The following is a 288,358-nucleotide window of genomic DNA, read 5'->3' as shown; positions in this document are numbered from 1 at the left end:
GGAAAGATAGAAGTTAATCAGTGGAGCGAACTCTAGACCCTTATTAGCCCAGATGAATCTACATAAAAATCTTTGCTAAAACTAGCCTTTATGTACCGTTAGTTTCCCCATACATTTTCTTCCTGAAGTTTGTTGAACCTAAAAGTTCAAAGTCCTTTTCCTTTGGTCACTTCTCTAACAAAGTGTTGTTCTTCATTAAAATGCTATATAAGCCCAAATTGTGACCCCCACTTTTGAGTTACTCATAGCAGACTGCTCCTGCATGTACACACAATGCATGTGTTCTCAAACCTCTGCTCATTTTTCTCTTGTCAATCTGTTTTTTCTTTTCCCAGTCTGATTTCCAGGCCCCAACTCATGAAGCTAAGATGGTACAGAGAGAATACTTGTATTCCTCCTATAAAGAAATTTTTCACGTGCAGCAAAAATCCTGTACAAACACTTAAAATAGTAATGCGTTTAATTATTATTATATTTTGCTAGTTCAGAAGTGGTTAATAGAAATTTATTAAGTTTTGGTAGTAAGCTAAAAAAATATATTTATGGAAAGAACATATATTTGCGGAAAGAAAGGTTTTCTTAAATTTTTAAACAATATTAAATTAAATGTTTTAAATAATTTTCTTTTGTAAGAGTCTGAATCAAGTTTTCCCAGCACTTGGTTACTAATCCATACATAAGCTTAATATACATACTGCCTTCACATATATAAGCATCAAGTGTGGTGATATCCTTGTGAAATGTGGCTCAGTCATTCAGAATCTACAACTTTACTACAAATTACTGACTTCTCACATAGGGACCATGGTTACCTAATTACTCAATTTATGTGATAAATATAAACAGACAAACTGAATAAAATTCACTTCAGGGACAGTATCATCTAGTCTGGCTGTCTGCATTGATCAGATTTACTGTATTATCATAAAATAGCCATTTCAATTTGTTTCAGTCCAAATACCATATGGTATATTTCCTTGTTCTTAAAGAATTCTAGAATTTTTGAGCTAGAGTACCGTGGAGACTAACTCTTTATTTAAAAGAGGACTCAAAATTTACCCAATTCAATCAGAGTAGCTAAATCGGTAGCAAAACAATTTTTGGAATCTGAATCATCTCAATTTGATTTTTTAAAAATGTTTATTATTCATCTTTGAGAGAGAGAGAGAGAGATCAAGGAAGGGGCAAAGAGAGAAACAGAGAACCCCAAGCAGGCTCCACACTTAGTGTAGAGCCCAATGTGGGGCTCAAACCCACAAACCCGGAGATCATGACCTGAGCTGAAATCAAGAGTTGACTGCTTAACTGACTGAGCCACCCAGGGGCCCTCAATTTTATTTGTAAAACCAGTAAGTAAATTAGCATGCCAGGTCACCTGGGTTCTAATCTTGAAACTATTACTACTAAGCTGTTGTGATTTGGGGCTAGATTTTCCCAAATAGGATAGGATAAATGGGTAAAGAAATTGGTCCTTTCGCCCCTAGCATGCCTGACAGGACCTGAAGCATCCTAAACTCTTGAGCCGGTCACCCATTAAACATGATTATTTATCCAAGTGTGCCAAACAAATGCTATCATCTTCTATTAGTCCAGTTATGTGAGGGGATTGGAAAGAACTTGATCTTTAGCACTTGAGGCAGTTAAAGCTAACCTGGCCATACCTCAGACACTTCCTGTGTAAAGTTATGAGCTTGGACTATATTACTTGCACAAATAGTTGCCAACCAGTTCTTTCATTTACCACATTCTGCTAGAATCTTGGGAGGATACAGTTGTAAGTAAGGTACAGTGCAATTACTTTAGTCAGAATAGTCAAGGCTATGCTGTGGTAACAAATAAATACCAAGATCTCAGAGGCCTAACCCAACTCAAACCAATGCAAGTCTAGGTGCCCTCCTCCATCGTATTGTTAGGTCATCTGGAACATGTGGCATCTGGGATTATGGCAGCAGAGAAAAGGAAAATTCAGGAGACATATCAACTCTTAACTGCCTGACCCAGAAATGATACACATTAATTCTGCTCTCATTTCATTGGCCAGAATTAATTACAGATTTCTATCCTAATTGCCAAGTTGCCAGAAAATATAGAGGATCATATAGATACTCAGTGACCACTAGTAGCCTCTGCTTTATTCATGAAGAAAAAGATATATAAAAAAATTTTATTTTATACTAACTTTATTCTAAGATGCCATGCTTCCATTTTTTCTTGTATAGCTGTTAATAGGTGTATTTGTTCACTAAATGAACCCCGGCTAAGTGTTCTCAAATACATAGCAATTGGGGGATTCCTAACATTAAAATCACAGTCCTTTTTTATATTAAAGTTTTTTGGGTTTTTTTAATGTTTATTTATTTTTAAGAGAGAGAGAAAGAAACAGAGTGCGAGTCGGGGAGGGCAGAGGGAGAGGGAGACACAGAATCCGAAGCGGCCCCAGGCTCTGAGCTGTCAGCACCGAGCCCAACGTGCGGCTCGAACCCACAGACCGTGAGATCATGACCTGAACCAAAGTCCGATGCTTAACCAACTGAGCCACCCGGGTGCCCCAAAATCACAGTCCTTTTACCCCGATGAAATATGACACTAATACTAATAATAATGGCTCACATCACAATAGCTCTTTGATTTTTTAAAAATTCTTTCATACATATGAAAATAACAACACCCATCTTGTATGATTGTGCAAAAATTAAATTTCCAAACACACTCAAAACACTTAGCATGAATATTACCAGTGACATTGTGACATCGTTATTGTTTTGTTGTTAGGTCTCATTTGATTCCCTGCACACCATATTCGGCCTCATAGATGGAAGTCAGATTCAAAAGGCTAGTCTGTTGCCCAAGAATACACAGCTGTAAGTACAAGGGCCAGGCTGTTGGTCTAACCACTCTGACACCAAGTCCCGTCACCTCTGCAACTTTTTAACGGGAAGAAATAGAGCCATTGTTCCTTTGCAGTACCTGTTTATCTTTAATTTCTGAACAATTTTCTGGTTGCACAAAATAGTTAACTAAGAGATAGTTTGAGCCCCTTTCCTATTCTAAAATCTTATTATTTTATAACTGTATGACTAACAGCACAAAAATTTAAATAACTTTACATGAAGAAAGATAGCCATGACTTGGAAGTGTCACAATTCTTATGCTACCCCTGCCTAAACCAATGACTGTAAAAGTCCCTCTCAGTCCTGAAATTTGATGATCTCGGCATTGATCAAGCGCACCAGAAAATCTTCTCTTTACTTGTTGGACTGTGTGTGTGAGTCGCACACTCACTGGTAATAAAAGTATTTGTTTAAGCTCAGGTAATGAAACATAGTGGTTATTTTTTAATGGGACATACTATCCAGGATTCAAACACTGACAGGTCTTTACAACTTCCCAGACCTATTAAATTCATCCTTCGTACTCTAGACAAGTTAAATTATAAACTTATCTAAGTATTTTTCCTCTGCAGTGTTGATAAGTGCTTCTAGTCTAGCTCTTTCTAGAGTTAGAGTCTAATATCATTTTACATATTGAAGACAAATTTAGCTCAATAAAATGTTAATGTTCCTCCTTTTCTTTTTTTTTCATCTTTATTTGAGAATGGTTTTGTATGTCTTTGGGATCAAGATGCCAGAAGACCAGAGACTAAAAGTGTTCCTCACAATCCCCCATCCTTAAGAACCAGCATTGGCCAAGACAATTAAATGCAAGAACCAAATAAATTTGTAATAAGTTTCCATATGAACAGCCAATCGTAACAGCTGGTTCTTGGTAATTTTGTAGTTCAGTCAGTCCAAACCATTGAATTTTCTCTTTATTTCTTCACAGATGCTTTTAATATGTAAGGGGGCTTTAGAGAACACGGAGGAGCCAATTTGCATATTTGTTCCTTCCTGTGTGTCCTATGGTACAAAGAAAAATGCATACAGGGACCTACCTTATTCAATCTTTGTATCAGTGACTAAGATGAATATGTAGAAGGCATATCCTATCTACAGGTGATATCAAGAAGGGAAAGTTAGTTTTTAAAAAAGAAATTTTAGGGGCTTCTGGGTGGCACAGTCGGTTAAGCGTCCGACTTCAGCCAGGTCACGATCTCACGGTCAGTGAGTTCGAGCCCCGCGTCAGGCTCTGGGCTGATGGCTCAGAGCCTGGAGCCTGTTTCCGATTCTGTGTCTCCCTCTCTCTCTGCCCCTCCCCCGTTCATGCTCTGTCTCTCTCTGTCCCAAAAATAAATAAAAACGTTAAAAAAAATTAAAAAAAAAAAGAAACTTTAATCTTTATTTATTTTTGAGAGAAAGAGTGTGTGATCAGGGAAAGGGCAGAGAGAAGGAGACACAGAATCTGAAGCAGGCTCCAGGCTCTGAGCTGTCAGCACAGAGCCCAACACGGGGCTTGAACCCACAAACTGTGAGATCATGACCTGAGCCAAAGTTGGACGCTTAACTGCCTGAGACACCAGGTGCCCTGGGAAAGTTAGTTTTTATGATGCAAGGCAGAATCAACATGATTTCAATAGGTTGGAACAGCATACAAACACCCACAAGAAGAAAGGTAGAAGATATCCACTTATTTGTTTATTCATTTACCAGTTATTTATAGAGCATATTATGTTCTGTGGATCAGGAGTAGGGAAATACAAGGAAGACATGCTTCCAATCTCAAGAAGATATAGTCATGGAGTATTTGTATCACATCTCTCATTTTATAGATAAAGAATATGAGAACTAGAAAGCTTACGTGATTTGCCTAACCTAAGATGGCAAGTGAGAGAAAGTGCCTAAACCAGATCTCATATAACTAAGTAAGAAGAGACAGATATGAAAGAAGTACTCTAAAAGGAGTAATAAGAAGCCGTCTTCTCCATCTCACCTGCTCTTCTCTCCCATACCTGTGGAATGAGATATGATTAAGGTGACTGGCACACAAGGGAAAACGGCCAAAGGAACACCGGCATAAGATTGCTGGGCAGTGTTCACTGGGAAAAAGTCACACAGGCAGGAATCGCCCATTTTTTCCTGTGGTAGCAGACACAGCCCTTGACTATGGAATATTAAGTGCATGATTACGGATGTGTCAGTCTCTTTGGTGTGATCAAGAGCCACCATACAATAGCACTGTACGACTGAGGATTCCTGGTCAAAGGAAGAGACCAGGGAGCAATGCTGCTAGTCACAGTTCGCCTGTCCTCACCCCCCACGTTGAAGTACAGATAGCTGTCCTGTTACCCTTTCCAGCTAGATACCTCCAGGGCTATTAAAATTAATGTCCCTTTCCACTGTAGCCAATGTGCTGCCATGTCACATAGCTTTGGTATCTCAGCCTCTGAACACACTAGAGGAGCCGTCATTTTGCTAATCATGCAGCTTAGAAGTCCACAATTCAAAGGACTGGGGTCCCTCTCATGGAGTCTGATGAAGAACTCTGTTTTTGTGCACTGCCCTAAGAACCATGATTGTGGGAGGGGCACAGCCCACTCATCTGCTACTCGTCCTGTATCAGTGAATTTTCCAGATTGCTACTCTGGTAGGCCTTGTGTGAGCGCTGTTTTACGATCCATCTTTATTTGCACAACAGAGACATTATAGTTTATCATTGAAACAAGACCATTGTAAGAGTGGAAGAGAGCATTGTTATTATTTACACCTGCACAAAAGTATTGTACCTGAAAGTCCAGGGCATGTGGTCAAACTAAATATATTACCTTTCAGAGGAGAAAAATCAGTCTGTGAAAGGTCTGCAATCCTGTAAATTATACGAGCACACTGAAGATAGTCAGCATGAGGTTGAGCGTCCAACTTGGGCTCAGGTCATGATCTCACGGTTCGTGAATTCAAGCCCCATATAGGGCTCACTGCTGTCAGCCTGTCTGTACAGAGCCCACTTGGGATCCTCTGTTCCCCTCTCTCTGTCCCTCCCTCACTTGCGTCCTCCCCCAAAATAAACAAATATTACAAATAAGAGCCAGCATGAAAAAAAAAACCCTGATAGTTTGAGGCTATATGTGTGTATGTATGTATTGGAGGCCAATGGAGGGCAACATAAACTTACTCAAAGAGCCTTCATATGGCCGAGTGAAAAGCTTATTCTCTCCTGCTCCAAAAAGCAGAATTATAATCAAGAAGCAGATTCAGGTACAATGTAGGAAAGAGCTTCTCATCAGAGCTGCTCAACAACAGAAGATTGCCTTGCCAGAGTATTCTCCTCATACTCGGGAAGCATTCAAGCTGATGAAGAACGGATATCTTTCAAGAGTACAGTGAGATGTTTTCCACAATGAGTGAGAAATTACATACATAGCTCCTAAGAGTCTTGGAAGATTATAATTTACAAATAACTATTATCATGAAGAAATACATGATTTCTTGCTGGGTTTGTAACACCAAGAATCTCATTCATGAGTAAATAGTCTACACTCAAACAAAGGCAGAAAGATAACCTAACGCAGGAAAGGAAAATTAGAAATTTTCCAGTGTGTGACTGGTCATCCAAGACAGGCCACAGAAGATAAATAATTCCATGCCTGATTTGCATGCATAAAGGAAAATCATAGCAATGTATTGTTACCAAGGATGTAATTAACTGGCATTACCTCAAAAATGTGTAAGTTCAGAATTCCATTCAAAATCTCTATTTACTTACATGAAATTGAAAGATTTAAGCACTAATTGAACAATGATGAAATTTTATTAGCTCTCGAATCCTTTAGCTAAATGGCATAAGTTAATGCTTTTGAAATAGGGTTGAACTTTGGCTAAATTACGAAGATGGTCAAATTTGTCTTTTAAAAAACTGCACCTCCTATTCTCTACTGTCTGTCCTTAGGGCACTCCTTTTTCGTGGCAAAACTTGCTACTGTTTACTACCTCTCCTCTTTTCTCCTTTACTCTCAGCAAAGAGTCAAATCAAATTAGGTTTCCTACGACTAAAATGACTAAGAAAGGGTACATCTATTATCTACCAGTTATTTTATATTTCAAATGCATTTGAGGTATCTTAATTCAGTGTGATAGAATTCTAGTCATGGAATCCCGGGAATTGGTCTTATCAACCAAGAGTTGTTTGCAGGAGCCTTCTTGGCTCCTGAATTTTTGTATATAGGAAGCTACCAATTGTTGACACTAGTCAGTCTTGTCCTGCAACTGTCTACTCTGGCAGCACCAAAGTGAGACTCTTATTGTCTTTATTCATAATAATAGCTAAGCACGGCACTAATCACTTAACATACATTATCTCATCTTGTAATCTTCACAACAACCATATAAATTATATATTATTGTCACATCACTAAAGATTTAAAAAATGTAGGTGCAGGGGCACCTGGGTGGCTAAGTCGGTTGAGTGTCTGACTTCAGCTCACGTCATGACCTCACGGTTCGTGAGTTCGAGCCCCGCGTCAGGCTCTGCGCTGACGGCTCAGAGCCTGGAGCCTGCTTCGGATTCTGTGTCTTCCTCGCTCTCTGCCCCTCCCCCACTCATATTTTGTCTCTCTCTCTCTCAAAAATAAATAAACATTAAAAAAGTTTTTTAAAAATGTAGGTGCAAAATGAATTTGTTTAAAATTATGTGAGAAAGTGATGCAGTCAGAACTAGGTGTACCACCTTCCCAAGTCTGGGCTCTCAACCTACGGGTTCACTCCACATTAGCATGCTGACATTAACTTCACAAGTAATTCGCATGTGCATACTGAGAAAATGCATAGAAATGAGAAAGTACTCTTTCTTTGTAACTCGCCCGATGTCTCATATCTTGTTTTCTTCCATTGATACTTATGCCTGTGGCAAATTTAATCAGAATTTATCCAAATATTTCAGCACCAATTACAGACTATTAAGCTCCTCTCAAGCTTCAGTGCCTTCTCCTTCCTACCTCCTTTTTTTCCCCAGAAATACATGAGTTTAACATCTCATTCTTCTTTTTGATTGCATTATTTTAAGTAAAAGTGATTTCTTCCTTCTGGAAACCGAAACTTATGCTTTCCATCCTTCCACTGGTCACTTTAAACAGAAGTTTGGGTGATTTAACAGAACAGAATCAATTGTCTCCATATTAACTCAGAGGGGAAGGGAGTTGGAATGGAAAATTTCTAACTGATCACTACGGAGCATTTAACCAAATTGTACAGTCAACTAGGCACTAAATAGTTCTCCATTGTATGTCCTGTTAACAAAGAAAAATTGGAGCGATGGTTGCAGATAGAAGACAAGAAAGTAGGCTCAAAGACAGCTGCCCGTGGTGGAGAAGGGAGACCTCCTGGTCAGTCTCACTGTCAGCCTCAGCTCTATCCCCATTGTAACAACTAGTAGTAAGACATCCTGGGTAAGCATAATATTGTGTCCCCTGTCAGACAAGTTTCAGAGAAGCACACCTATACGGAGCATGAAGGAGGGAAATTTGGAACCAGTATAGAGAGAAAGCAGACCAATGGTTGAAACCTTGGCTGGTTCAATTGGGAGATGAGATGGGGAAACACAATGCTTAAGAAAGGATGGCAACAGCCGGGCTGGGTAAGACCCAACCCCTCCTGCAGTCTAGCATGGCAATCTTAGATCTGGATAAATGCTTGCTATCTTCTCTGCTACATTGGAAAACTCTCCGAGGCCTATGTTGAAATCACATGAGTATTTAAGAGCTGTTACCTTGGTGATGTGGCAGTGGGGCTTTCCAGAATAATGTGTATTCCATTATGAAAATTGCCTCATAAGAGTAAAGACCAAGTCACAGAAAGGGCATAAATCCTGAGACCCCAAATAGAAATCAGTGTGGCTCTGGCTGTTAAGGGGTCTCCAAAGCTGACTTAGAAGGTGTTGGTTATAATGACCTTGCTACTTGAGATTGGGTTTTGATTGGATCAAAAACACGGGAGGTACATTTGGTTGAGCTATGTGCACCTGTTGCACCACTCAAAATGGAAAGCAAATATGACCTGTTTACTGGAACTGACATAGTCTCTCCCTACAAGACCCCTGATCTTCTCTCCTCTAATACAAGTTCAGCTGGTTTTTTTTTTTTCTTTTTTAATGTTTATTTATTTTCGAGAGAGAGAAAGAACATGAGCAGGAGAGGAGCAGAGAGAGAGGGAGGCACAGAATCCGAAGCAGACTCCAGGCTCTGAACTGTCAGCACAGAGCCTGATGCAGGGCTCAATCCCATGAACTGCGAGATCATGACCTGAGCCAAAAGTTGGACACTTAACCGACTGACCCACCCTGGCGCCCCTAAGCTTAGCTGTTTTAATTTTTTTTTTTATTTTTTAATGTTTGCTTATTTTACAGAGTGTGAGGGAAGGGGCGGACAGAGAGGGAGACACAGAATCCCAAAGCAGGCTCCAGGCTCTGAGCTGTCAGAACAGAGCCCGACGCGGGGCTCGAACTCGTGAATCCCGAGATCATGACCTGAGCCGAGGTCGGCGCTTAACCGACTGAGCCACCCAGGTGCTAAGCTTAGCTGTTTTAAAGAAAAAGTCAATTGGGGATGGATCCAAAGTCTTGCTGTCCCCAAGGGGCACCAAATGCGATATGCATGTGCCCAAGTATGCTGAGAAACTGTGCAGAGAGGACACAGACTTTTCAGGCTCTGTTGAATACAAGAGGACAAGTCACCACTCTACTTCATCCCGAGAGGGAGGTAATGCCTGGATTCAGTTCATGGGGCTTGGGCAAGATCCACAGGGAGGAAGGGAAGCTAACCTGACCTTGTAGGTGGGGCTCTTTGGGATAATTAGTGTACTGTCACTGTGGTTTACACTGATGAATGTATAATTGGTATTGATATTTGACATGCCTGTATCGTGAACGCGTTTAAGTGCTGGAAGGGGTTCTCCCATTCAGGAGCTACTGCTTGTAGAGAAATGCTAGAGGGACATGTAAGTCACTCTCTAATCCACATTCCCTCCCAGGTGGTCCAACAGAAACAGAATACATTCCCAGGAGAAAGAAATTACAGTCCTGTAAGGACTTAAAGACAGCAGGGGTTGTAAAAAATGCTATAGCCCTGGGTGCCTACTGGAAAGGGACAAGAGGGGTTTGGAGGTTTAGAGTGGCTTCACCATCAGTGAATTCAGTAGTTGCTCCCATAGCCCTGGCTATTGCAGATTGTGACTGGACCTGAATCCGTTGCATACACTGATGGTACCTGGTATGCTGCCTTGGATGTTGCCAGTGTCTTATTTCCTAGACGCTGGTGCCTGATTACTGATTCTCATTCATGTGGCAAGGTTTCCAATATAAATTTGCCAGAGCTACCTAAACTCCACTGTTATTTGCCACCAGGGAGTAGGTCAGGATTTAGTCCAAGTACCTCTATCCCATGGTGGCCAAAGCTTTCTCTCTATAGTTGATGTCCTGTGGGTTAGCAAAACAAAAGCCTATCTGAATGTCCCTGACTGCCCTGTTATCGTACCTCCACCAGTAAGAGTAGCTGATAAACCACAATGAAATTCAAGGGCTTAGTCACTGAGTAAACCTTCTTAGGACTGTGTGGATAGTTCTCAACATTCAATCTCTCTGGTAGTCAAGGAAAACTGCTGTCTCGTTGCCTCTCCTCTCCCCACACCAAAAAAAGCTCTACACTTTATTATACTCTGAACACTGGAGACAGTATATACCTCACTCACTCTGTTTTATCTGCCCATCTGCAAACAAGTATCCTTTGAATGCGGAGCAACCGATATGCTGAGTTGGAAGTGCACATCAAACTGGAGCCCATTTTCTGTTTGGGGGGCCCCCAAATCATAATGACCTCTTTGAGCTACAATTCTCTGTGACTGATGCTTTTGCTGAGCTTCTGGAAAAGGGTATCTATGAAATCGTGGCAGGCTATCTTGTCAGCTTGCAAGGGGAGTAAAATTTTAGGCCCTTCACAGACTATGACCTCTGATTGATCTTGAATCCTCTTATTAGAAGTTTGTAAAAAAAAGAAAAAAAAAACCACCGTACTGATTTCTAGTTTTTCAAAAGCATTACTTTTTTGGGCAGAACGTCTAGTACTCTTTTTTTCAAGGCAACATTAATATAGTCACTCAATTTAAATAAAGCTCCCAATTCAAGCCTCTTCTAGTCGAAATAAAAGTTTATGTGTCAAAATACATTGAGAAAGATGCAGAAATGGGCATTGAGCATAGACCAGCATTTCGTCTTACTCTATTTTTTAAAAAGCATTACTGAAGATAAATGATTAAATATTTTATATAAATTGCCATTAATTTAAATGCAGACAAGACAACTTTGTATATGAAGAGGGAACTCTGGGGGTTTAAAATCCTTGAAAACATCAAAATTTAAAGCTATTGGTTTTCATATTGTTGTGTGAGCCATCTATTAAGTTCCTAGCTGAATATTAAAATATATTACTTAAAAACAAAACTATTGAACCCCTTCATTTAGTGAATAACTACAGACTGTAGAGCTGAGAACATACTGTGCTGTTTCTCTAATCTACATGAAACAGTGATAATGACCCAGATGAATTTTTATTTTGTCTTATTTTATTTTGTTTTGTTTTGTTTTATTTTCAAACAGTAATACTTTGATGTGCAGTTCTGTGATATTTTAACATGTATAAATTCTTTAATTATGACTACAGAGATGATGCAAAGCAATGCCATCACCCCAAAAAAGTTCCCTCGGACTGTCTCTTGTGTTCTGATCCTCCTTACTCCAGAGCCCCAGCAAACATTGATCTGTTCTCTAGTCCTTTTTTTTTTTAGTGCATATCAGCTCATTCCATTATTTTTATTATTGGTAAACCTATTTATAAACCTATCTAAGTATTGCATACTTAGATTACCATAGTTTACTTATGCATTCAACCACTGAAGAATATTTGTAATGCTTTTGGTTCTAGGTGATCAGTAATAATGCTGCTATAAGCATTTATGCACAGGTTTTCATGTGAACATAAACTTTTCTTTTTTGAATAACTATATCTAAAGGTGGGATTGCTGGGTCAGATAGTAAGTGTATGCATAATTCTGAAAAACTGCCCAATTGTTTCCCAGTGTCGGACCATTTTTGCATTCCTATCAGCAATGTATGAGAATTCCTTTTGCTCCAGCATCCTCATCAGTATGGGGTTTCATCAGTATTTTTTATTTCCATCAAGCTAATAGGTGTAAATGCTATCTCATGGTTTTAATTTTCATTTCCCTAATGACTAATGATGCAAAATATATCTTCATGTGTTTGTTTTCCATCTGTTTATCTTTCTTGGTAAAGTGCCTGTTGAAATCTTTTGCCCATTTTCAAAACTGGGTTGTATATTTTTTAATGTTTTAACTTGGAGAGTTCTTGTATATGCTAATATAATCCTTTGTCCGATATGTAATTTGCAAATATTTTTTCCCAGTCTGTGGATTGTCTTTCTGTTTTCTCTCTCTCTCTCTCTCTCTCTCTCTCTCTCTCTACCTGTACTCCTATTTTTTTGATAATGTCCTATATAGAACAAAAATTTTTACTGTTGGTAAAGTCCAATTTATCAGTTAGTCCTCATGGATTGCACATTTGGTATTGTATTTAAGAACTCCTTTGTAGGGGCGCCTGGGTGGCGCAGTCGGTTAAGCGTCCGACTTCAGCCAGGTCACGATCTCGCGGTCCGTGGGTTCGAGCCCCGCGTCGGGCTCTGGGCTGATGGCTCAGAGCCTGGAGCCTGTTTCTGATTCTGTGTCTCCCTCTCTCTCTGCCCCTCCCCCGTTCATGCTCTGTCTCTCTCTGTCCCAAAAAAATAAATAAACGTTAAAAAAAAAAAAAAAAAAAAAAAAAAGAACTCCTTTGTAACTGAAGGTCAAGAAGATTGTCCCTATAACATACGGAAGTGTTGAATCACTGTATTGTATTCCTGAAACTAATATAACACTGTATGTTAATGACACTGGAATTAAAATTTTTTTTTAAATTAAAAAAAATATATATTTTCCACTATGGTTTCTTCTAAGTGTTTTGTATTTTCACATTTTCATTTACATCTCTGATGCATTTGAGTTCTGTTTATGGAGTAAAGTGTTGAAGAAGGCTCATTGTTCCACGTGTGAATTTCCTGGTGTTCTAGACTACTGAAAAGACTGTCCTTTATCCATTGCACCTTTGTCAAAACTCAACCCCTTATGTATGGGTCTATTTCTAGGTTTCCCCTTCTGTTCCAATGTTCTATGTATCTATATTTCTACCACACTACTCTGACTACTATAGTTTTATAACATGGCTTAAAATTCAATAGTGTGTTTCTTCAACTCTGTTCTTTTAAAAAATAGTTTGGCTCTTCTAGTTCTCATGAGTTCCTGCATTCGCTTTTATGATCATCTTGTTGATATCTACAAAAGAAATCCTGTTGAGATATTGACTTGGATTACATTAAATTTATAAATAATAATGGAGACAAACTGATATTTTAACTACAAGTCTTCCAATCCATGAACATTTCTCCATTTAATATCATCAGTATTTATTACAAAGTATTTCATTTTGGAACAACCATAAATGCTGATTTTTTTTTTAATTTACATCCAAATTAGTTAGCATATAGCGCAACAATTTCAGGAGTAGATTCCTTAATGCCCATTATCCATTTTAGCCCATCCCCCTCCCACAACCCCTCCAGTAACCCTCTGTTTGTTCTCCATATTTAAGAGTCTCATGTTTTGTCCCCCTCCTTGTTTTTATATTATTTTTGCTTCCCTTCCCTTGTGTTCATCTGTTCTGTGTCTTAAAGTCCTCCTATGAATGAAGTCATATGATATTTGTCTTTCTCTGACTAACTACTTTCGCTTAGCATAATACCCTCTAGCTCCATCCATGTAGTTACAAATGGCAAGATTCCATTCTTTTTGATTGCTGAGTAATATTCCATTGTATATATATTACATCTTATTTATCCATTCAACCATCAATGAACATTTGGGCTCTTTCCATACTTTGGCTATTGTTGATAGTGTTGCTATAAACATGGGGGTGAATGTGCCGCTTTGAAACAGCATACCTGTATCCCTTAAATAAAAATAGTGCAATTGCTGGGTAGTAGGGTAGTTCTATTTTTAATCATTTGAGGAACCTCCATACTGTTTTTCCAGAGTGGCTGCACCAGTTTGCATTCCTACCAGCATTGCAAAAGAGATCCTCTTTCTCCGCATCCCGGCCAACATCTGTTGTTGCCTGAGTTGTTAATGTTAGCCATTCTGACAGGCGTGAGGTAGTATCTCATTGTGGTTTTGATTTGTATTTCCCTGCTGATGACTGATGTTGAGCATTTTTTCACGTGTCTTTTAGCCATCTGGATGTCTTCTTTGGAGAAGTGTCTATTCATGTCTTTTGCCCATTTCTTCAGTGGATTATTTGTTTTTTGGGTGTTGAGTTTGATAAGTTCTTCATAGATTTTGGATGCTAACCCTTTATCTGATATGTCATTTGCAAATATCTTCTCCCATTCCGCTGGTTTGCTGATTGTTTCCTTTGGTGTGCAGAAGTTTTTATTTTGATGAGGTCCCAATAGTTCATTTTTGCTTTTGTTTCCCTTGCCTCTGGAGACACACTGAGTAAGAAGCTGCTGCAGCCAGTATCAAAGAGGTTTTTGCCTGCTTTCTCCTCAAGGATTTTGATGGCTTCCTGTCTTACATTGAGGTCTTTCATCCATTTGAGTTTATTTTTGTGTATGGTGTAAGAAAGTGGTCCAGGTCCATTTTTCTGCATGTTGCTGTCCAGTTTTCCCAACACCACTTGCTGAAGGGAATGTCTTTATTCCATTGGATATTCTTTTCTGCTTTGTCAAAGATTAGTTGGCCATACGTTTGCGGGTCCATTTCTGGGTTCTCTATTCTGTTCCATTGATCTGAGTGTCTGTTTTTGTGCCAGTTGCTGATTTTTTTAATCTCAATTTCCAACTGTTCATTATTAATACATAAAAACATAACTGAATTTTGTTTATTGCTTTTTTACCCTATAAACTGGCCAAACTCAATTATTAGTTCTAGAAAAATTTTTAATAGATTCCTTGAGATCATCTACATAGACAAAAACTGTTTTATTTTTTCCTGTCCAATAATTTGGGATGAAAAAAAAGAAAATGCCTTTTGTTTCATTTTTTATACATATTGAATTTGCTAGAATTCTAGTGAGACTAAACGTCTTTGTCTAGTTTTTGATGTGAGGGAGAAAACAATTAGCATTCTATGATTAAGTACAATGTTAACTGTAGGTTTCTCATAAATGCCCTTTATCAGATTGCTAATGTTCTCTTTCATTCCAAGTGTGCTGAGAGCTTTTATCAAAAATTAGGTGTAGACAATGGAATACTATGTGGCAATGAGAAAAAATGAAATATGGCCTTTTGTAGCAACGTGGATGGAACTGGAGAGTGTGATGCTAAGTGAAATAAGCCATACAGAGAAAGACAGATACCATATGGTTTCACTCTTATGTGGATCCTGAGAAACTTAACAGGAACCCATGGGGGAGGGGAAGGAAAAAAAAAAAAAAAGAGGTTAGAGTGGGAGAGAGCCAAAGCATAAGAGACTGTTGAGAACTGAGAACAAACTAAGGGTTGATGGGGGGTGGGAGGGAGGAGAGGGTGGGTGATGGGTACTGAGGAGGGCACCTTTTGGGATGAGCACTGGGTGTTGTATGGAAACCAATTTGACAATAAATTTCATATATAAATAAAAAAAAAATTAGGTGTAGAATTTTGTCAAATGTTTTTTCTGAGTCTACTGATATAATCATTTGTTCTTTTTTGTCATTAAGTCTGTTAATGTGGTTATATATAACAACTGATTTTAGTTGTTACATATAGTCCTGTGAAGCCAGAACTGGTGGAATGATCTGTCATTTCTAATTATTTGAGAGTTTTCCCAAGATAAACCTCACATGGCTGTGATTTATTATTCTTTTTATACATTGCTGGATTTGACTTGCTAATATTTTTTTAAGGATTTTTCTATGTTCAAGAGAGATATTGGTCTGTAGTTTTCATTTCTCATGTTGTCTTTGTCTGGATTTGGGGTTACAGTAATGCTAACCCTATAAACCTAACCATATATATGGTTATATATATGGTTATATTTATAGTTATATATAGGTTATACATAGGTTATACATAGGTTATATAGGTTATATAGGTTAGGGCTATAGAGTTAGCATTACTATAACCCCTATACATATATATATATATATATATATATATATATATATATATATATATATACTATGACCCCAACTCAATGAGAAATTTGAAGAGTTGATTTTTTTCCTCCTTAGATATTTAGGAAAGTTCACCAGTGAAACCATCTGGGCTTGAAAATATTTTTTGAAAGTGTTTAACTATGAATTAGATTTTTTTCAATAGGCAAAGGAAGGCTCATGTTATCTCTGTTTTTCACTTAGTTTTCATATTCGTGTCTTAAAAAGAATTTATTTCATCTAAGTTGTAAATTATGTGAATAAAGTTGTTCATAATATTTCCTTTTTTATAAGTTTTAGTTTACTTATTTATTTATTAATTTAGAGGGGGGAGGGGCAGAGAGAGAGAGAGAGAGAGAGAGAGAGAGAATCCCATGCAGGCCCCTCACTGTCAGTGAAGAGACTGATGTGGGGCTCGAACTCACAAACTGTGACATCATAACCTGAACTGAAACCAAGAGTTGGATGCTCAACAGACTGAGCCACCCGGGTGCCCCATAATATCTCCTTATTATCCTTTGAATGTCTGTTGGTTTGTTAGTGATATTTCTTCTTGATCCCACAATTGTGATTCCACAAATTATTCCTTATCATTTGTGATCATTACTTTGACCATTTGTGCCTTATTTTCTTGGTCAATTGCACTAGAGGTTTATCAATTTTATTGTTTGTTTTTCTTTTTTTTTTAAATATAAAATTGATTGTCAAATTGGTTTCCATACAACACCCAGTGCTCATCCCAACAGGTGCCCTCCTCAATGCCCATCACCCACTTTCCCCTCCCTCCCACCCCCCCCCATCAACCTTCAGTTTATTCTTTTTTTTTAAATTTTTTTTAATGTTTATTTATTTTTGACAGAGAGAGAGACAGAGCATGAGCAGAGGAGGGGCAGAGAGAGAGGGAGGCACAGAATCTAAAGCAGGGTCCAGGCTCTGAGCTGCCAGAACAGAGCCCGATGCGGGGCTTGAACTCACAGACCGCGAGATCATGACCGGAGCCAAAGTCGGAAGCTCAACTGACTGAGCCACCCACGTGCCCCTATTCTCAGTTTTTAAGAGTCTCTTATGGTTTGGCTCCCTCCCTCTCTAAATTTTCTTTTTTTTTCTTCCCCTGCCCCATGGTCTTTTGTTAAGTTTCTCAGGATATTGTTTGTTTTTCTAAAGAACCAGATTTTAGTTACACTAATTTTTATGTTTTCAGTTTCATCGACCTCTGCTTTTCTGTTTATATTGAGTATATTTTGCTCTTTTTTAATTAGTCAACTTCATACAAATGAGTATTGACCATAGGCATTCCTAAATATTAAATTATTGATTTGAGAACTTTCTTTTCTCATATAAATTTTTAATGCTATCACTTTTCTCTACAGCACTCCTTTAGCTGTATCACATAAATTTGCGGTGGTTATATTTCCATTTTTATCCAGTTCAAAATCATTTCTATTTGTCTTGAGATTTCCTCTTTAATCTATTGTTTAGTAATGTTTTGTTTAATTTTCTAATATCTAAGAGTTGTACAGATTTGATTGTTATTGCTTTCTAGTTTAATTTTGTTATGGTCAGAGAACATACTTTCAATAATTCCAGCTCCTTGAAATTTAATGAGGTTTGCTTTATGACTCACAATATGGACTTGGTGAATGTTCCATCCGTGCTTGAAAAGAATGTGTAGTCAACAATAAATTTCATATGATAAAAAAAAGAAAAAAGAAAAGAATGTGTATTCTACTGTTGTAACCTGGAGTGTTATGTAAATGTCAATTAAATAAAGTTGGCTAATGGTGTTGTTCAAGTCTATGCTTTTAGGTTTTGTATGCTTGTTTTTTTCACACACTTTCTTTTCTCCTCCCATAACATGAATATTCTCCCAAAGCTCCTCTGTGTGTGTCTCTCTGTCTCTATCTTTCTCTCTCTCATTGTTTAGAATGGATAATTTTTATTCCTCTAATTTCATGTTCACTAACTCTACTGACTTCTTCCTTTCTCATCTACATTCTATTAAGCCCCTCTGGTGATTTTTTTTAATTTCCATTATTGTATATTTCTGCTTTAAAATTTTTCTCTGATTTTTTTATTAGTTTCTATGTCTTTGCTTCTATATATCTATTCCTTTCAAGAGTGTTTTGCCTTACTTCGTGGAGCATGATTATAATGGCTGCTTCAGAGATTATTCTGATAATTTCAACACTTTGGTCATCTTGTGGTTGGTGTCTGTTGTTTTCCTTTACCCTTAATAGTTGTTCAGATTTTCCTACTTCTTTGTATGCTGAGTAGTTTGGGGTTGTATCCTGGGCATTTTGAATACTATATTATGAAACTCTGGATTCTATTTAAATCTTCTGCACACCATGCCAATTCACTTAACCCACATGAAACTCCTTTGAGGTATTATTATCCACATTTTACAAATAAGAAAAAAGCTATGAGCAAAGAGAATAAATGACTTCTCAGTGGTCAGAAAGCCCATAAGTGACAGATCAGTGATTCAAACTATGAGAGCTTGACTCTAAAGTCAGTAACTATTTTGAACACAACAGACCATATCTCAAGGCAGACCTTATGTAGCCCTCACCAACACTTTATTCATGTGTGGCTTAGTCCTAGGCTTACCGTCAACCTCTCTTTCCCTTGTTTCCTCCAGCATATGCATACCTCGAAACCTGGCCTGTCCACATCAGTTGAGGTGGACATCCTTCGCCATACTTCCACCACTCAGGGCTTCACAACCATACCCAGCACTTTCTTCCACATACCATTAGCCTTCACCTCTAAGGATTAGCCTACCCCCCTCCCACCATTACCAGCCCTGCTATTAAAGATCCTTTGTATATTTAGGTCTTACCAATTAAGAATAGGATATAGTGAACTGGGAGCAAATAGCCAGTTGGAAGGGAATAATAACATGTAGCAATAAAGAAGTTACAGCACCTTAAATATAATGCCTTTCATTCTTCAATACTATTTCTCTTGACTTAAATATCTGTATATGTATAACCTTTTTATGTCATTAACAAAAAGCTATGATTCTTTTCCCCTACCCCCAAAGTCCAAAAAAGATGTAACAGCTTAAAATGAAACGATTAATAGAATTCCCAATCCTAATAATTTGGTTGTTTCAAAAACTAATACCTGTATAATATAAGTCAGTTTGAAATATTTCTTAGAATAATTATGAAAAAAATAAAATGTGAAACAAATCCAGAAGCAAAATCGTTTTTAAACTGTTTCATATGGATCATAGACTCTAGATGAACTCTGACATTTTTAAAGGTATAAATGCTCTACTATTCAAGTGCCATGGTCTCCTATCTTATTGTACGTATGCTATATGCTACAATAGTTCTCAGATTTTTGTGTACATAAGAATCACATCTGGGGAGTGGGGCAGAGAATGATGTTAAAAATACTGGTTCCTGAGGCCTAGCCTCAAGAATTTTTGAGGATGGATCCCAGGCAAAAATATTTTGAAGGGGCTTCTCCAATGATTCTGATGGCCACAAAGTTTAAGAAACACTGATATATATCTGGCTTTCAGGACTGAAAGATACAGGAATAGGTAGACACTAAAAATTTTTCAGGTAACTAGTCTTGATAACATCTCTACTCCAAAATTAGCTCATATTGACCTTCGTGCTGATGTCTTTCTTAATATTATACTACTTAAATATATCTTTGGAGAAAAGTCTAATATTGGCTCCCCAATATAAAAATGTGCTTTGGGGTTTTTTTTTGTGGTTTTTTTGCACATAGCAAATAAAGGTGTAATTATGACTTAAAGAGTCTGGCCCTCTCTGATATAGATAAATGTACTACTCCATTCTATTTATTCATTTATTTATTTGCTGTGTAATTTACAACTTTTCTTGTCAATTTATTTCCTGATGTGTGGGTGTTTATATATATATATATATTTGAATATACAAGGCATTTTAAAAGCTTGGCAGCTAGACAATTAAAAAGTTTTTCTTTACATGTAGCCTTTTGGCGTTTTACGTATCATCTGCTAAACCTCAACAAGCAAGTAACAACAAATAAAATGATGTTGAAATCACTGGAAAAATGCTAAAATATTTCATGAGCATTTGCTTCAAAAACATCTTTAATAGCTCCGTTAATACTTGTCAATCACCATGTGTTCTTGATCTTGCTTATTTAAATATAATTTCTAGTTCCTTGTTGAAGTCTTTTTCTAGTACCATTAGTATCTTCTACATAACTGCACATTTTCCATATTAAAATCAAAATTGCTTTCCATTTGATTTGTCTTCATATCCCTTCAGTTGCTAAAGTTACTACTACAATTCACAAAATATTCAAATTCCAAACTTTCCTGTCATTTGTTGAATCAAAACACTCACCTGAATGCTTTCTGGGTAATTTTATTGTATGTTTATTTCTGCAAGACAAACCATTTCAGAATGCCTAACAATAAATTACCACCTGTCTAAAGAAGTCATGCTGTTTGAAGGGTTCTTCTAAGCTTAACGCCTTAAAGTAAAATGTAACAGGTTCATTTAACATTTCTTCAGAAAGAAGGGCTTATACAATGCAAAACTAAGCTGTTTTTATGGTGCACGTCATATTAGGATCTCAAGACATGTTACAATGAATTTTCTGAAACCAATGGTAGTCATCCAAAACCAGAAATGAAACCTAGCATATAAAGAGAATTAAGGGGCGCCTGGGTGGCGCAGTCGGTTAAGCGTCCGACTTCAGCCAGGTCACGATCTCGCGGTCCGTGAGTTCGAGCCCCGCGTCAGGCTCTGGACTGATGGCTCGGAGCCTGGAGCCTGTTTCCGATTCTGTGTCTCCCTCTCTCTCTGCCCCTCCCCTGGTCATGCTCTGTCTCTCTCTGTCCCAAAAATAAATAAAAACGTTGAAAAAAAAAAATAAAGAGAATTAAACTGGAAGAAGGAAGACAGAGTATCAAGCTTCAGAATAATGCCTTTCAGAACAATGCTTCCTAACACAGTATTAGGTGCCTTCAGTCAGTTCCGGGTCATAGGTTAAAGAACTTGTGGAGCCCATAGAAAATGTCCAGTTCTCAACCCCATGGATTGTCCTCACTCCAAGGAGATGAAATAAAAGCTACAAGTTTGTTTTCAAATTCTGCCTAGTGTCAAGGAAAGTAAACCCAGCTGTAGAAATGGTCACATGATTTCTATGCCCTGGCAGCATTAGAAGGTATTGAAACTGAGGTGCTGTGATCAAGGCAATGCTTTTAATCCTGCACGTGAAGTTGTCTAATCTCAATAAGTTATCAGATACTAACCAGTGAATGGCAAGAAGGCTTAAATGACATTGACATTCATATGATCCTACTCCTAGGGCTCTGCCTCAATTCTCCTAGGTAAAGGAACCCGCGGCCCCATTCATGGAAGGGCCCAGGTAAGGAGAGAAAAATATTGCTTTCATTCTGTGTTCTCAGTTCTTTAGGTCTAGTATTTTCCATTCTAATCGAACTACCAAAGATTCCCTATCCTGACAATCAGGCATAAGGTACACATAGTTGAAATAAATGCATCATCATTTAGCTACTCCTGATTCTTTAACAGAAGGCTAAATTATTAAACAAAAGAAAATTACTGAAGCATAGGGGATCAGTTAAAATAATATAATTGTGGAAAATGAATGATGGAGGACCACCATTATCCTCTCCTTTGCCAGTGCAGATTCAGTTGGCCCGATTAACATTCCATAAGGAAAAGAACTGCCATGTTCAATCCTAACTGGGCTTTTCCAGTCTCCTTTGGATGGACGGAAGCAAGCTGATAGTAACAAATATATTTTGAAGAAGAAAATTTATTGTTTATGATCTCTCTTTCCCACTCCAAATCCTAAACAGACAAAGGCTATGGCTTTGGGGGGAGTGATCACTGGTGTGATACTGCTTCCTCATACAAATCAGTTGCAGTTCATTTGTGAATAAAACAGATGCGGGCAGAGACTATGAAGTTACCTGGGCCAGCTGGTATATATTTTAGCAAAATGATTTTCCTGGGTTTTCATGCAAAGTCCTAAAGTAGATAATTTTTAAAACCATTTAAATGTGTCTCTTCTGGCAGACAGGTCAAAGCTGCTGACATTTGATTTGCTGAATACTGTTCTCAGCTGAACTTGAGTCTGCCTTGAAGGAAACTGCAGTCATTATTTATATTTCACCTGTGAGAGCTAAATAAATATTTACTAACAAAGAATGTTGATACATACTTCAGATATAGATTTCCCTACGATTTTCCTGTCTACTTTCAATTTGGTGGGTAAGATGTTTCTGAGCCTCTAGTCATAATGGAAAATTTTACTCAGGCAGAGAAAAATTAGATTTAGCTATGCACATTCTATACTATATCAAAGGAGCCATTGCCGAAGGTCCATGGTTATTCAGAATATCCCCTTCTACTGGCATCGACAGGACAAAGTGAAGATTCCTTTTATTTTTTTTTTTAATTGTTGACAGTCAGCTCTTCATGCTAAATTACTTCAATCAGCTAATGCCCCCATTCACTTCTTTGTCCTATTTATATTGTTTGTAACTTTCTTCAAAGACAAGTATCGTGACACCTCTTACATGCAATTAGAACCATCTTTTCCAAATTTCCACAAAAATATCTCCTCCCTTTGAATATGCTTCTTCCAGAAAATATTTCTGCATACCAGAATAGGCTTGTCACTTTGGGGAACTTCAGAGGTACTTGAATTAGCATTGCTCTAAATACAGATTGGATTTTCCAAGAGGGTCACAAGCTCTCCCACTGCACACAATACACTGTGATATTGACACTCCTTGCCCTGGGGCAGGAAAGGGTCCACATTTCTTCCCCTTGGGTTTGGGTGGCCTGTGACTACAGCAGAATTGACACTATGTGCTTTCTGAGACAAGATCATAAAACCTAGCTTCTACCAGGTTTTCTAGGAAGCTCACTCTTGGAACACAGCCACCATGCTGTGAATGGTTTATAGTCGATGAAAAGGCCCCATGTGGAAAGGACCTGCGTCCCCTTGCACACAGCATGACTGAGCAACCAGATGACAGTCAGTACTAACTTGTCAATTATGTGAATGTGCCATCTTGAATGAAACCTTCAGTCAAAAATAGAGCTGTCCCAGCTATGCTGCATGGAATACAGATGAGCCTTCCCTGCCAAACCCCAACCAAACTGCAGATCCATGAGCTAAATGAATGGTTGTCATTGTTTTAGGCTACTAAGTTTTCAGGGAGACTGTTAGGCAGCACTTACCCAAAATGAATAAAGCACTATAGTAACTGCGATATATTTGTGTATTTGTGCCTGTATGTGTGTGTGTGTGTGTGTGCACACATGCACGTTTCAAAGCAGAGTACTGAGGCTGCTCAATGAGGGAATACATTGCTTCTCAATCACTGAATATAGAGTTCTGAATCTACCTTTTTAAAATCAGCCTAATGCTGATCCCATGCCTCATCCTACTTAACTGATGAAAACTTCGTATTCAGTCCTCCTCCTATGTGCCATGATCTGAAAGATGTCTGCAGTGTCAAAGCACTGCCAAAGCCAGAAGAGAATGAAACAAAATGTTTCCGTGAATGGTACATTTCATTTTACTTGTACAGAAATTCTGTTCTTCACTGAATTGTTGACTCATTTACTTGACATTTACTGAGAAGTTATTATGTGCTTATTGTACTTGGCCCTGTGCTAGAACTGGACATAAAAGATGAATTGGACTCCTTCACAATCAGCTGCTAAGAAACTTGCCCTGTAGTCACGTAATAAGTTGGTTCTGTCAATGGATATAATCGCTGTCCTACCACAAAGAATCTCATTGGGTATGGTAATCCCACTATCTCTCAGCCTTGCTCAGGATATTTAGAGAGGCTGGAAGCCCCTACACATAGGGTCAGACTCCTCAGGTGCCTCATACAGTCTTCCCGTTTGAGACCTTACGACCTCTTCCCACACAAATCAGTATTTCAGAAAAGTGTCCAGCCTACCTGATGATGACAGATGCACATCTGTTGTACTTGCACTCCATGTGTCAAGTTCTAGCCTAGGTTCCCTAAATGTGTCATCACCTTCCTTGATTCTCACCGAAGCCCTATGTGGTAGCTGTAACTCCTCCTACTTCTCAGATGAGCAAACCGGGACACAAAGAAAGTAATTTGTTTGAGGCACGAAGTTATGAAGTAGTAAAGCCAAGAACTGAACCCAGACACTGTCTGCAGAAATATTCTTAAATGCCAGGATGTACGGCTCTGTTGCCCTAAGAACAGCTAAGCATTTAGAAGTTCCTAGCAAATTTATTATGTTCAACTTTTGTGTTTAATTTTTGACTAAGGTAGAATGTGAGACCATAAGTCAGATCAGGACTTTCTACATTCTTTATAGTACAAAATAGTGTGTGTTTTCACATAAGGGTTTCTTTGCAGTTGTTCCTTTAATTCTATCCACAATTCTTACAAAAATATATTATTTGTAAGCAAGTGGTAAAAAAAAAAAAAAAAAAAAAAAAAGGCAATCATCTACCCCAGATACATAGTGGAAGGCAGTGAACCAAACAGCATATTCTTAAAGATCATTACTGAATCTGAGCCGATGCCCATGCACATCTCTGTTCCTATACTTTTTCCTTTTGGAGTTCGCTAACTTGGGCAATGTTATCTGCTTAGAGAGGATCAAGAATTTGCAATGGCTCCCTTTCAACTATGAATCAAAGCCAAGTACAAAATACAAATATCGAGTTCAACTGACCCCAGCTTATTTCTCACTACTCCCCACATCATATAACCTAATATTGCCACATCTGTACCTTTCTTCATAATATTCTTCATCGGAATCATCTGATTTTAGTCCTTCAATGCTGTCCACCATTTTCCCTTGGAGGGGATCTCCCCCCAGAACACTAGATGGCCAACACCCTACAGGCCTTTCTGCTGTTCAGATAAAGTCCTACCCCCACTCTTTATTCTTTCCCTTATGATTGTCTCTGCACCATCTCTGCCTGTATTCGGCACCTAACTTTCTATCTCTGTCTTCTGTTCCTGACCCTTCTCTTGAACTGGTACCCTTGGGCACAAGGACTCATCCATAAGGGCTGCAGCATTTCTGTCAACTTTCTATTGGATCTGGTTACTCTTGTGCTCTGGCTCTGTCCAGTCTCCAGGACTCCATCCAGTAAAACAACTTTAACCTGTTTGACCACGGGATTGGACAAACCAAGTTTCAGCTCAAAATTTACCTATTCAGGGAAGGCATCTCCTACATTCCATTTTGCAAAAATCTTTCCTTTACAAGACATTCTATTTGTGCCCACTTACACTGTTACTCTTTGGAGCTCCTTCGAATACTTTTGATATTGTCCAGTAGTCACTATGTGAGTGCCATATTTTCTCGGAACAGTCTGTAAATTATTTGATAGCACAGAGAGGTTCTTCTACGTTTTATGTGTGCTTTCTTTGTTTCACTTTCTTTTAGGCACAGATATTCCACACATGCTTAGTGAATACAACAAAATAAAATTCCAGATCACAGAAAACTAGAATTCTTTGACCCTTTACATAGTAAATCTTGGTGTAATATTTACATGTAGGTAGGGCAAATGGAAAGGGGAGGACATTAAGATGTGGGGAGGGAGGGTTACCCAATGACAATCTCTCCAAAATTCTTTGTTTGTTTATTTTTGAGAGAGAGAGAGTGCAAGCAAGGGAGGGGCAGAGAGAGAGGAGGACAGAGAATCCAAAGCAGACTCTGCGCGACAGCAGTGAGCCCAATGCCGGGTTTGACCTCATGAACCATGAGATCATGTGAAGTCGGACACTTAACTAACTGAACCACCCATAGTGACGCATTAGGATATCTCCTATCATTCAGAAGGATTTAAGCAGAAAAAGTTAAAAGCCACTACTACTCTATTACAGTCATTGAATAAAACGCCTTTATAATGAGGTTTTCTTAGAAAATTCTAATAACTTAAAAAAAGATGTTGCATTAAACCACGACAGTTTAGGACCAAATGAGTGTCTGTTCAGCCTTACAAATCAAGAATAAATGGCCAACTAATATTGATTGCACAGGTTGTAACAATAAAGGGGCTTTGGCTTGTCAAGTTCCAGGGTAAACATTTTCTCTAGAGGCATTCAAATTGGGAATCAACAAATATTAAATCTTTTTGCCCCAACATGATGCTCCCAGAAATAAATTCAATTCTCTTCAAAATAAAAATTGACATGAGTGCTTACCCTGGCATAGCACTTAGTCAAGTTAATGTTTTCTTTTGTTTTCTAAGAATTCAATAGGCATTACAATGTCAAAAGCTTTCTACTACAAAATAGCCACTAAGTCTTTTCTGAGGCATAACCTCATGAAATTCTCAAAACCACCTTAGCATCCTCTTTTTTTAGATGAGGAGATCAAAGATTAATCAATAAATGGTCAAAGTTGCACAACAGCACATGACAAAACTTGGATTCAGTATTCAAGTGTTTTAACTTTTAAGTCCAAGCCCAGATACTTCCCAAGTACTTATTATATAATTACATAACACATTGAATTAGACACAGAACTTTGCTTCATAATTTTCACCTTAAAATAAAACCAAATTTTAAATTAGGATGAATGGTAGCTCTTGAAAAGGGATCATGGGATGATTAGTTTCTATATCATCTATTATCTTCAATATACATGAATTTTAGTCAGAGATTTTTATTGAGCATCACAGACCAAGTAGGAGTCTGGGTACTACATGCTGATTGAAATGTATTCTTTTGTTTTAGTTTTCCACTCTTTGTAATTCCGTTTTTTTCCATGTAAAGAGACAGATATTTAGGTGATATCTCTCATGGTAGTTATAAAAAATCCCAGTTACCGCTTCATCCTTTTCTGTGAATGGATCTACTATCCTGCTCACCAGAAGGGCTACCATTGTAATGATCCAGCACTGTGTACTTTCACAGGCATCCTAGAATCAAATGGTAATTATAACTGGGAAAGAAGTCAAGTTCACATTAGAAATCATTTGTAATAAAATTTCAGAATTTTGAATTCCTCTAAAATTATGGAACTTGTGTAAAAGTTATTTTAATCTGTTTTGAGGTTTCCCGTTCCTGTAGCCTGTTTAAACTTCTTATTAAAATCGCCTTTCTGGCCTTTCACCACTTTTGCAGGACTGACTCAAATCCCCAAGGTGGGGAAGAAGGGAGGGAAACAAGGATGATACTCAAAGACTTCCTCTAGCATTAGGAATCAGGGTCATAACCGTGTGTCTGAGATAGTTCCTTACGAAGGTTCCATGATGGGAGCAGTGCTGCAATTCTTTCCAGCCCAGGAAATCCGCACCCCTCCAGTTTCCCACATACAACGGCTGTCCTCGCATCTTGAGTTTGAAAAAAAATGAAGAACATTCCTTGACCACGCAGTCCAGTGGCTCAAATCTACTAGTTTTGCTGTTCTTTTATTTTGTCTTGAAGAGGCCTTGTCAAATAAGAATGAAAAGAATGTTCTGAAACGTGAGAAAATTCAAATTTCTTATTTAAAGCCTGGAGTTCATTAGCAGAAATATAGTCACTTATTTCAAGGGTCACTGGGTTACACAGAAGAGCTTCTCTGCTACCCGAGTCCCAAACCATTCACCTGAAAACAGTTTAGAAACACTCATGTCCATTAGCTTTCTACGGGGCCTAATTCATCTTTGCTGTACTTTGTCTTGTGACCCTGTCGAGGGCCCTGCTTTATGTGCTATTCCTTTTTCTCTTAATCACTTTTCAGTTAAGTAATTGTCTTGGTTTAATTGGTTGTAATGACTAAAACTGTGTTTATATTACACTGCAATTTTATTTTATCAATGACACATAGGTTAACTATTTTATTATTTACTGTCCAGTACAAAAATTTTACCTGGAAGAAACAATCTTTTTAACTGGACTTTTTTTTTTTTTTAATTGAACTATATTTATTGTAAACGCATTAAAGCTGAAATATAAATTTTGGCAAATGTGAGAAATTGCATGTTTTTGACATTACAGAGTTAGACTGGAAACAAAGAGATTTTATAAGATTGTAATTAATTCTGAGAGGTAGAATGTAATGACTGTGGGTTTCAGAGACTAACAAATCTGGGTTTGAATTCTGCATCTGGACTTACCAAGACATTTCTGAACTTAAATGGTTTCATTTGGGTTTTTTGGTTTAGGGGATTTTTTGTTTTTGGGGGGGGGGGTTTGTTTGTTTTGTTGTTGTTGTTTTGTTTTTTGTTTTTGGTTTTGTTTTTTTTTTTTTTGAGAGAGAGCGAGCATATAAGGGAAAGGGGCAGGGGGAGAGAGAGAGAGAGGGAGAGAGAGAGAGAGAGAGAGAGAGAATCCCAAGAAGGTTCCATGCTTTGTGCAGAGCCCGATGAGGGGCTTGATCTCACAACCCTAGGATCATGATCTGAGCTGAATCAAGAGTTGGACGCTCAACAGAGCCACCAGGCACCCCTAAATGGTCTAATTTGTAAAATTAAAATATTAATATCAACCCCATGCAGATTGCTTGAAGATCACAGAAGATAGATACAATGTACAATATTGAATCTAATGTTAGCTATTGTTTGTTTTAGCTTTGCCACTAACCAGCTATGCTACCTTGAGAGAACGACTTAATTTCTTTGTTTCAGGTTCCTCTGATAATAAAGACTAGATAATTTCAACGTTTTCCGTTAAAGCTCAGTTAATAAGTAAACCCTCTCTAAGGGTTCTCTGTAATTTTACATTAACCAGATTTTTTTTTCATGTTAACATTTTCCAGGTGAGTAAAGATGACACTAGCTGGAATTTGGACAGTAGTGTGAGGACAAGGTGACAAAAACAAAATGGTCAGCAAGAAGTGTTTCAGGATGGAACGCTGGGATAAGAACCAGAGCAAAAACAATCACATTTAGAAGATAAAACCACAGGTGAGTGATTAAATAATCTGTTTAAAGAATTTGTATTATGATTCCCTATCAGCTTTAATGAGTGTTCTTAGAAAAATCACTGGAAAAGTTTAATCAGCTTGCCTAATCTCAGCTTACTCAACTTGCAGCACTGAGGGTACCTACCACCTACCTAGTTCTGGGAGTTCCCATGAGAAAGACAGGGAGCTAAATACATTAAATGTGGTCATCTTTATACTTGTTCAAGTACTGACGTTTACAACACATTTACTGTATGTTTATCTGCCGGGGGGGGGAGGGGGAAGCAACTTTTTTTAAATGAGACCCATGCTTTATCTCTCATCAATAGTAGTAGGTTTTATTTTTAATTTGTTTTTACTTTGACACAGCCGTACTACTTTTCTAAATATATTTTGAAAAAACAACTTTATTAAGACAGAAACCATGTTTAATAATTCAGACTCTGAAGATAGCAACACAAAGTCTGAAACCTGAGAACATATCCTTTTTTCTTTACAAATGCAGCTGAGGAGTATTGGACACCCTTTCCCCTGTTTGTGAGCAGGCGGTCAAGACACATGCGCAAAAGAGTTTCAAAACTAAGTGCTTATACAGATCTTCCCTTATCTGTAATATGTATCTTAAATTTGGAATAAGTAAACTTTGTGTGAAAATCACCATTGTAAATGGGAGTGGGCATATGGCTAACCAGGTTGAAACTAATAGTTTTTCTATGATAGAACAGCTCATCCTAAAATATCTTATAATAAGAAACAATAACAATAACAAAGCCTTAATGACAACACTAATATCTACCTTCTTTTGAGCTTTTAATAATAGGCTCCAAGGGGCGCCTGGGTGGCGCAGTCGGTTAAGCGTCCGACTTCAGCCAGGTCACGATCTCGCGGTCCGGGAGTTCGAGCCCCGCGTCAGGCTCTGGGCTGATGGCTCAGAGCCTGGAGCCTGTTTCCGATTCTGTGTCTCCCTCTCTCTCTGCCCCTCCCCCGTTCATGCTCTGTCTCTCTCTGTCCCAAAAATAAATAAATGTTGAAAAAAAAAATTAAAAAAAAAAAAAAATAATAGGCTCCATGACTCAGGACTTTACGTACACTATGCCTTGCCTGGGAACACATTTCTTATATAACACTGAGAAAATATGTGCATAAATACAGTTGGATAATTTGAAATTTCATGTAATAGCTTGAGCCCATTTATAATGCTCAACTAGCTCTATTAAAATGCCATACTCTCTAAACAATCAACCACTCTTTAGACAACTAAAGGTATCAAAGCATGACTGACTTTAGAAAGCTGTCCCATTTTACTCCAAACATGGAGTATGACATTTCATAAAATTTCTCATTCTAACTTGAGATCCTCATCACATCGCAAGACTCCCTCCAGGCTGGTTTTTACCAATTACTCGCAAGGCAGCCTTTGGGATCTTTCGCCACTGTTCCTGCACCTCATTCTATTCCCTTCCCAACTTCATTCTTCCAACAGCACCAGGCCCAATTCCAGGCAAGAAAGAACAAAACAAACACATCGGTTATCTTCTCCAATTCTAGTGCAGTAACCATTGGGGTCAGTCCTAAAGGAGGAAGAAATTGTACAATTTCCTTCCAATGCAGATACTTTACACATGTATTTCTATTTGTACTTTTATTGATTATTCTTATATGAATCGGAAAAACCGGGACATGTAGGAAATAACAACAGGTCATTAAAGCTACAGGAAAACTCTCAAATTCACCTTAAACCTACTCTCTCAAAGGAGGGTGTAAAATTAATTTAAACTCTTAGTTTATGTCCTGGGAAGAGGAGTAGCCCAGTGTGCGGGGACAACAACAGGAAATGAAATAATCTTGAACTTTTTTCTAAGTACTTATTTTCTTTAGGGTTCTCAGAAGTCGGGATTCTGTGAATCTGGCTAAAGAATAACAAGGAAAGGAGCCCATCACCTTATGTGACGAGGTTCTTAATACAGAACACTTGAGAAGTAAGGGCCAGATATCTTACTAACAAGTGACAAAAAGAAAACCAGAGGATGGTTAGAGATGCAGGAGGTGGTAGCGCTACCTACGCGAGCAAAAGAGCAACGACCACTCCCTGAGACATTTCTAAATCAGGTAGGGAGTGTCAGAATTTCAACAAAGTACTGAGGATGAGGAATGCAACATGAATCTCTTAGCCAAAGGTAAAAGACAATGAGAGGAGCTGGACATGAGGAGTCTCCACTTGGTGGTTGATTTCTGGAGACATTACTCAAAATGATGAGATGGTATGGCTTCCAGCCTCAGAGAAGGCAGTGAGAATTAAGCTAACTGAAGACATGAGCGACACCCGCATGAATTTTGGGAACCGCTGCTCTGTAGTGAATTCCACTTCAGCCTAATGGGAGGAAGCAGGAAGCAGTCCCACTACTGGGTAAAGTGTTAAAATCTTCAAAGTTACTTTGCTTTTACCACTTCCTCAGGCTTAAGGATCTCAGCAAAAAAGCAGAGCAAAAACGTTTGTCTTTGATAAACAAGAATCGACCAACAGGAACAACAACACGGGGAAAATTACAAAATGAAACGCAGGGAGAAGCCATATCGGCATCAACTTCTACAGGCTTTCATGAGGTTGCACTCTGTTTCTGCCCAGACCCCTCAGCAGGGCAGGTCTTAGAGCCTTAGCATCACCTCCTGCCCCAGCCTGCTTGGTGTCCTCTCTTCTGGGGGCCTTCTGCTTCCTAGACCTCGAGAAGGTCTGGCAGACGCAGCTTAGGAAGCGACCAAAGCAGCGTGGTGGTGATGCCAAGGATGTCACTGCCGGAGAAGACGGCCCCGGCTCCTTGGACACTGAGAGCTCACAGGGCTGTATCTGACACTCCTGATGCATCGCACATGCGCCCTTATACTGCTGACTCTGTAACCTGTCCTGCAAGTAGAAGAGAGAAGTTAAAGCCTTCAACGCCAACACACATACGCAGAAAGGACATCACCCTCTGAGCCAGTTCTTTCATGCTTTATCTGGGCCCAGGGATCCCAGTTTGTTCCCCTAGCTCTTCATCTCCCACCTCCTTCCATTCCAGATGAAGGGCTGTCATTATTTTTCCTAGGAAAACGCGGCAAGCCCAGACTTTCGCCACCCCACGCCTCATCCCTACCTCACTGGGAAGGTCAGGATCATCTTCCTGAGCACTGAATACAGCCGGCTTTGTGTCTACCACCTCATCTTCTTCACTTCGTGGAGGCACAAAAAGTGTTGGAAGGATGGGGGCATGGTGGGTCTCCACCTTCTCCTTCCTCCTGCTCTTCCTCATTCTCTTTGTCCTTACAGCCTTCTTAAGACGTCTATGCGTTTTCGGAAGTGGATCTAACTTTCTACCCTGGACTGGAAGCATGACAGGGTCTTGTAAAATTTCACCCACATGACTCTCAGATGTCCCCTCCAATGGCTCTGATGATGATTCCAAGTTTCTCTTCAGAGGATCATTCTCCCATAGGTGGAAGCTGCCGTCTGTATCTTGAGTATCTGGTGATATGTTCAAGTCATCAGCGACATGTTTTGGGATGGAGATTGGAGATTCCCAGCTTCTTTCATTGAGGGTTTTTTTTTTTTTTTTACTTACTACGTTGACCCAAGCCAGCTTTGCAGGAACAAAAAGCTCACAAAAAAAGGACCAAGAGTCAAATGCAAAAGGAAGTAGTTAGTACCTGTCTCTTTCCAATAATTTATCTTCAACTATCCCAGACACAACAGCCATATTGATCTCAGACTTTCCCTCTGGATTTAACTAAGGAATTCAATGGCTTTCAGAGATAGTCCTCAGTTTGTTCTTCTTGGCCTGGGAGATCACAGATTTCCTAAAAGGAGAGAGAAAATCATTGAAATAATTGCTCCATGGACAGTGGAGCCCCTCCTAGTCACACAAAATCTATGGTTTAATAAGATTCTGCCAAGCCTAGCATGAATTCCTCTACAGAAACAGTACTTAGCAACTTAACCAAATTTCCAAAGCAGTATTTTTAAAAGTAAGAAAATTCTCCGTGTATATCAGAATCACCAGGGGTGCTCTTTGAAAAAGCAGATTTCTGGGATGTATCCCAGACCTAACATCAGAACTTCTAATGCTTCCTTACAGGAATTTGCATTTTTTTCCCAGGAACCTGCACTCTAAAATCTGAAAACTACTACTTTAGAAGGACACTTGATCCAAAATTTTATGGGACCATGGAGGTAACTATTCTTAAAAACAGCCCACTTTCCCCTATGGGTTTTCCCTAGTCATCTCACCCCCATAATCATCTCTCTCCTTTGAATTTATTTAATTATCATCACCTATTCTGGTATGTTATCCTTTACTACCTTCTGTCATAATTTAACTTCTAATCCTTGTAATAACTATATCTTCTAACCAAATTATAAGCTTCTCAAAGGCAGAGACTCAGACTTGTTAGTTTTCTACAGTGGCTTGCCAGGATTAGTGCTTCATAAATTGAATAAGTGAAGTAAATATGAATAGGTTTATATCCCAGCATACAAAGATTGATACGAGGCTGCTCTGTAGGAAGAATGATAGAGCGACAGAACACTAAAAATGACATAGGCCTTGGGGACAACCTAATCCAATTCCCCAAACTTACAGATGGGGAACCTCAAGTAAAATAATGACCCTGCCTAAAGTTGAGGGTGACAGACTTTTTCCATAAAGGGCCACACAGTAAACATTTTATTTAGGCTCTGTGGTCTAATGGTCCTATCATGAATATTCATCGCTGCATGGTAGCACAAAAGAATAAGTGGACAAATAATCATGGCTGTGCTCCAATAAAACTTTATTTACAAAAATAGGTGGTAGGTCAGATTTAGCAGCAGGCTATATATAGTATGCCAAGCCCTGGCTAAAGTCATATAATGAGTTAGCAGTATAGCTAGGATTAGAAATCAAGTCACTTAATTCCTAGCAAGTGCTCTTTCCACAGAGGAGTAGAAAACTATAGAATGAGAAAGAGCTTTTTCAATTAAAAGAGGGGCTTGAAACGAGGAAGAGATCAAAATATGTCTGGGTATGTTGTACTTCTAAGATGGTTTCTGATGACCCTTAGTCATTTACACAAACAACTGGGAGCTGAATTTTGAAACTGACCAATTTCAAGCAGACCCATCAATTGGTAAGGGTATGGAGTAGACTGAATATTTTCTACACACCTGCCTAGGAAAGCATACAATTTGGTCCCTTTTTGACTGAGGAGAAAATCCTATAGATAGGTAATGGAAAATACTTCCATGATTCATTTCTTGAAATTATTGTGGCCTTGTGAATACAGTTCCACAGTGCACAGTCCAATGACTAAAAGTTTCAAGTAATTACCAGAGGAAAATGGGGGCAGAGATAGGATAGGTTATCTAAGAAGTTAAAACCCCACTTCCTAATCCAAGATGCTCTTTAATAATGAAAGTGACCCTAGTATTAAAGATTAAGTAACCAAAGCCCTGAGGTTATTTCATATTCTGGGCTTTCTGAGAACTGTGAGGTCCATCCAGAACTGTCTGTTCTATTTTTTACTTCCACCCCTAAGGTGTTCCTCATGTCATTACTTCGCCTTCACAAAGTAGATGATTAACAAATATTTGTTGACTGACGGATTAATAGATGAATGAGTAAATAAATGAATGAAAGAACCAAATGCTATTAGAAAGTTCCTTGGTTTGTGGTTGTAAAAATAAACCAGAATTGGCACATTCTGCAAGAGGAAGTCTAATACTTTTTTAAGTTACCCCTCAGTGCAACTAATAGTGCCTTCACATAGTAAATGTCAATAAAAGTTTCACAAATGAATTAAAGCATTCGATGTAAGCCATTTAAATTGCATGTCAAAGTACAAAATCATATTGCTTGTCACAAAAAAAAAAAATGGTATCCAAGTACAGAATTTATTTACCAATACACTAGCATGGAATTTTTTGTAATTAGCTTCAGTTCCATACTGTTAGGAGAGATTGGTAAAATCTTTGAGAGAAGAAAGCTAATGTTAATAAATGAGAGAACTCAGGCACAGGTTTAATTTGCACCTTCTCTCAGAAACAACTATGCAGGCAGCATCTACAGAAGCAGCAGCCCTAGATGCCCCCGAAGAGGTGGGGCTAGGACTATAGAAGAGAAGTCACCGAGACAAATTCAAGCTTCTAAAAGTCAACCTGGCTTCTTCACTGCCTTGGCAACGGCCATGGGTCGGGTGTTCATCATGCCTCAACTGTATTTTGACAAGGCTCTACTCCCTCTGGGCCACCCTCCACAAAGGAGCTAGAATGATCTTTCTAAAACAAACCTAACCTGTCAGGCTCCTACTTAAAGCTGTGCTCCCTAGTCCCCCAGCAAGATGCTGGCCCTTGGTATCTGACTCCCTGTCTTCTGTCTCGCTCCACGTCTACCACTCACAGACCACTTGCCATTTCTTGGAGGCATCAGACTTTCTCAAACACTCCTCCTTTTGCCTACAATGCCCCTTCCCCTCTTCACTACCTGGCCTAGCTATAAGTATTACCTTTTCTTAGAAGACTTAGCTGACTTCCTCAAGCAGAAAGAAAACACATTTAATTCCATTTAGGTAACATTCTATACTTACAAAAATTATCCCATCAAACTGTAGGCTGTCTAGATATCTATGTCCTTCACTAGACTCGGTGCTCCCTGAACGCAGAAACTCTCGCTTCTCACATGATTTCTAGTGTCTCTGTGGTGCCTGGCGCCTGGAAGGTGGTCAGTGGTTGTGGACTTCACAATGCAGTTGTTTGGTCTGCCCCCCAGAGCAGGGGTTCTAGAGGCCAATTCACCCCCTTCCGTCTCTGAATGAACAAGCAATTGGAGTTTGGGAGACAAAAATTAAGAAGCTATAGCCAGGGCTCAGAATTAATAAATCCAGTTACCAATTCAAAGCCTGTGACCAGAGTAGCAAGTTTCACTCAGGAAAGAAAGAGCTCCTCAGGCCATGATTAGCACCACCCAGCATAATTCTAGAAGCATTCGCCACCCACATCCCCATGAGAATTACAAGGAAAGCTAGAGGAGGAGGTCCTACTCAGATCCCTGGCTTCCTGCAAACACACTTTCCTCCAGACTATACCATACTTCTCTGTCTTGCTGGTAGACTCTCAGCACTCCTTGCCCATCACTACCTGTCCCCCACCCCTGCTCCATGAGGAGCCTCCCCAAACTCTAAGTGATGCCTGCATCCTAAGTTTTTACCCACAGTCAGCATTCTCTTTCCCATAGAACATACACCCAGCTCGAGGCCTTGACTCTTTCTTTTAGTGTCCCTACCTGGGAACCTGCCCCGAGGGCTAGATGTGCTCATAGGCAGGGATGTTGTTCAACCCACAGAAGTCAATTGCCTGACAAGAGGTAAGAGATTTATATACCACATCAATCTCACTGCATCTGGGGCCCATGATCCCCTGGATTTCCCACATCAGAAGCTATTGGGTATATAATACAAGTGAATTCACATGTTTCACTCTGAGTCCCTCTGTCTTCATAAACCTGTTGCATTTCAGCTTTCTTTGTGATTGATTTTTCCCCCATTTTCACATATTACTTGAAGCAAAGCTGAGAGTATTAAAGCACTTGGATGAATTTGCTGCCTAAGCAGAGATGAAGCCAACTTAGAAGTCCTAAAACAACAAACTCTTGGCCACTGAACTTCTGGATAGTCCTGCAGAAGAGACTAGAGAAAAATCTCACTAATCATCATTGACAGTGAACTGACTGGCCCTCTTTAAAAATGGGAAAGAAATGATTGGCACGAACTAACTTTGCTTCTCAGTGACTCTCTGGAGAATTAAAAACGGAAGCCTCAGACAACAATTTTCTTTGAAGATGACCTTTCATATTAAATGAATAGCTGAAGAGCTAGTCTCAAAGGGAAAGAAAATGAATAATCTGTGAGGGCAAGTGTTCATTCCTGAGTATACAATAACAAAGAGACTAAAATATGATGGTAAACATTGCAGAATGTTGCATGACCAATTAAGTGTATTTTCATTTTCATGGTAACATTTATTGAGAGCCTACTATGAATCCAACAATGGGAAACCTGCTCTTTGATTAAAAACAAAACAAAACAAAAAAAACCCGATCAACAGAATTTAAATCAGGTGTTTTCTCACATTAGCAGACATGAGAATTACATGAAGCATGAAGGGCCTTTAAAACACAGATTGCTGGGATCCACTCCCGATGTTTTTGCTTTAGTATGTCTGGATGAGCACATTAGAGTATACATTTCTTTTTTTCTTAATTTTAATTCAAGTTAGTTAACATACAGTGTAGTATTGGTTTCAGGAGTAGAACCCAGTGATTCATTACTTATATATAATACCCAGTGCTCATCCCAACAAGTGCCCTCCTTAATGCCCATCGCCCATTTAGCCCATCCGCCCACCCACCTCCCCTCCATCAACCCTCCGTTTGTTCTCTGTATTTAAGAGTCTCTTATGGTTTTCCTCCTTCTCTGTTTTTACCTTATTTTTCCTTCCCTTCCCCTATGTTCATCTGTTGTGTTTCTTAAATTCCACATAGGAGTGGGGCGCTTGGGTGGCGCAGTCGGTTGAGCGTCCGACTTCAGCCAGGTCACGATCTCACGGTCCGTGAGTTCGAGCCCCGCGTCAGGCTCTGGGCTGACGGTTCGGAGCCTGGAGCCTGTTTCCGATTCTGTGTCTCCCTCTCTCTCTGCCCCTCCCCCGTTCATGCTCTGTCTCTCTCTGTCCCAAAAATAAATAAAAACGTTGAAAAAAAATTAAAAAAAAAAAATTCCACATAGGAGTGAAATCATATGGTATTTGTCTTTCTCTAACTGACTTATTTTGCTTAAGATAATACACTCTAGTTCCATCCACGTTGTTGCAAATGAGAAGATTTCATTCTTTTTCATCACCAAGTACTATTCCATTGAGTGTGTGTGTGTGTGTGTGTGTGTACCACATACCACATATATATACATTTCTGACAAGGTCCTGGGTAGTGCTGCTGGTTTGGAGAACTGCACTTTGAGATCCACTGAAAGATGAGACACACACACAGTCTTGGAACAGATTAAAAAGTGGGGGAGGTGCATTCCTAACCACATGCAAGCCGATAAAGATGTATAGGCTCTGAAATGATTACCTGCTGAGTTGATTCCTCCAGCCATGCTGCCATCCCACCTACACTTTGAGCTTTGGGGATGATATGGCCAGAAAGCAGTGTGCTTGCAATGTGGATACTGTTGACACTGGGTTTGCCAATGGGTTTCTTCTCCAGGGGCACCTCTGTCCCCTGACAATTTCCTTCAGTCTCAACCTCAGACCAGTTACAAACTTCAGAACATGAATGTCATACACACTAACTATTAAAAAGCTAGGAACGTTATTATATAAAGTAGCCATGAAGCAGTTTCATTTTTCTCAAGAAAATATGTGACTATTATCCCCACATTAAGTTCTTACTCTTTTCTAAAATTTCATCATCTCGTTTTAAGACTTTACCCCTCTGGGCTGAAAGTCAGTGCAGAAAAGAGCTGTGGTAACCTTTGATTTAGTCTAATAAAACAATAACAACACACTCAGTGGGTGGTTAAATCTGACAATATTTTGAGCTGAATTTTCTGTAGTAATTCAATTAAAAATCCCATGGCAAGCCAACAGAAAGCATACAGATCACCAAAGTTTTATAGTATTACATGCTTGGTCTTAAAATAGCCTATATTAATTTGGTGTCTTTATTTATTAAGCTAAATAGTTCAAGTAGAGTTTCTCCTAAATATAATTTAGGATAACCATTTATATCTGTACTGTTTAAAAACTTCAGCTGGCTCACATCATTATGGTGCTTAGAATCCCAATTAAAGTGGGAGAAACACTAATCAGAGAGTATATTACAGAAGCTGTATTAATATGACCGCAACAGTATCACTGTTTATTAAAGTTTCTGGGGAATCAACTCATGCTGGCTCCTCTATGTCCTTCTTCAATCAGCAAGGCCCCTGGAAAAGTAATATTGCCACTCAAAGCAAGCTGAAGCCATTCAGAATCACTAAATCGTTTGGTCACATCTATTCCTGCCAGGGTTCCTAGCCAAAGAGTCAATGGTCCTGGGCTCTCTTCATGCCTTCTCTAATGAAAGCCTTGGAACATTCCAGAAAACTTTAGCACTTCCTTTTTTAACCATGAATTGCACATAACTCTTCCAAATTCTTAGTCTATAATTTCTCATAAAACTCTTTGAGACCTTCTGGTGAAGATATATGGCAAGAGTTATTGGAGTTTAAATTGTTATCCTTCAATGTTATATGCACTGGATCATAACTCTATGGCTGTGGTTCCCTCATAAAACTAAACCACGAAGCCATTCTTTTCATTTCAAGCTTAACAGCACACAGGCCCATGGGTGAAGCAATATCAACACTCGAGTAATTTCTCAAAACCAAATCTCTTCTGCAAAAACAGGGTTGCAAATCAGTGGTGTATTATCTCCCCTCTGAACCTGTGAAGTCTGTAGTTGTCAGCCCACCCAGGTGGAATGATGAGGATAATGTTCATGCGTAGAAATCGGATGGGACTAAGAACTGTCTATAACTATAGAACTTCGATTTAGTCCCAGTTCCACCACTCCGTTGTCCTAGACAAGTCACCAAGTCAGGTAATTGTTCTAGGGGGAAAGGTGAGACCTCAGGTTTACCGAAAAATTTTTTAGCCCAGGTTCACAGAATTTGTTTAATAAAAATTACTGGCTCATGACACTCATCGTTGTCCATAACTGTCATCATTGCTCCATTCGTGGCCTTCTTTTTTATTCGTTGTCTTCAATGTTCATTTTTAACATATATACTCTTAGGTGTATACCTGAGAAAAGGTCATGCAAAATGTGCATTAGAAATATGTGTATGTAGGGGCGCCTGGGTGGCGCAGTCGGTTAAGCGTCCGACTTCAGCCAGGTCACGATCTCGCGGTCCGTGAGTTCGAGCCCCGCGTCAGGCTCTGGGCTGATGGCTCAGAGCCTGGAGCCTGTTTCCGATTCTGTGTCTCCCTCTCTCTCTGCCCCTCCCCCGTTCATGCTCTGTCTCTCTCTATCCCAAAAATAAATAAACGTTGAAAAAAAAAATTTAAAAAAAAATAAAAAAAAGAAATATGTGTATGTAGGGGCACCTGGGGGGCTCAGTCGGTTGGGCGTCTGACTTCGGCTCAGGTCATGATCTCACCATTCATGAGTTCAAGCCCTGCATCAGGCTCTGTGCTGACAGCTCAGAGCCTGGAGCCTGCTTTGGATTCTGTGTCTCCCTCTCTTTCTGCCCCTTCCCCTCTCACACTCTGTCTCTGTCTCTCAAAAATAAACAAACATTTAAAAAAGAGAGAGAGAGAGAAATATGTGTATATTTACAGAGACGCTATATACAATACAAAAAGCCTGGAAAAAATCCAACGTCCACGGTCAGGATAATGTGGTAGACTCCCATAATGCAAAAGTAAACTACAGCTACATTTGATAATATAGAGTCATTGTTTCTGAGTCTCTCTTTTGCCCTCTTAAATGGAGACAAGAATTATCTGTTTCTGAAGATTTAATGTAAAAACCCTTTGAAAATTATAACTAATAAATGTTAATTATTTTCCTCCTATATTCTCTATTCTCTAGTCCTATAAGAATAATCTGGAAGCACCATAGTGAAAAAGAGGAAAACAATAGAATCAGGATGATACAAATTTGGAGTTCCACTGCTGGAGTTCAACTCTCTAATCTAGCAATTATTTCCTGTGTGGACTCAGGTAAGTTAATTTACCTCTCTAAACCTCAATCTTCTCTCATGCTAAGTGGACACAAAATTAGTACCTACTTAAGAGGGTTTCAGTGAGCTAATCCAAGTACTTACTAGCACACTAGAACACATTAGAACACCATAACAAGTGTTCACATCATCAATAACTATTACATTAACAGGAAGCCCATAACACTTGTCAAACAGACATATCTGCTTTCCCCTGTCCTCACCTCACTCCCATTCACTCTCCCAATACAACACATGCACACGTGCACATTCACGCACACATATATTTTCTTTGCTTTTGCCCATTCTTCAGCTCCTCATACATAGCTTACACCGAGGATGATAAACACAATAATTAGGCCCAGAGTTCCTGTCTTGGACATCAGGGCAGAAATGGGAACAATTTTATCAGATTATAGTCCCGTTAAATATAAAATTTCTTGCAGAGTGCCTGTGTGGCTCAGTTGATTGAGTGTCCGACTTCGGCTCGGATCATGATCTCGTGGTTCATGGGTTTGGCCCCATGTCGGGCTCTGGGCTGAGAGCTCTGGCCTGGAGCCTGCGTCAGATCCTGTGTCTCCTCTCTCTCTCTCTGCCTCTCCCCCGCTCATACTCTGTCTCTCAAAAATGAAAATGTATAAAAAAATTTTTTAATTCTTCACAAAAGAATTTTGCTCAGAATTTCCGTTAAAAGCAAAGTTGATTTGCATTTTACTTAAAAGACCCGCAAATGGGGAAAGGCAACCATTTTCACAATTCACATAGAGTACTAAAAAAGTGTGGGAATAATTCTTTAAATGTAGCACAACCTAACTGGAGTAAAAATGATTAAACAATGCATTTGAAACATAAACATTTGGAAGGACATACTTCATAGTTGTTGATTTGTTAAACTGGGTCTGGGCAGGTCATGATGGAAGATGCTGGGACCTGACACTAGACCAGCCACCAGGGAGTATGGCCCAGCTGCAGGTGCTGGGAGAATGTCCAGTCTGGCAGGCAGAACAAAGTAGCTAAAAAATATGGCAGTACATAAGAGCCGATAATGCAGCTAGGAAATTGGCATCAGGAGGCAAACATGAAATAGCGGAAGTTCACTCAATATGAAAGCACAGCATGGTGCCAAGGAATTCAGAAGCAAAACATGTCCCAAGACTCAGGCAGGCAGCATCAGACAGCCTAATCTGTGACGGTGGAGCTTCAGTCAGCCAATGGTGCCAGGGTTGCGCCCTGGTGGCCGAGAGGGAGGAGGGATGGCAAGTTTTGGGAGGAACTGGGAAAGCTTGGCAAATTCCTGAGACAGGAACCAGTACAAGAAGTGCACTGAACCCAAAAGAAAAAGAGACATAGATGATTCTGGAAATATGGCGGAAGGCAAAGGCAGACTAGACGCCTAACTAACTTGATGCTGAGGAACAAATGTGTTCAGTTAGAGTTCCTTAAATGCCCCCCATCCCAGGTCTCAAATTCCGGCCACAGAGAGCCTAGAAGGCTCGGGGAACAATCTGTGCTCATGATGGTGGGTGCGGGTGCAGCTGAACCTGGAGAGCAGGAAGGACCAGACAATCATAAGACTGGCAAAACCAGGCCAGCAGTCCCAAAACTGCAATCACTATAATTACCCTGAAACTTCACAAACAAATAGCAGCGCTCTTATTTAAACCAAATCCCGGCACAACCACCACAAACATAATTAGGAAAGTCCATGTGAGTTTGTTTTAATGAACTTGACCTATAGTAAAAAGATAAGCCACTCATCATCAGGGAAATGCAAATCAGAACCACAGTGAGCTATCTCCTCACACCTGTCAGAATGGCTAGTATCAAGAAGACAAGGAATAACAAATGTTGGCATGTGGAGAAAAGGGAACCTTCGTGTACTGTTGTAATGTAAATTAGTGCAGCCGCTTTGGAAAAAGTATGAAGGTTCCTCAAAACCTTAAACATAGAAACGCCATATGACCCAGCAATTTCACTACTGGATATGTACCTGGAGAAAATGAAAACGATGAATTTAAAAAGATATGTGCACCCCTTTGTCTGTCTACTCAGCATTATTTATGATAGCCAAGAAATGGATACAACCTCAGTATCCATCAATGGAAGAATTGAAGAAGAAGATGCACTATATATGATATGTGGTATGTGGAATATCACTCAGCCATAAAAAAGAATGAAATCTTACCACTTGTGACAACATGGAAGGACCTTAAAAGTATTATGCTAAGTAAAATAAGTCAGAAAAAGGCAAAAAGAGCATGACTTCACTTAACGTGGAATCTAAAAAGCAAAACAAACAAACAAAAAGCAAAACCCAGACTTATCGATACAGAGAACAGATAGGTGCTTGCTAGAGGGATGGGGTTAGGGTGGTGGAACAAAATAGATAAAGGGGATCAAGAAGCACAAACTTCCAGTTATAAAATCAGTAAGTCATGGGGATGCAATGTACAGCATGGGGAATGTAGTCAGCCATATTAATTTGGTATGGTGACATACACACAGATGTCTGCCATAGCCATAGCCCAATTCATTTAGAAGAGTCACCACAAAACCATTTGTGGAAGTCAAGAGTCTCCTTTTTGGGGTGTGAACATTCCTGAGATGGAGAAAGAGTACTTTCCTAAGCCAAACATGCCCCATTTCTGCTGTGGCAGCCTATCCCTTACAAGTGCAATGACCCCTGGCAGCCTGGACCTCTAGACTATGCAGATGCAACCCATCAACAACTTCATGGTCAATGTCATCAGGTCCTAATAAGTGAGGGATCTTTAGCTGAATAGGTATTCGTGAGCAACTGCTCCTGGAATGCTCCAAAGCCTGATAATTAACAGCTGTGCACTGCAATTAATTTGTATTTATGCCTTAAATATTCAGGCAAGATATTATTTCTTGTGTATGGCAGATTCATATTTCATGCTGACTCTCAAAGCAGCAATAAGAAAAACAACATCAATTTTGTTTTTGTTTTTATTTTCTTAATTCAACTGTGCTGCCATTTGTATCTCAAAACACTGTTGCCTTGTATTCAGTGAGCAAATTCCAAAGCCCATTCAGGGGGATCATGGGGGGAAACTGGCAAAGGCATCCAAGACTTTCCCCAGGCTTTCACAAACCCTTAGAGAGTACCAGAAAGGACAATCTAAATTAAGGCGATGACACTGAAGTCTCGGCAGTCTTAATTCACAAACTCCATGTTCCCCGTGGGCATGTTACTTCATTCAGCAATTATTAATTGAATGTCCACCATGCACATGGTACCATTGAAAGGTTTGCAAAATGAAGAGATTAGATAGTATTTTTCCAGATTCTTCCAGCTTTATGATTTTACAAGTTAGCAAATCTAGAAAACACAGACCACGACTTCAAAGAGTTTACATTTCTGAAGGTGAGATCAGATTACACAAAGAAAAAATCCTAATACAAGGCAGGATCAATAAATGCAAAATATAAGAGACAGGTGTTATAAGACCATAGAGGAGACAGTGCTTTGAATGCCAGGTTGAGGAACTCTGTGGCAGTGGTTCTCAAACTCCAGCATGCATCAGAGATCAGTGGGCCCTACCACCAGAGTTTCTAATTCAGTAGGTCTGGAGTTGGGCCCCAAATTTGCATTTCACACAACTTTTCAAGTAATGCTAATGTTGCTGGTACAAGAACCACACCTCGAGACCCAGTGCTCCATGGGAAGCCATCAAAGTTGACTGCACAGGAGAAAACCATGATGGAAGCAGTGTTTGGAGATGGTTAATCTAGAGATAACAGGTAGGACCACTAAAAGGAGGTCAATAGATTTACAACAGGCCACAGGGAGGGCAACGGTCAAGGCCAGAGGACTTGGATTTCAAAGAAGAATCAGCTTGACCAGCACAAAATTGACTTCACTAGCATATTGGCTATTTGGTGACTTTAATTCATAAGGATTCCTGATGCACAGAATGGAACACTGAATGGGGACAATTTAGCAATGCTGTGTCCTCATCACTGCAGGCATGGTAAAGAATCCCTTGGAAACCACATCTAGCCTTACTCTGGAGCTGTCCAGATTGCCCAGGCATGAGAATTTCAGAAGCCTCTATTCCTATTTCTCTCAAGTTTCTCACAGTACTTCAAATCCCACCATTCGAGTCACTACTTTAGATTAAGGTGCTGACACCCTAAAGCCTCTTAAAATTATTGTGTATCATCCCGCACCTTAATTAGAAACTCTTGTGCCTCTGTCACTCCTAGGGGACCAAAGTGGTTTTTCTCTTGAAACCCCAACTTTGGGAACTCAGCTCTCTTTCACAGTGAGTCATTTGGATCCTCACACATTCCAGCCAGTAATTTAAGACATAAGAAGCTACATGGAGCGGAATTTTGGAACAGGAGTTATATGCCTGTCAGCAAATTGCAGGTATGCGGTGGTTACCAAGCTGCCTTTCTCGCTTCCCTTCAAAGTGTGTTTGCTTTACTGTCTCAGATTAGCCGGCCAAGGCCGCTTAGCGCCCACCCCACACTAACCACCTCTTTTTTTCAGCCTCCCCAGGCCAAATGGCCCAACAGCGGTAGCTACTTGACTCCCATCTGCCCTTTCCCACACCTCAAAGCCACAGGCCATTCCTAACCTCTGTCAGATGGTTACAGAGTTTAAGCTCAATAAAAGGGGAGTCTATGTGAACTCACACTGAGCTTCTTTTCCCCAAGACCTGGCCCTCCTTGCTCTGCTCAACCAGTCTGCTAAATCACTACTTAGGCCAAAGTCTCTATCTCTATTTCTTGTGGACATGGGGCCCACCGACTTGTCCTTGTCACTTTGTCAGTCCAGTTCCTATCCCAACCCTTTCTTAAACATTCCTGAGTGAATTTACAACTATCCATAATTCACCCACCTCTTTCCAAAAACAATGAACAAGCTCAAATCCCTGAAACAGCGGTCTTTGCTATTTATTGTCCAAAGTCCAAATCTTCCACAGTTCCAGAGCTCCACAGTTCCATGTGGAAGTGATTCCAGGCAGATTCCCTAGCCCTCCTCTACCTGCTCCTCCCCAGTTTGCTCAGGTAACAGCAAAATCTTACTCCTCTCTACCCAGGTTACGGTTTCTCTGACCTTTACCCAAGAACTAATGCCCCAAGAAGGAAGGAAGAGAGTTCTAGTCTGTATCTGGGTCAGCAGGTTTAAGGGCTTGCTTCTTTGTTTGGCTGGCATTTACTAAGTGTCAGGCCATGGGCTAGATGCTGAGGACATGGAGATGATTTAAAAATAAACAAACAGAGGTGCCTGGGTGGCTCAGTCAGTTAAGCAGCTCTTGATCTCAGCTCAGGTCATGCATGATCTCACGGTTAGTGAGATCGAGCCCCAAGTAAGGCTCTGTGCTCCTGCACAGAGCCTTCTTGGAATTCTGCCTCTCCATCTCTCTGCTCCTCCCCCACTTATTCTCTCTCTCTCTTTCTCTCTCAAAATAAATAAATAAATTTTAAAAATAAACAATAAGCATAGTTCCTACTTTTATGGAGCTTTAATTCTAATGGTCAGGTGCCACTGACCTGACTTCCTAAATTTGGATAAAAGACCAGAAAATTAATGTGAAGTGAGATTCCTATTTGGAAATAGGTCAGAGGGTTTTTTTTATTAATATAATCAACGTGTATCTCAGCGTGTGAGAAGTCTGCTTGAAAATTACTTTAAAAAAGAAAAAGGACTTACACCTGTTGCAGTCTGTTTGATGACCCAGACAGAAAAGCGTTTCTAAAGATTTTGTCACAGTGTAACGCAATCTCCCTTGATTGTTGCCCCAGGTGCCTTTCCCTCATTGAAATCTATCATTAAAAGAGGATCCTACATGTCAGATTAAATGGGGAGAAGAATAAAAGAAGGTCCTTTTCCCACCTTCCGGAGTTGGCATCAGTAAAAAAAAAAATGTATTCGTGAAATTTTGTTTCTAATACAAACATCAACTTTTCACCTAGCAGCAAAGTTCTTTTTTGCACTTTCTTGCTAACTTGTTTCTGATTATAAAAGCAATACATGCTTATTATAGGAAATTTGGAAAATATAAACAAGTATAAAGACAAGACAACACCTGCAATCTCACTGACAAGCAATAATCACTTTTGATATTTTGCTTTATTTCCTCCCAGTGTTCTTTATTTTTCTATTCACGTAAGTGTTCACACACATTTTGCATACTTCTGATCATGCCATATGTATGTAATTTTGTATTCTACTTTTTATTCTCACCATTAGACAAAAAAAAAAATGTCCTTGTGTAATTATTATTTGAAAACATCAGCAAGGCTAAATCTTCATTCTTATAATGAGTTTATTTCTTTCATTAATCGAAGTCCCAATCTATTGTGTGAGAGACCTACTTCTCATTTACTCTAAACTTGACCTTGAGATCACACCAAAGAAAAAAGAAAAAAAGGAGTAGAAAAGTATTGATAATAAAATCTCTTAAATGAATTGAGGAAACTCTGCAAACCACACCTTCCTCTCTAAAGAGAATTCCAGCAAACTTGAGAGATGTGAAGGTGGTGTCCAATTCTGCCTTCAGACCTAACAGGTAGGTTTTTAAGATTTCACGTTAGAGTCCAGTCTCCTGGCTATTGACCCTCATCCTAGAAACATGAAAGGCATTTTTTTTTTTTAAGTAAAGTTCAGAATTCCAGTTTTCAAGCTTGAGATAACCTGGCTTGGCTATTCTCAAAAAAAAAAAAAAAAATCAAGGATTTTTATTAAATTGACATGAACTTGATATGAACCAATGTGTGATATACTTTCTATAAAAGAGAAAAAAATGTTAAAAATCTAATACATTTTATTTTATATGGAGCTTGCAAGTGACATATCATTTTCTCTTGCTTAATTTTAAAATATATCTTAATTTTTAAGTAACTATTATTTTGAACATAGCTTTGTTGATTTGATCATAAAAGTAGCCCATAATCATTCCAACTTCTTTCTTTTGTATTTTATCCTCTGAATGACCCTATGAGGTGAGCGAGTAGGCAGAGGAATATTGCTATGCTGGCTTCACAGATCAGGTCATTCAGAATCTGGAAATGTTAAATGACTCGTCCAAGGTCACACAGGAAGTCAACACCCTTCTTTTCAGATAATCTATTTTGAGCATCTTTTATAGAAATACGGTTTATCTCTATTCTGTTCAGAAATGTATAGCACTCTACCCAATGCTATCACACAACACATTTTATGAGGAAAACTGACAGTCTCAAGTTGGCTCCAGAGGAAGGTGACCAAGATTGTGAAAACTATAGAAGCCATGTTCCATGACCAATAATGGATGAAGGAACTTGGTATATTTAGCTTGGAAAAAGAAAACCAGGAGATAAGACGGCTCTTTCAGTGTTACAAAGGCTGTCCTAATGGGCAGGTGAGCAGACTTGTTCCATGTTGCTCCAAATATTGGACAAGAACAATGGACAGAATTTCAAAAGAAACAGATTTCTGCACAATGAGAGATTTGTCTTTTGGACCAATGGAACTGTTCAACTGTGGAGAAAACTGCTCTCCCTCTAAGACGGTGAACTCCTCTGCACCAGCAGGCACTGAAGAAAAAGCTGTCAGGGATATTCTGATGACTTTTTTGGTTCCTGCACCTTCAGTCTACTTTTCCTTTGTTTTTCTTGGCTCACTAATGAAATACACAGTGCACAGCACGTGAGCGAAGAGAAGCTACGATGAACCAGGTGCTTCCCAGCTATGTTTCTCAGCTGATTAGAATCTCCGGGGGTGGCTGGCGGCTCCCCATGAATCAGAAGCCACGGAGACCTCAGAGAAGGAGCCTGGGAACTGCCGGTTTTACACGTGCCCCGGGGTGACTGCTGTCCTTGTGGAAGTTTGAGAAAAGTTTTCAAAACATCATTTTATCCATTCAATTCTCACAACAATCTTGGAGGGCAGATGAGAAACTAACGCTCAGAGTTATTGAGCAATGCGCCCAAAGTTACACAGCTGTGCAGGGATTCACACTCAGGGAGGTTAGTCTGGAGCCTGGTGGTATCTTACCTACCCTCCATGAGATTCTGAAAGAGAGATACAAGACAAGGAAATGAAGATGGGTTTTATTAGATGTGCATTTGGGGTTTTTAAAAAATAGGTCACGGGGCGCCTGGGTGGTTCAGTCTGTTGAGCAACCGACTTCGGCTCAGGTCATGATCTCACATTTTGGGTTCCAGCCCTGTGTCGGGCTCTGTGCTGACAGCTCAGAGCCTGGAGCCTGCTTTGGATTCTGTGCTTCTCTCTCTGCCCCTCCTCTGCTCGCGCTCTTTCTCTATTTCTCAAAAAATGAAATAAAACATTAAAAAAATTTTTAAGGGGCGCCTGGGTGGCGCAGTCGGTTAAGCGTCCGACTTCAGCCAGGTCATGATCTCGCGGTCCGTGAGTTCGAGCCCCGCGTCAGGCTCTGGGCGGATGGCTCAGAGCCTGGAGCCTGTTTCCGATTCTGAGTCTCCCTCTCTCTCTGCCCCTCCCCCCGTTCATGCTCTGTCTCTCTCTGTCCCAAAAAAAATAAATAAACGTTGAAAAAAAAAATTTTTTTTTTAATTTTTTTTAAAATATAGGTCATGAGTCGTTGGTATGCACGATAAAATGTGGAGGCATGTAATTGGTGGTGTTCCGATTTAGGCAGGGACTATGTTGAAGTTCGCTTTCTCGTCTTTCATGAACAATTGTGAAAAGAGCGTACTAACCAAATAAGTAATTTCAACATGATTACAAAGAGAACAACATTTTAATACACTTAGCAGAAGCAATTTACATGCATACAATTAATGTGCTAATTTCAGTGATCTTTAGCTATTCATTAAAACAGGCCTGGCAGGTCCTGTACTTGGCAACACTTTGTTAGTCATTTCCTGCTATTACTTTATATACTCGAAAGCAATCAGCCATCTATAATTTAAGACTTTTCACTAATTAAATAGCCCTTTCTCTAATTATGACCAAATTAGAGAGGTTAGTGTGTGGATAAATATGTTTGTATTTGGCACAAGTATTCAAAGAAGGTGATTTCTCAGTATGGGGCAACAGAGACCAACATGTGATCGACAGTCTTCAACACAGAGTACAGGGAGAATGTTAGAGCGTGCAAGAAAGGCCTTTTGACTTAAAATCTGAGCAACGGAGGAAAAGTATTCTCTTTGAGATGGGCTTTATGTTCAGGCTTGTAAACCAAGCAAAGTCTGGATTTGTTGACCTTCAGGGAATAATACAAGGATCATCTGTTTTTTCAGGCCTTTGCCCAAGAGATGAAATGGAATGAGGGTTCGGAGAAAAAAGAGTTAAAGGTTGTGTTTGCAGGAATGTGTTTGCTGACATTGATCAATGGGTAATTTTGCGATTGTAGGTTTATTCACATAGAGGGTTCAAAAAACAGATCAATAATGAAGCAATGGTGAAGATGCCAAAGAAAAGGTGATTAATGAAAAATATGGTGGAGGTACAATCTGCCACGTAGTATGAATGTGCCTTCATTCAGCACCCTATAAATAAATATGCATCTGATGGAAACAGAACATTCCCTTGGAATGTCGTTACAGCCGGGCAGAATCTCATCAGAGCCCATGCTTCAAAGAGCAGTTCCTCATGTCCACAGAAGCAAGTTTAAATTCTCTTGTGTAAAGTCTCTGTAAGCAGTTCCACTCTTGCATTATGCATGATTCTGACATCTTGTAACATGAGCGGTGTTCTAATAGTGATTTCCAATTTTATTTCCTGGGTTACATTTTAACGATCCTATTTAGGTTAGCATTTTACTTTGGCCACGTATCTTGTTACATTTCCTCATATAGCATTTAATTACGGTAGCAGAGCTGTAACCTAGCATTGTATAGATGCACAAGGATTTAGTGTAGTCTTTAAAGAATTTATGGCTTTTAAGCCAGTGCTTTGTTCCATCATTTTCACTGTGCCAATTTCATATGTAATGATGACTGTTAGGCAGGATCCTTGCTCCTTGCACCAGGGAACTGATAGTAAGTAATAATGAGCTGTGCTAAAAGTAAATACCAAAATCTAAGATAGCCAAAGATGACAGTGGGTTGTAGGTCTTTCCTAAGGTGATGACACTCAAGTTCTTAGAAAAACAGGAAGGGTCAACCTTAAGTGAACTTGCGAAGAAGCCAAACACTTCACTCTTCCCCTTCTTGTGTCTCCTTCTGCAGCCTCTTTGCAGGAGCCCAGGCTTTCCTCCTTGTTGACGTTGCCTTTAAAAAAGGATTTGAGGGACACCTAGGTGGCTCAGTCTGTTGAGCATCCGACTTCAGCTCAGGTCACGATCTCGAGGTCCATGAGTCGGAGCCCGCATCAGGCTCTATGCTGACAGCTCAGAGCCTGGAGCCTGCTTTGGATTCTGAGTCTCCCTCTCTCTCTCTGCCCCTCCCCTGCACACACTCTGTCTCTCTCTCTCAATAATAAATAAACATTAAAAAATATTTTTAATAAAAGGATTTGAAACCAATCCTCAGCACCTGGGTGGTATCATATCAGAAATATCTTCTCTATGTTTCATGTATATCTAAGTGCTATGTATTATTTTGGAATGTCAGTACCCTATTTCAATTATTCCATCACTCAGTAGATAAGTGATGGCATCTGAGCAGCGAATGTGAAACCAGGTTTCTTTCCAGATCTCGTTTTTCAATGGTCCAGAGAAGATATATCTACATTGCACTAAGGGTAAAATGAAATGCTTTCAATTAACCTCTTAATTTGGTCCATGCATCACAGCGTTGAGAAATATGATGATTCATGATTCGTTTTAAACTTTTACTGAGCAGTTTAAGCATCTTTACTGATAACCAAATGATGACCACACACGCTCCTCTCCGTGAACTGTGATAGACACATCTAAGAAAAGTATGTTTATGTGTAATATGTGTCATGTATGTAACATACCACATGAAAAGCAACATACATTGTCTCAATCAACACGTCTGCATACAATTGCACAAAGGTGTCCAGAGGAGGAGGCAGAAGGCAGGGCTGAAATCCAGCCCAATCTCTCCTGGCCAAATCTAGGACAACACAGTGTTATCCTTAACCGATGATGCTTTCTACTAATTGGTCCCCCCAAGAGGAACACCTGTTTCTAATTCCCAGAAAGGCAATGTGCTAGTGTTAGCCAGGGCTCCTTTCATACTCGGCACAACTCCAGAAAGAGTGTATGCGTATAGGTGAAGACCACAAAAGTGAGAGGAATTAAATTACTTGCTTCAAGCCCCACAACTACTAAGACACTTTGGAAAAATGAGACCTTTAAATACCACGCTTCCTCCCCAAAAAAGAAAGATTGAGGGGAAACTCACATATTTCCTTTATGTGTGTCTGCTCAGCTCAATTGTTGGGAGCACTGTGTTTATGAAACCACAGAGCCAGCAGGTTTAGTTAAAGGCACTGAACTATACTTTGTGCTAAGTCATGACTGTGCTCTCCGCAGAGCGTGTTGGGGATGCAAAGCAAGGAGAGGAAGGAGTTAATAGTGTGGTTCAGTGGTTCTCAAACTTTAGTGGGCTTCAGAAATACCATGGGGGGCTTGTTAAACAGAGATTACTGGACTCCCACTGCAGAATTTCTGATTTGGCAGGTCTGGGATTGACCTGAGAATCTGCATTTCTCCCAAGTGTCAGGGTGATGTTGATGCTGCTTACATAAACTAGGGATCCATCCATTACAAAAACAAAAACGAAACAAAAAGCCACTAGTCTGTAGGTGAGTCAGGAGTGTTATCTAAGAGCTTAAAAACAGCGCAGGTCTTGGGTCTCATGTTTCCCTCTGTTCAAAGGAAACTGCTTGCAGGATTATAGTGGTATCTTTAGCTTTTGATTTACCCCCGACTAGTATTAAAAATTAAAATAACAACAAAAGATTACAGGGTACCAAACTGACCAGGTTTGGTGTTAGATGTCCAGCCTAACACTACTATCTTTGAGAGAAAGGGCACTGCTGGAAATGGCAGAAAATAAATAAAGGATTGGACGCCTGCCCTACTAATTGCATATTTATTCTTGTCCCTTTACTCATTTTTCATATGTGGACAATCACAGTTAATCACAAAGCATTTCTCTCAGGATCCTTCATAAAGTGTGAAATAAATTCTCCAATAAAATGTTTACTAGAGTGTATCCAGTTTCCAATTAAAGAAACATGCTTGTACGGTGTCATGAATTCCTTCCACAAAACATTTCCTTTGTGCAGAAACACTTTACGGTAAATCTTCAAATAACCCTGTGTTATCAGGATGACTTAAAGCAGAGTGTCCAGTGAACCCCCACACCACCTCTCACTACCCTGCCACACCCCCCCCCCCCAAGGAACAGTCTGTATAAAATAATTTGCTCTTGTCTGTATACACAGTGAGCCAATGTGGTGTGAAAGGCACTGGTAGTCATCTTAATAATCTATACATATCACTCTGTAATCAATATGGCGAGCGTACCACCTGAGTGATCCCATCAACAAATTCTGTCAACACATACTGAATGATTATCTAGGGCCACCATTTATCCGCGGGGCATCCAGAATAGGCTTATCAATTTTTCTTTTATTTTTTAAAATGTTTTTTGGGTCCCCTCCATGTTTTTCATCTTCTTTTAAAGAACCTCAATTCTCCCACTCTATGAGTAACACGAAAAAAACACAACGAGGCAATCCATTTTCCGAATGGTGGGACAGCAGATTCACAGCATTTAATTAGAGCTAATTTAAGAGGGTTTTCTTAGTCTTCAGGACCAAATCCCTCAAGGGAAACAGTGATGCAATTGTTTGATGTCTTTTACTTGGGGCTCATCTTCAGAGTTCTTAGTTATGTCTGGGAAAAATTCAGACAGGTGGGCTTGTCTTGGTCCCCATGGAAGCAGCATTGCCCTGACAGTTTGATCACAGTTCTGGAAATCTAGTTTTTCTGGCTCTAAGTTACTGACAAGTCTGTCTCCGGGTTTAAGGACAGCCTTGCTTGGAGAGCTGTTTTCTTTGATGGGGATGTCAAACTAACACTGATCACACTGTAACAATGAGACTTTTTCTCCCTTTTTATTAAAGCCACAGGTAGAAGAGGTGGTTATCTGGTTTTCATGTGAACTATGAGCAATAAGAATTTCCTGAGGCTTTTTTAAAGGCACAAATTGCTGAGAAATTTTTAATTGAAAAAAATGACAATCGTGGTCATCTGAAATGGACCTAAAATTCAATATATCATATGGGAAAACCTCATTAGAAAGCTAGGGTACTTTCTTGTATGTTCAGACCAAAGCTAGAATGGTAATTGACTTGAGTACAGGATTTTTAAAAGAATCAGACTTGCCTCTTTCTCTCAGGTTGTCTTCTCAAGGGACTTTTTTAGCTCCTCAATTCTGAAATGATAATAATAAGAAGAAAAATAATAGTGGAGAGGGATGACTGGTGAGGCAGAACTTCAAGTCTTCTAATGAGAGAATATGCATTTCAAAACCTGCCAATCCCTTCAGCTTCTACAAGTGGAGACATCAATTAGCTGTGGAAAGAACCATTTTTAATTAAGTGGTGTAAGACAAACAGGCAGCCATTGTTATGGGGCAAAGGTATTACAGGTTTCCTTTTTATTTTTCCCCCACAACTGAAGACGCTCTCCCCAAATCCCTTACCATAGGGAGCTCTAGGGATGCTGAAATGGGAATGGGCACATTTCTGAAGTGTTTCTGGAAAGAAAGGGATGGAAAACTGCACCCCTGTTCCCTTTAAGGTTGCAGATTCTTCAAACACCTTGAACTGACATGGCTGAGGTTAGCTGGTGGTTTAGGAGCTTAGGAGCTGCTCAGAGAAATCTCACCATGAGAAACAGATTCTAGAATAGAGAGCCAGACTCCAGACTAGGTCTGGGTTGTCTCAGACATGGATTACTTCTGCGGAAAACTTGCCTGAACCAGCCACCCTGGTACAGTGGGTTTACCACAGGAGAGGAAAAAAAAAAAAAAAAAAGCTGTGTGAAACACACGTATGTTTGAATGTGTGTATATAGACCTAAGAGCTGAGTGGTATTTGAGGTCCAGCTGTCTGTTGGCCCTGGGTGACCATGGCTGGGGTGATCCTGGCTAGGAAAGTTCCTCTCTCAATGTGGACCTGCACCCTGATGATGCAGCGGGAAGACAATACATTTTTAACAGCCAGCACCTGCCCAGTGAGGCCAGAGGCTGCAGACGATCAACCAGACAACTGACTTTCTCTTGATGGGATTTGATTATAATCCCAATTAACCCTGGGATCTAAGATAGCCTCTGGGTTCCCGGGCTCTGCAAGGACAGAGATGTTCTTACAATGCCAAGCTGCCTGTTCCAGGCCATATTGAACAGAATATTTAAAGAATTATTTTGCTTTAGAGTTCATAATTGCTGGTGAGTGTCCACACAGACACACACACACACACACACACACACACGGATGCACGCATGCACCCATCATCTAGCATTTATGCAAAGCGTGCTATATGCTAGCTACTGCAGCAAGCACTTCACACATGTTACCTTAATCTTCACCATGTCTTATTCTACAAAAGAACCTGCTTTGACAAAAGATCGCACATTTATTAAGTGGAGAGCAAGGATTCAAACTCAGTCTCATCTGACTCAGTAACAGTTTAGCAACACAGAAGAATTCTGCTAGCATTACCAAGCTCAAATTTCAAAAGCTAGTGTGAACATATCTCAGTAAAGAAAATAATAATTAGCTGAAGCCCTGTTCATTTAAAGGGTTAGCGACTTAATCTTTTAAACTAAATCCCCTAGAGATAGTGTTGACTTATGAAAAAATAAATGAATGCAGGTCCACATAAAAGTTGCATTTTCAAAGAATAATTTCTAATAAATTCCAGGGATAGTCAAAGATGTTGTCAATGCACTTAGTGCATTACCTATCTACCTGTTTTATGCTGCACAATCCTCCCTCTCATACCTACCTTTACTTGTCCTCAACAGATGGCCTGTACAGGCCTTGAGGTACAAATGGAGCTAAAGTTTAATTTGCCAACTTGAAGAGGCTTATTTCTAAAATAGACATTTAACGGGGTGTCCGGGTGGCTCAGTCGGTTAGGTGTCAGACTTCGGCTCAGGTCATGACCTCATGGTTTGTGAATTTGAGTCCTGTGTCAGGCTCGCTGCTGACAGCACAGCACTTCAGATCCTCTGCCCCCTCTCTCTGCGCCCCCCTCTGACTTTCATGTGCTCTCTTTATCTCTCTCTCAAAAATAAATAAACATTAAAAAAAATAGTACAGATATTCAGGAAGCCTTAACAACAATCAAGCAAAAACTACTTCCCCCCTTTCCCCACTTCTGATTCTGGTCCCACAGTTTTCCCAGTCAGCTGAGATAAAAACCTTCAGGTCACTTTTCATTCTCCGTTTTCCTTCACCTGTAAAGTCAGTAAGTCACCAAGGTCTGTCACTTTTCATTTATTTATTTTTTTATTCCCATATCCTTGAGGAGGTTTTTTCTTTCCAGATCAACCACTGGTCATCACAAATTCCACCCAAATCACCCCCATACAATATTCTAAGCCTCTACATTGACGTGCCTGTTTTTATTTAGTCTCACCTCCCTGACCTATCCCATACAATTCCAAGGCTGAGTCCCCAGAACACTACTTTGTACAGTTTCAATGGTGCTCTTTTTGGCGAGTCAAGAATATGTTAAAACCTGGGGAGACTAGGTGGCTCAGTCGGTTGAGTGTCTGACTTCAGCTCAGCTCATGATCTCGCATTCCATGGGTTTGAGCCTTGCATCAGGCTCTGTGCTGACAGCTCAGAGCCTGGAGCCTGCTTCGGATTCTGTGTCTCCTTCTCTGTCTGCCCCTCCCCTGCTCGTGCTCCATCTCTCTCTCTCTCTCTCTCTCAAAAATAAAAATAAACATAGAAAGTATTAAAACAAATAATAATAATATGTTAAAACCTTAACCTACCACTCAAGAGAATGCACAACAGAGCCCAACCTGCATTTCCAGCTTTCCTTCCACTGATGTTCCCCCAAGATCATCCCTTTGCTCCAGCTTTAAGTGTCTACTCACAGTCCTCCCAAAACAACTTGGATTATCCCCTTTTTTTTTTTACTTTATTTTTCTAACAAAAGAGTTCCTTCCTTCTTAATAATCAACCTATATTCACTTTTCCCACCTTTCAAAGTCCAGGTAGATCCCATTTCCTACCAGAACCGCCCCCCCCCCCCCGCCCCCCACCCACCATCCCAAATAAAAGGAATAGTCCACTCTAAGTGTCAAGTGTCTGTTCTACTTATTTGGCACAAAATTATTTCATGGAATTACCAGTGCCTTTTCCATGTGTACGTCTTTACTTGAACTAGACTGTAGAAATTTGCAAGTAGGAACTACATCATGTATGTTATTAATCCTTTACAGAAGTTCTTGTTAAATATTTATACTCATAATACTATATATTTTATATTGCACATAAATATTCATATGTCTGCCTCACAAAATTCCAATTAACTTATTTTAGGTAATCCACCCCTTCGTGAGGATTTGTCTCCATGACCCTTAAGGAATAAATAGTGATGGCAGCAAATTATAATTAGGTAAATTTTAGCTTCTATTTTGGTTGTTACCTAACACTACACATTTTTTTTTCAGAGCCCTAAGGTGAGTTACCTGTCTAGTGGCTAAATCAGTTCTGTTCTTCCTCATGTACAGAGTCTGTAATTGGCATAAATGTTCAGTTTCTGAAGATGTACCAGGCGTCATCTATCTGACTTTGTGACTCAGATGGATTTTACAGCTCGCACAAAGAACAAGGACTCTTTGATGACCAGTGACATCTCTTAAGCTGACAAATCACTTCCTTGTTATCGCTGGCATCTCTCACACCTAGCCCATTAGAAAGTGGCAGCTTTAAGAGATGTTGAAAGTTGAGGCAAAAAAAAAAAATGAGGACCAATACTAGGCATTAAATACTGACAGGCCTTGGGCAGACTCGATTTTTAAGTTAGCCATTCTAAGACAGATATAGGATTTTGCTGTTAAGATCAAAAAGTTAAGTCCCATAGCTTTCGTGTGTGGCAGGTCTTAATGCCTGGGGGAAGTCTGAACTGTGACTTGAATGGTGACTGGTCACATACATTGTGCCTTACTTTCCTCCTCTTAAATGAGTTAACATCTTCCTTAACTTCACTCAGATGAGCATTATCGATATGAATTCTGCCATTTTGGGTTAAATGAACATTGGCAGGGGCCCCACAACTGAAATTCAAACCCACTTGGGGAGATCTTGTGAACTAGGGACCTGGCTGCTAAAGTATATTAATCCAGGGAACTGTGGAACATCTTGGAAGATAATTCTTCCAAAGAGGGAATCAGACCCCAAGACTCAGCTGATGAGCCAGTTTGGTTTCTGCCATTCTGGCCTTATATTCGGGCACTCATATTTGGGTCCTAAGGAGACAGAAGCCATAAGCAGAAACCAAAAGACAATGGAGTGCAAGTTACTACTACTTTGGAAGGACCTCTAATAAAGGACAATACCAAAAATGGAAGAGGAGCATTCCCTCCACCCCAATTCACTACAGGATTGCCCCCCATTTCAGTGGTCACAGCAGCCCCCAGAAAAAGAGGCAACGGTGCCGTGCAAATGCACCGTGTGGGAAACAATCAGTGTTGCACATGAGTCCCTGAGAAACACCTCTGTTGGCTACTCAGAAATACTTGAGTGAGGACAGTAATGCTATTTAGAGGGCTAGAGTCCAGCAGTGGCCAGGGACAGCCAATGAAATATGGCAGATCTCTCAGAGTGACCCCACTTTCACTCAGGGAACCTTGAAGAGAAAAAAACAGAGACGGTCCCCAACTTAGAATAAATAGTTCCACTTTCAATTTTTTTACTTTACAATGGAGTGAAAACGGTACCCATTCAGTAAAACTGTAACATGAATTTTCAATTTTGATATTTTTCCAGGCTAGCCTTGTGTGGTGGGATATTCTCTCGTGACTCTGGGCAGTGGCTGAGAGCCGCAGCTCCCAGTCAGCCTGGCAATCACGAGGGTGAACAACAGATACATTTAACCACCATTCTGTACCGCTACAAACATTCTGTTTTTCACTTTCAGTCCAGCACTCAGTAAATTACAAGAGATATTCCACACACTATATCATCAAATAGGCTTTGCATGAGATGATTTGCCCAACTGTAGCCTAATGTAAGTGTTCTGAGCACTTTTAAGGTAGCACTTTTTAGGGTAGGCTAAACTATGATGTTGGGTAGGTTAGGTATATTACACGCATTTTCAATTTACGGTATTTTCTCTCTCTTTTTTTTAATGTTTATTTATTTTTGAGAGACACAGAGTGTAAGCAGGGGAGAGGCAGAGAGAGAGGGAGACACAGAATCCAAAGCAGGCTCCAGACTCTGAGCTGTCAGCCCAGAGCCTGATGTGGGGCTCAAACCCACAAACCTCAAGATCATAACCTGAGCCGAAGTCAGACACGCAACCAACTGAGCCACCCAGGCGCCCCTCAACTTGTGGTATTTTCAATTTATGATGCATTTATCAGGCCATAATTCCATGTAAATCAAGGAAGATCTGTAAAGCTAATGTTTACTGAGTGTTTTGAACATGCAATGTTTTTCACTCACTAGTATGTGATCCTGAAGTCAACTCTAGGGAGTAGGTACTAATATATATATATATTTTTTTCATTGTATAGATAAGAGACCTGACTCTTAAAGAGATTAAGTAATTGGTCCCAAGGCCAGGAACGAATCAGTGATAGCCTGGGCATTCAGCCTATCCAAATGCTGTGAGGTTCCTGAGCCTGATGGGTAACTACCAGGGTATAGAGGCTACTTTCCTGTCTTACAGAAGCAGCTAAGTGGGCTTGTTCTTGTGACAGTTAAATATAAATTCTTTGTTCCAACAAAGACCAGAATTGGTGCAGCCGTTTAACATTAGTTGAGGATCCACTACAGCTGGTTGGGGTTCAGGACCCCACTCTCCAAAATGAGCCACAGAATCTCCAAAAGCTAGTAAAGAGACATTCCAGAGCAGGCAGCCTGACCAGCTCAGGCAGGTGTGGGATTCTTGTGCTTGCTGTCACAATGTCTTTGAGACTTCATGGTAAGCGTTCACAGAGGTTAGCACATTTGTGGAGTGCTTATTCCCGTGATGTGGACAGAGGGGGACTAAGACAGTGTCCTACTCTACATGCTGGGAAGACTTATTATTGGTACTTTTTTGGGCTAGGCTTTGGGGGACTGTAATATTTCCCAGAAAAGCACTTCCTCACTCTGAGTATTAGTCACCTGTGTTATAAAATGAGGGCGTTGGAACAGATCACCTCTGAATTTCTCTGTTGGACTAAGACTCAAAATTAGAAAATTAAGAAAGCTGCTTTTACATTTTTACTATAAACTGTAGGATGCCAGAAAGAAAATAAGGAGGAAAGAAAGAAAGAAAGAAAGAAAGAAAGAAAGAAAGAAAAAGAAATTTCAAAAATAAGCCAATGGAGATCACACTTAGAAACTGTGGTCACCATAAGAAAGATAGAACAGGTAACAGAAAATAAGAGAGAGAGAAAGAAGGTATCCCAGGGTTAGTAGCTCCTAGAGAGAGGTGAAAGGTTTTCTCCCGGCTTTAACAGAAATAGATTAAACCTTTCTTCAATGTGTTGAGACATCCTGCAGGGTATTTTATGGGCCAAAATAAGTCAGAGCCTTCTCCATTCAAGACCCAAAGTACAAAAGGAATGAGGTGGAGAATACTAGGAAGTTCTGAAAGTGACTCTGTCGCCAGACAATCAGGGACACATTTCCTGACCTTGTAAACAATGGGATTTTTGGATTCATCTCCTTTAGAGGAGAGTGAAACCTTTGTCCCTTAGAATGTTTTAAACTGAGATAGACAAAGAGCACACTGTTTGAGAAATGTTCTGTATTGTATTAAAGAGCCTACTGCAGAGAATGGTCTGATGGGGATCCCCAGTGTAAAGAACTGGGTGACCTATAACTTCTCTATTTTTGTGGATTTCTGCTATCTTAAACCTTTTGCGGCAAGCAGTCAGGTCCCTGAGGAATGGGGAATTGAAATACAACAGGTGGCTTGGCTGGCTCTTTCCAACAGATGTAGAAGAAGCATGCCAAATGTTCTGTCACCAACATCACCCAGCGTGCTCGCACATCCCCCACCTACCTCACACACACACACTCACCAACACACATTTTCTCCTGCCCTGTACTTCTGTGAAGAAGAAGGCTTTAGTACGGTACAGTCTTATAGGTCTCTCTCCATAAGGCAGAGCCCAGAGAAGACACCGACCATGTTTTTTAGCTCATCATTGCCCAGACAATGTACCCAATTTTTATTTATCTGTAGGAAGTCACGGACAGAAACCTACCTAAGAAACCAAGGCATCCTGAAATGTGATAACAAGATAAGAATGTGTTCACTCAGGGATGATTCAATTCTCTGACAGTAAATACAAACAAAAACAAAATACACTACCAAGTAGATAAAACTGAGCTGAGATTATTTTACTATCTATTACAACTTTAATGCCATATATGTTTTGTAACTTCAAATCTGAGAAAATGCCAAAAAATAAAAGGAGAAGAAGGGGGGGGGAGGAGGAGGAGGAGAAAAGGGAGGAAGGATGGAAGGGAGAAAGAAAGAAAGAAAGAAAGAAAGAAAGAAAGAAAGAAAGAAAGAAAGAAAGAAAGAAAGAAAGAAAAAAGAAAGAAAGAGGAAGGAAGGAAGGAAGGAAGGAAGGAAGGAAGGAAGGAAGGAAGGAGAAAGAATAAAAGAAAATGTCAAAAGATGATTCAGGGAAAGTCAAGGCGGGGGTGGCGGGAGGAGGAAGCATGTAATTCCTATTCTATTGAATGCCATCACATTTTTACTGAATGTTTTAGTATGCACTAAACAAGATATTGTCCCTTCCCTCATAGAGCTTTCAGCTTACAAGAGAAAATGTTCATTTAAATATCCAATCATAATAAGAGAGAACTTTTAATAACAAGAGTACAAATAATAAGAAAATACTTTAATTACTGAGGCAAAAGAAGCATAGTAACACACAGACAGAAAGACAACTATGAGAGACTATTTAGGGTCAGCAGAGAAAGCTTCATAAAAGGAGGAGGTTGAGGAAGAGGAAAATATATTTTTCCTTACCTAATAATCTTATATTATCCCCAGTTTGCAGACGAGGAAATTAAAGCTCAAAGGCATTGAATAACTCTCCCAAGATAGCTACGCTGTACGAGACAGAAATTGTGCCCAGGCCTCTTTACCTCTGCCACACCCTTCCATCAGACCTAGGCTGTGACCACTGAATGGAGCCATCAAGAGTGAAGGGTTTTAGTAGCTGGAGACAGAAAGAGCGACATGAGTAAATACACAGGGCATGAAAGCGCATTGTAAACTTGGTGAACTTCAAGAAATCATAGAAGTATATATAGAAGATGAGGTTGGAAACATTTTAAAGTGACAAATGTATACAAAAAGTTCAAATCTTAGAAAAACAGAAATCACAGGTCACTCTTCCAGTTGCTTATCTATGTCTCCCCTCCCTCAGATCAATCTTGCTTTTAGAAAATGCCACTGCACTGGGGACATACATACTTGTTAAGTATTCAATTCTCACTGGATGACAATTGTGACTGTATTCTTTTAACAATCAGATGAGGGATGAATGGAATATTTAAAGTCCGGCTTATTATATGACTTGAAGATAGAGTAAGAAAGGGGGGACGGGGAAAGATGGGAATGGTACCATATAGCCTTGAGAAATCAATTCCACAGATGATCCTAAATCCACCATGTACTTACAGGGTCCTTAACGCACTTGAAATTCTATCACTGGCACATGTTAACCTATTGCCAAAGCTTCAGAAAATGGGGCAGGAGGAAGAAAGGCATTTTGTGTACGTAATTTGTACAAAAAAAATATCAGAAAATGAATCTCTCTTTGGCTGCTGCCAGAAATTGACTTTTGTATGGAACCGTCAAAGTTCAGCCTAATCCCTAGGCTTCTCAAAATACTTTATCTCATGACTCAATTTATTCTCAGGCTATGACTACACCAAATATGTGGTCTACAAGATGTACATTTAGTATAATGTAATCATTGTAGTCAACCATAGCCACACTACGTGATAAAACCCTTCTATGCATGATAATCAAATTAACTCGGCAAATGTCCAATTTTTCCTTTTCGAAGACCATGTTTCTTATTCAGAGAATTAAATCTGAATATATTTTTCCTTAGTACTACTTCATTACTTCCAGAATATAGATGTTCTTGTTTATATGCTTCATTATCTTTATAAAACATCAAACAAAAGCACTTTGCATATTTCCCTGCTAAGTGGAGAGAAATCCAGAAATTTACTGGGTTTCTATTGACCCAGTAAATGCAAGACTGAAATCTAAAGGCTCTTAACATTATTTATGCTGAAAATGTATCAAATTCTATTCTGAAAGTACACTGACCTATAAAAAGTATTTGTCTTGCTCTGGTAAACAGGAGCCCTGTGTAAATGGATATCTCAGTTCCAACTGAAGTTTACTTTGTTCTAATCAGAACTGATGTATCAGATCACTTGATGATGTCCTTGTTACACTGGAGAGTCACCCATTCTGCAGCTTGTGGTACTCCACTGAACTCAAAATGAATAAGGAAAGTAGAATTTTTTTAATCCTACAAAACTCAATAAATCTCTCTGAAGACAGATCATAACAAAAAGATAATTTCTTGAAGTTGCCATTCTCAAAAATACATTCCTCAGAAATAAAAATAACACACAACTTTCACAATGGATTTTGCACCATCTTGCAGCCCAGGTGATCAAGAATCTGAAGGCATTGTGGGCCTTCATACTCTAAGATTAGTAACTCTATCAAGACTGTGTGACCTTGTACAAAACCCAAAAAGGTATTGGAAACCTGATTTTTCACTTAGCATTCTTCCAGAGTAACTTTCTTTCACTTCCTCTTGCCCTTTGCTCTGCCGATGCCCCTTTAAAACTCAGGTCAAATGTCACATCTCTGGCAAGTCCTCCTTTAACTACCCAGTTCCACTTAACCATCTCTCCTCTGTGCTCCCAGAGCCCCTCATGCACAACCCGACAGCCACAGTTCCTCACTCTACCCGGCAGTCTTTGATCGACACGTCTGCTTGTCCTTCGGAACAAGACGATGACTTATTCAACTTTGTTTTCCCATTGCCTCAATCGATATCTGGGACAGAGTAGTTGCCCAGTACGCTTCTTCGAATAAATAAATGACAAATGAAAAATATATCTATTCATATAATAAGAAGATCATTTTGCACATGTGTCCAAAATTGCATCTTCAGACTTTTCTATTTATTCTCTGTCCTATATTTTAATATACAAAGACATTCTAATTTTGGCCTCTGTGAATAATCTGGCACATTTTGACTTTCAGCACTGTGATTTCCATCAAGCAACATATCGCACCAAAAGTGTAAAAAATATATATATGTACACACATATTTTACCTAAATATTACTTGAAACAATGGCATGGGCTTATGAGCACAGTGATGAATTTATAATCTGAAATTCAGTGATTGTGTTCCACTGTGACTTGGGTATATAATTCTTTCTTCAGGCAAGGGGCTGTCAATAGGCAGCTTCGAAAAATAATGAATGTTTGCAGTAATAATTTCATGGGTTGACTGAAACTTAATAGCTTTTATTTCCAATTTAGACTTGTGATATGTTCCAGTAGAAACAGTCTCAAATGAAATATAGTCTATTACAGTACTATTTAACCCTCTCTTATTTTGTTAATCCTTTGTCGCTGTTTTATTTGGTTTTGTGTTTACAGTCACAGCAGACTGAGTTAGCCACCTCACTTTTTATTTTGCTGCCTCTGTCTCAGCCTTTCTCAGTCTGCTCTCCATCACCCAGAAGATGGATGTGTGATAACTAATTATCTGATTGATGAGGACCCTTGCTTCAGTTCACTATTGCCAACCTTCCTCTTGGCCCCTTTACTATTTATTCAGTATTGGGTAAATGGCTAATTCTAGATTAGGTTAGTCCACCCTGCTTATTGTCAATAGGTCAAATTGGGGACAAGGTTAAGACTCTCAAGTTAATGAAAGTCTTTGGTGTTCAAAGCTGTGGAAAAGTCTGACTGCTAGGAATATAGAATCCGATGGACTTGAGTTTGCAGGTCTATGTGTATAGAGACAACTGAGCACCTTACCATGGACAAAGTACAATGTTAGCATTTTGAGGAAGGCAGAAATGAGACAAAAATTAGGGTAGTACTGAAACCCTTGGATTGCTGAGTGTATGATACACAACAGAACATTCTTTAAAATAATGACACTTACTCATGATACCCAACAGGTTGGCTTGAGATGATTTTGCAAAATTACACACAGTAGGTATCTACCCTAGAATAAATGAATCAAAAACCTCAGAGGTAACCTTGACACAAGCATTTTAAAAACAATCAAACTCTCAGGTCTGATGCGCATTTCTAGGTCTGATGCGCATTTCTAGGTCTGGTGCACATTTCTGATAATAATAAACCATTTCTTAACTACTTCTGACAAAATGCCAAAACCAAATAATTTGATGGGAAAAAAATAAATAAAATGGCTTAGGGTAGTTAAAGACAAAACTTGTTTAGATTCTCCGTCATGGCACTCACGGCAACATTACTATGCTTTTGATGATACCGATGCACAGAGAAGCAAAAGTCAACAAGTATGGCAATCACCCTGAATCAGGCTTTATCTAAACTAGACCCCCCAAAATCACATCATTAGACAAAATTACACCAAGAGCTTATTTTTAAGCCCAATGAATAAACTATAGTGGATAATGAGAGTTCGTTCGGTGTTCCCCTTTGTCTACTCTAGAATTAAAGACGTGCTGATACAAAATCTAGTGACTAGATAATCACTAATCATTGTGAAGCAGCAATGCTATTGAACCATATCATTTTAAAATACTGTAGATACTACTAGAAAAGTTGTGATGAACCAGGGGATGTTTCTTTCCTTCTAGAGGCAATGCAGAAGTAATGGAGAGTGAAGGGATGTGAGCAGCAGCACCACAAGAAATTTTCTTTTTTTTTTTTTTTTTTTTTTTTTTTTTTTAAATTTTTTTTTTTCAACGTTTATTTATTTTTGGGACAGAGAGAGACAGAGCATGAACGGGGGAGGGGCAGAGAGAGAGGGAGACACAGAATCGGAAACAGGCTCCAGGCTCCGAGCCATCAGCCCAGAGCCCGACGCGGGGCTCGAACTCACGGAGCGCGAGATCGTGACCTGGCTGAAGTCGGACGCTTAACCGACTGCGCCACCCAGGCGCCCCAAGAAATTTTCAATAGAAACCTAACATCTGGGATGGGATTGATAGGAGAAAGCGGTTGGTGTCTTTGGTTCTAGTAATCCTCTGCAAAGTTACGCTTTAAGGGACAAGAACACCAAAGAGTTGACCTCTTTACCAGAATAAATGATTCTCTGGACAAAAATGAGGAATGCTTCCATGTTCTCAACAGTAGTCATCATCTTGCTGGCCTTGCATCAAGGTTAATAATTATAACATGTCTATCCCTGCTGTGACCTCTGAGAGGACACGTCCTCGGATCCTTTCTCCTGAGAAGAACATCCCCACTCCCTCTGCTCCAGGGCCAACCCACTTCCTTCGGGAGGGATGGCCCTCATCCAGATCCAGACCATTCCTGCTGGCAGCTCTTGTCTGCATCCAATTGGCCTCAGCTGGAGGTCCAGATGGCTCATTCCTTATTCCGCAGCAGGGTTTCAGCAGCATCCACCCCTTCCTGGTTGCTCTGCCATTAGTGCCATCAGGCCTTGAAAGGTTTCCCTAAAACCTAACAGCAGCTTAGTAGATTTTACTCCCATAGACTCAGCAATAGAAGGAAGACAGCTTCAGAAAGGATACACCATCTCTGTAAATGAGCAAGGTCCAATTGTGAAGTCTTCCAAGAGTTAGTTTGTATTCATGGCATTTCCTGCATAGGTACATGGGCTTTGTATACCTGTATCGATCAATATCTATGGATTCACCCATCAATTGACAGGTAGATATATCAGACTGACAGATGGACAGATACTGAAAAATACACATATAGAGATATAGACATAAAGAGATACATATCGGATATATAAATATCCATATCTATAGCTACCTCTGTATAGATTCAGACATAATTTTTTAACTAACAACTGGATAGATAACCCGCTTGAAATGTTATATGTTAGATAAATCTGTATCTGTATTCATCTACCTATATCAAAATTTTAAAGGAGTTTTTGACACTTTGTCAGCTTACCTGTGGTTGCCATACTACATAAGATTTTCACCAACTTTGAAGAATATGTTTGGGATGATCTGACTTAAAACATAGACTCTATGTCAAATGCAAAATTCAGTCTGGGAGCCTTTCTAAGGTAGCCAAAACTGAGGCTATATTTTACCTCATTTGAAGTACAAATGAAGTACATTTGGGCTGGTCTGATTTAATACTTGGGTTATAGAGACTTCACTTTTTGAGCCCAATCCTCTTCCGGAACAGGTAAAGTGAGGCAATGTGCTAGTTTCCTAGGGCTCCTGTGACAAATTACCACCAACTGAGTGGCTTAAAATGACAGAAGTGTATTCTTTCACAACTTGGAGACTAGAAGTCTGAAATCAGGCTGTTGGCAGGGCCATGTTCCCTCTGAAGGCCCTAGAGAGGAGTCCTCCCTTGCCTCTTCTAGCTTCTGGTGCTTTGCTGGCAATGCTTCCCATTCCTTAGTCTGTGGCAGCATAAATGCAGTCTCTGCCACAATCTTCACTTTCCTTGTTCTTTGTGTGCTCTCTGTGTCTTCCAATCTTCAGAGAGATTACGGAGACACCAGTCACTGGATGTAGGACCCACCCTAATCCAGTATGACCTCATTTAACTTGACTACATCTGCAAATACCAAATTCCCCAAAAGGTCGTATGTCCAAATAAGGTGACAGAGGCTCGAACTTTAACATATCTTTTGATATGAACAAACAATAGAGACAATTTAGCCAACATGGGTGGAGAGCCCACATTATGCCAGGCAGTAAATACCAGTCTGGATAGTAGGCCGCAGCTATAAGATGCTATGAACACAGAAGACAAATAGGGCTGCAAGTTGGACCCTAAAAAGGATGAAGACAAAATTATGGTCAAACTAAGATACTTTTGACAATGAAAGTTTTGCAATAAGGAATTATGCCAGGACAACAGGCATAAACCAGCACAAATCCTGAAGAAAGTCAAGTGTATGTTTACCCTAGCCCTAAAGGGAAAAGTCACAATATTAGGCTCTTGAATTGAAAGTATTATTTCACATTTGAGTTGCTTCTCAAATGGGCAACTCCATGTAAGGTGCTCTAGGGTGAGGCACTGCAGGGATTTATATATTTAATGATGGATAATAACTTCTTTAGAGTGACACTAATTTATTGAAAGAAATTATTTGTAAGCATTAGGGTGTTTTTATCTTAATAATCTGCGACTGTTTTTGCTGTGAATGTTTTTCGTGCACTTGTAAACAGAAAGATTTAGCTACCTTCAATTCTGAATTTCATCTTCAACTTATGTTGGCTAGCAGCTCCCAAAGAACGGTCCCTATGTTCTCTTTCCTCAGTATATTTGATCACATCTGGCAGGAATGTTACTGGTTATCTTCCCTGAATCGTGTTTTCTGGTGCCACCAAAATTAAACCCATCATCTAAATCCTTAAGAATAGAATAAGGGACTGTATAATAAGTGTTTAGCTATCCAAAGTCACTGATATTCAAATGCCACACCAGAGTGAGAAATTTTAATTTTGTTTTGATTTTTGCAAGAAAAAGAACGTAGGGGGAAAAAAAGCCTCAACCAGCTGATAGTTTATCTTAAAAAGTAGGTCAGTTCACAGAATGAAAGGATGACTGTTTAATTAACTAGAAGCTTGAAACCCCCCAAAAAAACCCCACTGTGTTTGTCTTTTTAGAGACTAGCCTTACCAACATCTTACATATCTGCCTGAGTGGTAGCTAATAATAATCAATTACATAGTTTGGAACCTCTTGATTAGCTACCTGCAATGTTAGGTACTAAGGCAGCTATATAAAAATAAAACATGTCTACAGACATTTTTGTTGGGTATTCAGGGTCTACGTACCCATATAACTAGAAAGGTAATAACAAACTGGTGACCCCAACAAAAATTAAGAGTAACTTAAAGCCAGATGCCAATCAGTGTGGATTTGAATGATGAAATCACTCTCACAGTGAGTGTTCTAAGTACTGCTCCTGGAAGGTGACAAGATAGAAGAGAATCTGCCAAGGGAGAAAGAGAGTGTGCAAGGCCACAGGAGAGAGAGGAAGGAGCTAACATTTATTGAGTAACTACTATGTGTGTGCTAGTTAGAGTACCGGACACCTTACATCACCCAATGTGACCTTCATGGCAAACCTGGGCAGCAAGTATAAGTGACAGATAAACCATCAAAGTCACAGAGCTGGAAGGCAGCAGAGAGAATACCTGAGCAGAGATTCTCTGAAACCACAGCCTACTTCTGTGCCACAGTAAGGAGACTTGTCCAGCAGCGGTCCAGGCCTTGGGGCTGGAAAGGAGCAAGATCTCCTGAGCAAGAGGAACCTCAGCTCTCCGGAGTACCTCTTCAGAAAATGGTCACCACACTGAGGTGGTTTCCTCATTTGGAAATTGACTGACACAAAAGCTTCATTTTCTCCTCTACAGACATTTAAAAGAATTACTCTAAGACTTTGGTTACAAGAAAATGTGGGGTGGGGGGGAAGTGACTTTATACAGCTGTCTGTGGGAGTAATTTTTAGCAGCTTGAATTTATATTAAAATAAGCTATAATGTAAGTGTAAATGTGATGAGTCAGTATACTGCCATTTTCCAGGGCCATTTTTCTCTACTTGCTTGACATGACTCACCAGATTTTTTTTTTTTTTTTCCTTTCACACAGAAAGAATCATACAAGAAAGGATGGGGAAAATAATCATTTAACTCCTTCTTGAAGTTGCTCAGCTTGGCTACACTCAGGGGTCAACGTTTCAAAAGTTGAAATGGATAGCCTGTATAAGAACGACTAACTGCCAAAGGGCAGGAAAGTCTCCTGGATTAAGCAACGTCTTGGACTGATACAACTTTTAATGTATACCTTCTCATTAGTGGATAAGAATCTAGGAGATTCTAGGGGCGCCTGGGTGGCGCAGTCGGTTAAGCGTCCGACTTCAGCCAGGTCACGATCTCGTGGTCCGTGAGTTCGAGCCCCGCATCGGGCTCTGGGCTGATGGCTCAGAGCCTGGAGCCTGTTTCCGATTCTGTGTCTCCCTCTCTCTCTGCTCCTCCCCCGTTCATGCTCTGTCTCTCTCTGTCCCAAAAATAAATAAACGTTGAAAAAAAAAAAAAAGAATCTAGGAGATTCTTAGTTCACAATGATAAAAGGGGTTATTGATGCCACCTCTTTACCTCTACACACGGGACTTGTTTCCACTGGTTAATTAGTGTTGGTAAAGCCATGTGAAATCCTAAGATAAAAAGGCTATATACTATTCATATGAGATGTTGGTGAACGTGTCATCAGAAGCAAACTGAAATATGGATTCTGCTTAAGGTGCTTCATACTCTTTAAGATGAGGATTTTAGCAAGGTAAGTTTTATATTCATTAAACTCAAGGTTTTAGCCAGGTGAACTCAAGTAGCTACAAATGCATAAGTAGCTCCTCACTTGGTTCAAGTGCATCCACTCGCAAACAGGTTAAGAGCAAAACAAGTTTCTTTCCTCTGTAATTGAAGAAAACAGTCTATTAAAAGAAAAAGAGAGGTTTAAAAAAAGTCAGATGTTTTTACAAGGTTGTTGCACAGAGTAAAATAAAAGCCCCCTCAACCTATAACACTGGCGCATATGAAGAGTTATATCGCATACCAGACTCTACTCCAGGCATTCCGGGAGCACCCTGAACACCACAGCCGTGGCTTGCAGTCTAGTCAGGGAGATGTACAGGTACGTCAGCATCAGCGGTTAAGGACAGAACCTGCTGCTGAGAGAGGAGGAGACTGCTCTCAGACTTGGAATATCAAAGATTTCCTGGAGACAGTAATGTCTACGCTGAGACATACCATGTGGGGTGAGTTATCTGGATGAAGACCTGGGATGGGCTGGGATGGGAGCTGGGAGTGGGGAAAGGGTTTACTGGGGATGTTTCAGGCAACGGTAACAGTTGTGTTCAAGGGACTATGGTATATTGAGATTATATTCAAGAAACCAAAAGAACTTCACTATGCCTGTGGCACAGAGCTCCATAGATAGCATTTGCTTCATACAAATAGATTGAATGACATAGTCATGAGCTTTACCCTCTAAGAAGTTAAATCCATTTGGGCAGACAAAACTAAACTGAATAAAGCAAGGGCTAATTACCTGGGGCAAAAAGTGTGCAAAGAAGATCAAATCACTGGGGCAAATGACACATCACCTCTCTGCCTTCTCTCTTCAGCACCCCTTTTGTACCATGAAAATTTTATGAAAATGAAGAGCAGGATACCCATAATTACTCAAGTTCTTTGGAAGAGGTTTAGCATTTGTCTGAGTATGAGGATGCTCTCTGGATCTCTCACAAAAGGAAGTGGTAAATCAAAAGTGCACAAAGAAATACGAGTGAGTGTCAGTATTTAACTGAGGGCAGGAGCCTGCGGTCAAGAAGCCACATGGCAAAAGCATCAGGTAACCTAGGAGAGGGCGGCAGCTGGTCAAGAATCTGGTGAGTCAAGCATGTGGCCCTTTGATCTGAGTGGGGAGTTCAGTAAGTGGACCAGAAAATTGCAACAGGAGGTATATATAGTGAAGAGAATAATTTTACTATTCTCTAGGGAAATTCTAAGACCTAATTACAAAACTATAAGGGTAAAAGTGGGTCCCAAGATCCTTTTAAATGCCAAATCTCTCCTAACACCATACAAGTTGTAGCCAGAAACTGCAGCTGCTTCCATGGACAGGAAAGAGGCAAAATAAGACTGAGGCAGCCACGTTCATTTCAATGCACTGTTCGTTCACAAGGCTTATATATCACCCACAATAGGGGTCATTTTCCATAAGAGGATTGATTATTAGACATTTGAGTTAGTGTAGAGGTCAGAGACTTCACGCTCTTCTATGTACCCCTCCTTTGTTGGTGTGGACTTAACTGTTCTTTCTGTGGTAGTGAGGATCACATCACGGCAAGCCATCTCTGGGAAAGTCCACCAGCAAGACGATGGCTGCAGTTTGCTGCGTGAGGTTATTGCCAGTGCATGAGTTAGATGGCTGCCCCGCATGCACGTGCGCATACGCAACTCAAAAGTAAGGAAAGAGAACATAAATGAGGAAAGAAAAAAGTGAAGGGAATAAAATGAGCCAGATCTGAGTGTAAAGGAGAGAAAAAATAGGCAAGGAAAAATAATGAAAGGAAAGACAAGGCAACAAAAGTATAAAGATGGAGAATGAGGAAGTAATTGGTTAGGTGGTGTAATGAAACGATCATTTATGTTAAGTTTTTTTTTTTTTTAATTTTTTTTTCAACGTTTATTTATTTTTGGGACAGGGAGAGACAGAGCATGAACGGGGGAGGGGCAGAGAGAGAGGGAGACAGAGAATCAGAAACAGGCTCCAGGCTCTGAGCCATCAGCCCAGAGCCCGACGCGGGGCTCGAACTCACGGACCGCGAGATCGCGACCTGGCTGAAGTCGGACGCCCAACCGACTGCGCCACCCAGGCGCCCCCATTTATGTTAAGTTTTTATGCATACCAACAAAACTATATGCTGATTCATGGATAAATTTATAAGTAGTTAACAACTGACTGGAAAGGGCACCTCAAGTTCATTAAATGGTTCCGTGAGAGAAGCAGGGAGAAGAACGGGACCAGGTGAAGAAAAGGGAACCAGTGTTATCGATGCTTTAAGTCCAGAGCATTGTGTGAAAATGGCTCCGTTTTTAAATTCCAGGAGGGTTCATTGGTGCTATATTATTCTCCACAGTTTTCTGGTGTCTGTTTAACTCTTCAAAGTAGAAAAATGAGAGACAGGGAGATGAAAAGAGTTTTGATGACAAAGTACAAAGCATCAAGGGGCATGGTCGACCAGCTAATTACCAGCCAAAGGAGGCAGGCAAGTATTTAATGTCTCAGCATTCTGGGAGTGACCGGAGGGCAGTTTCCCACCCAGGATCAGGAGAATTATCTTCGGTGTTCCTTCTAGTCTCACTGTGCTTTTCCTAACACCACCTCCAAGAACCCCTCTGGCTGCTCAGCAATCGCTCTCAGTGGCTCAGCTTTGTTTACTTTCTGAGGTGGTTGATTACCTGATGTGTTTCTGTCAGCTGAAATTTACAGACACATTACCATGTTTGCCAGGCACCGTGAGCTACAAGACAAGAATTTCCTGAGGAGGAAAGTGCAGCACGCACTAGGGAGGCCTGTATTCCCTTCTGACAAGGCGGTGTGTCCTAGCTCTATTAATGCCATTAGTGTGAAATGTTAAAAATCCCTCATTAAAATGTTTGTTGATCAGGTGCCTGCATTTCTAAAAGGTAAATTGTCTTCTAAGCCAAGATATATAGTAGAATAGATACTTGGTCGGGGAGGGGGGTTGTTTTTTGGTTTCTGGGTTGGTTGGTTGGTTTTTGTTTTTGTTTTTGCTTTTTAGTATAATAGATACTTGTAACACAGAATCTTACTAATAGGTTTTGTTTACCAAGCAAGGGAAGTTTTTCATATCTCAGGAAAGGGAGTGGAGTTCAAGCTCCCAGCTAACAGGTTACACCGGCTCTGAATAATTGTAGAGCTGGGAAAAGAGAAATTGAGGAGCTTTGAACGACAAATGAATACGAGAAAGTACAGTTTAAAAGATTGATTTGCTTATTTTATTGTGTAGGGGCTACAGTAGCCTGAAGAAGTGGACAGGTTAATCAATTTCCTGAGGTCACATATGATGAGGTTAGTAACATATAGAATCAACGGATAACCCTGCATCTGAAGGGGAAAAACAATGACACACCAAGCAGCTTTTAGATATTCTTCAGGCACAAAGGGAGGCTTAAATACAAAATCTCACAGCCTAAGAAAGTTTCACTGCAGGTTAGAGGTAAAATGGGATTCTGTGATTTAAGAAGTACATAATATTTTTTTGTCTATTTATCTAATATAAGTCATGTCAATACCTACCATAAGCCCACTAGCCCCATCTTACCAGAAATGAAACTAGGCAAAAAAGTGGCTGAGGGTCACAAAGCAATGCAGATTATAAATTATCACTTCTAGGCTTGTTGCTTAGCTACCAAACCAGCCTGTCTTCTTACCCTTACACTGCCTGCAAGCATCATCTGCTGTTACTTAAATACACTTGAGCAAATGCCGAAGTTAGAGACCAAGAAATTATTATATGGATATGATTAACTGAAAGAAAAACTCTTGAGTGCTTAAGATAAAACCTACTGCCTGGGCTAAAGTGTGAAAGAACTGAAAGGGTAAATTGTGGCTTTAGAGTATTTCTGGTCCGTGGTAGAAATTTTGCAAGTAAAACTGGAAGCAAAGGAACAATTGATCATTCACCTGAAAGCAACCGCCAGACAGCACTGTCTCTTTGGTGGTTTTGTGCTAAAGAAGAGACTGGTTTGTTTCCTGTCTGATAGAAATTGACAGTTAAGCTGCCAATCTTCTAACCTTGCTATAAATACGTATTATATACATGACCATGTGCATTCATCCATGTGGAATACACACACATAGAGAACTATCATTCTCAAATATATTTACGTAGGCATAAATTTAAGGCAATACTGGCACCTTGTTTGACATGGTAAAAGCCAAGTATTACCTAATCATGTCATAGTTCCCCTCATTACCAAATGAGTGAAAGAAAGAAAGAAAGAAGAGAAAAGAAAATGGAAAGAAAAAAAGAAGCGCAATGAAATTGAAACAAGAACTGGCGCTCTGGCAGATGCTTCTCGTGTGTGTGAGTGTGTGTGTGTGTGTGTGTGTGTGTGTGTGTGTGTGTTTCCTAAAGAGTATGAAATGCAGATGCAAATGAAAAGTGAATGTTTAAATGTGTTTTGTATAAATGTGAGGAATAAACATGTCGAGTGGCTGAATTAGTTGCATGTGTTGAGAGAGAAGTGTGATACCATCTGAAGAGCTAAAATTGGAGGTGAGCAATGACAATGACCGAGAAACAAACTGTCTAGGTGTTAGTTTCAATAAAAAAGATAAGAAACAGAGAAGAGAGGCTAGAGAGAAGGTAGGGGAACATTCTGATCAAATTATGTTTGATCAAGGTTTGAGAAGTGTGTTGGGAGAGGAAAGTGGGCTCAGTGCATGACTAGGGAAAGGGAATATACCAACATACTTTAATAAGCAACCAAATAAAGATAATTTTAAGTTAACTTTCAACGGTGACATTAATACAAGGTTAAAAGTACAGATGTAAGCAGCAGATTAGATAAGGAAGAAGAATGCTATTTGGTAACTAAGAGAAAACTATATGTTAGTATCATGACACTTTAGCTACCCAATTGGTGTCCCAGGAAGGTCTTCCAAGTAAAGGAATATCTAGGATATTGAAAGATTAACCCTTTAAATCCCATTACAAAAAATGCAATTGTTTTGTTGAAAGTCTGTCTGAGATGTCTGAGATGTACTCCTCCCTGCTCCGATAAACAGGGATAGCATTTACCCTTTTCTTGGTAACACAGAGTCCTTATCATGAGCATCATGCTGGTGTTCTGAATGTCCCAAGGCCATTGAGGACTTTGGACTTCAGACCGATTCACTGAATTCCTCCCACCTACTGGTCTATTGTAATTGCCAGTTTTTAGTATCTCGTCCCCATGTGGTTAAGTCCAGTGGTTCGGAGGGGAGCTTCTACACTACGTGACCTCACACTGTACTGCTCCAATTACTTAATCAGTTTCTTCCTTCATTCCTGGGCTGTTTTCCTAGACATCCTTTGCTCACTTTTTGTCTGTAACCTAACATGAAGTAAAATTAATGGGGGAAAATTAATTTTAGTCATTCAATGGCATCTTGACACACAAAAGGAAAATGTGGTTCTACTCTGCTAACCAGCAAAATGTAGAAGATTCACGCACAGGCTGTATTCTTGTTCAAAGATCCTTTCTGATAAATATTAAATAGTGACAATTATATTCTACCTGATAGATAAGGCAGTGGGGTACCTTGGTATTATCACCTTACCTTCTCTCATTTCTGACTTTCCCTTCATAACTTGCCCTTGTTTAGACTGCCCACACTCAGCCTTGACCATTTTTCAACTTTTCACACCTACTTCTATGCTGGAGCAAAAGCTCCACAGAAGCCCTGCTTGTTTTGCAGTCCAAGATAGGATGTACACAAAAATAGCACTTTTATAAAATATGTTACCACTTTAAATACAAATCTTCCGCAACTACTTCTTGACCATCTTTCCTTCTTTCAGGAGGGAGGCCAGAGAGGTTAGATGAAATGAGGTAAAGCATTTCCTCCCTTGAGAAGCGACTTGCTCAATAACTTAAGCTCTTGCTACATGCCTAATAAATACTCCCTATGGTTTAAATGTCTTAGGTATAAGATACAGCCACACTGAGTGTGGATGTGTACCCAAGCTTAACACAGATGACCCGGATGTTTCAAGGGGAGTTTTTCACGCTTCCCTCTGAAATTAGTAGGTGTAAATGACTCCTCTAATTTCAGAAGGAAAGAGAGTTCTGGGCTTATTATCTGACTTTGTTCTGTTTCTGTATCCTTATTTAAAAGGGATCTATCCTGCAGTCAGAAAAGTTTCTTCCTTGCTTAGAGTGTCTGGACATAATGACAAAGAACCAGAGACAAAGAGTTAGATGAAAAGTCTTAATGCATTAATAACTAGCCATGAGAAAGGAGTAAAAGGACATTATGGATCTCAAGAAGGAGGCATGAATGAGTAAAGAGAAGGCTAGATAACCAAAAAGCAAGAATGAGATACTGACTGACCTAGACTCAAGCTAGAGAGATATTACTCATTCCTGAAGTAGGAGAAGCAGCAGCTGGTCAAAGGACAAAACGTCCTTCTATGATGTATTCGTTTCCCACACGACTGATCAGAAGATGCCTCAAACTTAATCCTCCAACTTTCTGGGGTTACTCTTCCTGTAGTTTATATTTTAAGTAGCTCAAGCCTCCATCCTTCATAATCCTATGAGGATTTTATGACATCACGAGAATTGTGTGAATTACTAGAGTCAAATTCTCTCATAGTCACCTCTTACCCTGCTTCATAAAAAAAGCCAACGACCTAAAATTGAATATTACACATTTGTGTTTTTAAAGTACTTTAGCCAACCTCTACTCTCTCCTCCCCCGCCACCATGAAAATTTCTCACTGGGAAACCTTTCCTCTCAAAGCCTAGCTTCCTAGCACATTGGAGTATTACCTACCATAGGCATCCTCAAACTTTGCCTTTTTTCAGTGTCCCTAATCTCTATCTTCCAGGCTACCTAGGTAACCTCCAGATTCTCTTTTATATAAAGTTATTCAGTGAAAGTTATTCAGCTTTGCCTTATATTTCGTAATTGCGACTGCACCCTGGAATCGCCTGAGAATCATACAGCATACCAATATCCAGTCCCCACCCTACACCAAATGGGCTATATATAATCTCTCTGAGTGAGGCCAGAATATCATTATATTTTAACAGCTCCCCAGGTAATTCTAATGCACAGCTAGAGTTGAAAACTTTTCTAGCCCGGTGCTTCTTGTGGTTTAATGTGCATAGAAACCACTGGGGGATCTCGTCAAGATACAGATTCTGATTCAGTTGACTTGAGGTGGGGCCCAAGATTCTGCATTTCTAATAAGCACCCAGTACCACACTTTGAGTAGCAAGATTCTAGACTAGGTTTCCAAATTTCCTCAACACCAGAATCACCTGGGGAGTTTTAAAAACTGATGCCTGGGTCCTAGTTCCAGACATCAGAATTTTTAAAGTTTCTCAAGTGTTTCCATATCTCTGGTTTAGACCATGAATACATGAAGAGTGAGTCTGTCGTATCTGTCATCTCTCCCATTTCCAAACCAAAAGCCATCTCTCTAATAGGAATCTGGCTGCTCCCCTTATATGCAAAAGCTTCTGCAGTTGGCTCCTATTTTAAACAGCCTTTTCTATCCCAGTTAAAGGATATTGTATGTATGTCTAAGGCAACTATTTAGTAAATCAGTACTAATGATTGTCAACTAATACTTTTATTCCCAAGATTCAATACTGTAATACCTTTAAATATTAGCTTTAGCAGATATTGCTAAACCCAGGCGGAATTTTTCACCCATCAGGTCTCAATAATAAGACCAATAGGAGATCACTCTTTAATTGGTACCCTGATATGGGCTCTTTATAAAATTGGTACTTAAAAAAGGATGCCAAGGTCTTACCTTGGGGGTAGTCAATGAGTTATTCACTGCATGGGGGTTCCATCTGGATGTCAAGATAACTACTGGTGATTTTACTCCATTACCACACATACACACAGATGCTGGATGGATAGATAGATAGACAGATGACAGATAATAAATGAAGAATTGAGGAGAAATATATAGACTAAATTGTTGTTTTTCCCTAATCCTGAGCTCAAAACAATTAGCATCCTTCCTTTGCATATTATGCCCCAGCCAGTTTATAATTTTAGTGGGCTAGTAAGATTTTTCAAAATGTCAGTACTTTCAGAGCTTGATTTTATATCTAATTTGAAGGAACTACAAAGAAGAGCAGTATACGAGATATTGTACAGAGATGTGAGGGGAGTAGATATGTTTTCTGTATTTGAAAAGCAGAACACTCATTGTCAGACAGGATGAATAGAAATATGTAAGTATATAAAAACACACACTGAAACACACAGCTAGTTTCAGCTATGCAAAGAATCAGACTTGAGGGCCGTACTGTTGCTGAGAGACCAGGCCCTGGAGCCATATGTCTGTGAAAGCTGTATAAAAATGATGGGTTTGTATAGAATTTTTAAGGCACAGAGGGAGGGCCTTGGCATGACAGAAAAGGGTAAGAGGGCAGGTAGAACAAAGAAGACTACTATTTAAGCAGTGTCATTGGCAGTGTTCTGTGGCAATACAATCCCATCAAGAAAACTTTACAGATCAGGATTTAGGGACCTACATTTTAAAATGACTGAATATAAAATGAATTAGATTTTTAAAACTCAAATTTCAAAGGTACTATGGGATTCTCTTTTCTCTTCTCTGACAATTCTGCAGTGTTAGATACAAAAGAGACGTAGTTCAAGAGATTTAAAGAGTATCCTATTACCTTGAAGATTAGGCTGATTTGCAATTGCCTTGCTGTTTTGTGTTTTTTTGCAGAAACTGGAGACCTCTGAATACTTTTCACTTCAGGGTACTTTTAAGTCTTTTCCTAAAGTAAAATGTGTTTGTCGTGTGTATTTGGCAGGAAGGACAGGAAAGTAGATAAAGCTTTTATTGTACCCGATACTCTGACGATTTGAATTTCATTCACCTATAATGAGATGGCTAAATTTACAATAATACCTGTACCATCATCTGATCAACAGGGCTCCGTGCTTGTGTAACCAGATGGCATAAATGTACATGCCAAAAAGTTAGCAGTCTTACTACATGTTAACAACGTTGAATTGATCAAATATCTGTTAAGATTATAGGTAAATGGATGCTCTAGTAAGAGATAGCTAGGCTGCCCAGAAGGTTTTCCAGCACTGCTCCACAATATTCTGAGCTCAGCTGTCTTTTTATCATTTTTCTTCTATTTTTTATTTTTCCTTTTTTAAAATCACCCATCAAGGGCACTTGAAAACAAGAATTATTACCAATCCAACTCTTTTTACTACATTGTTGCTATTCTATAAAGATCCAGAATCATTCTTCCAGCTTCTTCCATGTAAAACCTTAAACAGATGTGTCTCCTCTGCGGGAAAAGGCACAAGACTTTTCAGTTTGGAAGCACCTTAAAAGCCAAGTGCTATGAAAAGAACAACTGGACAGATTGGCTAGCCAGCTTGGGTCCTTATGACTTGAATATCTTCTTCAATTCTATACTCAAGGTGTGGTGGCTCAATGTTTAAACTCCATGTAATCTCACACTGAGTACACAAAAATAAAATGCTAGAAAAATCTCTAATACTTGAACCCATCATTTAGTTGAGGTTGCAGAGCAACAAACTAACCTCAAATCTAAGGAAACTATAGAAAGCAAGAACTTACTGACCTGGGGTAGATGCTGCTGGACACATGTAATAAAAATTAGGATAAAATATTTAAAGGATTACTACATGCTGAGTACGGGCTAGCCAAGGAATATAGAATGCCTGGGGGCTGCAAACATAAGGGGAACTTGCACCCACTTGCCAGCCCTGTCTCTACAGGCCTTGCCAAATGCTTACAGAAACACTGGTTAGAGTACTATACTAAGAAAGCCTCCCTTGAGATGCGGGAAGGGAACAGTCTGCTGGAAAAGCACAAAACTCCACTTGGATCCTTCTCTCCTATCTCTCCTAGAATCAAAGGGCTTAAAACTACTGAAGAAGGGAGATGTGGGAATCCTTGTTCCCCTTCCTTTAGAGCACTCCTGAAAACCCATTCTAGCTAAGAGATTGGAATAGGAAAAAACTCCCTACCCTTATGGTAGGGGCAGGAATAAGTGCTCGTCCCAGACCAATAAAGGTCTTCTCTGGCTGGATGAGACAGACACATCATGAGATGACTTATGAGACTCCAATGACCAGGACACAATGCCTGTTAAACTAAATCTTAATAAGAACAACAGAAACATCACCACCACCACCACACACATACACAAAACTAAATCTTAATAAGAACAACAGAAACATCACCACCACCACCACACACATACACACACTTACCATGATGCAACTAAAGATGAGTAGCAACGAATAGCAGTCCGTTTGGGGGAAAGGAGCAAGATCATGGAGGGAGACCCTCTCAAAGTAAGATTTAAAACAGAGTGGGGGAGCAGACATCAGAAAAACCTTCTGGCAAACCAGTCTCCACCCTGAGCATAAGGTAATGGTAAAGGATTCTAAGTTGGTATTACCACAAGGTAACCATAGCAAAACAAAATGCAGATGGAGCTCAACTCCTGACTTTAATTGACCCAACCTCCCTCTATACTAAAGTCCTATCAGAAAAGAAAAAAAAAAGCTGTTGCATCATCTTCAAGCACAAAAATTAGTTATCTCAGTCTTTGATATCCCACACGAGATGTCCATGTACCAAGAAAAAGTTAAGAAGCATCCAAAAAAAGCAAAGAAGAAACAATGCATTGTCAGAAACAAAGCAATAAATATATCTCAATCTCAGATATGATACAAACGTTGGAAATAACACACTAGGAATTAAAAATAACTATGATTAATATATAAAAAGCTCTAGTGGAAAAGGCAGACAAACATGCAAATTCAGATAGTAATTTCAGTGGAGAAACTGAACCCATAACAAAAAAAAAAATCAAATGAAAATGCTAGAAGTTAAAATAACACAGATGAAGAATGGCTGCAGTGGGTTCAACATTAGATAAGACTTAGCAGAACACAAAATACATGAAATTTAAGATAAGTCAAAAGAAATTAACAAAATAAAACACAAAAAGAAAAATGAGTTAAAGAAAATGAACAGTGCATCCAAGAGCCATGGAACAATAGCAAATAATCCAACATATATGTAATTAAAATTCCAGAAGAAGGAGAGAGAAGAGGGAAGGAAAAAAAATGTAAAGAAACAATGGTTGAGAATCTTCCCAAATTAATAACAGATATCAAACTATAGATCCAAGAAGTTCAGAGATTATCAAGGAGGATAAATACAAAAACACAAAAGAAAATATCTACAGATATATCAAAACTGTTGAAAACCAAAGACAGAAAGAGAAAGTTAAACACAGCCACAGGCAGTAACAAAAAATATATACAGAAGAACAAAGATAAGAACTATAGCAAACTTCTCATCAGAAACAATACAAAGAAAGAAAAAACAGAAGACACTGAAAGAAAAATTGTTAAGCCACAATTTTATACCCAGTGAAATTCCTGTCAAATAAATAAGAAATAAAACTTTCTACAGATGAACAATCTCAGAGAAAATTCATGGCCAGCAAACCTGAACATACCAAATGTTAAGAAAGTTCTTCAGACAGGAGGCATATACTACCAGTCAGAAACTTGGATCTACAGAAACAAATGAAGAGCAGTAGAAATTGAACAAAATGACAAAGACAGAGGAATCAAATAAAATGACAAAGACAAAATGACAAGATAGAGGAATTCTCTCCTAAAGAAAGATCAAGAACAAATCATAGCCAGGGATTTGTTCAAAAGATATAAGCAATATAACTTAAACAAGAATTTAGAACAACAGTCATAAGAATACTAGCTGGGCTTGAAAAAAGCATAGATGATACCAGAGAAACCCTTGCTGCAGAGATAAAAGACCTAAAAAGTAGTCAGGCCAAAATAAAAAATGCTGTAACAGAGATGTGAAACTGAGTGGGGTTAATGACAATGAGGATGAGAGAAGGGGAACCTATCTGATAACAAGATAAAATTATGGAAAATATTGAAGCTTAAAAGAAGAGGGGAAAAAAAGCTATTAGATCACAAATACAGACTTAGGAAACTCAGTGATTCCATAAAGTGCAATAATAACCATATCACAGGAGTCCCAGAAGAAGAGTGAGAAAAGAGGACAGAAGGTTTATTTGAACAAATTATAGCTGAGAACTTCCCTAATCTGGGGAAGTAAACGGGCATTCAAGACCAAGAGGCACAGAAAACTCCCCTAAAAATCAACAAAAACAGGCCAACAACAGAGTGAAAATTGCAAAATACAAAGATAAAGAGAGAATTTTGAAAGCAGTTAGGGACAAGAAGTTCTTAACCTACAAGGGTAGACACATAAGGTTAGAGGCAGACCCGTCCACAGAAACTTGGCAGGCCAGAAAGGAGTGTTATGATATATTCATCGTGCTAATGGTGGGGGAGGGGGAAGGAATAACTCAACCAAGAATACTTTATCCAGCAAGGCTTTAATTCAGAATAGAGTGAGATATAGAGTCTACAAGACAAGGAAAAACTAAAGGAGTTTATGAATACCAAACCAGTTCTCCAAGAATTATTAAAGGGTACACTTTGAGTGGGAAAGAGACAGACCAAAAGCAACAAAGACTAGAAAGGAATAGAGGCAATCTACAGGAACAGTGACTTTACAGATAGTACAATGGCACTAAATTCATATCTATCAATAATAACTATAAATGTAAATGGACTAAATGCTCCAATCAAAAGACACTGGGTATCAGAATGGATTAAAAAAAAAAAAAAAAAGAGCCATCAATATGCTGCTTACATGAGACTTATTTTAGACCCAAAGACACCTCCAGATTGAAAGTGAGGGGGTGGGAAGTGATTTATCATGCCAATGGACATCAAAAGAAAGCTGGAATAGCCATATATATATCATACAAACTAGATTTTAAGCCAAAAACTATAATAAGAGATGAAGAAGGGCACTATATGATAATAAAGGGGTCTATCCAACAAGAACATCTAACAATTGTAAATATTTATGCCCCTAACATGAAAGAAGCCAAATATATAAACTAATGGGTAACAAACTTAAAGAAACTCATTAATAATAATACAATAATAGTAGGAGACTTTAACACTTCACTTACAACAATGAACAGATCATTTTAGTAGAAGATCAACAAGGAAACAATGGTTTTAAATGACAAAATGAACAATATGGACTTAATAGGTATATTCAGAGCATTTCATCCTAAAGCATCAGAATACATATTCTTTGGAGTGCACATGGAACATTCTCCAGAATGGATCACATACTGGGTCACAAATCAGGGCTCAACCAGTAAAAAACAACTGACATCATACTATGCATATTTTCAGACCACAACACTATGAAACTTGAAATCAACCACAAGAAAAATTTTAGGAAAACCACTAATACATGGAGATTAAAGAACACCCTACTGAAGAAGGAATGGGTTGATCAGGAAACTACAGAAGAAATAAAAAATACACGGAAGCAACTGAAAATGAAAACACTACAGTCCAAAACTGTTGGGATGTAGCAAAGGCAGTCATAAGAGGGAAATATATTGCAATACAGAACCTCCTCAAGAGGCAAGAAAAATCTCAAATACACAATCTAACCTTACACCTAAAGGAGCTGGAAAAAGAACAGCAAACAAAGCCTAAAACCAGGAGAAGAAAGGAAATAATAATGATTACAGAAGAAATAAATGATATAGAAATAAGAAGAAAAAAAATAGTAGAACAGAATCAATGAAACGAGGAGCTGGTTCTTTGAAAGAATTAACAAAATTGATAAACCCCTAGCCAGATTGATCAAAAAGAAACAAGAAAGGACGTGAATAAATAAAATCCTGAATCAAAGAGGAGAGATCACAACCAACACTGCAGAAATACAATTATGAGAAAATATTATGAGAAATTATATGCCAACAAATTAGGCAAACTGGAAGAAATGGACAAATTCCTAGAAATATATAAATTACCAAAAGTGAAATAGGAAAAAATAGAAAATTTAAGCAGACCCATAACCAGCAAAGAAATTGAATCAGTAATCAAAAATCTCCCAACAAGAGTCCAGGGCTAAATGGCTTCCCAGGGGAATTCTACCAAACATTTAAAGAAGAGATAAGAACTGTTCTTCTGAAACTATTCCAAAGAATAAAAAATGAGTATGAAAACTTCAAAACTCATTCTACAAGGCCAGCATTACTTTGATTCCAAAACCAGACAAAGATTCCACTAAAAATGAGAATTACAGACCAGTATCTCTGATGAACATGGGTGCAAAAATTCTCAACAAGATACTAGCAAATAAAATCCAACAATACATTAAAAGAATTATTCACCATAGGGGCGCCTGGGTGGCTCAGTCGGTTGAGTGTCCGACTTTGGCTCAGGTCATGATCTCTCAGTCTGTGAGTTCGAGCCCCACATCGGGCTCTGTGCTGACAGCTCGGAGCCTGGAGCCTGCTTCGGATTCTGTGTCTCCCTCTCTCTCTGCTCCTCCCCCACTCATGCTCTGTCTCTCTCTCTGTCAAAAATAAATAAGCATTAAAAAATTTTTAAAGAATTATTCACCACAATCAAGTGGGATTTATTCCTAGGCTGTAGGGTTTGTTCAATATTCACAAATCAATCAACAAAATACACCACACCACATTAATAAAAGAAAGGATAAGAACCATTTCATCCTCTCAATAGATGCAGAAAAAGCATTTGACAAAATACAGCATCCTTTCTTGATAAAAACCGTATCAAGCAGGGATAGAAGGAACATACCTCAACACCATAAAGGTCATACATGAAAGACCCACAACTAATATCATCTTCAATGGGGAAAAACTGAGAGCTTTTCCCCTAAGGTCAGGAACATGACAGTGATGTCCACTCTTAACCACTGCTGTTCAACATAGTGCTGGAAATATTAGCCTTAGCAATCAGACAATGAAAAGAAATAAAAGACCTACAAACTGGCAAGGAAGAAGTCAAACTTTCACTCTTTGCAGATGACATGATACTCTATGTAGAAAACCCAGAGGGCTCCACCAAAAAATTACTAGAACTGATACATAAATTCAGCAAAGTCACAGGATATAAACCAATGTACAGAAATTGATTGCATTGTTACACACCAATAATGAAGCAGCAGAAAGAGAAGTCAAGAAATTAATCCCATTTATAATTGCACCAACCAAAGATGGAAAATACCTATATGCTGAAAATTACAAAAAGCTTATGAAAGAAACTGAATAAGACACAAAGAAATGGAAAAACATTCCTTCCTCATGGATTGGAAGAACAAATATTGTTAAAATGTTGATATTACTCAAGGCAATCTATACATTCAGTGTTAATACCTATCAAAACAACACCAGCATTTTTCACAGAGCTAGAATGAACAATTCTAAAATCTGTATGGAACCAGAGAAGATCCTGAATATCCAAAGTAATGTTAAAAAAGAAAAGTAAAGTGGGAGGTATCATAATTCCAGTCCTTAAGCTGTATTACAAAGCTGTAATCAAGAAAGTATAGTACTGGCACAAAACAGACACATATATCAATGGAACAGAATAGAGAACTCAGATTATGGACCAACAACTGTATGTTCAACTAACTAATCTTCAACAAAATGAGAAATAATATCTAATGGAAAAAAGACATTCTATTCAACTAATGGTATTGGGAAAACTGGACAGTGACATGCAGAATGAAACTGGATGACTTTCTTACACCATACACAAAAATAAATTCAAAATGGATAAAGACTTAAATGTGACACAAAAAAACATCAAAATCCTTGAGGAGAACACAGGCAGCATATCCCAACAAGAGAACTTACCTTATAATGTGAAAACTAGATTACAATGTCACAATAAAAGAAAACTACAGACCAATATTATTGATGAATACAGATGCAAAAATCTTCAACAAAATACTAGCAAATGTAAAAACTAGCAATATGTAAAAAAAAAAAAAACAAAAAAAAAACAAAAAAAAAGCTACACAATATGGCCAAGTAAGATTTATTGCAGGAATGCAAAGTTGGTTTAACATCCAAAAATCAGTGTAATACGTGAGACTAATTAATAAAATGAAGAACAAAACCATGTGATCACCACAATAGAGAGAGGAAAAACAATTGATAAAACCCAACTACTCTCCTGAGAAAAAATACTTAACAAACTAGGAATAAATGAAATTTTGTGAACCTTTTGAGGGACATCTATGGAAAACCCATAGCTAACATCATACTTAATAGTGAAAAACTGAATGCTTTCCCCCCTAAAATAAGAAACAATACAAAGGATATCTGCTCTTACAACTTCTATCTAACATTGGAAGTTTTATCCAGGATGAACAGACAAGTAAAACAAACAAACAAAAAAACCAACTTTCAGATGTGAACAGAAGCAGCAAAGCCATCTCTGTTCTGCAAATCATATGACCTTGTATTATAATCATGAAGAATCCACACACACACAAAAATAGGATTAATAAACAAGTTGAGCAAAATTAGAGAATACAAGATCAATATTAAAAAGTCATTTGGGGGGTGCCTGGGTGGCAGAGACAGTTAAAAGTCCGACTTCAGCTCAGGTCATGATCTCACGGTTTGTGAGTTCAAGCCCCACATTGGGCTCTGTGCTGACAGCTCAGAGCCTGAAGCCTGCTTTGAATTCCATGTCTACCTTTTTCTCTGTCCCTCCTCCACTCACAGTCTGTATCTGTCTCTCTCTCACTCACTCTCTCAAAAATAAATATTAAAAAAAATTTTTTAATCATTTGGAATTCTATACACTAGCAATGAACAATTCAAAAACAAAATTGAGTAAACAATTCCATTGACAATAGCATCACACACACAAAATAAGAATAGATTTAACAAAAGAAATTAAATACATGTACTCTGAGAACTATAACACACTATTGAAAGAAGTGGAAGACATCTCATTTTTGTGGATTAGGAGACAATTAGTAAGATAGGAATATGTCCCTAATCGATCTACAGATTCAATATAATCCTTAGTCAAATCCCAAGTGGCTTTTTTGTAAAAAAAAAAAAAAAAAAAAGTTTTTAAATTCATTTATTTTTGAATGGGGGCATGAGTGGGGGATGGGCAGGAGGGAGACACAGAATCCAAAGCAGGCTCCAGGCTCTGAACCAGATTGGGCTTGAACTCACAAACCATGAAATCATGACCTGAGTCAAAGTTGATGCTTAACCCACTGAGCCACCTATATGCCCCACAACTGGCTTTTTTGTAAAAATTGATGAGTTGATCTTAAACTTTATATAGAAAGTCAAGGGACCTGGAATAGCCAAAACAATCTTGGAGAAAAACCAACTTGAAAGTCCCAGACTTCAGAACGTACTACCAAGCGATAGGGATCAAGACTGTCATACTAGCTTCAAGACAGACATATAAGCCAAACAAAACAAAACCATATGTTTATGTGATCAATTGATTTTGGAAAACGGTGGTAAGACAATGTAATAGGAAAAGAACAATCTTTTCAACAAATGGTGCTAGGACAGCTGGATATCCACATAAAGGAAATTAATTTGGATCTCTATCTCGCACCATATACAAAAACTAACTTGAAATTGAGCATAGACCTAAATATATGAGCTAAAACTGTAAGACTCTTAGAAGAAAATGGAAATAAAACTTTGTGATCTTGGCTAAGGAAGCATTTCTTAAATACTGACAACAAAAACATGAACAACAAAGAAAAACTAAATAAATTAGACTTCATCAAAATTAAAAACTCTTATATTTCAAATGACAGCATCAAAAAAATGATAATACAACCCAAAGAATTAGAGAAAATATTTGTAGATCATATATCTAATAAGGGATTTGTATTAAAATACAAAAAGAAATCTTACAACTCAGTAATGAAAATACAAATAACTCAATTGAAAAATAGGCAAAGGATCTGAATAGACATGTCTTTAAATATACACATATATGTATATGTAAATAACCAATAAATACATGAGAAAATACCCAGTATCATTAGCCACCAGGGAAAGTCAAATCAAAACTGCAACAATACCACCTCATACCCACTAAGATGCCTAAAATAATAAAATTAAAATAACAGATCATAACAAGTGTTACCAAGAATGTGGAGAAATTGTAACCCTCATACATTGCTGGTAGAATTATAAAAGGGTACAGTCATTTTGGAGAACTGTTCCTCAAAAGGTTAAAGATATGGTTGCCCTAGAACCCAGCAATTCCACTCCAAGTTACATAACAAAGAAAAATGATAACATATGTCCATGAAATAACTTATACACAAATGTTCACAAACAGCATTATTCAAAATCATCACAAAGTTGAAACAATCCAAATGTTTATCAGTTAATAAATAGACAAACAAAATGTGGTATATCCATACAATGGAATACTATTCAGCCATTAAAGTGACTGATAAGTACTGCAACAGGAATAAATCTTAAAAAGACTACGCCATGTGAAGGAAGCCACACAGAAAATACCACATACTGTATTATTTCATTTATACGAAGTGTCCAGAATAGCTAATCCATAGAGACAAAAGTAGACTAGTTAACTGCCAGGAATTAGAGGGGGAAGGAGTGGGTAGTAACTAAAGATACAGGGTTTCTTTTAGTGCAATACAAGTATTCTGCAAGCAAATATTGTATGGTGACACAATTCTGTGAATATACTAAAATTCCTTGAGCTGCACACTTTAAAAGGATGAATTTTATGATCTGAAAATTATATATCAATTAAAGTGTTAAAAAAAATCCGAGTATCTCAGATATCAGAACCAAAATGATAACATTTGAAGGAAGAGGCTTACAGCTTAGGAGATGGGGGCATGACCCGTCTGGTTGAATGTCTATCTTTCCAAAGCCTAACTATTTAAACCACGGAAATGGTACAGAATGATAAGACAGAAAACTATAAATGCAGGTTGAGGGCACTCAACAGGCTTGACATTATTATCTATGTGGTATAGAGCCCATGAAAAAGTTCTAGTGAGCATGTGACCTGACTTCATGAACATCATGAGGATAAATCATTAATAAAATAGACTGTCAAGCATACTACAACATGTTGGAAAGCAATATAAAGAAATGAAAATACATGTCCCTGGCTTTAAAACTTCTTCAATAACAACAATGAGAAAAAGTGCAACCATAGTGAAAATTAAAAAAGAAAAAGGTTTCTTTTCAATAATAACTGACCTCATAGAGAGGAGAGGTCAGTAGAAATTGGAATGAACAACCTTTTAAAAACCACACAGAACACATGGAATTCAAACTAGGCCTTAAAAAGTGAATGGAATTTAGATAAACTGAGGAGAGGAATTAGCAGAGGTCAAGGAATTAGGAGGTCAAGTGCCTATCCCAAACTACAACAAATTTGGATATAGTCATGCACAAAGTCAATGTCTTACCTCCAACCTTACCCCATTGAAAATGAGAAGGTCGCCAGAGTAATATTACTAAAACATCATTACTTGACTTTGGCATTTGGTAATCGTTGTCTCCATTATAAAGTTCACTTATAATCTGTAATCATATGTAATATGATTTCATATTAATCTGTAATATCTCATATTAATCTGTTCATAATCTATAATCGCTTATGATCTGTAATCATACCCAGCTCTGTAAAGACAGCCATCTTTTCAACTTCTAATTTTCATCTTTTAACTCCCCCCAACAAACCTTGCTCCCAGCCCATACCCCAGCCAACCCTCTTTCCAGGAACACTCAAATAAAATACTCATCAAACTCCAAATATGATTTTCTTTCATATGCCTGTCACTGCCTTTATGTTCATTTTTACCCATCTAAAATACTCTGCCCATCAATGTGCTGCTTATTCTCTAATGCCAAGTTCAGTTAACACCTTAAGTCTTCCTGAGCCTCCCTCTATTTGCTTTTGCTCAGATAAGTAACAGGCCTCTCAAATCATTTCCTGCAAACTGCTTTGCTGTTTCTTCTTCACCTTCCTTCACTTTATCTCCAATACTTACTGTTGGAGTATCCAGCAGCTCAGATCTTTGACCTCTTCTCCCTTAGTAATATAAATAGCATGTTGGAAGATGACAAGAATATAATTTGTTGCCTCAACTGCCTTCAGGTCCTTACTAAATGATGCACTATTTTAAAACTGCAATTCTAATGTGCAGCCTCAACACTCCATATTCAAACATCCTATTTATTTTTTCTCCATAACACGTATTGCTTTCTAACATACTATATGTTTGACCTATTTATGGTTCATTATCTGTCTTGCCCATGAGAAAGTAATTTCATTTGGCAATTATACCTCAATAAAGCAAATAAAGAAAGGAAAGAAAGGAAGGAAGGAGAGGAGAGGAGAGGAGAGGAGAGGAGAGGCAAGGCAAGGAAAGGCAAGGAAAGGAAAGGAAAAGGCAGAGAGGGAGGAGGGGGAGGAAGAAGGAAAGAAGGAAGGAAGGAAGGAAGGAAGGAAGGAAGGAAGGAAGGAAGGAAGGAAGGAAGGAAAGAGAGAAAGAAAAAAACAGAGAAAGGCAGGCAAGAAGGAAGGATAGAAAGAAGAAGGAAAGGAAGGAAGGGAGAGAGGAAAGGAGGAAGTTTCCAAAAGGGTAGGGGTTTTGCCTGTTTTGTTGACTATTGTATCCCTAGCATTAAAATATTGCCTGGCACATAGAAAATACTCAATGATTTTATGTTACAAAGCACATATGTTATAAAAGTCGATTTCCTAATGTGAGTTGAACTCACTCTCTTGGGATACAATAGGAAAGTATACATCATTTTCATCAACATTTCACTTTAATGCGTCCTCATATTCCTAACTTCCATGTTTTCCCAGGAGAGAAACAAAATGCTATTCTGTATTTCAGTTGATAACTTTTATATTTTCAATGTGGGTAACTTGCAAATAAAGGAAATTTAACTTAATACCTTCATTTTCTCATTATGTAATTGACTTTACACCAATAATGCAAAGAATAATTTGATATAAGGTTAATAAATTTATAATTTATGTAAATTGTATTTATACACTGCCACTAAGTTGATCACAGAAAATCCTACAGAACTAAGAAACCAAAGGAACAATAACCAGATAGATACCTGACAGAGTTAATGGTGAGTTAGATTCAGCCCCATAAATAACAACTAAGGACAAGATAGTTGGCTAATGGAACCAAAGCATTACCTTTACTACTACTGAAAGCTTGAGTGAAGGTACAGGGCAACAACGGACTTCCTAACTGTGAACTGCAGGCTGGGGCAGACTAACCCCACACAGTTACCAGCAGCACTGGATAACCAGCCAGACTTCAATATTCAAGAGCCTCCCAGGGAAAGACACTCTACCTGGCAAAGCCTGGAGGAGAAAGCCTCCCTCCGCACACCCTCCGGAGCCAGCACTCTCAAAATGAAAATGGAGCAGAACAGGGCATGTCCGGTTCCTCCCCTCCCTCAAATCCACCAATAAAATGAATTCCTTCCTTCTTTCTGGGGGAGGAGCCAATGAGGAGGGCGGGTACAGAATAACGGAAGTATTAAGAAGAAACGCTTCCTCTGAGAAATTAGAGGACCAGGATGTAAGGATTCCTCCCCACAAGAGTCCTAAGCCTTACTTCTGGTAATATCAGCGCTGCCTTTACCGAGAGTATCTGGCGGAAGATGGGGCCTCTGGCCCGATCTTTCCGATCACAGTAGCAGGCACTACGGAAGCCTCCAGTTTCCACTCTAGGCAACATTTCAGGATGAAGGGAGAAAGGTTGCTCTCATTTTCTCTCACCCCTCCTTTGGTGTACCAGGAGGGGTAGGTACATACATTTTGGACTCTTTAGGCACCAAGGTAAAATCAACTGACCCTTCTCAGTGGAAATAAGGTAATTCCCAATATCCAAAAAGCAACTGTTAATTTTCATATTTATTGCAGTAATGTACAAAGAGTTTAAAGTCTTGAAATGGAAAAGACTCCCTGTTTGCAACCTATCCTACTACCAAAAACAGTCACTTACAACATTGGTGCTCTTTTTCTAATATGTTATGTATTGATTTATCACTTTAGACATTAGTTCTTAACTTCCTCATATGTGGAGACACTGGCAGTCTTACCCTGCTTTTTCTTTCCCCATCCCACAAAATAAAAAAATATCAAAAACTTTTTATTAAGTCAGTATTTAGTATCTCCATTAATGTTTTTGGCAGACCACGTGCTATTACCTTTTTTAACCAAATTTCATTTGCCTACAGTGTGTATACACCTTAGAAACAAAATCAAATTTCATTTTCCCCTAGAGTTAACAATTTCTTTTGTTTAAACACTTTTAAGTTTTCTTTATTACCCATTGCTAATTTTTCCCACCGCTTCCAACAGCTGTTATTTCACTTGTCCACATGCTTGCGCCTCTTTTTTTCAAGATACCTATCAGGTCTCTGCTTTTCCTGAAGTCACTCTAACCCGTCCTAACTTGTTGCTCTCCAAGCTCGCTGTACACCTCTGATCCTGGCACTTGCATTGGCCATCATCTGGGGAACCGCCTTCAACTCTCTCTAGTGTTAGATCTGCTCTTTCCAGATTCCATGGCTTCCTCTTTTGCTAGAATTAACTCCTCATTTTAGAGTAACTACCTAAAACTTAGAGAATGGGAAGGAAACGTTTTTAGACCTCACTTGCTTGAAAGTGACACCGTATTGTTCTCTCAACTTCTTTATAATTTGTTTATGGACAAACCGTGAGGGTTGAAAATCATTTTCATCACAGTTTTCAAGATATTCCTCCTTCAGATGGCTGTTGAAAATCCGATGTTATTCTTAGTCCCAATAATTTGTAAGTTACCTGTTTGTTTTCTTTTGTGGAGACTTTTAGAATTTTCTCATGATCTTGGTGATCTGAATTTCATGAGGCAATACTTTGGTCTGAGTGTATCTTACTTGCTATTATCTTATTTTTCTTTTAGCTAATTATCCAGGTCTCTTGAAAGTCACTTTCAATCTGGAGATTCATAGCCTTCATTCATGGACATGGTTTTGTATTATTTTGTTATGAATTTTTCTTCCCATTTTCTTTTACTTTCGTATACTTTCGTTTGGGATCATTTATTATTTAAACATTAAAACTACTGTGTACTAAAAACCATACAACCTAGGAATAAACCTAACAAAAGAGATGAAAAATCTGGACACTGAAAACTATAGAAAGCTTATGAAAGAAATTGAAGAAGACACACACACACACAAAAGGAAAAATATTCCATGCTCATGGATTGGAAGAACAAATATTACTAAAATGTTGATACTATGCAAAGCAATCTACACATTCAATGCAATCTCTATCAAAATAACACTAGCATTCTTCACAGACCTAGAACAATCAATCCTAAAATTTGTATGGAACCAGAAAAGACCCCAAATAGCCAAAGCAATCTTGAAAAAGAAAACAAAAGATGGAGGCATCACAATCCCAGACTTAAGATGTATTACAAAGCTGTAATCATCACAACAGTGTGGTATTGGCACAAAACCAGACACTCAGATCAATGGAACAGAATAGAGAACCCAGAAATGGACCCACAAATACTTGTGGCCAACTAATCTTTGACAAAGCAGGAAAGAATATCCAATGGAATAAAGACAGTCTCTTCAGCAAGTGGTGCTGGGAAAACTGGACAGCAACATGCAGAAAAATGAACCTGGACCACTTTCTTACACCATACAAAAATAAACTCAAATGGATGAAAAACCTAAATGTAAGACAGGAAGCCATCAAAATCCCAGAGGAGAAAGCAGACAAAAACCTATTTGACCTCAGCCACAGCAACTTCTTACTCCATATGTCTCCAGAGGCAAGGGAAACAAAAGCAAAAATGAACTATTGGGACTTCATCAAAATAAAAGCTTCTGCACACCAAAGGAAACAATCAGCAAACCAAAGGAATGGGAGAAGATATTTGCAAATAACATATCAGATAAAGGGTTATTATCCAAAATCTATGAAGAACTTATCAAACTCAACACCCAAAAAACAAATAATCCACTGAAGAAATGGGCAAAAGACATGAACAGACACTTCTCCAAAGAAGACATCCAGATGGCTAAAAGACGCATGAAAAAATGCTCAACATCAGTCATCATCAGGCAAACACAAATTAAAACCACAATGAGATACTATCTCACACCAGTCAGAATGGCTAACGTTAACAACTCAAGCAACAACAGATGTTGGCGAGGATGCAGAGAAAGAGGATCTCTTTTGCACTGCTGGTGGGAATGAAAACTGGTGCAGCCACTCTGGAAAACAGTATGGAGGTTCCTCAAAAAATTAAAAATAGAACTACCCTATGACCCAGCAATTGCACTACTAGGTACTTATCCAAGGGATACAGGTGTACTGTTTCAAAGGGGCACATGGACCCCAATATTTGCAGTAGTGCTATCAACAAGAGCCAAAGTATGGAAAGAGCCCAAATGTCCATCAATGGATGAATGGATAAAGAAGTGGTATATATATATACAATGGAGTATTGCTTGGCAATCAAAAAGAATGAAATCTTGCCCTTTGCAACTATGTGGATGGAACTAGAGGGTATTATGCTAAGCAAAATTAGTTAGAGAAAGACAGATATCACATGACTTCACTCATATGAGGACTTTCAGACACAAAAAAGATGAACACAGGGAAGGGAAGCAAAAATAATATAAAAACAAGGAGGGGGACAAAACATAGGAGAGTTAAATGCAGAGCACCAACTGAGAGTTGCTGGAGGAGTTGTGGGTGAGGGGATGAGCTAAATGGGTCAGGGATAATAAGGAAGACATTTGTTGGGATGTATAGAGTACCTTATGTAGAGTACCTTATGTATAGTACCTTTCATTTCCTCTGGAGGTGGCATCAGGGTGGGCATATGCTGCATGGGGTAAGGGAGGTACCTAGATGACTGTCTAATCCTAATTTGTATCTTAACCCAATTCATTAGTTTTTAGTCTCCATTACTCCTCATCACTCAGGCTATATAACAAAATACCATAGACTGAGTGGCTTATTAACAGCAGAAATGTATTGCTCACAGTTCCGGAGGCTGGGCACCAGCATGGGTTCTGGAGGCCGAGTACCAGCATGGTTGGATTCTGGTAACAGTCCTCTTCCAGATTGCAGGATGCAGGTTGCAGACTTCTCATTGTATCCTCACATGGTGGAAGAGACAAAGGAGTTTTCTAGGGCCTTTTTCATAAGGGCACTAATCCCATTCATTACAGTTTCACCCTCATGATTTGATCACCTCCCAGAGGCCCTGCCTCCTAATACCATGACCTTGGGGGTTAGGATTTCAACAGATGAATTTGGGGAGTGGGGACACAGACATTCAGACCATATTCCCCTCCTCTGATTAATTGTTACCTCTAATGCCTGAGCCTTTCCACCGTTTGACAAATGAATAGGTTTGCACTTTGTACCTCCCTTTGCTTGCTTTTAAGATTCATCCTCCCCTACACTATTAAATGTTTCTTCCATGCACTTGCTATATTTCCCCAATTTTTATCTTTCTAGTCCACTGCTGTCTTCTCTCCCATTCTCATTATCTTGTATTGTATAAATCAGTACCTTTTTTATTCCTTCCTGTAATTTTGCTGGAAATTTGGGAGAAAGTGGAGAGATGAACACATTTGTTCAATCAGCCATGTTTACCTGACAGGTTTCAGTGAATTTTAAAGTGCATCTACAATGCTAGTCATAGGGGAGTATATCAAGCAGTAAAAGATTTGGTGTCTGCCCTAAAAATTGTAAGAATTCAATTGCATTTTGAGGTAATAGTTCAGCAATAGCCACAAGGCAGTAAAAATTAATGGTATAGACAAGAAGTAATGTGGTCATTTAGATGAAGGATTAAGTGATATGTGACCTTGATCTTGATCAACAGAATACCCTTCTCCTGAGTATTTAAGAAGAAGAGAGATTGTGTCACAGGCTAAGGGAACTTAAGAGCTACATGTCTTAAAGATTATACCAAGTTGTGATGGAATAAGAAGTCCAAATTCCAGTACATGTTTTACACTGATGGTGAAAGTCTATTTGCTCTGTTGATCTACTCCTAAAGTTCCTTCTCCTACTCATCAGCATACATAACTCCTGAAATGCTCTAATTGATTTACTGTAATAACTGGTTTACATTTTTCATGCAGACAGCATCTGAAATTATAATAATCTTAACTAGTCCCTGCCTAGTATTCTTATCTGAAATGTTCTGTTAACACTTGCTCATTCCGCTCTACAGTGTCTTATATTTTCCTTAATCTTCTGTATACAAAATAATATAATAGGTGTATTTCTGATGGCTTTCTCCCCATTCTCCCAAAGTCCCAATAAAAATCACATAAACCTATTGAATTGGTACGTATGGATACATGTGTTTCCCTAAACCAGGAAAGATATGCTTGTAGCTGTATTTGAGGAGGTAAAAAAAAAAAAAAAAAAAAAAAAAAGCCAGGAGATGCTATAGTTTGATTTTACAAAATAAAAGCATGAACAATCTTTGTAATAGTTTCAATTTTTGAAGTTTTAGGACTTCACAAAAACTTCCAGAATTTCAATAACAGCTTTCTAATATTTTATAGTCCTGCCAAGTTAAACAGCATCAGTTGTGAGATTTATCTGCAAGAGCACATGACTAATGACCTTTAAGGCAACTCGCCTCGTATGTCAACTAGAAAAAAACATGAGCTATAACTATTGAGATTAGTTGCTTTTCTTATTTTGCCCACTTATGTAACTCAATATGTGGCATAATAGATGTAACATAAGTGCATGGAGGTGTTTTTAAGGACAGTTTTTCTCCAAAAAATGTCATTTTTGAAACTAATTATTAAGAAATTTCCAGTTTTTGGCATTTTAATCTAAAATATGTCAGTGTTTCTCAAAGTAATTGGGTCGAATTTTTCTACAAATGTGTATATTGGCTTATGTTAATCTTGGCTGAACAAACTGTTACCGTGAGATTGCACTTAAAACAACTGGTGGGATTTGTGAAAAATACATTTCAACCACTAATAATTTGCCTTAATATTACACATTTCTTCAAGCAACTCCAACGAATTTATAAGACATTTGTTTTTGTTCTAAATGTCTTATGATATTTTACAAATGCCAGACATTCCTTTTATTACAGAGAATTTTTACTCTTCCCATAAGGAATGATTATACAGGAATATATAAGGAATAAAATGTTACAGATAAGAAAACAGAAATATATATGGAGGTTTTATTCGCCATTCAGAAGGCTTTGTTCTAAAACAGCTAGCAACAATACTGACATTAAGTTCTGTGTTTATGATCCATGGTTATCACCAAAAGTAGGCTAGTGTCGAGGTTAACCACAGTCTACAGCATGAAAACAGAAAGAGTCTGGTATCCAGGTCGTTTACTTTCAGACTTTAGTCACACGGGCCTGAGGTTAAATACTGGTCTGCTACTGGTCCTCTAAGCAGTTCTACCGGAGGCAAATTCCTTCACTTCTTCATTTGTTGACAGGAGTAAAGGCACCAGATCATGGCAAGTAACAAATGGAGTCTATTATTAACTTCTACAACCGAAGTAGCAGTCAGTGGGTCAGGACTTGCTAGTCCCTGGTCAAAAAGCCAGGAACCTTCCTGTCTTTAAGGGGTACATTTAGGTGAAGAGACATTTTGACAGACTTCTTCAGGAGAAACCTAGCCTGTATTTTGGAATTGTGTCTGATAGGTTACCTTGTTTTCTTTTATTCTGTATATTAAAAAATGGCGTCTTTGGCCCTCCCCCTCCAGGGCGCCTCCCGGGGTCGCTCATTCTGCCCCAGGCCTGCCAGACACCTGGGTTCTCCTTCAGCTGTTCGCCAACGGGGCCAGCATGTTGGGTCCTGCCGCGGAGACCATCTAGTCCTCCATCTAGGTCTGCCCCATCACGCGGCCGGATGGTGTCAGTGTGGCTGGCAATGTCCACAGTGGAACCATCCTGAAGGTGAGGGAGGAGGCAGAGGCCATCGTTAGCACCCGGGACTGTAACAGCCGCGTGGCCGCCCTGGCCCAGATGGAGCGCACCGACTTCCTGTCGCCCTTGTACATCCACGAGGTGGTGCACTTCTGCGCAGGTATCACCTCCACCCCCAAGCATTCCATGAAAGTCCAGGTCAACGTGATGTCTGAAAACATCCTCACAGGTACTAAAAAGCTGACCAACAAGGCCCCCCTGTGGTACATGCCCCTGTCACTGAAGAACGTGGACAAGGTCCTGGAGGTCCTGGAGGTGCCTCCAGTCATGTATCCCCGACTGGAGCAGGAGTAGGAGGGCTGGAAGCGTTACAAGACCCAGAAGCTGGAGCGCACACAGACCAAGTAGAGGAAGGGAGATGTCGTCCAGCCTGTCCTGAACCCAGAGCCGGACACGGTCAGCTACAGCCAGTCCAGCTTGATCCACCCGGTGGGGCCTTCTGACTGCACCCTGAATGGCTTTATGCATGGAGATGTCACCATGAAGCTCGTGGACGAGATGGCCAGGATTGTGGCCACACATCACTGCAAGACCAACATAGTCACTGCGTCTGTGGACGCCATTAACTTACACGACAAGCTCAGAAAAGAGTGCATCATTACCATCTCTGGGCACATGACATTCACGAGCAACAGGTCCGTGAAAATCGAGGTGTTGGTGGACGCCAACCCCGTGGTGGACAACTCGCAGAAGCACTACCGGGCTGCCAGTGCCTTCTTCACCTACATGTGCCTGAGCCAGGAGAACAAGTCACTGCTGGTACCCCAGCTCGTGCCTGAGACCAGGGATGAGAAGAAGCGTTTTGAGCAAGGCAAAGGGCAGTACCTGCAGATGAAGGCAAAACGACAGAGCCCGGCAGAGCCCCAGCCCTAGGCGCCCGGTCCCAAGTCGGGTCTGCGGTGGCCCCGGTGTCTAGTCACTTCAAATTTACCCCCTTGGCCAAAAACCTAATCCACATTGTGAGCTGGTGTTGTGTGAAGCGTTCGTCTTGCAGTGTTAACCTGTGCTCTCTCCTGAAAACCTGCACACCAAAGCTTCATTTATACCACTCCAGTGTCGTCCCTCCCGCCAGAGAGACTCCCGAGGGAATGCTTGCGTGCACGCTGCACGATGTGTACAGAATCCAGCATCACTAATAAACCTGCTGTTTGGCTGGGGGGAACAAATGGCTGTTTGCATTGTTATTAAAAATATGGAGCTAATAATAAATCATAACAAACCTTCAAACTTGTTTTACTTCAAGTAACAAGTTTTCTGCCTTTCTGAGGATGAGCATCATGTAAAAAATGTTAAGCATTTTGGACATGATATACCTCTATGATAGCATTTTTAAGCCATATTATGTACTTTCGTGCCTTCTTAAATAGAGCACATGAAATATAATTTAAAATCTTTTTGGAGGTTGCTTTTGGCTCCCACTCTTACACCCACTGCAGTACATTTAACTCCATAGAGACAGCAATGGGGCAAGTGAGAGCCAGACCAGCACTAGGTGACTCTGTGCCTCCCTAAGGAAAATAATTTAACATGGGCAAAGGAGATCCTAAGAAGCCAACAGGAAAAATGTCATCATATGCATTCTTTGTGCAAACTTGCCTAAAGGAGCACAAGAAGAAGCACCCAGATGCTCCAGTCGGCTTCTGAGAGTTTTTTGAGAAGTGCTCAGAGAGGTGCAAGACCATGTCTGCTAAAGAGAAAGGAAAATTTGAAGACATGGCAAAGGCGGACAAGGCCCATTATGAAAGAGAAACGAAAACTTATATCCCCCCTAAAGGGGAAACAAAAAAGAAGTTTAATGATCCCATTGCCCCCAAGAGGTTTCCTTCAGCCTTTTTCTTGTTTTGTTTTGAGTTTGCCCCCAAATCAAAGGAGAACACTCTGGCCTATCCATTGGTGATGTTGCAAAGAAACTAGGAGAGATGTGGAATAACTCTGCCGCAGATGATGAGCAGCCTTATGAAAAGAAGGCTAAGGATATTGCTGCATACTGAGCTAAAGAAAAGCCTGATGCAGCTACAAAGGGAGTCGTCAAGCCAAAAACAGCAAAAAAAAAGAAGGAAAAGGAGGAGGACCAGGAAGACGAAGACGATGATGGTGAATAAGTTGGTTCTAGAGCAGTTTTTTTCTCTTGTCTATAAAGCATTTAACCCCCCTGTGCACAGCTCCTTTTAAAGAAAAAAAAAAAATTAAAATGTAAGGCTATGTAAGATTTGTTTTTAAGTTGTACCGTGTCTTTTTTTTTTTTTTTTTTGTATAGCTAACACACTGTAGAATGTGTCTTTAGATAGCCCTGTCCTGGTAGTATTGTCAAAAGTCACTAACCTTGCCTGGTACAGTATGCAGGTTGTAAATTGGCATGGAAATTTAAAACAGGCTCTTGTTAGTGCACAGCACAAATTAGTTATATATGGGGATGGTAGTTTTTTCATCTTCAGTTGTCTCTGATGCAGCTTATGTGAAATAATTATTGTTCTGTTAACTGAATACTACTCTGTAATGGCAAAAAAAAAAGTTGCAGCTGTTTTGTTGACATTCTGAATGCTTCTAAGTAAATACAATTTTTAATTAAAAATAAAATAAAATATTTTTAATGATCTATGGTCCTCTCTGAGTAATGGATCATGCTCTATTCATTCTTTCAATAAGCATTTATTGAGTACCTCGATGAGAGGAAAACTCCTTTTCTTGATGAACTTACACTATGATATGAGAGATAGACAAGAGAATTAAAACTTATAAAGCACCTTTATAATAACTATGCTATAGTTATAGATAGCCACAAGGTATTGTAAGAGCTCAGAAATGGAGCACCTAATTCAAAGCCAGCATGTGTGCTTTGGGAGAGGGGATGGGAGAAGTTTCCCCAAAACAGGTGATTTGTAAAGATAAAGAGAAGTTAGCCAGCTAGAGAAAAGGGAAGAGCATGGAGAATTTTAAGAACTCAAAGAAGTTGTTTTGTCACTACACTGGGTTAAGGTGGCAGAACTGTAAGACATTTAATGATGGAGAGGTAGACATAAACCAGATAATAAGAATTTTGAATGCCAAGATTAAGAGTTTGACATTTATTATGAAGGTTATTTGGAGCCATTGGAGATTTTAAGTTTAAGTGGCTATGTAATTAGCAGAGAAAATAGACATGAGGACAAGAAATATTGGGGCACCTGGGTGGCTCAGTCAGTTAGGCACCTGACTTTGGCTCAGGTCATGATCTCATGGTTCAAGAGTTCAAGCCCCACATCAGGATGTCTGCTGTCAATGCAGGGCCTGCTTCATATCCTTTATCATCTTGCTCTCTTCCCCTCCCTTGCTTATTCTCTCTCTCTCTCTCTCTCTCTCTCTCTCTCTCTTTATCTTTATCTCTATCTTTATCTCTCAAAAATAAACATTAAAAAAAGAAATATTACCACAGGTATAGATGGACATGTCATAGTTTAAAAACAAATCAATTTGTTAAAAAAAACACAACAGTCATTAATGCATATGCACCTATTAACATAGGTTCAAAATACACAAAGCAAAAACTGAATGAAATAGAAATAGAGTAGAGAATGAGATCCTTAAAATTTCTCCTTAAGTCTTTGATAGAACAAATAGTTGGAAAGAAAATAAACATGTGCAAGATTTAAACAGTAGTTACCAACTTAAATTAATTGATTTTATAAAACACTGCATCCAACAATGGGAAAATATACATTCTTTACAAATCCACATAGAAAGTTCACCAAGACAGAGCATATGCTGGACCTGTAGCCTGCTAGTTTTCGAGGATGCTGGCAGAAGACCTAACACTCCAGGATCAGAGATAAGGGCCTTATTACTCATGGCAATAGTTATAGCCAGACTATCAGCATTAGTGTCAGTTCACTGAGCACCAGTTCCCACAGAATGACACAAAAAGTGTCAGATGATAACTGAACACACAGTAGAGTCCAGTACAGAGGAATCCCGACTTTAGGGAACCCAAATATTTTAATATTAGACAGTGAGCCTGCCTGACCTTTGCCTATGAGGGAAACATGATCTTTATTATATTTATAATAATAGGCAATAAACAAGCCTTCCTTTATTCTGGAGGGAGACATTATTTCTGTTTTTTAAGACTATTTTCTATATAAATATCTTTGAAAAAGTAATCCAGAGCAAAGATAATTAGTACCTCTGCTCACAAGACATGAGAATTTACAAGAGATCTACAGAGATGTGTTTTTTAACAATAGTATTGGCATAAAGAAAGGCAAATAAATTAATGTAATAGAATATGCCATCAATAAAGAGATACACACGTTTGAGCAACTACTTTCCATAAAGGTACCAAAGAATTCAGTGGGGGCAGAAAAGTCTTCCAACAGATCTGGGTAACTATATGAAAAAAATAAATGGAGGGGCGCCTGGGTGGCGCAGTCGGTTAAGCGTCCGACTTCAGCCAGGTCACGATCTCGCGGTCCGGGAGTTCGAGCCCCGCATCAGGCTCTGGGCTGATGGCTCAGAGCCTGGAGCCTGTTTCCGATTCTGTGTCTCCCTCTCTCTCTGCCCCTCCCCCGTTCATGGTCTGTCTCTCTGTCCCAAAAATAAATAAACGTTGGAAAAAAAAAAATTAAAAAAAAAATAAATAAATAAATAAAATTTAAAAAAATAAAATAAATAAATAAATAAATAAATGGACCTTTTCACCTATGTCACACAATACACAATGATTAATTGGAGATGGATTTCTGACCTAAATGTAAAAGCTAAACTTCCAATGAAAATATATGAGAAATTCCTCATGACTATCAAGTAAGCAACAATTTCTCAGGACACAGAAAGCACCAGCCATACAAGAAATTTTGGTGATTGGACTTCATAATTAAAATCTTCTGTTCATCCAAAGACACTATTTAAGAAAATGATTAAGCAGAACATAGATTGAGAAAATATTTTCGACAAATATATCTGATAAAGGACTTGTATGAACAGAAAAGCTAGGTTGCACATAGATAAGGAAATTTGAGAGGGGTACATTGGAAGGACAAGGGGCAAGAGAGAAGAGAGTACTGTATGAATGCTTGAAGCTTTGAGTCACCAGGTGTAGACTGGATAGAAGAAAGTAAGAAAGTGGACTTTATATAATAGAAGACAATTAAGCAGTTATTGGGCTAAAGTTTTTGGACTCTATTTGTAAAAGCAAATATAGATGCAAGAAGAAAAAGAAGTAGAGGAAAAGAAGACAATAACAAAACAAAGCACCCCTTAGAATTTAACATCTCAGATATACAGCAGATCTGGGAAACAATGAGATGATATAGATCCACTACCAAGGCACAAGTCAGCCCCTGACAAGGGGCTAATGAAAAGTAGCAAAGTAATAATGAGATAAGAATATTGAATGGACGATGTCAAGCACTGACAAAAAACCAACGAGCCAGGTACCAAAGCTTTCTATGACTGTGCAATCATCAGAAATTCAGCAGTTGAGGATTACTAGAGAAGAGTGAGGGTAGCTAGTTGGTAATAGCAATAATGGACACTTATTATATAGTATGCATAGTTAGGCATTTTCATATTCAGTTTTCACAATACCCCTATAATAGTATTCCCTCATCCTCATTCACAGATGATCAAAATCATTCACAGATGATTAAACTGAAATCACAGAACCTAAGTAATTCATCCCAGGTTATAGAATTTGTCAATGGCAGGGCTGGATTCAAAACTGTGTCTGTTTGACTACAGAGTTAGTGTCCTTTATACCATATCATGCTAATAGCTAGATAGCCTAGGCTCTAAGTGAGAAGGAATGTGAAGGAGTGGTGGTGCTGTTTATAAGGAGGTTAGACGGTCAAAAATGTGGACAATCCACTTCTAACCCATAGGACACCAGAGTCGGACCATACTACCTACCACTGAAAGGTCTGAAGAGACCTTCTATCCTCAAAGAAGAGCAAAGTATTGTTAACTAGGTTGATGAAATGTTCTTTAAAGACGTTGGGTGTGTAAGGGAGATTTTTGTGATTCATAGGGCATACAATAGACCATTTAAGGAGCTGTTATTCCAAACCTAAACTGAAATTTTTGAAAAATTAGGTCTTTTATTTATAGATTTTTTTTTTAATTCTTTTCCCTTTGTCTTCAAGTTCATAGTTCCTACTTCTCACGGTTGCTGATGTCTTTGAATGGAGAAGCAACTCTCCCTTCTCCTAATGTGATTCTTCTAACCTTGAAGATGGTCATAAACCTGATAGCCAAGCTTATTAAAATCATATATAAAACTTAATAATATTATGTCCTACATAAGAGCAAATTGACTTTGAAGGAGGACCTGGGAGACCTTCCACATGAGGAATGAGAACTTTTGTTCTTGTGATCTATTTTGGTTTTATTTTTGGTTTCAAGCTATGTTCTGAAGGGTTAAGGTTGCTGGTTAACTAAATGCCAGATAGGTAATGTGTTACTGAACATTAGCAGTATAATAAAACTACTAAATGCAATTTATTTAAACATTATTTAACCAACCTTAGTAAGTAGTAAACTAATGATATTTAGCCAAACATTTTCAATTCTGAGGCCTTCTTTTTGGTCCCTATATTTGTTCATTATTTGGAAGGCAAACTAAAATATCTTTCAGAATCCAAAATCTAAATCTAAATTCAAACAAAGTTAATTTCTTTGGGGGAACTACTGACAATGTCATTAGATCTTTGAGTTGAGCTTGGAGGTATTTTTTACACTGTATTGAAAATGGTGGTATCATAATTTATAAGAAGAGAATACACTCAGAATGAGGTCTAAGAAGGAATATAGGAGATTTATTAAACTTTAGGTCCACATATCTTGTGGCAATTTCTGAAGAACCTAACTACGTTCTAATTTTCTAAAGTATTTTTTTTCTCCATAACACAGACTATCATTAGACCATGTTAGGTTACAGAATGAAAAGTCTACTGGTCTAAACTAATGTCTTTGGGAAAGCTTATAGGAGACATATTTCTGTGATATTTAGATTTTCTATAATGAACATGTATAACTCATGCTCAGAAAAAAGAAAAGAAAGCTCAATAAAAATGCAAAAAAAGAGACCTAAGAAAAACGGTAAGCAGAATTTGCTAGATGTTCGAAATACACTGGAATAAAATTGAATTCTCCCAATTCAGAAAGTGTGTAACAAACTAATTCTTGAAGCAAACAGTCTTTGTCACAAGGGCTAGCTCTAAACTACTACATGGGCCCCCAGCAAATCGATCCAAGTGCTTGCTACATTCTTCCACAAATTAATACAGTAAAAAGAAGATCCAGGACCATCTTAAAAAGAAAAAAACCAAAATGACATTAAAAAGACCTTCCGTGCCCTCAGGAAGACATGAAAAAGACATAATCCCACCCACTTTTGTTTTGCAAAAGCTTATATCTGAAGATAGGAAGACAGATAGAAGGAACCCATGCCATGGGCTTTTCTCTCTTTTATCCCTCTTACTATTTACTGGAATACTGACATATCCTCAGATTCCTACACTACAGCTCTAACATAGGTAGCAATTGCCTTTACTTTTAGGATCATCATCACCTACAAACAAAAGAAATGTTATAACTGGCTTATATTATCTTTTTTTTCAGCTCCTCCAGAATATGAAGGGAATTGAGATGAGATTAAGGCTTTTTTTTCTACTTTTCATATTACAGGCATATGTTATAGTTTCTAAACAAACCAAATTGTTAAATTATTTTAACTCATTATTTAGGTAGAAAACAGTTGTTTTTAGGTATTTGTTGCTTTTTTAAGAAAAATTATATCTGTACACATTCGAGGTAATCGTGAATTCCAAGTTTGATTCAGTCATCAACATATTTGAAATTTTGAGGAACAGTATGAGTAAATGGTACTTTTTTGTCTCTTCTGAATATGTGTTGTATTTAAATTTGAAGTTTAAATCTTGAGCAATTCATGTGTGAAGTGATGGAAATTATATTGTAATCAACATATTTGAGGCTGTGTTTCCTAATTGTGCAATTATGTTCACATGCAGAATATAGAGGGCCTTCCAAGAAGTAAATTTGACCTTGGAAAATGAATTGTATCTTCAACTATTCTATAGCCTCTTGTGAATGTTTACAGAACTCATAGAAGAATTCCTAGAGAATGTGCTGGAGAATCTAGGGAAATATTGTTTTTAAAAACTAACCTTACCATTTAACATCATCGATGTTGCATTGATTTTCCTAGCAGAAGTTTCATAAAGCCAAATTGCCTGTACATGTTTTCCAGCGTGTGATAGTTGAAAAAAATTATTCCACTGGGAACAATGGTAAATGAATTTTCCTCTAATTCACCCTGGCTATAGCCACTTAGTCTGGCTGCGCTGGCATGAATAGTGGTGCAAGGACCAACAGGTGGATCCAAAATCAAACCACAACAGCCACAGCAATGAGCAGGAGCAGGCACAGGACTCCCAATATTAGATCCTTCCCCTCATGTGGGCAGAACAAATAACCACTCACAAAGTTTGATTTGGGATTCTAGAATGTCACAGTTTATGATAGCACTAAGGACCAAGGACAGTCCTGCACCTCATAGTCACCTGCACCACTTGAGCCACTCTTTGGGAAGGCTCTCACTGCTCTGTGGCTGCCAACAATGGAGCCATGGAAAATCTCAAACACTCATTCTTCTAAGATCAAAGTGTTGAGCCAGGTGTAAGGCAAGAAAGATTGAAAAGGTAGACTGTCAAGTACATGTTTTCTCAACCCTTTTACAACCCATGTCAAAGTCCTATTTGAGCTTCATTTTTATCATCTCAAGGCACATGTCTTCATATTCTTCCAGTGGTGGATTTATGCTTTGATGTGAGGCCTTCAGGGCCAGGGAGGCATGTTGGCTTTTCTCAGTGTTCCTGTTCCATCCCTCAGGTTTCATCAGTCCCTGCGTGCCTGTGCCTCCAAGAGCATTTCTCTCTAAGCTCTTTCTTACCTCTCTGTCAGCAGTAGACTATTGCTGCTTATTATTTGATGCTAGGCTCCTGCTGGAGACTGGAGGTGGTTCTTTATTCTCCTAGTCCAGCCCCAGGGTCAGGCAGAGTCTGTGCACCTGGGCCTTGGGGTGGGCCCTTTCCCTGTTCCTGCCTCTATCCCCATGACAACCAGACATCTCAGTATTTCTGAGGATCCAAGGACAGCTCTCTCTGGTCTTCTGCCCTGACCAGTCTTTCTTGTGAGCATCCAGGGTAAGGTCATGGAAAAGAGTGTGCAAATCAGCGAGAACTTCCCTTGTGAATGGGGCTTTCAGTTGTTCTAAACTGCCATCATAGCCCACCCTTGGCCCATGGGAATTTGTTGACGTTTTAACTAATTTCTTCTCACCTGCTTACACAAAGTCCATGTCTTCATCCCAGGCTCTGCTAAAGGTGAAGGAGTTTGTGTGTCCTATCTCTCCTTGGAAGGGTTTGTTGCTCTTTGAGATTCAGTTCAGGGCAGCTAGCTGCCTTGCAACTTCAGTTGTCTGAAGTTTAAATTTAAGAAAAGATATACTTTTTAAGACTGTCCGGGTTATTCCTGTTGTTAGTATGGGGGGGGGGGGGTGACATTTTGTATGGTTTTCTATGTCCTAAACAAAAGTGGAAACTCCAGTTTCTCATTATTGCCTAAACCAAAAAAAAATCCTTAAAACTTTCTTAAATTAAAAAAAAAAAAGTAATAGTCTCAGTGAGTGGAAAGAAAATGAGGACCAACAGTGCCTTTACCTACAGTAGTTCTTCTGGCTTTCTCCTCCAAGGGTTGGGTGGGGGGACAGATTATTATTTTAGGCCAGATAATCTGGCTGGTGAGCTAGGAGAGACGGGTATAGAAAATGTTCCCTGACGCTTTCCATACTCAGGGCTGTAGATCTCAGGGTCCTGATCTCTCAGTGTTATGGACTGAATGTTTTTGTCCCCCTGAAATGCATGTGTTGAAGCTCTAACCTCAATGTGATAGTATTTACAAATGGGTCCTTTGGGAGGTAATTGGGGTTAGATGGGGGTCTTATAGGTAGGGCTCTGACGATGGGATTAGCACTGTTATAAGAAGAAATGCCAGAGGGCTTGCTCCCTCCACTTCAAGCACACACGAAGAGGTCCTACGAGTGCACAGCTAGATGGCAACCACCTGCAACCCAAGAGAAAAGGATTTAGAATGAAACCTACCTCACCAGCACCTTGATCTTACATTTTCCAACCCACAACTGGGAGAAATAAATGTCTGTTGTTTAAACTACAGAGTCTATCATATTTTGTTATAATATTCTGAGCTGAATCATCTAGTATTGAGCTTTCAAGAATCATCTGAGAGAAAGTCCATTGAAAACTATTATGGTTTGGCACTAGAGTGTGGAAATCTCTAATCTACAGAGGTTTTAGTGATGGGGTGGCTTTTGGCATAACACCCACATAGGCTTATGTGGGTGAACCAGACCATCTAAAAGGGCTGCAAAGGATGGACCTATGTGGCTTGAAGATCCAAAGTCACTCTTGTGGGATGGTCAACAAAGAGAGCAGAAATATCTTCAAAAGGCCCTGATTAAAATTACACTTCTATTTTCCCAGATAGAGTACCCTAGTAGGGACTTCTCTTTCCTGTGTCTCTCTTTTGCATACCTGAAGGCCTTTTTTTTTGTAAAACTGATTCATTCACTCATTTAGCAAATTTTTATTAAATGCCAGGCACTGTCCTGGGATGTCAGAACACAAAACAGACAAAAATCCTCGCCTATAGAGTGGAGTTTTCATTCTAGCAATGGGAGTCAGAAGTAAACAACGTATATGATAAATTAGTACATGAGATAGAATAAGGAAATTTGTAGATGTTACAGAACAAAAGAAAAAGTAAATGGAGTTAGAAGTGGTGGGGGTAGTAAGTTACAATTTTAAGTATGGTAGTCAACGATTGCTGCTCCAGTGTAAAGGTGACATTTGGGCAAAGACTTGAAGGAGGTAAGGGAGTGAACCATGCAGATAGCTGGGGAAGGTCTGTTTCTGGCAGAGGGAACAGCGGGCAGAACGGCCCTGGGTAGGAACAAGCTCAATGTGTTCCAAGAATAGTACGAAGGCCAGCAAAGGGGGGAGCAGTAGGAGTGGACGTTAGAGAGGCAAGGGACAGACGTGGCAGATCATGTAAGTATAAGGAGCGAGGCTTATCTAGACGTATTTCTAATCCCCATGCTGAATTGCCTTTCTCTTGGTGAATGATCCCTCTCTTATTGTATCTAGCTTTTTAAAAGAAGAAGACCCTCATAATGTTCCTCCTGGGAGTCACCAGACAGAGATCAGCTTGGGAGAGACAGGCAGTAGTTCAGTTCTCCATTAGTAACACAGTAGTTACTAGAATGATTGTTACCCGATGACTGAAGCAGTTCCTGGTCTAGAGACCTTGAAATAAAGGCTTATCATTAAATTGAATTGCTAATTTTGTAAAAATACATTACTATCATAAACAAAGAAATACAGATGATCGGGACGCCTGGGTGACTCAGTCGATTAAGCGTCCGACTTCAGCTCAGGTCATGATCTCATGCACGGTTCGTGGGTTTGAGCCCCCGTCGGGCTCTGTGCTAACAGCTCAGAGCCTGGAGCCTGCTTCGGATGTGTGACTCCCTTTCTCTCTGCCCCTCTCCTGCTCATGCTCTGTCTCTCTCTCTCTCTCTCTCTCTCTCTCAAAAATAAATAAACATTAAAAAAAAGTTTTTTAAATAATAAAACAAAGAAATACAGATGATCAATAAGCAAAATGATAAAGAAAATTCAATCTTATTAGTAATCACTCACATGGAATTTTCTATTATCAACAAAGATGACTTCTATATAATCTAGTTTGATATACAAGTTTTATACTACAATCTAACGCTGTCAAAGGTAGAATGGGAATGGGAATAGAATGGGAAATTCACATAGATGACAACTTTACTGGAGAACAATTTGGCAGCTCCCTTTACTGCTGTCTTCTTCATCGGTTTTCTGGATGAACCAGCACTCACCATTCTCTCTACAAAGCACATTGACTAGTTCCTTCTGCACACTGAATGCTTGAGCCCAGAGGGCTCTCAAATTCACCTAAGCAGTGCTGCTTTTTCAATGTTTAGTATTTGGTTTAAAATCAAAGGGACTTATCACCAAGAATTAGTTATGTTTTTCCTACGCTTACATCAGTTCTATTCATTATTATAATTGTTATTTAATTAACATTATATAATCTGTAAATGGAAAGCGATTTGTTTTTTCAGTGGAAACCAAGTGCATTACAAAGACTCGATGAATATAAATTTTTGAAAATGAAAAAGAAAATTGCTGTCAAATTAGATGTGGTGAGTCAAATACAGAAGAAAATTGTAAAAATCTTGAAGAGCTGCTTTTCAGGTGCTTAAGTTCTCTCTCCATTGTAAGCAAAGTGTAACTATAATCATAAGTGACTTATTCATTATAGTTACAATTTATGAAAGAAAAATGATTCAGAAATCCAGTAATTAGAATGTCCTAAAAACAGAAAATAATACAAGCAAACATTCAAACCTTTGGCCCAACCTTAAGATATTGACAAGTGAAGGTACATAAAGCAAAAAAAAAAAAAAAAAGAAAACAAAAAAGAAAGAAAAGAGGTGGGTGAGATATGTATGTATCATTTAAAATTTTTCCTGTTTTAAACAACTTCTTTCAGTTATCCTATCACTTATATTGGGCAAAAGGGCTTCTAAAGTATATGTCAAAAATGTTACCAAAAAAAAAAAAAATCTTAAAGCCACATGGTCACATTACCAGTCTAATAATGAGAAAGCATCAGACAAATGCAAACTGTCTATAAGATAGCTGTCTGGTATTTTTCAAAAGTGTCATGGTCATGAAAAACAATTTGGAAAAGATGAAAATGCAACATAATTGTATGGATTGGAATCTGGAATAGAAAAAAAGACATTAATGCTGTACCTCGATTTAATATTTACCAATGTTAACTTGGTCATAGTAAATGTACCAGAGTTATGTAAGAGGGTAGCATCAGAGGAAGCTGGCCGAAGAGGACATAAGAACATTTTGTACTATCTTTGCAACTCTTCTGTAAATCTAAAATTATTCAAATTAAAAACAAATTAAGGGTATGGGTAAAATACCCTTTACCCAGCTTCAGAAATTCTGCTGATAATTTGTTCTAAGGAAATAACTTAAGATGTAGGCAAAGATCTAGCCATAAGATGTTAGTAAGGAATAACATGTACAAAATAGATGACTGATTGAGTATAATTAAGCATTACAATCGGTGGCATATTCTACAGTTTCTAAAATGATATTTTACAAGTATTTTCAATGACATGGTGTAGGAGTGCTGAAAATACTGACTTCATCTTTGGCCCTCCAGCTTGTTCAAGTTTGCTCAGTTACCTCTCATGGAGCTACATGTTCTGGTTCCCTCGAGGTTAATATATACTTCAGAAATGCCCACCAAAGCCAGGATGGGAGGAGGCTTGTTTTGACCTCCTATGAATCTGTTAGAGACAGCATGAGCTTTTCCTTCTTGACGGACAGGTGGTGCCACAAGATCTAATTAAAAATTAGCTGTCAATTAGGTCCCTGCAAGCCCTTTTAGGGGCATGGGAACGCTTTGGTCTCACTACGATCCCCTTCTGCATGTTCCCTCACTCTGTAAAATCTGTGGATGAAGGTCTGGATTTTGCAGAGACTAACTATGTGGCTGTCATGGAGCATCCTCTGTCTGATTCCCCCCTGTAGTAAAATACTCTGAATAAAACTCTGTGTAAACCGTATGGAGTGGCCTGCTTTGTTTCTTGGTCTCAAAGAGCTCTCTTGGTTTGGGGGATACTTTACTGTTTCTCCTCCACCCCTAACATATGGAAAATATATATAAAATTCTATTAAGTGAAAAAAAGGATATTTAAAAATAGGTTGTTGAGTATGAACCCATTTGTATGTATGATTATATATACATTCCCATAGAAACACGCAGACACACACAGGAAAATCTTTGGAGGGCCAAAGATGTGTACAGGGGTGATCACTAGATTTTGGAATCATTCCTGCTTCATTTTCCCTTAATTTTAACATATAATACATTTTAGGATCTATGTCAAATAAACTTTTTTTTCTCCTTTCTTTATTCCTTTTTTTTAATTCCCAGCAAAGAAGTGGAACTTTCTAATTTTTTTCTGCTCTTTTTCTTCCTCTCTCTTCCTCCCTCGTTCTCTTTCTTTATCCCTCCATCTCCCTTCTCTTGCCTTTCCTTCCTTCCTTTTCTTCTTTCCTTTCTTCTTTCTCTTTCAAGAGAAGCTACTGCTATTATAGGTAATCTTTGAAATTGCTTGAGCGAACCATATTTGCATAAGATTAGTGGCTTCCTAAGATATAACAATATAGGAGCTCAAAACACTTTACCCCAAGAGTCAAGATTATTGAAATTTGTTAGAATAGATTAGGATAACCCCAACAGAAGCCCAGTGACAAGAAAAGTCAAAAAAAAAAAAAAAAGCCACAGAAATAAAGTCACCATGAGAGCAGAAAAAGCTAGAACCAAGTGGCATGTCAGATAGAAGGGAGGTTCTGTGCATGAATCTAAAAAGCTAGAATATGAGGACCTCAGCGTAATTTTACTATGGAACACCATTGTCCTAGTAGAGCACTGAGGAAGGTGGTGGGGAGAAAGACCATTCTTTGAAATCTTGAAGAGTCAATCACCAGACAATGATCTGCACTGGCTGATGCAAAAGCTACTGGATCTTAAAGTCAATTCTAATCGTCATTCTCTTGGACATTAGCCATTCTAAATGATTACGGGACTTCTGGTTCCCTCCACCTTTGGCTGCAACACCAGCTATAAGGTAGTGGCCCTGTATTGGAGGAGATAGTGACTTTTTTAATGAGCAACCAACATCTGCTGGTCGTTGTGAGGTCTGCCAGCTCAAGGGGTAGAGTTGCCAGGCTAAAATGCAAGATGACCAGTTAAATTTGAATTTCAGGTAAACAATGAATAATATTTTAGTATAAATGTGTCCCAAATATTGCATGGGACCTACTCAGACTAAAAAAATGTATCATTTATCTGAAATTCATGTTTAATTGGAAATCCTGTATTTATCTGACAATTCTATCAAGGTAATGAGTCCAATCCCCATTCTTACAAGATAAGCATACATTACTTCTCATTCTTCCAACTCAAAATGTTACCAAATAAAATATTATTGTGGGAGACATTTGTGTAAGACCTCATAGCGGCGCTAATGCCTTAGCAGGTAACTATTCCAAAGAGAAAAGATGGCCCAAAGACAGCTGACCTCAGACACTCATCTAATAAGAGTGGTCCTATCACCCTTGAGCTAGAAATCTATAGATTAGATTTAAAGACATTTCAGCCATAAGAAGTGTTTCAGGCATTGCTTAATTGCAAGAAATATAAAGACAATAAAGCTGGCAACATGACAAGAACAAGCAGAACTGGCCCTTGGAATATGAAAAGGCATTTGGGAGGAGATGAGCGTCAGAGAAAAAGAGATTGATTTCTTGCTAAACTGCTTATCTAAGTGAGTAAAGTCAAATACACTATTTGGAAATGTGGTTCACCACCTGGGGCAGTTACCCACATCTCAGCTGGAAATCAGGCCACCCCAATTACATCTACAGCGATCATTAATGATGATTAATCATTAATAATGGCTGTCATTAATAATGACTATTAAGAAACAAAAGAAATAAGCTAAGCATTTGGAAGCCAGGAATTCAGGTAAGAAAAGAGAGAGAAAGATTGGTCACTGATGTCAGGGCAAGAAAATCTGGAATCCTGAACGCTGCGTTATGATCAATACCCTTTCTGAGAACACGGGAAGGCCTCATCCCAAGGCAGGAAGTACCTACCTCCTAATATTTCCTGCCAGAGGGGGAAGATGGACAAACTCAAGCTTTCCTGGCATTACATGTGATGACAAGGACATTATCATAAGTTACCTTTGAGTTCCTGATATCTAGGCCTTTGTTGGCATATAAATCCATCAAATTGTATGAAAAGAATAGATATTACAAGTAAAGTCTTAACATGAGATATAGGTTAAGCAAAGTTATTCAGCTTTCTTCACTAACAAAGGATACAGCCCTTTTGCACTAGTCCACTTTGCAACCATGATTTCATTTGCAATACAATGAATAACTAAGTGGTTAATAAATGCTTTTTGATGGGAATTGGAATAGGAATGTTTTGAATGGTAATAAAAGGACCAGAAGGAGACTTGAAGGGAAAGTTGACTGCCACCCAAATAGACACCAATTTGACAGAAAAAGTCAGCTGGGCAAATATTTGACTTACTGTATTTGTTTCCATCTGTCCTTGTCCTAGAAAGTTTTAAGAGGGCTTAGCTGGGCAAATGCATTCTTCCTTGGTGGCCCAGCAAGGAACACACATGATGGAAACATTATCCCTTTCGAGTTGTGCCAGGTTTTTTTCAGCGAGGGTATATTCCTTTTGGAATGGGTAAATCAAATTAAACAATTACCAAGTCTTCACTTTACATTCCATCTGCAAATATGTTCTTCATATTTGTTCTTTGGTACATATTTGCTAGGAAATATTGAAAAGACTTTGCACCAACTAGCAGATTATTGAAATTAATTGACTCAAGTATTTCTCAGGGCCTACTATGTGTAAGGACCTTTGCTTTGTGTTTAAAAACATTTTAATGGAATCCAGAAATCCTTCTGCCAGGCAACTACCTAAGGATGCCCATAGGTATTGTCCATCGTAGCAGAAACTGGAAGTAACCCCAAAGCTCATCACTAATACAATGGATAAATAAATTGTGCAATATTCATACAGTGAAATATTTATTACTCATCAATGAAATGATTGAACTCAGCCTACACTCACCAACATGAATGAATTTATCTTGACATAATCCCAGACAAATTCATGAAATGTAGTTCACTTTGTGTAAAATTTAAGATTTGGGGAAACTAAGCAACACAATAATGCTTAAGGAGATATCTAGGTGGCAAAACTACAAAGGAAAGCAAGAGGAATAAAAATTTAGTGTAGAAGTTACTTCTGGGAGAGAGCATAAAGAATACTTTAGGCAAGGTGCCTCCAACCTGCTGGCAATGTCCTGTCTCCAACACTGGGTGGTGACTACAGAGATTTTTTTTTTTTTTTACTATTATTTTAACTTCACAGGTAGGTCTTATATACTTTATGTATGTATCATATGTTTCAAAAATTATTTTAACAACAGAGGTTTAAAAAAATAATTGAAAAGGAAAACACCAGCTGTTATTTTTTTCTGGTTGGATATCTCAGAAACACCAAAACTGTAAAACAAATTTTAATTAGCTACTTTACTTAAAAAGACCTTTCTCTATGGGTCTCTTGGGTGGCTCAGTTGGTTGGGAGTCTGACTTCAGCTCAAGTCATGATCTCACAGTTGGTGGTGTAGAGCTCCATGTCAGGCTCTAAGCCTGCTTCAGATTCAGATTCTGTATCTCTCTCTCTCTCTCTCTCTCTCTCTTTGCCCCTCCCCCTCTTTTACTCTGTCTCTCTCTCAAAAATAAACAGACATTAATTTTTTTTTAAAAAAAGACCTTTCTCTAACTTTTTAAGTATTCAGATGTTGATGTACAGTGGGTAATTTATTTATTTATTTTTTTTTTTAAATTTTTTTTTTCAACGTTTATTTATTTTTGGGACAGAGAGAGACAGAGCATGAACAGGGGAGGGTCAGAGAGAGAGGGAGACACAGAATCGGAAACAGGCTCCAGGCTCTGAGCCATCAGCCCAGAGCCCGACGCGGGGCTCGAACTCACGGACCGCGAGATCGTGACCTGGCTGAAGTCGGCCGCTTAACCGACTGCGCCACCCAGGCGCCCCAACAGTGGGTAATTTAGATGATCACCAGTGTGCAGGAAATGTGGAGAAATGGGGAGTGTATCTCTAAAGAAAACCATTCTCCATCTTTGGCCTTAAAATGGTCACATTTTGTTAAATAAGAAACCTGTGTTTCTGTTCAGTATCAATTTGAAAGAAGACGATGAATTAACTGAGATGACGGCCACTATACATGACAATAGTGTCTATGAGCTGTGAGTAATCAACTGAACGTCAAACAAAATTAAGCCTCACAACTGACTAGATAAGTCAGTGACCCCAATATACAGATGATGAGACTGATCCAGAGATAGCCAGTATTAAAATTATAATATTAAATATTTGTAAACATTTTATTAGAGCCCTTAATTCAGAGCCTGATTATTCTTTTATAGTGAGAAAGAGAAAAAAAAAATATTTTGAAATAGATCTACCAAGGAAAAAATCATGGATTTGGGATTGCCTAACTTGGAGAAAGGAAAACTCAGAAGCAATTAATTGATGGCCAACCTCAGACCCAGGAGGCATTCATATAAGAGGGTCCTGAGCACGTTTCCTGTGTCTGGAAAAGAATAAAGAAGTGACATCATATTTAAGTTGAAACAGGACTAAGAGATAGATGATAGATAGATATTATTTTTAAATATAGAAATTTTTAAAAATATGTATTTTAATATCTATAAATAAATATATATAAATCTAGAAAGCTATGCAATGAATTAACAGGAATTTGCTTGAGGAATGGAATCTGGAGAAAGTGAAACCTGGGGTATGTATTTTCAACTTTCTTTAATTCTGTATTATTTGATTTTTTATAATAAGCATGTGTTACTTTTTACTTTTTTAATTCAAATTATTAATAAAGAAAAAAGTAATAGGAAATACTTGGGTTGGACAGCGTGGTGGCTCTCATATTGAGTCTGTTATCCCTGTTATTCTATTATTCCTCCAGTTGGAAATAAAGAACTCTTAGCCATAAGCATTGTCTTAGTTGAGCATTGTTTGTTTAGTTGCAAGAAAGAGACATTCACTTGAACTGGCTGAGGCAAGGGCATTTCAGAGGATAGGAAGTGCATCTGGGATAGCCAGGAACTGGAAAGCTGGCAGGAACTGCCCAGCCCAATTGCTCTCTTTTCCTTACTCCTCTGTGTATATTTGCTTAACTCTTCTCTTTTTCTATGCATCAACAGTTTTCCTCTGTTTTTCTGTTCACAAGAGATGACCTTATATTCTAAGACTAGCTTCTACAACCAACTAATATTCTGAGTCACATTTTCAAATCCCGGATTGTCCCCCTGAAGTCAATCATCTGTACCAGAGTGTTAGGTTTACATACATTATTTTTTTCCAGTTCAGAGGGAATAAGGGAGAGGTCTGAGAGTGGGAAATGGGCAGTTTCTCTAAGATGGAATGTGGGCCAGGAAGGGAAGAATAGCCTCTTTTCTAAAGGGTCTTAAATCATGGTAAGGGCCTGCTAAGGCTTGACTTTTGAAAATATGCTGTCCACTCCATATGTTCCAAAGTTCAATGTAATAAGTATTTTAATATTCATATATTTTGTTTTTAGTAATATCACATTTAAATTTTCATCAGGCTATTTTATCCATGGAAATTTGTATCCAGGTTATTCAGAAAAGATATGCTTTGGGGCGCCTGGGTGGCGCAGTCGGTTAAGCGTCCGACTTCAGCCAGGTCACGATCTCGCGGTCCGTGAGTTCGAGCCCCGCGTCGGGCTCTGGGCTGATGGCTCGGAGCCTGGAGCCTGTTTCCGATTCTGTGTCTCCCTCTCTCTCTGCCCCTCCCCCATTCATGCTCTGTCTCTCTCTGTCCCAAAAATAAATAAAAAACGTTGAAAAAAAATTAAAAAAAAAAAAAAGAAAGAAAAGATATGCTTTAAAAAATCTGGGTTGCTGGGGTACCTGGGTGGCTCAGTCAGTTAAGTGTCCCACGTCAGCACAGGTCATGATCTCGCGGTTTGTGAGTTTGAGCCCCACATCTGGCTCTGTGCTGACAGCTCAGAGCCTGGAGCTTGCTTCAGATTCTGTGTCCCCCCTCTCTCTGCCCCTCCCATGCTCCTTCTCTGTCTCTCAATAATAAATAAACGTTAAAAATTTTTTTGAAAAATCTGGGTTGCTTTATAAATCAGAAGCATCTTTGCAAACTCTAAAGCCTGGGAGAACCCCAGTGAACATAAAATATCTGTGCCATCAGGAAAAGTGAAAATAACAAAAGTCACCCCGGGAGGATAGAGGAAGATGGCAGCTCATCAATTTCAGGTAACCTTAATGGTAGTATGTCCATGGAGAGGCTGCCAGTCTCCTCTACACAAGACTGGCTGTTTCTGGCGTTTTGCTAAATGTCTGAGGTGGAGAGAACAGGCTGAGAGCAGAAGTCTTCACATTAGGTATATTCGTGAAGAAACTGAGTGCAAAATGAGCAACAGAAACCATTTTCTAATGTAGAACTAAAGAATTCTAATGTTATGTGTAGAGAGACAATTGAAGTTAGGTCAAATTAAGGAAAACCTCTTTCGAGAAGATAATTTCCTTTTTAATGCCATGCCCCTGGAAGTGGATTTTCTACTCTTTGATTTCTCATCTTTATTTCAACAGTACCTTCATTCAAACTAGATACTTAATTGAACAAAAGATAGTTAAAATGTGAGAAATTTATTTAAATGAGAATCTACCCATAGTGAATCATATCTTAATAGCTTGGCATTGTACATCTGATCGTACAATTTTTCTTTTCTTTTCTTTTCTTTTCTTTTCTTTTTTTTTTTTTAGGCAAGGGAGATAAGTAAAAGTTCAGACTAGATCAAGGACTCTTCCAAAGTAAGCTAGGTTCAATGCATTAATAAAGAGTTCCAGAAATTAGTTCAGTGTAAATAAAGTATTAAACAATCAATGAAAATAGTTCAAACTAGAAGATTATCATTTGATAATACCTATACTTCTCGAGCTAATTAATTTGATAGGTATTAGGAGATAGAAGACATGACCCAGTACCTTTTTTTTTTACTTGATCCATTTCTTTTGATTGAAGTGTAGTTGGCATACAATATTCTATTAATTGCAGGTATGCAGCATAGTGATTCAACAATTCTATACATTAGGCAATGCTCACCATGGTTAGTGTAGTTACCATCTGCCACAACATTATTACAATGTTATTGACCATATTCCCTATGCTATAACTTCATCCCCATGATTTATGTATTTTCTAACTCAAGTCTGTACCTCTTAATCCTCTTCAGCTATTTCACCCATCCTCCCACTCCTCTCCCTTCAGGCAACCACCACTTGTCTGTGCTTATGAGTCTATTGCTATCTGTTTGTTTTTCATATTCCACATATAATGAAATGCTGTGGTACTTTCCTTTCTCTGACTTATTTCATCTAGCATAGTAGCCTCTGTGTTGTTGCGAATGGCAGGATTTCATTCTTTTTTATTCTATGTAAAGATATACAGACATGCACACACACACACACACACACACACACACACACACCCCACATCTTCTTTATCCATTTATCTATACATGGACACTTATCCATATCTTGGCTATTGTAAATTATGCCAAAATAAAAATAGGGTTGCATGTATCTTTTCGAATTAGTATTTTCATTTTCTTTGGATAAATACCCAGTAGTGGAATTACTAGATGGCATAATATTTCTATTTTTAATTTTTTGAGGAACTTTTCCACAATGGCTGCACCAATTTACAGTCCATGGGCCAACAGCTGTTTAAACATATAGATGTTCCTCTATGACTTCAAACTGCATAGGCCTGCAATCTTGAAAACATACACTGTTGGTTAGATCCAAACGAGATTAAGTAAGACACAGCAGAGAGCTTGGTACATTTTACAAAAATCATGTCTGAGAAATCTATTCAAAGATATTTCCATGGATGATAAATAACATCTCTTCAATTAAAGACCAGAGCATACATTCAAACGAAATACTTTGTGGGATAACCACTTGCTTTAACTTAAATTAGTGGCTCACTACTCTCAAAATACAGTCTACAGACCAGTAGCATAAACACCACCTAGAAACTTACTGGACTATAAATTTTTAAGCCCCACTCCAGACCTACTGAATCAGAAACTCTGAGGGTGGGCCCAGCAATTTTAACAAGCCTTCCAAACGATTCACAAGCACACTACAGTTTGAGAATCACAGCTTTAAACCATTGTAGTCTGATGAACTTGTTGTAAACAGGAAAAAAATCTAGGCCATTGATAATAAATCCCCCGTCAAAACACTTGCAAAAGTACTTTTAAACCTTGATGGATTAATCATTCAGCCTGGGATATAAAAATTAACCAAAATAATTACAGTTTAGCAGCCTTGAAGCATTACCTTATTCTTTGATAAAAGAAGGCCGTTTCCATTTTTCAGGTGAAAAGTATCACAATAGTATTACAATAATTTTTCTTTTGCTACTGAAGATTCTAATTATAGAATTCCTTGTACTCAGCACTGCAGAAATGATACTCTAGTAATGACAGAAAATGCTTGTTTAATGAGGTTGCCTAATTCAAAAACCAGAATTAAAATTTTCAGAGTGAAGTTTTTCCCCGGCCTAAAGATTTTTAGACTGGTATTCTATGTTCCAGAAGATCATCTTTCATTTATATCTCGTTTTTCTTACCTTCAGATTTTTCCCAGAAATGGAACTTCTGAGGACTTCAAAGGATGTTATAAATGCTGGTTAACATAGGGAATTGATCACTATGTATTTTATGGCCTACTTGCTCTGTTTCTTTTTTCCTACATCCCTCCCCATGCTTCTCAGGTCCCCTCGTTGATCTACAAGAGTCCTTAGAGGCTAGTAATATTGTCCAGGGATTGATGAAGCTAATTTTAGGTTAGAAAACCATTTTGAGTTAGTAAGGATGTTAACAACACTTTTATAAGAATTTCCAAAAAAAATCTGTGTTTGTATAGATTTTTAGACCTAATCAAGCTTTCCTGCAGACAAAGGGCCCATTTTAAAATAGACTCATTTAAATTACATTATTCTGAAGAAGATTTTAAATGTACTGTCATTTATACAGAAGATAAATTATTACTTTGATTAGAAAGGATAAAGGCACTGAAGACAAAGGCAGGGAAACACATCCACACTTGCTATAAAACTGTGTAAGCCGTGTAAAACAACAAGAAGTCCTTTTTATTTATAAAATTTTCTTCTTTTCTAGGCTTACAAATAGAGTAAGAAATTTTATTTTTTAAGATTTCTGCCCCCCTTTAACATAATTCTTAGTTATTTAACTTCGAAAGGAAAGCTATATAAAATACAACTTTTGACAAAAACCTTAGATATGATTGAATTAAAAATTAATAGCTAAACATTCTCCTCTACATGAATTTAATGGTGAATATAAATTAGATATCACATATCTCAAGATATTCTTATTACAGCTACCCAGACTTGTAGCCAGATTTTCCCTAAAAGACAGCCAAATATTTGAAGCTGTTCATTCATTCAAATACATACTTTTCATTCACTGGTGGTAGTATTATTGTTCATTAAAACAGCTTAGAGTAATAGTAGGGTGCAATGCTATTATTATAATATTTTATCAAAGATCCAGAAATATCAGAATTTTGTCCCAGTAGTCACCCATCACTATAGGAGGGTGACCTATCCATTTATTTAAACAACACATTTATTGAGCACCTACTATTGACCAGATTCTGGGGATACGGTAATGAACAAAACAAAGCACGTTTCTACTTTCACAGGACTGACCTTCTATTTGGAGAGACAGATCATAGCCAAATGTATCAAAGAAATATTTAATGCATCAGATGACAGGAGGTGCTGGTATGAAAAACCCAGTTAAGGGACTAGCAAGAGTGGAATATAAGTGGACAGGGAAAGGTATTCCATTTTTATAAGATGGCCAGGTTAGGGAAGGAGGAGTTAACAGTTGCAGATAGCAGAAAATGAAGAGAGGGAAGAAGTTTCATGAACTTGGGGGTTGGGGCTGAGGGGTGAGTAAGTGAGGGGGAGATGAAGATGATAAAATATTAGTAGCCAGGAACCAGAACACCAAGGGCTATGTAAAACAAAGGAAATCCTTTGGGCCCATTCTGAGTGAGACAGAAAACATTAAAGGGGTTCAGAGAAGACGTGTGACATGAGTCTTTCAACAATTACTTCAGCTGCTGTGTGAGTGGCAAAGTTGGAATAAGGACACCACTTCGAAACTATTCTAATAGCCCAGGCAAGACGTAATAGAGACTTGATTAAGGTGGTAGAGATGGATGGGGTGAAACCTGGTCAGATTTGGGATTCATTTAAAGGCAGATTCCTGAGGGTTTACTTATGGATTAGATATGGGGTGTGAATGGAAAGGAGGAATTAGGATGATTCAGAGTTTTGGACTCTAGGAAAATGAAAGCCCATCAGAGAATATACTTAATGGCAGGCAGGAGAGAAGATACTTTATTATCAGCGGAAATGTTGACTTTTTGGGGAATTCCATCATATCAATCGAAAAGAAGAACTCAGTAGGAGAAGGATATAACTAGCCAAAGAGAACAATATCTGGAAAGAATGAAGTCCCCACCCCCCGGACAGCAGCCTGTACCAGGTGAGCAGGACATCCAGGGGAGCCTGACGTTCGTGGGCCACCTTCATGTGGCCTGTAGACAACAGAGCCCTCAGCATCAGGCATCTTCAGATGCAAGTCCCCGTTGGAGATAGGGAAGCTGGAGATAAAGAAAATGGAAGGTGCCATGTGATAACAGCTGATAAGACTTGGGCATGATGATAAAACACCCGGGGGAACTACAGAAGTAACTGTGGGAAATCTCGCAGGGGCTGGAGGCTCTGCAATACCACGTGTGAAGAAAGAGACACCAACACATAGGTCAAGGGTAGTTTAGTATTTATGTTGTTCAAATAGACTGGCCAGTCTAGGATTCCTCCATGTTCCTTTGGTTCTAGAGATTTCATAAATGAGAAATGGCCAATTGCTTCCCTCACTGCCATTTTTCACCAGTGCAATGTTTTGCAATTAGTTTTCTGTATTATGCTGCTGAAAATAAAAGTTCTGAAGTGGCACAAAATGGCATTTACGATGTCTAAAACCTTTCTTTTCACACAATTTTATCAATGAAATATACATACAGCTGTAGATATAAATCAGATTTCTATGTGATTTTGCTTTTGATACTTCTCAGGCAGGCTATTTGTGATCTGCCACAATCAGATGTGTAGTCTACTAACAGCCTCATTTGAAATAGGTGTGTTCTAAGATATATTACATCTTTATACGTAGAGTATACATAGTGAACGCTACAAATGGTATTTTAAATCACTACAAATATGGTGAAGCAGAGATAAGAGGCTTTTCATATCATATCTAGGAATATAAACACCTCTTCTCTGAATATACAATAACAACTGTCAGTAAGAGCTGATGATTATTTATGTAGTAGAAAAGATGCATTTTGGCTTTTGTGATACACACAGCTATTTTTCTCAATTATTCTTGCCATTTCACCCGTCATACCAAGAACCACCTCAGAGATAAGAAACAATGACCATTTTCTTCTAGGAACAAAGTGAGAATTATTTTTGTTTCAAGATGTGATTTTTCTTTCACAGTTCTGAAAGCCTTGTTGGTGTGGAGGAGTTATTTCTTAAAATCTTTTCACACCAAAGATAGAGTAAAAAGAGAGAAAGAGAGAGAAGCCATCAATATCGTGCTATTTTCATACTTTAAAGGAGCACCGGAGTGAAATTACAATCTAAATGTTCAAGACCAGTTTTAAGATTATCATAATGGAGTCCCAAATGGAAAACTAAGTTTCTGACTTAATTCACTTGGATAAGTAAAAGTGAACCCTAAGAATTCGGTGAGGGACTACAGATGATTTAATATGAAGCTTTGCTCTTTATACCAAACAATTAGAAACCACAGTGTATTAAAAACAACTGCTTATGGGTTTTCCTGGATGATATGCTGGTGAGCTTGTCATTATGTAAAGTAAAATAGAAAGAACTATTTTTACAAAATCTATAATTAACCCAAGGGACTTCACTCTGAATTTATAGCTTAGCAAGGATTCTGAGTGGATTTAAACAGTAGGAATATGTAGCTATTGCATTTTCATGAATAACTCTCAAGGGCTACAATGGACATGAAATAAGGATATCACTTCCCCTTTGTGAATACTAGCCCTGCTTCCAAGATGTGGGAAGACCTTCAGTGAGATACAAGCAGAAGTTGCCTTGAGTGGAAGAAACTTGAAACATGATCTCCATTACAAGGACCCTGTTGGTCGTGTTCATCACTATATTCTTAGCACCTACCACAGGGTCTGGCACATAATAGGAGCCCAAGAAATATATTCAATACATGATTGAACCTATCTAGGAAAACCGTACATGTTAGCATGGCTTCTAATGCAAGATGTGACAATGTCAATCCCTCATATATGGGACTGAGCCAAAAGGAAAGATTATCTGGAAGTGTTAACGGTAATTCTGTCTATGGACAATTGAAGAATTTTCTATGATCTCATTGGAAAGGTAAAATTAATCACAGGAAAGGGTGTCTATAGTTTAAATCTTTGGATCTGTAGCACACTCTGTTGGCATCCCATCCAGAATAACACCTTGGGTTCTACCATTGTAGTTCTCCAGTCTACCAGCGTCATTTCTTTGCCAGAGGGCTCACCTGGCTGGCAGAATCAGGGCTGGCTTCTTCAAATGTGTGACCAGTGCAGTCAGACAAGTTCCTCTATTCAGAAGGCAGTTCCATTCATCGGGTTCAATTCTCCACAGTTCCTATATTGAAATTCTTACTATGTCTTGAACTCTCGTGTTGCGTAAGTGAATTCCGGTGTGATATACAGAACATGTACAGGAGGCTCGGAGCCTCGCTCCTACTCAGCACTCTCTTCTTGCTACCTATCTGCCTCTCCCCTACCCTGACCCAGTGATTCTGACATTCTGCCCATGGCAGGGGCCTGGGCACAAGTTGGGGTGAGAGTCAGGGTCAGGCACATGCATACCACACGTCCCATGTACCCAGGGGTGGGATGGGGCACCAACCAGGCAACTGTGAACATCTGCAGTTGCTCTGTGAGCACCTGTGCCAGAGGGAGTGTGACATTAAATAAATAGCAAACACACACATGCACATGCGCACGCACACCCGTGCGTATGTACATGCAACATGCACGTACAAATCATGACAGAGAGGGAGAATGAGAGAGAGAAAAAGAGGCACCTTTTCAGGCTTTTTGAGCAATGGACTTTACATTTGCATTTTGCTCTGGGCCATGCAAATCTAGCAGTTGACTGAGTGGAACCCTCTCTGCCCATAGGCATGGCAGACCAGTAGTGCTAAAGAATGAGTCTCTACCGCACCTACCTCATCCTACCCTTAACTAACCACTGATTGTTGCCATCAGGGGGAGAATGATGAAGCATGTGTTTTATGTTGGCTCCAGAGTTCTCCAGCAGGATTCAACTCCTGTTAGCGTGCAGTAATTTGCTTGATAAGGTGCCCTTACAGGCTACCTTCCCAGAACTGTCTCCCTTACTTCCCCACTGAAATGATCATCTTTCCACTGGCGGTCCTGAGATCGTCTTTCAAATAAATCACTTCAATTTGATTTCTTGTGTTTGGAGTAACCCAAAATAAGACACATTCATAAGCCAACATGTGAGACATTTCTAATATCCTTGACTAATTGAAAAGTAAGTATCTCCTGTAGAGAAGAGTCCTTTCTTCCACAGGATTCTCTCAATTCAGAGGCTTTGGGGTTTGTATTTCCCTTTGCTTTTTACTATTTAGGATGCATAACCAAACTTAGTCATTTCCCTGTTGTTTATTCCTTCCTTCTCTGATTTGAATGCAAAGGGTTTGAGCTCCCCAGGGGTCCCACCCCACTCTATAATTCTATGAATCTCCAAGCCTATTTCTGAAAGAAAAGGAAACATTGTTCTCTATACCTATTACCACAAGATACAATAATTTTCTGTCGATTTCTGAATTCTGCCATGGAGGTATTTGTTTTTATTAAATATGACCTTCAAATTACAAAGAACCTACGCATGTCTGTCTGATCATTTTTTCTGGGAAACAGATATTTTCAACTGCATCTGAAAATGTGACTTCAGCATTCCTTTCCAAATTTGGGAAAGAAATTGGGAATAGTGCAAAGGTGTTGGGGTATGAGACTTATTTTAAGAACAAAATAAGTTTTATGCTTAACTATTTCTAAGTTTTAAATCTTAACTTTAGAATTTTGTTTTTTGTACCATGAAACTTGATTTTATTATTACAATTATTATTATTATTATTATTATTATTATTATATATGTCCTCCGGCACTGCTGCTCTATGCTAACATGAAAGAAAGAGAGTTTGGAGAAGAGCTGTCAAGGTTTCAGTCAAACCTCCCATTTTGAGAATGCCTTTGAGGAAAAAAAGAATATGCTAAAAAATTAGAAATTAATTTCCACGTGCTCTCTGTTTCCTCCAGTGATTCTTGGAGTCTTGGATAAAACTAGTTGCAGTCGATAGAAAAGAGTCCCCCGCCCCGCCCAAAAAAAAAAAAAAAAAAGGAAAAAGAAAAGAAAAGAAAAGAGTCCCCTCCCTTGCCATGCCTCAGATATAGTAGATGCGGGATGGATGAAACCAAACTAGGGCTGCTAAGGGAAATTCCCAATCATCCCCCAACGTAAGTACTTTATGAGGACCTTATCTTCTCTAGGTATAACCCTGAAACCAAGCCTCTTGACTTAGAGCTTTCTGCTTGACCTATCTCCCCTGATTCTCAGTTTTAACTATCTTTATATCTATATCTCTATATATCCATCCACTTTACTGTCCCAAATGCTTGTCTTAAGGGACAAGTGCATTCATTCACTCATTCATTCATTCGTTCATTCTTTGAACAAATATTAGTTGGCAACCTATGGTGGGATTCAGTGAACTGTAATTCAAGCACAAATGGGCCAAATGTGGCAGTATCAACATCACCTAGGATTCTATTAGAAATGTAAATTCTTGGGGCGCCTGGGTGGCTCAGTCGGTTGAGCGTCCAACTTCAGCTCAAGTCATGATCTCATGGCTTGTGAGTTTGAGCCCCACATCTGGCTCTGTGCTGACAGCTCAGAACCTGGAGCCTGCTTCGTATTCTGGGTCTCCCTCTCCTTCTGCCCCTTCCCTGCTTGTGCTCTGTCTCTCAAAATTAAATAAACATTAAAAAAAGAAAGAAAGAAATGTAAATTCTTGGTTCCCACCACAGACTGACTGAATCAGAATGCCAGGGGAGGGACCAGGATCTATGTTGTATCTACCTGTCCAGGTGTATCTAAAAATTAAGAAGCACCGCTCTTGGCCTAGATTGGAACCCAGTAAACTGTATTTCTGGGGTTTTTTTTCTAATGTTTATTTATTTTTGAAAGAGAGACAGAGTGCAAGCAGGAGAGGGGCAAAGAGAGAGGGAGACACAGAATATGAAGCAGGCTCCAGGCTCTGAGATGTCAGCACAGAGCCTGACGTGGGGCTCGAAGTCGTGAACCATGAGATCATGACCTGAGCTGAAGTCGGATGCTTAACGGACTGAGCCACCCAGGCACCCCAATGTTTCTTTTTTTTTTTTTTTTTTTTAATTTTTTTTTTCAACGTTTATTTATTTTTAAGACAGAGAGAGACAGAGCATGAACGGGGGAGGGGCAGAGAGAGAGGGAGACACAGAATCGGAAACAGGCTCCAGGCTCCGAGCCATCAGCCCAGAGCCCGACGCGGGGCTCGAACTCGCGGACCACGAGATCGTGACCTGGCTGAAGTCGGACGCTTCACCGACTGCGCCACCCAGGCGCCCCCCCAATGTTTCTAATAAGTTTTCAGGTAATATTGATGCTACAGGTCCAGGGGCCACACCTTAAGATTTGGTCTAGTAGTTCAAATTACTATTCCTATTACCTGACAAAAGCGTGAGTCTAAATCTCCCCAAATTATTTTTCAGCTTTGACCTCTGCTTTGATCAAACCAAACCCAATTTTACTCTGAATGTTTCAGTTCAACTGTGCCAACTCAAAGCTTTTTAAATTCAGGGGCAATTGGAGACAGCTGCCACTCTTCCCTATTCTTATGATTACTCTCATGGTCTTTATTTTTGTTTCGTGTGCTTTAAACTGAAAATCTCATGGTATGTTGGACTGGGCAGAAGTTAGAATTAGATTCCATGAGTTAAACTATAAATTTACCACGTTATCTGTATAATTTTCAACAAATCACTTACCATTTCTGAAACTTATTTCCTTACCTGCACAATGGAGACAGGATGGATTGAAAGACATTATGTACTTGAAAGAAGTTAGCAAAATGGTCTGGCGCATAGCAGGTGCTCAATAAATGTTATTTAAATTGATGTCTTTTTAAAATGCCATCTGATACCAGGTAATGACATGAGATATGTTAAAATCATTAAACTTTTAATCTTGTATATGTCTTCAGAGTGCATTTAGTTCCATTTAAAAACTGATTTACCTTTAACTATTATCTATATTTTATTCCTTCTTCATTTTGGTGACCTCTAAGAAGTATAAAAATTTTATTTTCCTTTGATTTGTAAAAATACCTAGAGTTTTTAAAGTCAAGCACACTATAATAGAATGTTACAGTGGTAGTTCTAATGTTCAGTTTCCTATATTTCCTTGTCATTTGATGTCAAATAAAAGTCGTAGCTAAATGTACCCTAAACTTTCTCATTTAAAAAAAATAGCTTCAACATTGACTAAGCCTTTCATCTAAGCACGTGAAATCCCTTTATAGGCATTAGCGAATTGAGTTTTAAAACACCTCCATCAGAAAAGTCAGAATTAGAACACATGGACTAAACCCACATAGGGTAGTTTAAGAAACAGAGGCTCATACTGTATCTATCAGAGTGACCTGAAAAGATTACAGCCCAGCCAGTCCCCTCATTCCTATTGTTTTAATGTCTGATGTGGAACTCCAACTTTGAAATGAGTTTCTGTTTTAAATATCATATTTACATAAAAGGAATGCACGCATATGCTTACAGAAATCACATAGGACTGAGAGGGTTATAATGAATATCAATAATATCTTTCTCCATACCTCTAGGTCCTGTTCCCTAGAGACAACATCTCTAACTACTAGCTTTTGCATTTATAAATAGTACACTTATATCGCTACTTGATTTACCAATGTTAGCTACTATTTATACCCTTTTATGATAAATGAGGATTTAGCTATTACAACACAACCACCACCACCCCTCCCCCCTTCCTCCTGCTGTGATCATATTGGTTGTAATTAAATAACATAACAGCATTTGGAGTATTTGAGTATACATAAAGTTTCACTGCAGAGTCAAGTTCACTATCAAACAGTTGCACTATGTTTTCATTTCCTTTCTTACACAGCTTTTCAGTTTTGTGCCGGGAATTCCTGATTATTTTACTTTGCTCTTGCAAGTTCTTCTTATAACCATCTTTTTTTTTTTTTTTTTTTTTTTTTCTGGAGTCCCATCCTATTAAGTACTTATCAAATGAGTCCTTCCTCTCTTTCCTACCCCACTATAGAAAGTTTCCATATCAACTCTCTGCTTCATTTAGGGCTACTGCTCTCCAGCATCACTGTCTTGAGACTACCCTTGACTATCGTCCTGGGTTGTAGCCACCATTTCCTGGATTCTGTGACCTTCTATTTCTTAGTTTACTCCCTGTATTGAGGGAGGCAAAATCGAATCTTTGCTGGTTGAAAATGTTTTTCTTCTACTTCTATCCCATACTTGATAGATAATTTGCATAGGCTTAGAACTCTAGGTAGAAAATCATTTTTCATCAGGATTTTGAAAGGATCTCTCTGTTGTCTTCTAAAGACACTAAATGATCATGAATAAACTCCAAAGCTAATGGATTGAACGTGTCGTGGTCTACTTCGGTGTCGCGATATGTAAACATCTCAAGAATTCTTACAGAATGAAAGAAGAGTATAGATGACATGGTAAAAAGATTTGAGTTTAAGGCAGAACTGGCCACATAATTTGAGGGGCCCAGTACAAAATAAAAGTGTGGGTTCCTTAATTAATAAATTATTAAAAATTTAAAATATAGAAAGTGCAGGGTCCTATGCACCTGCACGGGTAGCACTCGTGTGAGGCTGGCCCTGGTCTAAGATCTGTCTCTGTAGGCCATCTCCTTCATCTTCAATCACTCACGTCATTTCACTGAGCCTTGGGGTCTCATTTATAAAATAGGAATAACAATATCTATCCTTCCAACCATCAAGGGTTGCAGTGAGTTATATATGTCATGGTAAAAATAATGTTTGTGTAAGCCCTATGTAAATCATAGAAGTGTAAAGAGGGGTAAGGATTTATGGAATATTTTCCTTTATCATTCATTGATAAAAAGCGTTAGGTTGGTGTGCGTGTCGTTGTCTCCTCTTTTATGGATAGATAACTGATGTATAGATATTTCATGTTTTCAAATACATATTTTAGAGCCACTCCAACGCTAGAGTTTTATATAAGGGAAGCTACAACTCACTGTTGACCATCACATCATATTGATGAAGGTCTAACATAAGACTTTTTTATTGACATGTTCTACTAACTTCACCTTACAAATAACATTTTAGAGTCGCAGCAGTAACTGAGAGTGTACTTTATTGTTATTCTGTCCTGAGTTTTATCTGGTGGCCCTGTTAAAATAATAGGCCTTTATACAATTTCAAACTATTTTCATTTGTACATGTGCAGATGGCACTGTTTTGCTGTTTGAATCCTGGTATCAAGTAAATTACAGAATCTGTTGAGCCTTGTAGGGTTATTGTGGGGATGAGCTAAGGTATGCAACATTTCAAACACATAGTAGGTGCTCAGCAAATGGTTACAACTATCATTACTATCTTACGAGGAAGAACAGGAATAATAATTTTCTCTTTCAAATGACCAAGCATATCAATCTTTGTACGAGAAAATTATTCCAAAAACAGGCCAATTCAAACATACTAATGTTTAGTCTCATGGACAGAAATGACTGCTCAGCCTCTCCCTAGATCAGCACCGAACCTTTAGACCAGAGGTCCAGAAACGAGAGCCCACCAGACTGTTTTTGTACAGCTTATGAACCCGGAATGATTTTTACACTTTTGTTTTTCTTTTATTCAGATATATTTGACACACAACACTGGGTAAGTTTAGGGTTGGTTTGATACATCTATACTGCAATATGATTGCCACCATAGCATTAGCTACCCCCCGTACGGGGTGCCACTATCATTTCCTCCAGTGCTGGGAACAGTTAAGATCTAGTCCCTCAGCAAGGGCAAAGCTTCTAATGCAGATGCGTTGTATATAGTGTACTCTTAAGTGGCTGTAAAAATAAAATAACATTTTGTGACGTCTGAAGTTATATAAAATTTAAATTTCCGCATCCATAGCTTTACCGTCCCACGGCCCCATTCATTCATTTACCTATTGTCTGTGGCTGCTTTTGCACCGAACAGCAGTTGAGTAGTTGGGCAGTGGCTGCAACAGAGGCCCCGTGGCCCGTGGAGCCTAAAATATTTCCCATCTAGATCTTAAAGGTTTGCTGATCCCCAGACCATCAGTCCTGACTTCTCAGGACACGGCCACGACGCAGTGAGACCAACCAACCCAGTCCCCTTACATTCTGGCTCTCTGTCTGCAAAGAGTCACCCTGCAGCACCTACTATTCCACCGGTCAAACCATCCTGAGTTCTCAGCTCCTTATCCCTCACCCATGTCCTCATACCTGCTGCTGCTTTGATGGCTCTGACCTCAGCTTCTTGTCTTAACTACAACTTAATCGCTGATACGATATCCCCTCTGGTGCTGATCTGAGAGGAGACCAGCAGATTCCATTCAGATGCAGATGTCCACCCCAGCAGCTAATCCAGTAAGAGCCTTCAAGTGTTCTCTGGATGCAATTTTGGAAGCTTTGGTGCATTTTTCCACAGTGTGTCTTTTCACTCTTGTCCACTAGGGATGTTAAACATCAGCTATATACCTAACATCCTGCTATGTTAGAGAGAGACGGAGAAAATGGAGAGAAAGCTGAGTTAGGGAAGAAGGAAAGAGCAAAGGTGATAAGATAAAACTATCAAGAAAATGAACCAGTTTGTTGACAAACTGGAAGGCACAGAATGACTCACTCACTGACTGACTGAGGGATTAATGGGAATGATTGAGACTTTGCTGAGAAGATAGGATATGAGTTAGTCGGGCCTCAAAGGACGTTATGGATTTGACGCGTGCCCTACTGGAGGAGTGCAAGAAAACAAATAGGTAGGTGAAATGAGTTCTGCATCTGAACAGCCTGCAACCAGGTTCACAACTTGTAGAGGCCTCCCGTCCCCAGTTTCCTACCCTCCACCACCGATGTCCTGCCACCCAGTCCCCATAGCAATAAACTACAAATCGCCTCCAATGAATAGACTAGAAAATGGTGACTCTCTCTCTGGCTGGACCACTTAGGCTTGACCAATTAGTCACCATTTAGGTGAGTCTCTTCCCCAAGGAGGCAGGCAGGCCCACACTAGGGCAGAAACAGGTGGACAAGGTGGCTTTCGGTCTCCATTTGCACCCCCAGGCCCAGACACCCTCATGTGCAGTGCACCCTAATAATACACTGCAGATCCGAAATGGGTGGATGCTCATCTTATGTTTAGATCTATTTTGCTGGAATGTTCCAGTGTGTTAAAATGGCTTAAACTAACATTTGATGATATGCTCTGTTGGTGAGGCTGTGGCTAAACAGGTGCTCTCGTTGCTTGCAGGAGAGCAAAAATCATAGAATCCCCACAGGGAGGAATTCGACAAAATCTAGTGCAATCACATATGCACTTACCCCTTTGATACAGCCATTCCAACTCTAGGCATCTGTTATAAAGATATATTGGCAAAAGTACAAACTGATTTATGTCCAAGGATGCCCTTTAAGGCATCATTTAGAATAGCTGGAAATTGGAAACAACCAAAACATCTATGAATAGTAGACTGACAAAACCAACCAAGAGTGCCAAACTTTCTATAGATGGCCAAATAGTAAATATTTTAGGCTTTGCGGTGATGTAGTCTCTATTGCAATACTCAGCTCTACCTTCAGAGCATAAAAGCAGCCATGAAACATAAATGTCTGTGGCTATGTTCAACAAAACTTTATTTGTGCACACTGAAGTTTGAGTTTTATATAACTTCCATGTTACAAAATATTATTCTTCTTTTGATTTTGTTTTCAGCCATTTAAAAACTTAAAACTCATTCTTAGTTTTAAGTCTATACAAAAACAAACCACAGGCTAGATTTGGCTCTCGGGCTAGATTTTGTCAACCTCTGGAATAAACTATGGTACATCCCCACAGTGGAATCCTATATAATTGCCTAAAGAAATGAGGAAGATATTTGTTTGCTGCTCTGGAGCCAGAACGTAGTAAGCAAAAAACAAAAACAAAAACAAAACAAACAAACAAAGGAAAAAAAACAGGGGCACCTGAGTGGCTCAGTCGGTCAAGCACCCGACTTCGGCTCAGGTCACGATCTCACGGTCCGTGAGTTCGATCCCTGCCTCGGGCTCTGTGCTGACAGCTCAGAGCCTGGAGCCCGCTTCGGATTCTGTGTCTCCCTCTGTCTGCCCCTCCGTTGCTTGCACTCTGTCTCTCGCATTGTCTCAAAAATAAATAAACGTTAAAAAAAAAATTTTAAAAAAAACAAGGGGCAGATTGACATTTATAGCATGCCATCATTTGTGTAAAAAAAATGAAGCAAACAGTATATATGTGAAACGTTTATATTTTTGAAAAGAAATGATGGAAGGATAAGCCAACTACTTACAGCAGCTACTTACAAGGGAAGAGATGAAACAGGGTGGAATGCACAGAAGTGGAAACAATATTTCTGTGAATGTAACTTGTAATAGTGTTTTGACTTTGGAATATATTTTTGACATAATTAACAAATAAAATGAAATCACAAGAGAAAATACTGATTTAGTGGTCAACATTTAAAAATTGGGATTTTTTTTTAAAGAAATCTAAAATGTCGTTTCTCTTGAAATATTGAAAGATGCGATGGGCATCGCCGAGTCCACTTACCCAGTTGGCAGCTAGCTGTCTGAGGAAGCCACATTTGAACAACTTCCTTTTCAGTAAGACATAGATTCTCTGATTTTGCTACAGGACTCACTCTATTGGTTTCACCTTTCCTTGCCTGCCTGGCCTGTGTGGACACCAAGTTGGTAACTTCTGCCCCAGGAGAGGCAAACGGATTAACACTTGATGCCTCATAGGGCAGTAATAGGAAACTATGCAGTATTTTGAGCACAAGTATGCAACGATAAAAGTAGGATTTCAGGGAGATTAACCTGCCAGTGTTATGAGTAATGATCTGGAGTAGGGAAGAGCCTGATTCCAGAGAATCCAGATTTGGTTATGCTAACATGGGCATGAGATACATTGACCCACATGGATGACGGCTGCAGAATGGAGAGAAAGTAAAGAAAAAGCCATCAGGACAGGGAATCAGAAAGGATGAGGAATTACATGAGAGCTGAAAAGGACCTGAGAGATCATTTAATCACACACCTCTCTTTTATAGGAAACCGGAGCCCAGAGTGGTAAAAGATTGTATTTGAAATTTCACATCTGGTTAACATCAAAACCATCTACAGTTTTCAAGTCTTAATATAATCGCCATGGAATTTTATTATTTTGAGGTTGCTGCTGACTCAGATAGCCAACACTAGTTAAAGAACTTTATAACGCTTATAACCACATAGGCACTAATTGTAGCACCGTGTCCCTAGCATATAAAGCAGCTGCTATTCTGGCTGATGGCAAAGTTGCATCACTGACGTAGAGGTGGGCAGAGAGAATTTTTCTTGGGGAGAAGATAGTACATTTTTTTTTGAGAAGATAGTAAATGTGAGTTTTAGACATGGTGGGCAAAGTGAAACATGTAATTGGTGATTCTAGTAAGCAGTTGAAAATCTTTACAAATAGGCACTTTTTACTTATTTCTCTGTTTATTGCTACCATACGATAACGTCAGTTTATTTAGTGTGCTGAATCTGGTATAACAAAAAAGAGAATTGTCATTGTACTCTTGTCAAAACACTTAGATTGTACAATATAAAGTAAAAAACAGTGTATCAATATTCACTCATCCATTGTAACAAATGTACCACACTAATTCAATATGTTAACAGCAGAGGAAAATGGCGGGGGGGGGGGGGGGGGGGAATGGAGGGCAGACACATGAAAATTCACATGGGAATTCTCTGTACTGTCCATTCAACTTTTCTGTAAACAACTCAAAACAATAAAGTCTATTAATTTTAAAAATTATATTGGTGGAAATATAACCTCTTGTGAGGCTACAAAATCAAAATTGCCAATTTGTTCCCTGAGTAGATCTCCACTGGCAAACACATCCTCAAGACAAGATACAAATGACTAAATGCCAACCCAGATTTAGAGTGAATATTACTTTTTGCTTCTGAAAAAAAAAAATGTGAGAATATTTTAAAGATCAATTTAAAAATCAGTAAAAAATAAAACAGAGGTTTTGCACTATAATGTAGATTGCAATACACACTCGTTGATTCTATGGCAAATGGTTGGAAAATATACATACAAGACTGCCAGAATGAACCACGGCATCACCAACCCAAATGTGTCAACCCGCCTTGGAAATAAATCCTGATCTCTGTTCACTTGGGTCATTATCTTCAGAGCAATTAAATCAATCCACGGTTGTTCACATAATCATGTAATCACATTTTCATGACTTTAAAACAGGTAAAGAGTGACTTGTCATTCGTGTTTGCTCTCCAAGGAGGTTCTAAAAGTTTATTTTCTCTTCCTCCTCCTGTTTATTATTATTAATTTTTGAAAGAAGTTACTGCATAACGACAAGGAAATGAATGAGAACATTCATACACATTGGCTTTGTGATGCCACAGATTTAGCATATTGTAGTGTTAGAGCTTCAAGGGATTGACTTAATTATTTTATTCCCAGGGGTCTCAACTGGGAGGCCTGCACCCACCTACCCGCCTGAAAGCCATTATTATAGTTCGAACTCTTCATTTTTAGAGGAGGAAACTAGGGTTCCAAGAAATTGGTTGATTTGCCCAAGCTCTTCAGTGATAAGTCCCCTGGACTTGAATGTATTTCTCCTTTCCTGTACAGTATCCTTCCTTTCACGTGGTGTTACCATGGGTCAGTGGATTCAGTTCTGTGTATCTCTGGCACATGTCAACACAAAACAAGTATGTTAAAATGGGATGATCTCTCCAGTCCCTTACAGTTCTACAATTCTATCAGTTACTAAACTGTCTGTGGGTATGTGGGTGTGGGGAGGAGACGGTAATATTCAGCTTTGACTCTTTTCTCCCTTTCCCTTAACTATAAAGAAAGTAAGGAAATAAAATATATTAAATCCAGCATATTTATGGAAGTTAGACTGTAGCTGGTCTGAAAAGTGGGCACCAGGGGGCTCTCACGAGGTCTCAGCTTTTGCAGGTAGACTAACCTTCTGCTTTCCACATTCCAGCCAACTACTCCTCTAGAAGTAGGGTTTTAGTTCACAAAATACACACACTGGCATAACCACTCAGTCTTAAATTTCTACTTGTTTCCAGAGCATTCAAGCTATAAATGGCTGTTAAGCCATCATTCTTACTTCATGTGAATTTAGTTATACATAATTACCTTCTTTATGGCTGTCTTTCATCTCTCGACTGGAATAAGATCTCATCTTCCTTTCTCCTTGGGAGAAAGGTCTGAGAGAAGCTTTAAAACTGGTAAATTACTCTTCCTTTTGTCCTTCTTCAATTCAATGGCTTAAATTCTCCATCAAGCAAGGAAGAATTTCCTTGCAAGCAAGGAATTGCTTTCCTCTTTTCAACATACTCTCCAATTTTGAGAAACACTGCCAAGAGCTGAATTGCTGTCCTGTGGCCAACAGGCAATTCCTGGCTTCTGGTTCTAACTTCTCTGTGTGCCTCTTGAATTGTGAAGGTTAGTGACACAGTAGGTCACTGCGGGCTGTCTTGACTTGTAAGAAGGCCTTTGGGTACAGGAACCTCACTATATATGCCCTGAGTCAAAGACTGCACACAGCAGGAATTCTTAAGAACAAAGGTACGCTTCAAACATCAAGTATTATAATCTTTGTATAGTGCAATAAGAAATCTAGTATCCTGGGGAAAGAATAAAATGAGAGGTACAATCCTTGAAAATCTAGAAGCCAGTCTTTAAATAGGATCCTACCAACAATGAACACATCTGAGATTATTCATTTTACAAACCTAGGGGAGAAGCTCAGAGTTATGGTTTATACAATTAGTAATCACATTTGCAAAAATGTTGCCAATTCTTCTCGCTCCACAATGTTCAATATACCCCCACACACATGCACATTTTTTAAGAGAAAAAAATTCCAGAAAATATTGTTTAACATACACTTATTTTTTATATTTCAAGATAACAACCACAGCCACTAGGACAGGCTGTTTGGGAGCTTCAATGGCATCAATCAATTTCATAGTTAGCAGCATCACCTTTCTTTGGGGAGCACTTTGTATAAAGTAGAATGTGCCCCTGTTCTCGCCAGGGCAGACGAAGGGAGCTGACTCGAAAGGGTGAGAGCAAGCCTGTCTGTTCTCCATGAAGGGCAGGGAAGGGGAGAATTAGTCAGCAGCACTCACTCTTCCACCTGCTTCCCAGATGCCTCTTACTGTTTTTGCCTTAGTCTTTTTCCTTTAAATTTGGACTGTTTGCATAGGTAGGCAAAAAGGTGCCTCTGACCTTGCCACAAATACCGGACAATCAAACTGGGCTTTCGACAACTGCCTGACGTTACTTCCTCTGGCCCGGGTTTTTGGGTTTGGGATCGGAAACGAAAATAAAAGAAAATCTCAATGCAAGAATGCCTTTTAAATCACTCTTTCCCCTCTCTTTTCCTTTTCTCTCCCTACCTATTTTCTACTTTGAATTTATGGAAGGAGTAAATATGTGGATAAATATGGAATATATTCATTGAAAAACATTATGTGTTCTTTACTAGTATTCATTTGTTCATTTAACAAATATTCTTTGAATGCATCTATGTGTTAGCTAAGTCCTGGGTATGTATGTAGCAGTCAGCAAAATAGACAAGGTCCTGGGGCACCTGGATGACTCAGTCTGTTGGGCCTCCGACTCTTGATTTTGGCTCAGGTCATGATCTCTCAGTTTGTGAGATCAAGCCCTACATCAGGCTCTGTGCTGTCAGCGCAGAGATGCGGAGATTCTCTCTCTCCTTCTCTCTCTTCCCTTTCCCTGCTCTCTCTCTCTCTCTCTCAAAATGAATAAATAAACATTAAAAAATAGACAAGGTCTTAGTGAAGATTATCCTCTTCTGAGTTAAACATTAAATCAAAAAAGTATTTGCTATGTGAAAAAAAATAACCAGGGGTCCCTGATTTAGACTGGAGGGCCAGAAAAGGCTTCTCTGAGAGGGTCACATATATGAATGAACATCTGAAAAACATCTTATTGTTCTTCTAATTCTTCTGGTATAAAAATCTCTGAATATATCTATATGCCTGCAGATGAAATGTAATAGAAAGGTATAAACAGTTATTTGTAAGTAGAGGTCTATTCATTTTTCCACCAGTAAAACAGTTTCATGCAGCAAACTTGCAGTACTATGAGAGAAGACCCCAGAAAAAAAAAAAATGCTTCATTATTTGATGTCTGTGGGACTTACTAAATAAAGTGATAGAGTTAAGACAAAAGTGGTGGACCAGATACATTTTCCTTATAGGTGTTAAAATTTAAAATTTCAGTATGAATAAGAAAAGGAGTCTGCTTAATATTATGAACACATTCAAACACTTTTTTGATCACTCCTTTGTTGTTATCGCAAGCAATGCAAAGAGGACGAAGAACACAGAAAGATAAAGGAAAATTTTTTCTAGATGTGATTTTGTTTAGATTTTAGAACTTTGTTATAAATCCATGAAATACCGTCTACCCCAGAGTAGGTTCACATTGGACCTGCCCCCAATGAAATTATTGAATTAACAAGATAATGCATCTGTTACTGGCTTTCTCATTTATAAAATGCTTAAGTAACACCCCACTTGACTCTCAAAACAGACAGCTGAAGTAGGTATTATTATTATTATCCCCATTTTAAGAAAGAAATAGAGTCCATATATGTTCACCGTGTATTGGTGAGTGGGGAAACTGAGCTTTCAAACCTGGTTTTCTGGGGCACCTGGGTTGCTCAGTGGGTTGCACATCCCTGAGCTGCAATCAGTTCAGGTCATGATCCCAGAATCATGGGCTCAAGCTCACATCCAGCTCTGCCTCTCACCCTCTGCCCTTCTCTTTCCCTCTGCCCCTCCCCCACTTGGGCACACTCTCTAAAATCAAACAAATAAACAAAGGCTTGGTTTTCTGATACCAATGCCTGTGGTCTTGCTACTATAGTGCACTGCTAAGCCATGCTGTAAGTCAGCGATCTGTTCTGAGTGGAGTGGCAGATCTCACAGAGCAAAAAGTTAGTTGGACAACCATACTTTCTGCTGTGTCACTTCATGAAGACCGAGGGGTCACAACCTGATCTCATTCTAGTTTTCTACGGAGACTCATTATAGGATCTCACAGTCAAAAGCAGCAGGGAGATAAATCTTAACTTTTAATATGGTTGTGAGATACCTTGTGACTGACACCTGAGAAAACATGGCTTAGGTGAGACACACAGTCTCGTAGCGCATTTCTGCTATGCATGCCTTTCATAAAGAAACAAGTAAGGGGTGTGGACGTTCTTGAATTAGGTGAGAATTTATAAGCATGCCAGACCATCTCCTTCTAGAACAGTATTTAGTGGAGAAAGTTCTTCTGCAGTGCAGAGAAGGGTACACATTTACTAATTATGTCTCCATTATTCTGAAATAATTCTACTCTGGGCAATTAGGCATTCTTGAATTATTTTCCATCTCAGAGTATTTAGGTCCAACATGGCTAATTTCTAATTATAAGGAAAATTGTTTTCTAAAATCACAATAGCTGTGCATGACTGATATTGTTGGTTGGCCAATCCTGCAATCATTCCTACAATGATTTGTGCAAAAGGCTAGAAAGGCCCATGCTAGGAGTAGCCATGTGAATGAGTCCTAGCCAAAGAAACTTGAAGGAGGTCTCTTAGAAGCTTCGGGGGAGTTTCACTTTACTGTTGAAGAGATGTTATTGACTTCCAGTTCTCCCATCTTTTCGCCTTTAACTTGACCACAGTGCCTGGAGCTGATGTAGCCTTTTGTTACCAGGAACACTGAAGGTCATGAAGACAATAAGCCAGAAGTCTATAGACACCATGGCAGAAGGATTGAAATTGCCTAGGCCTTAAATGATGTTTATCAGCTGAACGAACACTAGCATTTGGTGACTTCTAGCCTTTCCATTATATAAGAAAGTAAATCTCTCTGTGTTTAAACTACTATTCCTGAGATTATTTGTAATGTACAGCTGAAGGAAATCAGTTGATAACACTGTGTAGTTTTGCACTAGTTACTTAAAGACTTTGAACTTAAGTTTCTTTGTGTATAAAATAAGGTTGAACCCTGTTAGATCTAAGAATTCTCTGATTCAAAAAGTACCTTCACCCTACTGTATTCAGAAATTATTTTTTAAAAAGATACTGTACACATTTCAAGCTTCTGCTTTCAATTTTATAAATAGCCTTACCTTTTTAGTGCCACGGGGATATGAAACAGTACATATTTTAAACATATTTTGCCGTTATTTGTTTACTATTAAAATGGCTATATCACTTTAATGCAAAGTGTTTTGTGTTTTCATAATTCTTCAAAAGTGTGAGTCCTAGTCATTGAAATGGGAATATTCCACTGGATTTATACAAAAAGCCAAAATGCACAATTTGTATTTTCCCATACAAATACAGAACTATAGGCCTAACACTGAAGAGTATCTATTTTAAGAGGACTAAGACTTAATCACAAAAGGCCTGTCAATCCAGTCTTTACTCTGAGCCTAGCACAAGGAAAATACCTTTTCCAAATGACAACTTCAAAGAAAACATCTTTTTATTGTTGCTATTTAAAGATCACTACGGGAGGTAATGCTTGGTCAATGGAAAGGAACTATCTCCATAGGCAAAAGAATGAAAGCAAGGGATTTTTAAAGCACTTCCCAAGTAGATTTGCAACAACAGACTTACAGGGAATGAGTATTACCTTCATTTTCAATAGGATACTATGTTATCATAACAAAAACTATTGTGTCTTCTCACATATAATTTTAAGGGTTTTAAATGAGAGAAGGGTTTTAGCTACATCTGGAGATTAAGTTCCTGAGAAAATACACTTATTTTCAATCATAAAAACTGGGATCTTAAAAAAGCAATTCTAGTGAGCAGAATCTTTCAGAGTGTAATATTTGCAGTGAAAACCCTAAAAAAATAACGTGTTATTACTTTTTTGGGCTTCAATTTTTTAATGGTTAGGTTAATACATCAGCAACCAGCTCTCTGCTCTTCACATTTTAATAATTATAAATCAGCACGATTCAGGATATAGTTCTACCTCTAGGTTTGGTTTAAATGGTGGAATATTTTAAAAATTCAGTGTAGTGTACTTTTCAAAGTTCCTTTTGAAAACCTCTCAAAACAGATTCTTATGATACTGGATTAGGATGAAGAATAAGTAAGCTGACAACTTGTTTATAGTTTTATAGATGGAGCTTAAACTAGTCAGAATCTCAACAAATTTCTGAGAACTTAGGGAAATCAAATAGAATATGTGTCGCTTCTGTGTAAGCAAATCCACGCAAATTTGTTCTTGTTTCTGTGTGACACACGATGGCAAAGAGCAAGACTTAGGTATTTTTCCCTAAGTGGATGGCGTGTCCAGTCAGTTTAATCACCAATTCTTAAGGTGTCTGTCCTCCAATTCAGAGACCATCTCTTCCCCAGTCTTCCTATTAGTAAGAATGCAAAAGTGAAAAGTTAAACATTTCACTTTCATTAAACTCTCATTCCAACCAGCTAACAGTTAGAGTCAAATTGGACAACTGAGCAACTATGAACCAGTTTGGATCTCTGATAAGCAATGACAACTTGGCCTTCAATATGGCCTCGGAGTTGACCACCTTCCCATGGTCTGTTCGTTCCTTCTCCTATTCTCCACAACAATCACTTCCAAGTTCTATCTTCTCTGGTTCCATGCCCTTCTGTACTCCTAATATTCTCAGGACTTTGCATTTGTCTTTAAAAAAATTTTTTAAATTTTGTTTCTTGAAGCCTTAAACAGATAATTTCTTCAACCCTTCAATCTCCTACCACCAAATCAATTTACTTCTTCTCTCTCTTTCTGATCCTTAAAAATAGAGGAAATGTTTCCTCTCATTATTTAAGGCCAATCTCCCCACGCACTCTGCGGATTATGTTTCCTTCTGTATTTCTAGGAAATCCATAGGCTTTTTGTTCTCAGATTTTAATTGTTTTGATGAGGCAATATATATAAGTGGTTCAAAAATTATAACAGGGAATATGATGAAGAGTCTCTTTTTCATTCCTAGTGCTAGATACCTATCTTCTCCTTGGGACAAATGTTCTGCCAGAGATATTCTATGCACACACAAGTAAATGTATGCAAACGTCAGGGAGGAAGAGTTTCCTCTGCCCTTCAAGATCCCTCCACCTGGACAAAGAATCAAACTGATGTAAAACAGATTAACAAGAGAAAACCAAATTTAATTTCCTAGTACAGGGTATCTACATAGACATGAAATTACAAAGGGAGCCAGGAAACATGATGCTTAAGGAGCTAAGGAGAACAGTGGGGTCTAGGGATACAAAAGGGAAAACCATTAGTAGGAAGGTGAGAGATGTTTGGAAAACATAGATTACCCTGTTATGCAGGTAAGTTTCTTCAGTAAAGTGGAATCGTTTGTTAATGGCTCCCTTCTGGGTACTGGCAGACAGTTCAAGGGACAGGAAAGAACTTTTCTTGAATCTTCTGGGTTCTGATTGCTTTGAACTCAAAATAATGTTCATGCCAAAGCGGCCCATCTTGGGGTGGTCTGCCCTTGGTCTTCATACAAACATATTTTTTTTAAGACTTGAAAAAAAGGAATATTATTTATATACTGTTACATATCTGGGTTTTTTCATTAGAAAAATGTACCTTGGAGACAATATTAATTCATAAGGTGAAGCCAGTGTGCATCTCTGTTCAGTTCAGGTAGAAGAAGGAACACTACAAGTCATGTCGCCCCAGGCATCGCTGGACTGACCAAGGAGCACGTAGGCCTAGACTCAAGGGATAGGAATGTTAGCTTATCACTCAAAGGAACCTGTGAGACAAGGGGTTAACCTGCATTCACCTAGAGATAGAATCTCCAGATATACCTAATGAATTCTCTTCATTTTCAATAGGATACTATGTTATCATAACAAAAACTATTGTGTCTTCTCACATGTAATTTTAAGAGTGTTAAATGAGAGAAGGGTTTTAGCTACATCTGGAGATTAAGTTCCTCAGAAAATACATTATTTTCAATCATAAAAGTTAAGATCTTAAGAAAACAATTCCAGTGAGCAGAATCTTAAAGAATAAAGATATTTTTTTCAGATTCCAAGTCTCTCTCTTTTTTAAAAAAAAGTTTATTTATTTTGAGAGAGAGAGAGTGAGAGCAGGGGAGGGGCAGAGAGAAAGAATCCCAAGCAGGTCTGACATGGGGCTCAAACTCATGGAACCCTAAGATCATGACCAGCTGAAACCAATAGCTGGCCCTTACCAACTGAGCCACCCAGGTGCCCCCAGATTCCAAGTCTCTTAAGAAGGGAAAGACCCCCTGGGGAACCTGAGGAAGTTCCCACAGAACATCTGCTAAGTGACCTCATGGGCCTTTAATCACCAGTATCCACTCTTCCCTCCCCGCCCCCTACCCCCCCCCCCCCCCCCCCACACACACACACAGACAAATTTTCCCCTCACTTGCAAGCCATAAGGGAGTTTGGAACTTTTGAGCATTAACTCTTTGTTCTCCTGGGTGGTTCCATAACAATCAATCACCTATTTTTCTTCACTGCAAAGTCTCAGTGTAAGTTTTTCTTGACTTGCTGCACATCAGATAGACAAAGTCTTATTTGGTTCAGTTAAAAAAGTAGTGATTCAGGGGTGCCTGGGTGCCTCAGTCAGTTGAGTGTCCAACTCTTGATCTCCACACCGGTCTTAATCTCAGGGTCATGGGTTCAGGCTCCATGTTGGGCTCCACATTGGGTTCTGTGCTGGGCATGAAGCCTACTTAAAAACCTACATATATTGGTTCATTCTTTTTTAAGTACATAGAATTGATTATGAATATTCCATAAAGTATTGAATCCAACCTCATTGACAGACATTTATAACTTGTCTCCAAACTTTTATTACTATAAGCAATGTTGCAACAAATAATTTTGTACATTGAAAATACCCTCTTGGTTACAGGGTGCCTGGGTGGCCTCGGTTAAGCATCTGACTCTTGCTTTCAGCTCAGGTCATGGTCTCACGGTTTGTGAGTTTGAGCCCTGCATCGGGCTCTGTGCCGATCGTGGGAAGCCCGCTTGGGATTCTCTCTATCTCCCTCCCTCTCTACCCTCCCTTTCTCTCTCTCAAATAAATAAATAAACCTTAAAAAAAGAAAAAAGAGAAGAAGATATCCTCTAGGTTAAATTCCTATTCCTGGGACTGCAGGGTTCAAGGGTAAGCACAATGGAAATTTTGACAGATACTGCCAAATTATCTTCCATAGGTATCAAGCCAAACTGTAGTCTCACCAAAAAAAAACATGAGAGTGATAATATTTCCCCAAGAAAAGGGCATCACAAAGTTTTTTACTGATCTCATACAACAAATTTAATGAGCATTTTGTTTATTATGGGAAAGATTGACAATATTTTCCAATAATTAGAAGCTATTTGTAATTCCTTTCCAAGGAACTGCTCATATCCTTTCTCTATTTTCCCATGTTGCTGGGTTTTAAAAAATTGATTTATGGAAGTTTTTTTATATATAAAGACAGCTTTTGTAATGTGAGTTATAATTTTTTTTTGGCCATGCAAAACATTTTTTTATAGTCAGATTTATTAGTTTTACTTTTATGGCTTTTGGCTTTTGTGGTATACTTAGAGAGCCCTTTCCTACTCCAGGTTTATGGGGAAAAAATTCTTATGGTTCCCTCCACAACTTTTATGATTTCTGTTTTAAAGTTTTCTTCATTCAAATTTCACAGATTTCTTGTTAAAATGACTTCTAGATATTTTATCATTTTTATTGCTATTGTAAGTGGATCTTATTTTTTATTAGATCTCTTAACTCATTTTAATATATAAAGGGTACTAACTTCTATATGTTAATTTTCTAATCAGTCACCTTATTGAATTCTCTAACAGTAATAGGTTTTTAGTTCATTGTCTTGGGATTTTCAGGTGTACAATTATATTACCTGCAAACAGTGATCATTCAACTTCTCCCTTTCTAATGTTTAAACCTCAAATTTCTCTTTTTCATTTTCATCATTTACTACTCCCAGAATACTGTTAGATAATAATGTGATCATACGTATTCTTGTCTTGTTACTTGGGTTATCTTACATGGTGGATTATCTTCTAATTCCCTAATATCATCAACTTCTCCCTGTCTCTTAGATCCTTCTAACCTAGAAAAACTCTCTGTGGATACCACACTGCACTCTAGCTACTGCTCCCTTACTTTTCTTTCATAGACATGTGACTTGAAAAAGTTTTCTATACTTGTCCTTCTCATGTCCTCTTGTATTCATTCCTACATTGGTTAACATAGACCCATGCTGTGAGTTCTGTATCTGGATATTTAACAGCGTAATTATTATATCTGCTTGGAGGTCTCATATGCACCTCAAATTCAAGATTATAACATTTGTCCTTAAAATGTTACCTACTCTTTCATTTTTTGTCTTTTCTCAGTGAATGGCAAAGGCACCTACTCGGTGTTCATCTCAGAAACTTTAAAATCATCCTGGACTTTGTTCCTCATATCCTCAAAATCCAACCAATCCCCAAGTCCTACCAATTCCTTTTCAAGTCTGTCAACTTCTCTATTTTCATCACTTTGGCTCTATCATTAATTCTTGCTTGATTTCCTATATCTACCTAACTTGAATTTGCTCTTATTCTTACCAATACATTCTCTCTTTGGTAGTCAGATTGCTATTGTTAAAACTGGAAAGTTGATCAAGTCACTTCTCTATTGAGACTCTTTCAATGGCTTCCCATTACTATCAGGAAGAAGTCCAAAATACTTAGCATGACTTATAAGAATCTCCTTTAACTGGACGCTTTCTACCTCTCTAGTCTCTTATGACATTCTCCTATTTTGTATTGTCATAGTATATGCAGCCAGAAAAACACAAAGGACTATTTCAATGAGTGAGAGATTGCCCTGAAAATCAGGATACTGCTTCCCACCCTGGGCTAGAGCCCACTAGCCTTCACTTCTTATTCATATGCTGGTGACATAGTACCTTTTCCTATTGCTGTTGAAACTAAATAGGCACTTGTTCTATAAACGCTATTAAAAATCTTTACTGACTCCTGGAGCCCAGAGTCTTCTACCACTTTTGTTGCTCTACCAGAGCTTCCACCAAAAGCAGGAAAAAAAAAATGGCTTCTTCATTTCTCCTGTTTGAAATGTCCTGCCAGTTCTGCATGGTGGCAGAAATTAACAGGAAATATGCTGACAAAGGAGTCTACAAAGTGCAGTTTGCTAGCTTCCAGTCCTGTGATTCAGAGAACATGGAAGGAAGGTCAGGGATGGAGCCAAAAGCTACACACAAGTAAGTGACACGTGTTCCCACTCTAACTTCAAAACCCTTGCAAGAAACACACACACACACACACACACACACACACACACACACACACACACACACTCATACAGTTTTCAGAGCGTTAATACCAATTTGTTTTCTAGGTTTTAAATAACTTAGTCAATAAAGTTATTTATTTTAATTTCAGTGTAGTTAACATACAGTGTTATATTAGCTTCAGGTATACAATATAATGATTCCACAATTCCATGTATTATCCAGGGTTCAACATGACAAGTGCACTCCTTAACCCTCATCACCTATTTAAACCCCCCCCCCCCCATCACCCCTCTGGTAACCATCAGTTTGTTCTGTTCTCTCTTTTTTCCTTTGATCATTTTGTTTTGTTTCTTAAATGAGTGAAATCGAATGGTATTTGTCTTTCTCTGACTGACTTATTTCACTTAGCATTATACTCTCTAGTTCCATCCATGTCATTGCAAATGGCAGGATTTAATTCCTTTTTGGCTGAATAATATAGATAGATAGATAGATAGATAGATAGATAGATAGATAGATAGATAGACACTTGAGCTCGTTCCATAGTTTGACTATTGTAAATAATGCTCCTATAAATACAGGGGTGCCTGTACCCCTTTGAATTAATGTTTTTGTCTTTTGGGAGTAAATACTCAGTAGCCCTATTACTGGATCATAGTATAGTTCTATTTTTTTTAATGTTATTATTTATTTATAATGTTTAATGTTTGTATTTATTTATAATGTTTGAAGGAGAGACAGACAGAGCATGAGCGAGGGAAGAGCAGAGAGAGAGGGAGACAGAATTTGAAGCAGGCTCCAGGCTCTAAGCTGTAAGCACAGACCCCGAAACAGGGCTCAAAATCACGAACTGTGAGATCGTGACCTGAGCTGAAGTCAAAGGCTTAACCGACTGAGCTACCCAGGCGCCCCGGTATAGTTCTATTTTTAACTTTTTGAGGAACTTGCATACTGTTTTCCAGAGTGGCTGCGCCTGTTTGTGCTCCTACCAACAGTGTAAGAGGGTTACTTTGTCTCTACATCTTTGCCAACACTTGTCATTTCTTGTGCTTTTGACTTTAGCCATTCGGGCAGGTATAAGGTGATATCTCATCGTAGTTTTGATTTGCATTTCACTGATGATGAGTGATGTTAAACATCTTTTCACATGTCTGTTGGCCATCCATATGTCTTCTTTGGAGAAATGTCTGTTCATGTCTTCCACCCATTTTTTAATTGGATTATTTGTTATTTGGGTGTTAAGTTGCACCAGTTATTTATTTTGGATACCTCAATAAGCCTATTTTTGACCCCATGTATAAATTCAGAATGCTTAATATATATTCTCTGGTATCCTGTGCCTTTACAAATGCCATTAATAAAATTATGACTAAAAATTGCATAATTATTTAACATCTACCTCCCCTGCTAAACTGAAAAGCCATCAAAGAGAAAGATCTCTATGTGTTCTTTATTGCTATATTTCCACTCCATGGAGCATGGATGATCTGGAACACTTACTGAATAAATGAAATGTATCTTCTATTATAGCATTCAAAAGCATAGTTCATTTATTGTCAATAATCCCTACAGGGTCAAAATATTTAATAGTTCTGAAAGGTTATTTTATCATTAGGGAAAAGGGTTCGTTCCTCAGGAATTTCTCTCATGCTGTTATAAACACAGAGATTGGCAGAAATGACATATTAGTTTCTCCAGGTGAGCCATATTGGAAGCATGAATGCCTAGATCTTTTTCAACAACATAGTGTATTTCACAGTAATTTAAGTAACCATGGAGATAGTTAAGGAAATAGGTAGGAGAAGACAAATTCAAGGAATTAAATAGATAGAATTCTTATGAAATGTATAAAGGGCAGTGTAAAAAGGACAAAGAAAATTAGAAACCAAAGACTGTCTCTGATCCTCAGGCCCTAGCCACCTAGTTATAGAATCACATGTGAAAACAACACAACCTGGTTATTTACCCAAATATTCACATACATTTATACCAAAGTAATGTTTTCAGTGAATGGCAACAGCTAAGCATTACATTTTTTTTTATTATGAAAGGGAAGGAACTCATTCTCTTGACAGACTGGCTTATAGCTCCCCTATTTATTTCTATGTATTTGGGCAACTCCTTTGTCCGACTTTTTATTCCCATAAGAGAAAGACTGTAGTACCAGAGGGCAACAGAGCTATTAGCAATGTGTTATCTTTAAAGTTGACTTCCTGATTCAAAGTTGGATTTTAAGAATTCTAATACTCGGGGTGCCTGGGGTAGCTCTCTTAGTTAAGAGTCTGACTCTTGATCTTGGCTCAGATCATGATCCCACAGTTTGTGAGATCAAGCCCTGCATCAGGCTCTGTGCTGACAGTGTAAAGCCTGCTTGGGATTCTCTTTCTCCCTCTCTCTCTGCCCCGCCCCTGCTTGCACATACTCTCTCTCAAACAAATAAAAAAATAAACTTAAAGAAAAGGAATTCTAATACTCAAAGTATTTTATCTGTTTCTAATAAGTGAGTAAATCTATGCTAAATCTATCTTCCATCGCTGCTTAGAAGAGAACAATCCATAGGTTCTGATTTGGGGTGGTGGTGTGGAGATGAGGTTATTGTCAACAAATTTTTTTAGGTTTATTTATTTATCTTGAGAGAGAGAGAGAGAGAAAGAGAGAGATGGAGAGAGAGAGAAAGAGAGAGAGAGAGAGAGAGAATCAACAAGCAGGCTCTGCACTGTCAGGGCAGAGCCCGATGCAGGGCTCCATCTCACAAACTGTGAGATCATGAGCTGAGCCAAAACCAAAAGTCAGATGCTTAACCAACTGACCCACCAAGGTGCCCTTTGTCAGAAAACTTTTGAAATTAATGCTGTGGGAGAGGAAAGGGTGACAAGATAAGTTAAATGAGAAGGTGACTGATGTAATTTATCTTGGAGAGAGAGCTTTAAGATTTTTCAGAGAAATAAGAAACAATTTTATCCAAAAAGTTCAAGGGCTAAGGATAGGAATGGAAGCTTGAAGAGAAAGAAAAAAATTGGAAGCAGTCACCATAAAGGTTTCAACAAGGATGATTTTAAGGATTGTTGAGTAACTTTGAGAACCTGAGGGGAAATTTGATACCATGAAATTTCAGGAATTCGAACTGGTGTCCCTTTGAGATTTTACCAGTCAGCTCTGATGTGTGGCAGGAATGCTGAATGTTGTTAGTGAGGATCAGCAAAGCAGTTAAGGACTAATGAGCACATTATTGAAATGGAATCCAGTCTGGATAGGGAGGCAGAAAAGCCAGAATGGGAAAATGGATTTGGAGACAAGTGTTAGAAGACAAAATCGGGACGATGAAGGGTAAATTCAACAGTGATGGGTAAACTGGTAGGAAAACAGGCTAGTAGGAAAAGGTCTTCAAGGAGAACTTCCCGCCGACACCAAATGTCCACAGGAAGTTGCAAAGTAATGATATTGTCAAGGACTTCAGGCAGAAGTAGAATAAGAAAGTGTATGAGGATGGGTTATTGAATGAGGGCTACAGAACAATGATCTGGAAGTAGATACACAAAGTTCTGTGTTAGGTGGCATGGGCTGAAATGGAGAAAAGCAGAAGCTTTCTATAGAAGATAATACAAAAGATAATAAATTTTTTTTTTAATTTTTTTTTTCAACGTTTATTTATTTTTGGGACAGAGAGAGACAGAGCATGAACGGGGGAGGGGCAGAGAGAGAGGGAGACACAGAATCGGAAACAGGCTCCAGGCTCCGAGCCATCAGCCCAGAGCCTGACGCGGGGCTCGAACTCACAGACCGCAAGATCGTGACCTGGCTGAAGTCGGATGCTTAACCGACTGCGCCACCCAGGCGCCCCCAAAAGATAATGAATTTTAAGAGAAAATCCTTTTTTTTTTTTCATTTAGTTTGAGAAGGCAGGAATGGTAAAGACAAGGATATGGGGATGTTTGTGCATGATGGAACAGGTGTCTTAAGGAGTCTCAGGAAAAAAACAAATAGACTGGTTAGGAATGGAGTTGGCTTACAGTGGAGTTCAAGATAAGCTAGACAGGGTGGTTAGAAATAATGCTGCATTTTATGTGAAGGTCCTTGAGTGTTGGTCAAAGAAATTAAAGTGGTAGGGTTGAGAAGTGTACTAGTAAAAGAAAACTCGAGTTTCCTCATTACTCACACAAAATGTGGTGAGGGGTATTCCCACTCCTAAACAATTATCCGACTCTTTATATCAACTAGGTGTCCTACAATTCAATTATGACACCAACAACCTGGAGTTAGCACAGACCCAACGTACTTCAGACGCCAAGCATATGTCCCTAATTGTCACCTGTACTTCTGACCACTGGCCAAAAACTGAGGGTTTCTCTGACTCTCCTCTCTGAGGTTTAATAATTTGCTGGAATGGTTCTCAGAACTCAGGGAAACACTAACATTTACTGGTTTGTTATAACACAACTTGGGAATAGCCAAAGGAAAAAAGATGCACAGGGCAACGTATCTGGAAGGGGAATAGAGCCGTCATGCCTTACCTGAGTGCAGCCCCTTCCCAACTCCATGTGTTCACTCACCAGCCTGGAAGCTCTCCAAATCACTTTGCTTAGAATGTTTAATGGAGGCTTCATTAAGTAGGCATGATTTGATCAAATCATTGACCGTTGATGATTAAGTCAAGCTCTAGCCCTTGTCCCCACTCTAGAGGTTGGAAGGGGTAGTGAGGCTGAAAGTTCCAACCCTCTAATCATGCAGTTGGTTTCTCTAGCAACTAGCTTCCATCCTCCAAGAGTCACCTCACTAACCTAAATGCAGATCCAGTTGAAAGGAGTTTATTAAATAACAAAAGACACTCCTATCATTCAGGAAATTCCAAGGGTTCTGGGAGCTCTGTGCCAGGAACCCAAGAGGCAAAGATTAAGTATATATTTCTCATTACATCATAATTAGTTTACTACTGATGCTGTAACAAATTGCCACAGACTCCTCCATGGCTTGTTACCTTTTGGTTTTGTAGGTCAGGAGTCCAACACTGGTCTCACTTGGCTAAAATCAAGACATGGTCAGAGCTGCATTCCTTTCTGGAGTCAAGCTCCAGGAGAGAATCCAGGTCTTGGCCTTCCGCATCTTCCAAACTTTGATATATTCCTTGGTTTATTGTCCCTTTCTTCTGTCTTCGAAGACAATAATATTGCATCCCTTGACCATTTTCCATAGTCCCATCTCCCTCTGACTTTTCAGCCTTTCTCTGACTTTCAAGGATCCTGGTGACTGATTTCATTGGGCCCACCTGAATAATCCAGGATACTCTCCCTAGTTTCAAAGTCAGCTAATTAGCAACAATAACCATTTGCAAACTTAATTTGCCTTTGCCATGCAACCTAACACAGCCACAGGTTTCGGGGATTGGCATGTGGACGTCCTTGGGAAACCTTTTTTCTGCCTAGCACAGAAGGTCCACTGCAGAAGTCCGTAAAAGGAAGAAATGCTGAATTAGCACGATCTGGTTAATGGTAGGCAGAGTCTATCAGAACTGGCTTCGAGATTTCAATTACACTTTGGAAACTTGAGCCTTATCAGAATTCCATTCCCAGGTTGCTGATGATCAATCTGCGATTCCTGAATCTAGATTTAAAAATACTAACACTACTCCTACTACAAATAATAACAATAACAAAAACTAACACCTCTTGGCTCTGTGTATCAGACCTGTTCTATAGGCATCGTATGAGCTAATTTTACCCTTAAATAATACTGTGAAGAAGGAATAAACCTTTCCTTTAAACAGAATTAGTAACTTGCCCAAGGTCACAAAGCAGAGGATTTGAACTGAAACCCAGGCAGTGGAGCTCTTAATATTACATCACACAGCCTCCTTAAGTGCATCTCTCCGAGTCAGGAGACATGGAGTGGCTGATGATTATCTGTTGTGGGTTAGATACCAAAGGGTACAAGTTAGAGATAAAGCTTCAGGCAATTAATTAGGGCAGGATTTGTTGAAACACCCATGAGGGGAAAAGTGGCTCTTCATCGTACTGAAGGTACACAGACACCAGATTTCTTTCGTTCACTTCAGTCTAAATACAAAACCAGCCACAAAACTATTTTCTTTTCTCTCCCTTTCATTTAACAAATATTTATTAATGATGATGTAAAAGAAACTGTACAGGCCATTACATGAATCTGAGTTATGCCTGCAGGAATTAAAGGAATAATATACCGTGGAAGTAAATTATAAAATTTGCCCAATTAAGTTATAAGACCATCAATTATATTATATCAGCCTTTGTCATTTGATTCCCCTGCCCTCATTTTCTTCTCCCCATTCTTTTTCCTTAATATCCCTTTGCCTCTACCCATATGTTTATTACCTTCTTTTGAGTGCTTCCCCTTTCATTCTTTTTCTTTTTTTTAATGAAAAAAAGTTTATTTTTGAGAGAGAGACAGAGAGAGAGAGTGCAAGTGAGGGAGGGGCAGAGAGAGCGGGAGACACAGAATCAGAAACAGGCTCCAGGCTCTGAGCTGTCAGCACAGAGCCCAATGCGGGGCTCTGACTCACAAACTGTGAGACCAAGACCTGAGCTGAAGACGGACGCTTAACCGACTGAGCCACCCAGGCGCCCCTCCTTTCATTCTTTTTCATCATTTTGCTGATGTGCCTTTGGCTTCCTCAGTGGCCTCCTCCATAATCATCTACCTCTTAGCTAGCCACATCTATTCAAACTGCTGTGGGAATAAACTATTTTGTCTTAACATACTACAGTTCTCCTGAATTCATTTTCTCCTTTCCATTCACTTACCGCTGCTCAAGTTTAGACCTTCATTTGCTCTGCCCATCACAACTTCCTCACTGAATTTTTGCTTATTTTTCCCAGGCCCCCTGACAATCCATCCACCCTCACTTTCACATGCTTGACTTTTGTAGAAACCTAATGTTGTCGTTGTCTTACTCTAAGATCTTCAGTTGTTCCCATGATCTACAAGATAAAATCTAAACGTCTTTGTAAGATTTGAAAGCTCCCTGCCTACCTAACTTCATTTTTACCTTGCTTGCTAATTCCGCTCTTCAGGTCACCCTCTAGCAGCAATGTAATACTTGTGGTTTCCAAAACATGTCATACTCTGTCATGCCTCTGTATACTTCTATTTGTCATTCTCCTATTCCCTCTGCTGCTTTTACCCCATCCATATGGAAAATTCCTGGTCATTCTTTCAGACTGTTCAAATGTTATCGTTGATCTTAGGGCTTCCCTGTCTCTTGTAGGCAGATGTGGGACCCCCCTGCTCTTTCCTACAGTGTACATCCTTCCCTTGCTTGTAAGAATACTGTTACTGTTATTTGGGGTCAGGACTTGGATTGTTTTCATCCCCGACACTTAACATCGAATCCAGCACATTGTAGCCCAATCATCTTTGCTAAGTTAGCCTACCGTTTTACCTAACCTCCCATAATGCTATGGCGTAACTCTTCTTTCTGCCTCAATACCAGTTCCTCAAATGTATTCTATGGAACTCTAGTGCCCCTACAAAAGACTTGTATATTATAGAGTTAGGCTTTAGAGAGCTATGTGAAATGTACATTTTGTTTTCATTGTAGTTTTAGGAAAGAAGTTCATTTTTTCTTTTCCCTGACAGTCTCTTATCTTTAGTTCCGTAATGATTCTCAAGGACAAGCAAGTTCTGTAAAAGAAATAAATCACCTAAATCACCTAAAATGAGCAATTTCTATTTGTTTTTACCATGATCTAGATAAAGAACATCAGCAACAACAAAAACAAATCATATGCATATACAACTAAAACATTAACACAATTACCACCAAATTTACTTATTTCAAACCCACCTCTGTTTAACCTGGATTATTGCCAACGAAATAGCACACATTTTGCCTGTTGTTTTTATTTACATTGGCAGATTGGCATTGGTTCTGTTATTTTAAACAGTTTGACTTAGAGAAAACTAACTGTTACAAGGGAAAGTTTTGGGAAATAGTCAGTGAAAAAGTAAAGCACCAATCAAAATCCAATCAGGAACACAGGAACCATACTATGGTACTGAGGGAATTTAATAATAGGGTATTGTTACCCAGGGGTTGGAGAGGGTCTCCACACCCTAAAGAGGGACATTGAGGTAATCCAGTGATGTAAATTTTAAGGAGTCATTTTTACCTTTAGAGCAGGTAAACAAAAGGAAAAGGTTGGGTTATTAAAGCTCAGAGGAGGGTTCCTGTTGAGGGCTCAAACTTCTGAGCGGTGGGCACTGCCCAGTGCTGGTTCTTAGAGTATACAAGGATGAGGCTGGAACCAACCGGTGATGACAGTGAAAAGGGCTGTTACTCCTGACGGGATGCTGTTAGGAGCAGGAAGCAAACAGAAAGGAACGTCTCTTTTCCCCTCTGCCTTCCACCCTCCCTCCAGGGACTTCTATTGATAGAACCCACCAGGAAGCCAGCTGGCAAGGGAGACATATAGTTTGGAAAGCCCCAACCCCAGTATTACAAACCCAGAGTGTGGAAGGGTCAATACGGAGTAGAGAGATGATAGCTTAATACATAGCATTAGGAGTAATTAAATAGAGTCATAAGTAATGGTCATTAATCATCTTCCAGCTTAAAAACTTCAACATGATCATATACTCCAAGACCTTAAAAATTAATAAATTAATATTCTTCTGTTGGGTTTGTCTACAATTAAACATACATTAGAATATGTTATGTCACTACATTTATCATTTAGTTGTCTGGGATGACATAAGTCTGGGACTTAGATGGCAGATATTGTTTTAGATGTTTGTGTTTCAATATAACATGTCAGATTGTGAGTGCAATGAAGGAAATAAAGCAAGTTAAGGGGGATACGAACTGGGGGTAGGGACACCTCTTTCATATAGGGTGGTGATAGAAGATCTCAATGATAAAGTGAAATTTGAGCAAAGATCCAAAGGAAATATGAGGGAGAAAGCAGTATGAATATATAGGTGTGGGGGGGATCCTTTCAGTGGAAAACAGTTGCATTTGATAAATGCAAGATTGGTGAAGATCTTGTAAGTAGGTGGACTTTTTTGTGGGTTTACAGTTTAACTATTTGCATAGTTCTGCTTTAGAAGACTGCGATTCTAGTAGGGTGACATCAACTTATTATCAAATATAGTACCAAGTTCAAACATTCCACAAAGCATTGCTCATCTCTTCCGCTGAGGGAGAAGCTATACTTCTTCACGCAGCAGGTTATAAAAAATTTGCTGATGGTGAGGGGAATAAGCTGAGTACATAATGGCCCACCTTCCCTATAAAATACTTTCTTTGTTTCAGAGTCAGCTATGAAATTCCAATAATAGTCTCAAACCTTTAATTTGGATTATCTGAGTAAATGTAAAATGCCCAGCACTGTACATAATTACTTCTTTGTTAAGATGTCAACCTTTGTTTTTTAGTTAAGAATTAATGAACCTCGATAATTGGCCAACAGTCTTTGAGGCAGAAAGTGGGATGGACACCATCAATACACTTAACCCAAAACAATGAAATCATTGTTGGCAGTAGGATCATGTTGCCTTTTGTTCAGATAATTTTCTTCTTGGAAAATACATGCATACTTTGGATTTAATGGTGCCAGAAATATTAATAAGTTAGCTATAATTATTTCTGAACCTGTTTGTCACTCAAACAATAAAGGTGAACTTATCTGTAAAGTTAGGCAACTAAAAGGATATAAAACCCAGTAATATTCTCATGACAAAGGTTTTGTTTTTAAAGTCAACAGCAATTCTGGCCCTTGAGAGAAAATGAACTGTACCGTACAATATAAAATCTCTTTTTGCAGCTAGTAATAATTTCCAACAGGAAGGTTTGGGGTGAGTATGTCTTCATTTGAGGACAATGTAATTTAAGACTGGACACTTTGAAAGTAGAAATTTGAGGTACCTCAGTAAATTTGTTTTTAACTTTAAAAGGAATCTTGAGGGGTCAGTGTGCCAACTGGAAGGCAAGAACTTGGTTCTGGCAGAAAAATCACCCCATACAGCTTACATTTTCAATTAACCTCTGTGCCTAGGTTCCTCTTTGGGAAGGGATAACAGTCATTGTTGCCTTCCATGGGAAGCCTGTACTTTGACATCCTGGCTGAAGATGTTATATCAACACAAGCGATTAACATTAGAACATAATGCATGTATGCACATAAAACACCAGCATGGTGCTCTTTTAATGCTTATATAACATCTATAAATACTGCTCTTCCACGCTCTCTCTTCACTTTAGGTCAGAGGAGAGTATAATCATAACATGTCACTAATCCAATTTCTCAAAATATGGAGGAAATATATTTTTTAAAGCTCCGTATCATCCTTTTGAGAAGCACTAAACCTGCTAATCCCTCATGGTCTCTGTAGCAATTGCACAATGGCCCCCCATATTAAGCCTTTGGCATCTTTTCAAATGTTGGCTAAATTACTTCTCCTGGAAACTGGACCGATCATGGTAAGGCCAGTGGAATGAAATTGGCTAGCGATATTACAATTTTGGTTGTTTAACATTTAACTGACTCTCAACAACGTGTCTAAGTGTTATCTAAACAGATAATTAGCTAGTCGCTGCACAGTGGGCTTTATCTAAATTTAGCAGTGAAATTAGGTTTAGAGAATGAGAAAATAGGAAAAGAAATTTTCTCAAGGGAAACGGTGGTGTCAGCACAGCTGAGGAATGTCACAATAGCTACATTTCGTCAATTAGGATCATCATCAGGGGTTCTCCAGTAGAGACGCAGGACAAGGTTTATTCACAAGCGCATCCTGAGGATAGGCGATGGAAAGGAGTGGCTGGAGGAGACAGGCTTACAAGGGACGACAGAGACAGGCAGAGAAAGAGAAGAGAAAGGGGGTGGAAGAAGAGAAGGCACTAAACCAGAGCGCTGGGAGACAGGATGGGAGGCGGAAGTTAAGAAAAAAAGAGAGGTAGGCAGGGGTAGAATGGTGTGTAGCTTTGGAGGTGAGTAAAACATTGCAAATCAGTGGGTGGAGGGTGGGGGAACCCTAGTGATGGAAGGGGCGTGCTCTTGGCGGCAGGCAAGCATTAGTTTTAGCTGCGATAGGCGGCTAAATCCTTGTTCGACTTTTCTTCTTGTTGGAGCCACATTTACGACTATCTGGTGGAGATGGCAGGACCTACATACAATTAGTTAATGGTATCAGGACTGAGGACGTGTCTTCTGCCTCCAGCACCCCTCGGGACAGTCCAAACTGTCCACCGCCCCAGCAGAACCGCCAGGGGCTGTGGCTTCAAGGTCAGGCCACCAGGGCTGTGCGTGGCGGGTGGATGAAGAGGGCAGAGCGCGCAGCCATCTGGCGTGAGGGAGGGTCGTGGTGGATCCCAGACCTCTTAGGGCCAAATGCTTAACACTTCCCCAGGTCCCTTTACCGCGGTCAGCTCAAAGGAAAACAAGCAATGAAAATAAAATTACACGTGCGAACATGCAAATGAAACAAAACCAAAGAAAAACACCACCGCACTCTAGGCGCTCCGATGGGGGAATCCATGGCCTCCTGTTGCCAGTCGCCCGGCGAGGACAGCAGACAGCCCGGCGGCCGGAGAAGCAAGAGCGAGAAAGCAAACCTTCTGGGGGCCCCTCTCCTCGCTCGGCTCCGTTGACCCCTCCACCAAACCGCCCTCCCAAGAGAAAGGAGCAAGAAAATCGCCTGTGCAAACAAGCCTCGGAAGGCTGGGGAAAGTGGGGCTGGGAAGAAAGAAGGGATTCGGAGAGCGCCGCTGTCCCGGGAAGCAGGAAGGAGAAAGTCTCTCCTTTCAGCCCCCTGCGTCCCTGGCGAGGAGGGAGATGACTAGTTCTCCAGGCTGTGTTCAGCTTCCTAGACAGGGACCTTTAGCGTGGGCAACGGAAGGGCAGCCCATCCTGCCATTCCCTCCTCACCACTCCCCCTCCTCCTGTCCCGGCACCCCGCCAGAGGGAGAGCGCGGCCGGGGCGAGGCGAGCAGCCAGCACGATTGTCCCACCGCCCTCCGCCTCCGTCAGCGCCGGGGCAGCGGTGGACCCGCGAGGGGCGGAGTGGGCGAGACCATTGGAAACATTTGGAAGGGGGGACGAGGCGGGGACGAGGCAGGAACGAGGGGCGGGGCCTACTAACCTATTCCAGATTTTCCTGTCCTCTTGAAAGCCCTGCTTTGGGAGAAACCCGTTATCAAAGTGGAGAGAAGAGATTTTTTTTTTTTTTTGAAGGGGGAGGAGCGTGTGTAGGAGGGCGGGGTGGGAGGAGACGCGGCTTGCAGTCGGCGATCAGACGGGAGCTGGAGTTGTGCAGGGAGGGCGGGAGAGTCCCAGCGCCGGCTCTGAGGGTCGGCTTCCTCTCCCCCTCCCGTGCGGGGCGGGGTGGTGCGTTCCGAGTTCCCAGGAGTTCGAGGCAGGCGGGTGCCGGGGGGAGGGGAGTGGCGGCGGCGGCAGCGGCGGGCGGCTCCCGCCTCAGCCTAGGCAGTGGCGTCGGCGAAGGCAGAGTCGAGGCAGCCGCGAGCGCTCGGCTGAGTGTCAGCCGGTGGCGACGGCTCAAGAACTGGGAGTTGGGGACGCGCGCGCCGGACCTTCCGCCGCCGCCGTTGCCGCCGCGGCCGCTGCTGCCGCAGCCCAGAGCCTAAGGCGCCGGGGCCGGGAGAGCAGGGGGGGCGGGCGAGCGAGAGGGCCGGGGGGAGGGTGGGGGATGGCGCGGACCCCGGGGCCGGCCCCGCTGTGTCCCGGAGGCGGCAAAGCACAACTTTCCTCCGCTTCTCCCCCCGGGGCCGGGCTCTTGCTGCCACCCCCGACGCCGCCGCCGCTACTGCTGCTGCTCTTCCCGCTGCTGCTCTTCTCCCGGCTCTGTGGTAGGTGAACCTCGGCGGCCGGCGCGGGCTGAGGGAGGCGCGACCGAGGGTCCCGGCTCCACCGCCGGCCGGCGCGGGCCGCCCTCCGGGGCGGTAAGGCGGTTGTGCTCGGCGGTTGACTGCGCTAGAGGGTGCCGCGGACTTTGGCTGGAAACTTTTCGCCGCGCCCGGGGCGAGGCCCGGGAAGGGCCGGGGCCGGCGAGTGCTGCGCCGGGCGGCCGGCCGGCCGCTCCCCTCCCCTCCCCCGCTCGCCGCTGCCCGATGCCGAGTGCTGGGTCCGCGGGGAGCTCCTTCGTGTTTGCTCCGGGAACCGTTACCTCCTCGCTCATTCGCGGAGGAAGTCGAGAGCGCGGACTTCTGGGCTGGGGCGAAGGTGCCGGGCTGCACGTTTGCCGCCTCCTTTTTTCCCTGGTGAAACTTGAGCTGTGAGTCCAGATACCTCCAGGGACCAGAGCCCGACGGGATGAAGCCGTAGGCTCCCAACCCCTCCTGGCCTCCCGCTCTGGAGAAGGCACCATGTTAGCCCACCCTGCAGTATTCCTTACAGTTCTCTTCCGTCCTCCGGCCCGGTTCTGCCCCGGCAGCCTCTGGATCGCTTTGCATTGAGCCCGTCGCTGCCTTCCAGTTTATGGGACGTCTCTCACACTGTCCATGTTTATTATAGCGAACGCTGTTTGTCCTCAGGACTTCGATTTGTGTGTTAAATACCTGATTGCATCGATTGTGCTCTGGCTGTTCAGATTAAAACAGACCCCACGCCTCGTCCCCTCATTTTATGTTACAGTTTTCCTATCACATTTGGGGGCTAGTCTCTGTAAATTCTGTTCCTAGGTATCCAAGACTAGAAATCCACTTGTTATAAGGATCCTGTAAAAAAAAAAAAAAAATCTGTCGCCTCATGCAAGAGAGATGGACTAAGTGATCATTAATGGAAGGCGGTGATTTGGGAACGTGAGGCCACACCAGTTTGGGGGGATTAGCTTTGGCTTTTGGGAATACCGAAATACTGCAGGAAGTTATTCATTCGAACACTCAACTTGGTGAGGAAGGTGAAGCAAAACTTAACGCTTGCGCAAAGATTAGTGTAGCTAAGACATTTTTATTGGTACATAAGGCTGCTGTTGGATCTGTGTTTAGTGGGATTGTAAATGAAACCAGAAGTTTCATTAGTGTTTATTAAAAGGAGAGATGTGTGCGGATTTCTGGGATGGTGTGATTTAGAAGAAAGAGAGTCCTGTTCCGGGAGGTGTGTCAGGGTAGTTGGTTTATGAGGGGAGGCAGAGTTTTCAAGAGATTGAGTGCCCCTTATAGGCTGAGAATCTCCTCTACCAATTCACCACAGCTTTTCAAGCACGGTAATGAAAGTTTCTGATTTACAGGGTATAGCCTCATAAGTGGCTTGTTATCTAATCTGCATTGTTTCTGTATCTCCACTCCCCAGCTGTTTGGTTCCACAACACAATTCTTAATGCTGCTACCTCTGTAAATTGATGCAAGATTCTACGTTGAATTTGTATTCTGTTCTTTGCCATTAGGGAAGATGGTGGATTACAGTTGAGTGGGAGAAAAGTTGGAGGGGGTGTTAACAGTTTACTATCCTGATTTAGATTGTGTTAAGGACTAAGTGAATATTATTTGTACCTCTAATAAAGGCTTATCTTGTTAAGCAAAGCCTTATAGAAGACTGAAACTAGGTGACATGTGCATATAATCAAAGATACTGAATTTGAATAATAATTTCATAGTGCTTGTTCAAGGGCTTGTACAAGGGCTGATTACTTTTGAAGGAACACACGGTTTTCATGCAGAAGAAAGGTGTGTTTTTCTTTAAATCCTTTTTGGTGATGTGCTATTGGAGGGGCTTGATATTTTTATTTAAGGTCCTAAAAATTCAAGCAGTATAGGCAAATGGACTGTGATTTAGAGCAGGTGTAAATTCAAGTTTTTAGAGTCAATTTTGCTGGTAGTTGTAGAGACAGGCACTGGGTTTGTGTTTCTGTGCACTGTTCTTTTAAAGAGCTTCCTTTTCTGGCTTGTAGTGTTAATAACACCCTAATTTGTGAACCCTTATGACAAGTTTTTTTTTTTTTTTTTTCTATCAACCTCTCTCTATTTTAGAATTCAGTCTTTGAGTAGGGCACAGTTGTCCTGACTTATGGGTGCTTAGTAAGTATGGAAGTAGAATTGTCTTCATGTAACCTATTTGTTGATTTGACATTCGTAGCACTCCTTACAAGGTTTTGCGTGTACTAATGTTTGAGTAGTCAGTTTTAGAATTGAAAAGATTTTTAGGCTTTAAAGAGGTGATTATCTGATGATTTGTTAATCAGAATATTTTACTTGTTTGACACGTACAGTTTTTTTTCTTTTTGCTGCTTTTTTGGATATGCTGCTCACATGTAGCATGACCTTAACTATGCTCAACATCTGCAATGTCATCTATTAGTACAAGATAATTTTAATGTCCTGTTCATGTGCTAAAACAAAACCCTTGCAACTGGTAGATTTGATATTCTGAAAGGTGTAAAAAATTACATATATTTGCTGTTTTGAGGGTGTATACTATCTGTCTTATTTGAAGAACTGAACTTTTAAAGTGAGAATTTTACAGGTTTACAAACTCTGGGGTTTTTTTGTTTGTTTGTTTTGTTTTTTAAGCCTGAGAAATTCTTAGGTATAAAGGTCAAGGGGACTAGATTTACAACATCAAGTTACTTGATAAGTCCCATTTATTTAAATCCCATTTTTCTAGAATTCCATATTTCTTTTTTTTTAATTGAAGTATAGTTAACACACAGTGTTAAATTAGTTTCAGCTATATTTCTTTATGATAGCAATATTCAGTTCATATGTGATGAGGTTTATCTCACTTTCCTTCCAACATTCTTCTTGAAAAGTAGAGACTGTTAGCAGGGGTATGGTATCAATGAAGGAGATAATAAAGCCTGTTTGGTCTTTGTCCATTCCTATTTGAATCTAGGATTCCATGACTTTACATTTTCATCAAGGTTTTATTTAATGATAAATGACGATAAAGAAGATCTATTATTAAATTGAATCTTGAACAGCACTTTCAGTACTTTCTGTATTCCTGGCACTTGATAGGCACTTGGGGACATAAAGCATGAATAAGGCAGAGTTCTGGCTTCAAGGAGCTTACAGCATTGTGATAGACATGAAGACAATTGTTGATTATAGGACAGTCAAGTGTTTATGATAGAGATCTGCATGAGGTACTGTGGGGTTGCCCAGAAGAGGGATTCCAAACGCATTAGGTAAAGATAAATGTGAATTGTGAGAAGTAAAATTACTTTTTAAAATCAGTGAGGCAGATCTTAGTGGGATTAGACATTGTGGTAGGTGGTAGAAGTTTGTTTCTGTCTCTTTCTGATCTTTATTGTTTAAATACTAAATGGGCAGTTTGATTCTGAAAAACAGGTTGCCACTTAATAGCTTTGTGAATTGTTGGCAAGCTATTTAATCTCATCTTAAAAAAAAAAAGATATCACCTTGTGTGTAGAGTTGTTGAGAGAACTAAGTCAAAGAATAAAATAATAAAACAGTGCATGGAATATGGTAAACATTCAAGTGTTAGTAGCATTGCACATTATAAACTAACTTGCCTGGTATTTGCCATTCCTCAGTTCTACCCTAATGTCTTGAATTGAGTTTTCAAGGTAATTAACTTAATCTATTTGCACTTTACAGCTTTTTTTTTTTTTTAATGTGTAGCGCAGTCAGTGCTCTTTAAATATTTGTTAAATTTGTTTCAGATAAATATTCAGAAGACCAATTCTTAGAATATGAGGATACAGTGAAATTAACTTTTGTAATTGTATGGAACCAAGTTGAATCTTCCCTTGATGATGTGGAATGCATTTTAAGATTTGGCAGTTCCCTAAGGTCACTTGGAATGTATTGAAAATGTAGAGTTGGAGAAAAGTGTCACAAGTAAGCTTCTACCTTATCAAGTTACTGATAGTATCAGGTTGGAGCCTATAATATGTACTGCCCATATAAATCTTTCCGCATTCTTAGCAGATATAATTCGAAAGTGAGCCAAATTTAAAAGTAAGCAAAAAACCCCAGATCTTCTTTTCTTGTATTTAGCCATAGCATCAGAAATAGGAACTGGAAAAAGCTGGGCAATTTTATATTTGTGTGTGCATGTGTGTATTTACTGTCTTGTTTATTTCATTATGCTTAAATATATTTAATTTAGTGATTCAGGAACTCTAATGGGCATTTTGCATTTGTATAGTTAGGAAGTTAAACTTATGACTTCTTGCCTATTATTTGAAAATTACTGAAGAGAAGCTGCCTAGGATACCTTTGTTAAAAAATAGAGTATTTTGACATTTTGTGATTTGCCCCTTTAAAATTAGAGTAAATAACATATTGTTATAGCATATTCTATAATCCATTAAAGTCCTTATAACAGTTCATAGTAAGGACTAACTAGTTTGTGAAAGATGTGGCATTTAATTAATAATGGCTATTAATATATAAATTTAGGATAAAATCAATCCTTAAGTTAGTAATAGAATGATTATTAAAGATGATTTTATGTTCCAAGCATTCAGGTCCAAAAATGTAAGTACCATAAATGTCATACTTTTGATTACCTTTTGTATTTTTATCTAAAATTTTTTAAAGTCTTGACTATGTATCCTTTCCTGAATTTCATAAAACTTAAGATTTCTATTTTTTTTTTAAGTTTATTTATTTTGAGAGAGTGAAAGAGCGAGCACTTATGGGGGAGGGACAGAGAGAGAATCCCAAGGAGGCCCAGGAACCATGAGATAATGACCTGAGCTGAAATCGAGGGTCGGATGCCTAATGGACTGAGCCACCCAGGCACCCCAAGATTTCTATTTTTATACTAGGTTCTGACATTTAATAATTTATTTAAATAAAATTTATCCTGACTCTTTATCAAGGGTGAGCCTTAATTTTTTTCCTAAATGACTCAATTATTGTACTATAGATAATTCATTTAAAACTTTAGTGAGAGCTTCCCCTTATGACTTTGGAAACAGCCATATTGCAGGTACTGTAGTCTATTTTATACTCATGCTATACTATTTTTAGTACTATTTTATAATAGTACTACACTGTTTTAGAAACGATCTTGTATTGCATACTTAATCTCAATTTTATGTATTCTCTTTCATATAGCATACAGGGTGATTGTTTTTCTTGTAGTCCTATTTACTGCCCAACATTCATTCTGCTAATTAAGATGAGTAGGAAAGAACTACCTGTTGCATTGTGTAGATATTCATAAACTGGAATTTGAGGCATGTGTAAAAATATGCCATCTCATAACTGGATTAAGTGGCTAAGAATTGGCAGTATGTCTTTCAGCACTTCAGATGATTATTTTGTAGGTGTAAGATAGTAAATTATACCTGTGGATCTATAGATAGGAAAGTATTTTTTAAAAAACTTTGATTTCCTTGAACTTTAATGGCTTAGAGAAATCAAACTTGTTCTTATTTTAAATAGGTTAGCTTTGCACTGAGTGGAGGCTTTTTAAGCTCTCAGCTTAGGGTTATTCAGAAGAAATAAAGTTAAAAGGAAAGGCGGTGCTATAAATCACTGTTCTCAGCTAGCCAGGGTCAGCAGAAGTAGGGTGTGCAGTTGGGTTCAAATCTTAGTTACTAGGGAATCTTTTTCAAGTAACATTCAAACAGGCTCCACTGTGGATTTACTGGATTGACAATTTTTGCAAGAGGGGTGGGGAGTAGAGCCTGGGGATTGGGACATTTGTAGTTTGAGAGACATCTTCAGATGATTCTTTCTTCCCTTGATGAGTGCTCTTTATTACAACATTTAAATTTATGATTTGACCAGATGTGGTTCTTCATCTGAAAGAAATATTCCACTCTTTTGTTCACTAATGTATCAGAAGTGCTTGGCATATAGTAGGCACTCAAATTTCTTTATTTCAGGAGTTTAATAGCAAAGTCAAATTTAAACTAGCACTGTCCAGTAGAAATATAATATGAGCCATACACAGAATTTTTTTTTTATTTATTTTTATTTTTTTAAAAAAACTTTTTTTTTCAACGTTTTTTATTTATTTTTGGGACAGAGAGAGACAGAGCATGAACGGGGGAGGGGCAGAGAGAGAGGGAGACACAGAATCAGAAACAGGCTCCAGGCTCTGAGCCATCAGCCCAGAGCCCGACGCGGGGCTCGAACTCCTGGACCGCGAGATCGTGACCTGGCTGAAGTTGGACGCTTAACCGACTGCGCCACCCAGGCGCCCCCATACACAGAATTTTAAGTTATCCTTATGCCACGTTAGAAATAGTAAAAGGAACAGGTGAAATTAACCTTAATCATGTATTTTATTTAACACAGTATAACCAAAATATCATTTCACTGTGCATTTGATACTAAAAAATTGAGATATTTTACATTTTCCTTCCTAGTTAAGTCTTTGAAATTTGGTGTGTATTTTAACTTACAGATTGTTATTTAAACTAGCTGTATTTGATGTGCTCAGTAGTCACGTGTGGCTGGAGGCTACCATATTGGACAGTGCAGGCCTAAACTATATGTTTCTCTGAAGTAGGTAATGCCTGTCCCTGGTCCTTACTCATAAGGCCTAAAATAATATTACTCTTCCTGCCTACCTAGTGAAATTCTGAAATAGCTGGTTTAAGATCAGTTTTCTCTGTGAAGCCTTCCCTCACCACTTCTTGACTAAAGTGAGCTTTTCTTCTTTCTAGTTACTCTTACATTTGTTATGTAGTATTTAATTATAAGTTGTTTTGTAATGTGTGCTCTTTGCAGTAGAGATCTTGCCTCATGCTTCATTGTATGTATCATAACAAGTATTGTAATAAACAAAGATTATTTTTCAAACTATATAGATTTTATTAACATTTGCTTTTTTGCCCATTAATAACTGTTTAAGGAATTGACCAAATTTGCTGTAACATAATTGGCATGAAGAGAATACTTGGTTAGGATTTCATCTTCCATATTGAAGTAAAATAATGAAATAAAATAGAATAATAGCTATAATAAGTAACTATGAAACTTTTGTGAACTTGATTTTATTTCTTATCTGATCCTAGATATCTTTCATTCCTTAGTCCCTGGATGCCTACCCTCCTTTGTGTTTAATAATGTGACATGTGGTCATTAGAGGAAAAAGCATACACATTCTATTCACTTTTTTTTTCCTTCATGTTTTTAGGTTTAGAGCAACGTTTGCCAAAGTGTTTCTGTTGAATTCAAGTCTCAGAAGATATGTTTCTGGGATAAAATACTGTGGTTAAATAGACTTGGGAATGGAAAAAAAACCAGCTATATAACCCGCTTATGTAAAGTCACTATATGCATTAATATACTAATAGCTTAAAAAATTATTCCATAAAATATACTGTTTTACAAACTAATTAAAAAAAATCTTTTTTGTGTAATACCTGTTACATTGCAGAAGCTATGTTGTACAGAACACACTCAGAAGTATATCCCTAGAGGGATTTGTATATTTGATATTATTCCTATTTTGACAGTCCTATTCCTACTTTCCTAGATGGGGGGGGAGTGAATACATACATATTGTCTAATAAGCTAGAAGAGGTTGGTAGGTTTTAAAGATGTTGCTTGATGAGATAGTTCTTCATTGGCTTTTCTTTTTTTCTAAAAATTCGTTTTTGCTATCTTTAGGTTTGTGTCTTTATTCCCCATTGTCTTACCCATTTTGAATCGAGATGTTTGCAAAATTGATCTTCTAGGAGGAATACAGTTTTTTTCCTTTGGTATTGTAAAATCAGCTGTGCATTATTTATCTCAGGGCATATGTAGTTTAAACAGCCTATGTGTGACATGCCTCACTTTGTGTATATCACATCTCACCCTGAATTTGAATTTTCAAAATAAAGTGTAAGATTAAGATACCTAATCTGTTTTGTAATGGAAATATGTCAGTGTTGTTATTGGGAAGGACCTGAAAAAACCAAGAGGCAATTATAAATATAGGTGCATACAACTAAGACTCCAACTCAGTGTTGAGAACATTGTATACAATTAACAATGTGCTTGATGCCTTTTTTTTTTTTAATGTTTATTTATTTTTGAGAGAGACAGAGTGCAAGCAGGGGAGGGGCAGAGAGAGAGAGGGAGTCACAGAATCTGAATCAGGCTCCAGGCTTTGAGCTGTCAGCACAGAGCCTGACTTGGGACTTGAACTCATGAGCCATGAGATCATGACCTGAGCTGAAGTCTGACGCTCAACTGACTGAGCCACCCACATGACCCTGTGCTTGACCCTTCTAATGTCTTCACTTTAGAGGAAAACCAAAAATGTTAATGAAATAGTAGTATTGGTGAACTGTGGTTCACAATCATATTCATATAGTAACTATTTCTATGTGTTATCCATGATAGACATGATTGTCATTATTACTAGATTATCTTAGGCTGTTTTGAAACTTATTAATATGATTTCTAATTTAGTCTTAGCTACTGTGGGCTAGATTAAGATTCATTTCATAAGTGTCCTGTCATTATGAACTCCAAATTCCCTTCTAATTTGATTCAGATTAGAGATAATCATTCATGGCTAGAAGTTCAATTTAAATATTGGCTAAGTCACACCATTAAACTGTCTAGTTTTTAAATGTCCTTAGGGATACCCTGGTTACTTTATTTTAAATGCAAAATTTTTAAAAGCTTCTCTATTTTATTTATTTTTTATTGAAGAGATTCAAGTGGGAGAAGGTACTTAACTACAGTTTTATCCTTCTCATTATGGACATAGGGCTAGAACATCATAGCATTTTTCACTAAACCATGAGTCTGCATATGTTAATGTCTCTAGCAGCTGTTCTGAACCTCAGATTTCTGCTTGTTAAAGTTAAGAGATAAAAAATTACCACGAACAAAAGCCTTGAGTAACATGTTCAAATAATCCGCTTGTATTGACTGTCAACTTTTATAGTAGCCTCTCCATTCCTATAAGCATTGTAAGTATATGATTATAAATCTGTGATTATTTTATACAGCTTTGGCTAGTTCATCTGAAAACCAGAATGAACCTTAATATTGAAGTATAATGGTAAGGAAATCCTATTCTCTTTCAAATTGTTACTTCTCTTCGTTGTACACTAGTACAATGTCAAAGATTTATTTATTTTTTTCTTTTAAAGCTGGTATAGCTTCTATGGTTACCGGACTGATTTTGAATAATAAAAGAAGGCATATCAAGGCCAGAATTAATAACACTAATGAAGACACCTATTCTTAGGAAGAAATAAGACTGGTTAACTATTGACATTCTTTTCCACATTTAAGATTGTGAAAACCATTTCAAGTTTTAGATTTGTAAGAGTTAGCAATTTTTGGTGGCTATTTTGAAGCCATGGATTGCTTATCAAACTTATTTTTCCATATGTGTATAAAAGGATCTGGACATTGACGCAGTTTTGTTATATTGATTGTGAAAATGTTTAAATATATAAGTAGTTGGTGAAATTTGTATAGAGCATGCAAAAAAAGTCTCTTGCTTTGTAAAAGTTTGAATCCTAACAATATCTGCTAAAATATAAAAACAACTCTGAAATTGCCTAAGAAAAATGCAGATCTTTGAGGATACTACTATTGCTTTGCTGCCCTCTACAGTCATCTAAAATAATCGCTCTTGATTTTTCTTCCATCAGATGATTAAAATACTTACGTGACCTGTGAGTCGGTTGAGTAATATTTACTGTTAAAATATATTTTTTAGTTAGTCACAATAGTTGATCCATACCTATAATGCAAAAACTAAAGGACTTAGAATTGGAGCAGGGGATAAATTGGGGACTGAGCGTCAATCAGAAAATAGGTAAAACAACACCAACTGAGAGCTAGGTGGTTAGAAGATATCACAGTGAAATAAGACATGGTGGTTGGTCCCAAGTTTATAGACCTATTGGTAAGACTAACTGTATGTTAAAATATATACAAAAAAGGTGTTTGTAAAAACGTTGCAAGTAGTATGGTACAGCCTAAAAGAAAGATCAGTAAGACCTGGAAGAGTCAAGGAAAGCTAAGTAGAGGAGACGAAACTTTTGAGTTGTGTCTTCAAGAATGGATTAAATTCAGACAAGTAAAACAGGGTTATATTAAAACACAAAGGATCTGTTACACAGAAAGGGCTATGCAAGGGGCCTTGGAGTCTTTGCACTTAATAAATGTAAATTTTAATTGTTAGATTTGGAATTAGTAGTGTGTCTGTGTGTGTGTGTGTGTGTGTGTGTGTGTATGTTAAGTCCAGTTACTTAGCCTCTCTGCCTGTTTCATCCCTAAAAAATTGGCTCAGTACTTCATTTACAGAGTTGCTGTGAAAATTAAATGAACTCCTTAAACTACACAATATAGTGCTTTATAAATACAACTAACAATAATGCAAGGGAAAGTGAATTGTCTTATATTAGAAATATAAAAGTATTGTGGGATTATAGAAGAAGGAGCAGTTTTACTGGCAATGGAAGAAGACTTAATAGAAGGCCTAATTTTGTAGCTGAACCTTGAGGGAAGAATTTAGATTTCCATTTGTGAGGGAAATTCAAAGAGAAAGAGGGCATTCCAGGCTGAAAAGATCACTGGACTGAGAATTCTGTGGAAGGAATGTTCCCGTGTGGTTCAAGCATAAGCTTTTTGTAGGGAAGTCATGGATTTTTAAATACTTTACTGATGCTGAGGAGAATGTGTATGGTAGGCAGTGAGGAGCTTTTGAAGGCAAGTAACTACTGAATCTGTCTGATTTGAGGATGTTGTATTGCTCTGATCGCAGTGTATAAGATATATTGGAGATATGAGAGACAAAAAGGAATAGCCATTATAATCGTTCATGGAAGAGAAGGTTGTGAAGACAAATAGCATTTTGGTAGAAGGCTTGAATGGAGTGATGGATCTGAGTAGATTACCTAGTGTTTGGATATCATAGTGGATGAGAAAGGAAGAGTTGGATCTGAACTTAATGCTTCTCTTTTGAATGGCTAGAAAAGTATGGTAAAGGTATTGATTAGTTTTAGTCCAGTAACATTTTGGAGGCAATTAAATTGCGGTATCTTTGGGACATATTTTATTTTTTTTATTTTTTAATTTTTTTAATGTATGAAATTTATTGTCAGATTGGTTTCCATACAACACCCAGTGCTCATCCCAAAAGATGCCCTCTTCAATGCCCATCACCTACCCTTCCCTCCCTCCCACCCCCCCATCAACCCTCAGTTCTCAGTTTTTAAGAGTCTCTTATGCTTTGGCTCTCTCCCACTCTAACCTCATTTTTTTTCCCTTCCCCTCCCCCATGGGTTTCTGTTAAGTTTCTCAGGATCCACATAAGAGTGAAAACATATGGTATCTGTCTTTCTCTGTATGGTTTATTTCACTTAGCATAACACTCTGTAGTTCCATCCATGTTGCTACAAAGGGCCATATTTCATTCTTTCTCATTGCCACGTAGTACTCCATTGTGTATATAAACCACAATTTCTTTATCCATTCATCAGTTGATGGACATTTAGGCTTTTCCCACAATTTGGCTATTGTTGAGAGTGCTGCTATAAACATTGGGGTACAAGTGCCTTAGGGAAATATTTTAGAGCTGTAGTTGGAAATTTATTATGAGATGGTGGAAATAATATGTGGAGTTGGGAATTACCAGGATTGAGATATTGGGAACAGATGAATTTTTAGAGAGAAGGCAGAGGGGGAGGAGAGAAGGAGGGAGAAGAGAAGGAAGAAAGGAAAGAGAAGTGGGCAGGGGACTGGGAAAAATTGTCAAGGTTGAGGTATTTTAATTGGATAAGAAGGAGGGAGAGGGGAAATCATCTGGAAAAAAAACTTACTTGATAAATAGACCAATATATTTAGTAGTTAAGAGGAGTGCATGGATGACCCAGTAATTTAGTAAAAGTGGTTAGGAGAGGTCAAATTCCAAAAAGTTAACAAATGAGGGGACGGTGAAGAAGTAGTAAGGTATGGCCCACTCTTGGGAAAGAGAAAGAGTAATTTGATGGGGGAAGAATAATGTATCAGTTGTTATGGGCTGAATGTTTGTCATCCCCAAATTGAGATATTGAAGCCCTAACTCCCAATGTGATGGCATTAGGAAGGGTTCTTTGGGAGGCAGTTAGATACCAGGTGGTTCACGTACGGAAATCAGGACCCAAGGGAGGCTAGACATCTAGAACCATACCCAGAACCACAGCCAAGATAATGTCAAGGGACAGTCTGTCAAGGTCATTGCTTTTTGCTTCTTGAGACACTGGAGGTTATATACAGCTTTGCCTCTTAGACTGGCATTGCTGCTCTTAGAGATTGGATATTGTTATTACCATAGCACCAGGGACTATACTTTCCATGGGTGTCCATTACAGAAAGTTGAAGGAAAGCTTTATAAAAAAATTGACATATAGTTGACAGTGTTCTGTTAGTTTCAGGCGTACAACATAGTGATTCGACAGTTCTATACATTAGGCTGTGCTTACCACCGTAAGTATAGTTACCATCTGTCACCATGCAATGTTATTATAATATTACTGGCTTTTTTGTTCCCTGTGCTATACTTATCATCCTCATGACTTATTTTATAACTGGAAGTTTATACCTCTTAACCCCTTCACCAGTTTTGCTCTTCCCTCCAACCCCCTAATGTTTGGCAACCACCACTTTGTTTTCTGTATTCATGATTCTATTTCTGTTAGTTCGTTTGTTCTGTTTTTTAGATTTCACATATAAGTGAAATCATATGGTAATTTGTCTTTGATTTGAGTGAAAGGTGAACACAGCATTAGACGATGTGAGGTATGAGCTTGTTTGAACAAGGCTGGAGATACTGATTGATGAAATATTAAAACCTTTTATTGACATACTTTTACAGAAAAGTATTAATGGTAAGTGTGCAGTTGGGTGAACTGTTACAAAATTAGCAACTCTGTGAAACCATCACCCTGGTCAAGAAATAAATTTACTGGCACTCTAGAAGCTCCCTCACACTCTTTCCAGTCACACATCTGTCTCCCTGAGCAATAACCACAATTCTGACTTTTAACTCCATAAATTTGTTTTCTTTTTTTAACTTCATATAATATTTTTTTGCTGATGTTGTGAAATTCATGTTGTTGCGTGTAACATTTTTTTTAACACTACTGTGCAGTATTCTGTCCTGTCACCATCCATAATTTATCAGTTTTAATGTTGGACAGAAATTTGGGATGTTTTCAGTTTGAGGCTTTTATGAATGGTACTACCATGAACATCATTTTATTTCTCTTTTGGTGGTAGAATTGCTGGTTCATTTTATGCATGTTTTTGTTGAATAAGTTTACTAAACAGTAACAATTTATACTTCCAATCAGTAGCTTGTAAGACTCATTTGCTCCACGTCTTCACCAGCCCTTTGTAATGTCAGTACTTTTTCTTAACCATTCTGAGCAGTATGCAGTGGTATAACATTGTGATTGTAGTTTGTATTTCCTTGATGGTTGGGATCTAAGGATTTGCACCATTTTGAATATCTTGTGAAATGCCCGTTGGTTTTTATCCCATTTTATTCAGTTGTATTGTCTTTTGTCTTTTTACGGATCTGTTGGATTTGTTAATGTATGCTACGTATGAACCCTAATATGTATTACAAATATCTTCTCCTACTTTGGTCTTTTCACTCTATTGATGGTGTCTATAGATGAACAGAAGTTCTTTAATAATTATCCAGGTAGTCAAAACCAATCTTTGTCTTTATAATTAATTCTTTGCCTTATTTACAATATCTTTCTCTAGTGCATTATCATGAAAACATTTTCCCTAGGAGTTTTATCATTTTGCCTTTACTGTGATTCATCTAGAATTTGTTTTTTGTGATTATTAGGTAGGATCCATATTTTTTCTTCATTTACTATCCAGTTGACCATCACCGTTTTTGGAAAGAACCTATTGTGCAGTGCTGCCTTTATAATAAATCAAGCAGCTGTCCATGCCTGGGTTTATTTTGGGGCTCTCTTCTTCACTCCATTTGTCCACTTTGCTATCTTGGCACAAATGTCATAATATCTTGGGACGCCTGGGTGGCTCAGTGGGTTAAGCGGCCGACTTGGGCTCAGGTCATGATCTCGCGGTCCGTGAGTTCGAGCCCTGCGTCGGGCTCTGTGCTGACAGCTCAGAGCCTGGAGCCTGTTTCAGATTCTGTGTCTCCCTCTCTCTGACCCTCCCCCGTTCATGCTCTGTCTCTCTCTGTCTCAAAAATAAATAAACGTTAAAAAAATTTTTTTTAAAAAATGTCATATCTCATTATAGCTTTATTATTTGTTTATTTATTTGAATTTTAACATTTATTTATTTTTGAGAGAAAGAGGGAGATAGAGTACGAGCGGGGGGAGGTGCAGAGAGAGGGAGGGAGGGACACAGAATCCGAAGCAGGCTCCAGGCTCTGAGCTGTCAGCACAGAGCCTGACGCAAGGCTTGAACCCACAAGCCTTGAGATCATCTTGATGTTGGGTAGAGTAAGTCCACCTATTTGTTCAAGTTTAATGTGGCTAGTCTTGGTCCATTTCTTTTCTGTATAAATTTTAGTAGCAGCTTATCAATTGCCACAAAAAACCTATAGGGATTTTTTATTGTGACTACATTAAATCTGTATGAATTAATGTAGGGCTAAATAGACGTCTTTATACTGAATCTTTCAACCTGTGAATCTGGTTTATCTCGCTATTTACCTAGGTTTTCTCTACATTTCCCATAAAACTTTCTGTTTTTTTTTCTGTGTCTAGGTCTTGCATCACTATACATTTTTTATTACATTTAATCTACTCAATTAAAGATTCAAGTTACTTGTTTTTTGATATTACTATAAATGATATTTTAAAATATTACTAATTGCAGGCATATAAAATCTAATGCTTTAGTTTAGGTATCGTGATCTTACATCCAGAGACTGTGCTAACTTCATTTATTTCTAATACTTAGTCAAATCTTTTGGATCTTCCATCTACAGAGTCATGCCATCTGTAAAAAGTGAAAGCCTGTTTTTTTTTCATTCCTTATACTTTTTTTTTTCTTTTCCTTTGCTTATATGCTCTGGAGCATCATAGCTCCACTATGATGTTAAAGTGGTGATTGCAGGCATCATTGTCTGATTCCTAATCTCAGAGGTAAAACAGTGTTCAACATTTCAAAATTAAGTATGATTCTTGTAGTTTTTTTTTTTTTTTTTAATAGAATCTTTATCAGATTAGGAAAGTTTCTATTCCTAGTTTGCTAAGAATTTTTGTCATAAATGGTGTTTACTTTTATCAAATACTATATCTTAATTTTGAGATGATTAGAGGATTTTTTTTCCTTTTTTTAATATGGTTAACTACATTTAAAAAATGTTAAACCATCTTTGTGTTTCTGGAATAATCACGGTTTAGTTTTGATGAATTATATATTTTATTATATCACTGGATTCAATTGACTATTATTTTCTTTATTTTTTTTCTTCATCTATATTTATCAGTTGTCCTGGAATATTCCTTTCTTATGATCTTGCCAAACTTTGGTATCAAAGTTATGGTGTGCTCAAAAAAACTGAGAAGTATTACACCTTTATTGTCCTGTGTATGAGTTTAAGATTGGTATTATTTTTCGCTTTAAATGTTGGGTAGAATTCATAGGTAAAGCCATCTGGGCCTGGAATATTTTTTTGTGGGAAGGATTTTTATTTGTAGATTCCGTTTTTTAATAATTATGGTACTTAGATTTTCTATCTTCTGTGTCACTTTTGACTCATTCTGTTTTTCTAGGGATTTGTCAGTTTCTTGCTTTCAATTCTAATGACATGAAGTTTTTCTTAATGTCCTCTTACTACCTTTATTTATTCTTTTTTTAATACCTGAAGGATCTGTAGCAATGCTGCCTCCCCCCCTTTTCATTTCTTTTATTTGTAATTTGTGTTGTCTTGGTTTCTGGATCAGTCTTGCCAGGAGTTTATCAGTTTTATTATAAGGACTTACCAAAGAACCCATCTTTGATTCATTGTTGATCCTATTTTTTTTTTTTAATTTTTTTTTCAACTTTTTTTATTTATTTTTGGGACAGAGAGAGACAGAGCATGAACAGGGGAGGGGCAGAGAGAGAGGGAGACACAGAATCGGAAACAGGCTCCAGGCTCCGAGCCATCAGCCCAGAGCCTGACGCGGGGCTCGAACTCACGGACCGCGAGATCGTGACCTGGCTGTAGTCAGACGCTTAACCGACTGCGCCACCCAGGCACCCCTGTTGATCCTATTTTATGTTTGTTTTCTATTTCATTATTTTCCTGGTCCGTATTTCCTTTGACTTTTTTTGGAGAGTTTATTTCCTATCTCTTTTCTATTTCTTGAGATGAATAGTTAGATTATTGATTTGCAGCCTTTCTCTTTTTCTTATATATGCATTCGAGCCTATTTTTCCCTTTAATTATGACTTTATCTGCATTGTATGCAAATAAATGTTTAAAACATGAAAAAATTTCCATGTGATTTTTTTTGAGTCTTGGATTATTTTGAAAATTATTACTTAACTAGATACATGAAGATATTTTAGTTACCTTAGTTTTTGATTTTTAGCATAATTACACTGTGTTAAAGAACTTGTGTCTGGTTTCAGTCTTTGGAAATAGCATTACGTCAATGTTGATAATTCCATGTATACACAGAATGTATATTGCTTTTGTTGGGTAATTGTTTTCTTACTTTGTATATATCAAGTAGGTCAAGTTGGTTGCATTGTACAAGTAATAAGTCTTTATCCTTTCTAATTTTTTCCCCTGCTTTTTCAGTTAATTACTGTGAAGTGTATTAAAATCATATTCCATGATGTGGATTTGTCTTTTTTTTTTTTAATTCTCTGAAGTTTTTTGCTATATGGTTTGAGGCTGAGTTATGAGGTACAATTAAATTGGAATTTTTCTATCTCTGGCACTTGACTCTTTTATCATTATTAAATAGTCCTCTAGCTCTAGCAATACTACTTTCTTTAAAGTCTACTTTTTCTGATTTTTAGTATGGCTACATGACGTTTATTTTGGTTAGTGTTTGCATTGTATCTTTTCCCCAACTTTTACTTGCATCCTTTTTGTACTCTTAAATTTAAGTGTGCCCCTTGTAAGCGGCATGTAATTTTTAAATCCAGTCTGCTAAGCTTTGTCTTTTATTTGACATATCTAGTTATCTCTGATTAATTAGAGATATTTGGGCATAAATCTATGTTACATCTTGGTTTTCTACTTGTGCATATGTTTTTTGTTTTATTCATATATTCATTGCTTTCCTTTGTACTAGTTATTTTTCATTCCTTTTCCCCCCTTGCTAAATTTCAGTGGCTACTTTAGATATTACAAAATACATCCTTGACTTTATTAAAGTGCAGTATAAATTACTATGAATATTACTCCTTTTTAGACAATACAGGGACCATCAAACCCTTTAACTCTATCCTTATTTTGCTGTTAGTGCTAGTGTCTGTGTATGTGTATCCCATACAGCAATCGTTTATTTAGTTTTTCCAATATGCTTACTTTTTCTATAGTTCTTTCTCTCTGCATCTTGTAGTTTCCATCTGGAATTCTCTTAACTTCTGCCTGAAAAACATCCTTGTATTTTCTTTAGTGTGAATCTGCTAATTTATTTTGCCTGAAATTTCTTTATATAAATACATCAGCTTTACTGATGTAATTCACATATCATATGCTTTACTGACTTAAAGCGCATAATTAAAAATTTTTTTTTAAATATTATTTTTGAGAGGGCGCCTGGGTGGCTCAGTCGGTTAAGCGTCCGACTTCAGCCCGGGTCACGATCTTGAGGTCCGTGAGTTTGAGCCCTGCCTCGGGCTCTGGGCTGATGGCTCAGAGCCTGGAGCCTGCTTCCGATTCTGTCTCCCTCTCTCTGCCCCTCCCCCGTTCATGTTCTGTCTCTCTCTGTCTCAACAATAAATAAACGTTAAAAAAAAATTTTTTTTTTAAATAAAAAAAATATTATTTTTGAGAGAGAGAGGCAGAGCATGAGCAGGGGGAGGGACAGAGAGAGAGAGAAACACAGAATCCAAAGCAGACTCCAAGGCTCCAAGCTGTCAGCTCCGAACCCAATGTTGGGCTCGAACTCATGAACTGCAGGATCATGACCTGAACCAAAGTTGGCCACTTAACCAACTGAGCCATCTAGGAGCCCCTGAAAGTGCAATAATTCACGGTTTATAGTATATTCAGAGTTGTGCAACCATAACCACAGTCAATTTTAGAACATTTTCATCACTCTCTGCTCCCCTAAAAGCAATCATTCTCCCATTCTCCCTCACCTCTCCCAGTACTAGGCAATCATTATTAATATAATTTATGTTTTTAGTGATTTACCTATTCTGTACATTTCATATAAATGTTATACAATGTGTGTTCTATGTCTGATATATTTCATTTAGCATAATGATTAGAAGGTTCATCCATATTTTGTATATATTGGAACTTCATTCTTTTTTATTGCCAAATCGTATCTATTGTGTGGCTATATCACATTTTATTTCTTCATCAGTTGATGAACATTTGCATTATTACCACTCTTTGGCTATTATGAGTAATGTTGCTTTCTACATTCATGTATGACTTTTTGTGTGGACATATATTTTTATTTCACTTGAGTATTTAGCTTGGAGTGGAACCAGTGCAACTGTAACCTTTTGAGGAATTGCCGGTTTGTTTTGCAATGTGGCTATACTGTTAAATATTCTTACTAGCAGCACAGGCCACTCCAGATCTGTAGATGTTGTGTAGTTTGGTTGATGGGTCAGTTGTGGGTGACGGGGGCTAGGTTTGTCTGGGAGTGACCTGAATTTTATGTCTTGGAAGAAGAAAAGAGAAGTAATAGCATCAAAAGTAGGAACCAGAAGGGCAAAAGAATAACACAGTCCCGGGAAGGTGAGCATCACACCTGGAATTAGGTGAGAACCAGGAATTAGGAAAGGAGCTATGTGCTGTGGGGAGTTTGGGCAGGTGTTTGGCAGCATTTCTGGAAGCTTAAAGTCCTGGTGACCCAGATTTTGTATTTTATTCTTTTCTCCTCACTCTTAGAAACAAAGGCAGGCTTATTGTTCAAATCCAAGGTCAAAATGTTTCCTTAGAATTTTGAATTCTGCCATTTCCTACATGGTCTCTATTAGTTTTAGGAAAAGCAGCTCTTTTCTTGTGCCCAAACCATTCCACCAAAAACTTGTGGGGCAGTTCCCCTGTGGTGAAAAATTCTGTCCTGATCTGTACTCAGGGCTGCAGCACATTAGAATGAACACTTACTAGCTTCTAATCTGTGCACACGATTGTACCGAAAGATGTGTAGGCCCTTCTGAGAAGCCAGTCTTTGGCTGTGAATGTGAAAGGTAGATACTGACTCTGTCTTACCCCTTACCACAGATCTCTGTGGGCCAGCCACCCCCAGGAGTGTGAACCACTGGTTCTATGAGGGAGTATACCCAAAGAAGGACAGAGTTGGAAGAGGTTCAGACTTTGAGAAGGTATATGGTTCAGGCCACCTGATAGTAGAGAAGGCTGGAGCTGGTTTGGAGTTATTACAAGGAATAAGCTATTTTCTGGGAGTGCAGGTGGTGGTATGAGTGTGTAGCGGGAGTTCTGGTGCTAGTGGGGAAGTAGACTTTTGAGAACATTTGGGCAGCATGGAGTCTCTGGTTTCTGTGTTATGAGAACAGAGGGAGGGTTATTGCCTGGCTGACGCTTCAAGGTTGTAGGGGGACTGAGTTCTGGACACATGGCTGGGACTGGCTCTACCCAGTATTCTCATACTCATGCTGCTGACTCCTAGTCTGCATTGGACATGGCAAGAGAGTCTCTTCCTCCTGCAGAATTCTTATAGTGCCATCTTCCGAGAAAGCTCAATGCCATATTTATATGAAAGGAGAAGTACTTAAAGGAATTCCATTTTTCAGAGAGGAAAATGGTGGTATATTTGGAGTTGACTGTCAAGAAGTTGATCACACATGCATCTCCATAGTGTAAAGGTACTTTAAAGGTACATAAGATTAGAAGCTAAGTATTATGTGTTTTGTGTATCTCTTAAGCCAAATGAAATGAAACATGTCTATATTAATGCTTTTCTAGAAACTTTGAGAACTATAGATTCATATAAATAAAACATTTTGATTTAAATATTTAGAAAGTATATGGAATGTAGAAACATTATGTGTCATTCTTTTTAAATTTTTACTAGTCTGATTTTTTAATGTTACAGCTTGCACTAGCTTTTGACTTAGGTGCGATACTCTGCAGATGCTGATTTACTGCTTTAGGATACCAAATTTTTTTTAATGGTTATTCATTTTTGAGAGAGCGTTAGCAAGCAGGGCTGGGGCAGAGAATGAGGGACGAGAGGATCTGAAGCAGGCTCTGGTCTGATAGCAGTGAGCCCTATGCAGGGCTTGAACTCATGAACCGTGAGATCATGACCTGAACTAAAGTTGGACACTCAACCAACTGAGCCACCCAGATGCCCCTTGGATATCAAATTTTGACAATTACCATATTTCATCAAATACAAGAGGTCATTGATTAAGAGATACACTATGATTTTATATGCCATTAAGGAAGAGAAAAAAACTGTGACAGTACTTTCCTATCACCTAGAATTTTTACTTTATGTGTATTGACTTATTTTATATTTGTTGAACTTTTATTTCATACTTACCAATATTATGTTCATGGATTTTTAAAAATCATCATAACTTGTGTGCATCCATGAAAAGCAAAATATAAGTGGAAAAATGGTTAAGGTATTCCTACTACTTCCTCATATTCAGGGTCCTTCTTCTTTTATTGCTTTTTGCCTCAATGCTTGGAAGAGCTCTTTGATGCTTTCTTTCTTAAAAAATGTCTTTATAACAGAGGGAATATAGTTAATATAGTTATGATAACTTTATATGATTACAGCTGGTAACAACACTTACTGTGATGAACATTTTGTAGTATATAATTGTCAAATGACTATGTTGTACAACTGAAACTAATATCATATGTCAATTATACTTAAATTAAAAAAAAAAAAGATGTATTATAGTTTCCAAGACCACCCTTAGATTCAGTAATTCTCTAAGAAGACTCTTAGGACTCAGCCTATATTTGTACTCAAGGCTATGATTTATTACAGTAAAAGCTCCCACAATAAGCAAAGGTCATGAGGTAGAGTCTGGGGAGAACTGGGCACAAGCTTCCAGAGCTCTCTCCCACTGGAGTCCAACAGGAATGACTTGTGATGATATGGGTGAAGTGTTTCCAACCATGGAATCTCATTAAGGATTCCATGAAGAGAATTTTTATTGGAGACTGATCATGTTGGCACTCCTTGCCTAGCATATACCCAAATTTCAGATTCTTAGAAGGAAAGTAGGTGTTCATCAACTGTTTGTACAAAACAGTTTAGGCACAGTGAGCCGCTATTATCAATTAATGGTGGGAACTTTCCCAAATAGTGATTCCTCATCACTAGCCAAAGGTCATCCTTGCATGAAGGCCTTTTTATGGATAGCAGTTTAGGCTCACTGTGTTAACTCTTTATTGCACAAAACCATTGTCTCTGAGATTTTTCTTACCAGCCTCTAATATCCATTCTAGAAGTTTTTATTCCGGTGCTATCCTGATCTTACTAGAAGAAATTAGTGGAACATATAATTCTTATTGCTTAAAGGTCATAGGTCATAGAGTTGCCTATCATCAATCAGGCTAATAGGAATAATAACCAAGTTTGCATATATACAGGCCAATTTCAGAGATGGAAAAGATCTGCATCTTGGAGACAGTGGAAAAAAGTAACTAAAACCTGCTTTTTTTTTTTTTTGAGATTGTTTGCTATATTGAATGCTAAATTAAAGAGCTTAACTGGATTCAAAGGATAGTGAGTATTTGCCGCTGAGATTATTTTGATGGAAATTAGGATAGAAGAGAGTAGGGTGATAGGATTATAGTATAAATTGGGGGGGTGGTCTAGTGTTGTCCGTCTTTTGTCCAGAATGCAGAAGAAAGGCCAAATTGCAAACAGTGCTGAAAATGACTGTAGACATCTAGTGTGATAATACTCAGCCCCCTTTTTCCATTTTCTTTCCCTTTCAACAGTTTTATATGTATAAAAGTGAACTGCTCTGATAGAAATTCTAAGCACTGTCCTTTGAAATATTCTTGTTGTACTCCCCCCCCCCCCCCCCCCCCCCCCCGTAAGTCTAAACATCTCTGTTTCCATGTGTATGGTCACTACTCTCATTCTGGGGTTCTGGGCATTTATTGTCTCATGCTTACTTTAGTTGCAGTAACCTCCTGTTAGTTTCCTAGGACTACTGTAACAAATTATTAAAAAACTTGGTGGCTTAAAACAACAAATGTATTCTCTTGCAGTTCTGGAGTACCTGAGTCCAAAATCCAGATGTCCACAGTGCAACATTCCCTCCAGAAAGCTCTCTAGGGCAGATTCTTTTCCTTGCTGCTCCTAGCTTCTGGTGGCCACAGACATTCCTTGGCTGCATAACTCACTCTGCCTCCGTTTTTACATGGCCATTGCCACAGTCTGTCTTTCCCTTGTTGTTTGTTACTTGTAAGGACTCTTGTTATTGAATTTAGGGCCCACTTGGATAATCCAGGATGTTCTCATCCTGAGATTTTTAATTATATCTGCAAAGTACCTTTTTCCAAATAAGATCATAATCACAGCTTTACACTCCTAATTGCTCTTTCTGTATCTGTGGTTTTTTTCCCCCACAATTTTTTGGCTTCCTAAATATTCACTCTACAATATTACTTCTTTTTTCTCCTGCTTGTTTATATTTTCCCTGATTTGGCTTTTAGCTCCTGACAGATAAGGAATGTTTCTCCTTGTCCTTCCTCAGCATAAAGCCTGATCAATGGAGGTAGGTGTTAAATAAGCGTTAGTGAACAAAATGGATGTACAAAGAAACAATTAAGAATTTGCCTTTCTGGCTTCATCTCTGTTACTAAATTACCAATACTTGGGTTTTTCTGATTTCTGTAAACTCTCCTTGCATTTTATGTTTCTGTGAATCTCTTTACTGTTGTTCTCTTTTCTGTAGTGCTTTTTTCTCTGATTGGAAAAACTTACCTTGCCTAAAATCCAGCTTATTCCATTACTCCTATACAAATTTACAGAAATAAAATTAGAATCACTAGTTCAGACTTAGCAGTCTTTTTTTTTTTTTTTTTGATTTTAGAGAGCATGAGCAGAGTTGGGGAGAGGGGTGGGGGGGGGGTGGGGGAAGAGAGAATGAGAATAACTTAAGCAGGTCCACACTCAGTGATGTAGCCCGTCTTGGTACTTGATCCCATGACGCTGGGCTCATGACCTGAGCTAAAATCAAGAGTGTGACGCTCAACTAACTGAGCCACCCAGGTGCCCTGAAAATTTTACTTTTTAGAGGGGGTTTTCTCACTGTACAAACATTACTCATTCCTTCTCCCAAGTCAACATACTTTGGCACTCTTAAAAGCGGATATATCCCATTTTGCCTCAGAATGTCTAGGCAACTACTTCATTTTTCAAAAAAATGTGTGTTTTGGCTTGGCTAACAAATTATATGGTCACTCTACCCATACCATCCATTGCCTTAGAAGCATTATTTTCTCTTCTAGATTCTCAGCTCTTGGAAATCTCAGGCTATACAGTTTTCTACATGATAGTACCAGAACTTAGTATTCAGTGAATGAAACTCAGTAAATATTTGAGCTCTTACTATGTGCCATACCTGCTGTATTTTGGTCCATATTAGCTCACTTATTTTTTCAACCTAGACTTGTCTTGTAATATCTAATCCTTTGCTGCAGTGTTTTTCACTTACCTTTCTTTCCCTTACCTAACTTTCACCTTGTAAAATCTTAACTCTAATTCAAGTACAGCTGTAGAGATTTTTTATTCTTACCTTTCAGCTACTAGTGATGCTTGGAGAGGAAAAAAAATCATATAACCATGCAGATTGGTGCTACTATAGAATTAGGTGTTAGCTCTAACTGGACCTCAAACAATTCTAGCTGTTCTTCCTTTGGGGGTTAGTGCACACTCCCATGTTTGAATTTTTTTTAAAAAATTACTGAAACCTTGTTAATTAGGTGATGATAGTCCCATTTTATAGGTGTTAAAACAGGTTGAGTACCCAGGGTCACACTGGTAAAATTTAGATGCCTGTGTGTTCTTGAATCTAGGTTAGTCTGACTCCAAAGTTCTTGCTTTTTCATTCCACCCTGTTATCATTCACAATTTAAGTCTCATTGTTAGGTCTCAGAAGTAGTGTACTACTAAACCATAAACTCCATGTACTTGTTTAGAGATGCCTCTTTTATTTACAACAGTAAATTTGAGATTTTTGGATTATTAATGCATGTCATATGAATGTGTATAAATTTTTACATGGGTCATTGTAGAAGGCTGTCATTTATGAGAATTGATAATCACTATCTTTGAAGCACCTGTTTTTTTACATTGTGAAAAAATCTGAGAGTACATGTTCATAGGGCTTCTGCTTTTTGTGTATCACTTATAATAAGCTTAAAGTAAATTAAAGGACCGGAAATAAATTCATTAGTATGGTTAAACAATTCTTTCATTTGAAAATTGCTAGTTATTGATTATAGATTTTACTGCTCAAATAACAGTAAAACCTAAGATAATTACTATAGTATTTGGGGTAATAAATGTTACTAGGATTAAAACTCATAATTTCATTAGTTTTTAAAAGTTGCCACAATTTCACAGGTTGTAGTGGGATTGAAAGAGCAAATTTTTAGTAATTGTTATGAAAATCCGTTCTCCCACTACTCCACCTCTGGTCGTAGTAGTGCTGACTTAAAACTCCAGCACCCGGCCCGGCCCCTCCACCTTTTAATTTGAAAATCACTGAGCTTTTTGAATGTCTTCACTAATATCCTTATAGATACTAAAATTTATTTATAATGTGCCTCAGCATGGTGGAGTTGCCAAGATTACTTTTTGAAGCCAGAAGCTTTCTTCTTGTTTGTCTTTTGCCACTAGCTATTTAAGGGCAGATCACCTCAAATGTCTCTATAAAAATGAGATTAGATCAGATTCCTATACGTTTTCTTCCTGATCTAAGATTTTGTGCTTCTGTTCTGAAAATACAAAGGAATTTGTGCTTTTATTTTTTTTATTTTATTTATTTTATTTTTTTTTTCAACGTTTATTTATTTTTGAGACAGAGAGAGACAGAGCATAAACGGGGGAGGGGCAGAGAGAGAGGGAGACACAGAATCGGAAACAGGCTCCAGGCTCTGAGCCATCAGCCCAGAGCCTGACGCGGGGCTCGAACTCCCGGACCGCGAGATCGTGACCTGGCTGAAGTCGGACGCTTAACCGACTGCGCCACCCAGGCGCCCCAGGAATTTGTGCTTTTAAGCATAAACTAAAGAGAAGCTGTATTTATGTTGATTGGTTAAATCAAGATATTTTCTTTATTTGAAATTTAAAGGTAGTGGTTGAGAATAGATGGTGGAAACAACATTTTACAGCATTTTGTAAAGGCTGAAGTTACTATGTGAAGATAAGATGATATGATACAGTGGGATAAAATTTATATTTAGTGTTAATATATAGAAATAGTAGAGTAGAAGTTTGCTATCTCTTGCACCTGTTATTCCCTATGTTTGGTTATGTGTAAATCATTATTACAGTAATCTAACTAGTTAGAAGTTAACTTATATTAAACTTCCATTCTGGAACTGCACTATCTAGGACTTTTCTGCCGTGAAACAAATGTTATTCAGCTGTACTCTTGAGTAGCATAGTTACTAGCCATGTATGACAATTGAGCATTTGAAATATGGCTAGTGTAAATGAAAACCAGAATTTAAACTTTTATTTAATTTCAATTAATTTAAATTTAAATAGCCACTTGTGGGTAGTGGCTGGGACAGTGTGATTCTAGGAATTGTTAAACATTGTGCCAAAGCATTATTAGTTCTATTTCTCTACTGTGTCATTTCTGATTACTGCCCTTTACTCTTTTTGAATTCAACCTTCCCTCCAGTCTTACGTTCTGTATCTTGGCCTCATGCTGGATCTTTGATTAGCTTGCATTGGTCTTCCCAGCCTATGAAAATCTTTAAGTCTTCAAGGCAGAGCTTAAATTCTACCTATTGCAGAGCTTTCCCTGATTCCGCTATGGCAGATGGCACTGTCTCTCACTATTTGTATGACCCAGGTTAAGTTTTTTTAATAACCCTTTTGATTCTTGATTTGTCATATGGAAACAAAAATTACCTATCTTACCTCATAGTATGTTTTTTAGGGGGGAGGGATGGAGTGTGGGGATCAAATGAAACAATAAAATTAAAAGTCCAATAAAATGGTATGTAGAAACAGACAATTTTTAGGACTATACAACTGTATTTCATAAATGTGAAAACTGAGGTCAGAGAAATTGACTTCCCCGCTGCCTAACATTATCCACCTCACTTTATTTAGTACTTCAGTTCCAGTAATTCTTTAGCTACATTGGTTTCTATAATCCTTTCATCCTATTCTTTTTCTTCCCTTCTTGGCCAGCTGACAGTCTGTAGTCTATCATTGAAATCACTTCTTTGCCATCAAACCCTTGCTCATCTTTTATTTGTGCTAGCCTGGTAAAACTCTCAACCTGGGTTAAATCTTACAGTTTGCCCATTCCATGCCTCTACTCAGGCAAGTGAATGCTGATTAACGTCATCATAATTCAAAGGTAGTAACTGCAGGTAGTTCTTGGAACTACCACATTTTCCTAATGAGTGGTTCTTTTTTATACTCTTAAAAAATTATTGATGACTATAGCAAGCTTTTGTTAGTGTGGATCTTATCTGTCAATACTTACTTGGTTAAATATTAAAACTGAGTAATTTTTAAATGCTTTAATTCCTTCAAAAATAGTCATTAGAGGAATGCCTGGGTGGCTCAGTTATTCAAGCGTCCGACTGGCTCAGGTCATGATCTTGTGGTTCGTGACACAAGCTTTGTGTCGGGCTCTGTGCTGACAGCTCAGAGCCTGGAGCCTGCTTCGGATTCTGTGTCTCCCTCTCTCTCTGCCCCTTCCCTGTTCATGCTCTGTGTCTTTCTCTCTCTCAAAAATAAATAAACATTTTAAAACTTTAAAAAATAGTCACTACATGTCAACAAATATTTTTATGAAAAATTAGTATTTTTAAAATTTATTTATTTATTTTGAGAGAGAAAGAGTGAGAGAGAGAAAATCTCAAAAGGCTCCCCGCTGTCAGCACAAAGCCTGACACAGGGCTTGATCACCCGAACCGTGACACCATCACCTGAGTTGAAGTCAAGAGTTGGACTTTTTTTTTTTTTCAACGTTTATTTATTTTTCGGACAGAGAGAGACAGAGCATGAACGGGGGAGGGGCAGAGAGAGAGGGAGACACAGAATCGGAAACAGGCTCCAGGCTCTGAGCCATCAGCCCAGAGCCTGATGCGGGGCTCGAACTCCCGGACCGCGAGATCGTGACCTGGCTGAAGTCGGACGCTTAACCGACTGCGCCACCCAGGCGCCCAAGAGTTGGACTTTTAACTGACTGAGCCCCCTAGCCACCCCCAAAAGTAAGTATTTTCTGTAAAAAAATTAGTGGTAAGAGTGGTATAGTTCTTTATTTTGCAAATGTCTTTAACATCTATCTTAGTAACAACTGGATTTTCATACCTGCTTCTGCATTTAACCTGCTGAATATCATATGTAGCCTCTAGAATATCCATTGTATACTCATGGCAGAACAGAATGAAAAAGATAACATTATAGAATGAGTGTGAACATAGTTTTGATTGTATTAACTCCCTGGAAAAGTCTTGGAGACTCTCAAGGGTCACACTTTGAGTACTTTTGCTTCATTCCATCTGCTCTTTCCCACAGCTGTTTCACACTTCTATCTTTTTAAGTCTCTAGACATCATCTCATATCCTCACATGCAATCCTTTCTTTTTAAAGAGCAAACGTAAGAAGTCAGAAAAGAACTTGAACCACCATACCTACCAATCTGTAAGGGTAGACTCTGGCAGCTACAACTGATGCACGATGGATGCCTACTGATATCCCTCAGTCCTGTCCCACAGTCCCTTTTCCTCAAAGGTATCACTTTAACAGCGGTCTCTTTTGTCTCATAAATTTTGTTTTTCAGTCATTTCAGTCAGCATAAATATATGCTATAATAGCTCTCATTTAAAAAAGACTCTCCCTGATATATAATCTCTCTTGAGCTATTGTCTCTCTTTATAGTAAAAATCATCTCAAGAGTTCTTTATATACTAAATGTTTTCCAGTTTGTCTTCTATTCTCATTTTTATGTAAAACAGCTTCATTGGGTATAAGTGACCTATAATACGCTGCACCTACTTGAGGTGTACAATTTGATAAGTTTTAACAAAGATGTATGCCTGTTGAATCGTCACTACAGTGAAGATAGTGAAATGTTATATTGTGTCATCTATAAATCATCCATCTCATCTCTTCCTGTCCCCCTTCCCCTAAGCAAGCACCTATCTGCTTTCTGTCACTGTAGTTTGCGTTTTCTAGAGTTTTATATAAATGGAATTATACTTTATGTATTTTTTTCTATCTTCTTTCAGCATAATTGTTTTGAAATTCATCCATGTTGTTGCATGTTATCAGTTTATTTCCTTTTATTGTATTTGGTTATATAAATATTCCTTTAAAAATTTTTTAATAGGGGCACCTGGGTGCTAAGTCGGTTAAATGTCTGACTTTGGCCCAGGTCATAATCTCACGGTTTGTGAATTTGAGCCCTATGTCAGGCTCTATGCTGACAGCTCAGAGCCTGGATCCTGCTTCAGATTCTGTGTCTCTCTCCCTGTCTCTCTCTGCCTCTCCCCCGCTCTCATTCTGTCTCAAAAATGAATAAACGTTAAAAAATAAAATTTTTAATAGACTTTATTTATTTTTAATGTATTATTTACTTTTAAGAGAGAGAATTTTAAGAGTGAGTGTGGGGGAAGAACAGAGAGAGAGGGAGACACAGAATCCCAAGCAGCCTCCACGCTGTCAGCACAGAGCCTGTTGCGGGGCTCGAATCCACGCACCATGAGATCATGACCTGACCTGAACTGAAATCAGGAGTTGGGCACTTGACCAACTGAGCCTCCCAGGCATCCTGGGACTTCACTTTTTAAGAGCAGTTTTAGTTCATAGCAAAATTGAATGGATTGTACAGAGTTCCCATATGTACTCTCATCACCCTTCCCCCCAGTAGCCCCTACCAGCATCTTCTACCAGAGTGATACATTTGTTACAGTTGATGAACCTACATTGACATTTCATCATCATCACCCAAAGGCCATAGTTTTCATTAGGGTTCACTCTTAGTATTGTATGTTCCGTGGGTTTTGGCAAATGTATGACATGGATCCACCATCATAGTATTATGCAGAGTTAGTTTCACTGCCCTTAAAATTCTCAATATTATACCTGTTCATTTCCCCCTCCTCTCCCAACCCTTGGCAACCACTGATCTTTTTACTGTCTCCATAATTTAGCCTTTTCCAAAATATCATATAATTGTAATTATTCAGTATGTAGCTTTTACAGATGGGCTTTTTTAACCTGACAATAATACATTTAAGGTTCCTCCATGTCTTTTTGTGGCTTATACCTCATTACTCTTTAGCACTGAATGATACTCCATTATTTGTACCACAGTTTATTCATTCACCTACTGAAGGACACAGTGGTTGTGTTGACAAGTTTTTGGCAATTCTCAATAAAACTGCCATAAACACCCACGTGTAGATTTCTATGTAGATGTAAGTTTTCTGTTTGTTTGGGTAAATACAATGGAACACAATTGCTGGTTTGTAATGTAAGAGTGTATCTAGTTTTGTAAGAAACTGCCAAACTGTCTTCCATAGTGGCTGTATCAGTTTTCATTTCCACCAGTAAGGAATGGTAGTTCCTGTTGCTCCATATCCTTGTGAGCATTTGGTATTGCCAGTGTTTGGATTTTAGCCATTCTAATAGGTGTGTAATGGTATCTAATTGTTTTAATTTGCAATTCTTTAATGACATATTGAGCATCTTTTCATATGCTTTTTTGCCATCTGTATATCTTCTTTGGTAAGATGTCTGTTAAGGTCTTTTTCCCATTTTTCGGTTGGGTTGTTTTTTTTCTTATTATTGAGTTTTAAACGTTCTTTGGGTGTTTTGGTTATTGGCCCCTTAGTATAGATGTCTTTTACCAACACTTTCTTCCAGTCTGTGGCTTGTCTTCTCATTCTCTTGATAGTGTCTTTTGCAGAGCAGAAATTTTAATTTTGATCATGTCTAGCTTGTCTCCATTATCTTTCTTGGATCATGTCTTTGGTGTTGTGTCTAAAAAGTCATCACCATCCCCAACATAATCTAGGTTTTTTTCCTGTGTTATCTTCTAGAAATTTTATAGTTTTGCATTTTACATTTAGGTTTGTGATCCATTTTGAGTTAATTTTTGTGAAGTGTATAAAGTTGGTCTAGATTCTTATTTTTGCATGGGGATGTCCAGATGTTCCAATACCATTTGTTGAAAATAATTCTCTTTGCTCTGGTATATTGCCTTTGTTCATTTGTCAGAATCTATTGATTAGAGTCGTATGAATTTATTTCTGGGGTCTCTGTTCTGTTGATCTATTTGTCTATTCTTTCACCAGTGCCACACTGTCTTGGTTAGTGTAGTTTTATACTAAGTCTTGAAGTCATGTGGTGTTCGTCCTGTGACTTAGTTCTTCTTTTTCCATATTTTGTTGGCTATTCTGGGTCTTTTGTTTCTCCATATAGTGTTAGGATCAGTTTGTTAATATCTACAAAGTAACTTGCTGGGATTTTGCCTGGGATTATGTTGAATCTATAGGTAATGTTGGGAAGAACTGACATCTTGACAATATTGAGTCTTCCTACCCATTAACATGGAATATGTTTACGTTTAGTAGTTCTTCTTTGATGCCCTTGATTAGTTTTGCAATTTTCCTCACATGGATCTTGTACATATTTTGTTAACATTTATACCCAAATGTTTCATTTTTGGGGTGCTAATGTAAATGATACTGTGTTTTTAATGTGAAATTTTACTTTTCATTGCTGGCATATAGGAAAGTGATTGTATCCTGCACCTTTGCTGTAACCACTTACTAGCTTGAAGAGTTTTTGGTCAGTTCTGATTTTCTACAGTACAAAATCATATCTGTGAACAAAGTTTTATTTCTTCTTTCCCAATCAGGATACGTTTTATTTCCTTTTCTTCTTACATTAGCTGGAATTTCTAGTATAATGTTGTAAAGGTACAACAGAGAGGCATCCTTGCCTTGTTCCTGATCTTATTGGGAAAGCTTTTAGTTTCTCACCCTAAGTATGATGTTAGCTGTAGGGTTTTTATTTTTTTATTTTTTATTTTCTTTAACTTTTTTTAATGTTTATTTATTTATTTATTTTTTTTATTTTTTTTTCAACGTTTATTTATTTTTGGGACAGAGAGAGACAGAGCATGAACAGGAGAGGGTTAGAGAAAGGGAGACACAGCATCCGAAGCAGGCTCCAGGCTCTAAGCTGTCAATACAGAGCCCGACGCGGGGCTCGAACTCATGGACTGTGAGATTATGACCTGAGCCGAAGTCAGATGCTTAACCGACTGAGCCACTCAGGCACCCCTAGCTGTAGGGTTTTTAAAAATAATTGTTCTTTATCAAGTTGAGGACGATCCCTTCTCTTCCTAGTTGTGGGTATTTCTTTTTATCGCTGAATAGTGTGTGTATACTAATACATATGTATCATGTATACACTAATAGATACGTATGTGTTAGTACATACATATCTATTAATATATACATATATGCGTATGACTATACCACAATTTGTTTATTCATTCTCTTGTTGGTGGACATTTGGGTTGGTTCCAGTTTTTGGCTGTTATGAATAAAGTTGCTGTGAACATTTGTGTACAAGTCTGTGTACAGACACGGTTTTTTATCTAGTGAGTATAGACATAGGAGTGAAATGGGTGGATGATATGGTGCTTGTCTGTTGAACTTTAAGAAACTGCTGGTGTCTTCCAGTGTGGTTGTACCATTTTGCAGTTCAACCAGCAATGAGGGAGGGTTCCACTTCTTCCACATTCTCAGTCTTTTTAATTTTTGCCACTCTAATGGATGGGTAGTGGTATCTTATTGTGGTCTTAACTTGCGTGTCCCTAATGATGTTGAGTACTTATTCATATGCTGTTTGGTGATGTGTCTCTTCAGATCTTTTCCTCATTTTTTAAATTGGCTTGTCTTCTTTTTATGAAGTTTTCAGAGGTCTTTATAAGTGTTTTGAATTCAGGTTCTTTGTCAGATATAAATCCTTTATCAAATATGTTTTGCAAAGTTTTTTTCCCCATTAAGTGGCTTGTCTTAAGAGTATATTTTGAAGAGTAGAAAATTTTTGATGAAACTCACTAATTGTGCTTTTGGTAACATACCTAAGAAATATTTGCCAGTCTAAAGTACAAAAATTACATTTGCATGTCCATGTGAATTTTAAGAAAAAGAACTTGTCAAGTTTTATAAAAATCTGATTGTATTTTGATTGGGATTGTGTTTAATCTGTAGCTAAATTTAGAAAGAATTAATGTTATAAGAATATTAAGTCTTCTGTGAGAAAAGTTTATCTTTCCATTTATTTAGGTCTTTAATTTCTCTTAGCAAATTCTGTAGTTTTAACTGTGGGTTTTTCATAACTTCTGTCAGATTTATCTCCATTTCTTGTTTTTTCTTGATGTTATTTTAAACAGCAGTTTTTTAAATCCCTCCCCACCCCATGCCCAATTTTTTCAATGCTAATACATGGAAATAAAATTGATTTTTGTATATTGATCTTAAGTGCTATGTAAGGACTACTGTCCCTGCTTAATGCCCTTGTTATAGTAGCTTTCTTGTAGAGAATCTATCAAATTTTCCACACAGATGATTGTTTTCTGCAAATACATTTTTATTTTATTCTTTTCTAATCTAGATGCCTTTTGTTTCTTTTTCTTCCTTGATTGTACAGTGTTGGATAGAACTCAGGGAGATTGTCTGGTTGTTAGATTCTCTCAAGGCATTGAGGCCTTGAGATTCACTCCAGGTGGTATAACGAGACCAGTTATTGGGCTTACCTTGTATGTTTACTGTCTCTCAGGATCAATATTCTTTGTTGCCTGTTGATCATTGTCTTGAAATGGTTGTTTCAAGCAAGAGGGTAAATCTTCTTACTTTTCCTTGGTTAGAAGCAGAAGTCTCTATGCTCTTATAAATCTATACCAGTCAGGCTTTTATCCTCCCCACTCACTAAGACAGTTGCTAAATTCATTGGTTACTTACTAGTCCTTCTTGTTTGGCTGATTGGTAGTATTTGGAATAATTGATCACTCTCCCTTTTCTAGGTACTTGGTTTACTTATGTTGCAAGATTCTTCAAGGTGCTTTTTCTTCTTCCCTGACTACACTCTTGTCATCTTCTTTTTTGAATTCTACTCAACTTCCAAATCTTTAAGTGTTTGAATGTACCATGGGTGAAATAGGCAAGTCCAAAACTGCAGTTCTGAACTCCTCTCTACCTCGGACCCTTAAAAATGCTACACTTGCTGATCTCATTTTGGTAAATGTCAGCTCTGTCATTTCATTTGCTCAGGCCATAACTATGGACTAATTTTGGCCTTTCTATTTCTGTTAGGTCCATTGTTTTGTTCCACCAGGAATCCTGTTTGTTTTTCTTTCACAATACAGTATATCCAGAATTGTGCTTAACTCTGCTTAACACTACCACTTTGATTATCCTGATCCAAACCCCATCTTCTGTCCTGCATCAAGAAAAGGCAGTGATGGTACCCTAAAGTAATCGCTGTTACTTTCCTTTATTTTCCTCCTTGGTTCTTACTATCTGATATCTTATTTTAATTCTTTTTCTCCAATTAGAATTTAAACTTCATAAAGACAGGGACATCTCTTCACTACTATTTCCAGTACTTAGAACAGTGCCTGGCACAAAAGTACATACCTAATTCATACTGATAAATAAATGTCCTGGGTTTTCTCATCCGGTTTGTCCTTAGGACAAACTGATCCCGTGATCCCAGAGTTACTCTTTCTAGTTAAAACATGACACGAAGCTAGAGATTCTTTCATATTCTAATAGTATTAGAATTTGCAGTTATTCATAGATTTTACATTCTATTTAATTAACTTGACTTCATTTTTCTATGCTTATTACTGTTTTGAGTGTTGTTTGGGTATTTTATAGAAAAGAATTTTTTGTTACATTTTCAAGGCTGATGTGGCTTAAACATTTATTACTTTAAAACAATTCAGATTAATTATTGAATGTAGTAGTGATAAATCTGATTCATCTAAACTTTAAGTATGCTGAAATTGTTGAGAATAACTCCGTTAGTTTCTTAAAAATGTGTACTTACTTCAGTTGTTGCTTTAAAAAAATTATTCTAAATTCTGAGGAGTTTGAAAGGATCCAAACCTTTTTGGAAGTATTGTTTGTAGTTGAACATAGAGTATAATAAACAATTGATTTAGAGAATATTTGCATATACCTATTTTGTAGATGGTAAGTAACATTTAGAAGATCCTTCTATTACTTTTTGGTTCATTGTTGGGAGTGGGAGAGGTAGGAAAGTGAACTGTGGTCACTTTATACTTCTGTTTCAGATACTTTAATATGATCTCTAATATGAACATCAAGTCACTTTTTGCTTTTAAATAACCCATAGAAGTTATAGGACATGAATCATACTTTCTTTTTCTGTCACAGACTTTTTAAAAAATATTTCCAAATGATTTGTATCCTCATTACACTCTAAATCTTGACTGACTATTCAAATATACATGAAAAATCCAGTTTTATTTTCATGGTTCTAGTGTTTTCATGGGAGCTACAGGTAGGAGGAAAACACCTATTTCTCTCTTTTTCTCTCTGAAAGATCAATAAATCCAATTTAATTAATTAGTCAATGCTACAAATGGTATTTTGTTTTTCTTTGGCCTCTAGAGTGTGCAGTAATCAGGAACACCGTACGACAGTGTCAGGCAGGGTCTTGCCAGATATGAAAGGTTCAATTCTTTGCTGTTCCTTAGCCTCTTTATATTCTAGACTTACATCACTCTTAATAAAGAACTTTATTAAAAAACTTCAAATAATTTAGGTCTTTAGAAATCAACATTAGTATATCTCTAGGACACACCTCTGCTTTCTTGTCAAACTCCACTTCATGTGGGAAAGTGGGGGAGGAGGTAGGTTTAATGTTTCGGAGACCTTGAGAAGTGAGGCATTCAGTGACTTTGGTATAAGAACCATAGTGGAGAATCTGTTTCTCTACAGTTTTAAGATTCTATGGAGGAAAATCTTACTTAGAAGTGGTTTTTAACTTTTGGGTTTAGTCTAGGATTGGAAATATATTAGATACTTGTTTTCAGGCAATAGAAACTAACTCTGGCTAACTCAAACACAAAAAAGGAGATATATCATTAGAAGCTTGTGGAATCTAGGGGAGAGCCAAATTACCAATACTTACAGGGTAATATAAAGCCTTGCTCAGAGGTTTAAGAGTTGAAGCAACAGAAAACTGTGCCAAAGTTTACTTTTTTATAGCAAGCAAAAACTACTCAGAAAAATTTTGCAGAAAAATTGGAAAGTAAGAATTGGTCATTTTCTCCTAGATATTAAAACAAAAGGTGAAAAATAAAAACCTGGTAGTTATATTAATACTTAGAGTAAAATTAAACACTTACTGTGGGCTCCTGGGTGGCTCTGTTGGTTAAGCATCTGAAGACCTCAGCTCAGCTCATGATCTCACGGTTCATGAGTTCAAGCCCCACAACAGGCTCTTTGCTGTTAGCATGGAATCTGCTTTGTATCCTCTGCCTGCCTTGCTCTCTCTGCCCTTCCCTGCTGGTGTTCTCTAAACAAACAAACAAACAAACAAACAAACAAACTTAAAAAAATTAAGCTCTTACTAAAATAGCCATTTGTAGTGGGTTTTTTTGTTTGTTTTTTGTTTTTTTTTAATGTACCAAGCTCTTTGTTCCCTAGGGGGTTAGTTTTTCTGATCAAATCTATCATCCTTTTTTTCTAGATGGTTTTTCATTCTTTTATTCTGAGAGTGGCTTTCCCTATTTAAATATTGTAGAATATACTTAAATATTGAAAGTATGTTTTTGATTCGGTGGATTCATTTTTTCTTTTTCCTGTCTCCAAATACTCCCTTTAGTAATGATGGCTCAATTAGGCTATAGTTCTTACGGGTTGTAAGGAGATATGATTAGCACTGTCCTTCCCAGGTTGTTCTGATACTTAATGTCTTAGATCAGATTGCTATAAGAAAACACTATGGACTGGGTGGCTTAAACAGCAAATACTTATTTTTCACAGTTTTGGAGGCTGAGAAGTACAAGATCAAGGTGCAGATTCCGTTCTTGGTGAGGACTCTTTCCTGACTTGTATGTAGACAGCCACCTTCTTGATTTGTGCTCACATGGTGGAAAGAGAGAGAGCTTGCTTCTTTTTCTTATAAGGACATTAATGTCACCATAGGAGCTATACCTTCATGACCTCCTATAAACTTGATTACCACACAGGGGCCCCATCTACAGATATTATCACTTTAGAGATTAGGACTGCAATATAAAGATTTTGAAAAGTGCAAATACTCAGTCTGTAACATTTCCCTTACCCTATCTCTTCTTTACTTTTACCTCAGGAGGATATAATTCTGTTTATTTTTATTTTTAATTTGCTTTTGTTATGAGCATTGCTTATTATACATGATTTTGACATCACAGAGGAACAAAAAGTAAAAACTGATAGTTCTTTCCTTAATCCTCAGTATCCCACTTCCTAAGAATAACTAACATTATGCGCCAGAATATACAAAGTTATTGTCAGTATATATGAAGATATATGTAGCTGTTTCTTACATTTAGATATTCAGTCCGTGTGTGTGTGTGTGTGTGTGTGGTAGCACGTGCATGTGTGTTTGTGTGTTTAGTGTGAAGCAGGGTTCTGTTTCCTAGTAATTAGCTCTTATTAGCATCTTGACTCATTATTTATCTACTCATAGAAAATACTTTGTTATATACCAATACCATTATATATATATATGTGTGTGTGTGTGTGTGTGTGTGTATGTATATATATGCAGTTTCTGTATTTTAAGTTGTATATATGTATATATATGTGTATATATATATTCAGTATATATATATGTATATGCATTTGTGTACTTTAAATTATTTTCAGATACTAATGGTATTTTTTATTTTTACTTTAGTATTTTTATCTAGTGTTTATTTAGTATGTTTATTATTTTACTTTAGTATTTCTCCTCCCTCCTACTGGGCCATTGTTGTTTTTGAAATACTTCTTAGCTGTTCCCTAGTCCAGTTTCAAGAATTTTTATTAGTTTTCACTGTAATTGCATTGAATTTGTTTGTTAGTATGGGGAGATAGGATGTCCAAGTAGTATTGTTTTCCTATAGGAACATGGCATATCTTACATTTATTCATATCATTTGCTCAGATTTATAGGTTCTTTATACCTTTATTCATGGGTGTTTGGAATGTTAATGTTTGCAAATATTGTAATTTTCTACAATAAATTTGTAATGGTTATCACCTCTTATACCATGTTGTATAATTTTTAGGGGCGCCTGGGTGGCTCAGTCGGTTGAGCGTCCGACTTCGCTCAGGTCATGATCTCACGGTCCGTGAGTTCGAGCCCCGCATCAGGCTCTGTGCTGACAGCTCAGAGCCTGGAGCCTGCTTCAGATTCTGTGTCTCCCTCTCTCTCTGGCCCTCCCCCCGTTCATGCTCTGTCTTTCTCTGTCTCAAAAATAAATAAATGTTAAAAAAAAAAAATTTTTTTTAAAAATAATATTTATACATTTTGCATGTTTATATGCACCCATATGATTCTACTAGCCCTTTATTTGGCCTTCTTCTTCTTCTTTTTTTTTTTTTTTTTTTTACCTCATTGCACTGGGATTTCCAATGAATAGTGGTAATGATACTGTGCCATTTTGTCTTCATCTTTTTTTAGTAGCAGGCCTTCTTCTATTTTAGTGTAATGATGGCCACTGATTTAAGAAAAATCCATTTTATTATTAAGAATCCTTTTCTTGGTTGTTAGATTTTTTTTTTTAATCAGATAATGAACATTAAATTTTATTGAATGCCTTTTCAGCATCAAATGAGAAAGTCAATGTGAGCTTTCAGTGTTGTAAATAGTTTAAAATATCCTTACATTCTTGGAATATCCTACTTGGCCATTGTGTCTTTTTTTTTTTTTCATAGAAAGATGGGTATTATTTCATAATATGTGAAAATTTTAATATTCATAAATTGCTCTTTTATTTATATATTTTCTGGTTTAGTACCAGGCTTATGATAGCTTGCTGAAATACATTATAATACTTTATATGTCTTGGTTTAATTTTAAAAGCTTAGAAATTATCTATACTTGAAAGCATGATAGAGCACAATAAATTTGGGAGACTTGATACTTTTTGGTGGCAGTGGTTAAATAAAACCTTTTTCTTCCATAGCTGTTACGTATAGTCACTGAGAAATGTCAGTCCTTTTTTTTAATACCTTCAGTCATCTCTTGGATGACACAGTTTGCTCTCTTGTTTCTTTATTATTTGTTTTTATTCGTTTAGGTTTGGATGATACAGTTTGCCTGTCTCTTTACTTATATTTTACTTATTTATTTATGGTTTTTTTTTCCTCCCAAAAAGGGCTCATGGAAATAATATTGTGTAAAGTTTTTGTTGTTGTTTAGAACTGTTTGAACATGTTTAAAACACATTTTTTGTGGTTATGTTTTAGGTGATACGCTCTACATTTTTAGATTCATTTAAAAATATTAATTGGACATAGCTCTACATTTTAAAGATACTATTTATATAATATATTGTTTATCCAGTTTCCATGTTTGAGTGTTTACGTTGGTTTACTTCTGAATTTGAATATTTATTTTGTCAGGAGACATGTGAGTTATAAGCTCTCCAAGGGCTTGTATATATGTTCAAATATACTTGTCAACAAGCAGCATCTTGCTTGAGTTTCGTTTTCATAAATATTAGTCTTATTTCTCTTAAAATAATTTAGATTTGGTTCATTGCTTTCAGGAAGGAAATCAGCATTATAGGGGAAAAGTTTGATGTCTTTTTTTTTAACTTTTGCTTGTGGAATTTTTTTTCCTCATGAAATGGAAAAAATTGATTTCATATTTATATAAATGTTGTTTTAATGAATGTTTTCTGGTAGTTAGTTAATATCTTAAGTTTTCTATAGATATTTTTGATAGAGGGACCCTCTAGAGGAAGACAGTTTGGTATTATATTTGGTTCAACAGATCCTGCATGTAGTAGTTATCTATTGCTAACTAACAAATAGGGCTGGGATCTCATCCAAAGGCTTGCCTGGGAACTGATCTTCCAAACTTATTCTTGGCCCAATCTAGCACTTTTTCCTTCCACTACAGCCATACTGGCAGGTATTTGATTTATTTGAGAGTCACTCTTTGGATTTAACATTCAGCCCTGAAAACATCTACCTCTTTTGAGTCCTTCCTGTTACTTATTCATAAACATGTGTGCGCACGTGCACGTGCTCATGGGCATGTGAGCACCTGTAGAAGGGGAAGTGGGAGAGACAGAGGGAAACAGGAAGGAGGTGGGAGGAGAATGATCAGATGTTAGTATAACTTATTTCCATTTTAAGAACTATTTTTTTCCCCCATAGGTGCCTTAGCTGGGCCAATTATTGTGGAGCCACATGTCACAGCAGTATGGGGAAAGAATGTTTCATTGAAGTGTTTAATTGAAGTAAATGAAACTATAACACAAATTTCATGGGAGAAGATCCATGGCAAAAGTTCACAGACTGTTGCAGTTCATCATCCTCAGTATGGATTCTCTGTTCAAGGAGAATATCAGGGAAGAGTCTTGTTTAAAAACTATTCACTTAATGATGCTACAATTACTCTACATAACATAGGATTCTCTGATTCTGGAAAGTACATATGCAAAGCTGTTACATTCCCGCTTGGAAATGCTCAGTCTTCTACAACCGTAACTGTATTAGGTAGGTATGCTTGAATTACATATTTTGGTGGTAGTGGCAAGGATTATAATACAAATATTTCAAGAATTTAAAATGATTGAAAAAATATATATATAGTTTCTAAATGATTCAAATATGATTTTTCAAGTTCTGTCTTACAATTCTGTAATTCTAGCCTCTCTTAATTTAAACAAAATTTTGTCTGTATCTACCCTACCCATTTATGTGATTCTGTGTGGTTCTTAGCTATTTTCCTTTCTTCATGAAAGATTATTTTTTATGTATAATACTAAGTGTTGAGTGTTTTTGACATTTTCAGTGTTCTCAAATTTTCTAACTTTAAATTACCATCTTTAAATAAGCTTTTCCATTTATTTAAATGTTCATTGTCTTAGAGCTCATTGATACACCTCATGTTTGTTTCTGAAATCAAATTTTATTTCTGCTCCTGTGGATTTCATAGCTGTTGGAATCTTGGGCTGTTGATTGTAATGAACAATCTTCTGCCTTTTTCTGATAACTGTTAGAATCTATGGTGGAATTTAAAATGAGCTTATTAACCACTTACAGTGAAAGGACAGTAGTTTGGAAATACTGGTTTATACTTTTGGAATAACAGAATAAGGATTAAAGAGTAATAGCAACCTGAGCCATTTCCACCCAGAATAGTACTCCTTTAACAGGAGGTCTTTGCTCTGCATCTACCTGTTTGCCCACCTGCTGATAGCAACTCTCCTCAGTCCTCCTTCACTTTCCTTCCAGATGTTAAATGCTCATAAAAACTGTTTGTACTCCTTAGTTGGTCTTAGTTCCAGCTTTCAGAGAGACAAAAAAAGTAACTAGCCCCTGGTATTTAAAGGCATAATTTCAGGGTCTCTGAAATGCAGGAAAGCAGTTTTTTCCAACTTTGGTAGATATTTTTTCATGTTTGGAGATACTATTTAAAAATAGAAATGAAACTAACTTCTTGAAGACTTGATATGTTTGTAATACTGCCCTAACAGCTGTGGGGATATGTAACTCACATTAATGAAATTGATACTTTTGAGGAATGTTTGATTAGAAGGCAAGGCATAAATATCTGAAAAATCAAGTGCAGGCCATCAGGGTAAAAAAGGTCCCAACAAAAGTTCAGTATCTAGAAAGTAATAGTTTATGTGTGGAAGAGGGAGCTCATGCGAATAAACTTTTTTTTGCTTTAAATTTTAGTAATTCCCCCTGAATTAATACAATATTCAGTGGTTTAAAACTCAAGACTGTTTATGACAAGACTAGTCACGATTTTACCCATGCCTATATCTCTAGCTTCTTCTGTTCCATCCCTTTCTTCACTTTTCCTACAACCCAAATTTAATAATCATGATAAACTATTTGCAGTTCTGGTAATACCTGTTTATGTTTTACATGTGTTTTTCTTTCTGGTTGGATTGCCTTTTTCTTCCTGTCTCTCTCCTCCTACGTTCTTCTATTTAACTGCTATTCGTCAGACCACATCCTTTTAGAAGCCATTGTTGAAATATATAACCCCTTGCAATTTGATGTTTTTCTCTTTTGGCTCTTTTGCCATTGTATCTTGAGCTTGTCTATTGCAGCAGTTTCCACACTGTTTACTATGTGTTTTCTCTAGAAACACATGGTGGACTGCAACTATGTACCTTAAAATTTAACTTTATCTAAAGCCTACAAGGGTTCCTAGTATATAGCAGTCATGCCCTTTTAAATGTTATTTAAGTAGAGGATAGGGATGGATTGGTGAGCTTTTTAGTCTACAGAGGTGGTGTAGAAAAAAAAATAGTTGAGTCAGCTTTGAATTTTGGGTAGGTTTTGGGTAAGAAGAAGGGAAATAAGTGTAGGGAGAACAAGTGAGCCAGTGTAGGGAGGCAGAAAACAATACACATTTGGGCAGTTTTTTAGTGTCAACATTGGTGACATTTTGGGCTGAAATTCTTTGTTGTAGTGAGCTGTCCTGTCCATTGTAGACTGTTTGGCAGCATCCATGACCTCTGCGCACCAGATGGCTAGTAGCAGTCCTTCAGTTATGACAACTGAGAATGTCTCTAGACATTGCCGGGTGTCCTCTGGGAGAGAAGAGAGGAGAGATCACTTACTGTTGAGAACCCTCATTAGTGGAACCACTGAATAATTTGTTGATTGCTTATAGGATTTATATAAAGCACAAGAATTAAAGACTAGAGAGTTGAGTAGGATTGCATTAAAGTAACTTGAAGGTTAGGATGGGAAATTTGAGCTTTGTATTACTGGAAATGCCAAGTTAGTGTAAGGTACTGTGCTTGCCTCCCTTTTTCTACTCTCAGACTCTTGTTGTGTAAAGTATGGTTCCTGAACCAGCAGCATTGGTATCACTTGGGAGTTTGTTAGAAATACAGAATTTCAGGCCCCTCCCAGACTTAATGAATGGTAAGTCTACATTTTAGCAGAATAGCTAAATGATTCATATGCAGAGTAAAGTTTGAGAAGCACAGCTTTCACTGTGCTTATAGGGATACTTAATTCATAGTAGACTTGATTTAGGGAGTAATGTGGTGAAAATTGTGATTTATGAAGATCGGTCTGGTGTTTTTGATGGATTGAAATGAAGAAGTCCCAAAATCATAATCCTTCAGCCATGAGGACATGAAGACTTGAAATTAATTTTCTAATTTCTGCCACTTGAGGAAAGAAGGAAGCTATTATATAGGAATAACTGTCAGGACTTTCTAACTGATTGGATACAAGAAACAAGGGAGCTTTGAGCATAACAGGTTTTGAACCCTCATGATTGAATAAGTTATGTTACTGTTAACTCCAGTGGGCGTGTCTGAATGAAAACCAGGTGTTGAGGTTGGGAGGCTAAGATAATGAGTTCAGCATTTGTTTTATTGAGTTTGAGGATATATAGGCAAAAAATACTAGTTGGTAGTTAGAAACTGTGGAGTCAAGCCCTGTATCAAAATTGAATTAGAGATCATCTGGATAATAGTGTATATCAGATGAAAGTTTTTAATTAAGGCAGATGCAAAAAGTAACTGAAGGCCCCCAGGACCCAGTATTTATTAAGGCAGAGGTTAGAAGAAACAAAGAGAGCTTTGAGAAAAACTCGGGCAAAGTAATACTACTTACATGATGACAAGATAAAATTTTTAAGATTACTCTAGCAGCTTTTACCACAGGGAGAATTAAGCCCTACAGACATGATATGAATAACCATTTTTTTCAGTTTTCCTAAGGATGGTGCACAGCTAGTATCATTCTAAATGCATAGCCCAGAAAGTAATTCATTACTTACAGCAGATACTTTAAGGCATTAGTACTTAGTTCTTTGGGAAATGAATGTGAAGAACTGCACCAAAATATCAAATTCTGTGAAGTTAGTCAAAGAAAATAGGCATGCAAAAATATTGAGCCTGTAGTTTATGTGGTGACCTTAGAGTCTCAGTGCAGTGGTAGTAATAGAACCCAAATTAAGGGAATGTGATATAACAAAAAACCTTTGGGAAAATTTAACAAGTGTCCCATAGTTGATTACTATGTACCTAGTTGATTACTTGTCTTGATGGGATATTACATAGTTGTTGGAATTATGGTTAAGAAAAGTGTTGCTGCTTGGGGGGGGGGGGGAAGCAAAAAATATATATCCAGATAGAAACTAGAAAAAGAAATAAAGAGAAGTGGAAGAAGGTGAAAATGACTGCATTAGGATATTGTAGTTGTGGATAATTTTCTCGTTTTTCCAATTTTTAGAAATACTGCTTTTGCAGTAAAAAAAATTCCATTGCTGTGCATGATGGAATGACAGGGACTGGATTTACCCTCTCTCTAAGAACAAGAAACCAGGCAAATAAGAAAGTTTTTAGTCATTGGACAATAGGCAGTGTAGGATTATGATCCCTGAAAGAAGGAAAACAAAGCGAGTCCCTACAGTGTTCTAGCTTCCTCTTTAGGCAGTTTCCAGGCTACAGCTCACTGACAAGGATTTGAAGCAGAGAATGATGGTTTCAGGGAGAGTAAAAGAGACATTGGAGTTCAGGGAGGACAAGTGACTAGAATTTGTGGAGGAGAATACTGGAAAGCAGAGAGCATCAGAGAGAGAGAGAGAGCGTGCTTTAGAGATCTACAGAAGGGCACTCTCAAGTCTTTTTGGTTTAGTACTGATCTGTGTATGTGTGAGAGGAAACTTTTGAGGTGGAGGAAAGAACCAGCAGAAAGCAGTAGGTCTAACCAACAATTCTGGTGTTCACACAGGGCTGGGAAAACTTCATATTCTCCCCATTCAGAGTACAGAAGGGCATTGGTAGAATCTTAAGAGGAAGCAACAGCAAAAGTGCTAGACAGGGAAGGGTACAGAGAAGTTAACTAAAATATTGAGGTATATGAGAAAAGTAACTTCAGAAAGCCAATACAATCTACAACTAGGAGATTTATTCCCTTCATAGGAGACAAAAATAGCAGTTTAAAATTGACTTTAAAATAATTTTTTAAAGCTCCTCAAAGATAAAAGCTTCTATTAATGATGGCATAAGTTATTCAGACCAACTCTCCCATAGGAGGGATGCAGTATAAAATACCACCGAAAGCTTCAAAGAGGTAAGAATATAGTGAGAAATCTACCTAGACCAAAATCTAGGAGAAGGTAAAAACAGAAATAAGCCTAGTACTGAAAGCTGCATTCCACCTGAGGGCTTCTGAGAATTCAGAAGAAACACCTGAGATTTTGAGATTTTTGAGAGCCTTGAGAAAACAGAGACAAACTTCTAAGTGTAGTTTTGCTCAAGATGGGATGTCTAGTAACCCTTCTTTTATTCACTTGGTATCCAAAGCTTACATTTTTCAGAATAGTAGTAAACTAGAAGTAAACCAGCCTTCTTACAGACTTCTAGGTTTATGATTACCTGAGTGGTCTGATTTTTAAAAAAAATTTTTTTTAATGTTTTTATTTTTGAGAGAGAGAGCATGCAAGCGGGGAAAGGGCAGAGAGAGAGAGAGAGACACACACACAGAATCCAAGCTGTTGACACGGAGCCTTGACACAGGGCTTGAACCCACACTCAACTGACAGAGCCACCCAGGCGCCCCTGAATGGTCTGATCTTAATAAGTTCAGGAGATCCTAGACTGCTTAGAGATTTCAGGAGATCGGTAGAAGAAAAGTCCAATCTTTTCTGGTCTGGAAGAAAACTACCTTATTTTAGACCCCGGATTATTTCTCTCTCAATTATTCAGACACAGGCATATAGTTTCCTTGAGTAGGCAGGCATACAAGTAAAGAAAACCCCACAAGCAGCAGCCAGCACAAATCAGACAATAGAAACAGACCTGCAAAGATACAAGATGTTGGAGTTATCAGACACAGACTATGAAACAGCATCACTTAACATTTGAAGAGATAAGTCAGTCTATAAAATTTCTGCAGAGAAGAAATTATTTAAATTTTTTTTTTCAACGTTTATTTATTTTTGGGACAGAGAGAGACAGAGCATGAACGGGAGAGGGGCAGGGAGAGAGGGAGACACAGAATCGGAAACAGGCTCCAGGCTCCGAGCCATCAGCCCAGAGCCCGACGCGGGGCTCAAACTCACGGACTGTGAGATCATGACCTGGCTGAAGTCGGACGCTTAACCGACTCGCCACCCAGGCGCCCCATGAGAAGAAATTATTTAAAAAAATACATAATAATTTGCCTTGAAGTAGAGAAGTAATTTTTAGCATATAAAAGCAGTTAACCATAAAAGGTAACTGAAAACTGATAAATTTTGGTACATTTGAATTAAAAATTTCTGCTTACCAAAACACATTGTAGAGCAAAAAGATCCTAAACCAGTAGAGGGTATTTTTTTTTAGCATATATCATCAAAAAAGGGCTCTTTTCCCAAATCAGTAAGTAAAAGCAATTGGTTTTAATAGGCATTTTGCAGAAGAAATTCCAAATAGCCTATAACATGAAAAGATCCTTAACCTCATTCATAATGTGAGAAATTAAAAATACAGTCTTGATGATAATATGATATATACATACAAGATTCACAAACATTGGGAAGTCAGTATCAACTTGTAGTGAGTCTTTGGACCAAGAGGAGCTCTAATATTGGGAGTAATTTGGTACCTTAAAAAGCTTTTTTGGCATTATCTGGTAAAATTGAAAATAAAAATAGTACTAATTCCACTATAAGGGACAGACTAGAGAGGCATCTGCACAAATATGCCAAGGTACATGAATGAGAATGTTTCTTATAAAATTGTTTACTCCAAACAGGAAACTGTGCCAATGTCCAATGGTAAATAAACCGTACAGCAGTTAAAATTAATAATTTATACTATTGCATGTAAATTTAAATGATCTAAAAATTAAAAGTTAAAAAAATGAATTCCAAAATAATAAACTAAGGCTAATTGTTCTCAAATAAATTAATCTCAGGAACACAAAGTTGAGTCAAAGAAAAACTGTTACAAAAATGCATATAGTCCAATACTATTTGTGTAAAGTTCAGAAATAGGTAAAATGCAACTGTTTTTAGGTTTGCATGTGTTGCTTGTAGACCTATCATGAAAAGTAAGCAAAAATATATTTCCAATAATGGATTCATACTTGGGCCAGTAGGTGTCAAGGTCAGGAAGAGGCATGTTGAGGAACTTGGGAGGTGCTATTTTTTTTTTTTTTTTTATTAAGATGTATGGTGGTTACATAGATGTTTACTATAAAGTGTTCATTACATGTGTTGTATGTACTTTTCCCATTGCTATTTTACAGCAGTACATCTTGTAAAATACATAGGGAAATACGTAAGGGAAATATCAATACGCCTTGAGGTAATTATGAAACAAAAAAAATAGATACAAATCAAGAACAGATGGCACTGAAAGAACTAGTTGGAAATTTTGGAAATGAATAAAAGTTATTGGGATAAAAATTTAATGTACAGAATAAGCTATAGGCTTGCGCCAAATAATTCCTGAAGTGAGATGAGGAATTTATACAGAAAGAAGCACATAAAATTTGCTGGAAAATGTGAAGAGATAGTTAGTATAATGGAAGGTAGATTGAAAGGGCCTAAGCATTAAGGTTAGTTTTCACCTGCTGAGGAGCTTTCTTATACTAGAAAAAGGTAATGTCATCTACATTCTAAGCATAACTATTATTGACATTATACTTTAACAATGTAGGTTCCATACTGGTAACTTAATTTATATTTTCTGTAAACATTTTTGCTGCAAAATGAAGCTGTGTGTCTAAAAACTACATTTTTCCCCCTTGCAGAGTGATACTACTTACAATCTCATAATGGAAATTATGATCCAACTTACAGGACATTTTCATATACTAACTGGGGAGAACTCATCGGTCCCTATAAAGAAAAATGTATCTCTGCTAGGGAGAACCGTCTTCAAGATTATAAAGTCTTGCTTAGCTTCTTGTTTGCCTTGGCTTATGATCCTCTCTTGTTCCAAGAATCCAGTTGATGTTGGTATTACTTAAAAGTGTGTGTGTAGATTTTATAGGCCTTTGCTTCTAAGTTTATGAAATATGGTTAGATATGGCTTGGAAGCATGTAAATATATTCTTAATTGAAATGTAACTACTTTTTTTTTTTTTTTTAATTTAAACAGTTGAACCCACTGTGAGCCTGATAAAAGGGCCAGATTCTTTAATTGATGGAGGAAATGAAACGGTAGCAGCCATTTGTATCGCAGCCACTGGAAAACCAGTTGCACACATTGACTGGGAAGGTGATCTTGGTGAAATGGAATCCACTACAACTTCTTTTCCAAATGAAACGGCAACAATTGTCAGTCAGTATAAGCTGTTTCCAACCAGATTTGCTAGAGGAAGGCGAATTACTTGTGTTGTAAAACATCCAGCCTTGGAAAAGGACATCCGATATTCTTTCATATTAGATATACAGTGTAAGTAAACGATAACATCTGCTTTTGAAACATATCATGCATTTTATTTTAATTTTCTTCCTTTCATAATTCTATGTCAGACTTTTTAATTTGAATATTTAGTATTCAGATATTCTTACAGCTTTTCCTTGTTGACCTTTTCTTTCTTAATTTTTAAAAATATTTTCATGGAAATTTCATTTAACCAGAACATTTTTTATTAGTTTGTAAAGATGGAGAGTGCCAACTTAAAATTATTTAATCTTATCCTTTTTAGACTGGACTTAAGCAAATTATGGAAATATTTATACCTCAAAATGTGCAATACTTTGAGACAAACTTCTCTAATCCAATTAATATAGCTGTTACTCAGTTTTATTGATACTACCCATGATGTTTTCAGCAAAAATCTTTCACTGCCTAGATGCATTTTAATTAGAGTGAAAACCCATGTTTTTTATTATTGTTTCTCATCTGATTTTGATCATGTTATAGAGTAAGACAGTATGTTAAAGATATCATTGGGATCATAACCATTGTAGATAAGTTCAAAGCTTGGCCCGTCTTGTATTTTTTTTTTTTTGGTTAAGGGATGCTCCCTTGTGTGTGAAGTTTGTATATGTATATATGTATGTGTGTGTACTTTTTCCTGTACATTTTCTCAGTTGTTGATATGTTCTTTATGTAGCACTTAAAAATTTTGAGAAGAAAAAGTGGTAATGCAGCTAGCTTATAACAAGGATAATGAAAATGAATAGGTGGTGTTACAGTTTTCATTCTTAGTGTTTTCTTTTGATATGACATGCATGGATTTTTAAATTGCACATATTCATTGCACTTGGTGTAATGATTTCTAAAGCTAATTCTGAGAATCTTTTTCAACATTTATAGGGTTGAACTTGGGAACTTAATCTTATGTGAATGTTATTACCATTTTATTCTGGAGTGCAGATACCTTCTTTTCACTTCTTTGGAGAATCCAATTAAAATTTCTCTTTTTCCTTTTCCTACCTTACTTTCACAGACTTAACTTTTTCCTTTTTCTTGTAAAATTCAGATCTCAATTGTAAGTACTATTAATATTTTCCTCATATATATTTTGTCCTTCCTTGTATTTAGTAATGACTGACATTTTCTTCAATTTGTATTATGTATGTTATTCTTTTTTGGTTGGTGTTTGCTTGAATGCAATCCTAAATATATAAAAATATTTCTTTTAATGTAAGACATATAATTATGGCTTAGATTTATTGACTTGTTCTTTAAATGTTAGAATACTCATGACTTTTTTTCTTTAATTGGCACCTATAAAACATGTGAACAAAGTTTAAAGAGATAAAATCTTATATCCAAAATTCATATCAAAATTTGGAGGTATTCTTTGGGAATACCTTACTTAGTACTTATTCCTTCCTCTTAGTAAAAGAAGGTAAACACACAGGTATCTGTACTGTTCTTTCAGTAACATTTTATGGTACCAATTTTAAGTTATAAAAATGATTGTTAATTTTTGCATTTATGAGGCAGGCATTTCTTTCTTAAAATTACTGAGGTAGTTAATTGTTCCTTAGTAAAAGTTTAATTTGTTACCACTGTTTTGTAAACCTTGCTTGACAGTAGATCAAGCTTCCCTGCCAGAATTAAACTGATCTGGTCCCTCTGTAACTTCCCACCTGGTCATGTACTATTTATCTAGTTTACTGTATAACTCACAGCAGGGCCCCTGTACCATGCATAAAGTGACATTCCCTTAGGAAGCCTTTCATGACCTTCCTCAGCCCCATCCCCAATCTAAATTAGGCCCTTCTTATCTTCTCTGTATCATCCTGTTCTTTTCTTTCTTGGCTCTCGTAATAGGTTTTTATCACATACTTTTAAATTATTCCCTTCCTTATTAAAAGCTATTAGAAAATACGTTTTATGAATACAGAGTCTATATGTATACCAAATGCCTACAATAGTGCCTGCCACTTATTAGGAGTTAGACAATATGATGGTTGAATGAATGGTTAGTATTAGATTGTGTAGTTGGAAGGCATAAATTTGTATTGCTAGTAGGTATGGATAATTGCTCATTTAACTAATTATGCTATGTTGCACATATACCAAAGGATGTTTGGGTGCAATGGATAAAATTTCATGTTTTAGAACAGTTGAGGCCATAGATAATGTACTTTAGTTTTAATTTTAGCCTTAGAAAGTTTATGTCACATTCCATCTCTACTTACCCGTAGAATATTAATTATAATACAGAGAGTCTAATCTCTGTAATTGATTTTGTATCTCTTAGGGGATATTTTCTTTCAGATTAAACATTTTTTAAGGCAGTTTTATATGGCGACTTGGTATTTAAATGCCACGTCTCATCCAAGTAAGCGGTGTAATGTATTTCCTTTGTTTATATATCTGTGTTTCTCATAATAGAACTCTTATATTTTGTTCTTGGTGATTATAGGTTTGTGAATATTGTTACATTCAGTGCCCATAATAACTAGAACTGTACATGCTTACAGCTGCCTAGGGTTTGGGTACTCATTGTACATTCGTGCGGTTTCAGTCAACTAATATATTAACTACTGTTTTCTTTCTTCTATTTCTTTCTTCTATTATCTTAATGCTTTGTCATTATATATTGCATTTATCACTAACAAAAGATAATTTGTCCTGTTATGCATTTATTTTATAGATGCTCCTGAGGTTTCAGTAACAGGCTATGATGGGAATTGGTTTGTAGGAAGAAAAGGTGTTAATCTCAAGTGTAATGCTGATGCAAATCCACCACCCTTCAAATCTGTGTGGAGCAGGTAATAATGTCAGATACTTCTAAAGAGAAGTTATATAAAGTGAAAAGTATTCTTAAATGCATAATTAATTTTTTTTTAATCTGTGTAATACATGATCATAGTAACAGTTGAAAATTAAATTAAGCATTTCTGAGTGTTCTCCTGTCCCACCTCTCCCCTACCTTTCTATCCCTGCAGTTCTGTTTCTCAGAGGCTCCTTTTTAGCAGTTCCTTCTGGTAGTTACCATCATAGGTCTTAAATTGCTACTTCTTAATACTATTTATTGACTGTTGTGGCAGATGAAAATTTAATTTTATATCTACCCCTTCACACAACAAACATACCCATACACATATTCCTACCTTTATGAGTCCCAGTGAAATTCAGCTACTTTTAGTTAAACTCTGTAGTCATCGTTTGCCTCCCTATGACAAGTAAATACTATTTACTGAGAACTAAGTAGTATACTGGAATTCTGTTTTCTTTTGTCTAAGATCTTTGTTTTCCCTGAGGCTAAGAATTCTTAGCCTCAAAGAATATCCTTAATTCTCTTTATCTGGGAAATTTCAAACTGTTATACTAAGATTTTCACTCATTTTTGTCAGTATTTAGGGCCCCCCTTTAGTCTTGAGACTTGTATCTGTCAACTGTGTATAATTTTCTCATCTTTTTGGTCATTTCCCTCTTTTTTTTTTTTTTTTTTTTTTTGGTTTATCAGACCTATTTTTTGTATACTAAATATCCTTTCTTATTTTTCAAACAATTTTTTGTTTCTCCTAGATTTCCTTGATTTTTTTTTTCCCTAACTGACTTATTGATTTAAAACATTTTGGGGGTGTATTTAATTTCTAAGAGCATTTTCTTATTTCCCTGTTCTTTTCATAGCATTTTTTTCTTATTTTATGGATATAATGTCTTTTTGTTTTTTCCCAAGAATACAGTACTAATGTTATTTCCTCAGAGAGTTTTTTTCTGCTTCAAGTTCTTTTGTTTTTTGTTTGGTCTTTCATTTTGTAGATATTCCTTAATTTTCTCAGTTGTCCAGTCGTTTCACAGTGATGTATTAAAATAAAATGCTGAGTGGAAACTCTGTCTTTAGAGTGGGAATTACTCATTAGTAGATTCCATTTAGAGTGATCAGGTAGAGAGGATTCTTTGCCTGGAGAAGCTTCAGATGTCACTTAGGAAGAGTGAAAGTCTTTTTTTTCATGGCCATTCAGTTTTTTTTTTTTTTATTGAGTATATATTAATTCATTCTTCTTTCTTTTTTTTTTTTTAATTCATTCTTATTTCTAAATCAAAAGTGTCTAGTATCTGTACAGAGTTGAGAGGAGTCCATTATTTTTTTTCAACTTTCAACTAATCTCATTAATTCTTAGCCCTCTGCTTCACTCTGGCTTTCTGTAGTACAGTGAGTCAAACTCCAAATCTTGGGTTCTTTGGAGCACATTGGCTGTCTTCCCATTCATATGCCTTCTGGAAGCACTTCTTCAGCCCAGAGTGGAGTTTTTCAGCCTTGGAACTATTGACATTTGGGGCTGGATAAATCTTTGTTGTGGGAAGCAGTCCTGTGAATTGCAGTATGTTTAGCAGCATCCCTGGCCTCAAACCATGCCCCCCCTCCCCCAACCCTGTAGTCTCCAGACATGCCAGTTGTCCCCTGGAGATAAAAATCAATCTTGATTGAATAGCTTAAAGCATGTATTGTTTTTGCCATCTCTTTTCCATCTTCTGAAAGTTTGTTGAAACATCTTGTCTGATGACTTGTGTCTCCTGTTTTGTTTTTCTTTGTGGGTTTTTTAATAGCTTTCAATTCCTTTACCCTTGTTTTAGGTGGGATTTTGTGGGAGCAAGGAAACCGTATATTTGATACATCTGTTGTCTTTAAGCAAAGATACAGTTTTTAAAGTAGAGAAGGTTTTTTTCATTTACATTTTCCTAAAAGTGAGAAACAGTCTTTGGTTAAGATGTGTGATAGGTTATTTTTAAAAGTTATACAATTCTGAGTTCCATTCCTAGATGTCTTTTTGAGTATGATGCCTAATCTCTCTAATTTTGTTTCCTCACTGATAAAAGTATGTCATAGAGTTGTGAGAGTAGAGACAATGAATATAAACGAAGTAGCATAAGTGAAATAGCATAGAAAGTGCTTAGCATGTCATTTGCTGTGAGTTTAATGTGATATTTAGATTTTTGTGACTATGGCTTATTTGAATAAGCAACTTTAAAGGATTATAAGCCATTTTTCTATTTCTCAGAATTAAAGGGATTCGAATTTGGGCCTCAAAGTGCAGAGAGATAATTGATAAGATTTATACACTCCATATTCATTCTCACCCTCCTAGAAAATGTTCACCTTTTGAAAGCGTGTGCTTGTACTAGTGTTCTTTTCAAAGTCTTCTTAGAAGAAGGCTGGGTGTTTCTGTTTTTTAAGCCATGCAAGAATATTATCTTTTTTCTTCAGTGCTAAATTGAAGTTCCAGCACTGTAAAAGATTTTGATTGTTCTTTTATCTACTACCCTGGGATTTGAAGAACAAAATCATTCCTCTTATGGTCCAGTGTTGGTTTTGTTTCTTTCTACCTTTTTATTGTTGTTTTTTTTTTAATTCTTATTCCCTTTGTAATTAGTTGTTGGTCTTCTACTATATACTTAGATCATTGAAAGCAAGAACCTGATCTTATTTACTTGTGAATCTCAGCAGCACTAACAGAGTAGAGTATGATTAGTAGTAAGCTACTGGTAACTAAGTAGTGGATAGCCAAGTGAATGAATGAATGGACTTTTTGAAAATCTTAGTTCAAACCATAATACTTGAGTGCCTGGGTTTACTTGACTTTTTGTCCTCTTAAAAAAATTACTCATGGACTTTAGAAATAATTTCAAAATAAATTGGTGTATTTTTTGGTACCCTAAATTTGGCGATATGATGTATAACAGTATACTTAGTTCCATTGCAGTGAATGGCTTTAGAGTTGCAGTGGGATTTTATTCTTATTGTGGTTTATGCTAATGTATAACAGGATGTCTTAGAGCCAAATTAGTATAGACATCTATTTTTAAAAAGTTTTTATTGATGCCAAAATGGTGTCTTGGTTTTTACTGTCCCAGATGCCCACCTTAAAATTGAGATTATTTTATAAGAAGACCCTTTTTGATGCTTTAGAAACTAATCCTCTTTGGATGGGGCATAGTATAAATTTGCTCAGTATGAAATAATGCTGTTTAAATATGTTACAGAAGGTGCTAAAACATTACTATGTACTTAAATGAGTTGGCTTTCCATTAAGGAATTTATAGATATATCATGAATTGATGTATTCACTGAGAATTATTTGTAATTCCTTTGATACTGTATGTCTTCAAATAATACATTTTTCTAATTTTCCAATTTTCTGAATTTGAGTCTTAAAATCACATAATTTTTTCTCTCCTTCTTTCCCATTCTAATATGTTGGCCTACTTCCACTTCTGTCATTTAGTATTTTGAAAGAATGGTTATTTATTTACTTTTTTTTTCCTGAAAGAGTGGGTATTCTTCGTGGTTTTTTGTCTGTTCATTTTTATTGACAATTCACATCTTATATACTTTCATTTCATAGTGAATTTTACCTAAAGAATGCCAGTTCTTTTACTAATATCTCAAAAGTGTGGTATCTTATTTAAATAGCTGTCTGTGAATAAAGTCTGACGATACATAAAATAATTCCATGCTTTTTAAAATCTAGGTTAGATGGACAGTGGCCTGATGGTTTATTGGCTTCAGACAATACTCTTCATTTTGTCCATCCATTGACTTTCAATTATTCTGGTGTTTATGTCTGTAAAGTGACCAATTCCCTTGGTCAAAGGAGTGATCAAAAGGTCATCTACATTTCAGGTAAGTTACTATCTACTGGTGAAATGAGTTAATGAAATTATTCCTGTAACAGCAGTAATAATAACACTATGTTCTCATTGGCAATTTATATTTGCTAAGGTACAAATTCCTCAGTGTGAGGTTTTCCAAATAATCTAAAAGAGATATAATAAAGTAGCCCTGCCTGAAACACATATGTAAAGTGCCATTACTTAAAGAAGTGTCAAAGTGTCTATGCAATAAGCTTATATACATTTTAAGACCTTTGCATATAGTTAATTTTTCAGTTACATAGTATTAAGTATTCCTTTTATAGATAGTGTGTACCTTTGTAGGTTCTCTCATCTTTACACCGAGAGCATCTTTACACTGGGTTGGTTTGTTTATTTGTTTTTGGTTGTCACTCTCAACACAAGTGTCTCAAATAAAATGGGATATTGACTTTGATGACCTGGCTTATTAAAGAACATACTTTGTCACTCAATATGGAACTCTATCATATTGGAATACTGAGAGGTTAAGTAGGAATGCTATTGAAAATGTGCTAATGAAATAAAATTTAAGATGTTTCTTATTACCAGGCCTTAAGCAACTAAGAACTTAGATTTTTCACATCCCATTTATTTTACAAGGAACATTTCTGTTCATTTGACTGAATATATAAATTTGGATACTCACAAAATACTGTTAGAGCTAAAAATACATTTATTCATGGGTGTGGCTATAACAAATTATTAATGGAATGCTCAATTGTAAAAATTATATAAAATATTTCGAGCATCTCCTTATTGACTATAAGAATATAGCAATCTTCATGTCTAAAAAATGGAAAATTAAAGGAAAAAGGAAGAGAACCCTGAGAAAAGCAGGTTTGTATGGTAATTATGTAGTGGATATAGCTAAGGTTTTTATCTCTGTTCTGATCTAAAACTAAGTAAGTTAGATTTTTAGAGAAATTTTAAACTTACTTCAATGTTATATTCTCCATCTTTGATCCCTCAATCTAGGAACAATCCCTCATATTATTTTCTGTTAGCATTTCCCACAATTTTTAGTTTTATGCTTAACTTGTGTACTTATTATTCATCCTCACATTTAAGCATTTTGCATTTACTTCATTTACCATTGAATACTCAGCACTTAGCGCCTGGCACATGATAGGCATGATGCAAATATATTTTTGCATGAATCTCACAGGAAGCTTAGAGCTGTGTACATCCCTTGCTAGCCCTTTCTGCCAGCAGCAGTGCTTTGGTGGAAATCAGATTGAGATTAAATATTAGTTTATTAGTCTCCCTTTCTTTCCTTAAAGGTTTTTGTTTTTGTTTTTGTTTTTTTTAAAGGATCTTAATGTCACAGGGAATGTATATTTAAAACGTAGTTACCCGAGGAAGGCTTACTTTTTGTTTGTGTTTCTGTTGTATAGTTTGGTATGGGATATTATTTGTAAATCTCAGGCTCAGTGTATTATTATGTAATCATTTAAATATTGAGGCTCAATTTGGGCATTCTTATATATACTGATTCTGTTGATGATATCCTAAATTTATATCTTTTGGCATTGTGGGTCCATTTCCCAGTACTTTTGACTTACGTGTCCAACTACCTATTAAAGATCACTGACTCTTTGTAGAAATATAATAGGCATTTATGGCTTAACATTCAAAACTGAGGTCCTGATCTTCTGCCCCTTGCCCTCTTCCTCTAACAGTCTCCCTCCTTTCTTCTGTCATTGGTAACTCCATCCTTACATTTACTCAGGGTTTAATCCTTGATGCTTATTCTTTTTTTTTTATAAATATAATTTGTTGTCAAATTAGCGTACATACAACAGCCAGTGCTCATCCCAACAAGTGCCATCCTCAGTGCCCATCACCCACTTTCCCCTCTCCTCCAGCCCCACATCCACCCTTACTTTGTTCTGTGTATTTAAGAGTCTCTTGTGGTTTGCCTCCCTCCCTCTCTGTAACTGTTTTTTCCCCCTTCCCTTTCCCCATGATCTTCTGTTCAGTTTCTCAAGATCCACATATGAGTAAAAACATATAATATCTGTCCTTCTCTGACTGACTTATTTCACTCAGCATAATACCTTCCAGTTCCATGTGCGTTGCCACAAATGGCATGATTTCATTCTTTTTCATTGCGAAGTAGTATTCCATTGAATCTATAAACCATATCTTCTTTATGCATTCATCAGTTGATGGACATTTAGGCTCTTTCCATAATTTGACTATTGTTGATAGTGCTGCTATAAACATTGGGGTACATGTGCCCCTATGCATCAGCATACGGTAAATTCCTTGGGTAAATTCCTAGTAGTGCTATTGCTGGGCCATAGAGTAGCTCTTATTTTTAGTATTTTGAGGAACCTCCACACTGTTTTCCAGAGCAGCTGCACCAGTTTGCAGTCCCAACAGTGCAAGAGGATTCCTGTTTCTCCACATCCTCACCAGCACCTTGATGCTTATTCTTGATTTCAGTTGTTCTCTCATATCTCACCCAGTCCATCAACAGATCTTCCATTATGTCGTATGCAGAACCTTACTATGTCTCCACTTTTGTTGTGAGTATTCTGACCCAGGCCATCAGCAACCCTTACTTCACTATTTGTTTTTTTTTGTTTGTTTATTATTTTGAGAGAGACGGAGAGAGAAAGAATGTGTGTGTGTGGAGCAGGGGAGGAAGAGAGAGGGAGAGAGAATTCCAAGCAGGCTTTGTGCAGTCAGTATAGAGCCCAATGAAGGGCTTGCTCCCATGAACCCTGAGATCATGACCTGACCTGAAATCAAGAGTCAGATACTTAACCTACTGAGCCACCCAGGTGCCCCAACCCTTACTTCACAATTAAAACAGCCATTTATTCTTTCTACTTTTAATTTATCCTTAGAAGAGCAGCCAGAATGATCCTTACAAAGGGCATGTCAGATCATGTCATTTCTCTCCTGCAAACCTTTCATGGACTTCTCATTTTACCCTCAACTAAACCAAATCTTTCAATGACTATATTACAAGGGTCTGTACATGCTCTGGTCCTAGATTATCTCTCTGACTTCATATTTTATTATATCTCTTGCTCCCTTGGCCTTGTTGCTAGCTTCCTTGCTATTCTTTGACCATAACAGGCACATTGCTACCTCAAGAGTCTTTGACATGCTGTTGCTCTTGCTGGAAAGCTTTTTAGATATCCTTACACCTCTTTCCCTCACTTCCTTTAGGTCTTTGCTCAAGTATCACCTTCATAACTATATTTAAAACTGAAAATTGAAACTTTTTTCTCACCCCTTTACTACTTTCTGTCTCCTTCTCTGCCTTATTTTTCTCTACAGTATTTATTGCCACATAAATGTTCATATTTTATTTATATGCTGTTTTTACTTCTATTAGAACATAAGTCCTTTCATCTGTTTTAATCACTACTATATCCCCACCATCTGCAATAATTTTTGGCATATGATAGGTGTTTAGTCAACTTTTCTTGCATGAATGAAAATATTTGTTTGAGAAGAAAACCATCAGGAAAAAATTAAAACTCCAGAATGTGCTTTTTATGTATCTTTATTTTCTTTGACAAGGTAAAGAACATAACACTGGTGATAAACTGTGCACATTTTTTGATCATCCTCTTCTAAGTCTCATAAGAGGGGGAATAGAATATTGGGTAAATATGAAAAATCAGTTAATTATTGCTAAGTACTTCAGAAAGATAGCATTATAAGATGCTTTTCTTTAAGCCATCATCAAGAATTAGACTTTGCCTTTCTATCCAGAGTCTTTAATATTTAATACAGTATACTATGTTGAGTTTAGTTAATTTTGCTGAGAACTTCTTGGAGGATATTAAGTATCCTAGATATACTACTGCCTTTCCAAAATGACTAATAAAGCCTAGTAGACTTTTATCAGAATAAAAAGCCATAATTCACTAAGAGCAAACAATCAAGTTGTTGATCTTTTTTATTGTAAGTTACATAAATAAATCCTTTTCCCTCTAGGGAAAAAAAAATATTTACCTCAGTATTAAAATTGGTATTTTACAATTTCAGAAATGATTTTTTTAAATATTTATAAAAGGAACATATCTTATGACTGGAGACTAAAAGGTCTAGTCAGACCAGAGTAGAGTTAGCAACTCTGTTTGAGGGAAGTTGTAATTTTCCAATACAGTTCATCCACATTGCTAAGTGTAAGATTTTGGAAGATGTGATTGATCCAAGATTGCAATATTCAACTTCAGTTATTCCTCATGGAGGTACAGTGAATCTTTATACAGTACTAAATGACTGCTGGAAATTGTGTTTTTCTAGTTGTTTTTGGTGTGTGTTTTTCCCTGATACTTCTTACTTCTCTTTGAGACTAGAGGAGCAATTTTTTTTTTAACATACTTTATTGTCAGATTGGTTTCCATACAACACCCAGTGTTCATCCCAACAAGTGCCCTCCTCAATGCCCATCACCCACTTTCCCCTCTCACCTGCCCCCCATCAAACCTTAGTTTGTTCTCTGTATTTTAGAGTCTCTTAATGGTTTGCCTCCCTCTCTATTTGTAACTTTTTTTTCTCTTTCCTCTCCCCCATGGCCTTCTGTTAAGTTTCTCAAGGTCCACATACGAGTGAAAACGTATGGTATCTGTCTTTCTCTGAGTGACTTATTTCACTTAGTATAATACCGTCCAGTTCCATCCACGTTGTTGCGAATGGCCAGATTTCATTATTTCTCATTGCCAAGTAGTATTCCATTGCATATATAAACCATATCTTCTTTATCCATTTGTCAGTTGATAGACATTTAGGCTCTTTCCATAATTTGGCTATTCTTGAAAGTGCTGCTATAAACATTGGGGTACATGTGCACCTGTGCACCAGCACTCCTGTATCCCTTGGGTAAATTGCTAGTAGTGCTATTGCTGGGTCATAGGGTAGTTCTATTTTTAATTTTTTGAGGAACCTCCATATTGTTTTCCAGAGCGGCTGCACCAGTTTGCATTCCCACCAACAGTGCAAGAGGGTTCCCGTTTCCCCACATCCTCGCCAGCGTCTATAGTTAGAGAAGCAAATTTTTATGTATCACATACATTCCCCCATGCCATAAACTCAAAGTATATTGGTATACAAATCTTGACTTTTGAATCCTGTTGATTTTAGGACCTCGAATCCACACCTAACTAGCAATCTTTAAACTTTAAAATTCCTAGATTTTGTTTAAACAATTCATATAAGTGTAAAAGAAATAAGAAATCAACTAATTATTTTAGCACAGTAATTATTAGGCTAAAATATGCTTTGTAGCTACAGAGGCCTTACTGCACTATTTGTTTTCCTATTTGGCAGAACTCATTAATTTGAAAAACGAATTTCTTCATGTGACTGTAGAGAACTGAGTCTCTACTAGTTGATTACTTTTGTTACATGCTCATTTATCACACATTCTACAAATAATATCAAAAAACAATGTTTGAAAAAATAAGGAATGCTGTTGGAAGGGATTTTAAATTACGATAAATAAGTAGCTGTTAATGATTACACAGTAGTCCTTTTGTTTCTTTATGCAAATTCTAACTCTCATTGTAATTATCTTGGAGCAGGGCAAGAATTAGAAAGCATGAATAAATGTTTTGGGTACATTGTCATATGTCCATTGCTTAAAATACAAAATAAGTATTAGCAACAGTCCCTCTTTCATGGAATCATAATAGTGAGGCTATGCTATTTTTAGCAGTGTTTGAGGAGGGGATGGCAGGTTAAAAAATTTTTAGAACCACTGACAAAATTAAATAAAATTTTTAAATAGGTTGCTGTTGTTGTTGTTGTTACTTTTTTTTTTTTTTTGGTAGTTAGATTTTCTGAAAGCTGTATTTTGTTAAATCTGAGTTAAGTAGTAGTCATCCATCTGTGTTTTCACAAAGAATGTTGCAAGTAGAAATAAATGTCAGTGATTTTTTTTTTTAAGGATACTTAGTAAAAATAATGAGTTATATATATTTGTGCTTGGTGAGAGCTCAGGTATATGCACTGTTCTGAGAAAAGTGGCATTTCATTAAGACCTATCAAAAACTTAAAATCTGTGTGCACAAAAATGTGTGAATTACAAATAATTATTTCAGTGATTTGTACTTCTGTTTAAACCTGGTGATGCCAGTTTATTGTACTTTTTTCTTTTTCTCATGAGTTGCCTTACAAATGATTAATTTTTAATTAATTAATTTAATTTTTTAATATCCTGGTTCTGTGAGGTCGCATTATATGATAGGAGGCTTTACTTTTTACTACTTTTATACTACAAATGATTCTACAATTCCACAATTTTTTTTAGGATTCAGTTTGTTCAGCTAGTGAATAATATGTTCTTACAAATTAAACTCCTCTTGATTCACTTACATATAATATGATGACTAATACTCACTTCAAAGTACTTGACAGGATTGCCTGTTATATTGGTTTAAACTCATAGGAAATTAGTTATACTGTACTTGTTAAATTTTATATTGTACTTGCTAAATTTTTACCACATTCTATACATATGGCATTCCGTGATGAAACCTGTTTCAGTAAGTATTTTTCTTTAGCTTGTAATTTTAGAATAACTTACCCATGTAGATTTAGTATTTTTCTAACAATCATTTTTTTTAAAAGCTCTATCAGTACCACTCATTTAAAAATTAATTGTAGGAGATTACCATTCGGGTCATTTGTTTTTTATCAAAGAAGAAATTCAAGATTTTTTAACTCATCCTTTCTTCAAACTCTAGAGTTTATATAACATGACCTACAAATACCACTTAATTGAGAATTAACCAATCTTTAATTTTTACTATTTATGTTTAGTTGCTTTTTAATATTAATGGCTATTTACTCTATAATCTAATGGCAATACACAGGATCATTTGCATCTAATATTTAAGTATTATTAGAATGTTCTCTCTAAAATATTAGCTGCTCTTTGATACTTCATTCTAAGTGATGTGACAATAAATTTTACAGATACGGTTGAAATTCTTCAATTTCCTAAATGTTCAGATATCTTACCCATGGGATATAGACATGGCGATGACATTTTTATAACATTTTATAACATGTTTTTACTTTGTTTTTGTTAGTTTCATTTGATGATATAGCCCATTTGGCTAACACAGTTTAAATGTATGCTTTTTATTTTCAAATTACTAAAGAATGATATGTACTACATATGTCCTTCCTAAAAATTAAAAGTTCTCTTTACTTAAGGAAAATATTTTTGAGAGAATTATTAAGCCAACAGCTTATACTACGGCCACTTAACAAGAATCTATAGTTTTTCATTCTTTTAAAGATAAGTTCAGATCTTACAAAAATAAAATTAGGTAAATATGGATATTAAGAAACATACTTTAATTTTTTTTATTCTTTCATTTTATTTCTTTGTTCTTCTGGCTAAGAAAATGTACATTTGGATTACTTAATTTTTTGCTATCGTAATTCTTAAGCCAGCTGTATATAGGACATTTAAGTAATATTCTTTATTAAAAAAAAAAAAAGTATTCCTTGGAGTACAAGATCATGCTAAAGCTTGGAATAGAATAATTCAGGATTTACATCATAGACCATTTTATATTCCTTTTACCTCATTGGTAACTGACTAAATGCCAGTTTCCTTATTTTTTAAAAATATGTAAGTACCACCACATTCTGATCTTAAGAATGAAAAACTATTATTACTATGAATATATATTCATTAACTGTGCTGTCTTTTCAACTTGCTGCCAAATCAGCCTGCATTGACATTCTTTGCCTTTCTGTGTCTTGTCTATCTTTACTGTTTCCATTAGATCCTCCTACCACTACCACCCTTCAGCCTACAATTCAGTGGCATCCCTCAACTGCTGACATCGAGGATCTAGCAACAGAACCAAAAAAATTGCCCTTCCCATTGTCAACTTTGGCAACAATTAAGGATGACACAATTGGCACAATCATTGCTAGTGTAGTGGGTGGGGCTCTCTTCATAGTACTTGTGAGTGTTTTGGCTGGAATATTCTGCTATAGGAGAAGACGGACGTTTCGTGGAGACTACTTTGCCAAGAACTACATTCCACCATCAGATATGCAAAAAGAATCACAAATAGATGTTCTCCAACAAGATGAGCTTGATTCTTACCCAGACAGTGTGAAAAAAGAAAACAAAAATCCAGTGAACAATCTAATACGGAAAGACTATTTAGAAGAGCCTGAAAAAACGCAGTGGAACAATGTAGAAAATCTCAGTAGGTTTGAAAGACCAATGGATTATTATGAAGATCTAAAAATGGGAATGAAGTTCGTCAGCGATGAACATTATGACGACAATGAAGATGACTTAGTTTCACATGTAGACGGTTCCGTAATTTCCAGGAGGGAGTGGTATGTTTAGCAACCACTAAACGTGACTTACCTATGTACAATGTTTCATTCATACTAGTTGATCATTTTCAGATTGTTCATACTTTTTCTTGAGGAAGAATAAGCTTTTTCAACTTGATTTTCAAGCTTACTTTTTATATTCTAATTTGACAAATGAAAATGTAAAATCTGGGTTCAATGTATCTGAGCTGCTTTACAATTTTTTTTCAATGCTGTACTACTGTCTCAAGATTTAAATTTTAATGCAGAGTACTTTATTGGTCTGAGGCACACAGGTAAGAAGAAATGTCAACATTAAATGTATGCCTTTTTTGGTACAAAAATTAAAAAGGAAAAAAAAAAAAGGAAACTACCTTGGCATTGTGTATTAAATGTTTACCTAAGACTATAATCTCAAGTATAATGTTTGTTAAACATATACCTCTCAAAATTTATCACCACTAAATGATACTACATGAAAATTGACTATAAAACTAATTCAAGAAATGTTTATATATATTTTTAGTATACAAAACAAAATATTCAGCCTGATAAAACATCTTTCCCTTTCAAACATTGTTTTCTAAGTTTCTATATAAATGGAATCTTTACCTCTGCATTTTAATGAGCCTTGCCATAATTACTGTAGAGTGGCTTTTCAAAGATATTTTGTTGCACTAAAACTGTGGTAGTAAACTCAGTGAACATGCTGTGTGGAAGAGCCTAATTAGCTGGTCAGTATTTTTGTCCAAAATACATACAAGAGTTATAATAAAAACATGCCTTTTAAACATAATTATTACATTTTTTTTTCATTTCTGGAGGACAGTTCTTATAATGTCATATGAACATGGATTTGGGTACATTAAGTGGCATACGTAGTTCTGTTTGAATGCTTTATGTTCTAAATATAAGAATAATAATGAAAAGATGGTACGCAGTTAAATATAGTTCAGAAAGGGCATTTCAGTATATGGAAAAATGTGGGTAAATTAGTATTGGAGTACAGCTTTTAGAAATGAGATACGTCAGCCAAAAATCCATACAGAGAATTTTCTAGCCCATCTTGTTTTAGTTATCTAATAGTGAATGTTGTTCAAACGGGTAAATATACAGAAAAATTAGAATAAACTTGTAAATTTGAGGTTTAATGAGAAAAATATGAATTATAGAACCAGTCACTAGCACTTGCTGATGTATATTGGCAAATCATCCCCCTCTTCCTCCTAAATGTATGTATTTGTTTCAAGATTTTTGTTTTTCCAATTAAAACTGGAAACATCATAAGGTTTTTTGTTTTGTTTTTGTTTTTTGCATAATTCATTAAGTCTATTCTTTCCAAAAATCATGTATCTTTTGAAAACGAAATGTTACCTAAATCTTCAAATGTGGATCTTCTTTGTGAGGTAATTAAATTGCTTCTACAGTGGAGTCCTATAAAATTGTAATGATGACAACTATTTTGAAGCCCAAAGAAGATGTTGTTTTCTGTTGATGATTCATTTGAAAAAAAGGACTGTGTAGAATTGCCTTAGGTATTTTGCCAGGAATCGAAGTGGTTAGTAGGAGAATCATAAATAAATTACTTTGTTAATAAAAAGGCAAAGTAGGTACTTTTTTTTTTTAATCCCCCAACCACTCCACTCCTGATGATCCTTGTCGAATCTAAAGGAATGTTTTATAAGACAAAATTCTAACATGTTCATAGAATTTTCCGAGTAGTCAAGGCCTTATTCTAAACAATTGTAACATAATTTCCTCTCTTTTGACTATCAGTATTTTGTGGAAATTAGAAACCTCTTTTATTTCTCTTCCCACTTACACACGTAGTATAAGACTATAATATCAGCAAAGGACACAGGTAAGCTCACTGGTATCTTGTTAAAAAATATGTGGTTTTAATAGAATTAACCACTGATATACAAATACTAAGACTCTTTGGTCCAAGTCATTGGAAGCAAAATTTTATTGATAATACCCTGTGATTAAAGTGGACTTTATTTTTTAATAATAAATGCCAGCACTCATATGGCCACAAGAAAGATGGATCTAAAATTTCTTGCCATAGAAGGTAGGAATTTGTGGCTTTTTGTTCACAATTTCATCTTTAGAACAATGGTTTGAAATGCTATATGAATCTGAGCAGAATAATCACTGTATAAATCTCAGTGGTTCTTGAGTATAATCTGAAGGAAATATTATATTTTAAGAACTGTATTACAAAAATGCAAATATCCGCTTAGTGATTATGACCTTCCTTTTATATTGTGGCCATTGTGTGTTTAGGGTTGTTATTTTTTTCTGTTTTATTTTATGATGGGAGAGGATGACATGGAAAACGGCAAGTGAATGTTTGATACCTTCTGTATCCTTAATATAAATCATTTGACAAAGTAAGATTTCAAGATTTTAAGAAGCTGGTACTAGTTAAGACTTTCTGAAGCATTGCACTGCTGTTTATTAGAACTTTATGTTTATTTACTGTACATAGAGACTTATTTGTGAACATGAATAGTCATATCAAATAAACTTTTGTTAAATTAATTTTTGGATATCAGTGATGTACACAGCTAATTGATAGGTACATAGGAAAATCCTTTTATTTTTTTTGGAAAAGATAGAATGTTTTATTTTGACGATGTTTATGTTTCTTTTTTTTATTCTTTGAACTGGCTTTTCATTTTTGTATTCACTTTAGGGTTTTCCTTCACACTGGTTAAAATATTTCAGTAATGCAGGGATGATGAATGCAACTTTTATTTTGTCCTGCCATTTTTATTAAAATATATTAAAACTTTAATAGGCTAGGGGTTAACTTTAAAAGTTACATTTGAGAAGTACATTATAGTTGAAATATTTAGTATTTTACCATGTGCCTAAAAGGTTTCTATTTGATAAGTCTGACATTAAAGAAACCATTAAGGTTTTTCAGTAGTATTACTTCTGATAGCCATATATAGGAACGTTTTCTAGAGATAACCCTAGCTAAATGTTTAGCAGAAGGGCTTGTAGGAAGTACAATGTACGAGTGCAAAAATTGAGATAAATGTAACACTTTCATATGTGAAAACATCTGATTTGAGTTTGATAATTGCTTTTGGTAAATACTAAAGATATATGAATAAGAAGTTGTGAATGTGTGGGAGTATTGTGTAAAATATAAGAAAGGAAGAAATGGTACGCATATTGAATTTTTAATTCAAATAGAGGAATGATTTACAGATTTAATTGTTCTTTTCTGTTTGCTTGTTAATTGGAAATGTATCATCCATAAGAATATGCTCCTTTCTCAAATTTTTGGTATATGGAGTTTGGATTTAATTTTAATTTGATTTGTATCAGTGGTTTTTTTGTTTTTGTTTTTGTTTTTTTACCAAGTTATTTATCAGGTGGTAGCCCCTAATAGCCATGCAACAAATCTTTAAATAAAAGTTTTTAAAAAATTCTTTATAGAGGCATATTTCTATAACAAGCCTATATCTCTGTATTACCTTTCTCCTTGTTATATTATCTGCTGAAGAGTGTGTGCGTGTGTGTGTGTGTGTGTGTTGTGTGTATAACCCAGTTTCTTATATTTAACTAATGAAGTTTTTGTGGGAATTCAAAACCTATTTTTATTTCTCTTCCCAAACAAGATTATATAAGGTTAAAGGACACAGTTAAAATTTGAGGGAGCATCTAAGTTGGTAGGTTAGCCATTATAGGATTTATTTTTAATTGACTACTTAATTCCTATTTCCTATACACATTGTGAATAACATTCTCCACAATCATGAATTATCTGTTTCTCCAGGCTTAGCAGTTAAAACAAATTTTGAATATTTTTGCTGCAACTTTAACATAAATTAAATTTTACATACTGGCTTTTTATTTGGAATGAACATTTCATGAGGTGTTTTGTAAGTTGGCATTTAGGGCTTTTCACTTATTACTGCTTTCATTGTAAATGCCATTGTTTCTGATTGTAATCACCTCCCTGTCTCATATCTCTTATGTTTAAAATAATACTTGTTTTCCTAAACTTTAAATTATTTAAGGCAAGCAGCAGTTGTTTTGTTTTTATTTTTAAATAGCATACAGTGTGGATTAAGTTTGGTTTCCCTCTTGTTATTCTAATAAAAACTTATGCATGAAAGAATCTCTGTAATAGTGTACGCAGGGTATCAACTATTCTATGTTTTTAAAAATGCTTTCTGTTTAGTATTTGTTTTCTCTATTCCAGTTAGCTGCAGTTTTATTTTTTTTATTTTTGTTTTGATTTTTGTACCTATCTACTTTGAGTTGAGTAGGGATAGGTTTGCCTTTGATGTATATATCCTTTGGGGTCATTTCTTGAACCTTGATAATAGTTGTTTTATCATTTTCATTTCAATTTATGAGGATAAAACTTGATTCAATTTTGATTTATCCTAGATTACTTACCTTTTTTGCTGCTGTTCTGGCTAGGTACTGTGGGTGAAGCAGAGTGAAAGTGAGTTTAGTAAGATAACTTTAAAATATCTTTAAAACTTGAGAAAATAATTCAAGGCCTATTTCCTTACATGTATGATATTTCTACATAGACATGATATCTAATTTCACAGTCTCAGTTATGAGAAATATCTCAGGAAACACCTAGTCTTGAAGGGACAGTTTGGTCTAAAAGCCAGAGTTAACTAGATCTAGAAGACTGGGCTCTCTTTTTTTTTTTTTTTTTTTTTTAATTTTTTTTTTTTCAACGTTTATTTATTTTTGGGACAGAGAGAGACATAGCATGAACGGGGAAGGGGCAGAGAGAGAGGGAGACACAGAATCGGAAACAGGCTCCAGGCTCTGAGCCATCAGCCCAGAGCCCGACGCGGGGCTCGAACTCACGGACCGCGAGATCGTGACCTGGCTGAAGTCGGACGCTTAACCGACTGCGCCACCCAGGCGCCCCTGGGCTCTCTTTTTAAAAAACATTTTCTTATGAGAAATTATATGAAAATAGGACAGAATAATGAAATGAACCTCAGTGTACCTGCTTCTGTTTATTATCAATTCATGGTCAGTCTTGTTCCATTTAAATTCCTATTCACATAATCCCTCCTGCCTTTAGTTCATCTGTAAATGTATCAGCATACAGCTCTAAGAGTAGAAACATTTAGGAAAAGTAACCACAGATTTCTTGTACCAAAAATTAAAAATGCTTTAATATTAAGAATCCAATGAGTGTTCAAATTCTAATCACTTTTTTTGTAGTTTTAGTTTCTAAATGTGACCCATACATTGTGACATTTTTAATATTTTTAATCTATGTGTTCTCCATGAGGCATTCCCCACTCCCTTGATTTTTCCCTTGCAATTTATTTGTTGAAGAAATGGCTTCATTTGTGTCCTGCAGCTTCCCAGTTTGGATTGTGCCAGTTGTACCTCTGTAATTTCTGTAAATTGTCAGATCTAGAACCTTGATAAGATTAAGGTGTAATTTGGGGGGGGGGGCAAAATTACTTCCTAAGTGGTGGTATCTTCTATCAGAAGGCATGTAATGCCTGCTTTTCTTTTGATATTAGCAGTCATTAGATGCTCAAAGCCTAGATCTCACAGGGAACCTACTTGATGTCTAGGTTTATTAGCTCTCTTCTTTTACCATACCGTGTGCTTTGATGTCTGAATAATTATGACCATACTGCTTTTACCTGAAATTTCCTTTCTACACTTCACTGCATTCAAGATCCAGCTCAAACCATGTGATGGGAATGTGCTTCATTTGTTTTTTTAATCATGATTTTGTATTTTTGATTCAGTGATTCAAAGGTTTGATTCCATGTTCAGATATTTTGAGACTTGGTTTTTATTTTGATATTTGGTAGCTAAAATGCAACTTCTCAAAAACAAGTAGATTTAAATGGAAGAAGGACATTGTTGGGAGCCTTAACAGTTTTCATCCCAACTACTGTTTTTAGAGCTAGTCTCCTGTTCAGAATGTTTGCTTTTTCGATGTCTTGCTAATCACAATAACTTCACCCCTCATATTAGCTATTATTTCAGCACAGTATGGGTTTAGTGTGAGGTTTATGGCTAATAAGAGTGAATGTAAATCTTTATTTTATTTGGCCTCCTAATGTGTTTCAGTTTTTTGGTTGACTCATCACTGACTATATGGCCATGGTTTTGCTTCATAATGTAACTGATAAAATTTGTGTATTAAGAGTAAGATAATTGCATTGCTGTTTTAAGGGGTTTTGTCATTATTTGTGCCTTCATAGTTGGTGTTCTCTTCATTCTGCCAATTCTTTGCAGGAATGCATCTATTAAGAATCAATGCTTCCTAGGGGCGCCTGGGTGGCGCAGTCGGTTAAGCGTCCGACTTCAGCCAGGTCACGATCTCGCGGTCCGTGAGTTCGAGCCCCGCGTCGGGCTCTGGGCTGATGGCTCAGAGCCTGGAGCCTGTTTCCGATTCTGTGTCTCCCTCTCTCTCTGCCCCTCCCCCGTTCATGCTCTGTCTCTCTCTGTCCCAAAAATAAATAAACGTTGAAAAAAAAAATTAAAAAAAAAAAGAATCAATGCTTCCTAGTATATAACATGGATTAGCACAGATCCTCTCATGTTCCTCTGTCACCCGGGGTGTCCATGTCGGCCTCCTTTAAATTCTTGACTGTTCGTTAAATCTAGGGTAGTTGCTGTTTCACTCAGCTGAGCTCTCATACATCCGTAGTGTGTCACAAGATGCTGGCTCTGCTGAGAGGGGACAACAAAGTGGATGTGTAATTGTTTGATTTCATTCTGGAACTATCTCATTCCGTACTATCCATGGGATCTTGTAGATGCCTTGTGTAGCAAGTGAACACCTGACGTTTGGACTAAGTGAAGCTACCAGTGCCAGTCCGTGTATTATATACTAGCACCACATTTATTTTGTAATTATCACTTATCCTAAAAAAAGGGGATAAGTGATAATAATCTCTACATTGGAAAAAAGTATTTTTATGGATTCTGTGATCCCACTTTAGGGATTTTGCTCTCTACTGTGAAGATAGGGACTATGTAAAATTCATCCTTACATTCTTGGCACTTAGCATGTGCCTGACACGTTAGGTTACTATTGGTAATTTGTTGAATGAGAGGTGACAACACCATCCCGACCCAAAGAAAGGACATTTATTAAAAAAGTAGTGAGATAAATATTTCGATGGATATAATGAAGTAGAAGGTGTATTGGAAAAGTAAACATTAAAAGTGGCAATTGAGGGGCACCTGGGTGTCTCAGAGGGTTAAGCTTCCGACTTCAGCTCAGGTCATGATCTCAGAGTTTGTGAGTTCGAGCCCCACTCAGGCTCTGTGCCGACAGCTCAGAACCTGGAGCCTACTTCAGATTCTGTGTCTCCTTCTCTCTCCGCCCCTCCCCTACTTGTGCTCTGTCTCTCTGTCTCTCAAAAATACATAAATATAAAAAATAAAAAAAAAATTTTTAAGTGGCTATTGAAAAATAAAAGTGAGATATATTTATGGGGAAAAATTGGTGATACAGTGATATGTATTATAAGGGCAAATAAAAGTTGAGAAGATAAATTTGTAGGGTATCACATTAATGTGTGAATCAGGTAGTAGAACCACTGAAGTTTTGGTGAAGGTAATAAAGGAAAATAGTTAATAAAGGAAAATATTTCCATTAATTGTTAGGTCTTGGTGTTTGAGTGTGTGAAAAGGGCCTGTAGATTTCTATACTCACCCGTTTCAAGTGGTTTTTAGCAAGTTGCTATGTTTTGCTGTGTAGAATAGTATTTATTTTTTTCAAATCTTGTCAGATGTGAATTAGGTAAGCATATTTGAGTAGCTTCAACATATTTTTTATTCGTATGTATCAGAGTAATAAAGACAAACTTAAATTCAGTTTAGTAGTTATATGTATATTTTTTTTCAAAAATAATGAAAATTTTTATGTCTGTATTAGGTTTCTTTTGGTATGATGTGTTAGATTTTTGAACATTTTCCCTAGAAGACATATGCATGATATCTATTATGGGCAGTAAGCTTTTGTTGTATTGGGGAAAGCACTTTTGTTTTCTGCTGATTGTAAGCAGATAGTTAAGATTTAGTAGTCTGTCTCCTTAGGTGATGGTAATGTCATGTCATTCATTCAGTAAATTAGCTGAATGTTTAAAAAATGCCAAATTTTTATACATTTGCTTATTTCCTCCTTGTAGTTTGATTGTAATATAGAATAGATTATGTGGGCAGAGATGTGGAGGAGGCAGTGTTGTAGCTAAATTCCCAATTTTCATTAAAATTCTTTGACTTCAATACAAGAAATTTCAGCTTGCTCTTTGCTTTTCATACTAGTGTTCATCACCGGTTAATATCGTAAATATATTCTTCTTTGTTTTTTCTCAGTTAGTAGAAGAATCAGAAAAGGAAACATGAAACCTATCCCATTTATGTATTTAACATAATCAATTTGCTTCTGTAGAATATCCAGTTGGTAAACGGATTCATATGTAGTTTTTCTTTGATTTGCTCTTTTCAGTACTTACTAGCCTGGTTTGATACTAAGAAGAGGTGTACAAAAAAGAAAGGAAAAATATGAATAAAGAATGAATGGAACTGGGTGAAATAAATATGCCCAATTTAAGATAGAAGGAAGAGTCATCATAGTCTATACAAAGTCAACTCAGAGTCCCAGAGCTAGGATTTATAAGACTAATGGGACAGAAGTGGATAAATAGACCATAATTTAAATGTTCAGAAAATAGTGTCTATTTGGACTTGAGAATTACTTAAGGATATTAAAAATAGTACAGAGTTGGAAATTACCTTAGGATGTGAAAAGTCTGTGATTATTATATCTTATTACAAAACACTACCAAATTTAATATCTTTATTAAGATTAAATGAGAGGTTTTCTTGGAGGTGTGAGGTTTGATGAATGTATAATGATCTGTACATTGAAAATCTTACATTCAAAGAGTAACCTGAGTTTTTCAAAAATAACTTCAGAAGTATTTAAAAGTATTTTTATAAATATGGTATTAACTTTGTCTTACCATCAAGATAAGAACACTCAAATTTGAATTCAGTACACTTGGGCAAAACTGATAGGGATGCTTTTGATCCCTCAACAAAAGAAAGATTTCCTTTGAAGAAAAACCTTTAGAAAACTAGTGGAATAGGTAGCGTATTTGACACTTAAGGATTTTTTATTTATGCCACTGAAAATATATATGACCTTGGTCACATGACGGTGGGTATGTAATCTTAATAGATTTCAGTTGGACTTTTAAAGACTGAATACAAAGCTATAATGTATATGGTTGGAAAAGTGATCGTGTAGAGTAGAAATTACTCCTAGGTCATTCCAAATCTTTAAACATTGACAAGAGCAGAGTATTATTTGACTGGCTTGGATTTCAAACTTTTTCTCACGTAGCACGTATTCAAATGGAGGTAGTAGGGATTAGAGAAATGAGCAACAATAGGAAGATAAACTGGGTGTATTAGCAAATGAGAGTAAGATCCTGAATGACTAAACTGGTTATATTGTTTAAAATAATTGTATATTTTACTATTTTTAAATCCTAATTGAAAGTTTGAAAGTTATTGAAATGAGTTACTTGCTACTCATTGATGTAAAGTTTTTAGTCTAGAATGAGACTAATAAAATGACTCATTAATAAAGAATTGGTAGTTTGCTAAAGAAATTTTTATAATTGGGAAGAAAGGAAATATAGTTTTTAAGAATCTAAAACAACATGCAACTCACATTTTAATAGAAACAGAGTTGGAAAATACTTCTAAATATGTATTTAAATGGAAATACTATGATGGTAAGTCCGTGAAACATATTTCAAAACTGATAACTGCTTTAATGTCTTCTAAACTTGCCATGTCTGGTCCCAATGGTAATTGCAATTATTTAGAACTCTATGTGAACGCCTATTTAAGTGAAAGCTAAGAGTTCTTCATAGGGGACCCGAAAGGAGAGTCTACATTAGATGTGCAATTGTATAAAAACGTTTTCTCCCAACAAGGGCATAATGAGGGCATCTAGCCTAACCCAGCTAGCTTTATTTCACTTTCTGTTCTCTACTACTAGTTGATGGAATGACCTTGGGCAGAATATTTAACTTTAGAACTGCAATATAGAAGTTTATCTTAAACATCTTTCTTACTGGTTAGAAAGATAAGACAAAATTGTGTATATTGAAGGTACTTTGTAATTGCTCAAAATTAATGTTGCTGAAATTGTCAAAATAATGCACATAAGGATTGTTTTGTCATATCCATAGTACTTACATTTGAAAATATATAGTTGCAATAGTTTTAATACATTCCCTTATTTGGATGTTCATAAAATAGGGTGACTTAATTTTTCAGTATTGTATGACATGATAATTACTAAATATGTTTTTAAAATCCTTTTTTATAAAATTTATGGTGCAGACTGGGAAAGAGAAACTGGTATTTAGAAATTATGTAGTGTGTTTATATCCAGGGGATAGGGAAGATTTTCCATTTAATTTTGTGGTAGAGACACTGTCTTAAGTGTACTTTGTATTAAATGTTCATGAATTAAGGGAAATTATCTGCAACAAGTGCTGTTTTTATAATACCTCTATTTAAAAACTTATACAGTGTCATTCTTTGCCATATTTATTAGATCTGGGATTTTTTTTGTGTGTCTTTGGTTTGCCCCTCCTTGAAGGTTTTAGTTTCTTTAGTAGAACTTCTTTTATATTTCACTCAAATAAAAAATGGTAAATGTATATATTGTTGGTTAACTCAAAGAATAATGAAAAAATGTTTTATCTCTTAGAGTAAGAACTTAAAATAGCTTTCATCCTTTTCTCTATCGTTTCTTCTCCAGACATTCTTTGACCATAGAAAATAGATTCACTCGTTGCTATCTGACTGGGGATATTATTTTCATAACTTGAAAAAAAGGAAAGCTGGAGTGCTAAGGTGACATAAGGAAGGAGGGTGTTAGCATAATCCTACAAAAAGTACTGAATCAAATTTGAGGTCCTCTAACAAACTTCAATCAGTCTTTGCACATTATAGAAATTAGGGTGTGCAAATTCAAGAACTCTTTTTAAAATTGTTTGAAAAGCCTGATTTTTGTTACTTTACAGATGTTCCACTTAAGCAGACCTCCTCCATAGCCGTAGCTGGCGCCGTAATTGGAGCCGTCCTTGCCCTTTTCATCATTGCTATCTTTGTGACTGTGCTGCTGACTCCTCGAAAAAAGAGACCATCCTATCTTGACAAAGTGTAGGTAACTTTTTTGCTTGTGTTCAACATTCAGTATGAGTCAGTCTTTGTATCTATCTTTACGGCTACTCGTATGTAAAATGTCTGAGGGATGAGAGTAAAGACACTGTTAGATCTTTGTGAGCTGACCATGGTTTAATCAGAATGTACTATCTTGGTGTATAGTGTCAAGGGGCTGTTGGAGACAAATATATTAGACATCATTCCAAATGATAACAATGATAAATTATGTTGTCCTGTCTTCTGAATTAAAAATGCAGGTCTTTGAAGAACTGTGCTTGAAAGAGAGATTCAAAAAAATCTTAGACGTTTAATTGCATCTCCAGATTGTATATGCCAGTCTTATGTATGGATAGATCTTAACCTTCAGCCGCCAAGAGCTATCAAATACATTGAGTTTTATTTATTTTTTTTTTAAATTTTTTTTTCAACGTTTATTTATTTTTGGGACAGAGAGAGACAGAGCATGAACGGGCAAGGGGCAGAGAGAGAGGGAGACACAGAATCGGAAACAGGCTCCAGGCTCCAAGCCATCAGCCCAGAGCCTGACGCGGGGCTCGAACTCACGGACCGCGAGATCGTGACCTGGCTGAAGTCGGACGCTTAACCGACTGCGCCACCCAGGCGCCCCAAAGCTATCAAATACATTGAGTTTTAAAGGTTTTTTTTCTTAAACAATTTTGGTTTTGGTGAATTACAAAGTGTGCAGTTTGTTCACTTAAAGAATAAGCAATGTTTTGGGCCAATCATTAAGATAGAATTATAAAGCAGATATTACACTTTGCTGTAGAATCAAAAGACAAATGTCCCAATTCATTTAATTCCATCAACAATTCCATAAAGCAATTGTTGCTTTATCTATGGAATGTGAATAATATTTTCATATTTTTCCTACTTACCTATAGTTGTGATGAGTAGAATATAATAATGTTGTTTATGAATCATGATGTTTTATATAAATGGTAGTATTATGTGGTTATTAATATTTTTATATTAGGAAATAAGTCTGTCTCTCAAAGAATATATTTCTTCTGTCTTCATAAATGCTGTGTGTGTGTGTGTGTGTGTGTGTGTGTGTGTGTGTGCGCGCCTTTCTAATCTGGCACAGTTATAGCATAGATCTTCTTGGATTAAAGACATCTGAGTGTTAGTCTCAGCTCTGTCATGATTAAAGTAGTGGTATGATCAAGGACAAGTCACATCACCTCCATGAGCCTCAGTTTTCTCACCCAAATGATTGATGGTTCCTTGGAGCTATGACTTTGCTGTGATTTTCATGACATGAAAAGAAATAATTACTTTTAAAGGACTGTAAAGTACCTTTTTAGTGAACACCTATATCACTGGTTCTTTAATGTTCATAGTTATAATAATTTATAGTTCCAATAACTTTTATAGTTCTTTAATATTTCAAGAGTAGCATTTGGTTAACTTTATTTTAGCTCCCAAATTATCTCAGGCTTTTGTGTAATTTCAAAACATAATCTTTATTTGTTGTTTGAATTCTGTTCATTTAAAATGTTATTTCATGTCCACATTGAGAAGCTATTAGACCACAGAGAATTTGTAATTACTTTGGCCTCTATGGATTTCATTCTCTTTATTTTTTACTATAGGTAACATTTTTGTTTGATTTAATAATCATAATTACTGTAAATTAGTTATCTGTGAACTTCAAAAGTATGAGAATAGATAAAAAAATTATTTCCTAAAATGCAGAGAGCCACAAGATATATTCTATTTGTATTGTGACAACAATGCTTAAATACATGAAAATACAGGTTTTTAAAAATGGGTTATTTTGGCAAAAATACATTCCCTAAGGATGTAATGGCACCTTGGTTTATTTCAGGTGACAAGATTTATAATGGTCTTTAGATTCAGAATCCTAATTTACATGATGAATATTCTAAGAGTGACCATGGCTTTTGAAAATTAGTTTTGATGGGGAACCTTGGTGGCTCAGTCAGTTAAGTGACCAACTTTTGATTTCAGCTGTGATTGTGATCTCACAGTTTGTGGGTTCGAGCCCCGTGTTGGGCTCTGCACTGACTGTGTGGAGCCTGCCTGGGATTCTCTCTGCCCCTCCCTTACTCTCTCTCTTTCTCTCTAAAATCAACCAACAGACACACACTTAAAAAATTAGTTTTGAAAGTATTTAAAAAATGTAAAAGTGTTTTCATTATCATTTTAAGATACAATTTTTTTAATTTTATGACATTTTGCCTTCCATTGCACATGTTTGACTATGTTTAATACGATGGTAGGTGTAGTAATATAATAATATAGTGAGATGGAAAAACATGCAATACTTAAGTAAATTGGTCATGGATTAGGTCACTTGCTTAGTAATAATTTTCAAAAAATGCTTCCATTTGAGTTTCCTTCTTCAAATGAATCAATTAGATGAGTTTTAAACATTAGAACCTTTAAAACCTGGTTTTTTCCTCCCTGTATGATAAAATATAACAACTGAAATAAGCATATACACTAATATAAATATTAGTGTGAGGAAAATATCCTCAAAAATTAAGAGAACCTTGATAGCCTCCTCCCCTCCCTTGTTTTTGTTTGTTTGTTTTGTTTTTGCTAAATGTTGCAATCACATGTTTTAACATTTTTAATGCAGGATCGACCTTCCACCCACACATAAACCACCTCCTATGTATGAAGAACGATCTCCCCCTTTGCCTCAAAAAGACCTTCTATATCAGGTATGTGTTCCTGATTACACTTAAAATAAAATGAAATAAAAAACACTCAGCAATGTATATTATTTGATATTATTTAGTCATTATACGTTAAATGTAGCATAGTAATACATAATCATGTCTCTGCAACATTTAAAGCATCAAATTTTGCCTACAAATTGGTAAGAAACGATGGTATAGCCAGTGTAGATAAGACAAATCAACACTTTATTAGGAGTACAGATTTTTACTAAAAGCTTATGCCCAAAGATTTATTGTTAATAGTTTATTGACATGCATATTCATTGTAAAGTATGCATCTTTATATAAAATAAAAGAAAAATCGAATGTCTTTGCTAGGATATGATGAAGAGCTTTTAATCCTTGGAGTATGTATTTAACTTTTGTTTCAGTATACTCAGAATCTAAATTTTAGCGTTCCTTTATTTAGCAACAAAAGGTTTATATTCCAGTTTAAAGTTCTGGATATGAATATTGGTCCCCACATTAAGTTTATGATCATTTTAAATTTTCTTTTGGGATCAGTTTACAATAATTCATGTGAAAGTATCAATTAAATGCGTCTATCTCGTATTCTCTACGTAGATTAATAGGCTGTCCTTGGGAAAGTTGAAATCATCGGGTATTTGAATATTTTTATTCTTAGTGTTAGTTGTTCTGGTTTTGTTTTTTTCTATCTAGCATCCAAGTAACCGATTGGGACCCTGACCCTATATTGGGGTTTTATTCCCTGTGGGAACATTCTATAATATTTTTCCCCTAAAATATGTTTCTGTCTTCAGCTGGAATAAAGCAAATTGTTTGCCCACCAATTAATTTAATTTGGTGGAAAAATTCCAAGGGAATGTATCTTTTAAGACGTTCTCAGCTTTCTGTGCTCAGTTCAGCGCAGGTACTAAGATGTTCTTATCTTCTGTGTCTTAGTCGACCACATGTTCAGTCTACTGCCTGAGCATGGGGGCAGGGGGGAGCATTCCCTGGCATGTGCACTCATTGCCAGTGGGCACCAGGTTTGTTGTCACACACAAGTTTGGGGTCTCTGGGTGAAGGCATGCTATCTTGCCAGACCTCTTGTTTCCATGTAGAGTGTAAGCTCACATCTCTTTTGGCAAAGAAATGAACTTGACAAGTACTGTGAAATGTCAACAAAATATTTAGCTAGAGCTCTTGCTAACTGCTACAGAAAGGCAGCTCTCTTCTTCCGTTCACAAACCTAGTAATTAACCAGAAGATTTCCAGATTAGGTTTTGGGAATTTTTTAAGAACATGGTTAGTAATTTTCTAGGACAACGCTAACTACGCATAATTTAGTTCTTGTCTATAAAACCAGTTGATTATATAAGTTGTTATTATTTAATATCTTCAAATTAAATATTTACAAAAGCTTATAAATTGGAAAAAAATATTGGGTTTAGGTCATCATGGGTCCCGGGTTTTAGTTTAAAAAATATGACTTTTATATCTGTAGTTGTTTCCAAATAAACACAAAAGGAAGATTTTTCTTGGATGATTTGAGTTGACAGTGCTAGAAACTATAGTTTTTAGTGTCCTTGGAATTAGGGAATGCTTCCTGGCTTTTTGAGGTAGAAGTTATGAAGCAGGTGATGAAATTACTCACTTGGTGATTAGAATAATTTGATTTGTAGTAAATTGCATACTCAAAAGCATAAACCTAGGTGGAAATGAAGTTATAGTGGAAAAGTAACGGGAAGTTTAGAAAGAAGATTGAAGGGAAAGCACCTGCAATGAATAACAAACATTGGACTTTGGGAGTCAAAGACTATGTGGTAACATTGTGACTTTTTCCTCATCTGTGAAATTGAGCAGGTAAAAAATGTGACTGTTTGTTTCCATCTTCTAGCTATAAAACTGATTCTACAAACTATTGCCGAGGGTGAACTAGTTGCTGTAATTTTGCTTAAGAGAGTTAGAACTTGAATTGGAGATGAAATAACTCCCCAATTCTATAAAGCTTTTAAGAATAATTTAGGCTGGGGCACCTGAGTGGCTCAGTCATTAAGCATCTGACTCTTGATTTGGGCGTAGGCCATGATCTCACAGTCATGAGACTGAGACCTGCATCGAGCTCTGAGCTAAGTGTGGAGCCTGCTTAAAAGATTCTCTCTCCCTCTCTCTCTCTCTCTGCCCTTACCCCACTCATGCGCATGCGCTCTCTCTCAAGAACAAAACAAAACAAAAATCTTTAAAAAAAAAATAATTTAGGCTAAAATCATTATCCATCAGATAACTTGTTATGATTCACGCATTATAATGTCTATATGTTAATTATGTGGCTGTTTGTGTTTTAATTAATGCTGTGATATCAAAATGTAAAATACACAGAGCCGTGTCCTGGTTACCAAGAAATCTGTAAGTGTGTAATTACTATCTGATCAGTTTCATACAGTGATAGCATGTTGCAATACTAAATGCCTTGGGATTGTTCCACTTCTCTGGGTGTCTTGTCTGCTTTAAAGTGATGAGGTAATTCCTGCTTGAAGTCATTAGCCCTCAGCCTTCCCAAACAGGCCTAGTGACCTAGTCACCTAGGCCAGGCTCCCGAATGCCTCCATGGCTTTAAGGAAGACAGTGTCATTTATTCTACCCATCAGTGTTCTACTCTTGGGAAACCACAGAAAGAGACACCTCCTCAGTACCCACATTTGTACACCTTGTGTTGCTTTTGTGGTAATAGTACCAACACTCATCCTGGGGAAGGTTTCCTTTCAATGTATGTTAGGAGAATGAGGCCTGGTATTGTGAAGAGTCAGTGTCCTTGGGTGGGAACCATTACTGCAGAGAAGATGCATGGAGGCATGCATAAGTATGAGGGAAATAAAAAAGAATATCTTACCTGAAGCAAGGAGTAATTGAGAAATATCCCCAGCTTGTCATGTATTAGGTAATAATCCTGCAGAAGTTGAGTCTTCATTTGGGAAAGAAATATTAATTAATGGCTTTAAAGTATATTTTACCTTTTCATTATGTTTTATGAACATTATATAGGTAATCCATAAGTATGTTCTTAGAACAACAAAAACAAATACTACAGAAATTTATAGTCCGCTGTGAAAGTTCTTTTTTATTACTCCATCACCAAGTATATAATTTCCTTCTCCAGCTGTCACCATTGTTACGAATTTAAATATTCTCCCAGACTTTTTTCCATGAATTTATTTTCATGGGTGTATCATGCATATTTACATCTATAGCTAGGTTTGTTTTGCCTTTTTTTTAAAACACAAATGTGATCATAGAATACATAGTGGTCTAGAAATTGCTTTCCCACTCTATTATAGACCAGTATTTTTCAGAGTGGCCAGTGTTGTTTATAGTTGTAGGGGGCTCCTTTATCTCATTCAGCTTCAAATCCAGCATGAAACACTGAACTCTGATATAAAATTTCTTTGTATTAAACAATTTTGGACAACACTTAGTGTTCTATGAATAATGCTGTATTTTAGCCTTGTTTTGGGAGAGTTGTATACTCTGATGTGAAAAAATATTTCCCAAACCAACGAAAATGATCAAGGGATCATTTTCAGGAAGAAATATGTAACTAATACAGTTTGATTTCTGACATGGAAAAAATCTGGATGTAAATGTAAATCTTTTAGAATGCTCTGTGGTTCAGCCTAAAATAACATTTATTCTTGGAAAGTTAGGTCTAGTAGATTGTGTGAAATAGATACTATTACTTGACTTTACTGAGGATCATAACAGGATTTCATTCAAGCAAGAATATTATAGGGAATGTGGCTCTTGAAGTTATTTTCACAATGCTGACATATTATTGAAAGCTTTTAATCTCTTGAAATATCACGAGATTTTCTTTTACCCCTTGATAGCCACATTTGCAGAACTAACCATCTGTCAGATTACTTTGGTAAATTTTTAATTTTAGCAACCTTGAAAATGTTTTATGAACAGTATTTCAGGTGTTGGAATACACAGATCAATTTTCATGATTTAAGAAATTCGTCTTATATACACATATAAATATGTGTGCATGTGTCTTAATATTCTGTGTTATTAAATGGTATATATGCATAAGTACTTGTGTAACTGAATTTTAGGCTGAACTTAGCTGCCTTTATTGTGGAACACCATTTTGACTTAAAAGAATGGCTAACAAACCATGGTCATTTAAGCTTGAGTAATTTTGCAGATATTTTCTCACAAATCAATGAACTGAACCTGTCGCTCAAGGCAAACAACTCACAGTATTTGTTGCCAATGAAAAATTTGAGGTTCCAAGTAAAAATTATAATTTTTATAAAACTTATATCTGTAACCATGGGATTGATATTAGTGGGGAAATTAATGAATGTTGTTTTTATACTGAATAGTGAAAAGTACCAATGTTTGGAATATCTGTGTAACTTAGTGAACTAATAGTTTCCAAATGACCAATGTATGCTGTTATAATCATGCATGCATAAAATATCCAAAGTATAAGATAAACGTATGGATTTTCATATAGGAGAGTATGAAAAGTTTCAGATAGCAACTAGCAACTAACCTTAAGAAACTTCCAGTTGTTGAGTTTTGGTATAGTATCAAAGGAGAATTTTCTCAATTATCTTAAAGAAGTATTGAAATGTGTCTCCCCTTTCTAGCAGTGTATCTGTGTGAGGCCATTTTTTCTTCATGCATTTCAACCAAACAACCTATTGGAACAGATTAAATGCTATAGCAGATATGAAAATCAAGCTTTCTTCTTTTGACTCAGATATGAAAAAGATTTGCAAAATGTAAAAAAGTATAATAAAATGCCACTCTTCTTGCTTATCTTTGTTCTGGAAAACATGGTTATTTGCTCACGTAAAAGATGCTATTTGTATCATACTATTATTCTGTTTAAATGAATTAAATATTTTTAAAAATTTCATAGTTTGGGGGACCCCTAGGTGGCTCAGTTGGTTGAGCGTCCAAATTCGGCTCAGGTCATGATCTCGCGGTCCGTGAGTTCGAGCCCCGCGTCGGGCTCTGTGCTGACAGCTCAGAGCCTGGAGCCTGTTTCAGATTCTGTCTCTCCCTCTCTCTCTGACCCTCCCCCGTTCATGCTGTGTCTCTCTCTGTCTCAAAAATAAATAAATGTTAATAAAAAAATTTTTTTTTTTTAAATTCATAGTTTGGGGCACCTGGGTGGCTCAGTGGGTTAAGCAGCCGACTTCAGCTCAGGTCATGATCTCACAGTTCGTGAGTTCGAGCTCCATGTCAGGCTCTGTGCTGACAGCTCGGAGCCTGGAGCCTGCTTTGGACTCTGTGTCTCCCTCTCTTTCTGCCCCTCCCATGCATTCTTTGTCTCTCTCTCTCTTTCTCTCTCAAACATAAGTAAACATTAAAATGTTTTTTTTTTAATTTCATAGTTTTAATGTTTAAGATGATAAATATAGTTAGCTCTTACCCATGTAAATGAAAGTACTTTGGGTTCTCAAAATTTTAAAGTATAGAGGGATCCTGAGGCCCCAAATTTGAGAACCTCTACTGTAGACCTTAAGCGATATAAAGGCAGGGATCATGTCTCCCTTGCTTAGTACTATAGTCCCAGTGCATAACACCTTGCTTGGCACGTTGTAGTTACTGAACAAAATCTTTTTGAATGAATAAATGGAAGAATCAAACACCTCTTTATATTCTTCTCAGTCTGTGACCATGTTTGTGTTACAAATTCTAGAATAACCCTATCCCAGAGACATAATTATGTTCCAGTATATTTAATGTCAGTATATCTAATATCAGTGTACCAGATATCAATATAGCATGTATGAAAAATAACAGAGGAACAAGAGACTCTATAGCAATATTCTAAAACATTAGCAATGATTATGTAGTAGACTTCTCCATGAATATTATGTCTTATGTTATATTTTTCTGTAGTTTCTAATTTTTCTGCAGTGCTTTTTCTCCCCTCTGTCAGTGACCTTTTAGCATAAGAAAATAGAGATCTGTTGAAACCTGAATTACTAACCTGGAATATTGTTAATCAGTCAAACCAGTTATGGTAATACTTCAGCAGAATTTACTGTCTTGGGAAATTAAGATTTTCCCCCCAATAATTCACTATGATATATCACATTCTTTAGTAAATTTTTATAAATGCTCATGGCAGAGTGTTGGTAGGAAAGAGTGTTCCTATTTATTTTTTGAGTACATAATGCATACAAAAAAATGTAAAAGGGTATTTTCTAAAGTCTCCCTCCCATTCCCATTCCTGTTTACCCTATACCTCCTACAGAAAATCACTTTTATACATTTCTTGTTTGACTTAATAAGGTTTGTTTAAGTATAGACAGGGAAACATACATGCACACATTTTTTTTTCTTTTATAAAAGGTAGCTGTATGTACTGTTAAATATTTTGCCATTCCTCCTAAGATATACTGAAGATCTTTTTTATTGGGATGCAGAGCATTCTCATTCTTTTTTATGTCTACAGAAGATTCTAATTTGCATATATTACACAGTTTGTAGTGTCAAAATATTTTAATAAACCAATAATGCTGCAATGAATAGCTTTATATATATGATATTTGTATCTACCCAAGTATAATCTTCAGTATAGATTTTTTAGAATTGGTCTTGCTGTATCAAATAGTAAATGTGTTTATACTTTTGATAGATACTGTCAAATTATCCTCTATAAATATTATACTATTTTGTACTCCAATCAGTAATGCTTGAAAGTGCCTGTTTCTCCACATCCTTACCAACAGCATATGTATTCCACTTGAGTATTGGTGATCTGATAGGTAAAAAAATGTGTGTGTATGTAAAATTATAATTTTGCACTCTCATTATTAGTGAGTTTTATCATCTTTTCAAGTGTCAAAAAAGCCATTTTTTTCCTGCAACTCTCATTCTTTTGTGTGCTTATTGAACAAAATTATGACCATTTAAACATTTTATAAGTAGATATGAAACTTTTTTCTTTTAATTCCAGGATGAGTAGTATATATACATTGCTTCTTGATATCTAAATTTGTGGTACAGAAAGTTTAGGAAGATGAATCTTATATTTCCATTGGTTTATATTATAAAATGGGATAAAAATGAAAAGTTGTTCCGACTAGAGCAAATGTTATCAAACTGTGGTTTTAGAAACATGGTGGTCCTACTTGTTAGCAAGTTCTAGAGTTGGATATGTCCTCCAGGTATCTTAATTGCTACCAATCATGCCACATTTCATTTAAGGCTTTTTTTTTGAACCTGTCCACCTACTACTACTGTATAGTTTTAGACATTTTCATTACTTCCTTTCAAACCTCATCTTTCTGATACATAACTGCCATTTTGCAATAATATTTTTTAATAAGCTGCTTTTGTTAATTATCATCGATGGTCTGATTTTCTCCCGGGATCTCAATATTTTAACATATATTCAGATGCTACCAATAGCTATAGGCTTTGGAGTCAGGGAGAAGGAAGGGAGAAAGATGACAGAAGAATTAACATTTTTCATCCAAATTAGAGAAAACTATATAATGCAGTGGACTGCTTCAGGTAAATGAATACTGAGTATTTCCTAGCATTGTTTTGCCCTTGAGTAGCAAAATGTTTACATCTTGCATATTGCCTCCAGTTAATAGATAGTGGCAATTATTGAGACAAGTAGTCAAAGAATTGTAGGGCCGTGTTCTCGTCTGTGAAGGGACAAAGTTTTGTGATCAACAAAGCTCAGATGAAATAATGACGTAAACTAATCATATTGAAATAATATATTCAAAGGAAATATAGGTGCAACATCTGAAGTATAAAGGATTGATATTTTTACTAAAAACTCTTACTAATCACTCTTATAAATGAGAAAAAGATAAACCTACTTTTAAGATTTTATGGGGATTAATAAATTACCATATGTTGCATCCTTAGACCATAGAACCTTAGAACATGCCTGACACATAGTAGGTACTATGTGTTTGCTGTTATTAAAAAAGAAACCGTAATTCTTTTTTTTTAATTTTTTTAATGTTTATTTAATTTTGAGAGAGAGGGAGAGACAGAGCAGGAGTAGGGGAGGGGCAGAGAGAGAGAGGGAGACACAGAATCCGAAGCAGGCTCCAGGCTCTGAGCTGTCAGCACAGAGCCTAATGCAGGGCTTGAACTCATGAGCCACGAGATCATGACCTGAGCTGAAGTCGGCCACTTAATTGACTGAGCCACCCAGGCGCCCCCAAAGAAGGAAACTGTAATTCTTAATAAAAATATTAAAGAGATATTGCTTCTCAGCCTTTTGGCTAAGATCAAGTGTAAAAATATTAAAGAGATCAAGCAGTGAAATTATTTCAGAAGAAGAATAAAACTAATAGTACCTGATTCATGAAAATTCAGCATATTTTTCTTTTGGAAATTATTATACTTTTATTATAAATTTAGTAGGCTTAAAGTGAAATTAAAAAGTATGGTGTCTATGTGTTTTGATTCATAGTTCTATTTTATTTTTTCTCTGTCACTCATTTATCAAACCAGTATTTCTTGAGTACTTCTTATGTGCCAGTACTGGGAATACTAGTTAATAAGACAGATGAAACAATTATTGCCTTTATAGAGCTTATATTTTAGTGACAAATAGACAAAACCTATGATGACATATTTTTTCCCTTATTTATTTATTAAAAAAAATTTTTTTAATGTTTATTTATTTTTGAGGTAGAGACAGACTGTGAGCAGGGGAGAGGCAGAGAAAGGGAGACGCAGAATCCTAAGCAAGTTCCAGGCTCTGAGCTGTCAGCACAGAGCCCCATGCAGGGCTCGAACTTACGAATCGCGAGATCATGACCTGAGCTGAAGTCAGAGGCTTAACTGACTGAGCCACCCAGGCACCCTTCTTTTTTCCCTTTTTTCAAAAGAACTTTATTAAAATTTATTAGCTTAATAATTGGTATAAAACAGACTGCATATATTTAGTGTGAGTTTGATACATTTTACATATAATACATAAACACAGTACACAAATATGCATACATATACACAGACTGGGAAAACATCACCACAATCAAGAAAATGGATTTATCCATCATTTTCAAAAGTTTCCTGATGCCCCTTTATAATCTTTCCCTTTCTTCATTCCCCTGTTGCCTTTCCACCTCCCCAAGGACCCAACCACTCATCTACTTTCTGTCTCTATGTATTAATTTACATGTTCTTGAATTTTATGTAATAGAATCATATGGTATGTTTGTTTGTTTGGTGTCACTTCTTTCACTCCCCACAATGATTCTGATCTCTGGTTCCTTCTTGTGTTGATCAGTAGTTTATTCCTTTTAAACAGTTTATTCCTTTTAAACATTCCTTTTAAACCTTGTAGGCATACTACATTTTATTTACATTTACCTATTGATGGGCATTTGCATTGTTTCCATTTTTTGACTATTATAAGGAATGCTGCTATGAATACTTACGTATAAGTCTTTGTGTAAATACACATTCTCATTTCTCTTGAGTAAACATCTAGGTGTGAAACAGATGGGTCATGTGGTAATTGTAGCTTAAAAAGTATAATTTAAGAAAGTGCCAAATTGTCATCCTGAGTAGCTTTACCATTTGTGTTCCCACAAGCAGTGTATGAGTTCCTCCATACCCTCACCACCATATGTTATGATCAGACTTTAAAAATGTTAGATGTTCTAATAGGTGTGTGGTGTATTTCATTCTGATTTTAATTTGTATTTTCTCCCTAGTTACTCATATGTGGAACTTTTTTTTTTTTTTTAATTGCTGACTTGTCATCCATTTAGCTTCTGTGGTGAAATCTCTCTTCAAATATTTGCTCATTTTTTTATTGGATCATTTTCTTATTGTTGAATTTTGAGAGTTCTTTCTATATTTTGTATTACAGACTGCATGTTTTTGTCCCCCTAAAATTCATATGTTGAAACCCTAACCCCCAGTGTGATGGTATTTAGAGGTGCGGCCTTGGGGAAGTTTTACGTAATGAGAACCCTCATGATGGGATTAGTGCCTCATAGGAGGAGATAAGAGGAGAGCCTATTTCTTTCTCTGCTCTCTGGTATGTGAGGATAAAAGATAGTCATCTGCAAACTAGGAAGAGAGCCTTCACCAAGAACTAAAATCTCACACAGCCTAGAACTGTGTGAAAGAAATGTTCTTTAAACCACTTAGTAAACATGGTAAGTTGTTGTAGCAGCCTGAGTGGCATAAGACAGTTTTACAAATCTTTTGTCAGATATGTGATTTGGAAATATTTTCCACCATTCTCTCACTTGGTATTCTCTTAACTGATTTTTGAAGATAAAAGTTCTTAATTTTGATCAAGTCAATATTTATGCAATGACAATGTGATACCATGCTTTCTCTCTGCAATGGGGTAGAGGAGGTAATACTTCCTTTTTTTTTTAGTTGTTATTAAGATAGTTAAAATATTTTTATGATACATTACTTTATTTTTCCTGTATAAACTTCATCATCAATTAGAAAATTTATTGAATTAATTTAAAGATAGTAGTTTTCCTTGGTCACTAGAGTTCCTTCAGTAGCTAGTATCTTCAGGATAAATACATAGTATGAGCAATTCTCATCTCAGGAATGTGGAAACTAGGAAGACTTGGCTCCTCTAATAGTATTTCATGGCCCATAGCACCTAAGTAGCCATTATCTTTTTATATATTCTCTTCATCTCTGTATTAAACAGTAATTATCACAGATGCTTGATAAACATTTTTAAATGGGGCATAAGTGGTCCATGAAAGAAAAATATTTTAGAGTCATGCTTGCTGTTAACTTATTTTTAGTAGAATCAAATGGGATCTAACAATATTATAATTAAGAAGGTTGTGATGCAGTTACTTTGACTTGCTGTAAATTGTAGAAATAATCTGTTTATTTTAGAATTACTATATACATGTAAACCAGCACTGATCTGGAAAACCTGGATTGAGGATTTCGAAGTGATAAAGATTCTGAGTTTAATTACATTTCGGCATTTTTAATGGCATCACTAGCTATCAGTGTATTAATTATGTGATTTTTCAGAAAGGACTTGAAAACTTCTGACCTCGATTCTCATTGCTGTCTGTATCTGATTTGTAGCTGAACTGCCTGAGTTAGGACTGTATTTAAGAAAGGAAAACAAAAACAAAAAATTGAGGTATATAGTAGTACCCTCAGAGCTATTTCTAATACAGACTGAATTACTTTATGCAGTTTAACGTGGTTTTTTTTTTGTTTTTTTGGTTTTTTTTTTTATTTATTTTTGGGACAGAGAGAGACAGAGCATGAACGGGGGAGGGGCAGAGAGAGAGGGAGACACAGAATCGGAAACAGGCTCCAGGCTCTGAGCCATCAGCCCAGAGCCCGACGCGGGGCTCGAACTCACGGACCGCGAGATCGTGACCTGGCTGAAGTCGGACGCTTAACCGACTGCGCCACCCAGGCGCCCCACTTTATGCAGTTTAAACGATCAAAAAGAACTGGCTTCATTCTAGTCACCAATATTCAATACCAAAAAAAAAAAAAAAAAAAAAGTAGATGGTTAAAATAAAAGAATTAAAATGTTGGCCTTTTAAGATATTCTGAGCAATCCAGAGGGGAGAACATCTAATTCACACCTTTTCATAAAACTTTATAGTATAATTCCACTTGGTTCTTTCTATGTTATAAACATCTCATCTTCTTTCTTCCTTTTGAATCCTTAGCGCTGAGTTTTAAGAACTGATTCCTTATAAAAATTATATAATCACTATCTTTGCTTAAATATGTGTATTTGTGGTTCTCCCATTTTTTTACTTTCCTAATTATAAGCTCTTGAGAATTGAAAACCATGATTACTGTTGTCTTTGTAACCTTTCTTGAGATCTAATAAACTCTGTACAGGGGCTATTCAGTAATTGTTGAGTTGTGGTAGTGAAATTGTTTATGAAATCAGTTTCCCAGGCTAGCTGAGGACAATTGCAGAAATCTGGGGGGAAACAGGGAAGATACCATAATTTATATACAGTGTCACCTCATCCTTTCACCTGTAGAACACCTAGAAAATTTATTTTAAACATCTTTAAAATTTTTAGCCAGTTCATCATTATTTTTGAGCAAAATATGTAACAAGGTACCAATCTGTAGTATCTTAGCATTTCCAAAAAAGTATCACTATTAATTCATAGTAATTAGAAATGAGCTTTAACTTTTTAATGTTACCACCAAAATATTTTTAAAACACCTAATAAACCATGTTGAAGTCTGAAGCATTAACTCAGATGTAATACTAAACTTCGGGGGAAAAAACTCTTAATGGCTCAATGCTACTTGGGAACTCAGGCAAAAAGGTATTATCCTAACCATTGATTTACTTAATTTTTTTTTCTTGGTTTATAAAGAATTAAATTTAGACTATTCGTACTTGAGATATAATCAGAACATGAAATCTTGAGTGGTTTATTTGAGACCTGTGTTAAATTCACCCTGCCATCAGGGAACTATAAGTCTTAATTAGGGGTGACTCTTGATTGACTCATGAGTTAAGTAGAAGTAAAAGAACTGTTGAAGTTAAATGCATTAATCTGAGTACTGTGAAATTTCCTCCCAAATTTTAGAGGACCTAATAGTTACCTTTATTTAAAAGCTCATGATTTCCTTTATTGGAAGTGATTCGTTTTTAAATATAGAAGTCAGGATAGAGACCTAAGTTATTTCAGTTTAGCTTGGTTTAGTTTTTTATTCACTCATTTTTTTTTTCTTTAAAGAGAGCAAGAAAAAGCACTTCTAATAGGGAGCAGGGGAGAGGGGCAGAGGGAGAGAGAATCCCAAGCAGGCTCCGTGCTCAGCATGGAGCATTATGTAGGGCTCATCCCATGACCCTGGGATCATAACCTGACCCCAAATCAAGAGGTGGTTGTTCAACCAGCTGAGCCTTCTAAGCACCCCGGAAGTGTGTTATTTAAATGTTCAGAGCAAAGCAACTAAGTTATTTTCAGAGACTAGACTTTTTCATTACTTGTGAATTAAATTTTATATGGACATTATCAATCTAATTTTACTTTGAATTTGGCTACTTAGTCTTGATTTTAGTCCTGCCCAATTTTTTTTTGAAGTACTTTTGATACGTTGCGCATAAAAAATTGGCAAAAGCTCCATATGGACTTTGGAGAGAATAATGTAAATGCTATATTATTTAAGTTAAATGTTACCCCTATGCCTAAGCTTACAATGTTCATTCATTCATTCAGTGAATTATGGTAAGCACTACTGAGTGATTTTTTTTTTTTTCCTGTTTTTTAGACTCTTCCTTTAAAGTAGATTCAATTATGGGAGTCCTTGGTTAAATTAAGCTGACTTAAATGGAAAGTTGCTTTAGGCAGCTACCTTCATATTGTGATGTGTGCAATGCCAGTGAGGCCTCGATGCCTGCCACATTCTTGACTTCCCAGCAGAGAATAAGAATGGAGATTAACAATAGAGGCTAATTTACTAATATCTGTTACTACCCATTTGACATGAAAAAACTATGGGGAGACTCTCTCAGGCTATTGATTATTATCAAAACTATGTATTGGCATAGCAGTATATACCAGAATTTCCAGGATGATCTTGATTTCACACATATGTGCCCTAATGTCAGTATGTAAGTGCACCTGTTCCAATTTTGAGGCTGCCGTTGGTCTGAGAGATTTCCCTAGTACATGTGACAGCTCTGTTATTCCCGGCCTTTTCTCCAGTTCTTTAATAGCCTCCTTCTCCATTCCTGATCATTACAATTCAAAGTGCTTTCTTCCCATAATCAAAATGGCTCTTACATCTTAACCTCCTCTAAAAATTCTTCCTAAGCTAATAAGAATATTTAATTTAGAATAAAATATACCAATGTGAACTACAGTAAAAGTACTTGTATTGTGATAGCTACTTTCCAAAGTATAATTGGAGACAGTAATCTTATTTGGAGAACTCTAAGAAATGGAGGGTAACCCAGGTTCTAATTTTGTGATTTGCTATGAATTATTTATTTAATATTTTTTTATTCTGTTTCATAAAATGGTAGAGTAGTGTCATGCAGGGAGCAAGAATTCCTGTCCCCTCAAAGGTCCTTGTAGCTGGACTAAGAATCAAATTGACATGAGACAGATTAACAGGAGAAAATAAAATTTAATAGCATACATGTGAGGAGTCTACACAGACATGGAAATTCCAAAGATAGGCAAAATGAGGTATATATGTCATCTGAACTAAGGAGAGAAGGGGATAGGGATCTGCGACTTGAAAGGGAAGAAATGCAATTTACAGGAAGATGAGAAAGAGTTAATGTTTGGTAAACAAATATTTGCCCTGCCATATAGATGGGTTAACCATATAACATTTATCTCTGGTAGTAACTCCTATTCTGGAAAAACTGTACAATTTAGATTCTTTTATGTAGTTAAGGGAGGGGCAAAAGTTTCTCGTGAGCTCACGGGGTCATGATTGCCTTCAGCTCATAGTAACCCACATGCCAAAATGGCCCATCTCAGGACAGCCTCCTCTCCACCCCTACGCTAGAAAACAGCATAAGATATTTTTAGGAAAAACTAAAAATGAGTAATTGATCACTTCATTTAAAACCAGTTCATTTCATGACAGGTTTACTGAATATTTAACATAATTTTGATTGCTTTTGAATCTAGCCAGATATCTTAGATACAATTAGAAAGAAAATTTTCATTAAAATATAAATTTATGTTTGAAACCTCTTACATTTGAAGAATGCATGTTTCGACAAACTAAATGTTTCTAAAGAGTTGATTGGTTAAAAAAAAAGAACTTCTAGGGGCGCCTGGGTGGCGCAGTCGGTTAAGCGTCCGACTTCAGCCAGGTCACGATCTCGCGGTCCGTGAGTTCGAGCCCCGCGTCGGGCTCTGGGCTGATGGCTCAGAGCCTGGAGCCTGTTTCCGATTCTGTGTCTCCCTCTCTCTCTGCCCCTCCCCCGTTCATGCTCTGTCTCTCTCTGTCCCAAAAATAAATAAACGTTGAAAAAAAAAAAAAAAAGAACTTCTGGATAAAACACAGGCCATAATTTTTTAAAAAATGCAACAAGCTAGAAATCAGAAACACTAAATTCAGTTCAACATGCTTATTGTTTTAGACGTCTTTAAAATGCCAAAAATTAAGAAATTTTAGAAAACCTGGTGGAAAAACATTCAGAAGAGTTTGTTTGGGTAGTCAAGACCACAGTTTATCCTTGATTGAGTTAACTTTAGTCATTTGACCTACAGCCACTAAATTACTCTATTTTCTTATATATGAGTATGGGAATCTTTCACCCAGTCTGTCTTGGCAACTTGTCAGATAACTTTCCATAGTTACAAGCTACCATAGTGCAAATTTCCTGTTCCCAGGCATTATAATAAACAGAATTACCACTTTCTTTCCCCAGAGACACGTTTTCACCACTGGTTTGGTTTAGTTTGGTTGTGGCATGATTCTAATTCTTTTTTGTTGATTCTTTGGCACATATTTTCAACCAAGATATCTGTTCCCTCAGTTTCATATACAATAATCTTCCTTTGTTTGCTTTACTGATTTTGCATAATTAGAAATATGTGCAAGGCAAGCAATTAGCCTATTGTTGACTTCATATGTTTTGGGTTGTTTTTTTTTTTTTAATATATTGTTTGCTGCTATTGGAGAAGTAGGTTCTCTACCTATCTATTGGAGGAGTAGGTTCTCTATCTCAGTTCTTTTCAGGCAGCTGGGAGTGACTAGGACAGTAAAGTTTTCTTCCTGCATCTTCTGGGCCTTGATTGTTTTCAGTTCAAAATAATCTGCATCCAAAATGGCACATTTTTGGGAAGCCTACCCTTGGCCCCAAGTTCATTTAGCATTTCTATGATTGCATATTGCTTTTCTGGTTTTGTGTTTTTTTTTCCACAGAGCTAACCTCCATGATTATCTCCTATTGTTCAATTGATTTGGGGAGTGTAATTTCTCTTTGTAGTTTTAGAAAACAGAGCTAGGACCAGAAGGTGATAGGAACATAGATTTGAATACTCAGTGTAAAGAAGATCTTTCCAATAATTAGGTCTATCTGATAATGGGCTGATACCTCAAGATGCCATACATATTTCCTAACTGGCCTTGTCTAAAGGACTCAGCTATTGTCTTTCATTGTTATGTTATAAGATACATTTCTGCACTGTGAATAAAGTTTAATTTTAACACCTCTTCTAGTCTTTTCTCTTTACTCTTTTTACACCTAAAAAAATAATACAGGTGGTAGATTAAAAACTAACATTGCTGTTCCTTGGGACCAATGTTCGACATAGGTATCTTAATGTGATTCTGAGTACGATATTTAACTATATAATTGATTAGTTAGCTAATGAGTTATTAAAAGCACACATGTTAGAGGTAACCAACTCTCTTCTATACATGTTTTCGAGTATAATTACAAGGTCTATTGGTATTTCCAGATATTATTGAGTCTTTGTGAAAAGCAGTTTGACACAAGCAAAAATTACTTTAAAATGTTTCTTTTACCTTTTGTTTTTTAAAGAAGAAAAACGTGTTTCTTCTGTAAATGCAAATTATACATTGTTTTATGGTTGGTTTATAATTATAACTGTTCGCATAGATACTAAAGCTTGAAATATACTTTGAATGATATCTCTACAGCAGCTGTAACTACAATGAAAATTAGATGAGATCTAAAACTTGCTAACTGCAGAATATTTCATGCATATAAGTAACTTTGGAAGAATGAGAATTGTTAAAGGTCTTTAAAAGGAAATACTTAGCTTTATAATGATTCCTATTCTGAATTCATTGGCACTTACAAAAGGTAATAATCTCAGTTTCAAATGTTTGGCTGGCAGTAATTATTTAGGTTATCAATCCTGTTTATTAAAAGAAATGCCATGTAAATGTATTTGTTTGAAACATTTTAAATGCCTTATTACTGAGGTATGTGTTCCCATGGAAACCACAAATATCCCTTTAGAAAAGTGATATAAAATAGTGGCTTTACTTTTAAGTAGAATGTTAGAAACTGCAGGCTCTATTCAAGGAAAGGTAGCTACAAAGTTGAAAATTTTACTGTGGTTATATACTGCTGAGATATGAACTGCATATAAAACTGTATAATCAACCATATGTGCATGTGCACACACACGTACCAAACATATGAATTGTACTAGAACACAAAAACATGGAACATATAAGAATAAAAAGTGATCAGTTAAAACTCATTAAAGTTAAAAATGTTTGGTCTTCTAAAGATACCATTAAGAAGACAAAGGAAAACCACAGACTGGGGGAAAATATTTACGACACATATATGAGACAAAGGAATTGTATCCAGAATAAAGAAGTCTTGCAATTCAATAACAGGAAGACAACAACCCAATTTAAAAAAAACAAAAAATGGACAGAAGATTTGTATAGACTTTTCATCAAAAAGATATGCTAATGGACAATTAACATAGGAAAAGATGCTCAGCATCATTAGTACTCAGAGAAATACAGATTAAAACACAGTAAAATGTCATTATACTCCCATTAGATTGGCCAAAATTAAAAAGACTGTACTAAGTGTTGCCATTATAATTAATAATTCCTACTTTTATAAGTCTTTTATATTTAATTATATAAAAACAATTTATACTTAAATTATTTTCCATTTTTGCTCTGCTAGTTAATTTTCACTATTTTCTGTTCTTATGTCTCAAAGTACTAAATGTAATTAAAAGTCCAAATCCCCAAAATTGTTCTTGGACCATATTCTGTCACCCCATCCCCATTAAAATTCTTATATGCAAAGGATTTATAATGAATATGTGATATGGTTCTTAGCTCCACAAGAAGTGATTCACGTGTATATTTTTATTTTAAAGTTCTCCATAATTGAGTAATCCTATTCTTTTTTTTTTTTTAATTTTTTTTTCAACTTTTTTTATTTATTTTTGGGACAGAGAGAGACAGAGCATGAACGGGGGAGGGGCAGAGAGAGAGGGAGGCACAGAATCGGAAACAGGCTCCAGGCTCTGAGCCATCAGCCCAGAGCCCGACGCGGGGCTCGAACTCACGGACCGCGAGATCGTGACCTGGCTGAAGTCGGACGCTTAACCGACTGCGCCACCCAGGCGCCCCTGTAATCCTATTCTTAAGGTAGTTTTTTTTTTTTTTTCCCCATAACTGCCTATGATCTACATGGTACTTAATTAAAAAAAAAAAAAAAAAAAACCAAAAACGAGGAATGTGACATTAAGCGTTACCTAAGTTGCCAAGGAGGAGAGTTGTCAGGGTATCATAAGGCAATTATGAGTCATTGCCCTGGAGTTGAAAACACCATTTGAGGTCTCGTAGCTGGAACTCCCACTCAAGACAAAATTTCCTTTAACAATATCTAAGAAGGTAGTCATCCAGCCTCAACTTAAAACACTTGATTAACAATTCACTACTTCACAAGGTACTATATAGTTCACTTTTGATAGCTAAAATTGCTAGAAAATTAGAAATCTAGCCTCCTTTCAACTTAATTGGTCCTGATTCTGATTTCTATAATTCTTAAAACTCGTCAGCATTTAAAGCTACATCTATTAAGAACATATTTCTTTTAATCCAGATGCTTTTCATATGTACCTCAAATGTTTACAACAGCCCTTCCAGGAATTGTTTTATAGCTTTTCCAATATTTAAAGTTCTCTGATTTGCTCTCTCTCTTTTCTAAAACCGATTTGAATATTTCCCAGTATTTTCAGCTGTTCCTTTTAGGATATAGTTTGTCTTCCCTCCCTCATCCCTCTCCTCTGAGAATACAGTCAAAATTCAGAAATTGGGATTCCTTAATACCCTGAACTGATGTGAGAAGTAGGTAGTCAAAGTGATATGGCTCAAAATAAGGAAAAGGAGATGTCAAGACTTAGGTGGATTATCAAAATCAGTGATTGTAACATCCATGTTTCCATAATTGAAGACAATCTCCTATTTTCCTTATGTGTCACATCAACTTTTGTGTGTGTGTGATTTTTACTTTATATACTTTACACTGTGTAGATTTTCAGATAGTGGGCACATATTATAAAAGTTATTTCTAATTAAGAAATTGGAACTAAGAGAAAAAAATTAGATTGGGCTACAGGGAGGAGCAGTTATTGAGAAGAGAGGTAGAGAAAGAATGAACATGTATCTCTAGTAACCTTGGAAGGGTGTGGAGTAAAAAGTGGAGTAGGGAGAAATGTAAAATATGTATGGATTCTAAAGCTTTTCAAACACAATCTGGTGACATAGGATGTGTTATATTTATGAAGTAATTAGAGTTTCCAACCAAATTGGTGTCCAAGGGTTGTTGGTCTGGAACCACATCGACCTTTTTTCTAGTGGTGAAGTGCTGTCACTTGGATGTCATTTCTTCCATTTAACCCAGAGAGCCCAGTTCACTGGCAGCCAAATCCACTGTCACTCTTGGCTTGCAGAGAATAGCCACCACGGAACTCTTCAAGGATGCCAGAGCTCCCCTCTTGAATACATTTCATGCAGAAATTGGTCAAGAAAATGTTCTCATGGGGCGCCTGGGTGGCTCAGTCGGTTAAGTGTCTGACTCTTGATTTCAGCAAGGTCTCGATCTCAGGGTCATGAGTTCAAGCCCTGTGTTGGGCTCCACACTGGGTGTGAAGCCCATGAAGTGGGGTGTGTGTGTGTGTGTGTGTGTGTGTGTGTGTGTGTGTGTGTGTGTATTCATTCATTCTCAGGACCCTCCTGGAAGGTACAGTTGAGGGGTGGTTAAATAGGCCTTATGTGATAAATCTACTTTAACACTGGTCTCCTTTAGCCTCTGGATACTATTTCCTCTTTGGTATCTCAAGGAACTTTAGAATTTCACCTTCATTTAGTGTAAGTCCACCTTTGGACTTGGATTTCAGTCATCTAACTGAGCTCTTAGAGCTACTAGTGGCCACTCAAATTAATATATTGAATCAAGAATTTTGACTCAGTACACCTGTACAGGCAAATTTTATTTGGTTCCTTATATTCCTTCCACCTGACCCAAACCCTTCGGGTCTATTTCCAGGTAGGTTCTGCAGGTTTTTGTCTCTATAAACTGGCAAAATCTTGAAATTTGGGGGAGGGGGCACGCTTTGTAGTTTATCCTAGGGTACATTGATATAGAATATTAAACAATTCCTTTTAAAAAAATAACCTCTTTCTCTGTCATATGCAGCTAAAAGAAAACTTCTTAGACACTTAGAGCATTCTGCCTAGAAATCTCCTTAGGCAAATATACCATTTCATTATGTGTATAATTTTTTCCACATGATCACAGGCAACAGTGCTGCTAAACTTTATCCCACTATATAATAGGATTCCCTTTCCTTCAGCTTCAGTAGCATTTTCCTAAGCTTCCTTTAAATGTGTGCCAAAAGCCTTGAAGGCCATTAAGCTTCCTTATTAGCTCTACAGAGCCCAGCAGTTGCCTGTGTCTTGCTCCTAAAGCTACTGCCATGCCAGATTTTGTTATAGCAACACCCTACTTCTAAGTACCAAAATCTATCGGTTTTGTATTGCTGCATAGTAACTCACCCAAACTTAATGGCTTAAATGAGCAGCAGTCATTTATTACTATCATGTTCTGGGATTGATGAGGTGCCATTAGGTGATTCTTGCCCAGGTTTTCTCACTAAGCTTCAGTCAGTGGTGGCTAGAACTGTAGACCTCTGAAAGCTCATTCACTTGTCTGGTTCATGGGGGCTGGAACAGTTTGCAGTCTTGTCTCCTGAGATTCCTCCTCTCCTTTATTTTCCCTGTGTGGGCTCTCCAGCATGGCAAATACAGGGCAGCACGTCTTACATGGCAGCTCAAGATTCAGGGATACAAGACAAGATGGTGACACAGACTCCACTTCTTACTGGGGTGTGGCTTTGTTTTGGAAAAGCATGTGTGATTGGAAATAATGTTGCAGCTATTTTTGGAAAATAAAAATGTGCTCTATGTGTTTTCTTGTATCCATAGCCTTTTGAAACAGGTGAGTAGTAACTTAAAAGTCAAGTAGATAACAATATAGGAAAGTAAATCTTTGCAAGACTTGTAATACCACTCCATAGTCTATTTACATTATATTTGCATTGTATTTGCCATACACTTTTGCATGGTCACAGCATTTCATGACCAATGAAAGACTAAAGGCAAAGATTTTAATTCTGATGAAAAGGAATTAAGTAGGGAAAGATGTTTGAGTGCAACTTCATTTTATAGGTTGTCGTTTCATTAATGAATATTGTCATGTCACAATGACTTTTTCAAATCCTGTGTGCTATGTCATGATCAGTTACTTGGATAATATTTTGAAAAAGAGGATTGCCTCTCTTTCACATCATGGGTAGAAAGGATCTATAAAGTAAATGGACAATTCAAAATGAGGAAAAGATTGCCCAATGGGAGAGATTGGAACAATTAAGAGCTAGGAATGCTGTCAAAGTTATCTTTAAAAAAAAGTCCGGTAAGAATAAAGAATTACTATCTGTAAAACAAAAAAGAAGGTTAATTACAAAAGTATAAAATATGAAAAGTAGTTATATTTCAGAAGTGATTGTACTTGATATCAAAGATTAGTCAAACTTAACTAGAATGAGTATTAGAAGATAACCAAGGTATTGTAGTTCCAAAAAGGCATCTGAAAATCTGTTGTCCCTTTTACCTATTTTTAAAACTCTGAAGTTTGTATTCATTTATAATTTTTAAAGTCATTTTATTTATTTATTTTTTCCATCATGGTGAGTGTACTCCTTAATCCCCATTCTCTTTTCCCCCATTCCCCAACCTAACTCCCTTCTGGTAACCATCAGTTTATTCTCTATAGTTACGAGCTGTTTCTCGGTTTGTCTTTCTCTCTCTTTTTTCCTTTGCTCGTTTGTTTTCTTTCTTAAATTCCACATGAGTGAGGTCATACGGTATATGTCTTTCTCTAACTTATTTCACTTAGCATTATATTATACTCTCTAACTCTATCCATGTTGTTGCAGATGGTAGGATTTCATTCTTTTTATGGCTGAATAATATTCCATTGTATGCATATGTGTGTGGGGCTGTGTGTGTGTGTGTGTGTGTGTGTGTGTGTGTGTATATAAGAAGATGTGGTATATACATATCCATTCATCAGTCCATGTATACTTGGGCTGCTTCCATATCTTGGCTGTTGTAGATAATGCTTCAGTAAAAATAGGGGTGTGTGTATCTCAGGATTATGACTTCAAGCCCCGTGTTGAGCTCCACACCCTGGGTGTGATGGACCTTTCAATTAGTGGTTTGTTTTTCCTTTGTTTGTTTTTGAGGCAAATACCTAGTAGTGTGATTCCTGGATCATAGGGTAGTTCTATTTTTAATTTTTTGAGGAATCTGCATACTGTTTTCCACAGTGGCTGCACCAGTTTATATTCCCTGAACAGTGCATGAGGGTTCCTTTTTCTCTATATCCTCACCAGCACTTGTTATTCCTTGCCTTTTTGATTTCAGCCATTCTGACACGTGTAAGGTGAGGTCTCATTACAGTTTTGATTTGCATTTCCCTGATGATAAGTGATGTTGAGTATCTTTTCACATATCTGTTGGCTCTCTGTATGTCTTTTTTGGAGAAATGTCTGTTCATGTCTTCTGACCATTTTTAATTGGATTATTTTTTTTTTTTGTCATTTGTAATTTTGAAAGTCTGGTTACCATGACATTATTTATGTAAAATTTAAATACTTAAACAACTAAGGCTATGTTAACTAAACATTGAAAGGCTGTGCCTTGAAACCATCTCCCATGTGGAATCCCTTGGCTATATTTTTCTGAGCAGTTGTCTGTCAGGTACTTCCCTGAGTTTTGCACAGTCGGCCAGGGGAGTTTTACCCCATATTCCCGACATTGACAAATACTGTGACTGAAGTGTAAGTATCTGACCGTATATATGTTAGTGTCCTAGGGCTGCCCTAACAAATTACCACAAACTGGGTAATACCAAATCAAGGTATCTGTAAGGTGTCTGGAGGCTCTGAAGACAATCCATCCCATACCTCACTTCTGGCTGCTGTTGTTGCTGGCAGTCTTTGTTGTCTTCTTCACATGATGTTCTCCCTCTCTGCGATTAGATTCGGGGTCCATCCTGATGCGATCTGTCCTCATCTTGATGACATCAGCAAAGGCCCTATTCCCAAATAAGGTCACATCCAGAGGTACTAGGAACCGGGACTTGAACATCTCTTTTTTGGGAGACACAGTTCAACCTATAATACCGTGTAGCTCCTGCACTGGAGTTATGGCAAAGGCATATTTAAATGACAGGACATTTCCTACCTGTTTCATCTATTATTGGCAAAAATTTTGACGACTAAAACTTTAATCAGGAAGCATATAATTCTTTTAAATCATTATTCATTGGCAAAAATGCCACAATGTAGACATTGTGCTATCTGCCAATTTTGTTTTTCCACTGAAAGGAGTTGTTCACATAATTTGAAAGATCTCTACTTCTTAGATAATGGGAGGGATTTCTTCAGAATTGTTTTCCTAAAAGAACCAGAATAACATCCAATGGATAAAATGTTTGGAACTGTCCCATACTGCCTATTTATTATGAAGAATTGACTGACTAGCTGTTGGCAGAGAGCAGAAGAAGCCCTTTGACATTCTGGTTTTCCCAAAGGGCTAATTTGGGTGCTTGGTACATGCTCATGAAATAAAAACACTTGCACAAATAAGTAAATTAGCTACTTTGAACAATCATCACTACCTCATAAGCTTATTAGCTTCATAATGAGAGACTAAAATTATGAAGTAATGATTCAGTAATGATTTAGATACTGTATTTCCAAGAACAATATTTGGGAAATTACATGGTCTGAGGTCTAGACAAATGTGTTAAATAAAATAATTTTAAAAGCTCTTCTGATAGTGAAATTACATTTATGTCTGTATATGTAATTTTATGTCATATATAAGTATATAATATATATTTAATCTTCAGGTATGATTTCCTAAGTGGTCTTTTTTTTTTTTTACTTTCATGGCTTTAATTTATTTGTACTTAAAGCTTTATGAGCTATAATTGACAAAATTATTGTATATTTCGAGTATACAACATGATGATTTGATATACATTGTGAAAGGGTTACCACCATTGAGTTGATTAACATATCCATCACCTCACATATTTACCTTTTCTCTTTTTTGGTGTGAACATTAGGTTCTAGTCTTTTAGCAAACTTGAACTCTTCAATACAATATTACCAACTATAGTCACCATGTTATACATTAGATCCTTAGATTTTATTGATCTTCTGAGTTTGTACTTTTTTACCAGCCTCTCTCTATTTTTCCCAGCCTCTGGCAACCACTACCATTCTACTGGGTGTTTTTAGGAATTTGACTTTTTTTTTTAATTACGTATTTTTAAATTCCACATAAAAGTGACACCATGCAGTATTTGTCTGTCTGGCTTATTTTACTTAGCATGATGCCCTTTAGCATCATCTGTGTTGCAAATGGCAAGATTTCCTTTTTTAAGGCTGAATAATGTTCCACTGTATATAAATGTACTACACTTGCTTTTGTCCACTAATCAGTTGACAGACACTTATACTGCTTCTGTATCTTGGTATTGTGAGTAATGCTGCAGTGAACTTGGGAGTGCACACATCTCTTTGAGATGACTTTGTTTCCTTTGAGATGACTTTGTTTCCTTCGTTTCTCTTTGTTATGACTTACATTCAAGTCCTTAATCCATTTTGAGTTGATTTTTGTGTGTGGTGTAAGAGAGCAGTCCAGTTTCATTCTTTTGCACGTGATTATCCAGTTTTCCCAGAAATGGGATTGCTGGATCACATGCTAATCATTTTATTTTCAATTTCTTGAGGACCCTCCATACTGTTTTTCATGCCAGTTTACATTCCCTCCCAACAGTGGACAAAAAGAGTTCTTTTTTCTCTATATCCTCATCAGCACCTGCTATCTCTTGTCTTTTTCATAGTAGCCATCCTAAGAGGTATTATCTGTTTTCTGCTCTTGAAATATGTGAATTCCTTGTAGATTTTGGATATTTACCTTTTAGCTGATATGTCGTTTGCCACTATTTTCCTCCGTTCTGTGAGTTGCCTCTTCATTCTGTTGATGGTTTCCTTTACAGTGTAGAAGCTTTCTGGTTTCTACACTTTACGGTGTAGAAGCTTTCTAGAGTTTCTGTAAAACTCTAGTTGTTGAGTTTTGCTTTTGTTTCCTTTGCTTTTGGTGTCAAATCTAAAAAATCAATGCCAAGACCGATGTCAAGGAGCCTACCCTATGTTTTCTTCTAGGAATTTTGTGATTGTAAGTCTTACATTCAAGTCCTTAATCCATTTTGAGTTGATTTTTGTATGTGGTGTAAGAGAGCTGTCCAGTTTCATTCTTTTGCAGGTGATTATCCAGTTTTTCCAAAACCATTTATTGCAGAGACTGTCCTTGTCCCGTTTCATATTCTTGACTTCTTTGTCAAAATTAATTGACCATATGTTCATGGATTTATGCCTGCGCTCTCGCTTCTATTCCGTTGATGTATGTGTCTGTTTTTATATTAACACCATACTGTTTTGATTACTGTAGTTTTATAACATAGTGTGAAACCAAGAAGTGTGATGCCTCCAGCTTTGTTGTTTCTCAGGATTGTGTTGGGTCTTTTTAGTTTGATAAACATTTTAGAATTGTTCTTTTCTATTTTTGTGAAAAATGCCACTGAAATTTTGATAGGGATTGCATTGACTGTAGATCAATTTGGGAGGTGTGAACATGGGATAGTTTTCCATTAATTTGTGTTTTCTTCAGTTTCTTTTATCAGTATCCTACAGTTTTCAGTGTATAAATCTTCCACTTCCTGAGTTAATTTTATTCCTAAGTATTTTATTATTTTTGATTATATTTATTGATTTATTATTTTGAATATATATGGAACTGTTTTATTTTTTTCTCAGTTTATTATTATTGTATAGAAATGCAAATTACTGTTATTTCTTGGTTTTGTATTCTGAAACTTTACTGAATTCCTTTATTATAACAGCAGTAGGAGTGGTGATAGTGGGTTCCTACTCTTGTTCCTGATGTTACAAGATTTTATGTTTTTGATGTCATAATATTCATCTTTTTAGGGTATATATCCATAAAGAAACTATTACACCTCAACTGTGTTTATTTTTTCATTAATTTTTAAATTTACACTTATTTATTTTTGAGAGACAGAATGAGACAGAGCATGAGTGGAGTAGGGGCAGAGAGAGGAGACACAGAGTCTGAAGCAGGCTCCAGGCTCTGAGCAAGCATTCAGCACAGAGCCTGATGCGGGGCTCGAACCCACAAACCGTGAGATCATGACCTGAGCTGAAGTCGGACACTTAACTGACTGAGCCACCCAGGTGTCCCTAGCTCAACTGTTTTTAATATTTTTGTCCTTTAACGTTAGTACTGGAGTTAAGTAGTTAACACAGCACTATATTCAGTAGCAGAGTATTCTGAATCTGACTATATACTTACCATTACCAGTGTTGTATATTTTCATGTCTTCATTTTACTAGTTAGCATCCTTCATTTTGCCTTGAGGAACTCCTTTCAGTCTTTTTTGTAAGGCAGTATTTCTTTTTTTTTTTTTTTTTTTAATTTATTTTTGAAGGAGAGAGAGAGAGCATGAGCGGGGGCAGAGCAGAGAGAGAGGGAGACACAGAATTCGAAGCAGGCTCCAGGCTCTAAGCTGTCAGCACAGAGCCCGATGCAGGGCTTGAACCCACAAACTGTGAGATCATGACCTGAGCCGAAGCCGGACGCTCAACCGACTGAGCCACCCAGGCGCCCCAGGCAGTATTTCTATTGACACAAAGTTTTGTTTGTGAAAGTCTTTGTCTCACCTTCATTTCTGATGGATAACTTAAATCTGCTTATCGTGTTAAGGGACTCCCTTGTATGAGAGAATTCTTTTCTTTTGCTGCTTTTAAAATTCTTTTTGGATCCAGGTAGTTTTATTATAATGTGTCTTGGAGAAAATTGTGGATTTTTTTGTTTATGTATTTTGATAGAGTGTATGTGTGAGCAGGACAGAGAGAAAGAGAGAGAGAGAGAGAGAAAGAACCTCAAGCAGGCTCCATGCTCAGTGCAGAGACCAATGTGGGGCTTGATCCCACAATGGTGATTCACGACCTGAGCCAAAATCAAGAGGTGGCCACTTAACTGACTGAGCCACCCAGGCACCCCTTGGTGAAAATGGTTTTTGATTGAAATCATGGGGTGACCTATCACCTTCATGAACTTGGATGTCCAAATCTCTACCTAGATTTTAGATGTTCTCAGCCATTATTTCGTTAAGTAAGCTTTCTTCCTCTTCCTCCCTTTCTTTCCCTTCTGGGACTCCAATGATGCACAGATTATTTTTCTTAATAGTGTCCCATAAGTTTTATAAGATTTCTCCATTTCTTTTCTTGCTCCTCTGAGTAGATAATTTCAAATGATCTGCCTTCAAGATCATTGATTCTTTCTTCTGCTTGGCCCTGTCTGCTAAAGGTCTCTGTTAAATTCTTCATTTAAGTCATTGTAGTCTTCAGCTCCAAAACTTTAGTTCTTTTTTATGTTTTCTATATCTTTATTAAACTTTTCACTTTGTTCTTGTGTTGTTTTTCTGACATCGTTAAATTGTTTATCTGTATTCTCTCTAGCTGTCTGAGCATCTTTAGAAAAAATTATTTTGAATTCTTTGTCAGGGAGTTCCATTTTGGGGGGGGGTTACTGAAGGTTTAATGTATTTCTTGGTGGAGTCATGTTTTCCTGATTCTTTGTGATCCTTGTAGCCTTGCATGGGTGTCTGCACCTTTGAATTTTTTTTTTCAACGTTTATTTATTTTTGGGACAGAGAAAGAGCATGAACGGGGGAGGGGCAGAGAGAGAGGGAGACACAGAATCGGAAACAGTGTCCAGGCTCTGAGCCATCAGCCCAGAGCCTGACGCGGGGCTCGAACTCACGGACCGCGAGATCATGACCTGGCTGAAGTCGGACGCTTAACCAACTGCGCCACCCAGGTGCCCCGGGTGTCTGCACCTTTGAAGAAGCAGTCACCTCTTCCATACTTTATGGAATGACTTTGGTCAGAGAATGTTTTCATCTATGGGTGTAAACATGGGTACCCTGAATATTTTGGTGCAGGGTGCAAAGTGTGGGGGCATGTGGCAGGGCATGATGTCTCTTTGGCTCAGGCCACTCAGGTCTACAGCATTGACAACTGTGTGATCCTTGGCAAGTGCTATGGGGGGACTGCAGTGGCTGCAGGGATTGTTCAGGTACTCAGTGGCACCTCCAGGTCCAATATCCAGGGACTAGGGCAGGCAGCAGTGGTGGCCAGAGACAATAGTATGCACTCGCTAGCCTGTGTGGCCAGCTGGCGGTGCCTATGTAGGGTTAGGAGCCAATTAGAGACAGACACTTACTGTTGGAAGCCAACTGTGAGTGCTGTGGCAGTTGTGGGGGCCCTGGCCATCAGTGGGTACTACTGTGGCCACTGGCTCTCGCCACAGGTACGTGACAGTGGAGGCATCGCGATGGGGATTAAGCTGGGGTGAGCAGGTGCACAGCTAAAGAGGCTAGCTGCAGGTGAGCCAGTAGTACAGGCCAGGGACAGAAGACAAGGCTGGGCTCAGCCCCTGTGTCCACAGGGACCCTGGCTGTCATCTTACATGGCTCTGGTTGCAGGGATCCCCACAGGTATGTGCATGGCAGTGGAGGTCAGTGATTGGAGTCAGGTTGGGGGTTTCACGTGCTTAGCAGAGGCTAGGAGCTAGCTGCAGGTGAGCTCTGTGATACAGGCAAGTGACTAGTGATAGAGCTGAATCTGGGCCTACAAGCATCTGTGGGGGCTTTGGCTCTCAGTATGTACTTCCGTGACTGCGGGATCTTGCCACAGTCAAACGCACAACAGCGGAGGCCAGTGATGGGTATAGGCTGACAAAGTGCAAGTGCACAGCTGGAGGGGCTAGCCCCAAGCAAATGTGCATTGATGGGAGTCGATCACAGAGATTGAAACTGATGTCTTACACTTATGCAGCCACAGAGGCCTGGGCTGGCTGTTGGTGAGGAGTCTGGGCTGCAGTGGGACAGGCGTGGGAGGGAATGGAGAAGGACTCAGGGGCCTGGTGGTCTGCAAATGCAAATACTTTGGTACCTGGTAACATCTGCAGGGGTTCTGCAGGTGGCTGTTTGGGCCATTGTTTTTATTTTTAGATTTTTATTTTAATTTCAGTATGGTTAACATGACATGTTATGTTAGTTGCACGTGTACAATATAGTGATTCAACAAATCCATACATTACCCAGTGTTCATTATGATATGTGTACTCTTAAGCCCCCTCACCTCTTTCACCCATCCATTCCCCTACCTACCTCCCATCTGGTAACCATCTGTTTCTTGTCTATGGTTAAGAGTCTGGTTTTTGTTTTGGTTTTTTTTGGTTAGTCTTTTTTTTTTTCCTTTGTTTGTTTTGGGTCTTAAATTCCACATGAGCAAGATCATATGGTATTTGTTTTTCTCTAACTTATCCTGCTTAGCATTATACTCTCTAGTTCCATCCATATTGTTGCAAATGGCAAGATTTTCTTTTTTTTTTGTGACTGAATAATATTCTATTGTGTATACACACACACACACACACACACACACACACACACACACACACACACCACATCCTCTTTATACATTCATCTATTGATAGATACTTGGGCTGCTTCCTTGTCTTGGCTGTTGTCCATGATGCTACAGTAAACATCAGGTGCACATATCCCTTTGAACTAGTGTTTATGTACTTGTAGTGCGATGACTAGATCATAGGGTAGTTCTATTTTTTTTGTAAAGTTTATTTATTTATTTTGTGAGAGAGCATGTGCAAGAGTAGGGGAGGGGCAGAGAGAGGAAGAGAAAGAATCCCAAGCAGGTTCCATGCTGTCAGCACAGAGCCCAACGCAGGGCTTGAACCATGAACTGTGAGATCATGACCTGAGCCAAAGTCGGATGCTTAACCAATTGAGCCACCCAGGCGCCCCAAGAGTCAAATGTTTAACCGACTGAGTCACCCAGGCGCCTAGAATAGTTCTGTTTTTAACTTTTGTTAAAAAGTTCATACTTTTTAACAGTGACTGCACCAATTTGTGTTCCCACCAACAGTGCATGAGGGTTTTTTCTTCTACATCCTCACCAACACTTGTTGTTTCTTGTGTTTTTTATTTTAGCCAATATGACAGATGTAAGGTGATAATCTCAGTATGGTTTTGATTTGCATTTCCCTACTGAAGTGATATGGAGCATCTTTTCATGTGTTTGTATGTTTTCTTTGAAGAAACGTCTGCTTGGGTCTTCTGCCCATTTTTAATTGTATTACATGGTTTTTGGGTGTTGAGAATGAAACTGGACCACTTTCTTACACCAAACACAAAAATAAACTCAACGTGGATTAAGGACCTAACTGTGAGTCCTGGAACCATAAAAATCCTAGAAGAGATCACAGGCAGTAATTTCTCTGACATCAGCCATAGCAATATCTTTCTAGATACTTCTCCTGAGGCAAGGGAAACTAAAGCAAAAATAAACTATTGGGACTACATAAAAATAAACACCTTCTTCTGCACAGCAAAGGAAACAACCAACAAAACTAAAAGGCAACCTATTGAGTGGGCAAAAATATTTGGAAATGACAAACTGATTAAGGGTTAGTATCCAAAATATATCAAGAACGTATACAACTTAATACAAATATGCTATTAGTTTTTTCAGTGACAAAAGCTGCTGGGGTTCTCTACAGAGCAGATCACTAAAACTGTGGTTGCTCCCACTGTGTGGCCGGTTTGAACGCCTGCTCCTTCCTCTTCCTTGTTCCTAGCCGGCTCTGCCTCTCAGTTTTGTCTGTCTCTGGATGGGGTGAAATTCAGGCAGATCTTTCCTGTGGTGCTCCAAAACCCTGGGGGAGCTGGTTGTTCCCCTCCTTTCTAGCACTGAATGAGCAGAGCTGGCCTAGGGGATGGGATGATGCAGGCAAACTAAAGCTGTTCTTCCATTTGTGGTTATTCTCAGGTTTTCTGTCCCACTGTTGCTGAAATTTATTAAATGGACTCCTGAGCTCTCCTAGGCTATTTTGAGAGAACATATGTTAACACGACATAGAGTTTACATTTATTTTCTTTAAGTTTATTTGTTTATTTTCAGAGAGAGACAGTGCAAGTGGGAGGGAGGAGGGGAGAGAGAGAGGGAGGGAGAGAGAGGATCCCAAGCAGGTTCCACACTGCCAGCGCAATGGGCTTGAACCCACAGAACTGTGAGATCATGACCTGAGCCAAAACCAAGAGTCAAGACACTTAACCGACTGAGCCATCCAGGCGCCCCTAGAGCTTACATTTATTTAGCATTTGTTAAATGCAAAGCATTACCCTAAGTGTTTTTTTTTAATTTTTTAATTTTTTTTAATTTTTTTTTTTTTTTTTTTTTTTTGAGAGAGAGAGACCCTGAGTGCAAGCAGGGGAGGGGCAGAGAGAGAGGGAGACACAGAATCCAAAGCAGGCTCCAGGCTCAGAGCTGTCAGCACAGAGTCTGATGCAGGCCTCGAACCCACGAACCATAAGATCATGACCTGAGCCAAAGTTGGACACTTAACCGGCTAAGCCACCCAGGCACCCCTAAGTGCTTTATATGTATGAACTCATGTAGTCCTCATAACAACCTTGTGAGACATATGCAAGGATTATTCTCCTCTTTCACATGAGCAGACTGAAGCTCAGAGCATTAAGTAACTTCACCAGTGTAGCTATGAGAGCCAGAATAGAACCCAGGCAGTCTAGCTTGAGAGTTCACATTGGATTGCAAACAGATACTGGAAAGATCACCGACCTGGATGTCAAGAAGTATGGATCTAGATTTGTGTCCCATCTCTGCCAGGAGTGAATCCTTGCAGAAATACCTTTACCTCCTTGGAACTCTGTTCCCTCATATGTGAAAGGAGGGCATTTGTTTCTGGATAATTCCTGAGGCTCTTGCACTAACATTTTAGAAATCCTCAGATGGGAAGGGTCAAGCAAGTCTGCTGCTTCTGATTCATCAGTTATTAAGGACGATCAGACTTTAGTAGCTAGGTTATCCCACAGCCTCTGGGACTGTACCCAGAAGATGCTCAGCTCCTGCAATCGAATATGTCACCCTTTCCCTATGCATCAGGTGACTGCATCTGTATGGGACAGAGCTTTGTACTCCAGTGCATATTGCCATTCGAAAGCTATTTAAAAGGAGGTATCATATGACCCCACTGCATAGATGAGTGTAACTTCATAAGGAAAATACCATCTTAAATTAAAAAGTTGAAATATATATATCAATATATATATTGTTATATGTATATTGATATTTTATATTATATAATAATATAAATGTATATTTATATTATATAATAATATAAATGTATATTTATATTATATATTGAAATATAGATGTATAATATATCATTAAATAAAATATGAATTATTTATTTATTTATTTGTTTGTTTATTTATTTATCTCATGTCCTGTTAAGTTAAAAAGAAAAGTTTAGCGACGCTAAAATGCATGTATTTTCTTAGAACCCCTCACTTCGTCATCCAGCTTGCTCTGTTAAAAGTCTGTGGCGCAGATTGTAGCCAGGTACTTAAGGTAGGTATTTTTTGTTAATGGTTCACAAAATAGGGAAACACAGGCATCTCGCTGGTATTACTCATCTAAATATTCTGAGCCTTTTCTTGTTTCGAAATGGATGCAGATTCAACCGCAGTGATATTCTAAAATAAATAACTTGAAGGTTTTGTACTGTTGCACCCCTTTTTCTTTTGGATACGTGTCATACTTTATGACTTTCCTCCATGAGTTCTATATGGAGATTTTAAGTCCTCTGGCCTTGGTGCTTTTCTTTTTGCCTATGCGTGTGGCAGTGCTTCTTTCTTTGCGCCTTCCTTCCCCTCCTCTCCCTTTCTCTCCCCTTCCCTCCACTCCCCTCCCTTCCCCTCCCTTCCCCTCCTTTCCTGCCTCTCTAATGTTCCACACCCACACCCAGACACGCATACACTCAGAATGCACACACGTCACATGTCCTTATGGGCCCTTTTGCTTGGTGCAGAAACCAAAATGATGCTAAGCTAAAATATATATTTATAATGAACTTGAACTACCACAGACATGTGGATGGAACTAGAATGTATTATGTTAAGCGAAATAAGTCAGAGAAAGATAAATTATTTCACTCATGTGGAATTTAAGAAACAAAACAGATGAACATAGGAGAAGGAAAGGAAAAATAAGTTAAAAACAGGGAGACAAACCATAAGAGACTCTTAAATACAGAGAACAAGCTGAGGGTTGCTGGAGGGGATGGGCTAAATGGGTGCTGGGCATTAGGACACCTGTTGGGATGAGCACTGGGTGTTACATGTAAGCAATGAATCACTAATTCTACTTCTGAACCCATTATTACACTATATGTTAACTAACTTGGATTTAAATAAAATTTTAAAAATGAAAAATAAAAGAGGAAGGATGGAAATAAAAACAAGATCCTTTCTATCCACTTTGATACATTTAAAAGGTCTAAAGTTAGCCTGGGTTCTATTTCACAGAAAAGAACTTTCAACTCTATCTAGCTTCTTCATGTAAGTATTTTTAAAAATTTTATATTTCCCCAGATCATACTAAATATATGATAATAGTATTCAAACTTGATTTTAGCAGGAGAAAAATAAAGTTGGTCTTTAGGTTCAATTACTGAACACAGAAGTAAAACTTTCATCCTTAATGGGGCCATGACTTCTGTTAGAGAATTCTCCACGCACAAACTTATCGGAGGGCTATTTTTCCTGTTGGCTGTTTCTGTGATCTGTCACAGACCATGCACACTGGCTGGAGGCTCATTTGTTCTGTGAACACAGTAGAGCACCTAGACTTACTGTGAAATCTCACACAAGTCTTTCTAAGAACCTTTGTCTATTTCTACCTACATCTCTGAGTTTCCCCCAAATCCTTTGGAACTAAAATGAAATTCTAGCAAAGCACTGTGAGCTGCTTTGGAGGAAAAGTGATAAAATATTTGTGCAGCTTTGAAGCTATTTCCAGTGAGGATATTCTTTCCCTCCTCTCCTCCAAGCAACTTGCATAGAAAAATGCAACTCAAAGGAAAAAAAAAAAAAAAAAGGCTACAGTCAAAAGCACACAGGACACCTTTTCCTTTAACACACAGATGTGCTTACAGTCTTTGGTGTGTTACCCATTCTGGGCCTGTTGGAAGAACACGACCCCTCTTCCAAGCGCATGCCACCCTTCCTTAACACCACACGCTTCATCTCTGCATGAGGGAGACCTGTTTCTGAACCCACATCTGCTCCTCACCTTCATGTGAACAGCACTGTTTTCCTCCACGTGGTGAGAACATTTAGCCCCTCCCGTTTGTTGCATCTTGTCACTTTCAGGCCTTGATTGGCTTTCACCTCTTCTAGATCTTTCCCCTGCAATCATGCATGATGCATGATCCTTTTAATCAGAATCCTTTGATTCAACTCTGACTCACCTTAATCTTTCACTGGAGCCTGTAAAGCCTTACCCACCCCTTTGGGTTCACAGCAGCCTCCTCCTTTCTCCTCCGCCCCAGCCTCACAATTGGTTCAGTGTCTGTAACATGAGCTGCTCACTCCCTGGGGATTTGACAGTCTTTGTCTTCTCTTCAAAAACTATCATTAGTCCCCATAGCCTGCCCCTATGATATACTCCGTCCTACAATTGAAGGGGTATTTTTCTCCTTTCACTGTGCTTTTGAAAAATGTATGTTCTGTTTTCCTGGATGAAATGTGATCATTCTCACAATTTGACTCAATCTGTGGCAGTCATCTCTGCTGTTATCCACAGTTATCCTTTTCACAGACAAATACACCCTCTGTCCCATAAACCTGTAATGAAGTATATGGCCTACATTTATTCTTTTCCTCTTATTTTCTGTTTCTGTACGTGCTTGTAGCATCTGCAGACTTGACTTAGTTCTGTAGGCCTGTTGGTGTTCTCTGCCTTCTCTTTTGCCCTTCTCTGCTCCCTCCTCTTGGTATCCAAATCCTGGATTCTCCTGTGCTCTAGAAGAACCTAGTGCTCTTGAAGCTCTCCTGTGCTCCGGAAGAAGAACCTAAATGACGTAGCCACACTCCCCATCATCATCATGATCATTATTGTGAGCCGCATCACTGTTTCTCAGGCCTCGCTTTCACCACGTTGCTCCGTAACCCAGGATCTGGCTGGCTCCAGGCGCGTGGGACTCTCAGTCTGGTGCTCTGTGATCGGACCCACCATACCTGACCCAGTGCCTTCACATGAGTCCTCCCACTCCACCAGTAAAGTCTGGGTCCTCCCTAATGCTGTTTAACCTCCACCTCTGCAGAGCTTATCTTGACTTCTGGCCTCTTAACTCATGTCTTTCCTGTGATGTGTATTGCAGGTGTATAGACTGTTATCTTACATTTCCAAAAATCTCTAAACATCTAAAGTTTTTCTTCATTTTGCACCCAAATTTGACCTGGCCTGCTGACTCTCGTGAAATTAAATACAGTCATTTCTTTCTTCGCTTAATGTGAATACTCATAATTTCCACTCTACAAAATATGTATATGCTTGCTTATGGCGTTCTGTACCAGACCCTGGTGGAGATGTTTTATAAATATGGGATAAATAACCGTCAATTTTCTAAATATCTGAAAAATTCAGAATTCCTAAATATATCTGTTCCTAAAAGTTTCAGATAAGAAATTGTGGACCAGTAGCTGTTTGAGATTAAAATCAGATCGGATCAGTAGGTGGTCTTATACCTACATGCACTGGGTCCTGTGGTAGAAAAGAAAAAGTAATAGCATAAGAAAGGTTTTTGTATTTTTAAGGTGCTTGCATTGAAATTGCCTTGGTTTGTTGTTTACCTGGAAGACAAGCGGCATGAAGCAAGATTGTAAACTCCTGGAGGGCAGTGGCCCATAAATGCTTTGCACCCCTATTAGTAGAGTATTGCTAATGACGAGGTTGTTTCAGAGGACAGACTGTCTCCAGTCCATCTAGGAGAAGGCTGGAGTTCACCTTTGTAGAGTTCAGTTGTCATCGCCAGTGGAACCAAAATTCCCATCACACTGCGGGGCAGATGGCAAACACAATGGCACTCCTTGTAAACACTGTGTCTGAGCTGACTGACTGCACAGGACTGGGGAAAGAGCTGTTGCTGCTTGGGACACCTTCCGATGGCTCTTGAGGAAGAGGGTCCAGCCAGGGCCATCCACAGTCTGGGGCCAATCAAGCTTGGGCAAGGAGTAGATAACTTATACCACCTTAAGTACTGTTGAGATTTAGTTAATTTCAATATTTTTTGAGTCGATATTTTAAAAATTTGTTTCACTCCCTCCATTGTTTCTCCAAAAGTACACAGTTATTTCTTAGTCTTAAATAATGGAAATGTTCACGTCTTAAAGGAGTGACTGAGTCCTTTCACTCTCAAGTGAAGGAACATCACCTTGCAGTGGCATCTATGAATTCCACAATGCCATAGACAAGTAACCAAGTAGATGACCTGTTACTTGTGGTTGCTAGTGGGCTAATAGAAAACATCCAAACTCTGGCCATTTAAATTACATGTGCACAAAGACAAAATGTTACTTTAACCATTGTTCACTGTTACAAGCAGTGTTTCTTGCCTCAAAGAAGAGTAGTATCTAATAAGAGCATATCACTGTGTAAACGTTCAGTACTGCAAGTGTAGGGTAAATTGAAGACCTAAAAAAGACCCTTGATGCATTTTATTAGCTAAGCAACGTATCTCCACTGGAAGGATTCCCCTCCTGTATCACCCGCTTCACTTTCCTTCTCACAGCACTGGCTCTGTGAACCTTCATCCCAGTCACTGATGAGTTCTGGTTGTGCTTAATTCATGAGCTGAATTCTAGCCCAAGGTGCCTTTGTGCAGCTCGCTCAAGACTTTAGTGCCTGCGTGCAGGGAAATGCCAAGCCGGGATTATAGTTACTTCTCTAATTCAAACAAAACTGCCTACTCTGGGTTTTATATTTACAAAATTGCTGTCCCTGAAGGTTAATATTAGTTTTCCGTAGCAGATGATTTCTCTTTCTGTCTCATCTTCTTTACTGTTATTAGGTTATCTTCCTTCAGAAGAAGAAATAGGGCACGCTATCTATATTTTCTATTTTCCTTTCAGGAAAATGGTACAAAATACCATTCCATGAAATTTAATACCCCAAAGAAAAATACATGCAATTTTCAACTAAATATGTTTAAGAGATCCCTTAGATGGTTTGTGGGATAGTAACCATTAAACAAACAGATAAGACCTTTCCATATTTTATTTTCTAGTTTTTAATTACACTCTCAATGGCAAAAGTAGATTATTGGTAAGGGAAATGATTCCTATATTAGCTCACCTTTCAATAGGAAGGGATAAGAGAATAGTGATGTTCTATATTTAGTATGTTGCCTTTTGTTTCACAATCTAAAATAAGTTCAGTATTGAAGATTTTAGGAGACTCTTAGTTTTTTTTAATCCTTTTTTGCTAAGAATAGCATAATTATTAACTACAAAGAAAATCTTACTGGTTATCTTTTTTCAGTTCTACTTAGATATTGGATTAAATATGAGATTTGGGGAGGGCCATATTAATAGTTTCTAGAGAGGAATTAGAGTTTGTTTTTTATTTTAGCATGTAAAATTTTGACCGTCACAGCAACTAACCCAGACATGGGATGATCTTTGTCATGTTTTCCCTGAGAATACATCTTTTCACAAGGTAGCATATAACAGGATGATGGACAATATTTTTGCACAGAACGGCTTGGGGTGCATACTTTGATGCAGAAGAAACGATTAATATCTTCTTGGGAGTATTTGGGTATGTGGATGAAATTACACTAATAGCCCTAAATTGAAGAAGGATTACCTTGTGGGAAAATTTGGAAATGAAGTGGTATGAGTGGGTAATATGGTACAACACGAGGACAAGGGTCTGAAGAGCAAAGATGCTTATTGTGATCAGGACAGAATAGGATTCTGATGTTAAAATATTTACTTACGGAAAGTAGTGCACATGAATGCATAATCATTTGATTTGTGTCCTGAAAATGGGTAGGATTTATGATTGGGGACATGTTAGCATTATACGTGGGTGCCTAGTTTGCCCACAAATAATTTCCCCTCACCTTTATCATCTGTCTGCTTTAATTAGATACTTGGCTGGGCAAACATATTATAATTTAGGTGAAGTATCACTTTCTTGTATATTTTAATGTAAGGATTAAGTGAGACCAAAGCCAAGATAAGAATTTTCATTAAAATGTGTCATATCAAATTTCACTTTGAAAAATTAGAATCTAGAATGTATACTCAGTAGAGGTAATGAAATTTATTTGCCAATGATAAGAAGGAACGCTGTCTTCCTTCTGGACAATACAACGTTTTCAACAGCCACCAGGCTGTGATAATTCTCTGGTGACTTGAGCAAAATCCAGTGTTACCTTGTGAGATAAATTATCTAATATTCTTCCCTCTTATAAATAAACCTCGTGATTGAAGCATACATTTGGAGAGTAAGGACATTTGAGGTAAGGACATTCTGTAGTCCTTTCTTCTTGTACCTGCCTCACTGAAGTCTTTAATCTGAGATATTAACAAAGTGGACGTTGCATTTTAAGGTGCTAAGTATATTACTGAAGAGTATAGGCAAACAATAAAACCGGAGGGAAAATGCCCTCTGAATTAATTTTGAAGAGTATTATCCAATAGTGAATGACTGTTCTGTGTTCAGCCCTGGGCTGGAGCAGATAAAAAAAACTCTGAGAGTCTCAAGAAAAGCCTTGTCTTTGTTTTCCTTTGAGGCTGGAGCCCAAGCAGGAGGTGAGATAACTTAGGCTGTAGCTTTTATTCAACAATTGAGATGAAGAAAACCCAGAGCCGGTGTCAGAGCTAGCAAGTACTGAGCACCGCCACTCTTTCCTCTAGTTTATGTCCTCTCCCCTTTCAGATGCTCAGTGTCTTCCTGCTTTTCCGTCTCCCTTTCTCCAGTCGAGTTAGGAAGAAACGTGATATACCCAAGATAGGAAAATGGGCAATTTTGTATGATGGTTTCAGACACAGACTTTGGAATTCTATTAAGATGAATTTGAATCTTAGCTCTACAAACGTGGAAACATGGCTTCTTCCCTCTAAGCCTCAGCTCCCATCTCTATTATGGGAACAATGATAGAATTACTTCAAGGCGGTAGTCTAAGAATATGAGCACCTCTAAAGCATCGCGTACAGTACCTCCTGTAAGCAGCAGGGAGTAGGGGAAGAATCTTTTGTCAGTCCTTACAAGTTATAATCGTTCTTTTGTCTAAGCTGAATGGAGTGGTAACTGTTTTTCATCATGTTGGCAATATTGAGCCAACTTCTTTCTAGACCTTCTCCTTCTATCTTTCTTTATAGATTGCTGAGTATAAAGGATCTAGAACCTAATTCCATGGAGTTCACTCCCTTCTCACGAACCAATTCAGATATAACTCTGCCCTGTTCCTTGCAGTTAGGGTTTCCAGGGTTTCCAATCCCAACTGGCACAGGTTTCCCAACATGTGCCAGCACCCAAGACCTCTGTGGGGACCACTAAGAGTGGGAGTCACAGCAGGTCCTGTACATGGATCATACATCAACAAGTGTTTATTGATCATCTACTGTGTGATAGCACCATGTGAAAACCTCGCTGTCTCTCAGGGTTAACAGGAAAGGATTTATAGGATGGCATGTTCAGACAGAACATAGAGATGAACCTTACTTCCCAGACATTGGGAAAGAGGAGTCATAAGTAAATAAATCTCATGTCTTGGGGACTAAGATCCAGACAGACTTTATACATTTAACCTGTATAATGTGTAGTGGCAATCTGTATTGGTCATGACTGATTGTAGATACAGCAGAAATAAGAATTAACTAAAAAATGAGGAAACATTTCTAAATTTAAAAGGAAAAGTCGGATTAATAACACAGCACTCCTCATTGACATTCACACAGGATACTTCACAGGCTTTTGAAAAATCCTACATTCTTAAATACCTCTATCTTTTATAAAACTCATATATATGAGTTGAGAATAACAAAGACACATTGAAAAGTGGATATTGAGCGGTTGCTAAGCTCATTAACTAGCTAAATGATTATCCCATCACAGAAACCTCCCAGGTCTTGATTCAAATTTGTGTCTCAACAAAATTACAAATTACAACCTTACAACCTATCATAACCTTTTAAGATTCACTCATGAATGGTTAAAACCAGCAATGTTAAATCTGTGAATGCCAAGGGTCTACTGTAATAAGAGACATTCATGTGAGTAGCTTACCCTTATGGGTAATTATCACAGAGAACAGTAACAATTATGTATCTCATTAAACAAGTGCCTAATTAATGTTGTAAATTTCGCTTGATTACAACACAGTCTTTAGAGTTGTTGTTCATGTAGCACGTCAGCACTCTCAGAGTTATTAAAAATGAAGGGAAAGGGAAAATCGACTTTTGGTTCACAGTTTTAGTAATATTTTATAATTTCTTTCAGAAAGGTATTAAATAGATAGGAATGTAATATACTTTATGCCTTAAGGAATCCATATTTGGTGAATTATGTATGGTAGCCATTTCTTCATGTGTTACTCCTTTAGTATAGGGAAATCATCTCTATGGAATTGGACTCAGTCACTAGAACAAAGTAAGCAATTGGATATTATAGCCGTGAAACTCCGGTATTGACGGCCATCTGTGATGAAGTATTTATTGAGCACTTACTAGGTACTAGTATCATGCCAGATTCCAGATTGTGTCAATGACTTCTCATTCTACTTTACCTCCCTACACATTTCTCCAAAATAGAGTAATTATGATAAAATGGAAGGTACAGTGTTTGTTTTTTTAATATTCAACTTCACTAAGATATAACTTATATAATACTGTGCTCCATTTTAAGTATACAGTTTGGAATGCTTTGCCAAATGTATACATTCATGTAAACACTACCGCAATCAAGAACATTTCTGTGACCCAAATAATTTGTCATACACACCCTCTACCTCCATCCTCCTAACGCCTCCTGCCTCAGGCAGCCATTACTGTGATTTCTTTTTTTTTTTTTTTTAATGTTTATTTATTCTTGAGACAGAGACAGAGTACGAACAGGGGAGGGGCAGAGAGAGAGGGAGACACAGAATCTGAAACAGGCTCCAGGCTCTGAGCTGTCAGCACAGAGCCTGACACGGGGCTCGAACCCACGAACCGTGAGATATGACCTCAGCCGAAGTGGGACGCTTAACAGACTGAGCCACCCAGGCGCCCCAGCCATTACTGTGATTTCTATCACAGTACGTTAGTTATGGTTTAAAAAATAAAAATAAAAAAGAACTTCACATAAAGAGAATAACAGTGTGCTCCTTCTGTGCCCAATTTCTTTTGCTCAGCATAATATTCTTGAGATCCATGTTGTTGCATGTATAAATTTCCTTTCATGGCTGTGTAGTATCCCATTTTATAAATATACCTTGATTTGTTTATTCGTTCAACTTTCGAGGGCTATTTTCATTTCAGGTTTTGGGATTTTATGAATAAAAATCTTCAGTTTTTTTTAAATAATAATTTTGGTTTCAGTACCAGGATTATGCTGATCTTATAAAAGGAGTTACAAAGCAGGGTTTTTTGTTGTTGTTGTTTCGGTTTTTTTTGGGGGGGGGGTTGGTTTTTCCCCCTCATTTGTAGAAGGAATTTAAGATGCCTTTAATTGTTTGCTAGAATTTACCAGTGATTCCATCTGGGCCTGGAGTTTCTCTATGATAAGGATTTTAATTGTGTCTTTCAAAACATTTAGCCATTTCATCTAGGTTTTTGAAATTGTCATCAAATTATTCGTAACATCTTTTTTATTCTTTTAACTTATATGAGATAATTTGTACTGTTATCTTTTTTCATCTGGATATTGGTTTGTGTTTTCTCTTTTTTTCTTACTAGGGGTTTTCCAATTTTTTTAATCTTTTTAAAGAACCAGTTTTTGGGCTTCATTAATTTTGTTCAATGTTTGCCCATTTTTTATTGATTTTTCACTATTTGTTATTTCTTTCTTTCAACTTCCATTGGATTTAATTTGCTCTTTTTTTTTCCCAGCTGCTTGAAGAAGTTTAGATCATTAATTTAAGACCTCTCTTCTTTTCTAATACAAGGATTTAAAGCTGTAAACTTTCCTTTAACCAATTCTTTTTTCAAAATCCCAGAAGTTTGGTATGTTATAATTTTATTTTCATTCAATTGAAAATACTTTCTAGCTTCCCTTATTATTTCTTTTTTGGCCATTGAGTTATTTAGAAGCATGTTGTTTAGTTTCTGAATATTTTTGAGTTTTCCAACTATGTCTTTGTTACTGATTGCTCACTAAGTTCTGTTATTTTATATATATATATATATATATATATATATATATATATATATAACATATATATATATACATAACATATATATATATTATGTGTGTGTGTGTGTGTGTGTAGGATTTCAAAACCTGTAAATATTTGAGACTTTTATTGCATAGCTATGGTCTATCTTACTGAATGTTCCGCGTGCACTAAAACAAATGTATATTCTACTGTAGTTGAGTGTAGTATTTTAAAATGTCAATTAAGTCACACTGACTGGTCATGTCATTCAAGTATTCTTTATATGTAATGATTTTCAGTTTACATTTTTATCAGTTATTGAGAGTGGAGTGGTATTTCCAACTATATTTGTGGATGTGTCTGTTTCCCTTTCAGTTCTGTTATTCATGTGTTTTTATTGGGTATACACACATTTAAGATTATTATACTATGTTGTCCTGATAAGTTGATCCTGTTATCATTATGAAAGATTCTTCTTTGTCTTTGGTATTTTTGTATTGCAGTCACTTTGATATTATTATAGCCACTGAAGTTTAAACTTTTCTTTAATGAATCATGTTTTTATGGTATGTGTTTTTCTATTCTCTTACTTTACCCTGACTATGTCTTTATATTTAAAATGCATTTCAGGGGGACCTGGGTGGCTCAGTCAGTTAAGGGTCCAACTTCGGCTCAGGTGATGATCTCACGGTTTGTGAGTTCAAGCCCCACATCAGGTTCTGTGCTGACACTCAGAGCCTGGAGGCTGCTTCGGATTCTGTGCCCCATTTGCTCTCTGCCCCTCCCCAACTTGTGCTCTGTCTCTGTCTCTCGAAAATAAATAAAAACAAAATTAAAATTCATTTCACAAAGCTAACAACTAGTTGAGTTGCTGCTTTACCTAGTCTGAAAATCCCTGACTTGGATAGCAATCTTTAGTCTATTCTTATTGAATATATTTATTGCCATGGTTGGGCTTAAGTTTACCACCTTATTATTTGCTTTTTATTTGTCCCATCAGTTCTTTGTTCCTTTTCCTTTCTTTTCCTATCTTCTTTTAAATTAACTGAGAGTTTTTAGCATTTTTTATCTCTTCTATTGAATTATTAGCTGTACCTCTTTGTTTTACTTTTTTTTAGTGATCTCTCTGGGTTTCGGCATATGCCTTTTTTAAAATTTTTTATTTAAAAAATTTTTAATGTTTTTATTTTTGAGAGAGAGAGAGAGAGAGAGAGAGTGTCAGAGCATGAGTGGGGTAGGGGCAGAGAGAGAGAGGGAGACACAGTATCTGAAGCAGGCTCCAGGCTCTGAGCTGTCAGCACAGAGCCCAACACAGGGCTCGAACCCGTGAATCATGAGATCATGACCTAAGCCACAGTTGGATGTTTAACTGACTGAGCCACCCAGACACCCCAGCATATGCATTTTTAATCTGTCACTATCTACCTTAATATAAATACTACCTCATGTATCCTGTAAGAACTTGAACACAACCTGTACTTCAATTTCCGCCTTCTCTTCCTTTGTATTCTTGCATATTTTATTTCTCCTTTTGTTACGAACCTGACAATATATTCTTACTATTTTTGTTTTAAACTATAATGTATCTTTTTTAAAAATTTAAGAATTGATGAAGTTTTTTTTTGGAATCGGTTTTATTCAACTCAAAGTACTTTCCCATAACATTATTTATGGTACAGGTCTGCTGATAACAACTTTTCTTAGCTTTTGCTTGTCCGGAAATTTCTTTATTTAATCTTTGTTTTAAAATATTTTTGTGGGATATGGAATTGTAGTTTGACTTTGTTTGTTTGTTTGGTTTTTTACTCAGTGCTTTAGTATTTTAGCTTCATGTCTTCTGACCTTCACCTTTTTCTGGTGAATAGCCAGTGATAATTCTTATCTTTTATTTCTTACTTTTTCCTCCGACAATATCTTAGATTTTCTTTGTCATTGTTTTCAGCAATTTGAGTTTGAAATGTATTAGAGTAGTTTTCTTTATGTTTACCTTTATTGGAATTCATTGAGCTTCTTAGAACTATAGATGTATTTTTCATCTAATTTAGAACATTTTAACAGCTCTTCAAATACCGTTTTCCTGTCTTTCCTTCCTTCTGTGATTCCAGTTACACAAATGATAGATTTCTTGATATTATTCCACAGATCCACAAAAGCTATGTTCTTTTTCAGCTGTTTCCCCCATCTCCTTGTATGGATAATTTCTGTCTTCAAATGCATTAATCTTTTCTTTTGCAATGTCTGTTAAGGCCATGCAGTGACTTTTTTCAATTTAGATACTGTATTTTTTCAGTTCTAGAAGTTCTTTTCAGTTCTTTTCATAGTTTTTGATTCTCATATTATATTCATATTTTTAAATATCCTTATACATATTTATTTTTTTATGTTTATTTATTTTGAGAGAGAGAGAGAGAGAGAGAGAGAAAGCATGAAGAGGGGAGGGGCAGACAGAGTGGGAGAGAGAATCCCAAGCAGGCTCTGCACTGTCAGGGTGGAGCTTGACCCAGGGACCCATGCCCAATGCAGGGCCTAAACTCATGAACCATGAGATCATGACCTGAGTTCAAGTCAGATGCTTAACCGATTGAGTCACCCAGGCATCCCTCCTTACACATATTTATAGTAAGTGTTTAAAAGTTACAGTCTATTAAATCCATATGTGTCATACTGGGTTTTGTTTCTATTGACTTATTTTGTCTCCTTTTTTTTTCATGTTCAGTATGTTTTAATTGGATGCTGGACATTGTGAATGTTATATTATCAATTATTTGAAATTTGCTATCATTCCTTAATAAGAATTGGGTTATTTTCTGGCAGTCAGTTAATTGACTTTAAGATCAACTTGATCTTCTGGAAGCTTGTTTTTAAGTTTTGTTAGGGTGGTTCTGGAACACTCTGTGTCCTAGAGCTATTTTAGCCTTACTTTTAAAGCATGACCTTGGGTTCTGTACTGAATGTCTCACATGCCCAATGAGGATTCTCCTTCTCTTCAGTACCCTGTCCCACAGATTACAGTACCTCAGCTTGCCTGAGTGCTGAAGTCTGTTCCCTCAGCTCAGCAGTGCTTTTCTTGGGTTTTTCTCTTCCCAAATGAGCAGAAAAATCAGATAGTCTCCAGGACTGTTAGAGGATCACCGTGTGTGTGTGTGTGTGTGTGTGTGTGTGTGTGTGTGTGTGTGTGTTTCTATTATCTGAGTTCCCAGTCCTGTGCAGCACAGTTATCTGGTCTGCAAACTGAAAACTGTTGTTTTCAAACAGTTGCAAACAGGTCTGTAAACTGAAAACTGCCAAGTCTGAAAACTGTTGTTTCATACATTTTGCCCAGTTTTCTAGTGACTTATGGCAGAAGGGCTAGTCTGGTATTAGTTCTCCATCATGACTGGAAGCAGAAGTAAAAATGTATCATTTTTCATTATAAGGAAGAAGCATTAGAGCCAGAAAGTCTACCTGACTAGTAAGTGAGGAAAGTGCCTATGGATTGTAGCTCAATAGAAGTTGTTACAAGGTAGTACATGCCTGTAGGGAAATCAAAATACCTGTTAGAGATTCGGAGTAGCCCAAGGCTTTCTAGGAAAAACTGGAAGAGTAATAGAATGATATATGCTATGATTCCATTAGTTAAAATATTATGAGTTAATTTATACCTGTATATTAAGCACCAAACATAAGTAAGGTATTATGCAAGACAGTTTTCAATATACTAGTGATTAACCTTTTTTTTTTTAAAGTCAGATATTCAACATTTCAGGTAGTTCAGGGAGTAGCAGAAATAGAACACATGTACCCACCCACCATTAGATTAAATTAAATCCTTTATGTCTCTTGTCAGAAATTGGACAGCTGTACCATGCAGAGGCAAGGGTAGCATGCTCTCTACAGCCCTGGTCCCTGATCCCTACAATGTGTGGGGCTTCTGTTCATAGAATTTAGTTAAATATTATATTACACAATTCATGGGCTCACAGGAGGGATAGTGGTTCGGTAGTGAATGTTTACAGCACTGGATAGAAAAAAAAGGAACTTACACATATGCTTGTCATCCCTTCTGTAAAAGTGAAGATTATGTATAGTGTCCAGGCACCATTTCTTCCTGTTCAGGTCTAGAAACTCTCTTGTTTTTATTTTCAAATAGCTAATTTTATGTCTCCTACTATTAAAAAAAAAAAATGTTAACAGTGCTATTGTAACTCCTAAAGCAAGCCATGGCTCTTTGAAATCTCTTTATATTGAAACAAAACAGATTTTCTTGCCTCTGTAATTCCCTAATACTGTTAATCAACACTGGTTATAGTGTTACTATTGATGCTGCATCGTTCATTGTGCCCTCCATGAACACTGGCTTCCAAGGACTTAAAGTTTGTTACTGTGTTTCACCGACAACGATCAGATACAAGTATACCCTGAGTGTTCAGGAAAATGTGAACGATTATTTATTTTCTGGTCATACTAAATTCGCCAGTTGGAATTTTATAGCATAAACATGGAACAGCTCATATTCCAACCAAACCTTTCTTGAACTCTTGAGGCTCTGATCTCTGTATTTCTAGATTGTGGACTCCTTCAGTATCGACTGCACCCTTGATTTCTACACCCTGCACCAGCAGGAAGAAAGGCACTCGCCCCTTCTATAGGGAAGCTTCTAACTGCCCTGTCTCTTTCCAATTAGATACAGCACTGATGTAGAATAATTTCTCAATGACCAGTACTGTTTTTTGATGTTTATTTTATATTTGAGAGAGAGACAGAGCACGAGTATGGGAGGGGCAGAGAAGGAGGGAGACACAGAATCTGAAGCAGGCTCCATCCAGTCTCTGAGGTGTCAGCACAGAGCCCAACATGGGGCTCGAACCCACAAAGTGCGAGATCATGATCTGAGCTGAAGTGTCTAACCGACTGAGCCACCCAGGCGCCCTCAATTACCAGTATTGATACAAGGGGAATAGCAACTGGGATCATCTAAAACAACAAACAAACAAGATGCTAGCTTTAATTTTAGGAGGTTTTTCTTCCCCCCCAAATCTATTTTTCTTGGACCAGGACCAGGTACATAATTTATGAGGCACAGTGCAAAGTGAAAATGCAGAGCCTCTTGTTGAAAACTATACAATGTCAAGATGGTGATAACCAAGGGGGTCAGAGGCTTGCCCTTACTGAGACGGGTCCTCCAGCCACCTGCCAGAAGTACCGTGATGCAGGCAGGGGGCATGCACTCCTGACCCCAGCCTTCCCTGGACCAGCACTCAGGCCCCTGCCAGATCAGAGAATGGCAGAGTCACTGGACAGGGACAGGGAGAGGAAAGCAAGGGGGATCTGGAACATTACGGTAAGGAAGTGGCAGCCGAGAACCAAATCAAACACAAGCATCAGGAGAGGACAACCTTGAGTTGATGCCACAGGTCACTGAGTCATGCTCCATTGTTTCATTAGACTACTTATAAAACATGGATTCACAATAAAATATTAAGAAATCTTAAGATGGCAACCACAGAGCATTAAGTCCCCAAATGGGTCCTGAACGCAAGGCCCTGTGTGACTGGTCACACATCCATGAAACTGGACATTTACCAGGATGTGTGGTCAATTATCACATGGTCACACATGTGGGAAGCACCCTAGAATCAAGCAGAATATGACAGGAGGAACATACATGGTGGACATGATTTATAATTCGGATAACCTTAACATGGGATATCAAGAATTGATAGTTTAGAGTTTAGTAAATTCATCAGTTAACTGTTAACTTCCTACTGTTGTCGAACCACAGGCCAGGGTGTGGAGGTGGAAGAGGATGGCCAGGAAGGCTCATTCTTTACTGGGGTTGAAAGGTACAGATATCAGAGCAGTGATGTGTGCTATGAAACACACGAACAATAGGCACATTGGAGCAAAGAAATGAACTTTGATGGACCCTATAGGGAAAAAAAGGTGGCTTCAGTCAGGCCACGATGGATGGGTAGTATTTCAGCTGTCAGAGGCAAAGGGACGGACCTTCCATGCCGAAAGGACAGCATAAGGAAAGGCAGTGAAGGGAGAGCATTTTGATAGATACGCCCACATGCTGGGACTTTCAGGCATTCTTCTGTTATATTTATGAAACATCTATTTTCCAGACACTGGGTTAGAAGTAGGGGATATAGGAATATAGGCTTAGGATTCAGACAGAGCCACGTGTGAATCACAATCCTCCACTTCCAGCTGTGTGACCGGAGACACCTTACTGAACCACTCTGAGCCTCCGTTTCAGTCTTCTGTAAAATAAAAGCATCAGTTTTATAGAAGTTTTAGAGAGATTATAAATGAGATAATGTTTGTAAAATACTCCAACTAGCACCTCAGTGTAGTGAAGGAGACAAGCAAATATAAACAAATAATGGCAATAATATACACTTTGGGCAAGGCTTCCTGGAAGAGGTAATATATGACCTGGAGGCCAAGGGTAAGGATGCATTTATAGGCCAAGGGGAAGCAGAGAGAGATTCTTCCTAGGGTGGGTTTTGAAAATGAGGAATCCCCTTTATGATCTGGGCAGGGTTGGGGGCAGAGAGTAGCTGGCAGGACCAGAAGGGTGGCCGTATATATACCTCTATAGAGAAGGACAAAAAATAACCTTTCCTTACCACCCCAGACCACTTTTAAAGCCGATTCCAAGTATCAGATTCTTCTGTGCTGAGGCCTCCCTCGGGTAAGGTATGAGTAACTTTGCATGAGACCTCTTGCAGCAGATCTTCTGTATGTTTTCTTCCTTCCAGAAGAAGTCTAGAGTCAGGAGAGAGACAGCTCTCAGGAAATGTCGTTGCTCATCCCCTCCGAAGGAACATTTGCTTACCTGGCACACATGTGACGAGACATGATTGGCTCTTTTAAAAATAGGCTTCTTCATGGTCTGGGTTGATGTGTTTCACCATGTGCTTGGAGCTTTAAAGCGTGTGTCTTGTTCTATCTTCTTCCTCCAGACCGAACACTTGCCTCTGCAGACTCAGTTCCGAGAAAGAGAGGTGGGCGGCCTCCAGCACTCTGTAAGTAACGGGGTCCTGCCGTGGGGGTCTGCCCAGGTGGAACTGGTGTCTCCCATGCCGACTGAAATATCATTTGATTTCCACGAAAGTTTATTGTATTCACCTCTCTGCCATCTGAGCATCTATAGTATGATCTTGTCAAGTCCTTGAGCTTGCTTGGCCATTTAGCAGTAGTCAGGGTTTAAGAAACCAATAACTGGGCGGAGGGGTCAGTACCAGAGACATCACAGAGCATCACGGGGGTTCATTTTATGGTGTCAGCCGTGACAGCGTTTCTGACTCTCAGTTATGTTGGACATGTGGCCAAATACCAGTTCATTTCACTATGTCTTTTCCCTGATTCCCCAACTCTGAATCTTGAGGCTTCATTTGGTTTTGTTTTGCCTGTTTGATTTAATTCTCTGCATATTTCATGCATGCATTCCAAGCTTGAGCCTTGCTGAGGGACTCCCAGGAGTTTACAACCTTGTTCTTCCCTAGTTTAACTGATACCAGTTCCAAATCTCGAAACCTGAAAATGACTATCATCCCCGTTAGTCATAATTTTCTATTTAGCAGATGTTGTGACTCTTATCCAGGTATTGTAAGCAACAAATGACCGGAAAATGAAAAGAAGTTGAACTTGACCTTGCCATTGAGTAGCCTGTGGGATAATGAATCAGAGACACAGACTCTAATGAATCGAGTTCTTGCCTGTTTTGACCAAAGTGCTAGAAAGATGCAAACATCTGCTCTGCTAACATAAGCAATATTTGAATTTTTAGAATGGGCTAAGTCGCAGGAGAGTGGACTATGAAGATGAGAATCCTGTGGGGGAAGATGGGATCCAGCAGATGTGCCCCCTTTACAATCAGATATGCCAGAAAGACCGGAGCCCGGGCAAGCATCGTCAAAGCAACGACCCTGAGAGAGTGTACATCAACCCGCGAGAACATTATGTGTGATTTCACTCTTTTTTTCCCAGTGGACGTCCTAACGAAATGTTCGATCTTCGACTGGGGAGAGAAACTGAGGACAGTGGTTCTTATCTTATTCTCCCTCGTGTAAAACAATCCCAGTTTATGTGTATCAGAAGTCGCGATGAATGGCTTCGAGCCAATAGCAACTTGGTTTCCTTCATTAAGAGTTTCTTAGCCACCAGCTGTGTTTGTGAACTTGACTCTAGCTTTGTGTGTTTCTGTGATGATAGTGTTTAACTACTAACATTTGGCCTACAGTGGCACGTTCATTGAAACATAGAATATCTGCCTGTGATGGCAACAGTGATTCTCCAGAAAGGAAGGCCCCAGCTGGGAGTGTTAACCTTGCAGGGTTTCAGGAAGGCCAACCTATTTATCTGTAACTCAAGCGAGCAGGGGAAAAAAAAAAAAAAAAAAAAAAAAAGGAGTTCAAAATCCATTTCACTAATTATTTCACTGGGATTTGGCTTTCCCTGATGTGCTTAATGCAATTACAATACCTGTGTACAAACAGGAGGCCTGAGGAAAGAGGCAGAATTTGCTCTTTATTCCGAAAAACAACAACAGAAAGCAGTTTAAACCTTCAAGCCTGTTGGTTGCTTTTAAAGTCTTGTGATAATTGTAATATATGTTCCTTCTTGATCACTAAGGTCCGGAGGGATACATATTTCGCACCGTTCTCTGACCAGTCTCGATTAGCTGTGTGCTAAGACTCTTCTCTTGCCCTGTTGTTGTTCCCACAGTTCTGTTCTTTCCTAGCCAGATTAGCCCATTTCCCACCTATTAAATTCTAAAAGCCTCGTCTAAATGGTGGACAGCCTTGAGCCCTGTCCCTCTTTGCTGTAGTATTGTATATGACAAGCTCAGCTTTCACTTCTGAAATTCCTTTCCAGCTAATCCTCTCCACACAGGCTTCAGCTACCCTCTGCTTCTTCAGA

The 288,358-nt window shown here is 37.7% G+C and overlaps 2 protein-coding genes, 1 long non-coding RNA gene and 2 pseudogenes across 7 annotated transcripts; 4 read left to right on the top strand and 1 right to left on the bottom strand.

Moving 5' to 3' along the window:
• Positions 1-28,906: 28,906 nt before the first annotated feature.
• On the top strand, positions 28,907-46,773 carry LOC147577465 (uncharacterized). Of its 3 annotated transcripts, none has more exons than XR_015240324.1 (4): positions 28,907-29,064; positions 40,709-40,830; positions 45,120-45,225; positions 46,608-46,773. It is a non-coding gene; the product is annotated as an uncharacterized LOC147577465 (long non-coding RNA). The 3 variants fall into 3 exon arrangements; XR_015240325.1 differs by having other exon boundaries at positions 45,107-45,225; XR_015240326.1 differs by lacking the exon at positions 45,120-45,225.
• LOC112850500 (uncharacterized protein NECTIN3-AS1-like) lies at positions 30,398-32,728 on the bottom strand (the record flags this gene model as incomplete). Its single annotated transcript, XM_025914163.2, has 2 exons — positions 30,398-31,965; positions 32,195-32,728. Coding segments are annotated over 2 exons (849 nt in total), but the record flags the coding sequence as incomplete, so codon positions are not given.
• A 51,564-nt stretch (positions 46,774-98,337) lies between the features above and the next one.
• Positions 98,338-99,400, top strand: LOC112849858 (cytosolic acyl coenzyme A thioester hydrolase pseudogene; annotated as a pseudogene).
• A 548-nt stretch (positions 99,401-99,948) lies between these two features.
• LOC112849859 (high mobility group protein B1 pseudogene) lies at positions 99,949-103,714 on the top strand (annotated as a pseudogene).
• Positions 103,715-159,915: 56,201 nt separating this feature from the next.
• NECTIN3 (nectin cell adhesion molecule 3) lies at positions 159,916-287,625 on the top strand. Of its 3 annotated transcripts, XM_086675496.1 has the most exons (9): positions 159,916-160,097; positions 199,906-200,247; positions 207,828-208,124; positions 210,790-210,907; positions 214,616-214,767; positions 234,185-234,323; positions 236,953-237,037; positions 286,399-286,461; positions 287,226-287,625. In XM_086675496.1, the coding sequence occupies exons 1-9, from the start codon at positions 159,938-159,940 to the stop codon at positions 287,403-287,405; spliced, it is 1,536 nt and encodes a 511-aa protein (XP_086531622.1). In that variant the 5' UTR covers positions 159,916-159,937; the 3' UTR covers positions 287,406-287,625. The 3 variants fall into 3 exon arrangements, 2 of the variants coding, with proteins under 2 accessions (XP_086531622.1, XP_086531621.1); XR_015240323.1 differs by lacking the exons at positions 236,953-237,037; positions 286,399-286,461; positions 287,226-287,625 and adding an exon at positions 222,548-223,393 and having other exon boundaries at positions 159,922-160,097; positions 234,185-234,302; XM_086675495.1 differs by lacking the exons at positions 234,185-234,323; positions 236,953-237,037; positions 286,399-286,461; positions 287,226-287,625 and adding an exon at positions 222,548-224,384 and having other exon boundaries at positions 159,922-160,097.
• The last annotated feature ends 733 nt before the right edge of the window (positions 287,626-288,358 follow it).

Source organism: Puma concolor, chromosome C2 (assembly GCF_028749965.1).
Source record: "Puma concolor isolate L17-30 chromosome C2, mPumCon1.1.hap2, whole genome shotgun sequence".
Lineage (NCBI taxonomy): Eukaryota > Metazoa > Chordata > Mammalia > Carnivora > Felidae > Puma > Puma concolor.
The sequence above is the reverse complement of the archived record's forward strand: the minus strand, read 5'-3'. Positions and strand labels throughout refer to the sequence as shown.

Coding starts and splice junctions, on each gene's coding strand:
- NECTIN3 (XM_086675495.1), top strand. CDS start 159,938: ATGGCGCGGACCCCGGGGCCGGCCCCGCTGTGTCCCGGAGGCGGCAAA. Junction 160,098..199,905: donor GCTCTTCTCCCGGCTCTGTG/GTAGGTGAACCT, acceptor TTTCCCCCATAG/GTGCCTTAGCTGGGCCAATT. Junction 214,768..222,547: donor AAAGGTCATCTACATTTCAG/GTAAGTTACTAT, acceptor TGTTTCCATTAG/ATCCTCCTACCACTACCACC.